We start from the raw sequence: 219210 nt of genomic DNA on the forward strand, positions 1-219210 counted from the left end.
ATATTTTTTAAAAAAAGTTGGTATTAGACGATTAGTCCGTTCACAATCGAACTTTTCAGCGAACTTTTAAAATTATATTCTGATGTTTTATATTTAAACTTACAAAGTATTCTTTATATTATGAAAATTAAACAGTTACACGATTATTTCCTGCATATTTTGGAGAAACAATTATCAATTCAATGTAAGAATCAACTACCGGTATTTATTTTAGGATCTGGCGACGCTACTCTCCAATTTTCTTTCAATTTTATACGGATACACCTAAGACTACAAGTAAAGAGTACAAAGAAAATTGACTTTAAAATTGGTTGCTGTGGGTTATTGATGCCATCGTAACTAAGGTAAAAAAAATGTGTCTACTGTCAATCCATATAATAGGGTATAGCCAACGAATATAAGCTTTGAAGTATTTAAAAAAATTGTTGTTTGTCAATTTTTATATTATAAAAGAAGATCTATAGAGAAACTATCACTTTTCAAAATGTTTCCAATGAAACCTCTAAAAATGTTTTTCTGTTCTTCGTCAACTTGAATAGGTTACAATCAAAACTTACAATCAATGCAGCCCTATTAATGTTCTCTCTATATCATACTACATGTATCCATGAAAATTCACACCCGTTGCCATGGTAGCAAAACCAAGAAATTGGGGAAATAAAATTATAAAGATGATTCTAATTGTTATCAATCATGATTTTAAAAAAAATCTTAAACTTCTTGCTTGTATTTGCAAAACACTGTCTAAAACACTACATATAACAAAAAGCATTGCTATACAAAACAAAAATGGAAGAACACCTACGCAAATCAAGTACACTCAAAGACAATCTAAAAATGTCAGACCTGGGAGAGATTGTACCAGAAAGCACTGTCAAGAAATCAAACGAAATGTTTACTTAATTGATAATATATTTTTGGTCTCTGTGTGAACTGACAGTATACTTCCAGTAAGATTAATATACTATCAAACTTTATCCTTTCAATCACCTTACAATTTCAACGGAGTTGCTGTCTTGATCGATTTTTTCAAATGTGGCTTGTTTTTCTTTAAAAAGTTTTGATTTCTAAAGTTTAAAAAAAATAACGGATCAATATGGTTATTAAAATAAAGTTATATAACGGAAAGCGAGAATGATTGAGCATAAATATGGTAAATCATCATTTTATTACTTTTTGACAAACGTTTTCACGCCAACACATTAGGGAAAATATAAGGCTATTATGTGATTACCATTTTTAAAACTAGCTTATGGCATATTTTTGCTTTGTTGAATAATTTGTTTTGAAAATCCTGAATGGTGCTCTGTGCATCAAATTTAAAAGACCTGATCCGGAATTTGCGCAGTTATCTTCAGATTAGAAAGGACCGTGTATTTCGGTATATGTTTGAGGCAATGACTTTATCTTTATATAAAACAAAGAGGGTAAATCATTACATGGGATAAGATCCGTTCTTTGCAAAAAAGACATTCTTGCCCAAAACAACATAATTTTTGTGATTTTGTTAATTAATTTAAAACATGTTTTAAATCAATAAGTACCGCAGTATGTTTAATAATATCGTTCATTTCGTAGTACATAAATCGCTTTAAAATTTCATTAGCTTATATCCCCTCGTTCTTAAGATTTATTGATGTGTTTTGATGGTGGTTGCTACTACATGTACAACTATCTCCTTTTGATAAAACTTGAGTCCAATTTTGTAAGTGTCACATATTCCTAACAACGCTTAAATGTGTGTTGCCTTAATTTTGTTTGTATACAATGATATCTTAAGATACAGTTCCACAAAAGGGTGTCTTTTTAAAACTCGGTTATCTAGAATAGCCCTTGTCGCATTTTGATTACCAAGAGTTAAGAGTTTGTCCAATGAGATCGAACTTCCTGGTTTGCATTGTAAAAGATAGAAAACTAGCAAATCATATTGCTCTATTGAACAAAATTGAAATTGAAAACGTACTGAACTATGGATAAAAATTAAGCATTGACCACTAAAGTTCGCGTATTGATTATATATATTTCTTTAAAATCCGTTTTTAGCTCAGGTGAGCTTTTCTGATCACATTTAGTCCTTCGTCCGTCTGTCCGTTTGTCTGTCCGTCTGTTAACTTTTCACATTTTGAACTTCTTGTCAAAAACACTTGGCCAATTTCAACCAAATTTGACACAAATCATCCCTATGGAAAGGTAAATGTGAATTGCAGAAATGAAATGGCAGTTTTTATTCCAAGCGGAGAAAACCTTGAAACTGCATAAAAAGAGGGGGACGCATTTTTAAAAATCTTCTTCTCAAGAACTACTAAGCCAAATTCAATGCAATTTAGCAAAAATTATCCTTATAGAAAGAAAAATATAAACTGCAAAAATGAAGTGCTAACTTTTCTCGAAATTTGAGTTATTACGAAAATAATAATGAAAGGAGTTGTTTTCAATCAGTTTATAACTTCGGGTTCGGTATTCCATACATGTATATCGAAAAGAATGTTCTTTGCTTGAAGCAGCCATATTAGACGGATGAAAAACGGGTTAATCTGACAAAGATGATTTTATTTGTTGGCCAACTGTTCGCGTGCGAAGGGAATCTTTGAAAGATGCTAGATACATTGATGTCGATTTTGTAAAGTAAACTGAGTTTTAATATTCCAGTGCGTTGGCATTGCACTTTTGACGGTGTTTTAAGTTTGTTTTAATTTTCGTTTCAGTTTCATTAATTAGTTTTGGAACTATAGTCTGTATTTTGTAATTTTTACGTATCAAATCACACAGACTTCGGTAAATCGGACAGCTGAGTGTTTTCCTTTGCAAAATCTGAATAATTTCGCTGATGGAAATATGTAGGGTATATATGTGTATACGATTCATTATCAAAAATAAATTTTGCGTTTTCTTTGTTTTAGTGCTTTTTCCCTCTGTTTTAATTGTTTACATTTTTCTATTTACTAACCATATTGAGTGTCAAGCTTCGAGTTATAAGCAAGATACCGAGCTTTGCTTCCAATTTTATGTTTGCACACAGAACTGAGGCTATGCATTTGTTCGTTTACATTTTAAACGCTGATATGAAATACGAAGTTTAAAAACCTAACTTGAATGTAATAAACTCATGTAAACAAAATCAGGACGCAAACCCAGCAGATTGTCAGCTCCGTATCTTGCATATAACTCTAAGATGGAAGTTGAAATTTTGGTTGATCATTAGAAATGTCTCGCTAAACATAAAGTACTTGTACAGAGTAATTAAAAAGATGATATGCTGTAAGTAGTGTCTAGGTCCCCTTCTAATATGGTGAATTCTTATGTAATCTAGATAAAATTTTGATAGATTTTCAGACACAAGTAAATGAAAACGACGTTTTTAAAACAGTTTCCATAGCTCTGTAACATATCACATGACAACAGTTTTCATTCGAGTGTATTAGTCGATCAAGTGAGTGAGGTTATAAAACGCCACACGAGTTCACGCCAGGTAAACAACCATCGTTTAAAATGGGGAAAACCAATTAAATTTTTGAATGTTTTTAATTAAATTAACCGCATTGAGGTACACTTATAGAATTTTCTTTAAAATTCAATAACTAGTAAGTTGTTGAGGAAGAAAATGTACCTAAATGCTTTCATATATTTTGATCGCTTTATTATGTGGGGAGAGAGGCAGAACTAGAATAAAGGAAATCGGAGAATTACAGTGTACCCCTACCAAAAATTTAATTATATATCTTGCAAAGGATCTTCTTATTTGAGGTAAAAATGGTATTCCATGAAGGTACATATGTCAAATATTACGTGTATGCAAAACCAAAAAAGAATGTGTAAAATTTGGATATTTTTTGTTATTATACCGAGGGGCCATATGGCACAATATCCTTTGAACGCCAATATAAAGCCATTGTTGCTCAGGTGAGGGATGTGGCCCATTGGCCTCTTGTTTATTTACAAAAGTCCTCTCTACATATATAACAATTTAAATCATGTTGCCATCGATTTAAAACTTAACAATAAAAATAAGGTCTTTTTAGCATACATAATCATTTAAAAAACTCAGATCGCAAGAGTTTTAATTAGACATAAATGATTTTTGATTGTAGCTTGAAAACCTGTATTCAAACTTTGACTGAAAAGTAGGGGAAAAACTAATCAAACAATTTTGTCTCACCAAACAGATGACACACTTATCTTGTCAGATTAAAGTTTAACTTAAAAATTACTCAAGAAAAATGATTTCTCAAATAGGGTATGTAGAAAATTGTTAGGACTTTTGAGAAATCTAATCGTAAATTTTCGTCATGTAGGATACTTGCTTACTTACAAAAAATCAATCCTGACATTGGATATTAAAATCTTACAGGATTTTGTTTAAATGATTAAAAAAAAGCATCAGTAATTTTGGTTTGTTTTGTATTTATGGTGTTAACGTTGCAAAGATTTTTTCTTGATTGATCGAAACTAAAATTTTCTGTAGGACACAAATCCAAGGACTTACACGAGTTAATTTTTTATTTTCAAGTTGTTGTAGTTAGCATCTACAATAATCTTCACGTATATGGAAAATTAGCTTGTTTTTCTGTTTTAAGTGTTCTGTGAACATGAACAGTTGAGAACACACACTACAGTCCTCAATTTTAGATAATATCCTTTTAACGATTATTTTTATTTGCATTTAAACATATTCATTCTAAAAAATACCAGGCTATATTTGGATTAAGAATATTTTGATTTTTTTAAAATGAATTTAATGCACAGGATGAATGACCATCTTTAAGTCCTCCTTAAAGATAGCTTAAAGGTGTTTAAAGGTAGCTTAAAGACGATCTTTAAGCCACCTTTAAGCTATATGTGTTGCTTAAAGGTGGCTTAAAGAAAGCGTAAAGATGGCTTAAAGGCAGCTTAAAGACTATCTTTAAGCCACCTTTAAGCCACCTTTAAGGACAACTTATAGGTCCTTAATGTCCAAACTTCACCACCTTTAAGCTACCTTTAAGCCACCTTTAAGCCATTAAAAAAAAAATTAATTCAATATTGTGCTTAATTTCCAACAAAATGTATTAACTTTATGAAAGAAAAGGTATTAAAACGGTTTTGTTCTAGAAAGAAAAATGAAAAAAAAAAACGCAAAACAAACCCCCCGGCCACGGCGAGAATTGAACCTGGGACCCTTAGTTTACAATCATCACCACACTTCCCCTGCGCCACGGCAACTTACATATATATGACCGTTTTTATATCCTATATATCAGTGGATATTGAATCACTGTATTGAATGTGTTTACTTGAAAAGATTTTGACAAACCATTCAGTTTGTAACAATCAATTATATCTAATTTATAAATTACATGCATGCATGTATTTAGAATGAAATACGGAACTTGGTCTTCAGTGAACAAAAATATATTATACCTAAATGGAAACCGTTACGTTCACTATAGTAGGCTTTCTTAGTTAATAAATTTAAACCGAGTAGATATACGTTCATCTAATTTATAGCTATAAAAATGTAAGAAAGAAAATAAAATCATTTCTTTTATTAAATGCATTGATACTATTAGGGTATTTGTTCATTTTCCCGCAATTTCCCGGTTTTCATGATCGCGGCGCCGTTCCAATATGTTTAAATATTTACATGTAATTGTATGTACATGATTTTTAAACTATCAATTCTATAACAAACAAAATTACCAATTACCGGTGACGTATTTACTGCATGTGGCAATTGCAAATGACTTGTACATACAATTGTATGATGTGCCAGGCCGGGTATATTTGACATATTTACCCTTATACATATATTTAAATAATCAACCCCTATTTATGATCACCGGTACATTAATTAATTAGCCTCAAGATTTTACTCTTACATACAGGTATCGTTAATTTGTAGACGTAACATTTTTGAAACCCAGAGCTAGGAAATAATACTTTGAAAATGAATTACAAATGTAAATTAACTTTTATTCACTAGACTTATTGTATACTCGTACACACTAAGATTCAACGCCTTTAGAAACCCTGACGTGCACCTGGGCACACGACACACCTGTTGTGTATATCTTGTATATTCTGTGTTAGTTCCAGGGGTTTTCTTAAGTTGGACAAACAATAGACTTTAATTAGATATACACAAACATGCACCTGGGCACACGACACAACTGTTGTGTATATCTTGTATATTCTGTGTTAGTTCCAGGGGTTTTCTTAAGTTGGACAAACAATAGACTCTAATTAGATAAACACAAACGAACAAAACTATGTCTAGACAAACAAAGCAGTAATATCCTGCCCGATATAAAAAAGGCAGTTGAGAGTCTTTTCATTTTTAACAGGTATCTAGCAGATCTAGAGTTAGAAATAATGAAAATTGAAAAAAAAATACAAACCTTAAACCGATTATCAAATTAAATCATGCATTTTTGGTTCATTATCTTTATTTTGTTTAATAACCGGATGAACTGAGAGAGAGAGAGAGAGAGAGAGAGAGAGATTTTTTTCACCGATTAATTTATAATAGGAAACAAACATTCTTTAATTAGTTTTATGCACATATTAAGATACAGAGACTGCGCTCATCCCTACAATAATTTTGAAACCCCCCCAAAATTATAAAGAATTTTATAACGGCAATCTGTGTCCATCGGAGCGGTGCTGATGATAGCGATCTGTGTTTAATGGAGCGACGATTAAAACCGCCTGGAACACCCTCCCCCCTTCCTTGGAAATTATATTATCACTCGGATGACCCCCTCCCATCCCTATAAAAGAGCTTTTGCATTTAATATATGTTTTTATTGTTCAGCTTGATCAATATTGACTTAAAGGCCACTTAAAGACAGTGTAAAGGCAGTGTAAAGAGAGCGTAAATGCCACTTAAAGATGCTTAAAGGTGGCTTAAAGGTGGCTTAAAGGTAGCTTAAAGAAGTTTGGACATTAAGGACCTATAAGCACTTGCTTAAAGGTGACTAAAAGGCGGCTTAAAGGTTGTATAGCCTTTAAGCTCCTTTAAGTCACCTTTAAGCCACCTTTAAGGACTTGCTTAAAGATGGTTTTTCGCCCTGTGATACATTCAAACATATTCATGTCGAAAATTCTGGGTGCAATACCAGGTTCTATTTGGATTCATAATATTTTGAATTTTTTTTTAATGAATGCTTATTTTGAGAAGATTAAAAACTTCTTGAATTTATTTGTGAATGACTAACAAAAAATAAACTCCAATTTGAACGAAGTCTTTATCAAAGAGCAACACAAATTAACAAAATTAATATATCATGAATATTGACAAGATATTTACTTGACAATAAGAGAACTCTTTACGTGGTGTATCAAATACTGAAAATAGATAAAAAATGAAGAATTGCAGTTCAAATCATGCCAACCCCTCTTTACCAAAATCTAGCAAACAATTAAAATGAAAACACTCACATCAATTCGTTAATCTTATTTTTTGTTCAATAATCATGTTACATTCACATGTGAATTGAAAGAGCATGCTTTATCAAACGGTTACAAATTTTAACCAGGAAGAGAAAGTCGATTGGCCAAATCCTAGTGACTTAGAGTAGCAATATCGAATTTCTTTCTTATCAAGTAAGTTGAAAACAATACCAAGTCCGGTGCTTTTATAAAAACTTAGAACATACCTAGACGAAGTCTATGCGTTGAACGCGATAGTGAATGAATGTAAAAAATAGATTTTTAATTAAAATAATCATTATCAAATAAATTTCTACTCCCTTAATTCCACAATCAATAGAACAAGGTTATGAGGATATTGATGTCTATACATCCGGTAAATAATAGTAAACAAACTTAAGATATGTACTTTGATGTGTTAGTTTTGAAACAAGATACGATTAATAATAACGGCATCTGCTTGATGCAGAACAAACAATATTAAGCATTTCTAATATCAAAGATCAAAGATATTGGTTTCTTTCCAGAGATATATGCCAAGAATTGTTTATATTTTAAGTGGTTGCCTAGTACGGTTCTTTTATCATGTGATAAGATGTGAGGGTATTTTGTCGTCTTATATATTGCGAAGATATGATATGGTGGAGTATTTCTTACTGCATACAAGATATCATTATGTTTTTATATTGATGATCTAGAAGGAAACGAACAGTTCTTCCTTACATATTGGCAAATTTGTATCCGATTTAATGATGAAAAACCCCTCCAACTCAGTATGAGGTTTGCAGCGCGGTGAAAGGTTTATTTTTTCAAAACATAGAAAAACGAATGTCTTAACAAATTTTGCAACCGCTCTATATAACTGACGGAAATCGATGTTTTGCAGAACTTGTATTGCAAAGTCACTCTTTAAACTATTTTTTGCTGTCAATGAGCTACCGTAATAAACAAAACGAATTAACTCTAGTAGCAACATAATTTTTAAGGAGCCTTACTTGACAATAGACAATCTCCCGCGCTCCGCACACAAGATGTAAAGTTCTAGATCTTTAATATTCTTATTTATCTATGACTTAGCTACGACTGCCTGTCGTAGGTGTCAAAAGGGGGCTTATTTTTTTTAAACATATTAATCATATATAAACTGGATAGTAATGTACACCTTTTTAATGTTAAAAAAGTTTGACTTAAAACTTTTTTTAATCATTATTTCATTATTATTAATGTTTTTTAATATTTTTATTTCTAAGGAAAACAAACTCATTCATGAAAATTCATAAAACAGTAACATAATATATGAATGTATTTAAGTTTTGCAAATACGTACATGATTTTTACGATCACGTACTCCCTTTACAAGGATAAAATGGAGGAATGTTATTTGTAAATGGAAATGCTATATGCAAATACATTGCGGTTATATGTGCTTTTCGGCGGTGTAGTACGGCCATCATGCTCTTTGTTCATCACCGTTTGTAGGATATAACCTACTATGCAAGTTATCAGTTTTCCTTAGTCAATGTAACCCAAGTAAGGACTAATGTGTTTTAGTGAATGCTGAGAAACCTTTGTGTTATGATTCCTGACACCGATCTAGCTGAAGAGTTGTCAGAAACTTAAAAGTAGTCTTTGTATTCTCCATTTCTTAGTCAGCTGAGCTTCCCTCGTCTCTGACATCCCCATTTTCTATCCTATTATAGTTAATGGGCTACATCATTATCATCAGTTTGAAGAGAATGTATACGTACCATATCGTAACCATAATTAACAATGTGTTAGCTGTATTTCAACTGCATGTATGCAATGACTACAGGTCTAAGTGCAGCCATTGCAACAAGTCACTTAATATAAAACCGAATTAAGTACTTTGACAAAATATTTTATTTAAAACGTTTCACAGAATAGATCTGGCATGGTGACATTTCATTATTTAATGTTTCGATGTTTTCAATGCTTTAAATTTAATTCACTTGAACCATTATGATTTATTTGCAAGATGCCTGGATACAATTTTTTTTTTAAAATTTAAATTTGTAATAAGGTATAAATAGAGTCAATAATATTAGAGAAAAAAGCATCTTTTAATGCTCACAATCGGGGAATATTGTGTTCATTTGATATGATGATAGATGTTTCAATTTTTAAATTGAAACTCGTTTTTTTAAAGAAATACAACTTTAATAAAATTCGAAAGAATATTTATAAATAATTCAGTCATATTGGTTAACATATTATGATTGAAAAAATATTGAAAGCACAGTTAAGAGAATATTTGAATAAAGACCGGCTTGTTCCCACGATCCGACGAGATTATCAGAGACAAACAAATCAATAAGGCTATTTAAAGCGAACTCTTTCCCTATAATAAACATTCCCGTTTAATCATGTAAGCAGCAACTTACAGGTAAGCAAGACTGCATTCATAAAAAAATTGCTTTGATTTTATTTATCTTATCGTATTTGTTACTTTTTATCAAACTATTGTAATGTAAGGAATTAACAAAATCCAGGTAATTTTCTCAAACTCTCCCGATCTCTGTAAAAAGTGGTAAAAAAAAGTGCTTTTTTCAAACTGTAGGATTCAACATGGCAAGAATCGTGTTTCTGTCTGTCTTTATTTCAGGTAAGTATATTTGAAAATTATAAAATATCCTTTAAATGGTTTTCAGTGAAGTGCAGCTAACTCCTGCAAGGTTAAAATAGAATTGCGTGAATCTATGGATAAAGTTGGTATATTGCTAGTTTTAGAATGAAATATGGCAGCACGCAAGTTAATTACTATAAATTAATGTGGTAATGATTAATTACAAATTTACTTCACATTGTTACAATGCAATGTCTTGAAATTAGTACAACAACTGTTGAAATGTATTGACTTTGTTTTTTTCTTTTATTTAAGAGAATAATTTTTGTGACTGAATTGTATTAAATCCATTAAACTAAATAAGTGCAAGATGTACCTTTTGACATATATTTATGATGAAATACCAACAGATATATGAGTAACATACACAATATAACAATACAGCATGAATTCAAAATTAATTAGGAAAAAACTCTTTATATCTAGGTCTTTCTTTAATCGGACTAGGAAAAGCTGCCGAACACCAGGTTTGTTTGTATAATCGTAAATAACATTTATTTTTATAAAAGGTTGATTAATTGGAACGGGTAAAAAAGGCATTTTATTTACAAAGAAAACATTTTGAAAGATTTCTTTAAACTTTATACAAGGAGAATAATGAAGACACACTTTTTCATTACCACGTTTGACAAAAATCACCATGATTGTACTCAGTTAGCATGAAACATGAATAAATATACTCAAGTTTAGTTTATCTACATTAGATCCAGAACCTAACAGAATGCAGTGTAGCAGATCTTCAAACCTATCAATACATTCATTGTTTTGATTCGAATTATGCTCCAATTGATATCGTGATGCTTGACAAAACCCTTGTCCCTGAGAAAACCAAGTGTTTTGTGTCTTGCAACCACAAGAGGGTCCTCTCAACATGGTTATCATGCGAAAATGGGACATGGATAGGGTCTCTCATGAATTGCAAAGGTTTGAAAGTTATTTAATCTGAAAAATCTTACATTTGAATTTAAATAATGGTTTTACATCAAAACAACAACTAATTTAGAAGTATATAAACAACATCTGAGGGTACAAGATGAATGTGTAATAAATGAAAAATTAAGGTAGTGCAAAACACGAAAAAATATGTATTTTTTAAAAAGTATGTTCTCAAACTCACAAAATAATGGCATGCTTTTAATTGAGAAAATTTCAATCATTTTTCTTCAGAAAGAAACATAATTCATGTTTCGTTTTACATAAGGCAGAAAAGACAGAATATATACATGATTAATTTTAAAATTATCTTTCTTTCATTGTGTAGACTGTGAACTTTTACTACTGTCATTGCAAATGTCCAGACTTCTTGCACATTGAATTTTAATCCAACTTACTAAATTTAAAACTTCAATCTTTAATTTTCATTGCATTGATATATCTTAATACCTGTTCATGATATTTAGCTATAGTTTTTTTTAAAATTCAAATCATACAATGTTTTTTCAAAATACATTTTAGAATTGCATATTTTTGTGTAAAAGGGTATATGAGAAGGAATAATTCTTAATTATATGTCACCGGAATTTACTCTTTGTTATCAGTTAAATTATATTACACTGTATGCATATATAAGTACCAACCCGGTTCTTTTATATATAAATACACATATTTTACCAATGAAAATTAACCATAACATTCAAAATAAGTCAAGGTAGAAAAATGCTAGACTTATACCCTCTTTATATAATCTATCTACGTATGTTTTAGTTAAAAGTGTTTCAGTTAAGAATTTTATCTTCTCGACAAAATTTGGTATTTTTTCCTCATTTGAAATAAGAGGATCAAAGTGAAAGATTTATGAACAGTACACCTCAGAGTATTATTATATTCTTTGTTGCAAGTTCGAATTCCTTCTATCAAATCATATATTGTTAAGAGAGATTTTTTTCTTACTTGACCTAAAAATTAAATATTAAGTCAATGTCATAATTTTTTTGAGTGGTTAGCTATATTATATACCATCTATCTATGGTACAAATTGAAATTATGTAAAATTATGGAATCTTTTGTTATGACGCAGACAACAATTTCAGAAAACACCTGACATTTAAAGAAAAAAAATTCTTGAGATACCATGTACGACATAGGTCAAGATACGTCATAGGTCAAGGTCAGCGTAAGCGGGCTGTATACACTTTTTCTGTAATGTTCGATACCTTCATAGCCCGCATTAATAATCAAAAACAGCATTTCATTGTTAATATTAACATCTTTCTTTGAACAAATCAATAAATTGATTGTAAAAAGTAAGTAAAATTTATTGTAAATTAGTACGTTAGCTAAAAGAATCAGCCAAAACGTCTCCTATAGGAATTTGAGTCTGACATCATCACGATTATTTCGTGAAGTCCGTGACCTTTCTGAAGTCGCTGTAAGTTTCGACCAGTTGATAAAAGGGACATGTAGATTTCAGACCCGTTAGTCACTACAGCTGTTCAATAGAGCTATGAATTAAGTATAAATTTTCGTAAGAAATAGAAAGAACCCTACTCGGTATATGATATAATTATTTTAAAAAAAATTGGACCTAACATTAATGTGCATACATAACTAAACATGAGGTAGAAGTTATTTTTATTTGTTTAAATTCTAGAATTAGAAAACACAAAACAGCGACCTAGAAGGGTAAAGCGATGGTGGCTTGGAGGTGAGTAATTTGTGCTTGAAATTAAAAACAGGAGAAAGAGAGAATGAGAAAATAATAAGATAGATGGGGAAAGAAAGAGAGAAAAGGAAAGAGAAGAGCACAGAGAACAGTAATCCTTGACGTGAACAATACCTCATATGGCAGGTTGTTTATTCTGTAGCAACAGTCTTACACTTCTAAATTTATTTCTCTCCATCTGTCTATCAACAATTGTGCACATTAGCTATTTTGATTTTTCTAAGAATGCACAATGCACTGTATATTGGAGTTTTTCAAGTTGAGGAAGAATGCTTGTCCTATGCCTTTCAACTTCATTACTCCCATCGTGTTTTCCAACAGGTGGTGGTGGTGGTGACCATACACCTCCAGAAATAACATGCCCGTCATCGAAAACAGTATTTGCAAACTATCAAGGACGAGCTTATGTGTATTACAATCTACCAGTTGCTTTGGATGGAAATAAACCTGACGGTGTGACGTAAGTATCTTACATTGCTCCTGAATATTGTCAATTAATTGCTTTAAAAAAGACAATTATGGCGTAACTGTTTGTGCATGATCTCTATATCTGAAAATAACGTTAAAGACTAAAGGTAACATGTTTTCTTTTTTTAAATCTATTATAACCATGCTTCAATGCAATAAAGTTAAACTGAAAAAAATCGCTAGTCCCCAATAAAAACAATAATCTTGTCATGACTTTTTCAGAAGGAAAATAAAATAAACTATTACTTTCTGAGATCCTTAGCTAGACAAGCTACTGTAATGTTGACGTGAATTTAGAAAGTACCTTGTCTAACATTTATTTGCACTACTACGGTATTAATGTCATACTAATGTATTGGATATAGTAAGATATGTGTTGTAATTTTTCACTTTCAAATTCACAAAATATGTACACAATGCATGAAATGAATGAGAGTAATTATTATACCACGCCTTTTGCATGTATGTATTGTATTTGAAGAATGCAACGAACCTCTGGGATATCCTCCGGAAGCTTTGCTGGTAAAGGCAGTCACCATATTTGTTATAAAGCAAAGGACAAGTCTGGCAATGAATCAAAACAGTGCTGTTTTTACGTTTATGTTAATCGTAAGTAAGTTTTACAATTTGTTATTCTGAGCATATATGAAGCGATTTTTAACAATTGAATTTTAAAATAATTTCATTTATCTATTGTAAGTGATATTCCAATTTGAATGGAATTTCTATTATTTAAAACGCAGGCAATTGAATTGGTATTTAAATCTATATAAATGTTTAAACAATGTTATGGTTTTAATGTAGAATGCACATCAATAAATAGATGTATCAGAGTTCATTGTTCAACATATACTGACCAGACATGTTCATTATGCAATTCTGGTTATCATCCATCAGGACAAATTTGTGCACGTGAGTTCTACAATTTATACAATGCGTTCTCTTTTCCTAAACATGCAATTTTGGCTAAATATTGCGCATATTTTCTTTTGTAAACAAACTATTACTCTTAATTAGTTTATTCATGTGCTGTGAAATCAAAGCTAAGAGATTGTTCGTTTTCTAATCACTATAGCGACTTGTGTTATCCCGCACTGCCAACACAATAGGTATGTCTGTGTAAACGATACCCTTGGGAATTGTGAAAAATGTGTTGACGATGGCATCATCTGGAAAAGGATAAACAACAATACATCATGTGGAGGTACTTAAAATGTTCTAATTTATAGGAATTCATATTTAATATGTTCATGAAGGAAGGCAGGGCAGATAAAGTACACTGTCTTCTTATCTAAATTCCAATCATCAAGTATGATATTCCAGCTCAACCCTATGCTCTTGTCGTTGCAGGTAGGTACACTTAAAGATATACGTTTACTTTTGCAACCTTTCGGAAATATATTTTTCAATTTTCAAAAACAACAAAATTAGATATAAACATTCTAATAATTTTATAAGCAGAAAAATACAATCATAAAACAAGTTTGTTTACATCAAAGTTAATATGTTTTACGGTGCGACCGTTGGGGCGAGCACAGCATGTGATCAAACAATGAATTATGATACATCAATAAAAATAAAATTAACAACGTAAATGAATTTGATTGCAAAATAAAATAAGACATACCTATTTTTCGGTTAATTTTCATTATTCATAGTTTATAAGATTTGTTATAATTTATTTATTAATTAGTAAAACAATAGTTTAATCTCAGATACAATGTTGTTAAATAAAACAGGTTTTAATATAAATGATCATTGCACTGTATCTTCTCTTTTAAAGTCATTGTAACGTCGGTTCATCCCCTTTGTATTGCAGTAGACATTTTTTCTTAAACTTACATATAAAAATTGAATCATTATAAAGCATCTTCCCCCTTTAAAAAAAAAATAGTATTTTTTTTTCAATTTACACATAGAAAATCGACTTATCATGGATTTGCCCCCTCCACTTTAAAAAAAATGCAATTGCTTATCATATTAAAAGAACATGGAATTGCCCCCCCCCCTTTTTGGGGGGGGGGGGGGATTTGGAGCATGTAATAAATGGAAGTGAAAATAAAGAAACCATTGAACTGCTAAAGAGCTGAAGGATTAGAATTTTCATGATTGTTTTCATATTGCTTGTAAAATGTTTTTGGATGAGGCTGCCATCCACCCACCCACCCCATTTTTAAAAAAAGTCGATATTACGTGTACGTTCCAGGAAATTATCGTAATTATAGTGAATAAAATAAAAATGAGTTAATGTGTGTTATCCAAATGAATGCAAGTCACCACCGTTTCCTGTATCTGAAGAAATGCCCTCATTCTTTAGCTTTGCAAGATTTTGATAGGATTTTGGTAATTTCAGCAGATTACAATAACTTCAATTAGAGTAATTTCCCCTTATTGTGACAACAAAGTTCACGTTGGTTAAGTGTCTTCGGACTCATTAAAACTGAGAATTAAAAGTACGCGAACTACACTGTTTTATTTACTTAAAAAGCATGATGTTCTTAAAACCACTCATCTTATATACTTCTCAAAAGTTTTACTTTGATTATCGCGAAAAAATCAATCGGATCAATGTGTAAACCATTGTGACGTCACTTGATTATTTTTGATTTAGAGTGTACTGAGGTGAACTTTAGAGGTAACAGTGACTGTATGTCGTTTACATCGTTATTGTTTTTATATTGTCTTGCTGATGCTCGTGAGAGTGTGAAGTGATAAAAAATGCCATGATGACCATGATTACAGGGAACTACTGGGACGATTAAAACAATGCATTACTGGTCCGATTTACTGTCGCCAAAAAATCCGTTGAATGAATGTGCAACTAGTCCGAATATTCTATTCACAGACGCCTTGCCGGTAGAGCTCGCTTCGCGCCAGCGCTGCGCTCGCTATAAATGATTGTGTTTGATGATCATTTCTTAGCTCATTTATTATCCTCCAGAAACAACATATATTAAAGATTCACAATGATGTTTTCGTGTTCTTACAGAAAAAGGAAGAACAAACAAATATCCAACATAAAAATGACTGTAATTAATAGTCAAGTCTAGGTCTATTTATCTAGGCCCTTCAAAAACAACATATGTTTAAAATCCATATCTTTTTGCTATTGCAATGGAAAGAGAGTAGGATATCTAACAATTTTTTTCATTTTTTTTTTAAAAATCAGTCCCTGGCGCTGGCGACAGTGCCCAAAATCCAAAAAGAAATCCAATCTCTATGCTTCAGCTCTGATATAACTTGATTTAAAGGATAAAATTGCAATGACATATGCAATGATTTGAGTTGAGAACTCAAATAAGTATATTTGGAATAATGCTGACGACAGAGTCAGTTGACTGAAAAAATACTTAACATGAAAATACCGTCTATTTGTTAATTAAATGATTTATATACCAACTTTATAACGTTCATAGCAATGTGCTCCGTGATGAATAGAAGAGCTTGCTGGCCCGGATCCTGTCATACCAGTGGACTTGGACGAGATTGTACATGCGATGCTGGATTTGTTACAAAGACAAATTCAGATGGAACTGTTGCACATTGCCTCTGTAAGTTTAAGCCAATTAGAGGGTCATAGACACCATTTTTAATGAGATAAGAAATATAAAAGTATAAACGATCGTAACAATCTTAATTATTTTATCTCATGCAACAAGCTGCGAGGAATATAATGCTTTTGATCCGTCTGTCAGTGAGTCAGCTAGACAGTCCAAGCTGGTTCTTTATTGTCTTTTTGGCAAATGTTGTAGGTATTTATAGACAATGTCACATGTGACGTGTATATTATCAGGAAATTCCGATTTCATTATTTTTCCGATAAGTTTGTCTGTTTTGAACTTTAAGTTTTGCTTATTTTGATTTAAAAAATAAACAATTTGTCAGCACAACTCATCTTAAATTACTGCACAAAGTTTTGTAGCAATCTTTTAAGGTTTTTAGAACACAATGTTTTTATAGACCATTTTAAATTTATAAATTGCAAGATTAATATTGAATGTACTATTAAAACAATTTGGCTGCACACATTGCATAAAAATTCAAGAATTTTTGTTTAAGCAATTATTGAAGACAAAGGTTAAAATGTTCATTTTCGCGGAAAGTTTTGACGTTAAACCTTTTCTGTGAATTATGTCTCTTTATTTAATATGTTTTGTCTCAATGCATATACTGCCATTTTTATTGGTTAGTATTGTCAAGAAATGCAAGGGCGTAAATATGTGAGCTAGTTCACTTTAAGATTTATTTCGTAATTCATTGAAAAAAAAATATATTATTAAATCACATCGCTTTTTTTTTTTTTTACAAAACTTATAAAAAGGCAATTACAATACACATTTGAAATAGTAATATTTTAACAGGAGCAACTTTAAAAATGTTGTCGTTGTAGTGGCGAAAAAACCTATCATTGACACATGTAGATCAAGTCTTAAATTCGAGGGAGGAGAAATCGTTCAGTCACCAACAACAGGTTCAACCTCATGTTCAGCTCAGCAGGACGTTTATATTAACAAAAATCCCAAGAACGCTTTATTTGGTTTTGAAGGATCGTTTTCAGTCAATGTTACATCACCAAAACCAGATTATATTAAAGCTGAAAGCTGGAATTATGGATTGTTAAGCGGAAGATTTGTGGTGGTTCACAAACAATTGAATGGTAAAACAATCATGTTTGCTTCTCTTGACTCGTTGCATTATTGCGCAAGTGCAGGAATTTACACATTACAGATTAATATGATGCAATGCTTAATATGTTGAACCATGTTTTTGTTCATTTTTTTGTATCTATACTGTGTCCGAATTCTTTCTAAATTGCTTTCTTAACCTCTTCTTAAAATTGAAATAAAAACACTAGTGCATGGCTGGAAATTTAGAATAGAGGACAGGGATGAAAAATCTAAATAAAAATGGATGATTTATACACATTAACGAGGCCTTAATTCTTTTTGTTGCAGCTGAATAAAAAAACCAAAATTTTCATTTCACTATTTCGGTCTGGTTTATCGAAAAATAGGTTTTGAATTAATTCTACAATAATGACTTATGACTTATGAGGTAATCATCATATCACATGTGTTGAAATACCAAGGTGTAAGCAGTTATTCTGGTGCAGGCATTTTATAATTTATTAGCAAAATGTCCTAATTTATAATAAAGATAATAAATAATAATAGATAATAAAATTTATTCGTCCTTTTAATGCGTTCATAATGTGTGTGTAATAGTTTATTTTCTTATGCATAGAAATTACGGGATAAGGTTATTAAAAATGTAATTCTTTAAAAAATACCTCTTTTCGTATTTGATTGCTCAAAACACCCAAACACTTTTTACTTAAATTTCATTCGTCCATTTAAAGAAATACAAAAGTACATTCATAATGTGTGTGTAGTGATAGCATTATAGCGAAAACACAGGTTTTACTTTTCTCAGAGAAAAATGATAGCAAAGCATTGTTTTTTTCATCAGATGATTTTAATATATATTTTTTTAATTTATAAAATAAAATATTCATATTTAAACGTCAACCTTACACGTTTGATTTATTAATAGGACTAGAGGTCACAATAAACAGTTCCACCTTTGAACATTTGAACAAAACGAACTTGAAACAACTGCATACAGAAGAGAAAAATTTACCTGTCAGTGAGATTCGTAGCCTCTCAAATGGTGATGCGTAAGTTACTATTTACTAAGAATTGTTAGATAATTGTTAAAACATAAGAACTATCACATTAAAGGGGCATGGTCACGATTTTGGTCAAATTTTATTTTTATGTTTTTATTATTTACAATGCTTTAGAAATGAATTTCTAATGATCAAATTAAATTTGAGAGTCATTCGTAGAGTTATAAGCAAGATACAGGGTTCACATTTATTTGTCATGTAAACAAGGCTCGTGCCCTGTTTTTGTTTATATAGGTTCCATATTCCAGTAAAAAATCTTTTTCCAGCTTATTTGTTTATCTTTTAATTTTTTTTAAGCATAGATATCCAATTTCTAACGTTTAACACATTCGTTTTAGGGTTGAAACTGATTTTTTGACTTCAACGTTCAAAATGTAAACAAACGCTTTGTTTACATAGCGTAGAATTTCAAGCTCTGTAACTCGCATATAACTCAACAAGTGAGACTCAAATTTCGGTTGCCTATTAAAAATGCCTTTCTGAAGCATTCTAAATATTAAAATCGGAAAAATAATTTTTGACCAAAATCATGACAATGCCCCTTTAAACGTACATGTATTTAATTGGTCATTCTTTTAAAAAAATGCATTTACTTTGTGAGAAATGTCTTTTTTTGAAAATTAATTGGAATACACACTTTTTTCTCCTTGATACTTTTGAAAAGATTATCTGTACATTGTTCATTACAGCATATGCCTTCGATTTATAGCGGTGGCAACTGGATTTTTCCGAACAGTTGATAAGCGAAACAAGAATCCAACAATTTCCCCAATAATTTATAATGGAGAAACATTGAGTAGCAGAGATGTGTGCTTTTTATTCGATTCATTTCCCCCGGATCACTGTCTAAACAGCAAGACTTGCCAGATCGAACCAATCCAAATACAAAACAGAATAACGAAGAACAATATCATTACCATTTCCACATCTGGATGGTTCGATCCAAATACGGTTGGAAAAGAAACATATAACTCATCTGGAATCAAAATATTTGATATAAGTATATACAAGGTTCCTCATTCAGAAAATATGCTTACACCAGATACAAGTGCAGTTTTGAAAAATGAGTCCCCTCTACCTTTAAATTTTGAGGTTCAGCTGAATGAAACAGGCCTGTATGAAATACTTCTGGAAGTTGTTGATAAGGCTGGGGAGGGAGGGAACATAAGGTCAGCAAGGCGATTCATCCTTTTCGATAATACATCAACGATACTCTTAAATGAGAATAAGCCACTCCTTGTTACAACAGCACACATTCAAAATGGAAAATATTGGCAAACTGAGAAAAAAGAAATTTGTGTAAACTGGACTGATAGATTTTACAATGACTATCACAAGAAAAACAATTTACTACTACCCATTAAAAAGTCAGCCCAGTTTTCTGGGGTTTTTGAACAGTTGAACGGTTCTTTGTCAATTAATGGAACAGAGAATGTGAACGGGATAGTCAAATTCGAATACATGTACATGATAAATAATCAAACTGTTAATGCTAAAAGAGAGGTTAGTTATCTTAATGAACATATTTGTAGAAACATCCCAATTAAGGATGGTGACAAAGTTAATTTCACTATCCTTGCTTTTGACATAATGGGTAATAACTTAGAAGATTTTGTTTTTGTGTTAATTGACACATCTGTTCCTGATATTGATTATATATGGCTAAGAAGAAATAAGTACGGAGAAGTATACGTGCACAACTCAAGAGAGTTATCGAAAATGAAGTTGCATTTCAACGCTTATGACACTGAAAGTGGTCTGAAAACTATTCATTGGTTCCTGGGATTAAAAGATGGTGGTTCTGAACTTGGAAATGGAACAATTGCTGTTAACATACTGACAGTAGGGGTGAGTAAATATTTTATCAAATAAACATTTTTTTTACAGTTAGTTATGTAACTACATTATATTTCTGATTTTTTTGCCTAAAGAAAAGAATAAAAGGATTAGACATATATCACTTTAATTATTTTCAACAATATTTTCCCTTGTTTTATAGACAACCTGTGGCAACAATTCAAACAACTGTTATTGCCCAAATCATGGAAGTTGCGAATCTCGCAACTATAGTCTAGATTTATCAAAAATAATATCAGAAGCACAACACAACAGAGAATATTATTTCAGCATCGTTGCAACCAACAACGCGGGCCTTCGTTCGGTGCAGCATCTAGATGTATTGGTAGACGAATCACCTCCAGTCAATGGAACCGTTAAGGAGCTTGAAGATCTTTCAGAAGAAAGTGAAAGTGATTTTACTTCCGATGGAAAAGTAAAAGTAAAATGGAATGGATTTATTGATCATGAGAGTGGAATATCCCATTATGAGATTTTTCTTGGTAGAAATTGTTTCAGAAATCTATCCTATTTATTACACAATGAATCTAATGACTTATCCATAATTGAAAGACGGACGAGCACAGAAGCATTTGAATGGTTTAGTCTTCCTGATATGGGACATTATATATTTACCGTCATATCATTTAATAATGCTTTAGAACCATCAGCAGCTAGTTGTTCCGATGGCATTGTCTATGAAAAATCACCAGATTTATTAGCAAATGTTTCGTCAAAAAGCTTTAACGCAGAGGAAGGAATAGCTTGCTTTGATGGAACGTCTTGGTTGATAACCGAAAACATGAAACGCATCAAATTGGGATCTCATCAAAATTGCTTGAAGAAATGCAGCAATATATCTTTTCCTTCGTTCCTGCGACATTTGCCAGAGGAAACTTCCGCTGAAATAAATGACCCGGAATATGCAGACGGAATATGTTTAAGACTGGATTCATTTGATAATAGGTTGATATATATTTCAAACAAATATTGGGAAATGTCATGGAATATTAAGGAATTGAATAAAGTACTCGAGTTTGAAATAGGCATTGGTTCCAATCCAACGTCATTGTATTATCCTGATATCAAACCATACACAGTTACTTTTTCGCAGACCAAATATAGATTCATAAAAGAAGGATTAGGAAACCTAGAAAAGCACTTTGTGTTCTTGAAAACAAAGTTCAAGTCCGGAGAAGATAATATTTTGACAATTGGACCTTTGATTAAAGATATTTCTCCACCAAATGTTCATTGGGATATAAGAGTTTTAGTCAAAGGATCATATCTCTTCATAGGATGGGGGAATGATTCAATTTTTGACGGAGAGAAACAAAAGCGATTCAAAGAGATATTTTTTCGCATCGGTTGGTATACTTACTATATGTGATTATGATTAATTTACTATGGTTTATAAATTTACATATTAAGAATTGACACCTGTCATGTATCAACAATGAGTAAATGTAATGATAGGCAAGGTTGAAATAATATACCTAATTTGTAGGTACATTGAAAGACTATGCAACACCATTAGTGCAGTACTATGAAACCAACAACCTTTCCGAAGAATGTCCATTTCAAAGCGTCATTGGATGTATAAGCTATCCAATAAACAGAATTCGTTACAACGAGCTAGAAAATAATATTTTCGTTGAATTACACGTTTTCAACCACATTGGTTTATCTACAAAATTAAGATCGAAATATTTCAATTTGCCATCAAAAATTTCACCCGGAAACGGCATCATTTTTGACGTTGACCCTGAAAACAGCTCCAACAAAGATATAAAAGATGTAGATTTTCAGCAAAGCAGCTCTAAATTGTGTTTAATGTGGAAAGGACTCGATCAATATCAAAATGTCTCTGTATCTGTTGGACTAGGCTTATCTCCAAATTCAACTGATTTGATGCCATTCACAAAAATAAGTCGTCACCAACATTGTTTTCAAAATCTTTCACTTCCTCCCTTTAAGAGGTACTATACTGTAATGCACGCAAGTTGCTCTGGAGGAAATTCATTCGCGTGGTCTGATGGCGTCGTCCCAATTAATATAACAGATCTGAATGCAAATCTAAAGCTATTTAATGGGGAAGAATGTTTAGAAGAAAACGTATTGATGCCAGTTGAATTTAAAATTCACAACAATGAATCAATCTTATACTACACAAATTTATCTGTTTTAGATGATTATACATTGTTTATTCAAAAGATAACGAAAAGAAACGAAAATATTTTAATTAAGAGAGTTGTAGGTTTACGAATTACTGGTCATGCTCGCACAAATATTTTCACAATATTAGAAATGAAAGCAACAAATTCAAGTGGAAGCATTGGGTTTGGGGGTATTTCTTTGAACAGTTACAATATTTCTCTTCGAAAATGTCAATTCAATAGACAATATGTTTTAAGTAAAAATGAACTTTCATTTAATTGGAGAATGGATTGGGAAAATGATATTACACCAACCCATTTTGAAATATCGATGGCTAAATTCACAAAAGATAAGTTAACCGTCATTCAGACAACGAGAACTGAAAAACAAACATTGACGTTCAGAAATATTACATTGGATACTAAAGAAAAATACTGCGGCGTTTTGAAAGCATGCTATGCAAACATTTGTTCTAAACCAGTGGTGGGATTTCCGATAAGATTCGTTCCATTAGTTGTGAAAATGAACATCACAGCTACAATAAACTCAGACGACGCTGGAAATCATGAAATATATGTTCAAGTAGAACACGAAGACGCCGTTATTAATTCTAGTTTAACAAGATGGACTTTGTCCGAGGATGCAGAAGGAAAAGGAATCATATGTGATTGGAATTATTTTGAAAATAATTACGATACAAAAGTAAGTTTAATTTTTATACATAAACGTTGTTCTTTGTCATAATGCACTTATGTAATGCATTAATAATCTGTCATTCTTGGTTTAAGGTAATGGAAGCCACGGTACCGTTGTTATTCACGGACGTCCCTCCCAGATACGTTTGTGTCCAAAGAGCATTTAATTCATGGATATCCCCGTTACAATGTACTCTCATCAACAATAGTTTTCAACATCGCAATGTTGAAATAGATGTGTTCATAGTTGGTGCAGACAACCCCAATCTACAAAAAATGAAAGAAGTATCCCACAGTCGCAACCTTGGTGCCAACATACTTATGTTTGAGGAAGGGCGTCTTCTGTACACAACAAGCGGAGCAAAAATAACAGGAATCATTGTAGGAAACGAAGGAAAATTATATGAAGTATATTTGATGAAAATCAGCTCTGTTCCAATGAACGAAGACGAGTGCAATTCGAACAAAAACTGTTTACACTTTGTTCAGGTTACGGATGGTTTTGTTTCTTTCCCTAGTCTGCATCTCAAGCATAATGACGAAATATTTATATGCATTCGATCTACTAATGATACATTTGTCAATTCTGAAAGCAAAACAAATTTACAAAATGAAATATTTGAACGTTGCAGCAAAAAATTAAAAATCAACGATATGCCCCCATCTAGCATAAAAATTAATGTAAGAAATTCCAAAAACGGATTCCTCTCTGTTACCTCTTTCTTGGATGCCAATTGGACAATTCCTGATTTGAATGTGCCGCTACTGGAATATAAATATTGCATTGGCAAGTATTTTCTTTCGGTGACACCAGGGAAAAAATAAGTTATTACAGCATAAAGAATTATATTGATTTTTCACCAATATTCTTTTAGGTTCGTATCCTAGATTGGATGACATGTTGCCATTTTTATCTTCCTATGAAGTAAACAAGGCCTCTGTCTATGATGTTGCTTTCAAACACGGATTTTCCTACTTCTTGACAGTTATTGGTATGTAGACATCCCATGATTTGTTACCAATGTTTTATTTCCACAAAATTTATGATTAATGTGAATGTTCTTTCTTTGATGTAGTTGTTGATCGCTCGGGTTTGGAGTCTGCGTCGACATCTGAGGCTTTTACTATAGATATAACACCACCGATTCCTGGAAAATTCTTTGTTGGCTACGAACAAATAAATGATAAAACGATAGTAGGAAACAATATTCCTGTGATTGTTGAGGGTTTTGAAGATCCAGAAAGTGGAATAGATATGATAAATGTTCGAATAGCTGGAATCAATACGGACTATGTATCAAACACAATAGTAGAGAGAGGACTGTATAAAATCAAATTGCCCCAAGATTTGAAGGATGGGTATGAATATAAGGCAATAATACAGGTATGAATGAATTCATTTCATTTATTTGTGAAGGCAACACACGTTGTTTTTAAACTTATTTCAGTAATCATATACTATATGCATTTATATATATAGTGCACTGTTCATTGAATAAAATGTTAAATTTTATTTACTTAGGTATCAAACAGAGCTGGTTTATCTACAGAAATAGAATCAAACTCCTTTGTGGTTGACAACTCTCCGCCAATTCATGGATATGTATTCGATGGGAAAGAAATAGTAAGTAAAGACAAAATGATGTTTATGCCTTCGTTTATATAATTAATTAAGTCCTTAAATGCAAAGATATGATATTTCAGAGAAAGGATTTCGATTATCAATCATACTCACAATCAATATCTGCAAACTGGGACCACTTTTTTGATCCTCATTCTGATATAGCATTCTACAAAGTAGGACTAGGAACATCGCAACATGTAGCCAATGTTTACGAATTTACCAATGTTGGACTTCAAAAAGGTATTTTAGATTTATCTGTAAACTAAACAAAAATTTGATAAATATAAAATGAAAGTATATCAAGTACAAATGTCATGGATTGGCTATTGTTTCGTGGCTGGTGTTTCTTTAAATGTGTTTCCATGCCTCATATCTTACAAGATTTCACTTGGAAGGGAGAATTTGATGTCGGGGTGAAACTTTTCGTCCTCCTTGAAGCATGTAATGGAGCTTCTATGTGTTCTTCTGCACATTCGGACGGAATAATTATTGACAAAACTCCGCCTGTTCCAGGCCTAGTTACAATAGGCCGCTCAACGCACGATTCTTTTATACCAGATAAGTACGTCGTTCTTACATTTGCATTACTTATAACATTACATGTTCAGATTTATACATGAAACAATGAAATTTTATTTACATTTTCGTCCACATTATTTTCATGGATTTTTTATCAGGACATCTCTGAAATAAAAAAAATCTGAATGAAATCTCTTAAAATGTAAAATGAATATAAACCCGCATAAAATTAAAATATGAATAATTCAGAAGTACGCAAGTTCGAAATATGTATTTTAGTTAAGAATTAATTTTAAAACTGTATCAGATAAAAAGTCTTTAAGAATTTTTCTTGTAAACTTACAGATCCTCTCTTGCTCTTCAGTGGGTAGGGTTTGAAGACACTGAATCGGATATTAGATATTTTGAATGGTGTCTTGGATCCTTTAGATATTCTTGTGATATTCATGACAGGGAAAATGTTTTGCTTGCAACCCGAATTTTTAAATCAAATCTTGAACTGCCAATCAACGCTCCTATATACGCCACAGTGTTTGCGTTTAATAATGCTGGTATGAGCTCCAACGCAACATCTAAAAAATCATCGGTTGATACGACCCCTCCTGTTATAATTGAGCGTCCTACATTTTTAGCTCTCGACGCTCTTGAAGAGAATGTCAATTATCAATATGATAATTCTATTCTTAAACTAAAATGGAAATTTGAAGAAAACGAGTCATCAATTGTGGATATACATATTGTCATAAAGAATACAAGATTAGGAGAAGATGTGTCCGATATCATAGTGAGAGATAATAGTGATGACACAATAATTACCTTATCAGAAGACACGAGACTAGGAAATGGAGACTCTGTGGTTGGTATTGTTTCTGCATGCAATATGGCGAGACTTTGTTCAACGATATCAACTCAGTCATTAATAGTAGACTCTTCCAGGCCTACTCAAGGTGGTTTGTCCTATCCGATAACATGGTCACTAAGTAAAAATAGTTACGAAATACTAGTTAATTGGTATGGTTTTTCAGATGATGAAAGCGGAATTTCTCATTACTACCTCACTGTTGGTAAGACATATAGTGACTCCAAATTATCCGGTGGAGCAATAAAAATTGACGGAAATAGAACTAATATATCGATTCCAGTGAATGCTACTATCTTTAACTTAAATGAGGCTGCACTTATTACAATATGGGCGGTTAATAGGGCCAGGCTGACAAGTTTGCCTTCTAAAGTTACCGTTATAGCAGATCAATACAACAACTCATCTGTTTCTGGAAAGTTCTACGTTCAACGCCATTCATGTTCTAGACATTATTGTAATAACGACTGTACCTGTTCAGTTGTTGGTAAAAAATGTTCTCCAGCATCACATGAATTGATCAAGTGTTTACCAACATCAGAAAATATCAGTGCATTGGATGAAAAAATTATCATTACAAACTTAAATCCGAATTCAAATATCCTTTCATCAATAAGCTGTATTGGTATTAGTTTTGAAAATATGAATTTAAAGGAATTTAGTTCAGTCCATCGATTTGAATGGTCTGTTGGCATACAGAGTGAATTGCCAGGCATAGGTTTTTACAGCAAAGATGAATATCCATGGAGAGACATTGGTTTGAGGATGTCTGACATTGAGTGCTTGGCGCCGCACAGAAACTTGGAGAATGGTGCAATTTACATGGTTTATGTAAGGATTTGGATTTCTACAAACAATTACGTCATAAGACATTCAAAACATATAAAGGTTGATGCTAATGCACCATATGTAAAAATGGGTAAATTTATTAGCACCTATCTGGAGAATATGCCCAAGAAACAAAATGTCCGCTTCATCAATGAAAAAAATAGTTCTATATGTGCCAAATGGGATTCAGTATTTTTTGATAGAGAAGGAAATATATCAGGTTATTACCTCATGGTTGGGAGCCAATCAAAAGGTAGGTAACATGATTTTGTCTCTAGATGCTTACGTCCGTTGTGGGTTTTTTCCCTTCAAAACCGTTTAATAGTATTTCTATTGTGTTTTAGCTGATGATGTCTTTCGTAAAAAGTTTATTGCGCTACAAAGTCAATTTTGCTTGAGAACAACAAATTTGACGGTCGGCGTTAATTACGTTTTCTCAGTAACGGCAGAGGATAAAGCAGGAATGAGAAAAACACTTGAATCATTTCCGTTTATGATTGATGATATTTTGCCCGTTTCTGGGACCGTCTATAATACAAAATATTTTAGAGATAGACTTTATACTTCTTCCTCGTCTTCTCTTAGTATATCATGGACTGGATTTCAAGATGACGGGTCCCATTTGATGAATTATGAGTACAGAGTTAGAGAAGGAAATGAATCTGGAGAAGCAATTGCCAATTTCCATAGTCCAGGGTTTCAAAATTCGCTGGTCATAGAAAACATAACTCTTGCACACGGGCGATCATATCTAATAGATGTTCGGGCTGTTGACGCAGCCGGAAATGTTGGGGAAATATCTACTAGCCACCCAGTTATAGTTGATACGACACCACCAATAGGGTTCTATTGCAAAGAAACCACCGAGGAACATGTCAATATTAGTGTCCAGAACGACGTAGCACAATTTATTCTTGATCTTAAGCCAGATGTAAATTTGATATTAAAATTTACCTTTAAAGAGGAACAGCCAAACGAATTGCTTTTAAATATATTTGATAAATCAGAATTTCTATATTTCAATCAACTTTATGGTGAAGGTTTGCAAGCTGAATACCAACACATTTCACTACATTCAAGGGAAGAGAGGGTAACACTCCGGTCAAATGGCACAAATTTTGATCATTTGAACGTAAGCGCAGTATACTGTAAAATGCATGTTGGAAGTGGATCCGATGCTATTGAAATAAAGCAACTTCAGACTTCCGTGTTTAGGGTTATAACACGTAGTTTTGATCCAGAAAGTGGAATAAAAAATGTTTCAATTGACATAGGAACAACTGAATTCGGGCAGCAAATACTATCTGATGTTATCATTAATTCGCCGGACAAAATGATATCTGTATCAATCCCGCATAACACAACCATATTTGCTTCTGCAAAAGTCGTCAATGGAGCTGGTTTAAAAGAATATTTTACTTCAAAGTCATTAGTCGTTGACAACACACCCCCAGTAGTGGAAAAGTTAAAATTTCATTTAAAGGACAGTTCCGAAAATGGCACCAATGCACGATTAATTGGATCATTTAAGACATATGATGGAGAAAGTGGTGTCAAAATGTGTATTTTCTCCATAGGTAATTATGTCTACATTAAAATGAAAATAAAATTATTGATTTGGAATATTGGAATTTTATTTGATGTCCCTGCAACCAAATTGCCCTCTTGTTCAGAAAATTTGTTGTTCGTGGTTAATACTAAGTAATGATTTTATTTTTGATATGTTCTTAAACAATTCTTTGTGTAGGTTCAAGTCCGCTTTCGGAAGACCTTCAGTCCTGGACACCATTAGAGATGTCAACAGAAAACGTTCAACTTATTTCAAAGGAAATTAATATAATAAATGGAATGGAAGTTCTCTGCAAAATTAAATGTACCAACACCATTGGCTTATCTCTTGAGGTGACAGCAGATCCAGCCAAAGTAACACTACTCCCTCCGAACGGGAAGAGGGCATCCATTGCAGTAGTTCCAGATGGATGCTTCAATAAAGCTCTTCCAATTGTATCAGACAAAAAATCGATAATTCTTCATTGGAAAGGGTTTGTTGATTATGATCCCATACAGAAATTTAATTTTAGAGTGACATCAGATCAAGGTACTGTCGTGTCTTGGATATCAACGCAAGAACGCGACTACGGCTATGTGGATGAGTTAAATCTAAGTGATGGGGTCACGTACAGGGCTGAGGTCGAAGCTTTTAATTCATTATCGAATGGATCAAACGCACTCCAACAGTTTACGACTGAGACACGACAATCGGATATTACAGGTAAAATAGCGTTTATATTACCAACTCTATTGCTCTTGCAAATACGTGTTGTTATTCAGTGTCATCATAATATAAATTGACATGAATAAGAAATGATGCATTATACATGATAATAAATATATCAGGCTATCAACCAAGTTCAACCATATCCATTAAGATGTATTGCAAACTCTATAACAGTTGTGCTACTTGGTTTTCGACTCTATTTACTATATCCGATATATGGAATAAATTAATCTGTCGAGCCGTAGATTTTTTAGATATACATACATGTATGTAATATATTTCTACATTGGTTATTAATTTCAGGTATTGTTTTCTTCTTTTGCAACGCCTATTTTTAAGGAAACATATGTACATGTGACAGAATAGCACAGTTTAGGATATGATTTAAAATATATTACGTGATACATGATTTTAAAAAAGGATATAAAAACATTATTTAATTTCATTATGTCGTTCGGAGCCGCACTTCTACCTTTTTCCTTGCAGAGAAAATACCTGAATGAAATAAACAAAATGTTTTGATTTTACGTAAAGTCAATGTATTATAATTTTTGTTACGCTTTATTTTCCAGAGAAAACTCCAACTTAATCACGACAAGGAGATATCATAACTATCGACTGGTCTGGTCTGTTTTATTCCCATGGCCTAAACTCGACATTTGTTGTGAATGTTGGATCTGGACGTCATTTCAGCGATTTGCTCCATTCACTCAAAACAACCAAAACTAAGGTTGAAATAGAAATTCCTGGAGATGAAAAAATATATTCCGTATTTTTGTCAATAAGGGCGATATTGTGTACTGGTCAGTCTAGTCTCTATTACAATGCCCTTCCTTTAGAATGAAATGAAAAGTGTTAAAAATGCCCTAAATGAGACTTGTAACATTTAACTGTAGAATTCTTATTAGTGATCTTTAAACACTAGAATAGACATTGAGTGTGTCAATGTACAACATTATTGTGTTAATGAATATGTGATCTTATTCAGGCATGTTATTTCAATTAAACAGATTAATGCATTTGGAAATTTTGTTGATTTTTTAAAAGTATTTAGCTATAGTAAAAACTTAAATTAACAAGATTAAACTGATCATGATGTTTTAAAAACGAGGCCCACAGGCATTGAAGGTCATCTGAGTACCACTGTTCGTAGACAAGCAGTCTCAGCTTTGCTTTTTAAGTTTCATTTTGGGGTCTAAACCCTAACCCGAGATTATTCTGTTACCCCCGCATTTATTATTTAATATTTGCAAAATTCCGTTCATAAAGAGGGGGAACAAGAGTTGAGGGAATATCCGAACGACTCAAGTGACCTTAAAAATATATATTTACTATATGACTATATTTTTTTCACCCCCCCCCCCAAAAAAAAAGCCTTGCCTGAACCCCTGTCCCATGGGCAGTGAATTGAACATTTTAAGAAGAATATTTTGGATATTATAACAATAAATTTAGTTTATATCCCACTACTGTAAAAGTATTTAAAAAATATATGAAATTTTACACATTTTCTCTAGGTGGCAATATTGGCCATATCCCAGGGCCGGAACCCATGACTTAGTGGCCATTAATTTTTGCAATTTTGGTAAATAGATTCATGAACATTATAAGCATACATTTATACTTTTATTTACCGTTGTGGAATAGAGTAGAAAATGTATTATAATTTAGTCCTTTATATAACATAGATGTTCCTGTCCATGAGGCATCGGTGGTTGTAATGTAAAAATTTCACAATTTAGATTCCTTTCATTCTTGAACTGCTTCAAACAAAAATGGTATCTATTGGTCTGGTAGTTTTCATAGATCTAAAAGAAAAAAAATGTAAAATGGTGAACCGACGACGAAAGACGCATATCCTACATTGCGTGTGGCATGATGCACGACAACAAACCAAGACCAATGGCACTAGGTCACCTGAGTAAGTCAGGTGACCTAAAAACTTGAACAAACTTGAAAATAATCAAACATTACGGAAAAAGATAAAGTTTATATTTTGAAAACAACGAAAACAATTCAAATCATGTCATGAACATTTTTGTTCAACTGCGTTGTTTACTTCTTAATCTGTATATAGGGTTCGTACCAATAGGAAAACCAATCAAAGACAACGAATTACTGTAAAATGAAAATTGTTTATGCTTTCTTAGAAAATATTTATAAAAAGGCAAATGTTAAATGGTAAGGATACGTGAAGTACATGTTAGCACTATAATAGTGTTATTTTATCACACACTGCATACTGTTTATTTTGTTTTACATCGAATTGTAGACATCATAAACCACAACAATTACTCTAAATAAAATATACATGTAATCACAAAGTATATAATGTATGTTCATTTTGTTTCACCTCAAATTGAGATAGCTTTTACCTACATGAAAATACTCTCATATTGGTGTGCAGAGATAGTCCTGATATGATTAATTTCAGAATATGAAACTAAGTTATCAAGTAAAACCCCCATATCATCCATGGGATTATGGACTTAAAATGAAACGACGCACGACGATGAAGAAAGACCGATGACACTAGGTCACCTAAGTAAGTCTCAGTAAGTTGTAAGTATATCATGATGTTCACGGAACCCTTTATCAAAATTGCAAAATTAATGGATACTAAGTCAGGGTTCTTGGAATCGAATGAGCATTTACTTACATTGGGAACACATAATTCATTGGGAACTTCACAAAACATGTTTACGTATATGCCTGTCGTCAACACGAAGAACCATCATAACGATTTTTAAGATATCTCAATCAAAATCATTCATGGGGACATCTCGTGATTGGAAAGGAATGACATTGTAATCCCATGTCAGGTCCCTTATCCTCTTTGTTAATAAATTGTCTGTTGAATACTGGAGTCAAATGAAGTTTTCAAAAAAATGGGAAACGGTGTTGGGTCCATTTATGCATTTTCCATTTTCTTCGCTGTTCTTATTGGAATAGAGCTTGCAAATGGTGCCGGATCGTGTAGTCACGCCCTAGGTTATTGTAAATTCTTCTCATGGGAACAATGGAGTTCCTGGACTCGAACAGGGTATCCAAACAGCCAGATTAGAATACGTTTCTTCTGTTGTCCACCACAAGTCACCCGAGTTAACTCACTGAACTGTATCACAAACTGTAGTATCACCACGCCGTGGAAAGAAACTAGACCTTGTCCACATTGTGCTAAAGGTAAATCAATTTCTTCTTTTTTTATACTACAATTAACATGCAGAAAACGCCATTTAAATTCATTAAATGACAATGGATTACAGAAATGACGTAAAAAGGAAATGTTTCAACTATTATATTATGGAACAAAAAACTTATCAAACGCAAAATCTTTTAAGTATAATCGCATAATTACTAATGTGCATTATTAGTAGCATCTACTTTATTTTCACATCGCGGACATTGAAACAAAAATACCAATATTTTAAAAAATATGTATTTTTTAAAATATTAATGATGACTTCCTTTCAAAGATTCAAAAATTCAAAGATAATGCATGTAACTCTATTTTGCAATTAAATAGTTACAATATTCAGCCTCTCGGGTTTATAAAATTTGTGTTTTGTTTGCTTTAAAGATAATGTTGGCACTAAAAAAAAAATAAAATCGTATTACTTTATTCTCCATATTTTACATTCAATATACGTATTTAATAGATTCATAGTTAAATATTTTATAGAGACACATTGGGCTACATGTGAAAAATCGTGTATACCAATTTGTATACGATTGAACAACGCACATAAGTATCACAGTAAATTACTATACATGTACATGGATTTTACATAGTCTCACTGTGAGAAAAAACATTGTATCAGTGGAGAAAAAATATAGAAAAAGGAGCAGTTTTTTTTTTAAAGAAAAATCTTGTAGAAAAATAAATTTCCCACGAGTTTTTTTCTCGCGATTTTTGAAATCATTTAACCGCTATTGCATCTCTAGAGAGATGCACTATTGAGCAAAGCTAACTCTTACGACCAGTTTGGGATAATAGTAATAACTGAAGAAATCGTAAAAAGTAGCGTTAACGAAAACATGCCTTAATACGACCACAGTTGACGAATTTCAAATTTTTTCAAGCTTTACAGATAATCACAAAGTTTGCAGTGGTTGTTGAATAAGCATGTTAAAAATTAGTAAAAATAAGCAAGATTCGTCTAACCGGAAGAGTAGCTGAAAGTCCGGACTGTGTTGTGTCCGGACTTTATTGTCGCACTGTTTACACTAATGAGGGTGTAGCTACATGTGTATGGGGTGATACATTTGCGGGAGAATTTTGTCTTCGCGCGGGATATTTTGTCTTCGTGTCGGAAAACAATTCCATCGCTAAATGGTGCTTGATGAATCGGCACGGGCAGGACACATCAAATATAAGGAGGATGATCTACAGCCTCCGTCTAAAGAGCACAAGAAGGTTTATATATGTATGAAGTCTGAGTGAACACATAATCATATACATTTCCAGTGTTAAATGATGAGGTGAATCAAATTAAACATCTGCATTTTCGTAGTCTTTGTATTTCGCTAATGGGTCAGATAAAGGTCGAAATGATGGACACGTTCAATACTTTATCATCATATCTACGCATATCTATTTTAAAGGCATTTATTATATGCACGTGTCGATTTACAAATCTTCTTTATTGAACTGACTGCCACGTGATTTTGCAATAGATAAATTTAAATGAGAGAAAAGTTAAACGGTAAAAATTTACATAGAAGTTGCATGGTTAAAACTTAAATTGAGCTTTAAGGTGGGATGTCACACATCCAAAGGGCGGTCACATGGTAGCAAGACTTTTAGGCCCCAAGATGTTTAGGCCCTTCATTGATAAGACGCTTAGGCCCCAAGATGTTTAGGCCCCAAGATTTTTAGGCACCAGCCTACATTTTTCTAAGTTAATTATAATTTTCATTTTATTTTTTAAATGAATAATGGTTTAGGCACCAGCATACATTGGTATAAGTTAATTATAATTTACATTTTATTATTTAAAACATCATTTACTTTCAAAATTATAAAGAAGTATAATCTGCATCTTATGCATAATTTATTATTTTTTAAATATCATATTATTTTGTCACATCATATTATTTTCTATATTTAATTTTCTAATTAGAGATCAAAGAAATGGTAAAGACTTTCATTTACTTTTTGTATGACATGAATTAAATTGTTAAAACAACACCCCCGCCGTATCCTGCTCCCTCTCTAGATAGGGGCTAATTAGGAGAAGATAATAAAGAGATCCTCTAGTAATACAATGAGGGTTTCACACCTCACTTTGGAAGTAAACCATGAAGAGACGGGTCTCCAAAAGAAGACAGGCCAAATACAAGTTAAGCTTCATTGGCAGAAAAATTACATAATTTGGGGAGATATCCTTTAATTGTACAAATATGATCACAGAAATAATATTTCACTTGTATCTGGGTAATAAGTAGGTGAATTCTTTTGGGATATATAAGGGTTCTTAAAAATATTATGTATAAATCAGTTGCCATAGATAAGCTTACTGAACAATTTTATGACGTTCAAGTGTTGTATAATTCCAATAATAGAAAAAAATACAATAATTTGTTTTCTTTTCTTGAAATATCAATAATGAAATATTTCTCTTATATAACATTTGTTCGTTTCTTTGTGATGATTGTATGATTTGATCACGGTATTAACTGATTTAAAGCACGGACACATAACCATGCTGGATGATACTATCACTGATAGCGTGTGCATGCAAGTTTATAGCATAATGTTTCCGTAATTAAAGTTTTTCAAGAACTTGTATATAAAGTAAACAACGCTATGTTTGCGTAACGATTGTTAGTTTACTACAAATTAAAGTAAATTGCATTTATTGGCTCCAAAGTGCTTAAAAGCCATGTTCTTTCAACTATCAGTTATTATTAACGATTGTTAGTTGACTACAAATTAAAGTAAATTGCATTTATTGGCTCAAAAGTGCTTAAAAGCCATGTTCTTTCAACTATCAGTTATTATTATAAACAACAGGTGCCTAAACATCTTGGGGCCTAAACATCTTGGGGACTAAACATCTTACCTGGGGCCTAACCGTCTTGGGGCCTAAACATGTTGGGGCCTAAACGTCTGCAATTCGGTCACATGCATAAAACATTCATGCAAAAAAAATCAAGATATGGAATAAAAATTAACATTTGCACGTAAAACTATCTATGTATTTATGAAAACAATGTGTTACTTGTTTAAAAGTATGAATTGACTTTGGGAAAGGTGGTATAGGATCGGACAAATTCGGAACACAACTTTTAGTTGCTAACTCCAGGTAAGAATGGGGTTTGCTTTGGTGTAAAACTATTTGAGAGAGAGCGATTCTGGGTTTTTTTTTGGGGGGGGGGGTGAGAGGGGTGTAGGAATGGGTGACAATAGTGCGAGATATTTGTAGTTCTTATATCTCGCATCAACAGTCAAACCGTGATCTTATGATTACTACTTATCGTATTAAACTACATAGTATACAACTACATAGTATATAATAATAGCTGAGCTCTACACCAACTATGTTTATCAATAAAAAGATAAATGGAATATTCCATCATTTTAAAATTAAATAAAATTAACCCCTTTAATTTTTTTAATATATTGTCTACAACTTTTGAAGTGTCGCTTTTCAATTTTAACTTTGTTGGCATACCTACTCAGCGATAAGACGTAGATTGCTGTACAATAATAAATTGCTGAAATATCTGCTTGGCGGGAGAGCAATCAAAGAACAGAATGGTACCTTGTGCAGTTAAGGCATGTAAGCTAAGGTGTATGTAACCGCTTTTGTTATTGTAACTTTGTTCTAGTTCGTGCACAATTTTGAAATATAAATCGACATCGAGCTTCTCACCCTCATGCATTCTTAGAGATCAAGATTTATGTGTTTAGTTTATTGTGCAAGACACCTATTAAACTTTCAATTTCTTGAAAGATCAAATACGCCTATTAGACAACTAACTTTTGTTGCTAGGACACTACAAAAACATCAATAATAATCACTCATCAAAATTTTGAGAGAGAGAGAGAGAGAGAGAGAGAGAGAGAGAGGATGGGAGAGAGAGCACAGTTTACATGTTTGTTTTTTATATAATGTATATTTTCAAATGAAGTATAAACAATTATTATAAGGTAACGGGATTGTTATATAATGACGCTATGGGAATCTACTCAATATATGAATGTTAAATAAAAGAGACAGATATACCACTCCTAATGGAGTAATGGATTATTTGCTACTTCACGAATACATACAGTCATGTTTATGCATGTAATGAAAGCAACAAATTTTAATAAGATATGTTGGATAATCCATGGATTCACGTGTACACCTGTATGATGGTTTTTCAAATTCAAATGTCAATTAGGATGACAAATGATCACATTGGACAAATTCATATGAGTTTTATATTTGTAAAATAAGTAAAATTAAGACTTGTTTTTTTTTTATTAGAATATGATAAAACGAGCGGTGTTTGATTCTGTCATTGCAAACTTTATGAAATGTTTGCAATGAATTCTTTTCGAATTTCCTTTCTGTTTTTGTTGCAAATGATTATTAGTCATCTGCATGGCGTGGCATCATCCGACTGCGTAAAATGCACGTATCTGAACTGGAACCCCTGGGAAAAATGTAACGCCACAACTGAGTGCGGAAAGCAGTTAAGACGACGAGTGCGTGCGCTTTGTTGTCCAACGTTCATAACAGGCCCTAATGTCATTGATAGATGTGCAAGTCATTGCAATATCACTAACCATTGGCAAGAGTTCTTAAATGATGATCCATCTAAATGTCATTGCTACGCACAAAAGTTGGAAACATGTTGCAATGGTAAGTGATGATTCAAACAGCAATCTTCATTCCTTCACGAATTATTTTTTATTCTCTTTCTAATCTAAGTAATGCATTTTCAAAAAATAAATAAATATCTAAACAAAATAACATTCCTTGGTACTAATCGTAATTAAAGTTTAAATGACGCTGTCACTGCAAAGTGAATAATGTAGTGAAATGTGCTGCATGCCTTTTATGAAATAACAAAATAATTCTAATTGCTTTTGCTTCCGGTACTTTGTTTTCAATGTTTTCTTCCTTCCTAATTACATATATATTTATGTGCATAATAAATTCCACAAAGTTGATGAAATATTTTGATAATCCATGGATTTCCTAGTTCACCTATCGGAAATGTCAAAGTACTTGTTGCCAATCAATTAATTTTTATAAGTGGTTTTTCAAAACGCATGCATATGAAATCTTAAAGAGTAAGGGTTGTTTACATAATTAATCATCAGATTTAAGTTATTATTTAGTAAAGAAACAATCCATAAATTTTAACTTTAAAGGTGGAGTGTATTCCATATCTTTATACAGAACTCTTTAAGGAGGTCAATGTAGTATATAAAGGGCCACAACCATTCAGCCATCTTAATATTTCATAACTGCCACTGTTGCTATATATAGTGAAAATGAAACCTTGTCTCGAGAATATAATCGAAAGAGAAGTGATAGTTTTTTCATTCCCAATTTGCAGTGCAGTCAACTAATTTTTCTCTTTGTTTTTTATGCATCTGATTCTATGTCACTTGGAAGTCGTGGCAGCTAACGATTGTGTAAAATGCAAGTATATGAACTGGCATCCCTGGGAAAGTTGTCATGGTTCATCTGAGTTTAGAAAGCAGTTAAAAAACCAGTGCGTGACATAGAGCTTTGTTGCCCAACTTCTATATTTATAACTAATATAGATGTATGCCTAAGTCTGTGTAATATTACTGATCCTTGGCAGGAGTTCTTAAGTGATGACCTATCTAAGTGTCACTGCTACGAAAATAAAGAATTGTTGCCATTATACGTGATACCTAAGTTACTGATTTTATCACCAATGTTAAATTTCTTTTCTTTCTTGTCTGTTCTGTTTAAAAATTTGATATATCAGAAAAGAGATTTTTCTCATCATGCAAAATTTTTAAAACCCGGCTAAATTTGAACTTCAAATGGTTTCCAAATTTTAAGAATGTTAAATACTACATTTTACGTTGTGTTATAGTTTGGTATTTATTGAAGCATTTATGATTGAAATCATTTATTTATATAATCGACTAACGTTGTTCTCGACTGAACATCAAGTCTCACATGCAGATTGTTCCTTAAACTTACCTGGCTTTGTTTCTTTGTTGGAAAAAGTTAAAGGCGGTTGTTTTACTCTGAAATATTTTTTTGAACAAGAGAATAAAGACACAGCAATTAACAGAAATTATACACCTCTTTTCAGGTGTAGAATGAAAACCGAAAAGCAAATATTTTTAATATATTGATCATGAAAAAATGCATTTCTTTTATGTAATTTTGTTATGCTGACATACTTTTTAAAATAAATCTTTACTGCAGGAATGATATTAATCAATATCATATACCAATAAAAAGTTGAAATTTAAAATCAATTTAAAATTAAAAAAACAACACCATAATATCAAATATTTTCTGTATACTTGATTTGGAAACTTGATAGCTCGTATGAAAACCAAGACACATTTATAAACATATTGATTGATAACATTATACCTAGGTGGCTGCTGATGATTGGAAAACAACTTTTTAAAGTAAATATCTGATGACATTTTAGTAGTATAAATGAGATGTAAAAGAATGTAAATTAAATATGTTTACTCAAATAGTTTGATAATGCCTTTGTATCCTATTGGGGGTTTTAATTATCAAAGAATAAGTGTAACTTTTACCTATGGATTTATAACCCCTGTAAAGGCATTTCGTTAGGTAAATCTCACTGTGTACCCATCGAAGAAAGTGGTGCATGAAAAATATGATTTTAACGAAATTATTTTTCACTCTTTTGTACGTTTTCCACTTTTATATTCCACGGCTTACTGCCATTTGTGTGAATAATAATGATTGTCATTATTTTTCCTGGCAACCATGGACCGTTTGCTCGGGAGGAAACTCTTGTTCTCGTTTCATTTCAAAGCGCATCCGTTTGTTTTGCTGTCCAAATTTCGTTACTAACCAAACCATTGACAATTGTCTTAACCACTGTAACGTTTCCGATCCATGGGAAGATTACAAAGTCAACAACAGTAGTTGTCAGACACATTCCTTAAAATTGCAACAAGGACTATGCAAAGGTATGATCCTCATTTACAATTATAGATGTATTTATGATAAAGTTTAATACAGAGGAATCAATAGTTAAGATTATGATTATATTATGTGTGACTTCTCTGTAAAGTTGAGTTAAAATTCTTAATATGTATACTTAAAATAAACATTTTAGATTGTCATTGTGCTCACTGTTTAAAATGGATCCTGAAATATGCTAAACAATGTTAAGTTCTAAAGCAGCGCATTCACTTGGTGAAGTTATTGTCTTTTTTTTTTAAACTTGACGTATTTTAAAAATAAATGCGTAAGAATGGATTCTTTTGAAAAAAATTCGATTAAAATTATACAGAATATTTTAGAAATTTAAACATGTCACATGAATATATAAATATGTATTGAATACAAATTGTATTTGCATTGAACGTATATAAGTATGAAACTCCATTCCAAGTTAGCTTAATTTATTGTTCATACTTCATTTCTGGAATCTTATATTACACCTATCTAAAAAGGCCCCACACAAAAAGAAAAAAACAGAAAAAAAAGAAACGACCCCCCCCCCCAACCCCCCCCCCCCAAAAAAAAACCAAACCCCCCCCCCCCCAAAAAAAAAAACAAACAAATAATAACCAAGACAAAACATACACAAAACATAAAAGAACACAAATTATTAAAAAAAAAAACCCACAAAAACAAAACCAAAACCAAAAACCCTTTAATTAATGTTTAAAAAAAAAATAATTTATTTTTTCTGTATGGGTTGAATGGATCTTTATCAGCTTCTTTGATATAACTTTTCATAATCTAAATATGATATCATAAATAATTATTTTAATATTAAGTTCTTCATCTTTTTTAAAATACCTAACAACTGTTACAAACATTGGTTTTTACTTGCAAAATTATTTTATTTCTTGCTTCGTTTATATGAGTCGTATGAAACAAACAAAACAAGTCAAACTCTATTTATTTAGCACAAAGTAAAGTCATTTTAAAAATGTTCGCAGTATTAGTTTATTTTAATCTACGAATCCCTTTGAAATGTCGTTTCTCTCTTAATGGTGTTGAGATTAATGATAAATACTTGATAAGACTTCTTCAGAGGATTATTTATCATCGATGTTAAAAGTGCTGTCTAAATCGCCTTTGAGGTCGAGAATATAATCCTTTTTATCTTTAAAACAACAATATATTTGAAATCTCTAGATCTGTTCTTTTAGGGTGCGTCATTTTTCGACAGGTAAAATTCCCATACGAATCTTCAATGTTGATTTTGAAATATAGCCCACTTAACGGTACACAAGAGGTATTAGATTTAATAATATTTTCAATGGACACGACATACATGTAGACATAAATCAAACTACATAAATCAAATAAGGTAATCAACAATATGATTAATACAGTTTTATTATAAAATTAAATTTTCTTAGTGTTTTCTATGTATGTGGTTAAATTCAGTAAGATATATGTTCTTGGCTTTAAACATCGTAGTTTTCAGGGTATTTTTTTTTAGAAATTGTTCAGTTTTTAAAAATCTTTGTCCTGGTGACCGAGCAGTTGGTATCGGTCCGTCGGAACACAGGGAATGCTGGTCAATACCATCCGAGGGCTATTATACAAATGTAGTAACATCTAATGATATAACGTTAAGTATGTAATATTGATAAATATGTAAACGTTGTGACTGTTGGTTTACACTGAGACAGTACAGTTTGATTTTTGTAAATGACGAACAAAATTCATGTTAAGCGTCCTTTGTAAGATCCGCCTGCATATACTCAAACCATGGGCCAAGCTTAAAGTAAACGTCGATTGACCAGTCGACAATTTGACATCAATATTTCATACTTATGTTCTTATTCGTTTCACTCAAACGAACATAAAATATTTATGAAATAAACACAAACTCATGAGTAGGATGTGAAGCGCTCTGAAAGTGCAGTTTTAATTAATTTCAATATAACAAAAATTTCTTTCTTTCTAAACCAAATCTTCCACATCTACAAAATAAAATTGCAAATTTTAGACAGTGGATACATCTATATATTATACAATATGAAGCAAAGGGCGGGTGAGTGGGACTTAAATGACTGCACAAAAAAGAGCCTTCGAATGGCTTTACTAGTACACAATAACTTTCACGGTCATTCATAGCCCGTGCTATGAATATCAATATTGTCACCTGACTAGGTGACAATAATAACAACCAATAGATGTAAAGAATAAACAAACACTACCACGTGTTTAAGTAACATTAATAAATACATATAAAGAAGACTTGTGGCCTTAAAAACATGGTTAAAAAGGGGACACCGGTATTGTGGATAAAACCCTGAGCATCCTATACATGTGTGTATGTACTAACAAGACGGTCTGTCTGTCAATTTCCATTGAAATTAAAATTTAGCACTTGTTATAAGCTGGGCTATTTGGGCCAATTGTTACTTTAAATAAATTGTGGAGATGAAGTCATAAACATCCACCATAACTCGAAGTCTACTTTAGACAATGCTATGGTGGAATCGATACTGCAGCGAAGTCTATCAAATTGTTCGTCATAACGGGGTATTTCTTTCATCCATAATCTCCCCCTACCTCTTGATGTCCCTAATCGTATGCCATGCAAATATAAGAAGACTTTGAAGGGAATTAAGGTCGGCTAAAACATAATTACTTGCACACACTTGAAATGCAGCTGTCCATCTACTGACAGTTAAAATCTTAATGCTGAAACTGAATTCATATTGTGTAGACCGAAAACCCCTGAGGGCCTCTACAGTGTACTAAAATTGTATATATTATGTTCCGCCTCGGGTATTGGTTTTGACTCAGGGCGAGGCCTAAATGAATGTAAAGTGTTGGCCTAATGCATAAATATAATGTTTAATCAAAGTACTGCAGTACTGAAAGCCGGGATCTTTCTGTGTGTCTTTATATATATTGTGTAGTAAAGACTGAAAATCTCTCTCTCTCTCTCTCTCTCTCTCTCTCTCTCTCTCTCTCTCTCTCTCTCTCTCTCTCTCTCTCTCTCTCATGCTTTTAATGTAAGCAAAGCGCCAAAGAGCGACCAAATTTTGTAAGCAGCTTTAAACAAAAATATGCCTGTCTAATAAAAAAATTCAATAGCTGCTTCCTTGAACTTTGCAAGAAGCGTTATATATTCAAATGTTATATATTTAATCCCCCGCTCTTCAACGCGCAGCAAAGTAGTTCATGGAAATTCATGCGCATTGTATGTCCAAAATGCAGTCTTATTTTTAAAACACGTTATTGATAAGAAAACTAAAAAATAGACAATTCTCTTGAAATCAATATAACAACATTTTTGACAAAACGTGGCTCTTTGTGTAGCTATTTGGTATAACGGATGCTTTTACTTTGACGCTGCTTGGTTTTTTGTTTACTTTTGAAGTTGTGCTATTTATAGTAACATAGGCGATTTGCCTGCCTACAGCCAGGACTCTGCTTTCAGTAGAGCCCGGCTGAAAAATCGTCTGTACTCCCCAAAACTGAATTCATAATTATGCAGATCAGGAAGTCCTCTAACAAAACTGTAAATTTTCATTATTTTTCATGACACCTAAGGCAAGGGTTATGGCTGACGGGGGAAGGGTTGCATAAGTCTTATTTTTTAATATATACCGCTCTATAATAGCGTTGAAATAAACGGGTACATTTACATAATTAGAGTAGATAAGGATTAAGCTGTCAATCAAAGATAAGATATTGTGAAAACATTTGAAAAGAGTTCGGGGTGGATTGTAACGGTTAATGGAGTTATCTTCCTTTGCTTGTTCATTTTTGCTCGTTTGAGTAATAAACAATCGAAAATAATAACGTAACAAGGGCATCGCTTAGCGGAGCATCCCTCGCGACATGAGTCATTGTAGGAGGGAATGCATTTTTTAGGAAATACATGTAAATGTATCAGATCAGAATAAATATGACACAATTATTCATATTCTTATATATTCAAAATGTTTATTTTATCCCTTTTCCCAAGATTAGTGGTGTTTAAATTGGGGGGGGGGGGGGGGGGGGTAATATGAAATTTGCTGTACAGCTTTAAAATGTCAAACTACAGATCAAGTTTACACTTTTGTAGCGTCTGGTTTACATTTCTTCGAGAAAATTAATTTTTTATGTTCCAATTTTAAAGGCGTCGAGCTAATGCTCGGCAGCCATCTAGCGATCGTCTGGATTGGCAATCGTCCAAAATTCATGCTATGCACCGCCTTTTAAATGCGCATAAGAAATAAGTTCTTTAAATTATTAAACGTTTTACAGGATTTTTATTCCATTTATTCAACTAAATTGTGTACAAAAAACCCGACTTTGCCTCCCTGGTTATTGAGAACTCATTGCATAAGTGTAAATTTGCTTGATCAAGAAATGGCGGAAGAATACAATTCGGTGAAAAAAATCAGTATATATTATTAAAGTTTATCGCATATATTTTAAGTGGAGACCGTGCCCGATAGAAATAAAATTTGATATGTAAATTTATTTGTTATTGGCCACGGTCTTCAATATAAGTGTAAGCGATAAACATATCTAGTGATTTGGTTGCAATAAATATTCATGATTATGCAGTTGGTGTGGTCAAGCATTTTAGATAGCACGTGTTGTGGATTTGTTTGTAAACAACCATACCATAGGTAATCTTGTTATAAACGGGAATTGAAATAAATAAAAGTATGTTTTATTATTATAATTAGGGACATACTGTTGATGTATTCAAATTATGAACCTGTGAAAATTGTTCAAACACTGTTTAAAGCAAACGAAAATAATTCATTTTTATTAAATTTTGAAATTTCTTTTTTGATTCTTGTAACCATGATGAGTTATTTTATTACAAACACATCACTACCTATTTTATAAGGAAATATACTGATTTTTGTTTTAAAAGCAACACAAATTTAAACATAATTCATTTACTTTTTTATTCAAATATTATTTGATACACGACTATTAGTACAAAAATTCAAAAAATTGATATCTTTCTATATGAAAGAACATGCCAGCTCGATGCCTTTGTGGCCGTTCCGGCCTTTGATTTAATGTTCAGGTTCGTTATCGGGTTCGGTGTGTATTGAATCAACGAGGAAAGTATGTAGTCACTCAGTAATCATATTGTGCATAACTTGGACCTTTCTAACAAACAAATAAGTTCTGTAAAATAGTGTCAAGCATTGTGTTTTAAATTTAATCGACAGGGTTTTTGTATTATTACAATCAGGTTCGTTATCGGGTTGGTCTGTTGATTCGGGGTACAGAAGACGGCAAGAAATGATATTCTGCATAACAGTGCATTGTTTTCACAAATTTCTACAAACCGGTAGGGGACGTGTATTGCTTATGCAATACTCTCAGAATGCTTGTTTATATAAGGACAGTTACATATTTTAAAAGATTCACAAACATTTGAAAACGTAGCTAAAGATCTGGCGATATGTACTCTGCTACAATTTTAGTTGCTTGTCGTATGTCAACTCACAGAAATAAATATGCAGCTATTTATATGAAACATTGTTTGGGAATAAATGTGCGATATCTGTCAAAGTCTCTTTTGAATTTTGGACTAGTTCCATTTTCAGTAATATGAAAAAAATTTGCCCGATATTCGACTGCATATTTTGATGTAAATCTGACGAATTACATCTCTTGTCCACATTTTATAACTTTTAACTTGTGACAATCTTCTAACTCTCCATTACTACAAAACGTTAGGTTTTTACCTTTACTAGATATAAATCCCCCAAAATATAATGTTGTTAATTTAATCTGTATCCGGTAGTGAAACGGAAGTACTTACTTTGACAATTGACAAGTCAGGTGGCAGGGGATAGTTTTTTTGGTCGGGGTAATGTGAGGCAGATAGTGCTCATATATGTGATTTAATTTTTCAGTGGATTTTTAAATTTGCTAAAATTAGTTTGCATGCAGGGGACACATGGCCCCGACTCTTGAGAATTTTTAAACATTTCAGAATAAAACAAGTACAACTTACATATAGCACTATATACATGTAGAATAGCCAGGGACGGTCTCAAAATTTTCTGAAAAATTGCCCTTTTTCACCACGCCCCACTCCCGAGCAACTGCCATAAACTACCATAGGATTGGTAGCTTAATGTATACCAATGCAAATAATCACCAATTGATGGGGGGTCAGTCATCTTCTTTTCGAGTGACATTTCGTGTTCTGAACCCATCCTACTTTTCAAGGACAAAACCGAAAGTGAAAATTTTGGCCACAGTTTTGCATTTTCATTCACAAAATGAATGCAATAAATATTCTAGGAGTTGATACCCCTTAAATAAACAGCCAAATTTCAAAATTTTGACCGGGTCTTTCCTTCGAAACTATCCCTGCCACCTCATGCTTGACATTACTATTGTCAAGTCGTACGTGAAAATACGGTTTTAAATTCTTTTTTTTTTACGATAATTAAAAAAATGTTTTATTAATTGACTGAAAAATCAATAGGCTATGTCCTTTAACCATGCTAAAGAAGTGTACAAAGTTTGATGAATATCCATGAGAGGGTTTTCTTTGAATAAATCTGAAAATAGACACAAATACTAACACACACACGCGCATGGGGTAAGAGATTGTTTTAAACAAGACATGTTTACTGTCATCTTGTTTTAATTTATTTAGGAAAACATATACACATAAAACCGATCTTGAAAATAAAAAAATAAAAAATGTTATTTCCTATCAGCGTCCTTTTCAATACCAGGTCATAGACTCTTATGTGATCTTAACGTTTTTCAACAAAATTATTTTTAGGTCCATTGTTTTTTTGGAGAGATTTCAGGCAGGGAGCAGGTCATCATTACAATAATTAATATTTTACTCCAAAATTTAACTTATTATATGCATAAATGAGATTCCTCGACAGGTCTGTGTATGACCTATTGTACTCAAGAGATCGTCAAGGCCTGTCAATTATTAATAATTATTAATTATTAATTAAAAATCATTTCTTTTTTAAAAAAAATATGAATAATATGGCTACCAATATGGCATCGTGTATAATAAATGCTCGCTATTTAAGAGTAAACCACGACCCCTTAACTAATAAGTATTTGTTTTAATTCTTTTGTGGGTAAGAGTAGCGAACGATATACAAGTTTTACGAATCAAGCAACTGTCTAGTATATCTTGTGCTTTTAATCGTGAACTTGATAAAGGAATATAGTGATTCCAACATTCCAGCGGACACCTGAAATTGCTTGCATCTAAACGCTATACACGGAGATCGTAGCGGAACATTACACATGGAAATAGTAGACTTGTTATAATATGTTCTTAGCCGAAGTTACATATAGTTCCCCCCTCACGTTTTTTTTTGGAAAAATAAAAAGCGAATAAATTATTCAATTTATGTGGAAAACATATCAAGTAAGTGAGTCTTTATTTTCAGACTAACTCAGTTACATTTATCTTTAATTAAAAAATAGTTAGATCATATTAAGTAACATTTACGCGATTAAAAAGAGGGGAGAGGGGCAAAGCAACCGAGCCCCTTTTGAATCGCGTAAATTTTACTAATAATAAAGTGTTCAAACTTACTTTGATCATAACCCACTTTTTCATTGGCTGATCAAAGGTTCTGCGCAAATCAAATATAATATATCTTTATTTTACGGCCCTTTAAGCTGCCAATCGAACTGTGACGTCGCTGTGAACTTAAAAAAGATTCTTAACGATCGACTGATTGGATGAAAAAGTTGGACAGGTTATATTCTAAGTTTTGTTTATTGATGTGGATGTGTGCAATTTTGTATTCCCAGAATTTGAATGTGTATAAATGGTTTAATTCCGTTTATTTTATGTTTTTGTGATATAGAAAATGTTGCTTTGCCATCGATAATGCACGAATAAATATTTTTTTTTCTTATTTTACTATATCTAACTTCTGTTTTCACTATAAATAGCTTCTGATGTAAGAATTATGATAATGAAGGGCCGCGTGATATAAGTTGAGTAATGTGTTAACTAATTAGACTTATTCACTATGTGTTATATCCCTTCATGGAGACAAACAGAGTAGAGCAGCCCAGGAAAGATAACACCTGTTGTTTGGACCCTTTTAATATCCCGTGTGAACCCCTATTGCCCATATTAGGAAATTTCGGTGAGAACATGCGCAAATAATCCGCATTACAACCTCCTTTTGCTGCTGACGCTGGCCAGGATAAGACGCATAATCACTTATAAACATTATCATTAACTTATAAACATTATCATTGACTTATAAACATTATAATCATTGACTAATAAACCTTATCATTTACTTATAAACCTTATCATTGACATATAAACGTTATCATTAACTTATAAACATTATTATTGACCTGATCATTGTTTTATAGATATCAATTTATGATTGTTTCATTAATGTACAATAAATAATAAAGCAATGACAAAAACTGCCAACACTATTTTCTATTACACTGTTCTGTCGAAATAATGTCATTTACACCAAAGTAAATATAAAAAATTAGCTTAGGGTATCATTACATGCAGAATTACTTTTAATTATCAAAAGGTGAAAATTGTGATCGATCGGTTTGATAACCAATAAATTATTACATGTTACAAGTCATTTATGATTCAACAAGGTTTCCTGCGAAATATTTTTTTTCAGTTTAAAGAGGTTCGCTCCATTTTGTATCCCATATTAATTCTAGTAGTATATTTATATTTTAGCTTAATTTATGCTACATGTATGTTTAAATTTTTGAGATGTGACCCCTACTTGTTTTATTTTTAGATGAGACATTAAATGTATAATATGTATTTGTTTGCAAAGTTTTGGAAAGATGGCATTTACTATTTTAAAATAATTTTTTTTATATGCGTTATAATTTAATTTGACTTAGATTGTGTTCACTTCATACTGTATTAAAATCATAACTAAATAGTAGTTCAAACTATAAATATTTGTTTGATTTACTAAAATAATCAATTTCCATGTCAAATTTTAGCAAAAATTTCAGGAAAATTATCATTTTTGTTTGGGGCCCCATATTTCCAAAAAATGACATGTGACATGGGTCACAAATAAAATAGATGAACATTTAAGATACCCATCTTTATATTCAAGTGGTTTTCGGAAGATTGACATTACTATTATCTCAGGTGCTAACCTCCTTATTAATAAGTAACGATAGATGAATTTGACACGCGATGTTATTGAAAAAGAAACTACAGGATTTTATAAGCTCTAAAGGTATCAACCTTTGGAAACGAACTTGTCCGTACTTTGCCCGAGATTGTTAGATATTGCTGAAATCCGTTTCGACGTACGGTTTCTTGATAAAAAAAATCCTACATTTTGTAATAAGTTATTTTTGTCCAGATATTTTTATTCTTTAATGAAAAAATAAAGCTCCCTATTTATCTCTAGTCCAGATTTTGTTTTCATTCTTTAAGGTGGCTCTATACACCACTTTTTGATGACGCAGTACGCAAAAAAGTAAATCTGGAAACATGCATTTCCGGTACTGGCTGATTTAAACTGAGGTGAATTGTATGGGAACCGCTATTTTGAAAAATTTGTTAAATGGATAGATTTAATTTGATAATTGGAAAATTCATTACATACAAGTAATGTGGTATGTGACACCTTCACGTTGTGTGGTATTATTTATCGAAATAAACAATAAAATCAAGTATAAATTCTTAAAGAGTTTCTTTAGCATCTTCGATATGTTACACCGTAGCGCAGTGGGTTAGTGGGTTCACTACAAACCAGTAGGCCATGAGTTCGATTCCCATTGTGAACAATAAATTTTTTAACTTTCCAAAAATTTCTAAAACGTATTTTTTGGTTGAATACCGTGAAAGAAAATTCTAAACAGGTGAAAAATATTTCAATTATAATATACTTTAATGCACATTAATATCGACACCTATCGGGGATGAGAGGGTTGCTTTGAATTTCTCTCAGGTTGGGATACATAAATCCTATTAGCCTAGTCAATGTTCCCCTTTATTTATTTTACTTAGTTTTGCACTAAATCGAATATATTCACTTATACGGGGCAAAGTCTATAATGATATATGCATGTATTCATCATTCCAACATTATATTTAGGAAATTTTCTTTAACTCAGAAATGAAAAGTCCCCAAGGTGTTTGGGCCTTGGGACTTAGGAACGATAACCCTTACATGAGGAACTTTCATACCAAATAAAATTTAAAATATTTTTTGTGTTTATTTGCAATTGTTTTTATTCAATTTTTTATTTCACATTTATTAAAATACATTTTTTTATAACATCAAGTAACTTTTTCAGATGATTTGTCAACAGAGTAAGAAAATTAAAAAAAATATGTTTTGGGGAAATACTTAAAAAAAATTGCAATAATAACATTTTTGAATGTTAAGAAGTGTTATATTTTTTTTTATGTGTCCGAAGGAAATATCCATCATATGACAAAATAATTTCTCTTAATTTGTTGATAGCTGTCTTTTTAAAAAATATTTTACAAAAACACGAAAAAACATTAAAAAATTCTTTAAAAATACCTATAGTATCCCTATCGTCATTTTAATATTTGATAAGTATATGTTTTGTGGTCTTCTATTGAAAATTGGAATAAACTGTGGGTGTATAGAGCCACCTTAATTAATATAAAACAAGAACCATTCTTGCACAAATGATACATATTGATATTCCATAAGCCAGATTGATGTTGAAAAACATAATTAAGACAAAATATAATGTATTTGTAAAATTAAAATTAGTTATTATGATTATCCCTATAAGTATAAACCTTCTCTGGTTCTGCTTTTGTTTGAATATAATTCACATATTTTACACAATATATATATACACAAACACTTAAATTAGAAGGAATGGTCAATTATTTAATAAAGTAAAACACAAAGCTAATTATGTGATACAAGTACACAATATAACATATAATTGGCATTTCGCATCATATGTGGTCCGTATGATTTGTCGTATTGTAAATAACGATGCTAAAACAAGTGGATTTTGCATTCGAGGAAGGTATAAGACTCTTTCAAACCCGAAATCAACAAAAATTGAATTTCAAAGATTGATTTGGAGACTTAAGTCCAAAAATCGTTTTACAGCTGCTTTCAGTTTTTCGTCAAAGTCAAGACATGAAATAAAGTGATATTATAGTTTGATTTTCAAGAAAATGTATGTGGTACTCTACAGTTTAGGCATTGCAAATTGAATATATACTATCTAAAGGACACAAGGAAGTATGAATAGTTATTCAAGGCTGAAATCACTCTGTTTATAGATTTTCGAAGGGTGGGGGTGCGGGGTCCTTGCTAAGCTAAATTTGAAAAAATTAATAATTTCATCACCTAATCCAAAAGGTGTGCGACCATTCTTTTGACGGTTGAGTCGATTTAATTTTAACTGAAAAATTTTGAACATACATTAAAATATTAAAAGATTTAGGCAAAGTTTTCGAATAACGTTTTGGTGGGTTGAGTATTTGATTTAGGTATTTATCAAGTTGAATGTAAAACAGATATTTTGTAATGAAAAGATATTCTATAAATATTAAACTATATTGCTTCTATTTTTATCTGATAAACTGATCCATAAAGAATACATAAGCAGCAATGTTATCCTTTTCCCTAGTTTTTGATTATTTTATATGTATTTATTATCTCTTGAATTATTTGACTTCATGTTATTGAAGACAGGTCACAAGTTTACCGCCATATTCATTCCACAATCAGTTGTATCTAAATCAAAATGTTTGGTCATGTTTGTTTCCTGGTTTTCTCTCCATTTCTCTTCCAACTGAGTTCCGTATTAGGGGATTGTGTGCTTAAGGAGGACTGTCAGTTTCATGACTGGATGTCATGGCAGCCTTGTACTGGTCAGTGTGGTAATCAAAAACAATTGAGACAGCGGGAGTTCTGTTGCCCCGAAAATACGAATCCCAAAACTAAAGAAAGATGTCTATCAGCTTGCTCACTTTCTGCAGATGGTAACGCGTTTGATGAATACAAACCCTGTTGGCTCTGTTACAATGGTTTATTGTTACCAAACAATATATGTAGATGCAATGATGGATATACAGGATCCTGTTGCCAAGGTTTGTCTGTTTATTATTCAACCTTACATGAAACGTACCTACTATATATGTACTTTTTTTTTTTTTTTACAATACTATGCTCAAATGCATAATTAAATATAATGCCTGGTTCCGAAAATCATTTAATAAATGCTGTTTTATGTTTCCACCACTTTTTTTTTTATTTAACCTCCCATTGTTGGCCCACCCTTCTCCCGGGGATCATGATTTGAACAAACTTGAATATTCACTACTAAATGGTGATTCCCCACAAGTTGCAACTTTTCTAGCTAAACGGACTTTGAGAATATTTTTGTTTTGTTTTATAATTTCAAACTAACTCCCTTTGAAAGAGGATGTGACCATTTTTATCAAACTTAAACCCCTTTTATCTAAAAGTGCTTATCTAAAAAAATCAAATTTTGGTTAGAATTATCCTATTGATTCTTGAGCAGAAGTAAATAATGTGAAAAGTTTACAGACTGTGGGACAGACAGTCGGACGGACAGACGGGCGGGCCCCGGTCAAAGAGTGATTAGAATAGCTTTCTTAAGCTTTAAGTTCAGGTGAGCTAAAACGTGTTTAGTTATATCTTAATTCACGATTAAAGGGGCCTTTACACGTGTGATTTCAGAATTCCACAATTCGATTATTTTACGACTTGTCAAGATTAACACAACTCAACAATGCGACTATTTTTACGATACGTTTTAATCAACCGCTCCCCAACACTGATAAATGTTTTGTTTGAAGAAAGTTTAACAAAGTTCAACAAATACATATTGATCTAAACTTGTTTATGATATTGGTATCCAGTAAATACGCGGTCGATTTTTTAAGGAAAAAGTGAAGATAAAATATTTGACTTTATATTATCATTAGAATTATTATAAAACAGCGTTCCATTGTAAATACTTGTATATCTAACACTATGCCAGAAAATTATGCCAGTGCCAAGGTGGCATTTTTCACCCGTCTAAGCTGCTTTTATCGAAAAATTCAAATATGCCATATGAAGCTTCAGTCCATTGCTGAAGGAGTCTACAACCACCTTTGTTATCAATGCATCTCACGTGTCCTAAGTTTAAATTCCGATCTGATTTGAACAAAACCCCCTTCGGATTTTAAAATGCGATAGGAAATATAGGATATCTACCTGTCCGAAATAAATTCCTCCAAGATATTCTTTTCTGCTTTTGAAATTTTGATTCCTATAGTATTGTTTTGAAAATCCTATAGTATTTTTAATATTTTCTGTATAAAATTTTTTTCTACTATGGGAATAATAATTTCTCCTATGGGATATTAATTTTTAAAGGTAAATATCATACCTGTCAGGTGAAACACACTAAAAATAAATGTTGTTTAATGCTCTCTGGATAATGGTCTATCATTTGGTCTATAAGGATTACAGTTACAAAACTGCCACAAAACTTGTCATTCTAATTCTACAGGTTGAAATTAAAGATTTGATAATCAGTACCGTACGGACAAATTTAAACAAAACATACCGGTATGTTGATAAAAGAACAATATTTGTATCGTTTCGAATGCAACACGTTTGATACCATTTTTAACTGACTAAAAACAAAAAGGAATCGAAGCTTTAAATCCTCTTAATTGACCAATCGGCTTTTGATCTTAACATTTTGATAGAAAATGCTTATAATTGTAAAATGTGTGTTCCCGATGCAACCATTCCTTGGTCAATGCGATTTTTAACTGACTTTTAAGTTTCTTACCTGCGTTTTTAAAAGTTAATTTAATATTAATACAGGTGAAGAACTTTGTAAACTATGTTATACATCAGAAAGCGTGGTACCTGTTTTTTAAACAGCTCCAAAAACTATTGTCTAATTTCTTAAATCAAGACATTCCAAATGTTTTCAAAACTTCCTTCCAATTACTCAACAAAACTAGGCTTGCAGATCAAAAAGTTGATTTATTTTCGACATCTAACGTATATTGCTTATGCAATATGAATGAATGAATGTGCCTGAAGAAAAATCAGTTTGTATGGCATGTACTCTAAGGATAACCTTAACCATTTGTTATACATAGGCAAACTTGAGACCGTTCATTCTGTCATTTCTGTGATGTCCCCTAATATACGTGTACATCGTGAAAACGTCTAACGCGACCATAGGCAGGTTTGGAACGATAGTTATCAATTTAAAAACATATTTACGATATGTCAACGTCTGTGACAATAACTATACTTGTAAAAATATAAATATGAACTATATCGTTCAACAACGTTTTAATAAAACCAAAATACCGAGCTTGTTCAGTAAGCTTATTTATGGCAACTGATTTATACATAATGTTTTTAAGAACCCTTATATATCCCTAAAGAATTCACCTACTTATTACCCAAATACAAGTTCAATTCAATTCTTTATTCGCTCAAGACCAGTTCACTGGTATTTGAGGTTCAAAATCAGTATATACAAATGTACACGAACACAGTCAAGGATCACATGTACAGTAGGAGTAATAATGACAAAAAAGGTTAAAATCACAATACAATAGGTTGTTAAAGTTGGTTTCTGGAAGAACAGACTTTGAACATTTTCTTAATAAATATTGACAAGTTTTTCTACATGTACATTAAAAGTATTCATGAGTGTGAAATATTATTTCTGTGATCATATTTGTACAATTAAAGGATATCTCCCCAAATTATGTAATTTTTCTGCCAATGAAGCTTAATTTGTATTTGGCCTGTCTTCTTTTGGAGACCCGTCTCTTCATGGTTTACTTCCAAAGTGAGGCGTGAAACCCTCATTGTATTACTAGAGGATCTCTTCATTATCTTCTCCTAATTAGCACCAATCTAGAGAGGGAGCAGGATACGGTGGGGGTGTTGTTTTAACAATTTAATTAATTCATGTCATTCAGAAAGTAAATGAAAGTCTTTACGGTTCCTTTGATCTCTAATTAGAAAATTAATTATAGAAAATAATATGTGATAAAATAATATGATATTTAAAAAATAATAAATTATGCATAAGATGCAGATTATACTTCTTTATAATTTTTAAAGTAAATGAAGTTTTAAATAATATAATGTAAATTTTATACAAATTTATGCTGGTGCCTAAACCATTATTGATTTAAAAAATAAAATGAAAATTATAATTAACTTAGAAAAATGTAGGCTGGTGCCTTAACATCTTGGGGCCTAAACATGTTTGGGCCTAAGCGTCTTATCAATGATGGGCCTAAACATCTTGGGGCCTAAAAGTCTTGCTACCTTTGAATATATATTAAGATGATATAAAATAACTTATTAACTTTTAAGTTTGTCTTTTTGGTGTCAGATTTCCTTCTAACTGACCTATTTAGGTTAACAAAAGCCCCCTCCTTTCTTTGCAATAAGCTTTGCAATATTTTTTAAATTATTTGCTTTTTATTGTTTTTGGTTAGTTTTGCGTAACATATTTCCTTGCGTGAATGATAGAAAAGACAAATACTTTTTGAACGATTGATAAAGATTTTAAAGTTACAGTGATAAAAAATCTTATGTAAACAAGGATAGTTCCATGTTTTTGTTTAATGGATTGTCCTCATCTGGGTACTTTAAAGGGGAACCTAATTTATTGTCCATTTTATGATGTAAAATCTATAATATACTTTATTTGTTTGACAAGGTCATCGACTTGTTAAATCCTTTACTAACAAGAGTAATGAATCCCATTTAGTCCCTTTAAAGGAGTAAGTGTTTTATTTGTAGTTCTTTCGGAGTTGAATTAAGAAATCGTGACAATGACGGTTAGAACATCGATAGTTCTTTTAATGTCCTGTGGGATGTTGGTTGCAGTTTATCAAGTTAAGGAAAACTGTACAACATATGGATCTGGCCCTTTTGGGGACTGTCAGATCTTCTCATGGAGATCATGGGGTAGTTGTACCGGTGTGTGTGGGCATCAAAAACGGAGCAGAGAACGTGTGTTCTGTTGTCGTAAAGATGTTTATCCACACAATCTTGAGAATTGTTTAGAACATTGCAATTTTTCCAAAGATTTTGAATCGTATCAAAACCAAACGTGTATTGTTTGTGAGCATGGTGGAACATCATCTCCCCTTGCATTTACATGTAAATGTACCCCGAACTACAAAGGGGACTGTTGTCAAGGTAGGAAACAATTTGGAAGGTTTTTTCAAACAACTTCTTTTTTTTTTAAATATAGACGTTTTATTTAAAAGTTTACTTTTTTAAAAGAACTGTTTTTTAAATAGCACCATTTCAAATATTATTTTAAAAAACAGTATTTAATATCAGTGCATGAGTGTAATTGTAAGAAATGAAACATGTACTATTGTATCATCTACAAATAACATCTAAAAAAGGAACTAAACTTCGTTGACATACATTTACTAGCGTTTTAAGTTAAAAGAAAAATCTTGTAAAAAGTAATTATAACATACCATTTTTAGCTCACCTGAACCGAAGGTTCAAGTGAGCTTTTCTGATCACCCGTTGTCCGTCGTCCGTCCGTCCGTCTGTCCGTCCGTCTGTAAACTTTTCACATTTTCGACTTCTTCTCAAAAACCACTGGGCCAAATTTAACAAAATTTGGTAAAAAGCATCCATATGGAAAGGGAATTATAAATTGCTAAAATAAAGGGCACAGCCCTTTTCAAAAGGGAGATAATTGCGAAACAGTGAGTATAGGGTGCGTGTCTTTAAAAATCTTCTTCTCAAGAACCACTGCACCAGAAATGCCAATTTTTACACAAAAGCTTGTATATATAGTGAAGATTGATTTTAAATTGTAAAAATCGTGACCCTCAGACTAAAACTGCAGCCCCAGGCGGGGTTCAAAGTTTAACATAGAAATACATAGGAACATGTTTTAAAAATCTTCTTCTCAAGAACTACTGAACCAGAAATGCCAATATTTACACAAAAGGTTGTATATATAGTGAAGATTCTAAATTGTAAAAATATACGTCGTTTCGCCAAAAGCGGAAGGTATAGAAAACTATTGTATAAGCGTAGCTAAGATCTTAAACAAACGACAATGTTAACTTTGATATTGTAGAAAATGGCAATTGAACCAACCAAGTTGGCGTAAATTGTAACAAAAAGTATAATGAGGAGTTGATAAAGCAACCCAACCAACTACCATCTATCAACCTTTTTTTGAGTGTACAATTACTTTTTAACCTCCTACATGTATACATCTGTAAATAAAATAGTTTCATTTGAATTACATTTTCTTTGGCAAAGGAGTGTTTATGTTTATCATCAAACCTGAGATTGAATCCTCCCCCAAGAGTGCGCTAAAAGAGCAATGTTAGTCACAGGTACATGTACATGTAGTGGAAAAGTATTTCATAATAGTGATGCATGTATTTTACTCTTTCATAATGAAAAACATGTAAATTTCCGAAATATTTGAAAAAATAACTAAAAGCAACAATTAAATTATATAAGATCCATTCTGGTTCTGTTTTCAGTATTGTTTTGACCTTTTTTATAGTTTAAAGTTTAAAGTTAAAATGTTGCGGAAAAGTTCATATAATGCTTGCTATACACTAGGACTTAAAAAAATAGGTTATCTATCATTAAAACCCAAAATAATGAAATATTTTAAACCTAGGTATGACAATACAAAACAGTATTGTGCATGTCGTTTCCTTATACATTGTTTTTTTGTTTATTTTTTTTCTTAGAAATAATAATTATCAGAAAAAGGCACGTCAGTTTATTTTTCAAGGCTTATAGAGTTAACTTTCAATTAATAAATTGTTCAATTTTTAATGTACCAAATATGATAAAATAAATATTAAAAAAGTTATAAAGGCTAAATACTGTTTTCAAATTGCATAGACAAAATGTATCATTTGTTTATTTGTAGCAAGAATGATATTTGGAAGATTTAATTAAAATATATGACGTTAAAGCGTATTGTTATCAAGGAAAGCTGATATATATATATATATATATATATATAGAGAGAGAGAGAGAGAGAGAGAGAGAGAGAGAGAGAGAGAGAGAACCACGATGTTTAAGAAACCAGATTCCATATACAGTATTTTACACGATTTCTAATAGACCCTAACCCATAATGATATTTTTTTAACTTATACTTATACTATGTCGAATTAAGTTAAAATATTATGAATGAACAATTCAATCTATAATGATTATGTTGTGATATGGAATAGATATGAGGTTTGTTTATCAGTTATTTTTTTAAGATTGAAATTGTTTTAAGGAATAAGTAACAAAATAAATTTTGCGAAGATATGATTGCTATCTTATTCTCAAAAGAGCTCCAAAACGAATATGTCTTATAAAAGCTATTACAATGTATATTTACGTGATGGAATGCCCTCCCATTGATATCTGTTCATACGAATACAACGATAATCAATTAAATGTTCCCACCATATATTATTGACCATCAACTTCGAAAATTACAGGGCGATCCGTTTTATGTGATTGTTATCCGACAGTTTTTCTTTGTTTTTTGTTCGGTCTTTGCTATCGTGAGATCACTACTTTAAATACGATGTGTTATTTTGCAATTATTGCTTGAAAGAAAAAGAATATGAATCGAGTGCTATCAATACTTTTGATTTCTATTACAAAGTGTCTGCTTGTAACAGCAGAACAATGCAAATCGGATGGATCTGACGACTGTCATATGTTTACATGGAGATACTGGGGAAGTTGTAATGGCGTTTGTGGACACCAAAAACAACACCGAGAACGCGTGTTCTGTTGTAGTTCTAATGTGACGCCACACAATCTTGACAATTGTTTAAAGCATTGCAATTTTTTATCCAACTTCGAAAGAATTCAAAACAAAACTTGTCGTGTTTGTGAACATAATGGTACGCTTATATCCGTATCATCTCCATGTAAATGTAGTTTACGCTACAAAGGCGATTGTTGTCAAGGTAGGAACAATGTCTCAGTTTCTTTCATATTGGTAGTTGTATGGTGTTTCATTTCAAATAAGAATGCGTTCTTTTCTACAGAAGGTTTTCAAAAGTTAAGCTTTTCTTTTACGTCTCAATTCGTGTGTGTCAAGCATTCTAAAATCTTTTCTTTTATAATTTTCCTATTTATTTCTGGAATAATTTTCATGAAAATATGCATTTTTTACCATAATTTATACTGGGAAAATCTGTTATCCATTCACGGGACCCTTTCGTAAAATATCAACAGCATTCGGGTACTTTTAATGTCGTTTGCATTGTGTGTTGAAAACTGAAGCGAAAGAGGGGTTGTTTTAGAGAAGAAAAACATGACTTTTTGCTTTAGCGAATAAATTAATATGAGGTATTTATAATCATTAATTAAATGGGCAAAACGTGGCCGAAGCCGAAACTTGGACAACCATAAAGTTAGTACACCATTAGTACACCATTTTTAACAAGTAAATGACATTCAATTTGATTGGGGGTAAAGAGTATTCTACATTTGAAAGCAATTTTACAAATATTTCTTCAATCAGGCATGCCCAATGACATTTCTTTTCACTTTGCGTATCTCAAAATACCAATTCTTTAATTTTTAACATTATTATGGAATACTGGTATTTCTTTAGTTGAAAATTGATGGTAAAATCTATTTTAAATTTTCACTTAAGAGTTTTAAACATTCCAGTAAATAATTTTTTGTGTGCTTTTACTGTCTTTATAAAATCTGTATTTTAATGTGTTTGCTAACATTATAAAAACGTGAGCTACGACTACCTGATCAGCCTATACCTGAAGTAATGATTTTCAAGTGTTATTACATACATTTTGATATGTTCGGTAGTCTACAGATAAGCACCTATTAAACCACCTGGTCGACATACCCCAGTCTCTATGGAACGTCCTTTGAATTAAACGAAAAAGCCGATCTCACCAATGAAGTTGAAAGTCTTTTGTAAATATTCAGATTTAGTCTAATTCCTCCACGGAAACGATATTATATGAACATGGAAGGACAGTTTGCACGTTCATTTAAGTTTCTATCTCCCTAACACATTACTGTCGTTATTGGTATGAACAAATATGCTCTTGCTATCTTTTAGAACTACACTTATTTAAGTGAAACAAAACAAACCAAATATACAGAAACATGAAATTGTTGGAGCTCCTTGGTACACATACACTTGCGCATTTAAAAGGATCAACAAAATCATAGAATTGACAGTTTTAATTCGTATCCCACTGAAAAAAAAATCATACTTCATGTCACATAACATCATTTTATTTTACATGTTTTTAATTCATTTTCATTACAATAAGAATCTTCTTAATATATTAAGAAGTAACCTTACAACAGCCTTTTGCATTCAGTTTCTTTAAATGGTTAGAAGAAAAATCTAATAAAAACGTTTAAAACAAAGCTTAGAAATCGTTTTTTGTTTTGCATAGATTTAAATTAAAGAAAAGGCATATCAAAAATACTTAATGTTTCACATTTGATACAAATATTTTGGGCATACACTACACAGCAAAATGTGCCACATACGTTAAACCTGTGTGATACGAATGTGACCTCACCTACGTTTAACGTGATTTAAGTACCACGTGTGTTTAACGTACGTTAATGAACATATGTGAAATGTATGTTACACGTGTGTTAGACATACGTGATACATTCCATACGCTTTACGTATGTGGATCCAACATACGTTTTTCACATGAATTACATACATTGTACGTATAACATGTAAATTACTTAAAATTAAATTACTTAGATATTTTTAATTTTTCAGTTCATTCTTGATATACTTCATCTTGCTGCTTGAATCACTTCAATTGATTACTCAATAACTTCATCTTTGGATCTTTGGAAACATTCATTTTGCATTTTCAGCTACTTGTTAATCTAAAATTAGAGTTACAGAAAAGGACAGTTTCGAGATTAAAAATGAATTTAAGGTAGTCCTATACTCGGCACTAAATGGGCTCAATCATTAAAAGCTTAGCTTTAAATGATAAAAATACATTCTAGCAATACACATACAAAAGAAAATATGCATGTTTACATGCTAGTTTGTTTGTTATCACCTCTCAGACGGGTGTACCCCCTTGCGAAAATTATTGACAATTATGATATTTGCCAGACGTCCGTTTTTCCTAAAAATAATTACCAATTCTGGGAAAAGTAGAACTGAACATACAAAATGGAGTAAAAATATTTATTTAAGCCATATCTCATCAATAATTTTTGTAAGTAAGTACGCTTTATGAACCTGATGTATCAAAATAGAATACAAAAAATGCAATGCTAGTATCGCGTTTGGTAATTTTTTTTACTATTTTATGGACTCAAACTTAAATTCATGATGTTTATTCTATAGATTGACAACTTAGAAAAAAGATTTGGTAAAATAAATTTTATGTTGATGGATTACTTTTCACGCTATAAGCTCTAAACCAAGTAGACCCTGGCGAAAAAATCCGTTAAAATCATATTTTGCTACAGTTTTCTGCCTAGATCTGTCAACAATGTTAGATATCATTAAAACATTAATTAATTGACGATTGATTAATTCGAAATAGCTTCTGTCTCTAAATTTAAAACGGTTTTAGTAAAAGAAAAATAAAATTTCGGGGGGGGGGGGGCAACAAAACAAAGAAGATATAAGCATACCTGAGATCCTGGTTAATCAGAAACTTCGTTTTTCATTTTACTTTAACAGAATTGGGTTTCTCAACATTAATCATTTCTATCTCTCATAGAATACATATTTTACCGTTCTAATTGCTTATTATTGCCATTGTTTACAACAGCGATGTAGAGCAAAATCAATACCGGGTATCTAAAACGCTTTGTAAAAGTCGAACCAATATTGTAAAATCCGTATTATGACGTAGTGCGATACTCGGACTACATTAATTCCTTGAATGATTATATTTAGATTTATATTTCATTTTATGATAAAGTAAAATTTACAAATGCCTGAGTTGCTTTTTTATTCAACAATATTGTTAAAGAATAACAGGATCCACTTCGATTTTATTGCAAATACAACATGAAGAAAGATTACAATTGTTAATAATTTTTTCTTTTATTTGCAAGCTCTCAGAGAGAGAGAGAGAGAGAGAGAGAGAGAGAGAGAGAGAGAGAGAGAGAGAGAGAGAGAGAGAGAGAGAGAGAGGCACTATTGAAGGTCAATCACAAGTATTAATTTGACAAAATAAATTTGTACCTCTAGTATATTCATCCTGATTTTTGTCCACCTCCAATTTCTTCCTTTTTAATGTTTTCCCATGACAATACTTGTTTGAACTTCTTTCTAAAATATTAATACAAACTTAAGTACATACAATCATTTAAATACATGATAAAAAATATAATTTATACATGTAAGCGGAAAATATATTTTTATGCAAATAAGCTTGAATCATTTGGGTGAAATGATATTCTAAAGTACACTTACACATAGTTTCACGTAGTCCCCAGAAAAGTGTGTGTGTGTGTGTGTGTGTGCGTGCGTGGGGGGGGGGGGGGGCAACTCCTTGATAATTCACTTTTTATATGAACATTTAAGAAACATCTTTGCTGCAACAAAAAAAAATAAGGGGGGGGGGGGGATTGGGTTTGGGTGGGGGGGGGGGGGGTTGACTGGTTACATGCCTGTATTAATCCTTATCTAAATTGAATTACCTTAATCTGTCACTAAATTAGCAACCACATTGCAACTGTCCTTGAACTCCGCGAAGAACTTTTGGATCCTGGATCATTCATTACAAAATCTTCAAGCTACATCAGAACAGATCTTTGAAACTTCTGTATTATATCCATTTGCTACAAATTATAAAACATGCATTAGACAAACAGATGTATGTATCAAAATTTTACACTTACTTTCTAAGAAATACAAATGTAGGTGTCATGCAACAGATTATCATTAATGATCCTGAACACCCAGTGACTTCTACTTTTTAAGAAGTATGTCATAGAAATCTATACCTTTAAGTTATTTATTAGGTTGGGTTTGTATGGAAAAATTTTTCCAAGCGGTGTTAATGACCCTTAAAAAAATGTTTAAATTGAGAAACGCAATTGGTATGTGTACTTACATTATGATTTTATCAATTCAAAGAGACATCTGTCATTGACTGTGTTAGCTAGTTGATGTCCTCTTCCAGGGATATGTCAAGCAGCCAATGCATGCCTATAAAAATGTTTCAATTACCATGCAATTAGAATACAACTTAATAGAGGCAATTCAGTAATAATTTCACTTAGTTGCAATGGAAGACCTACTCGTTACTTTGCATACGCTTTGCTCTCGTTTTTCTCTACTTTCAATATTTCACTTTTCAAATGCGTGTTATCCAAGATCGACATATATTTTATGGGTTTTAATAAGCATTGATTCTTCTAAATTCACTAAACCAAATAGCTGCTTAGTTGTAGCTCTCTGGGGAAACATCATTTTTACGTCATTAATTCAACCCGAATTTTCCCGGAGAACACAGTTACAGCTCCGTGGTACATGTTTACTCTTTTGCCATCGGTAATTGTACGATATAATTTTCAAATCCAATTAAATAAAAACGAATGCTTGACAATCATTAGGCTACCTCTGCTAAATTCATCTTCTGCCTCCGTGACGTAAAAATGTGACGCATATTTTGTCATCGTCATTCGACAAAACTAAAACCGATTTCGTGTTACATTGTAATTCCGGATTCGTTATCGAATTAATTTTAAGAAGACACGTGGCTTCTGTTAATGAAACAACTTTATTTATAAAGTTTAAACCAATAAACATGCACAGTAGCAAGGCTTTTCTTCACACATGTTCACATGCATTCATTTCAGAGACATCAGTGATAAAGCAACATCAGAAATGTAGTTACATGCAGATCATGCGCGGATCCAGAAAATTTTGTCCGGGGGGGGGGGGGGGGGGTCCGAAGGATAATTGTGTTTGCCCGGGGAGGAGGGGGGAGATCCGAGGCATGTTTGCGATAATTTTACTGTGTAAATTTCATTAACTTTCATTTTCCGGGGGGGGGGGGGGGGGCGGGGGGGGGGGGGGGTCGCCCCCCTTAGGTCCGCGCATGCAGATAATTTTAATGTCAAGTTATTTAAATGCATGCCTTCACACATATGTAAAACATATATTATTAACGCACGTGTAACATATGGTTTTTAGAACTGATGTTAACCATGTGGTTGAGATCTACATATGTAAAACATATGGTTCACATACGTTTAACATGTGTAAAATCTAACGTATGTTAAACATATGTGATGTTGAACGTATGTTATCACACGTATGTTAACCATACGTTTCTCAACATAATTATGAGTAACATACGGTTTGACTTCACGTGTGTGTTACGTATGTTTAACATATGCTGTATATGTGTTAAGTTCAAACATATGTGAAACGTATGTAGCACAATTAGCTGTGTAAGAGCTTCTGTCTTTTAAATCGAGCTGTACATTATCTAAATAAGCTTTACATTTGTGTTGACGACTTACCGTTTTAGTATTTACATTCCTACATGCATGTATCTTGTTTTCCCCTCCCTTCATTCTTTTAAAACGTGTCTGAAATAAATAATGCGGAGTAACATACTTGATATATTATAAAAAATAAAATTATAAAAATTCATGCCAAACATTATTAAATTTTCATAGTAAAGTGAATAAGGATTTCCACTTTCGTTCAATTATTTTGTTTCCTAAATTATGTAACTGTTCCATCAAAAGATTTTATGAGAAGTTTTGATTTTTGACTTTTGACAATATTGATTTGTTGCAATTTATCATATCTTATAGATTTGTCTTGTGGGCTTTATTTACTTTTTGATAATTTCTTATCAAAAGTTATGCTTTTGAGTTATTACGTAATATAATTTATTTCCTTCAACGGTCATTATCGTTTTTGGGGGGTTGACAGGAGATGACATAACAATTTCATGTGGAAGTATCGATTGTGATCCAAATTTAATTTTATCATTTAGAGTGAAATGTGAAATCATTTTCTTTTTGAGAACAGAATTTGAAATTAAATAAAAAGTTGTTCTTTAAAGTACTTTCAAAAAAGAAACAATACACTACGAAAGTTACAGATATTAGCATATACAGGTATGATATTAATAAGTACAGTGTAATTAGTTCTTTTTCACGCAGATAGATTATGATTATGTGTTATTATCTCGCAAAGCATGCAAATTGCCATTTGTTATGAAAAAAAATGAATTAGCATATTCTTTTTATGACCTACTAGACTTTGACCCGTGCGTGCACGGGTTGACATTGCATATGATAGCGAACATTTACGAAATCGATCATCGACACCCCGTATTGTTACTATTTACATAACCAAGCTTTAAGCCTACAATAATGCTATTAATTTCACTACACTCTGCTTAGTTAGAATAACTGTGTCTCGGGACAGACCTTCACAACAGTTAAAATGCCTCCCATATACCCGTAATGCTGGAGAAAACGTACCCAGGAGAAAACATACCCAATTTACCCGGATACGTTTAATTTTCTCTAAGAGAAAATGTACCCTATGAAAATAGTAAATAATGGTTTTCATAGATATTCTTAAATGAAACAAAATAAAATATACAATGAACATCTGCGCGGGGAGGCAATACATAATATTACATAATAATAACTGCTGAGGTATTTAATTTATTATCACTAAAATTAAAATCAGGAGATCTTGCATAGAGAAACTCAAATCGGTAAGGCTACCGATAAATGGATAATTAGAAGAAGTAGACTGATACCACTTTATGGCAGGTCATTATTTCGTATTAAAATAAAAGTTGCTACAATTATTATAAAGATATTATTCATAACATGAATATATTTCTATAGTCTGTCCCAAGATATTTATGCTGCATATTTGAACGATTTTTAATAAAAATACACATACCTGTGACTGAAGTGCAATTAAAATCGATGAAAAGGAAAATTCCCAAGATAACTTCATTCACACATTATCAGTTTTCCCTCGTAAAAATTCACAGGAACGGAGATTTATAATGGGGAATGTTGACATCTTTCATTCGGAAATACTCGGGACCCCTCGCGCAATTTTTCAACGTTATCATCTGGGCGTCTTCATCTCCTTGGCAATGGAAAAACCTGGTAGACTTTTTATTTTTAGCCGTGTACTGATACCCGACAAGCTAGAGGGGGCGTTTCAAAGGGGAAATCTTGGGATTTTTTCATACTATTGAATGAACATCGTCTGAACCAAGAGGTTATTATAAATATTGAATAATTTAAGAAAATATGCGGCAAAAATATCTTGGGACAAACTATATACATTTATGCATTAAAGTAGCATTTGAAAATTATTTTAATATGCCCAACCCCTTTAAAATTATAAAGTATTCAATTCATATATCTATAAAATTCTATATCAAATTTCTATTTATTCATTATGCAAAATAGTATTTAAAAGTATTTTTAAGTAGTATAATTATGATTTTCATAGAGTACGTTTTCTCTTGGAGAAAACGTACCCTAGAGATTGGGTACGTTTTTTCCTTGGTACGTTTTCTCCTGATACACCGTAATGTAGCAAAAAATTACAGGATTGCTCTGAAACGATTTTGGATTAAATTAATGAAGCTATATTGAAAATAACAGTTGAATTATTCATAACAAACCATTTTGAGGTTGTAGCTACCTTTCATCAAATCTTTAAAGGTGGCAGGGGATAGTTTCGAAGGGAAGGAAAGACCCGGTCAAAATTTTGAAATAAAGGGAGAACCTGGGGTTTGGCTGGTTATTTGAGGGGTATAAATTGCTAGAATATCTATTGCATTCATTTTTTGGATAGAGGAGCTCATGTCAATTTCATTGATATATGACACTTTGATATGGAATAAAAATGCGAAACTGAGGCCAAAATTTTCACTTTCGGTTTTGTGCTTGAAAAGTAGGGTGGGTTCAGAACACGAAATGTCACTCAAAAAGAAGGTGATTGACCCCCCATCAATTGGTGATTATTTGCATGGGTATACATTAAGCTACAAATCCTATGGTAGTTTATGGCAGTTGCTCGGGACTGGAGCGTGGTTCTGGACCCGTGAAAATGTGAAAAAAGGGCAATTTTTCAGAAAATTTTGAGACCGTCCCTGGCTGTTCTTTATAGTGCTATATGTAAGTTGTACTTGTTTTATTCTGAAATGTTTAAAAATTCTCAAGAGTCGGGACCATGTGTCCCCTGCATGCAAACCAATTTTAGCAAATTTAAAAATCCACTGAAAAATTAAATCTCATATATGAGCACTATCTGCCTCACATTTCCTCGACCAAAAAAACTATCCCCTGCCACCTTAATTCATATTAATGAAGAATTACAGTGTACACACTTTTTTCACCAACGTTTTGCTCGCTTCGAATTTACACACCATGCTGACTTTCGAACTCTCGTGATTTTTCATATTAAATGGACTGAGTTGGAGTTATCTCCCGTATTTCCTTTGATAAATAGAATATATGACAAATTTTCAATGATTTACGTGTATTTGTATTATCGTTTCTGAGATTATCCATGCAAATGTGATATTGTGGAAATAAAACATTAGCGTGAATGTAATGCGCATGCGCAAGATTGTAAAATCCAAAAAAATCAGATGATTTCCGGATTTTTTAAAGGAATTTTCGTTGATTATTAATAAGCAAAGCTTGATTGAGAAAAAATAAAAGCAAATTGGTAATCTTCAAGTACCAATAATGTTTAAAATATATAAAACAAAAGACAGTACGAGATAATTATTCTTCAAATACTATTTAATTCTATGTTTTTACTTCTGTTTCATTTTTTTTCATAAAATCTTCACAACATTTTATTATATATAAAATAATATATATTTTGTTTGACAAGTCTTAATAGCAATTATTTCCCAGAAATGATTTTCTTAGAAGTTTATTAAATTATGCTTTGTCATGAATAAGATTTAACAAAAGTACAATTTTGAAAATAATTACCTTTAGGATTTATATAGTGAACGGTCAATGTCATCTCTCATTTTGTACTGCTTTTTTATCCCGAACTTAGAGTTTTGGTTTATTTAGAGTTTTTAGACATATATTTTTGATACCACTATGTAACTATATTTTGTAATTATATTATATAATACATAACATAATTATAATACTAAAATAAATAATACTAGCGTAAAACGTTACAATTAAATGATTACATGTATGCTTTTAAAAGTGCACAAAGGCGTGCTTTAACAAACTGATCGACTAGTTCTATTTCTACATGTAGATATTAAAACAAATGCAAAACGTCAAAGTAAACTGCAAATTGATAATAGTCACTGTTTTGTCTTATTCTACTTTTTGTAGACGGAGATTTTGTGTACATCGTGTTTATTCGTCTCTAGATGGAAACTTTTGGACTTATCAAAACACAAAATTGAGAAAAGAGGAGCAACTTGTTCATTTTAAAATTGGTGATAGTCTAATAAGAAGGGTTATCTCTCGTTATCTTTATGACGAATACACGTACAGTGCATCAGTTAAATAATATGAATGGTTTTTAATGCATTTTCTTATCAACCAAGATTTTTTAAACTGTGGCATATTTAATTATAATCAGTTCCCTGCATTTTCTAACACTTGGGGTTTTCCTTTTATTTTTGACATATTTACCTTTGAAGAAGTGAACAGGCATATTAGCAATTTACCAATTTCTCTCATTGAATAACTGTAAACTTTGAAAACGAAAACGATATTTTTGAACAAACATTCTACTCTGTGAGTGCCCTAAAGTGATCAGCAGTCAGTTTGTCTGTCTGTCTGCCTGTCAGTTATCTCTTGTCTTGAGCATAAGTGTTTCCCTTCAACCCAGTATAGCTCTTAGGTTTTTTTTTATCTTAGTTCAAACAAACTTCTATATCTATTTCATAGTCCAGGTCCGATTTTCATTTTCTTTCTACTGCCTTTGTTCATATACTAACTGCGTTATACTATATTTATAAAGGGTTTGTTTGAGATATGATGTGCTCATATCAAAGTCAGAGAATAAAGTCACATTGGAGTTCTGTCTAAAATACTCTTTTTTCCATTATGTTGTTTACTAAAGCAGTCTCTTTGTGATAATTACAATGTAAAGGATGTCTTGTTAATAATTGATCATATCGGTGTAACAGTGCGGATATTAATGTTTTCACAAAAGGGATTGTTTTTGGTTTACTATTGAGAATTGGTTTTGGTTAATTGTCATTATGCATTGGCATGTATTATTTGGATATAAAACATACATCATTAGAAGCCGTAAAATTTGTCAATCAAAATTGATCTGATGTTATTCTTATCTTTTTTCAAGAGGAAACCCTCAGTAACAGGTGTCTTGTGCTTTGTGAATTGCAACTGTATTTCCTTTTTCAAAACATTTTGGTGAAACATTTAAACGTTAAAAATATAAAGAGTAAAACTGGATTCTTTGGGGTTAACATATTACATATATGTAGCATACAATTTTTTAACAAAAAATGAAAGCAAAATATATCTAGACAATACTGTTCTTAAAGGATTTTACGATTAAGATTTAAAACGTCTTAACTGAATGACAACTGCCAAAATCAGTAGTTCGTCGTAATATTTGTCCATAAGAAATTCTGAAGAATGAGAAGAAATTGAAGTCGAGAAATTTAAGTTAGTTAACTTTATCATAAAGCTACTAGCTTACACACGATATCGGTATATGATATATTGGGTTAATATGAAGGCAAAATGTTTGGATAGGCTGCTTGCTTTTTACTAGATACAACACAATTGTAATTTGCATGTGTTACCTTAAACTGAAAATGCAAATTTAGTAGTAATCTTATTTATCCAGAGGGCACTACACATGTACATGTATTCACAAGTTATTATTGTATTTCTCGTGTGATGAAGTACATTTCTTTAAAAAAAAAAGCTTAGGTTACCTTAGTAGAATTTAAGCGTTAAAGATGGAACAGATGGGGTTTAACATGACTCAAAAAAATCCCAAGATTCATGCTTGGTGTCTTGGCTATGATATATATGATTTCGAATCGTCTAGCTAATGGTTAGACTTAGATTTAACTTGTTATCCTCGCAGAATTCAAAGTTGAAAAAAAAATAAAGAAAAATATAATAACAAAGAAAATCATTTTCATTAAATACTTGTGACAGGTTTAACGAATCATCACATTATTAATATATTGGTATGTGACGTGCACTACTGTGCTCACCGTTGTATCACTAGTGATTTGATTAAGAGTATTTCATAATTTAAAGAAATTGTTTTACTTATACGCTTACATTTACTATATAGTACGTGTAGCCAAGGACTGAATAACTTTTCAGAGGATTAATATTTTATCTTGATAATAGTCATGTGGATTTTCGAGGATGGGTTACTTTACTGTGTGATTAGGGTGAAAAATAGTTTAAAAGGGCACTCTGTGCTAGAAGTTTGCTTCACGCATGGAACATTGTTGGATCTTGGATGAATTTTATTACAATTAGATTAAGAACTAGATCTCGTTACGAGTAACGAGTAGGTCTTCCGTCCGATTTTGTTTTCATATGATACGATGAAATATCGATATTCTCTGCCAAATCTGCGATCTTGGTGAATCTAGGTTTTTTGTCTCGAGACCGAAAACGGACGAACAAAAGAGGTTTATGAAAATAAAAGCTAGGGTTTTTTATACATATGTTTAGTGTACACTACTGTTAATCATAGCAGATGAAACACCAAGGATAATCAGTTAAACTTGTGAAAAAAATGAATTGTTTGAACTCTTCTGGTGAGTACCGGAAGTGACGGTTGACAAAAGAAAACCCGTTAAATATATCTTCAATTGATTATCTATCATTTATAAAAGTTTGTGTCTCAATCACTTACAGTGACTAAAATCTCGCTGGTATCAATTTTGTAAAAAAGGCTAAGTACCAAAGATATTTGAAATCTTGCTTGTTTTCAAGTTATCTGTAACATAGTTTACGAGTGTCTTGGCTCCTCATTTAAGGGGCCAGCCCCTTTTTCTTGAGTTCAATCGAAAGTTCTCACGAATACTAACATTTTTTGTTCTTACACCCATCTAAAATTGTTGTTCATTTTTGAGATACAAATGATTGAATATTTTAGGGGCCAGCCCTATAGATCCTTAATGGGGACAGACTTTGGAGTTTTGATTAGTGGAATTGATTAGAATCATCAATGCAAACATTTTCTTTTCTACATTGCCTAACAAAATATGTCTCCTTCTCTAGATATATTGCATCAAAGTTTAAGTACTTTGGCCCCTTAAAATCCCTAATTACGTCATAAATGGGTGTGAAAATGATTTTACCTGATAAATATTGCTACAATCAACAACTTTGCTTCTATATTGCATTACAAAATTTTGATCGTTTTTAAGTTATTTGCAATAGAGTTTACGAGTGTCTTGGCCCCTAATTTAAGGGGCCAGCCCCTTTTTCTTGATTTTGTTGGAAAGAACGTTTAATTATCTACTATTTTTGTTATATATGTCTTAACAAAATATCAACTGATAAAAAGATACAGATGAAAACGTATGAAGAATTTGAATGAAAATTCGTACCCAATTTTCGTGCCTAGGCGAGCTCCAAGAAATGGCGCCACTGGCGTAAAACAAAATAATAGTGCACAACTTCAGACTATAGACTACCTATCCTGAAAATTTCATAGTCATATCTCTGATAGTTTCTGAGATCAGCTCTGCACAAAATAGGTCGTAAAAATGTACAAAATGGCCGATAAATCGGTACCGGAAGTGCCGACAGGAAAAATCTCAAAAACGTATGAAGTTTACATCAAGACTCATCTTCTCTGAAAAAATGGTCGAAATCGGTCGAATAGTTTTCGAGAAATCTCGTGCACAAAATTTGTGGAAAAAAATAATAATAACTAGATCTCGTTACGAGTAACGAGTAGGTCTTCCGTCCGATTTTGTTTTCATATGATACGATGAAATATCGATATTCTCTGCCAAATCTGCGATCTTGGTGAATCTAGGTTTTTTGTCTCGAGTCCGAAACGGACGAACAAAAGAGGTTTATGAAAATAAAAGCTAGTTTTTTTTTATACATTTATTTAGTGTACACCACTTTTAATCATGGAAGATGAAACACCAAAGATAATCAGTTAAACTTGTGAAAAAAATGAATTGTTTGAAGTCTTCTGGTGAGTACCGGAAGTGACGGTTGACAAAAGAAAACCCCTTAAATATATCTTCAATCGATTGTCTATCATTTATAAAAGTTTGTGTCTCAATCACTTACAGTGACTAAAATCTCGCTGGTATCAATTTTGTAAAAAGGCTAGGTACCAAAGATATTTGAAATCTTGATTGTTTTCAAGTTATCTGTAATATAGTTTACGAGTGTCCTGGTCCCTCATTTAAGGGGCCAGCCCCTTTTTCTTGAGTTCAATCGAAAGGTCTCACGAATACTAACATTTTTTGTTCTTACACCCATCAAAAATTGTTGTTCATTTTTGAGATACAAATGATTGAATATTTTAGGGGCCAGCCCTCTAGATCCTTAATGGGGACAGACTTTAGAGCTTTGATTAGTGGAATCGATTAGAATCATCAATGCAAACATTTTCTTTTCTACATTGCCTATCAAAATATGTCTCCTTCTCTAGATATATTGCATCAAAGTTTAAGTACTTTGGCCCCTTAAAATCCCTAATTACGTCATAAATGGATGTGAAAATGATTATACCTGATAAATATTGCTACAATCAACAACTTTGCTTCTATATTGCATTTCAAAATTTTGATCGTTTTTAAGTTATTTGTAATAGAGTTTACGAGTGTCTTGGCCCCTAATTTAAGGGGCCAGCCCCTTTTTCTTTATTTTGTTGGAAAGAACGTTTAATTATCTACTACTTTTGTTATATATGTCTTAACAAAATATCAACTGATAAAAAGATACAGATCAAAACGTATGAAAATTTTGAATGAAAATTCGTACTCAATTTTCGAGCCCAGGCGAGCTCCAAGAAATGGTGCCACTGGCCTAAAACAACATAATAGTGCACAACTTCAAACTATAGACTACCTATCCTGAAAATTTCATAGTCATATCTCTGATAGTTTCTGAGATCAGCTCTGCACAAAATAGGTCGTGAAAATGTGCAAAATGGCCGATAAATCGGTACCGGAAGTGACGACAGGAAAAATCTCAAAAACGTATGAAGTTTACATCAAGTCCCATCTTCTGTGAAAAAATGATTGAAATCGGTCGAATAGTTTTCGAGAAATCGCGTGCACAAAATTTGTGGAAAAAAATAATAATAACTAGATACGATCTCGTTACGAGTAACGAGTAGGTCTTCCGTTCAATTTTTAAACGATAGCATTAAAATATCAATGACATTTCAGAATTCCCCTCAACCACTCCCTTTCAGAAAATGTAAACGATTGTCATTATCCTTTAAAATGCTTAACAAAAAGTTTTGCTTTTTCTCATACAGAACATTAAAGATGTAAGATTTTTGTCCCCTAAAATCCCTAATTACGTCATCAATGGGTTTGGAAATGAGTTCTACAAACTGATATTGTTACGATCAATAACTTTGTTCCTACAATGCATTACAAAATCTGTATCGTTTTTAAGTTATCTGTAATAGAGTTTACGACAGTCTTGGCCCCTAAATAAAGGGGCCAGCCCCTTTTTCTTGAGTTCATTCGAAAGGTCTCACGAATTATAACATTTTTTGTTCTTACGCTTATCTAGAATTGTTGTTCATTTTATAATTACAAATGATAGAATATTTTAGGGGCCAGCCCTCTAGATCCTTAATGGGGACAGACATTGGTGTTTTGATTAATGGAATCGATTAGAATCATCAATACAGATATTTTCTCTTCTACAATGCTTAACAAAATATGTCTTCGTCTCTAGATATATTGCGTCAAAGCTTTAGCACTTTGGCCCCTAAAAATCCCGAATTACGTAATAAATAGACGTGGCAATGATTTTTTCTGATAGATATTGTAACGATCAACAACTTTGCTTCTATAATGCATTACAAAATCTTTATCGTTTTTTCGTTATCTGTGATAGAGTTTACGAGTTTCTTGGCCCCTAATTTAAGGGGCCAGCCCCTTTTTCTTCTGTTCATTCGCAAGGTCTCACGAATAATAACATTTTTTGTTCTTACACCTATCTAAAATTGTTTTTCATTTTTGAGATACAAATGACTGAATATTTTAGGGGCCAGCCCTATAGATCCTTAATGGGGACAGAGATTGGTGTTTTGATTAGTGGAATTGATTATTATTATTAAGACAGACATTTTCTCTTCTACAATACTTAAGAAAATATGTCTCCTTCTCCAGATATATCGTGACAAAGTTTAAGTACTCTGGCCCCTAAATAACCCTAATTACGTCATAAATGGGCGTGGCAATGATTTTTTCTGATAGATATTGTAACGATCAACAACTTTGCTTCTATAATGCATTACAAAATCTTTATCATTTTTAAGTTATTTCTAATAGAGTTTACGAGTGTCTTGGCCCCTAATTTAAGGGGCCAGCCCCTTTTTCTTGATTTCGTTGAAAAGAACTTTTGATTTTCTACCACTTTTGTTGTATATCTTTTAACAAAATACCAACTGATAAAAAGATACAGATCAAAACGTATAAAAATTTTGGATAAAAATTCGTACCCAATTTTCGTGCCCAGGCGAGCTCCAAGAAATGGCGCCACTGGCGTAAAACAAAATAATAGTGCACAACTTCAGACTATAGACTACCTATCCTGAAAATTTCATAGTCATATCTCTGATAGTTTCTGAGATCAGCTCTGCACAAAATAGGTCGTAAAAAACTACAAAATGGCCGATAAATCGGTACCGGAAGTGACGACAACAAAAATTTCAAAAACATATAAAATTCAGATCATGACTTCTTATCTCTGAAAAAATGACTGAAATCGGCTGAATAGTTTTCGAGAAATCGCGTGCACAAAATTTGGAAAAAAAAATAATAATAATAATAATAAGAAACAGTACGAAAACTATAAGGTCTTCCGTTGGAAACGGAAGACCTTAATAACTAGATACGATCTCGTTACGAGTAACGAGTAGGTCTTCCTTGTGATTTCTGTTTTTAATCATACCATGAATAATCGATATAATTTTAGAATTACCCCCCCCCCCCACACACACACACACTTTAAGATAATGTATACAAATCCTTAATTACGTAATAAATGGGTGTTGCAATGAGTTTTCCAGATAGATATTGCTACAAATAACAACTTTGCTTTTATAATGCATTACGAAATCTTAATCGTTTTTATGTAATTTGTAATAGACTCTAAGAGTTTCTTGCCACCCCCCCCCCAAAAAAAGGGGCCAGCCCCCTTTTTCTTGATTTCGTTGGAAAGAACTTATGATTATCTACTACTTTTGTTATACATGTCTTAACAAAATATCAACTCATAAAAAGATACAGATCAAAACGTATGAAAATTTTGAATAGAAATTCGTACCCAATTTTCGAGCCCAGGCGAGCTCCAAGAAATGGCGCCACTGGCGTAAAACAATATAATAGTGCACAACTTCAAACTATACACTACCTATCCTGAAAATTTCGTATTCATATCTTTAATAGTTTCTGAGATCAGCTCTGCACAAAATAGGTCGTAAATAGATAGAAATTCCGCCGTAGCTCGGTACCGGAAGTGACGGTTTAAAAATTTCAAAAAACGTCTAGAATTATGACCTCTGGCAATCATCTGTGAAAAAATTGTCAAAATCGGCTGAATAGTTTCTGAGAAATCGCGTGCACAAAATTTGTGGAAAAAAATAATAATAAGAAACAGTACGAAAACAATAAGGTCTTCCGTTGGAAACGGAAGACCTTAATAATAAGAAATCGTACGAAAACTATAAGGTCTTCCGTTGGAAACGGAAGACCTTAATAATAAGAAATCGTACGAAAACTATAAGGTCTTCCGTTGGAAACGGAAGACCTTAATTAAGAATTACAACATTATTTTTTTTATTATTAGACATCAGGAAAGAACAAAAAAAAAAAAACCCCAGTTATTTCAGTTAAGCGGGGATTTAATTCTTACACACATTTGCCTTTTCACAGTCAGTGCCATTTTTACTTGAGGATCACGTTTGCAAAAAATACCAATATATATCCATTGCCAAATAGTTGTTACATGTACCTGCAAAAATACTTTCTGGTGTCTTTTTAAATAATTTTATAAAAGTCCAATCAATCCTTTAATCCAAAAATCCATAAAGGAAAGATCTTTTGATTCAGACAGACAGCATATAATTCCATTTTCGCGTTGATAGTCCGGAACAATTTTAGACAAAATCTTCTACGACGGAGAGTCAATGTCCTATTATCCATGCAGGGATCTGATAATTTTGTCCACTTAGATTGGCAGATTTTGGAAATATATTATTTTAAATAACGTAATTGTTATTATGATAATTTTACTATAATTTTCTGTTTAGATTAACTTTCAATGTATAATCGTTCTTTAATGCCATCGGTAGCAATACCAACGTGTAAGTCTAAAGCAAATAAATAAAAGTATTTCTGATTACCGTATGATTCAGAATCCATGATTCTGTCTTGAAGTTCTTGAGAATTAGCTTTTTTGACGTTGTTGCAAAGATACTTGTGTCAAAAGATCATTCAATCATTTACTTTGCGAAGTAAATTACCTCTCATAAAAAGATAAATAAGTACATAGCGTACATACTTCAACCAGTGACTATAAAGATATATCAAATAACTCTATTTAGTAATTTAAACATCTGCATTATAGAAAAATCACACCAAAGGTGATTTATGGATGTTTTTGTTAAAGGTCCTATAGGTCGTTCACAATACCTACCTCACAATGTTAGGTAATGTCTGGTTGATTGCTCTGTCCATTTCGTCCATTTTATATCAATCTAATTCTGTGACTGGAAGCTGTAGTTTGGGGGAAGATTGTCAGCTTCACTCTTGGCTGCCATGGCATGCGTGCATCGGGAATTGTGCCAGTCAAACGCAGTTAAGACAGCGAGAGTTTTGTTGCCCGAAAAGAGTATCACCCAAAACAATAGACAACTGCTTTGCAGCTTGTTCTCTACCTGTGGTCGAACTCAATGAATACAAACCATGTCACTTCTGTTACAATGGTACACTGTCGAAAAACAGTAGCTGTATATGCGATTATGGATATAAGGGGCCATGCTGTAAAGGTTTGTTCTTAATGTTTTGGATCAAACATGAAATCTGTGTCAGCAAAGAACTTTAAAAAAACTATAGGATTTAATGAATTTTATTACTCGTTTTGATGAGCACAACTATGTTTGAAGATTAAAACTTGAAACTGATGAATAACCAAAATGCAATTAATTTAGTTAATAGCTGGCGAAATTTATTAATTTGACAAATATTTGAGAGATAAAGGTTTTACAATGTGAATTAACACAACCTTGCAGTGTATAACAAACAAATGACGCGTTGCAGTTTGAAGAGAATTAATTACTTTTTTCGATGTTGTATATTTGTTGAAGTTTATGGAACAACGAAAGAGCCCACCAATCGGACTTATTTCCCCGGTTTTTTTTTTAAATAGAATATTTTTTATCGAAATTATAACCCCGTTCTGAATGCGCAGATGCTTGAAAATGTTACCGATGCTTGTCTTTCATTTTTTTCTTAATCAAATTTGTAATTTCAAGAAATTACTTTTTGTCAAAACTAAATTTGAATTACTTTCCCGTCTTGGTTTGATGAACATAACTATGAATGATAATAAATTGAAATGTGAAGTGGGTCACCACAAGCCATCAAATGTATGGTGGGTGTGATAATTTTTGGAGGATGCTGATGTGGCTGATAGATACATGTACCTAGATAAATCAAAGTTTTACGATGTGAAATAAAATAATCATACAATGTGTAAAAATCAAAGATGTGTTACAATTACTTTTTTTCCATATTGCATCTTTAGTGAATTTCGTTGAATAATCATAGTGTTCACCAATTGCTCATAATTTCACAAGTCTTATTTATTCATTTTTTTTGTTGGCCACTGATGTAGCTTTATGTCATAAGAATATACTGCATTATTAGCGGTCATTATATAATTAGGTTTATCAAATATGGATAAACCCTGTTATTTCATGCAGTTAAGCATATTGTTTGGGGCAAGAACTATAACTCTAGTAATGTTAATTCAAGGGCAATAACTCCACACTTCCTGGTCTTGGAGCGTGCGCGTTAAGCTCTTCCTTTTATATTCAACTGTTCCCTGAGTCGGTCACAAAAAATCAACTAGAGAAATAATCAAGTTTTATCGTTCTAATCGGCGAGTTTTATTACTTTATACCGGCATATTATTTCAATATCATGCTGAGGGTAAGGAACCAAAGGGCATCTAAGGCGAGAAGCCCATACGCAGCCGTGCCAAATGGAACAAATTCAGTTGCCTCGAGTAGTGTATTGGCACGAGGTCGTCGCGGAAATCGTAGAGGAGGTCAAGTGAGACAGCCCGTTGCAAACATCTCCAATATTAATGCTCCTCCGACACAAGCGACTCCTCCAACACCTGCGGCTCCGACGACACTAGCGACACAGGCGTCAACTGAAGCAGGCCAGGGAATGTCACGGAGCGGGATGATTGGGATGATTCCTCACAACATGCCGCCCATAGTTAACCCCACCCCTGACGCACCAAGTGCGTTGTCGTCACATGTTCCCACCAACATGAATCAAGGTACAGAAAATTATTTGGAAAATAATATTGACACGCCAAACCCATTTAACAGTGTTACTTCTATACTGGGATCCCATGTATCCCAAGCTCTTAAAGATAAAATTTGGAATGGCGAATTTGTTCATTTAAACAAATTGTTGCTTCAAGAGCCTTGCACAGAAATGCAAAATCAAATTGTTTTCGAGGGGGGTGTTTTTCAGGTCAAACCAAAAAATAAAGAAACAAAAATTACAAACTTCTCACAATGGATGGATGCATTTTTCATATATGCTTCTATATACTTAGAAAAACATCCACTACAAGCCATTTCACTCTTCAGGTATATGTCAACAATAAAAAGGGGGGCTGCTAGTAACAATTCAGGTTGGTTGGATTATGATGTGCAATTTCGCTTAAAGAAGTCTGTCGACTCCTCTTTAAACTGGGGATCTATTGATGCTGAACTATGGTTGTTTTACATGCAAACAGTTAATAAAACCCAATTGTCAAATCAGTCAACTCGTAGGTATTTGAAATGTTATGCCTACAATTATGAAGGTGTTTGTCAGAAACAATATTGCAAGTATTTGCATCAGTGCATTTCATGTAATGCATATCATCCCTCCATTAACTGCTTCAAAAATAATCAATCTAGTCAAATTCCCAAAAATGCACCTGCTCGTTCGGAAAATTTTAATTCCAACAACAAATTTTTCAGGAATCGACAGCAAACCACAGGACGGCAAACCTACATGTAACTTGTTACTTAAATTATGGGATATTGGCAGCACTCCAATCAATACATCTAACTTCGATTTTTTACTGGTAAATTACCCAAACAAAGAAATAGCAACAGTTCTATCAAATGGGTTTAAAAATGGGTTTTCACTTCAATATACAGGCATTAGAAAAAAGGTTGAATTTAAAAACATGATATCTGCAGAGCAACATGCTGTTGAGTTACATGAAAAAATAAATAAAGAAATAAAATTGGGTAGAATTTTAGGCCCCTTTCCCTGTCCACCTATTTCAAATTTGCGGTGTAATCCTATTGGTATCCTCCCCAAAAAACAAGGGGGGTGGCGTATGATTTCTAATTTATCACACCCAGTGGGTAATAGTATCAATGATCACATTGATCAGCAATATTGTTCAGTGTCGTACTCTACATTTGATCAAGCCTTGTCACTGATTCAGGAGATAGGGGAGGGTGCATTAATGGCCAAAATGGACATTTCAAGTGCTTTTAGATTGTTGCCAGTCTGTCCTGAAGATTTCTGCTTGCTAGGTTTCAAGTTTTTAAATTCATATTATGTGGACAAATGCTTGCCAATAGGTTGCTCAATTTCATGTTCATTATTTGAGATGTTCTCTTCCTTCCTTCACTGGGAGCTGCAGCAAAGGTCAAATTCAAGGGGGATCATTCATTATTTAGATGATTTTTTATTTATAGGTAGAGCAAACACAGCTGATTGTGAGATGTTAATGGCTCATATGATAAAGTTATCTGAAATTTTAGGGATCCCATTAGCTCCAGAAAAAACAGAAGGTCCATGTACATCTATTTGTTTCTTAGGATTAGGCATTGACACAGTTTCAAGAACTATTTTCATTCCAAAAAATAAAGTTACTGAACTTTTGGAAAAAATTAACGATGCTTTAAGTTGTAAAAAGGTCACCGTTAAAAAATTACAGTCATTAGCAGGGTCACTAGCATTTGTGGTTAAAGCTTTGCCCTCAGGAAGAGCATTTTGTCGTCGTGTATATGCGGCTTTAGCAGGAGGTAAAAAATCTTTCCATTTCATAAGAATTTCAAAAGAAATCAGATTGGATTTAGAAATGTGGGTAGAATTTCTTACAAAGTTTAATGGATTAACCCCTTTTCCATCTTTGACATGGCAAGATGATGAGACACTCAAATTTATACAGATAGCTCAGGTTCAAAAGGGTGTGGGGTTATATTTGGCAGTCAGTGGTGTTATTTGGCTTGGCCTTCACATTGGTTTTATGAGACAACAAAAGATATTACTTTTCTTGAACTTGTGCCTATTGTTTTGGGAGTTTTTATTTGGGCAGAACAACTATATGCAAAAAAGTTATTGTTGCATATTGACAATCTCTCATTAGTTCATATTATTAATCAAAAGTCTTCAAAAAATAACAGGGTCATGGTTTTGATTCGAGCGTTGGTATTGTATACCCTTAGTTATAATATCCAGGTTAGAGCTATACATGTTCCGGGAAAAAATAATAATATAGCAGATGCTATTTCTCGCTTTCAGTGGTCAAGATTCCGACAGTTGGCTCCTACAGCAGACAATTTTCCATGTCAAATTCCTGCTCCATTTTGGGAGATTATTCATCAACTATAGATCAACTGTTAGAAGCCAGTATATCTGAAAACTCAAGTAAAGTTTATAAACAAGGCATCCAAGCATTTTTTAATTTCAGAGTTCAAGCTTCCTTTGAGCATTTGTGGCCACCACCTATAGATCATATAGTAATGTTTATAGCTTATATGAAGGAATCTGGATTTGCATTTTCAACAGCAAAATCTTATATGGCTGGTTTGAGTTTTGTTGTAAATTTACATGGTTGGCAGAATGCTACAGAATCCTTTTTGGTCAAAAAGTTGTTAGCAGGATTTAAAAGGTCATGCAGAACTCAGGACATTAGACAACCAATTACATTGTCTTTATTAACACAAATTACCAGTATCATTCCACATTTAACTATTTCTTCGTATGAAGCACATTTATTTCAGTCAGCATTTCTCATTGCATTTTTTGCTTTATTGAGAGTAAGTGAACTAGTGGCATTGGAAAGAAATCATGTTCAAATGTTGGAGGATGAGTTTACAGTTTTTGTGGGTTGCTCAAAAACAGATCAATTTGGTAACGGTTCATCCATTAGAATACCAAAAACACCAGATTCTTTTTTGATGTTTCAAATTTTTCAAAAATTTCAAAGTCATAGGCAATGCATTCAAGCAACACATCTATTTGCCCACTGCAATACTAAACCATTGACTCAATATCAATTTTCATCCATGCTGTATAAATCCTTAAAATTCCTAGAGGTACCTACAAATTCATTCAAGTCGCACTCATTTAGGATTGGAGGTGCAACTTACCTGTACTTAAAAGGGGTTTCTGAAATACAAATCAAGCACATGGGTAGATGGAGTTCCTCAGCTTTCAAATCCTACATAAGACCATGTTAATAGAATTTTTAGTTTTATGCTGTTAAATCATACATAAATTTCAGATTCAGTTTGGATCATTGGCTCATCTATTATTCATTGGGCACAGAAATATGCAGAGACCACAAATCAGTTAAACCTTGGATTAAACCACTTTACCATTAATTGGAATGGTAGAAGGGGAATGGTTTGGGAGTACTTGTATACAACTGTGTCAAGTATGTTAATAGCTAATAAACAACCAACTATTTTGATAATTCACTGCGGGGGTAATAATATTGGGGACCCTCAAAATACCCTAAAAGGTATTCAAAAATTCATGAAACTAACTTTATCTAAAATAGCAGACCTCTTGCCAAACACTGTCATTGTATGGTCACATATATTACCTAGAAGTAATTGGAGGCAGTCTTTATCAACCATTGAAGGTGAAAACTCTAGGCGTAGAATAAATAGTGCCATTGCAACATTTGTTTTGAAAAAGCTTAATGGTGCATCTATCAAATATCCAGATATCCAGATAACTCAAAAGCGATTATTTAGATTAGATGGTGTGCATTTGTCAGATCTGGGTAACAATATATACATAAATTCCCTGAAAAATGCTATTGTGCATTTTGTGACATCTTCCTCTCGCACCTATCCTTAAAATATACTAGCTGATATATCTGTGGCAAGTCATGGTCCGTTTACTTATCTATCTTATTATATATCATATACATATATCTGAATCTAGAATGTCCAAGTATAGACATTCTTATGTATCATATCTACAGGTGTCATTGTTGTCAAAATTGCCGCCTGGTATTGGCGGATGGTTCACGTGACAGTGTCCGTGATCCATTTGGCATAATTTTGATTAGAATACTGTCTCCGTGGGGCACTGTTTTTTCCAGGCTCCTCGGGTCAAGAGAGTATTTCTAATATTGTATATTACATATATATATTTGATATATGCTGCCATATTGTTTGAACGGCGCATGTCGAGTTCAATGTACATGTATGAAATCTATCTGATGTACATGTACTATATATCTGACTGATATCTATCTGATATTCATGTACTTATCGAATTTTTGCACATTTGATTAAACGGCCATGACAACTACGCCAAACAAACAAAAGTCTATTTAGTTTTGTACATACATCAGGGTAAATATCTGAATCATAATTGTCTGTTGTTATGAAATTGGTATTAGCTAGAAACATGAAAAGCATATTTATTTGGGCAAAGGTCATGAAATAATTAGGTTTATCAAATATGGATAAACCCTGTTATTTCATGCAGTTAAGCATATTGTTTGGGGCAAGAAATATAACTCTAGTAATGTTAATTCAAGGGCAATAACTCCACACTTCCTGGTCTTGGAGCGTGCGCGTTAAGCTCTTCCTTTTATATTCAACTGTTCCCTGAGTCGGTCACAAAAAATCCCCTCCCACCCAAACCCATTATTTAGAATTAGGTTGCATGGTTATAATCTATTATAGATTTCCATTTAAACTACTTGTGAATAGTTGCATAGGTATTGTTTTTGTACAATTATAAATTGTGAATAGCTTTTTCGAATTGAGTTTTCTTTTGCAGCGTCATGGCCATGAAGAATAGAAGAAAGATGTGCTGGAAAGTGAATATGGACAAAGAATGGTTTTGCAGGTCAGGACTCTGCAACAAAGTGCATAATTTTGATTAGAATACTGTCTCCGTGGGGCACTGTTTTTTCCAGGCTCCTCGGGTCAAGAGAGTATTTCTAATATTGTATATTACATATATATATTTGATATATGCTGCCATATTGTTTGAACGGCGCATGTCGAGTTCAATGTACATGTATGAAATCTATCTGATGTACATGTACTATATATCTGACTGATATCTATCTGATATTCATGTACTTATCGAATTTTTGCACATTTGATTAAACGGCCATGACAACTACGCCAAACAAACAAAAGTCTATTTAGTTTTGTATATACATCAGGGTAAATATCTGAATCATAATTGTCTGTTGTTATGAAATTGGTATTAGCTAGAAACATGAAAAGCATATTTATTTGGGCAAAGGTCATGAAATAATTAGTTGCAAAGGTATTTTGTGTCAAAACTAAAATCTTATCCTTTTGTCATGCGTTTCATAAAAACGTGCATACTTCTACAGATGACTGTGAAGATATTTCATCTAACTGTATTTAGTTACTTAAACATTTGCATTATAGAATTTCTAATTGAATCAATCTCAAGATTATATTTGGATATTTATTGATAAAGGTCCTATAGGTCATTATCAGTATTTGGTGTCAAAATGTTCGGTCATGTTTGGCTGACTGCTATTTCTTCATTCATTTTATATCTTAATTCTGTGACCGGAGACTGTAATGTAACGGAAGATTGTGCCTTTCACTCTTGGCTGCCATGGCAGGCATGCATCGGGCATTGTGGCAATCAAACGCAGTTGAGACAGCGAGAGTTTTGTTGCCCGCATAGCGTATCGCCAAAAACAATAGACACCTGCTTTGGAGCTTGTTTTCTTCCTGTTGTCGGTAACGAACTTAACGAATACAAACCATGTCACTTTTGCTACAATGGTACACTGTCGACAAACAATAGCTGCATATGCGATTATGGATATAAGGGGCCATGCTGTAAAGGTTTGTCCTAAATGTTTTGCATCAAATATGAAATCTGTTTCAACAAAGGACTTCAAAAACTATAGGTTTTAATGAATTTTATTACTCGTTTTGATGAGCATAACTACATGTATGTTTGAAGATAAAAAGTGAAACTGATGAATAACCAAAAAGCAATAAATGTAGCAAATGGCGGACGAAATCTATTAATTTGACAAATATTTGAGTAATAAAGGTTTTACAATGTGAAATAAAACAATCTTACAATGTGTTACAAACAAATGACGCGTTGCAGTTCGAAGAGAATCAATTACTTTTTACGATATTGCATTGTTCATGAATTCCATAGATCATTTAAAGTACTCAACAATTGGACTTATTTCCCCGTTTTTTTTTTCTTTTTTTAAGTAGAATATTTTTATCATAATTTTATCCCCGCTCCGAAGGAGCAATTTTTACCCATTTTTTATTTCGGTAAGCCATTTTTGTACTAATCGGGCGTCAACTTCCTGTTAACTGAAAACTTTGTTTAATATAAGTCTAAATTTCAAACAGATTTTCGTCATGAATCTCTCGGCAATCTCGGCATGCTATATGATGAGTTCCATTTTGGCACCATTCGGACGTTGCTTATTTGTATATATCAACGTCAGGGCGGGATATTACTAGTGCACATTAGATGACTGATGTCTTGTTTGTTAATTGTTTTAAAAACCCTGTCACACCAGAGCTGCGTCCTCACGGCGATCCCACTGCGTCCGTAAATAATGTTAAACGGCTAGGGAAACGCAGTAGAGTCTCCTACAGCGCCGTAACAACGCAACAGCATCTTCGTCCATCGCGATGGGATCGCCTTAAACATTTTAGAACGCCATGCAACGGCGCGTACTTTGAACAAGCACAAAGTACACGCCGTGGCTCGGCGTTCTGATGAGCACGCCGTAGAAGCATAGTGAGGTCGCCGTGACAGCGCCGTAATATCTCCAACAGCGCCACGAGAGCTCCGTCAGCGCGCTCAAGGAACGCAGCTAATCGCAGCGTAGACGCAGTGATAAGTCAATTGCGCTTGCACGGAAACCTCACGGAGACCTTTGGGATCTCACTGCGTCTCTATCTTGCTCTCACTGCGTATTGACAGCGTTTGAACAAGTTGTTTTCCATTTGGCTGCGTTCACACAGCGACCACGAAGAACTGTTGCTGCGTTCATTGCGCTCTCGTGACGTTTCTTCTGCGTTTATACCGCGCTCCCACGGCGTTTCTAGTGCGTTGTCATCGAGACCACGAAAACTCAAAAATTGGCTGTGGTACAATAGCAAGCGATGTAATAATTATCAAACTGGATGTAGATGACTATGTAAAAAGTAGCATTTGCTAATATTCCAGACCTATCAATAGACGTAGATGGAATTCATGACATTTGGTTCTGATGTTTTCACATCTTTTCTATGTTTTCTAACAATTAATAACGGATTTTTTTTTGTAGACCTGACTACTAAGAGTTTAATCTTAGTCATTCACAAATTGTTTAGAAGTAACTATGTTTCAATTACAATGTACATTTTCATAAAATCAAATCAAAACAATTTTGTAATCATGTATTTACTAGTTGTAAATTCTTATTTGTTTCCCATACAATTTTTCATACCAAGAAGTAAAGAACGTCTTGTAAGCGCAGTCAGAGCACGCCGTGGACGTGCGGTAAAAACTCCTAGCACGTCATGAGCGCTCGGCGGAGACTCAGCGAGAGCGCAGTTAATCGCCGAGTAGAACTCCGTGGAAACGTAGATACACGCCATGGGAGCTCCGTAAAAACGCCCCGGTCGCCGTCAGGACGCCGTAACATCCCCACTTGTAAATTTTTCAAATAAAACTGTACTTTTTTATGAATTTTCCTTACGATCCTACGGCGATTCCATGAGTTTTACAACGTCGTGAACACGCCGTGGGGACGCAGCTTGGTGTGACAGGGCCTTAACCGGGTTTTCCAAAGGAAAAATCCGGTTATTGATATGGTGAAAATTTCGGGCGGGTGGACGGGCAGCTGCTGAAGGGTACCCCTATTGTACGGATAACTCTTCCTACAATTTTCCTGATAAGAAGTTGATGTTTTAAAGATCAATTGTGTGTGTGTGTGTGTGTGTGTGTGTGTATGTATATATATATATATATATATATATATATATATATATATATATATATATATATATATATATATCAGAAATTTGCATTAGTTTTATTTTGATTTTTAATTATTTGTGAAAAAAAATACCATTCGTTACGCTTAGTTATTTTTGGCAAACATGTAGCATAAAGGGTACCTCATTTCTCTGGATAGATAGTTTTTTATCAATTCAGGGTTGACAAATAGATTAAACATGAAGTGTACATAAAAGAAACCCCGGATTATTGTCACATTGACAGCTTTTCGTTTGTTTATATCAGTGTTATGAATTTAAAAAATAATTCTTTTGTAATACTGATGGTTGCAGTAAGGTCAGAAACTGCTAAAAAAAAATTTGAAATGTGATGATTTTTAAGCGACTGTGCAACTGTACATAAACATTGAAAATTCAATGTTCAAATCGCTCCTGAAAAATAAACCTAAAGCAACAATATCACTTACAATAATCTTTATCCCTTATTGTCATACATGGAACTGAAGTTATAGTGTAGAGAAAATACTTTTTACGGTGTGTACAAACTATGATATGATAGATAAAAATGATTGTTACAAGCAGGATGAAAGGATTACAGTTAATTGTTGCAGGTTATTAACATTTAGACAGGGTTTTTTTATGAATAAAATCTTTAAAATACTTGAAAAATTGATTTATAAGTGAATAATTAGAATTTCTGACAATTAAAATTGCGTCTCTTATTATGTAAAACCTAATTTAGAAATGTTTTTATAAATAAATTAGATAATATACATGATGTGATTAAAATGTTGTCAAACGTTAACGTTCACAATGAGTGTACTTAGAAACTATTTTTAAAGTATGAAATGTAGATTGATTAGAAAAATCTATGATCAAAAATAAGAAAAAAATCTGCAGAATTTGTGATGACATTTTGAAAAAAAGACTTCACCTTGTAACTCTTAGTCATATTAATTTCTTTGCTTAATAATCATTTATTAAAACAACTGTAAACAGATAGCCATGCTATTACCTTGAATTGCTAGTATTACATAATGGTCACTATAATATTTTTTGGATCTAAGTACTGCACACTGAATGGTGTTAATGATAATTAACAGAATGAACTCTGTGACTCTTGTAGCAATGCGAAGTATTCCTTAAATGATGTTATGAAAACAGGCGCATAATACGGGCATAATAGTATCCAAATTGAGAGTTTAACAACAAGTGACATATTTGGCGATTCTGTGTCTGCAACGATAGCTCTGGTACAATATATTGAGTCATGTGTATTCTATATATTAACCTTTGTAACCTTTTATGTCATGTATTTTTGAATGTATTATGAGTAAGTGATGCCTTATACTAGGTGGGGACTCCGAGACCCAGGACTCGGAGACTCAAATTCTGCATCCAGACTCTTTGATTGGCAGTTTTGACGGTTTTGTTACTTTATTAAGGAATAGACTATTAATCTTAATTTTGAACACTAAATGTTCACTCATGATCGTCGTAAATGGGCCGAACTTGTCAGAACTGTCCATCATAAGTAAAATGTTATATATACCCATGAAAAATTATGTTGAACAGATTCCGCTTATAGAGATTCTGAGACTCTTGATTTGGGCTGCTTTTAATTGTTGTAACTACATGTATACGATCACGCTCAATAAAACCGCTTGAGAAAGAAATACTGTACTTGTGATCACTAAGTTTGAGCCGACCCTCAATTGGATCCGAAAGACAGAAGGCTTACACAACTATTGTTGCTCAAATATTGTTTTTGGGAAAACGTTGTCTGTAAGTCAAAATTAAATTAAGCACACGAATATAAAATATTGACCGTGTGTCTTTCGAATTTGAAAAGTGTCGTGCTTGCAAGAGGATTTTTGCTAAGAGTTCTTGTTGTTATTGTTGCGAAACCAAAAAATGCTACAAAGGTGAATAGCTTTGACCATATATGTTGTGTAGATATTAAAAAGTGCATTCAACTGCATTAATGCATCACCTTAAAAGATATATAGATTTTCTGTCGGTACTGGATAAGTAGGAGAACAAATATGAAGACCATCAACTGGTTTGACATTGAATAAGTGACCTGTTTGTTTAGAATCGTGAAGAATACGCAAATATACTCTTATCTGTTATTAAAATTTATAATCATTTCTATGCCGATTTACATACCTAGACACGCGTTCTTAAAACATTCAAAGTCCGTGTCCCTTTGAAATACCGAGGGTTTTCTTTATTCTAAATTTTTTTCCTAATGGTTATCAAAAAATCATCAATTACTATTGTGTTTACGATGTCCTGGAATAAACATCACTGTTCATATTCTTGTTTTTAATAAGTCCAGTTCAAACTAAAAATCATCTCATAGGCATATATTTTATAAATAAAAAAAAATATATTTGTTTTGATTCAATTTTTTATATTTACATATTTTACTTGTTTTGATGACACTCTTAAGGAAAATAAATACTGATAAGTTGGAATATTTTGGAGTTTTGTACAATTTACTCCATTCTGGTACATGTGTACCGGTATCATACGCACACAGAGACTTTAATAACGTCATTGACGAATTGAGAGTGGCTGAGTAGCAGGGGCACCGGATAGATAGGCTGAGGGAGATTAATATTGATGACAATGGAATTAAAATGTTTGTATTCAAACTAAGCAGATGATTGATAGATTTGGCTATGGTCAGATTTACTCCATTTTACGTTATCGCAGGGGTCTAAAATATTAATATCTTAATGCAGTATAAAAGTCTTAAATAAACAATTTCAAACAGCAGAATATTTCTTAAAAACTCTTGGTAAAATACTTGTTAATAATATTTAAACTTATTTATTTATGTTTTATTTGGAAAAGATGGTAGATAAGACTATCCTGATATAGTATGTATATCGAGTTCATATATTAGCAATTTACCTCTGTGGCAACGTACAGTGAAAACATAACAGATTAATCAAGCTAGATAGGCAGACACAATTAAAGTTTTGCTGCAATCATCCCCTTTCTTCCACCCTTATTTTCCGTGTCTCCCCCCTGTGTTAAAAGATTTTACCATGAAAGAAAGTGCATCTTCCCTGTGTTTGAAGATAATACCATGAAAGAAAGTGCCTCTCCTCTTGGTTAAAAATTTTCATATCCATATCCCATCCCCGGCCGGTAATCTAATTTATCCAGGCTTTTAAGATAATAATTATTGCGTGCGTCTATGGTATATTCTTTCCTTTTTCGGCCGCTTTCCGTCAAAGTTCAACACACAATTCTTCAAACTGAAATTTGATCAAAACTTTTTCTGGATATATGTATGACTACGCTATTGCAAAATGTATTTTTGGTAAGAGAATTGGGTTTGAAGAATTTGATGTTAAGTGATAGTTTTTTTTCTATTGTTATTAATTAAATTTAAAAAAGTGCCCTATTATGACTAAAAGTATAACTAAACTCCCAAGACCCACTCGCGAATCTAAAGAATTTAAAAATATACTATTGCCTTGACCTATATTTATATTCCAGGTCCTAAATTTTATGTAAAATTTCTTTGTATTTTTAATAAAATGATGGTCAGCAATTATTTGAAGAACTAAATTTGAACTGGCAACTAAGGTTTTATCGATTACCAAATTCATTTTCATCCTGGTTTAAATTCCAGATTTTTGGACTAACTGCTTAATTAATGAGAATAAAAACCAAGTAATTACATCTTAAATCAGTAGAATTGCCTTTACAGATACCTATCTTGACCCTAAATGTGAAAGCCAAAATCATCTTCTTTTTCGGAATAATCTTTCGTAGAATATACACCTGTATCTGTGGATAGAGGTTAAAATAATTAAATATCTATGTGGGTGACTTTGTGGGAGTATATTTGTAAACCACAACGGGTGATCATTTGTCGCGAGTAATTAACGTTTTACTTACAACATCAAATGACTTGGAAGCTGTGAACCCTATCTTTATCATTTCAGTTTGAAAGGTATTTAAAATGATTGATTAAAACAAGATCTTCTAAGACTTAAAAGTCAAAAACCAAGCAAATAATTGGGCTACATACATGTAGCTCTGCAATTTTGATTCTCACTTCATAAGCTTTTAAGCTAGTAATATTTGACAGTATTGATACATTTTTGTACAGCCAAGTGCACCAATTATTGCTTGATTAACAGATCTGAAACAGTAGCTCAATTTAATAAACGTCTTAACATGTCAGTTCTCAAAGTATTGATTGTATTGATACAGTTTTCTAAAGAATGTTTTAAATCACGTCATTAATCTTGTTTGTGTTCTTTTTAGCTCAGAAATAGTTATATAGTATACTGATCTTAATAATAGCAATTGTTAACGAAATGTTTTCCAAATAAATGCATATTGTTATTTATTTCTTAATTCTTCCTTACTGCAAAAAATTTGTCAAAGCATTTACTTTGCAAAAAGTATACTTCATGCCAAAGTTAAAACAATGAAATGTGTTTGACGAACCTGCTTTTACACATTAAATTAAAGGTGATTAAGTTATATTAATTATGGTTATTATCTATTAAGGGGGACTGTTTTTCGATAAGCTACCTTTTCCAAACTGCGAGGTTCGTTCGATTATTCCTTCAAAAAAAGATAGGATAATGATACCGGTTTCGATACAACTGCATTAAGTTACCAATATCTTAATCTTAGATAATCATGAAGATGCCATTTTATCCAAGAGCGAAAGATAAGTGTTATATGCTAACTTAAATCTGACATGTAATGAGCGTTTGAAATCCCTTACGCCATGAAACTTTTACAGGTGATTCTAATCATTGGTGAATTTTCCAAATATGGCCTTGCCGATGTAGATTGTACCAATATTCCCGATTGCAGAGTATTTGACTGGGAAACTTGGTCTGTTTGCTCGGGAAACTGTGGTTTCCAGTCACAGAATCGAAAACGCTACATGTGTTGCGATGTGGAGGTTAAACCACATACTCAGGAAAATTGCTTACTACATTGTAACATGCACGCAAACTTTCTATTTAGTGTGTTTAGGCCATGTCGTATATGTGAAAATGGTGGACGACTTAATTCGTCGTCGATGTCATGCCAGTGTAATGAGTATCACGGAGGTGGGTGCTGTCAAGGTAAGAGACTGGGAAGTTACTCGACGGTGTTTATGCATATAATTCTGATACATAACATGTATTATCATCACTGATTGAAGGTTTAAAGTACGCCCATTTTGTAGTTCTGTCGTAATTCCCCGCAGAACAAGATAATTTACGGGTTACGGGTTAAGATTTTTTTATTCTAGTATAACCCAATTTACACTACAGTTGAAATAAATTTTCCGTTTTATTGTAAGTTTCTGGGTTTTTTTTTAATAAATGTCTATATTAATTCATCAAATGTGTACTCTTATATTAATTCGAATGAAGATGTTGTATGAAATGTAGTTATGTAATATTATTAATATCGATCTCATTGTGTATTGAAAACTATAGAAAATGTTGCTTGAGTCTGTCTTATTTGATGAATTAAATGAGGATTAAAAAAAATTAACAATTAAATACAAATAAATATAGGTGAATCAATATCAAGATATGTTTTAACAGTCGAAGTTATATGCCAAAGAAAAAAAACCGCTAAGAAAGTTGAGATTGTTGAGATTATTTGGCAAAATACGTGCTGCGTTACATTAAAGATAAAGAAAAAAGATATAATACATGTCATACTTGCGGAGTGCATGTTTACTAAAGTTTATTTGTTATATTTATCGTTTTGTCGATTCTTCATTTTTTTTATTCCGAGGATTATTATTATTTAAGCGTGAGGTCTGTTTGAATTGAATCTTTTTACGAATTGACATGCTTGCTTATCATAAAATGCTTAATCTTCATTAAGAGTCTTTTACATCCGTGACTTTTCTTTTACATCATAAGATGGCGATTTCAACCTATTGTAATACTGTTTAAGGATGACGTTTACTCAGAATGAAAAAAAATTCCACTGATGATAATGAAAAACCAACTATTGTGTGGTATAGACCATACATGGTAGTGTTATTCATCACTTTCAAAAAAGAAGGTCAATGACCTACTTTTTGAGTTAATGGCCATTGAATATTTTTTGAAAAATCCATAAAAATTTTACACTATGATTGAGATTTTCTTAATTGTGAAAATAATACAAATTGCTTAACTCTTTAACAAATGAAATACAGTTTATGAATGGTAGTGACATTACATACATACAAAGCATTAAGTTTTCATTCACAATTTTTATAGATATTCTAGTCCGAATTTCCCCTATCAGTTTTCAAATTACTACCCATTTTTTATTCAATATACATGTAACAATAAAACTGAATGATGATAATGCTAAAACATTAATAGTATTAAACTAAGTATATTGACCTTTCTCTGCTGGCATGAAATTTATATGAGGTCAATGATCAAAATTTTGAGATATGGTGTCTTTAATCATTTTTAAGCATTTTTAAATATTTTTGTAGTGTGTGCCATGCGCATATTTAAACGAAAAAGCAAAATAAAACCAACAGAAAATATGCAAAATTATGTTGACTGAAAAATAAAATCTTAACTTTAAATATTATAGTACTACCAAAAATATTTCAGTAGAAAACAAAATCTGAAAAATTTAGTCCGAATTTCCTCTGTTTCGCTAAAAGTCAAACGTTGTCAGAGCCTAATTCCATAATTTAGTAAAATTATCTATTGTTATGTCAATAATAATTCATTTCATAAATACTTTTTGTATTTAAAACAAGTTTTACTCATGAAATTGAACTTTTTCACAATCCGGATTTGAGAAATCAAACCCTGAGTAAACAACATCCTTAATTCACAAATTGTGGATGTCAATCTTTAATTTATGGCGCAATGAGTATAGGTTTGGTCTACTGGTCCGCATGTTTGTTTGAATAGAGCAATGGATTTTATATTTGTGAAGATCGATATTTTTCAAAAGTTCACCTCCCTAAAATCGAACGTTAAACTTTAAAGTAGAACGCATGCTAGAATATCTTGAAGGAGTATAGAATGTTGGTGTTGTTTGCTAAACATTCAACAAAGGTGTGAAAGTGTGAGTGTTGTCTCTGTAATAAACTTATCTTTTACTTACGGAAGCGTTTTATGCACTTCACGTTTTTTTATTTTCCACACTTTCATCTGTACAATTCACACTTTTATCTGTAAATTTTACACTTAATTCTGTAAAATTTACACTTTAATCTGTAAAAATTCACACTTTCAAGTGTAAAATTGGTTTGTTTGCTAAACATTAAACAAAGGTGTAAAACTCCCTTAAATGAGAGTTTTCTCTGTGTGATAAAATTATTTTAATTTACGGAAGCGTATTAGTGCCACCTATGCACTTCAAATTTTTTTTTTTATTATCCACACTTTCATCTGTAAAATTCACACTTTAATGCGTAAAATTCACACTTTAATCTGTAAATTTTACACTTTATTCTGTAATATTCATACTTTAATATGTAAAATTCACACTTTAATCTGTAAAATTCAGCCAGAAAAACTGACACTTTTGTAAAAGCATCAAAGGTAGTGTAGATTTAAAGTTGTAAGAGTCATGACCCCCTAGGGGGTGGAGGGGTGGAGTACAGATATTTACATCCAAATAGAGTAAGAAAAATCTTTTAAAATCTTCTTCCTAAAACCATTTGCTTAGAACAGCTGTACTTTTAGTGGAAGCAACTTCAGATAGTGTAAATTAAAATTCATAAAAATCAATATCTTAAATCTCTTCCACCTGAAATATTTTACCCTTTATAATGTACCCCTGAATGCCGCGATATGACGCGTTGGTCATATCCCTAATGACGACTTATGACGCGTCTAAATAAAACCTCAATATTCTTTGCGTATTTTATTCGTCTGAATCAAAATTTAATGGCAAATAACACCTAATAGTGTCCACCTTTCACAGACGATTATACACAGTCAGGTTATGCAATGGTTTGACAGATATCACGTGATACACACACCTTGAAGTTTGAAAAAAGTGGCGGCTTCGGACAAGTATGATAGTGATTGGTTTAAGATATTCTAGATGAATCTGTATGTTTAAAATTACCCCCAAGCGGAAATAAACATGACCACGCCACTTTTTAAAGTTTATGACAGGAATCTGGCTTATTAGCAGTGAATTGAGGCTAATTCCTGACACCTGTGCTTGACAACAATAATGGCAGCATCCGAACATCGGCACATGTGCATTACGTCAGCCTGGGCATATTCTAACTTATAAATTCAACTCATTCACTGTGGACCTTTTATTGTAGTTATACTGTTCCTTAAAATAAAACCCAAAGGAAACTTATACACTATGCCTAACATGCTATTAAACGATTGGGTGGGGGGGGGGGTGTCAAGAAAACGAAATTTTGGCGAAGATTATTTGTGATAACATACCTTGGTCATTAAATCACTGTTTGAAAATTAATATGTTTATCCTGAATTACAATAACTATTTTAAAACAAATATTGATGTATAACTGTGCATAAAATAGATAAAATAGTGTACAGGTATTTTTACCTGACTTAATTAAAAATTATTAAAAATGGCAAAAATACAAAACTTTAAAAAAATTGTGATTGCAGTCATAAATGAAATAAGATAGTTTGGTGACATATAACTTTAGAAATGAATTTCTATGCTTTTAAATAAATATTGATTGTTGTGCATTGATCTCAATTCGCAAGATAAAACAAGTACATGTGTATTACATTATCCAAGAGCAGGAAAAATATTTTTGAATTATAGTTGATCATATGCATGTGTTTCCTGATTTTTTAATGTACAGGTAAAATTACCTCAATAAACTCATCTAATTAACTTCTATTATTAATATATCTGTGTACTCCAAAGTTATTATGTTAAAGTTCAATATTTTTCTATTAAAGTGGTATATTATATGGCATGGTTTGGCAATAATTCTTGTCAATAACTATGGTAAAACAATACCACTTATTTTCCAGTCAAAAAAGTTTCAGGGAGAAGCTAAGAAAACCTTGAAGGGAAATGACAAATGCATCATATGGCGGCATTAGGCGGAAAAGATTTAAAGAGTAGGGTGAGGCCACATTGGGGATCTAATTGAACAAAGGGAAACATTTTAAATATTCACAAAAACTGACATGTAATCAAATATGGTTTTACTTATATGCAAGCATTTTGACATATTGCTGATTCTTTAAAATTGTTAAGATTCCGGCCCCATATATACACAGTTGTTTAAGATCTTTTTTAGAACTGCGATGCCCAACATGTGATATGACTCAAAAATCATCCTGTTAGGAAAGGGACTTGATTATGAACATATTAAGATTATCCAAGTGGGGGGGGGGGGGGGGGGGGTTATTTGCCACCATACAGGATCGACATGTATTATACCACATTGTCCAGATATTTTGTATTATGAATCCATTAAGCTGATTTTATAATGCCTATTATTGCTCAGGTGAGCCTTTGGGCCTTTTGTTTATTTTTCATCCGATTTCCAAAATCTTTTTCGTTACTAGTTTAATAACATAAAGAGTACAAGTTAAAAATTATGGTCCAAGAGGCCACTTTTTGACTTCTTATAGGAATTTTAACGGCCTGAAAATGATGATTTTATCACAGTTAAAAAAATTAATTTGGAAGAGATGTCTGGCTTTGCATAATGGAAGATAATGATTAAAACTTTGAGTATACAAATTGTTCTGTTTACAAAAATGATTACTTTTTCAAATATTAATTTTTGATATATTTTGTGGAAGCATCCTCAGGTAGAATAGAGTGAAAAAAAAATCATTACCCACAGAGGTAGGATAGGGACGCAATTGGGGATCGAATTTTTACATAGGAATATATGGAGTAAATCTTTAAAAATCTTCTTCTCATAACCTTATCATCCAGGTAAGCTACAACTTGTGTTGAAACATCCTCAGCTAGTGTAGGTTCAAATTTTTTTCAAGTCACGACACCCTTGGGGAGGGTGGGGCCTTCGTTGGGGTTGGAAATTACATTGGAATAATTATACAGTGTAAATCTTTAAAAATCTTCATCTCAAAAACCAATCAGCCAGAAACGTGTATAAGTATCCTCATGTATTGTAGATTCAAAGTTGTAAAAATCATTATACCCCTGGGGTAGGGTAGGGCCAAAATAGAGGGTCGAGTTTTTACATAGGAATATATATAGTAAATCTTGAAAAATGTTCTTCTAAAAAACTGAATGGTAAAAAAAGCTGAAACATGCGTGGATGCATTTTTTAGGTATGGTAGATTTAAGTTTGTTCGAATCATGATTCCCGGGGGTAGGATGGGCCTCAATGGGGGAGGGTGGAATTTCTACAAAGGAATTCATAAGAAGTGTAATTTTAGGGTTAATCATGACTCCCGGGGGTAGGGTGGGGCCACAAGGGGGGGGGGATGTATGTGAATTTTTACATTTGAATATAAAGAATAAACAAATGGTTAATCCTTAAAAATCCCTAAAAAAATTATCAGATTTTAATCAGTCGGGAAAGCTGAAACTTGTGTGGAGCTTTCTTCAGCTAGTAAAAATGATCCCTGGGGTAGGGTGGGGGTTGAAATTTCACATAGCAAATATATAGAGTTAATCTTTAAAAATCTTCTCAAAAACCAATCAGCCAGGAAAGCTGAAACGTAATGAAGCATCCTCAGGAAGTATAGATTCAACGATGTGAAAATCATGACCCCTTGGTGTAAGTTGAGGCAAAATTGGAGGGTCGAATTTTTACATTGGAATATATAGAGTAAATCTTTATACACATTCTTTCTAAAAATCGAATGGCAAAAAAGCTGAAAAGTGTGTATGCAAACTCAGGAAGGGACTGGGTAGATTCAAGTTTGTTCAAATTATGATCCCCGGGGTAAGGTAGGGGTCACAACAAAGAGGGCGAACAAATTTTACCAAGGGATATATAGAGAAAAATCTTAAAGATTTGTTTAGACTTTGGCTCCTGGGCGATTCTTGGCCTCACAAAAGGTTCAGAGTTTAATGTAAGTTTATATTCCATATATAAATAATTGTTTAAAATCTTGTTGAGAACTGCAATGCTCAAAATGTGAAAATCAGATATGACTATAAAATCATCCTGTTCGAAAAGGGACTTGATTATAAGTATTAGAATATCGAAGGATAATTTTTTTGTATATATACTGGATTTACATGTACTATACTACATTGTCCAGATATTTCGTAATATGGCTCCGTTAAAGGCCATATGAAACGATATCCTGACCATATTGAGTTATATACGGGAATTAGTTCATAAGTGCCTATTTGATAAGACTGACATTGTTTTTTGAATATTTTATGCAAAATGTGAGCGCCACAGTCGATCAAAATTACTTAATCGGGAAAAGGAACATTGACTTACGCGGCTTACCTCCCTTGCTTATGACGTCAGTAAGACCCAATCGCCTTATAAAGCTATGTTGTGAATACAAATATCCATGTCATTTTGCAGCATTTTAAAAGAAAAAAAAAACTATTTTATATAAAAACTTGTATAATTATACAATAATCAACCACGTCAGTTTTTTTTCTCTCAAGAAATGAAATCGTGTGCGTTTTTATTTACATGTAATAGCGTGTACATAATGATATTCAGTTTCGAGACTGCAGGGAGAATAAATGATTTTCTTCATAGATCCACATGCAAGTATAATATAATTTTAATATAAGCATATTTATATGTTTCATTTTGATCTTTTTAATGAAATTGACAAATTCAAAAATAAGTCTGATCGTTTTATCCCATTTGCACGTTCATGCAATTCATTAAGATTTTTTTTCTAAACAACTTGCAGGCCTCATTGTGCCTCATTCGCTTCGCGATTATATTGTTTGTTTCACTTTCAAATTCACAAATATGTTACCATTTAATTATTTTTAGTCTAAGAGAAATTTCTTCAAATGTTTTGTTTTTGAAACGTGTACTTGAATGTGCGGTGTTTTGATTTTAAAACGTGTATGTGCGGTGTTTACTCACAGATCCCTTTTATCTCACTTTCTTCCGCAATGTTTTCTTTCGTTTTTTTTTTTATCAATTTTGATGCTTGTTCTAAATAAAATCTGTTGATTATCTTCACATTCATTCACAACTATTTTTATCAAACAACCGATTTTTTTTACCGATACATTTCTAAATCCGTAAATGCCATATTTCCGCGATCTAATTTAATAAAACGTTAATACACGTATACACAAAGTATTTTCTAAAGATATTGCTACATGTATATATCAATAAGTCAGAAATTTATATTATTTCGAAATAAAATTTAAGAATAAGTTTGCGGCATTTTATAGCAGCTCTTAAATACAAACTATGTACACAATGCCTCAAACATTTTCATTGGCCTGCCTTATATACTTTTTTATGTGACAAAATAAATCAAATCAATTAAAATGCTTTAATTCCCTTTAAATGTAGCTCAATCATTATACGTACCGAAGAGGAAAATGATGTTTCTATTTCAAAAGGATAAGGATAATTCATTAATCAGCTGTAAATGTTGGAGCATATCTTTCGTTAAATTTCCACTCCGGTACGGGATCTTCATCATGATTTTACTTTTGTGAGAAGCTGATATTAAATTTATTCATTAACGACCAATTAAAACTAAGTCATCTGTAGGCTACTACGAAATCAAATGATCTCATTTGAAAAGAAAGACACGTTCCTATATGCAAAATTTACTAAAATTTAATCGATAAACTACTGTAAAATTACACTAGTTTTAATGCATTGTTTACATCGGTGGGTCTTTGTGACGTCATAAATCCACAAAATCAAGAACGATAAGCGGGCAAGAATTTTTTCAGGTGCTCAGTTTTCACGGTTATTTCTCAGTAATGCAAACGCAAAAAAATATTACATCATGTATTTTAACATTTGTTTATACCAAGCTTTATATTCATGAAAGAAAATCATAGTGTTAAAAATCGTTTCATATGACCTTTAAGCTGATGTTATCATGCCTATTGCTGCTCAGGTTAGCGATGTCGCCCATATGCCTCTTGTTTTTATTTGTCATACAAAAATGAATAATCTCTTATAACGAGCTATATTCCTTTTTTTTGGGGGGGGGGGTTACGTTTTTTAACTTCTATAAAAGCTATATTTGGCGCATTCAACACCAATTTAGCAATGTAGAAAACCAAACTCAATGTTTGTCAGTGCACGTGTTGGGCTGCATAAGAATACCTGATAAATGCAACAGATAAGTCATTGGTTATTATTAAGTCCTTTATATGATTATTTGATATAATTAGAAATGGTCATTTTATTATGTTTATTCAGAAACGACTCACGTTTATATGGATTTGAGTAAGTAATCCTTTGAAACAGCATGGAGTAAATGGCTTGACAGCAAATTCATGAACAAAATGATGTATGGTTGGAAATGAACTTATTTTATCAGAGAACTTTCCTTTCGATTGAATAGATTTTAACAATATCAATAATCATATATAAAAATCCAAAGCCATAGATTAACCTTACAATAACATACCTCACAGGAGCGATAGTAACGAGATAAAACATAAACCTAAATTTTTAACAAAAAATACCTTAAGTGTTTTAAAACCCCTTTCGCCATGAAACTTTTCCAAGTGGTCCTTGTCATCGGGCATCTTTTCAAACATGATTCTGCATATATATTGTGTCCATCCGATTGTAAGGTATTGAACTGGGAATCTTGGTCTGTTTGCTCTGGAATCTGTGGTTCACAGTCACAGAAAAGAGTACGTTTTATGTGTTGTGATAATGATGTTATACCACATACTCTGGAAAACTGCCTAGTACATTGCAACTTGACCGCAAATTTTCCACTTACTATATCTAGGCCATGTCGTATTTGTGAAAATGGTGGACGTCTTAACTCGTCGTCGTTGTCTTGTCAATGTGATATATATCATGAAGGTAGCTGCTGCCAAGGTAAGGAATCTAAATTGTGCTTTTGATGCCTAGTATTCTTCTAACAGATCACAGATTGAGGGTATCGTGCTAGCCCAAATGATTCCTGATCTGCAAATTGTCATCCTTACAAGTTCACAATGGTCTTATACGATGTTTAAGCTACACTGTACCTCTAAGTCGCCTTTCAGATACAGCTTATAGGTCCTTAATGTCCAAAATCATTTAAGCCAGCTTTAAACCCCCTTTAACTACTTTTAAATATCTTTAAGGGGTAATTACGCTCCTTCAAAATTGTTTTTATAGTGTTCTTAAGTTGTTTATAAAGAATAAAAAAAATCACCTTTTCCCGATTGAACTTTTTCAGTTGATGGTCAATCAAACGCATGCTAAAATTCCATATCTTAAAATAATATGGGATGTTGTAGTGGTTTGCGAAACTTTTACCAAAGGTGTACAGTACCGATCAGACCCAACCTAACAGAAAGTAAACCCCAACTAAACCCTGGGTTTACTTTTTAGGTTTACTCGAGTGGACCCAGAGTAAACCCAGAGTAAACCCCAAGTTAAAACAAGGTGGACACAGAGAGTAAACCCCGATCAGAAGAATATCCTGAAAGCAGACGCTACATGTGTATTCTGAATATACAAGGGGCAGGAATTACAGGCAGGAGGATGATAAGATAAAATACAGGTCTGTTTCACACTTCAGTGCGTATAGTTGACTCCAAAAGCATTTCTTGAGTAAACCCAAAGTAAACCCCGAGTAAACCCAAAGTAAACCCCGAGTAAACCCAAAGTAAACCCCGAGTGGACCAAAATTTTCAAAAAGTAAACCCAAAGTAAACCCAGAAAGTAAACCCAGGGTTTAGTTGGGGTTTACTCTGGTGTTAGGTTGGGTCTGATCGGTACTGTAGAAGACCCTTAAATGTGGATTTTCTCTTTTCTCTTTTATTACCTGAATTTGCCGAAACGAACCTCAGTTGTACAGGAAATCAATATGCTTTGTGATATAATAATACAAATTTGATTAAAATCAAATCATTGGATTCGCTCACAAAGATCCTTACAATCCAAGATGTATTGATCTGATTTTAATCACACTGATTATTCGAGATTAAAAAAAGTAACGAATTTATAGGATAAAAAAGAACGGAGATAAAATTGTGAAGCATTTTTTGCTGTTTCAAATTTTTTTTCTCATAAAATTGATAAGAATATGTGCAAAATGAAACATTTGTTTGTTTATTGTTGAGCTTTCAAATTGTTTTGATGCGTTAAATTGTTAATATTTCGCAGTAAATGTGTTAATGTATCTTACAATTATCATGTTTATATAATTATAAAATCGTAGATTTAAAAAAGAAATACAAGATGAAAACATGTGATAAAAGATTCTATCCATACTGATGTAGGCATTTTACCCGGCTGATTACCTTACTCATCAAAGGCATATCCCTTTGTACTCACAACCGCTATCAGTTATAATGTGCATCGAATGAATCTGACGATTGTCATATCTTTTCATTGAGATCATAAAAGTTGTAAAGGTGTTTGTGGTTGTCCGACAAAAAGCACAGAATGTGTAATTTGTGGAAACAAAAGTGTTTTATTTTATATACACCTTTTAAAACATGTATTTATAACTGATTTTAGAATTAACACAATTTTACTTGATTGCAAAACATTTTTTGTATAAACCTCTTGTAAATCCTCTTAGATTATTTGAAAAGATACATATTTGGGATATCATATTCCTCAGCGATTAACGAGTAATCCCTCTTTGATTAAAAATGAACAGCTGACTCGAGGAAAATTTTACGAGAGATAATGATTGCATGCAACGGGCATAGTTGCAACAAGTGGAGTGTTTTCAGTATTTTGCTTGTATGGCCCACAAAAAAAAGGCAAAGGGCATCTACTTATCAATATTATATATTTTAATTATAAATAAAATTGTATAATTATATAGAAAAAATCACAAAGATCTAAAAGCTTACTACCCATCTCTAAAACAAAACCATCATTTGGCTTTATGGTATTGCAAGTCTTACTGTTTTATGTCAGACTGTCATATTTGAAATTGTTATTGCATTGTTTACACATTAAATGAATACAGTTCTAAATCACTTAAAAAGCATGTATTTCATTGTGTTTAACATGCAATTATCATGGTATCGATTATGTCAACATATTTATTTACGAAATGAAGCAGGGTTTGACTGAATTTATTTCATCTGAAACCTTCGTAACATATGAATAGATTTTAATAATATCAATTAATATATACATTACACTTTTTACATCTCCTCAGGGAATAAATAAAAGAGATGGTCAATATTACTTAATTGCAAAACTCATCAACTAAAAAAACTTTTTGATCGCATGGTATGTTTTATTTCTTTTGGCCTCAAATAGGTAAGTCAATTACCATCATTCTGCTTATATTCTTAAAAAAAAGCTTTTATTAAGGAGAGTCGTTAAAAAAAGTTCGTAGAAAAACCTGTTTTGTATGTTTATTTTAACCTCTTTAAAACATATGTTAATAACTGATTTTAGAATTCACATAATTTCATTTAATTACAAACATCATTTTTAATGAAAACCTCTTGTAATGCCTTTAATCTTACCTAATAGTTAGGAGACACTCATCTGTAATGCCATATTCTTCAGCGATTTACGAATAATCTCTCTTTGATTACGAATCGGCAGCTAGCCGTCTCAACTTTGCGAGAGATAATGATTGCCCGCGACGGGAATAGTTACAACAAGTAGAAAGTTATTTTGCTAGTATGGCCTACAAAAAGTGCAAACTTAACCATTTTTATATATCTTCATAATCAATTCAATTCTAAATTGATTATCATTGAAAAATCATTAATTATAAGATCTAGAAGTTAACTCTCCCTCCAGGCTAAAAAAACCCCCATCATTTGGCTTTAGGGTTTTATAATGTTTACTGTTTTATGTCAGAATGTCATATTTGAAACTCTTATTACACTTTTAAAACTTAACAAATGCACATCTAACACAATTAATACATTAAATTGTGTTTAAAACGTGTGACATGTAATTAAGGATTTTCGGCTTCGGTCGAAAATACATTTTTTTTTGTCTTTTTTTTATCATTATTCTCGACAAAGTTTTGTCAGCGATTTTTTGAAAAGGAAAAAAAAATTGAAAAACCGGTTTTATAGCATTTCTGAATAACAAGGTTATGTAAGTTTTTAGATTTCCGGTTCTGGTACTTCCGGTTTTGACAAGGAAAATACAAGAAATTGAAAGAAGCACATTATATTGCTTACTTTTTGAGTCAGAACATTCTACTTTTAAATAAGATGTATCTTTTCAAGCTGTACAAAGTTGTAAAGGTTAATTTTTTTTTTTCGTTTTCTTACCATTTTTGAGATAAAACACCCTAAACTTGAAAAAAGGGGAACAAAAAAAAAATTATTTTTTAAAAAAACCTTAAAAATATAAAACCTTAAGAATTTTGAAGGAGGTGTGGATATTGTTAAGATGAATGTAATTAATATGTATTCTAAGTTTCATTTAAAAAAATATTAAGTATTTCCATTTTTATGGGTCGATGAAAATTGTCTATGAGGGTTTCAATGTTTAATCAAAATTATGCATTTAACGTTTTCTCAACCTGTTTTCAAAAAAATATGGGACCTAATGCACAGACTTGAAAAGGTTTTAAAAATAAAATTCAAAAACATAAGGGATCTGGAGGGGTCAATATTCAAAAACAGCCCTTTAGCTATAACTTTTTTTCCTCCGATTTCAAAATTTTTTTCCGTGAATAGTTTAAATAAATAAAGAGTACAAGTTAAAAAGTTATGGTCCAATATTTGACTTCTTGTAGGAGTTTTAATGGCCTGAAAATGATAACTTTATCACAGTTTAAATAATTAATTCCGAAGAGTTGTCTCGCTTTTCACAGTGAAAGATAATTATAAAAACTTTAAGCATACCAATTTTTCTGCTTACAAAAAAAATATTACTTCCTCAAATATTAATTTTTGATCTTCTTCATCTGCAAATCAAAAATAAGATAGGACATAAAGTTCTAGAGTTATCTTTCCCTAAGTTCTTGCGAGTTCATGTACATACACAAATTTTAAAATATTATAACATTTTTTTTTACATAACAAAAACAGGTCCGGTTATCTTTGTAATACAGATAATGTCAACGAAAGAAACGCTAAAGAAATCTTTTCTGAATATATTGTTTGCGTTTTGACCTGGATTAGGTTGTATGGGTTATTAAATTAAACGAAAAAGTAGTAAAATTTATTGTAGAGCATTGCATATTTCATTGCCAATATTATTTAAAACTTTGAATCTAAAATTACGATTTTTAAGCATAACATTGAAATATCAAATCATTTTACTTGACTATTTCTATCTATGAAAACATTTGTTAAGACATCTCTTATATGCCCGCGTATACACGAATTCTTATACAAACGAGTAAGTATTTCACCATAACAATACGAGTTTTACTATTAAAAGGAATCAATTCGTTAAATGAGTTTTAGCTCACCTAAAATGAAAGTCAAGTGAGCTTTTCTGATCACATTTTGTCTGTCGTCCGTCTATCTGTCTGTGTGAAAACATTTCTCATTTTCAACATCTTCTCCTGAAGCACTTGGCCAATTTTAAGCATCCTTGTCACAAAGCACCTTTAAGCAAAGGGGATTCAAAGTTGTGAACATTTGGGACCACGCCTTATTTCGAGGGGAGAACATTAGGAATCATTGGAAAATTTTGAGAAATTTTAAATAATCTTCTCAAAAACCATTTGGCAAGGAAAGCTGAAACTTATGTGGAAGCATCCTCAGAAAGAGTAGATTAAGGAAAATCATTATCCCAGGGGTAGGGGTCGAATTTCTATAAAGGAATATATATAGTAGATATTTAAAAAATCTTCTTAGAAACTAGTTAGCCATGAAAACTGAAACTTGTGTTGAAGCATCCTCAGCTAGTGTAAATTCAAAGTTGTTACAGTCATGACACCCTTGAAGTAGGGTGGGGCCACCAATTATGCAATGGGGTTTAAATTTTTACATAGGAATATAAAGAGTAATTTTTTAAAAAATCTTCTCAAAAACCAATTAGCCAGGGAAGCTGAAACTTCTGTGGAAGCATCCTCAGGTATTGTAAATTTATAGTTGTGAAAAATCATGATTCCTAGGGGTAGAATGGGGCCACCATTGGGGATAGAAGTTTAACATTGGAATATATAGTGTAAACAAATGGTTTATTCTTAAAAATCTTCTTCGCAGAATTGAATCTGTTGGGAACGCTGAAACTTGTGTGGAAAAACATCCTCAGTTATTAAAAATCACGATCCCTGGGGGTAGGGTTGGGCCATATTCGGTTTGAATTTCAAATCATGATCATGGTAAGGTGGGCCGCAATGGGGTTTGACTTTCTACTTATGAATAAATAAAAAAACATTTAGAAACCTGTGTGGAAATACATCCTCAGCTACTAAAAATCACGATCCCTGGGGGTAGGGTTGGGCCATATTCGGTTTGAATTTCAAATCATGATCATGGTAAGGTGAGCCGCAATGGGGTTTGACTTTCTACTTATGAATAAATAAAGAAACCATTTAGAAATCGTCTTCTCAAAAACCTTTTGACAAGAAAAGCTGAAACTTGTGTGTAACAACCTCAGGTAGGGACTGAGTCGATACAAGTTTATTCAAATCATGAAACCCGGGGTTAGGATGGGGTCACAACTTGGGGGGGGGGCAAATTTTTACCAAGGTATATATAGAGAAAAATGTTTAAGATTTGTTTAGACTTTGACCCCTGGGCGATTCTTGGATCTCATAAGGGGTACAGAGTTTGATGTAGGTTATTATTCAATATAGAAACGATTGTTTAAGATCTTGTTGAGTTTGTAATTCTCAACAAATGATTTGACTATAAAATCATCCTGATAGAAAAGGGAATTGTTTATAAACATAAGAATATTTAAGAAGAAAAAAGGATTGCTATATATACAGAATCTACATGTATTACACTACATTGTCCAGATATTTTGTAATATGACTCGTTTTTCCTGATTTTATCATGCCTATTGTTGCTCAGGTGAGCGATGTGGCCGATGGGCCTCTTCTTTTTATTTGTATTACAGAAATGAATATATACCTTTTGATGAGGTATATTCTGTTTTTTGTTTGTTTTTTTGTTTACTTTTTAACTTCAGTAAAAGCTATATTTGACGCATTCATTCCCAATTTTGCGATGTCAAAAAACAAAACTCAATGTTCGTCAGTACACGTGCTGAGCTGGATAAAAACATTGTGATAATTGTGGCGGATAATTTATTGGTTATTATAAAGGTCTTTATATGATTACTCAATGTGTTCAGAAATGGACATTTCATATGTTTATTCAGAAACGATTCACGTTTATATGGACTTGAGTAAAGAATCCTTAGAAACAGCATGGAGTAAATAGTTTCACAGCAAATCCATTAACAATATAAAGTATTGTAGCAAATGAACTTATCTTATCAGAGAACTTTCCTTTGAATTCAATAGATTTCAACAATATTAATAATCAAATAAAAATTCCAAAGCCTTAGATTAACCTTACAATAACATTTCTCGCAGAAGCGATAGTAATGAGATAAAACATAAACCTAAAATTTTGACAAAATATCGTGTTAAGTGTTAAAAACCACTAACGACATGAAACTTTTACGACTGTTCCTTGTCATCGGGCATCTTTTCAAATATGGTTTTGCAGACTTTTATTGTACCGGTGCATCTGATTGTAAGGTATCAGATTGGGAATCTTGGTCTGTTTGCTCAGGAATCTGTGGTTCACAGTCACAGAAAAGAGAACGTCACATGTGTTGTGATGATAATGTTATACCACAAACTCTTAAAAATTGCCTAGAACATTGCAACTTCACTGCAAATTTTCAACTTACTCTGTCTATGCCATGTCGAATTTGTGAAAATGGTGGAAGTCTTAATTCGTCGTCGTTGTCATGTCAATGTGATATATATCATGAAGGTAGTTGCTGTCAAGGTAAGAAATGTGAATTCAGCTTCTTATGCATATGTGTTCTTGTAACAGATTACAGACTTAAGGTGTCATGCTAGACCAAATGATTAAGGATTGCAAATTGTAAAATTAAATAGTGTCATTCTTGTTTAAAAACGATATTGCCTTTTTTATGGGGTGGATCTATGCTCCATATTTAATAATAGTGTAAGGGAGGTTAACTAGAAGGTAAACTAATTCTATTGTTTAAAAATTGGTGCAATAACCAGATAACCATTCAGAATAATAATAGAACAAGGAATTTTAGGTTGAGCATTCGAGACCACCGAATACCGTGACTTTTGCATGTTATTGATGTGAGTTTACTCTGTATATAAAGACAATCGTATGAAAATACGATAATTATCTGTATTCTAACTAATTGATGTAATTTGACAGGTATGAGTTTCATAGACGGCGGGATTGGTCTTTACTGCACTTTTTTACACTCGTTATATTTTTTAAGTTTAACGTCTCTTTTCTCCGCAGAAGTTTTAGCAAATTTCAACGTTGTCTTTTTAATTTATCCGCTTCAGACACAAACAAATCCATTTTTTAAACTATACTTATTAAATGTTTAAATTTAAAACTCATTTTTAAGAGCATTTACTCAACTTTTGAAGTCATTTCAACTGTGTAAAAAGAAGTACGGAACGCAGTTTCTGCAGTAAATGAAATGAAATGTCGAAAAAAAGTTCTCAGCAGCCGGACAAGGAAATCTGTTTTGCCTCGGATTAAAATGTTGTTTTGTCATTTTCGAGACAGCAACTTTCTACCGATGCTGGAGTCCGCCACCAAAATAACGCTCAAAAATGAAATTCAAAATGACGATTTTAAGTCGGCAGACAAAAATAAATCAGCTATTTGATGGTTTTGGGAGACAGTAAATTACATGTATCAACTTGGCAATTTCCGTAAACACGACCAACCTTTAACCAGTCTTCTTCTTATACAGCCCTATAAACTGTAAACAGTCAATAACAAACCAAAGAATTAATTATACCCGACAGTCACGTACCGTTTTTGAACAAATAAAAGGGGGAACAGGGGTGCAGAGTAAAAGTATTTGTCAATGAATGTTTTTGCTTTTTTAACACATTTACATTAAGATGTCCACTACAGCATATATCATTTTGAAGACTACTTTCTTACCTTGGAAGGAAGATAATTTAATAGGAATTATCCCCCTTTTTGGCATTATGATTTATTTTTAACAATTTCAGTTTTCTGCAATAATTATTTTATTTGATTTAATTTATATGCAAATAAATTTCTTTTAAGATCGAAAACAAAATTTAAAATTGTTTACAACATTGCCTTTTTTACAAAGTAATATCATAATTTTATTAATATATTGCTGAAATTTATACTTCAAATTTTGAAGTTTTTAATTCTAAATTTGAACAAAATGTGATGACACATAAAAAATTGTCAATGAAATTTCTTTAAAATTTCATACATCAACCTTTGCATGTGCTTTATAAGTTATAACATTTTTATGGTATCTTTCTTGGCATTTAAGAGAGATACCACAATAGGAATCAACCCTCCCCCTTTTTGGAATTTTGACCCTTTGTGACAAATTCTGTTTGGAACCATAAAAAAGTAATGCATTTTTAGATTTATCAATTAACAAGAACAGATCATTATCAGAGTATATATCTGATTATATTTACCGCCTATGATTTTGTACATTTACATTCTAAAATAAAAAAAATGTTAAATTTCCACAAATTGTGACAAATTGTGACAATGATTACTTTAGAGCCGTTAAGTACTGGAAAAAGATGTATCAAATCCTGTATGACGTCATAATGAATAAATGTCTTGCTGTTTTATGTCAGACTGTAACCGGGGAGCGGATGGAAGTTTTAATTTTAATTAGATTGGACTGTCGTATTCGAAATTGTTATTACATTGTTTACACATTAAATGAATACACATCTAAATCATTTAAAAAGCATGAACTGTATTTTACATGTAATTACCATTGTATCGATGATGTCAACAAATTTGTCAACAAATCACAGCATGGTTTTGACTGAACTTATTTCATCAGAAAACATTCGTAATTTATGAATAGATTTTAACAATACAATATCAATTAACATATAAACCACCATTTTTACATCTGATCAGAGAATAAATAAAATAGATCGACAATATTACTTCGAGAACTCATCTACTAAGAAACTCTTTGATCTCATGGTATGTTTTATTTTTTGCCTCCAGATAAATAAGTAAATTACCAATATCTTGCTTATATACCTAAAGGGCTTGTAACATTGCATGAATATATATATTCAAAAAATTCAATCTAGGCGTGTACTATCCGTTTTGAGTCGCTTTTTACTTTTAAATGCGTTTAAATATAATTTAATAATTTCATACAAAGTTTATTATAATGTTTGCATTCTGGAGAAAATCCTTATTACAAATATTCTTGTCTCAAAAAAATTGAGTTAAAGCGGCCCACAAAGTTTTAATATTACGAAAGGGGTGACCTAGAGTTAATTAATTTTTTGCCGCCCTGAACATTGATAATTTAGCATCACCCCTTTGTTAACCTTTAATAAATAGAAAATTTTTAAGGTTTATATTTCTAGTTAGTGAAATTTTTTATAAGAATCCTATTTTTATGGATTTTAATTTTCCAAATTGCGAAAAGATCTTTTTCCAAGGTCAGAAATTGACACAAGATCATTATCCTTTGGTGGTGACTGTTTGTCGATAGATCGATGCTTCCCATCGAGATTAAAGGTAGCAATAATTGATATATGTTTCGATATCCTCCAATACGAGAATAAAAATCAAGCCTTAGATTAACCTTACCTTGACCTTTCTTGTAGGAGCGACAGATGCGTGATAAAATTTAAAACACAATTTTTGAAAAAAAAAAACCCCAAACACAATTCGTGTTAAGTGTTGGAAACCACTTACGCCATGAAACTTTTACATGTGATCCTTGTTATCGGTCAATTCTCTAAATATGGTTTTGCAAACTTTAAGTGTACCAGCGCAACCGATTGTAAGGTATCAAACTGGGAATCTTGGTCTGTTTGCTCAGGAATCTGTGGTTCACAGTCACATTCAAGAGAACGTTACATGTGTTGTGATAATAATGTTAAACCACATACTATAGAAAACTGTCTAATGCATTGCAACTTGACTGCAAGCTTTCCTCTTACTCTGTCTAGGCCATGTCGTATATGTGAAAATGGTGGACGACTTAATTCGTCGTCGTTGTCATGCCAATGTGATGTTTATCACAAAGGCGGATGCTGTCAAGGTAAGAATTGTGAATTTGACCTGTGATGAACATGTACATGTGTAAGGGATAACACATTAACGTTAGTCCAAATGGTTGATGATCCTCAATAATTTCGTCTTCACGTCTTTACGTTGTCCTTGGGGGACAAAAATAACAGTCTAAGACAAAAAAAAAGTCGAACAGAATAATGAATTCTAGTAGCAGCCTGTAAAAGGGCAAAAAATCATTTCGTGAGTAAAGTTTTAAAAAAATACCGTATTTTTAAATTAATTTTGTATTATTATTCTGTTGACAGAATAATAATTAATTCAAATAAATACTTAAGCATTAAACAAATTTGGAATCTGCCTTACTTGTGTATAATTGTATTTTATTTTAAATTTACGACAAACCTGCAGATACGGTTTGAACAAAAAAAAACCACATGTAGTTTTTGTCTTAAAGTTATAAAATAGAACTTAAAAGTTATTTTTCTTCCTTATACTGTAATATAATGACCAATTTTTGTTTCCTAATTCTTACTTTCGAATAAGAACAAAAAAACTAATGTCCCTTATGAGTTAAATAAATGCAAAACACAAAAAATCATGATTATTTCATTTATTGCTTGCATACTTATGAATTGGATGAAAAAAATATTAAAATTTTATGAAATTGTAACAATAAGTAGAATGTCAATATACAGTATGTCATGCATCATTGTACCGTGTGTTTTCCTTTGAAAACAGCAATGGTTTTATTTTTAATACACTACAGAAAACCTTTCCCTAAAAAAATATGACATTGCGTGGTTTATGGAAATCGGGATGATGCAAGTATATCTGTTCCTTGATGACCGCTCTGAACAAATATCTTAAAATAACCAAATGGAAATTATGTAAGAAAAACAACAGATAAATGCGGAAATAATCCGGTAGTCGCATAATGCACGTTTAAGCATTTAACTTCACCTTTTCTATTTCCCTTCAAAAATGAAAAAAACAATGTTTTCAACTTTATGCATAATCAGTATAATCCAAGTAGATTTTTTTCTAATGTGAAATTGTCATGTCCAATACGTCGACAATGATGAACTGATGTGCACATAAATCAAGCCTGTCTAAATAGAACCATTGGATTAGAAATTTCAAGGATCGCAGGTCGAACGAAGGAAAAAGAACTCTGATGAAAGTATACCAATGGTGCAACATTCTTAGAAGCACCCCTGGAATCATGCATCTTCTGATATCATTCTCGTGGGCTCTACCACATCGACTACCGGAAGTATTATACTACATTCGTTCTATGTATGCAACACTGCATTGGTCTTTTTTCGTATCACTTGAAAGCTGATATTGACGTCATCATTATGATTATCAGGCTAAAACTCTTGCTGGGTCATTTTAAAGATAAAAGAAACCTCGACAAAAAATTCTGCTAAAGGCCTGCTGATTTAAAGTAGACATAAGTTTTTGTTGTAACGATTTTTTAATTTTTATAATTTGAGTATTCATATCGATACTGGTGATATTCTCAAAAGAAAAAGGAATCTTTGAATTGAATTGCATGATTATCATTATATGTCTATTTTTTAAGTGAAAGAATCGTCTTTTAAAGCACTTATCTTATAGAACTTAAACTTGCCTACTCAAGCCTTAATTTGAAACGGAAATGCAAATCGTTGTTTAGAATCCGTATATTATTTCTTTTTTACACGTGTTATCTGATAAAAATGAAATCTGCTTACGAAGACCTCTTTAATCTACATGAGCAAATTCAATGATTTTAATCACACTTATTCACAGGCAACTAACATGTCAACAAGAGAACATTACTTTCACTTTAATATTGGATTACCGAAAGAAAGTCCTTTATCCGTCGTTGCTGCAATCTTCCGTTCAGTTTTCATGGTTCAATCATAGTACATATACTGATGTACTGATAGAAGTTGATTTTACTGATAATCATTTGGTTTAAAATCAAATATGTAATTTCGAGTGGCAAGTAGTTTCCTAGGTGTAAAAGAATTAAACACATTTTTTCTGATAATAGTATGATTTTTTTTTTGGGGGGGGGGGGTTCCGATAAGAATTCTTATAAAACCACATATGAATCATGTTGTGTAATATCTATTGATAGAATTAAAATTCATCAAACTATGAGTTAGTAATCGAAATAATTTATATTTAAGAATCCAAGCAATTTTGAACTTTTGTCTTGTTCAACCAAACGTTCAGCTGTTTGTAAATCTCTGACAAGCAGAGAGTCTCTCTGCTTGTCGGAGATTTATGGAGACAGCAGAGCGTCTGTTTTAACGAGACTATAATGAACTCTGGCGTAGAAATTATTCCTACGCCAGAGTTCAATATAGGCTAATATTCCGAATTCTTACGACTACAAAATTACTTGAGTTGTTCGTGCCCTTTGAAATCTAATTTTTTTCCCGAAATTTATTAGCAATTTGCAGTGAAAAACAATCCTCTGATTACATTACATGTACGTCGAATTTTTCGATAATTATTAAGTACTAAGTCTTGTCTGTGGTTATGATTTGTGCTTAGGTCCAAACCCTATTTCACTTGCGGTTTGCCAAGGTAACTGCACAGGAGAGTTGATTAAAATCAACTTCAAAAATTCAACTCTATTTAAGAAAATATGTCAAAAATGATATAAACGTAAACCTTCCAATGCGCGGATCTAGAGGGGGGTCAGAAGGGTCCGCCCCCCTTCCCCCTGCAAAATTCAAATGTCTTTGAATTACATTGCAAAATTACCAAAAAAATATGCCCAGGCAAACTCAAATAACCGTCGCTCACCCCCCCCCCCCCTCTGTAAAATGGTTTGGATCCGTGCATGCTTCTATCGACTTTTTCAATATGCTAAACTAAGAATTGCAAACTCCTAAACTCACTTTAAAGGGGATAAATTAATGCAATTGTGTGCGAATGAGATAAGACGTAAAAAGGTATAAATTGTATATTTGCTGCTTACGCATTTTATTTTATTAATAATTTCTTCTTGTATTGATTACACAAATGTAACCAAGGTGACGTAGACATTTGTTATATAGTTAACTGTTTGAATATATTCAGATAATATGAAATAACCTATTATTGAAAATATCAAAACTTTTAAGTTTGTCTTTTTGGTTTTTGTTTTTTTTAAATTTGTAATATTGGTGTTTCGGATTTCCATTATTTCGCTCGAATGATACAAATTTTTTAATTTTCTTTTTAAAAAGTCTTTGGTTTATAAATCAGATTTCCTTCTAACTGAGCTATTTGAGTTAACAGAAGTCCCCTCCTTTCTTTGCAATAAGCTTTGCAATAGTATTTTTTTTAATTATTTGCTATTTATTGTTTTTGGTTGGTTTTTCGTAACATATTTCCTTGCGTGAATGATAGAAAAGACAAATACTTTTTGAACGATTGATAAAGATTTTAAAGTTTCAGTGATAGAAAATCTTATGTAAACAAGGATAGTTCCATGTTTTTGTTTAATGGATTGTCCTCTTCTGGGTACTTTAAAGGGAAACTTAATTCATTGTCCATTTTATGATGTAAAATCTATAATATACTTTATTTGTTTGACAGGGTCATCGACTTTTTAAATCCTTTACTAACAGGAGTAATGAATCCCATATAAGTCCCTTTAAAGGAATAAGTGTTTTATCTGTGGTTCTTTCGGAATTGAATTAAAAAATCATGACAATGACGGTTAGAATATCGCTAGTTCTTTTAATGTCCTGTGGGATGTTGGTTGCAGTTTATCAAGTTAAGGAAAACTGTAGAACAGATGGATCTGGCCATTTTGGGGACTGTCAGATCTTCTCATGGAGATCATGGGGTAGTTGTAACGGTGTGTGTGGGAATAAAAAACGGAGCAGAGAACGTGTGTTCTGTTGTAGTAAAGATGTTCATCCATACAATCTTGAAAACTGTTTAGAACATTGCAATTTTTCCAAAGATTTTGAATCGCATCAAAACCAAACGTGTATTGTTTGTGAGCATGGTGGAACATCATCTCCCCTTGCATTTACATGTAAATGTACACCGAAATACAAAGGGGACTGTTGTCAAGGTAGGAAACAATTTGGAAGTTTTTTTCAAACAACTTCTTTTTTTTAATATTGACTTTTATCTAAAAGATTACTTTTTTAAAATAACTGTTTTTGAAATAGCACCGTCTCAAATAGTATTTAAAAAACAGTATTTAATATCAGTGCATGAGTGTAATTGTAAGTAATGAAACATGTACTGTTGTAAATAAACATCTAAAAAAAGGAACTAAACTAGCTTCCCTGACTAGCGTTTAAGTGGAAAGAAAAATCTTGTAAAAAGTAATTATAACATACCATTTCATTAATGTGCAAAGTCGATTATGATCCCGTGGGTTTCTTTATAATTAATGCAATCTTAATTAGGAAGTCTTATTATACTGGAAGATACCATGTCATTTTGCTACGTGTAATGCATTTACAAGTAGTTGCAGAGCACCTTACGCACATTAAGATAGCTTCATTGTTAGGTTACACTCTACAAAGAAAAATGATGATTGCTTTATAAATTGATTAAATATAAATAACATGAATGCCACAATGACAAATATGTTCAAGACACCTAAGAAATGTAATAGTTATTGTCTTTGCTAGTCAAAAGTTTTCGATTCACGCCGTTTCGCCGAAAGCGGAGGGTATAGAAAACTATTGTATTAGTGTAGCTAAGATCTTAAACAAACGACAATGTTCAGTAACTGTGATATAATGATATTGTAGAAAATGGCAATTGAACCAACCAAGTTGGCGTAAATTGTAACAAAAAGTATAATGTGGAGTTGATAAAGCAACCCAACTACCATCTATCAACTTTTTTTTTGAGTGTACAATTACTTTTTAACCTCCTATACCTCTGTAAATAAAATGGTTTCATTTGATTTACATTTTCTTTGGCAAAGGAGTGTTTATGTTTATCATCAAACCTGAGATTAAATCCTCCCCCAAGAGTGCGATAAAAGAGCAATGTTAGTGATAGGCACATGTACATGTAGTGAAAAAGTATTTCATAATAGTGATGCATGTATTTTACACTTTCATAATGAAAAACATGCAAATTTCCCGAAATATTTGAATAAATAACTAAAAGCAACAATTAAATTTTATTTATAAGATCCATTCTAGTTCCGCTTTCAGTATTGTTTTGACCTTTTTTAAAGTTTAAAAATGTTGCAGAAAAGTTCAGATAATGCTTGCCATACACTAGGACTTAAAAAAATAGTTAATCTGTCATTAAAACTCAAAATAATGAAATATTTTAAACCGAGGTATGACAATATAAAATGGTATTACGCATGCCGTTTCCTTATACATTGATTTTTTTTTCTTAGAAATACTATAATTATTAGAAAATAGCACGTCAGTTTATTTTTCAAGGCTAATAGAGTTAACTTTCAAATAATCAATTGTTCAATGTTTAATGTACCAAAAATGATAAAATAAACATTAAAAAAGTTATAATGGCTAAATAATGTTTTCAAATTTCATAGACAAAATGCATCATTTGTTTATTTGTAGCAAGAATGATATTTGGAAGATTTAATTAAAATATATGACGTTAAAGCGTATTGTTATCAAAGGAAGCTGATATATATATATATATATAGAGAGAGAGAGAGAGAGAGAGAGAGAGGATGTTTAAGAAACCGGATTCTATATACAATAATTTACACGATTTCTAATAGACCCTAACCCATAATGATATTCTTTAACTTAAATACTTTGTCCAATTAATTTAATTTATTATGAATGAACAATTCAATCTATAATGATTATGTTGTGATATGGAATAGATATGATGTTTGTTTTTTAATTCATTTTTTAAGTTTGAAATTGTTCTCAAAAGAGCTCCAAAACGAATATAACTTATAAAAGCTATTATATTTACTTGATGGAATGCCCTCCCCTTGATATCTGGTACAGACATGATAAGATAATGTTCATACGAATACAACAATAATCAATTAAATGTTCCCACCGTATATTATTGACCATCAACGTCGGAAATCACAAGGCGATCCGCTTTAAGTGATTGTTATCCGACAGCTTTTCTTTTGTTTTTGTTCGGTCTTTGCTATCGTGAGATCACTACTTTAAATACGATGTGTTTTATTGCAATTATTGCTTGAAAGAAAACGAATATGAATCGAGTACTATCAATACTTTTGATTTCTATTACAAATTGTCTGCTTGTAACAGCAGAACAATGCAAATTGGATGGATCTGACGACTGTCATATTTTTACATGGAGATCCTGGGGAAGTTGTAATGGCGTTTGTGGACACCAAAAACAACACCGAGAACGCGTATTCTGTTGTGATGCTAATCTGAAGCCACACAATATTGACAATTGTTTAAAGCATTGCAATTTGTTATCCAACTTCGAAAGATTTCAAAACAAAACATGTCGTGTTTGTGAACATAATGGTACGCTTATATCCGTATCATCTCCATGTAAATGCAGTTTACGCTACAAAGGCGATTGTTGTCAAGGTAGGAACAATTTCTCAGTTTTTTTTCATATTGGTAGTTGTATGGTGTTTCATTTCAAATAAGAATGCGTTCTTTTCTACCGAAGGTTTTCAAAAGTTAAGCTTTTCTTATACGTCTCAATTAATTTGTGTCAAGCATTTTAAAATCTTTTCTTTTATACGTTTCCTATTTATTTCTCGAATAATTTTTATGAAAATATGCATTTTGTACCATAATTTATATTGGAAAAATCTTTTATCCATTCACGGGACTCTTCGTAAAATATCAACATCATTCGGGTACTTTTAATGTCGTTTGCATTGTGTATTGAAAATTGAAGCGATAGAGGGGATGTTTTAGAGAAGAGAAACATGACTTTTTGCTTTAGTGAATAAATTAATATGAGCACAAAGCTATTTATAATCATTAATTCAATAGTCAAAATGTGGCTGAAGCCGAAACTTGGACTACAATAAAGTTAGTACATCTTTTTTAACAAATACATGACATTCAATTTGATTGGGGTAAAATAGTATTCTATGTAGTACATATGAAAGCAATTTTACAAATATTTCTTCAATAAGGCATGCCCAATGACACTTCTTTTCACTTTGCGTATCTCAAAATACCGATTCTTTTATTTCTAACATTATTATGGAATGCTGATATTCCTTTAGTTGAAAATTTTAATAAAATTTAAGAGTTTTATACATTCCAGATAATCAAATTTTTTTGTGTATCCACTGTTCTTATTAATTAAACCTGTAATGTTTTGCATTTTAATGAGTTTGCTAACATTGTAAAAACGTGAGCTACGACTACCTGATCAACCTATACTTAAAGTAATGATTCTCAAGTGTTATTACATACATTTTGATATGTTCGGTAGTCTACAGATAAGCACCTATTAAACCACCTGGTCGACATACCCCAGTCTCTATGGAACATCCTTTAAATTAAACGAAAAAGCCGATCTCACCAATAAAGTTGAAAGTCTTTTGTAAATATTCAGATTTAGTCTAAGTCCTCCACGTAAACGATGATATATGAACATTGAAAGACAGTTTGCACGTTATTTTAAGTTTCTATCTCCCCGACAAATTACTGTCGTTATTGGTATGAACAAATATGCTCTTGCTATCTTTTAGAACTACACTTATTTAAGTGAAACAAAACAAACCAAATATACAGAAAAATAAAATTGTTAAAGCCCCTTGATACACATACATTTGCGCATTTAAAAGGATCAACGAAATCATAGGATGGACAGTTTTAATTCGTATCCCACTGAAAAAAAATCATACTTCATGTCACATAACATCATTATATTTTACATGTTTTAATTTCATTTTCATTACAATAAGAACCTTCTTAATATAGTATAAAATAACCTTAAAACAGCCTTTTACATTCAGTTTCTTTAAATGGATAGAAGAAAAATCTAACATAAACGTTTAGAACAAAGATTAGAAACCGGTATTTGTTTTGCATAGTTTTTGCAATAAAGAAAATGCATATCAAAAATACCTAATGTTGCACATTTGATACAAATATTTTGGGCATACACTTAGAGCTTCTGTCTCTTAAATCGAGCAGTACATTATCTCAATAAGCTTTACATTTGTGTTGACGACTAAATTTTTAGTACTTACATTCCAACATGTATCTTGTTTTCCCCTCCCTTTATTCTTTTAAAACGTATCTGAAATAAATAATGCGGAGTAACATACTTGATATATAATAAAAAATAAAATTATAAAAATTCCTGCCAAACATTATTGAATTTTCAAAGTAAAGTGAATCAGGATTTCCACTTTCGTTCAATTGTTTTGTTTCTTAAATTATGTAACTGTTCCATTGAAAGATTTTATGAGAACTTTTGATTTTTGACTTTTGACAATATTGATTTGTTGCAATTCATCATATCTTATAGATTTGTCTTGTGGGCTTTATTTACTTTTTGATCATTCCTTATCAAAAGTTATGCTTTTGAGTTATTACGTAATATAATTTATTTCCTTCAACAGTCAATATCGTTTTTGGGAGGTTGACAGGAGATGACTTGACAATTTCATTTGGAAATATCGATTGTGAGCCAAATTTATTTCTATCATTTAGAGTGTAATGTGAAATCGTTTTCTTTTTGAGAGCAGAATTTGAAATTAAATAAAAAGTTATTCTTTAAAGTACTTTCGAAAAAGAAACAATACACTATGAAAGTTACAGATATCAGCATATACAGGTACGATATTATTAAGTACAGTGTAATTTGTTCTTTTTCACGTGGATATACATGTATTATAAGTATGTGTTATTATCTCGCAAAGCATGCAACTTGCAGTTTGTTATGAAAAACGATTAATTAGCATATTCTTTCTATGACCTATATACGTAATAAAATCGTTTACATCTTTACGTTTATTTTACATTTAAATACATAACTTCGTTTTATCTTTTATGTCAAGTCAGTTTTGTTTATTGGTTAATACAGTGCAGCTAATTTCAAAATCTTTGTTATATTTTATCTCTCTCTTTCTCTCTCTCTCTCTCTCTCTCTCTCTCTCTCTCTCTCTCTCTCTCTCTCTCTCTCTCTCTCTGTTTGTCTGTCTCTCTTCCAATGATCAACAAAAAATCGACAACACGTTTAAAAAATGAACAACATCCAAAAATTAAAAATCAAAAGAAGGTTCAAATTTGAAATTTGAAATTGAAACAAATATTAATTGATGAAAAAAATGTCATTTAATGGTCGATTGATAATTTACGTCAACCAAGATTGTCGATATGTTTTAACATAGTGTGCATGATAAAATGTAGAGAATAAAAGTGATTAAAATATATTGGGATATTTTTCAACATTATTGCAATATCAACACACTTTGATCGTTCACCATTTTCATGTTAAATTAAAATATGTTTAAAATAAGCCAAAAACAGCAGCACGCTAACCGCCCAAGGAGCCTAAAAGAAACGCATACCATAGTTTCTTGCTGGTTGCTCTTTAGCGCAAACTTTTTTTCTGAGGAAAGTGTTAAGACCTGTGATCATTTAAATCATGGGGAGAAATATTAATCGTGTGATCTCTGGACAAGGGTCATTATCTTGATCAAGGAGGATCCAAATATCGATGCCATTACCGTGTTTCCCTGTAGATCCCAAATTATTTGTTCCAATTTACGACACATCACAAAATGTAAACAAAGTTAGTTGGAAACATCATTCGTTAACACTATTAATCAAAGAGTTAACGTTTGAGTATAAATTATTTTTTATGCAAACGTACACTTAACTTTAGATAGCCATTAAGAACGTTCAAATAAACATTTGTTCCATGTGATTTTTTAAAAATCAACAAATTTATAATGATGTTGAGTATATTTATTAAGTTTTAATGACTGTCATGCTTAAAGCAATATGAGCTGTAGAATTTTAGAATGTTATTTTAGTTCAAAAACCTGTAAGAATGAAAAGTCTGCATGTAACTTTTACTTTTATGATAAATAAGATTTGATAAAATCGTTGATTTTTGTCAGAATAAAGATTTTTCTTCTAAGAAATATATAGCAAACTAATTTTTGTACAGGATGACAATAATTCAATTTTGCTTCAATTAACGCTTCTTAACAGCCTTTCCCCACAAAAATAAAGCTAACAGAAAATTAAAACCTGTAATATTTTTGTCGTTTTAAAAGAAAATAACATTTTCGTAAAAAAATTCAACATGAAATTTGCAGCTCATATTGTTTTAATATAGTCCATTTAAATAAACCATTTTTAGGTTGCTAATTTTAGATTTTGTTACTCGATTATTTCTGTATGGATATAGATATTAATAAACTTGAACAGCATTTCAGAGAACCACAAAATCATGCAATGTTTAACCAAACGGATTCTAAAAGGATGAAATGTGTTGCATACAAATTTTCAATAAATGATTGGCACATTGTTTTGTTTTAGATGAGGTGAAATGCAGTGACAACCCATGTAAACATGGAACGTGCTCTGACCACTCCTCCTCCTTCATCTGCTCGTGTGACCCTGGATACAAAGGCATAGACTGTGACACGCGTAAGTACATGTTTAATTCTTTTGGAAAAAATGTTTTATAAATTGTAATTCTTTTTGGCTAGAGAAGTGTGAAGACAATTTCCATTGGCAATGCCTGTTGTCTAAAGCACTGAAACACTTGTCAAGGTGTTATTCAAGAACAAATAGACATATGAACGACTACTATTCATATAGATTATATATCCACATTCATTCTTATTGTAACTCACCTGAAATTGAAATATTCTCCTTTACCTTTAAAATTAGAGAGCCTTAAAACGATAATATCTATAGGATAAATAAAAATATTACCGAAACATATTAATTTCTTTAGAAAATTATATTCTGAAATGATTTGACAAAAATTGTTAAAAATCCTTTGGGATTTTAAAATTTCGGTCGGAATAGAAATTTCCCATTGAAAAATTGCCAAAAGAATTTGGTTCTGGAAAAAATACTATTATCCCGAATGTTATAGATTCCTTTAAATATTACAGAAAATCAAAATAGATACTCAAAATATTATGTAGGGAAACAATTTGTCCATCGTGAATTTTCATTTTTCTATTAGATTTTAATATTTAAAGGATTTGAAAAAACTGTTGAAATGCACAGTTAGAAAAAAGATTTATTATGACAAATATGTTTAATATTTAGAAATTTGTACGTAAGATTAATGAAAAGCTAACACTTTGGCACTGGCATAATTACCTGGCTTTTTAATCAAATACTAATACAATGTGTTATGTTTAATACAATGTGCTATGTTTAATGGCATCACCAACATACTAGTACGCGAATTAAAAAAAAATAAAACAATGACGACACTTAATTTTAAGAGCCATAATTGTCTAAATCTCCAAACTAGGTAAGACATGCAGCGAAGGAATCACCTGTCAGAACGGTGGTACTTGTCAGGACGGACCAAATGGATTCCAATGTCACTGCTCGAACAAGTTCTCGGGAGAGTTTTGTGAAAAGGGTACGCTGAACAATACTATCTGTTGTAATCCCACTCAAAACCATAAATGAATATTCAATCTTTTGACAGTAGACATGAATAATGTTTGACCAAAAGTTTGTTTTAATTTTAAAGCTATAACATGCAGTGACTCCCCGTGTCAAAATGGAGGATCGTGTACCAATACAGGAAATCCGTTTCAGTGCAAGTGCCCTCCTACCCATACAGGAAATTTATGTGAAAAAGGTATTTTAATATAAACCGTAAAACCCTTTTTTTTCTTAAAAACTAGCCATTTGTTCAAAACACTACAACAGACTGTTTAACTTAGATCAATTTAAATGTAAAAAAGAAATGATCTTTCATCCTTTTATTCAACTTGAAACAAAAAGATATCGTGCCAATATTTGTTGATCAGTGAGAGTGGTTGGTTGGCAGTTAATCTTGTTACGACTACATGTAGGTAATAGATAACTTACAAATCGTCGGTGATGACTGAAATTCATTATTACCAGTAGTTCTCCTTGACATTACACCTCTCTAACGTTATAAAAACAATGACAATTTTATACATGTCTGCATTTAGCTCATTAAACACTAATACCCTTTACAGAGAATAATATGACATTAATAATAGATAATAAATGACAATAAATAATTTAAACTTCACACATAGGTAAGAGTTATAAACTTATAAGAATACTTACAATGTGGTAATGAAAATTGCCAAATCGCAATTTTAGCACCTTAAAACAATAAATGTGTTAAATGTTATGACTATTAAACAATAACCGCATGTTCGGCATATAAAAAGAAGACCAAATATTTTAACAACTTCTGAAAATCTGAAAGTAAACGCTGAAGCTCATTCATTTTTCTTTTGTTCTGTACCAACAGTTCTCTCTGGTCTCTTAAAGTTCACTTTAAATAAAGATTTACATATCAATTAAAGATCAATAATGATATAATGTACCTATCAAAATATTGCTATATTAAAAGATTAATATTTAAGTTGCGTGAAAAAATGACCATAACAAATCGTCAACAATCTCAAAAATCCATAAAACGAAATACAAATTCAAAGCACAGCAACAAGGCGATATCGTAGTATTGCTTATGCTACGATTTTCTCAAGTTGACGTTCAACCGTATTTTACCTGTCTATCTTAAGGTACATCACTACACCGAGACTTATACTTTTTTAAGACAAGATGGCGATTTAAATGTTTTGTTTAACTGTTTGTATCAATCGTTTCAGATGTATATCGTCATAGCTCAGTGGTTAACTGAGCGAGTTCGATCACAAAGCACGGTCGCCGTAGTTCGACTAAAGTGAGATCGAACTCACTTTAGTCCGACTAAAATGAAACCGTGGTCCAACCAACGGAGAGTCTCTGGTCTGTCTCTGGTCAGGTAGTTTAAAGATGGCGGCGGAAAGCGAAACCTCCAAAAATTGCTTTTTTTAATCAGCACAACATGCAATGTGATAAATTTGTGCGTGCACACATATGATTTAATGTGTTAACAAGGTATTGTCCGTCCTTTTTCATGAACAGTAAACATTTGAGTAGCAATTAACATCTTTCTCATTTTTTTAACCAGACATCGACCAATGTGCGTTCGAACACAAACATGCGCACCATAAGTTTTCCTTACTACCGTGGTTTAACTCTAGTTAATGATCGAACTCGCCCCATATCGGGCGTGTGAACCGCAGGTCACGAGTTCTAATCCACCTGGGGCTTTTGTTTATGTTTACTAAATAAATTTTTTTAAAATATCATTTTTTATCTAAAAATGCACATTTTGTCGCCTATTAGACATATATATATACTTCTTATCCATCATGTTTTTTTTATCATTATCAAGTAATTTTCATCTGATTTGAGAAACTATTTCAAGGTGTAGTGAGGCACCTTAAGACTTTTTATTGAGCGACGTGTTAAAGTACATTTATCGATAGATCTAGCCAGCAAGTTGTTTCGCTTTTTAAGATGGACGAGTTGTAGGCATGCCGTATTCATCATCTAGGAAAGTGCGTTATAATATATATATATATGTCTTTATGTAACCGAGCAGTCAAGGAAAATGTTGAAGATGGAGTGCCGTGCATATGGGGATTTTTTTAAATAATGAATATAAAGGCATCGACCTACAAGATAATACATTATATGAGAAAACTGGCAAAATGAAAGAAACTACATTAGCTATAAGTTACCCTAAATACATTATACGTTTCACAAAAAATCAATTACAGTGCGTAGTGTAAAGAAATCTAAGCTTTGAACTTTACAGACACATTCCAAGTATTTTAACTTTAATTATAAAAATACACTTGAGTATTAACCATGCAATTAAAATAAAATCAGAGACTAAACATTTCCACTGATAAGTAAAACATAAGTTAATATGAAATTTAAACACCAGTATATGTTACGGATATCGACTGGATAGTATTTTCTGGAAACGGTATACTGCTCTACCTTAATTATAATTATAGGTAACTTATGTAAACACATAGCTTCAATATAATTGGTTAATATTATGAACCAATGAAATTACAGATAGGAAGAACTCAATTCACTTGCGAAGTAAAACTTTGACTGATATAAATTTCAGATTCTATCAAACAAAACAAAAAATAGAAAAATACAAAACGAATAAATACACATAGACATATTAATCTACAATCACATTTAGTTCAGATTCCCGAAGAAGCAAGCTGACTCTTCAAATGATCAATTTTTTTGTGTTTATTATATAATTTATATTAATATTTCATCTTAATTTGTCATTTTGTATACTAACAATCTCACTTAACTGTGGTTTATTACCCTGTTTTTAATATAGTTATTAAATGTGTGGACACCCCATGCGTTCATGGTACTTGTCAGGACACGAGTACAGGATTTAACTGTAACTGCGACCCAAAATTTTCCGGATTTACTTGTGCCACGCGTAAGATCTTAAATATATCAATAAGGCAATAATTAAAAACAATCGACGATTTTATTGTCGTGTTGTGTTAATATGTGGTAAGTGTTGCTTAAAAAATATATTTAAATAATTGATTTTTGAAAGTAATTAAAATAAATTTATAAAAACATTAACGATCGGCATAAAATTTATTTTATTTAAGCCATCAAATGCACATCTAATCCGTGTATCCATGGAACCTGTTCCGATACCCCACTGGGATACAACTGTCACTGTGAAGAAAAGTACACAGGGACCAAATGTGACAGTCGTATGTATACATGTTTTTCAAAGCATTTTCTTCAATATTAGTATATCGAAATGTCCAACATGCATTAGCTTCATGATCTTATTAGATTGAACAAAAAAAATCCAACATCTGGGGGCTTTATTACATGCGATCGTAATTTAACTAAAAAATCATAAACAGATGAATTTCATGATGAGCAATATTTTATTGCGGAATGTTTTTCTGAAGAGATCATGGTTAATGAAAATTATGCAAAATGATTTAATAATAGTAACGATAATGCGTTTGATTTAAACTTTTGGTGATAATTTGGCGCTGATATTAGTTTCAACCAATTACCTTTAAACGTAGGTTCAAAAACTTGAATTTAAACTTTACAGTTACCTCATTTGCTCTATAGAGAGCACAAACAAGAAATTGACTTGCAACAATACTTTGCTATAACGATATACGTTAAGAAGACTAAGTGGCTAGTAAATAAATAAATGAAAAATACCGACCCTGTGTTTTTGAAGCCCATATTCTGATTTGTATGTTTTTCTCAACATCTCAAGTTCTTGAGACATAGAAGTCTGTGAACAATGCATGCAAATATATATCTAAAGTAATTTTGATTATACATATGATATATAAAATATAGGTGTTCGAAGTTGTATATCATTTGATTTTAGCGATACCGTGCTCGTCTCAACCTTGCTTACACGGAACCTGCACAGACACCCCGTCTGGATTCAGTTGTGCTTGTAATGTGAAGCATACTGGTGCTAAATGTGATCAACGTACGTATACTTGGTGGCCTCAAAAATATACTTAGTTTATAAAATTGATACTAATATTAGACTACTTATAGGGTAAGGGGCACGGTCACGATTTTGGTCTTGTATAATGTTTCTATTTATATCTAGTGTCAGTCGGCGAGTTTTATGCTGAATACTGAACTCACAATCCCATGTTATTTTTCAAGCCATATTTTTTCCATTTGCTTATTCGATTTGAACATGAACAAACAGTTCTTAGCTTTTTACATTCAAATTAGGTTTAAACTTGGAATTTGTTTTTCAACATACAAGATGTAAAAAAAACTATTACCTGAGCATTGTTTATATAACAAAGAATTGAAAGCTCTGTATCTTGCTTATAACTTGACGACTGACACTAAAATTTTGGCTTCATCATAATGTAATATAATACGTTATATTTTGTAATATATTTTTATATTTTTTAAATAAGATAAATGTAATCCATAGACTATCTTCTAATGATATTTTCAAAGTTCAAAAGCACTCTATTAATTCCTTTTAAAAATTGTCACTAAAGTAACATATTTAATGCATTTTATGTGCAATATATCTACAAATTTCACTCTATAGATATTGTCTTCTTTTCTATTTCAGTTCCATTTTGAGAAAATCTGTGCAAAATATAAAACTTTGTTTTTATTTTCAGAAAAATCAGTTTAAATAATTTGTTCGATTGTATAGACTCAGCATTGAATTTTTTTTTAATGAAACCATGTCCTAAATATAATCAACGTGTATTTTCCAGTGGTAATGTGTACATCTTCTCCCTGTGTCCACGGAGCATGTTCCGACACACCGTCAGGATTCCAATGCTTATGTGATATACGCTACACGGGGATCAAGTGCGATAAAAGTATGTAGTCCCTTCCAGTCAAAGTCACCTTTCCAATCCTTTCGCAATGTGAGAAGAAATAACTTGTTCGTAAAGGGGTCATCAAAATATGTCGTGTTAATTTCTTTAATATGTTTCAAGATTTTGTTTTATAACTACTCCAGATTTGCGAAAATATTTAAGAAATAAAGCATCATTTGTTAAAACATGTATATATCGGGATATAAATACAAGTTGGTCATGTGATCATACCCCATCAAGCCGAAAGGGTTTTTTACATGACCAACCAATATTACTATACCGATATACATTCAGATATAGATTTCTAATATTTACATTTATTGCAAATTATGACGACTACATTGTACTTACTTTGTGATAACTTAGAAAGCCGCTTCGATTAACATAACGTACTAAAAATGCCAACAATGTTGAAAGTATTTGATTATCATAGATGTCATACAAATATGACTCTACTTTGACAAGACAACATTTTTTAATATAGTGTAACAGTAAATAGAATGTACTTGTACAATTAAAAAACACAATGGAAGCTTGGCGGAATAGTCGCCGAGCAGCTGGAAATTTGGAAACAGAACGATTAAAAGCTGGGTTAGAGTCTTTTAGGCAATATCAGAGGATATTCTTACACAGAAACAGATTCAAGAGCGTAATGATTTTGCTCAGACAAATAGAGGCAATGATTTTAATTTTCATTTACGGAGCAAAACGTACAGAGAGGCAGACGGCTTTAAGGATGCTCTTTACTCAGGGTTTGAGTTATCAAATTGGATTGTTATTAAGTTCATTGTCATGAGTAAAATTTGTCTTAAATACTAAAAGTATTTATGGAATCAATTATTATTGACGTAATATTCGATATTTTCGATACTGCATAGATAAATAGACTTACAGCAAAACAGAGGAAATTCAGATTAAATTTTTCAGCCCTTGTTTGCCACTTAAACATTTTAGGCAGTACTATTTTATTACAAATCAAGATTTTGTTTGTCAGTCGATATATTTTTGCATTTTTTTCCTCTTGGAATTATCTCACTTATTAATAAAAATTATCATATGAAACGCAAAGCAAAAAAAAAAATGAATTATGCTAAGAAAACGATAAAATCCACCATATCTCGAAATTATATCAATGCCAGCAGAAATAGAATATCTTATATCTTTTAGAAGTAGCATTTATTTTTTTGGTTTTGTTGAATCAAAAATGGATAGGAATTCTAAAAAATGATAGAGGAAATTTGAACAGGAATATTTCTTTTTAAATTGTTACGAAATACTTCATGCTTTGTATCTATTTAGTAACACAGCCATTCATTAACTGTACTATATTTAAAAAAATTCAACGGCATAGATTTTCAAATGAGTAAATGACTATAACTGTTTTAAATCTCAGTTGTCCTTCACAGTAAAAAGCTCTTTTATAATACGGAACAAATAATATGTAATGATGCATTTTATTAACCAGTCTATAAACTACTATGTATTTAATGTTTTATAACATGTACTAATACATGTATATGTATTCTTTTTTTGTTCAATTTAGTTATCAAATGTGTGAACAGTCCGTGTGTACATGGTTCTTGTCAGGACACGATTACAGGATTTACTTGTAACTGCGACCCGAAATTTTCTGGAGTGACCTGTAACACTCGTAAGATTATTTACAGTTGATTGCTGCAAGTCTTGTACAAATTTCAACTTAAAATGCAGCAAAAAATTATGCCGCCTTATTTGTGACAGTCATAAGATCTCATTTGTTTTTATTACTCAGATTATTCGTTGTAAGTCTTATCTAACGTAAAAAAAAATTGAACTTGAATGAATAAAAGTTAATTCGTAAATTCTTTTTAAACAAATGATTAATCACAATGAATTTTTATGAAAAAGATAAGTTTTTTTATTTTTAAAAAAGGATATAGAATCTTAAAATATTTAAAATAAAACACTTAAAATCTAAACAATATCATTTTAGCCGTAAAATGCACAGCTAACCCATGTATCCATGGTACCTGTTCTGATACCTCGTCGGGATACAGCTGTCACTGTGAGGAAAAGTATACAGGGAGCAAATGTGACAGTCGTATGTATACATGTTCTTTCAAATAATAGTGAGAGTAGTCAATTCAAGTTAACCTTTTATCTTAGTTTCATGTCGTGCATATGCTCCCAATATTTCTATTAGTTCCAAAAAAATTGAGAAAGGCAACACTGATCTAAGACGTCATATGATATGTTAAAAAATATTTTAAGAATGAAACTTAAGGTAGTGAATTCGAATTGCTTGTTTTCAGTAATACTATGTTCGTCTAACCCTTGCCTGCATGGAACCTGTACAGATACTGCATCCGGATTTAGTTGTTCATGTGATGAAAGGCACACAGGTGCTAAATGTGATCAACGTACGTACGCTTAACTTTTTTTCTGTCATTTTAATGTTAATATTTATTACATGAATAATGAATTATGCATGTTTTGTATCGTGTTGGTTTATACCGGAACGAATCGTATTGGCTTGTTAATGAAACAAACTGTATTTTTAAATCGGTCACATTTAAGTGCAAACAATGTATAATAAATCAAACTGTCAAATTATCAGGCGTTAATTTAGTTTTCACATAGTTTAAACTTATGGTATGCTATGAAGATATTCTCAAACCAATGAAGAACCGCCTAAATTATCAACCAAAATTTGTTTTAAAAATGACGCTGCTTTGGTTTTTTTTTAAGATTTATTTAAAGCTATATTATATCACGACGGCACAATTTTAAAATGTTTTAACATATAATATTTCTGTGTGATCTGAAAATGTGAAAATGTAAAATAAAATATGATTTATATGGATTTGCCAATAAAAGCAGTTAAGCCCTACATGTGTATCATGTAAAATGCTACGAAAGCCAAGAATTAAAGCTAAGATGACAATTGGTTGAATTATACAGTGTATAAAAGCAGTTCTGCCTTCCCTTGATTTAAATATCAAAGTACTGAAGTACTGAAAGCCGGGCTCTTTTGGTGTGTCTTTATGCATATTGTGTAGTAAAGACTGAAAATCTCTCTCTCTCTCTCTCTCTCTCTCTCTCTCTCTCTCTCTCTCTCTCTCTCTCTCTCTCTCTCTCTCTCATGCTTTTAATGTCGGCAAAGCATCAGATAGCGACCAAATTTTGTAACCGTTTATAAACAAAAAATATGTCTGTCTAGTAGAAGTTAAAAAGTTCAACAGTTGCTGCCTTGAATTTTGCAACAAGCATTATATATTCAATCCCCGTTTCTTAATCGCGCAGCAAAGTAGTTCATGGAAATTCATGCACACTTTTTGTGTCCAAAATGCATAGTAATGTTTTAAAAACACGTTATTAATAAGAAAACTAAACAAGATAGACAATTCATTCGAAATTTAAAAAAAAGAAACAAAATGCCAACACTTTTGACAAAACGTGGCTCTCTGTGTAACTATTTGGTATAGCGGAAGCTTTACCTTGACGCTGTTTGGTTTTATGTTTATTTGTGCTATTTATAGTAACATTGGTGATTTGCCTGCCTATAGCCAGGACTCTGCTTTCAGCAGAGCCCGGCTAAAAATCTTATTTGGATTTTTCCAGTGGTTAAATGTCACTCAAACCCCTGTGTCCATGGAACATGTACCGATACAGCGACAGGATTTCAATGCTCATGTGATACACTCTACACAGGAAGAAAATGCGATAAAAGTATGCATTATAAAATTTGTGATAATTTTGTACTCCACAAGTGTACAAGAAAGTTCTTTATCTCTTAAAAATATAAATCAACTGATCATCTTCGCAATTCTTTTAACTCGGGTAAGTTATTGCGCATAAAAAAGACAGATATAGATATCCGGGCGGGTTAATTTGAAGTGTCCTTGTTAGTTCGAGGAAAACTTAGTTTTAAATAATAATTATTTATATAGTTTGGTTACTGGAATGCAATTATCATCTTTGTAATCAAGGGGTCAGTCACTAGCATTTATAAGTATTTAGATATATGGTGTTATTTAACGAGTCTTATTTTATTATTTTTTTTTTCGCCTTTGTAGGCAAAACATGCTCTTCCAATCCTTGCATTCATGGAACATGCACTGATACAGCCTCTGGATTTAAATGCAACTGTGACGTTGTTTATACAGGTGTATTTTGTGACACGTGTAAGTCAAATAACATTTTGATTAAAAGTTTTACTCTAATATTTTGGCTAATTGTACTTTGGCGTTCATATCCTTTACATCTTCCAGTGTAATCGTTGAGATCGGTTCCTATAGAGCTGTTAATCTTGCTGTAAGAGGGACAGCCCTTTTTAGCAATGCTCCCCTTCTAGCGGGAAATGTTTGGAATATTGTGTGTAAAAAGTCATGATCACTACATTCTAGGAACAAAACAAAAAAAATAAACAAAAAGGAAAGTTCCTTATTTAAATCACATAAGCACCTTGTTTAAATCATTTTCCTTTATTTCAAAGTAAGAAATCTCGCATAATTGAATAGATACAGAAAAATTGGACCACGAGGGGTAATATATTTGTCAAAAACTGAATTTCAAAGAGATTTGCTTTGTTTCTAGGTTACACACTAAGCCAGAATCCCCTCCGTGTTCGAAAGTTTGAAATGTTGAACAATTTGAGCAAAAAAAGATAAAATGTGTTACAAAAGTAATGTTTGACGGACAAACGGACCAACAGAATGAACTACTCAGGACACTAAAAGAGCGTTGCCTTCTTAAAAAACCAATTCTTGCCTTATCATATTCACTATACATCAATTCTATTCCACAAACATTTATTGTATTTCTGTTTGTGTTTATTCGTTTTTTTACAGTAATAACGTGTTCCTCAAACCCTTGTGTCCAAGGAACTTGCACCGACACATCATCAGGATTTCATTGTGTATGTGGTACACTCTACACGGGAACCATATGTGATACATGTACGGATAATAATACTTCATAATCTATTACTTGATACGTTTTACTTACAATGTATATCTCCTTAAAATATAAGCATTTGATCGAGACATATTCAAAACACAAAACTTTATGTATAAATTAGGGAAAACATGTACTTCCAATCCATGCATTCATGGAACATGCAGTGATTCGACATCTGGCTTTAAATGCAAATGTGACGTCACTTATACCGGTACATTGTGTGATACAGGTAAGTTACGTTCAAAATGTTGAAATCAAACAGTTTGTTTATTCTAATTTTGCTTTATTTATTCGTTTAATCCTCAGATGTAGTAATTAATGCATATTACAAAATTTGTTTGTTTCTACTTAAACTTTTCCAGAGCTTGAGAATAAAATCAATTGAAACTGTTAGATAGTTGATATATGATATTATATGACAATCCATTTATATGTTCGTTCATATTTTACATTAAAACAGGACCGACACCAAATTAACAAATTAATCACCATCTAATCCATCTGCATGTTAATTGAATTATTTAAGGTAGTTAATGCATGCCTAAGTTTCGGCATCTACTTCTAATAGCTCAAAGCTCATATAGTAAGTAGACAGGTTAGTAATAAATAAGTTAGTATGGTTTACTTTTACGATATGACAAATTCAATCAAGTAATGGGTATTATACCCTTTTTACAAACATAATTCAGTATATTTGTTTTGATCTCCTCAGCATTTTCTTAGAGCTGTTTTAATCTCAATTGAAATATGGTTATCACATAGAAATGAAATCGTACAGCAATCAACTTATTTACATTGACGTATTGGTTGATGGTTACAAAACTCGTATTTGTATTTCAGTTATATATATAGATAAAACTTAATGGAATGGTACCTTTAAAATCTTTTCATTGTTGCCTTTACAGTGATTACTTGTGCCTCCACTCCATGTCAGCATGGATCATGCACTGATTCTCCCACAGGGTTTGTGTGTACCTGTGATAGTTCCCACACAGGTATCAGGTGTGACACAGGTAATTATCTCTAAGCGTAAGAAACATATATATGCATACCAAAAATTGTGGAAAAATTTACACTTCCATGTGCGTTAATAATTATAATACATAAAAGAAACAATGCATATTTTGATACTGATTGAGTGAAAGGTAATTTTTTAACACGATCTTTTTTTTCAGCATTAGCGGTAGACGAGTCCCAGGAACTTCTTTTGCCGACTTGGTTTCCTTATTTAGAATATGCCCTGTTGAGCCTGGCGTCACTCACTGGTGTAATGGCTATGGGTTGTATCTGCATGAAATGCTGTCGAGCATTTGGTATCATCAGAGATGACGATGACGACGATGATGAAGATCGGGATGAAAATGACTTCAGAAGATATAAAAGGGATTCTATATATCCACTTGACACCCCAAAGCCGCCATCGAATAAGAAACGGAATGGGCTAGATTTTTGATGAGATATAAGAATGAAAAACCGGACTGTACTGTTCTGATTATTTTTTTAAATGTTGACGTGTTAAACACTTTTGCCTTTTATTGAATGACATTTTTTCGGCATAGTTTTTCTTATATTAGAATAAAGATAAAATAAAATTCTTTGCATCGAAATTAACAAAGGTGTTTTTAAAGATTTTTCGGATCTTTTTCTTTCAATCCTGAAAGGTTTGTTTGACTTGATCTTTAATACCATGAAAAGAGACTTGTAGTATATTATGATGTAATTACCTGCTTGTTTGTTGAGTTTGCTGTGTGCTAATTGTTAATTTATAAAAGCTAATTTAAATTCTCAAATGCTTTAATATTCTGCCCTCTTTAATACATGCAATATGTAATACTAGTGTTTTGATTTGATATCTCTGTACTATGTATTTGATAACTTTTGTTTGACATTTACATTGTGATTTCTGTGACGATATTTACATACTGCTAATCACTAGTAACGCGTTCTTAATTATTACGATTTTCAGTTATATTTTATTGATCTTCATTGCAATCGCTTGTGAATAAATTTCTTTGTTGGCTTCATTAAAATATTGATTAAACACCTGCTCAATTTGCTATTACTTATTTCATTCTTATTAAGATATTGGAAAGAAATGCTAAACAATATTCATTTTAAGAGTGTACATCGACATATATGATACGCGTTTCATAAATATTTTTTTAACCTTAATACTTTTTTAAGATAATCTCTTGCAAAGAGATCCTTAATATCCTTAATATGAAATAAAAGTTAATTTTTTATCAACTATAGACCAAAATGACTATAGAAACGTAAAAGGTATTTCTTATTCTTCTATATTATTACATGTATGTTTAAATGTATATAAACTTTCCTCGTATGCAAATAACACTGTGAGTACGAAAAATACTAAACTAAAAATAAATTGACTTTAATAGAATTATTTCCTGAAGTAAAAAAAAAATCTAAAAAGTTTGACATAATGTGACATACATGTATCATCATTAAATTTAATCGAAGAATTATTCTTATATTCTATTGAAAAACTTTATTTCATGTTCATATCAATTCCTGCAGGAGCAACTACTATCCTATATAAAATTAAATTCCAATCGAAGTTTTAAAAATGTCTTAACGAATTTCCCAAATGTCTTTAAGGAATTATATTTTCCTGATTTTAATCTTCATTTTCCTGGGGAATTTGAAAGGTAAAAACTGTCAAACGGGATACACACAAAAAAAAAAACCAGAAGTGGCCAAGTACTACTTTTTAAACTGTTTACAATAATACATAAAATTATAAAATTACTGATGATTTGATCGTTGAGGATTGATTAATGTCGGTGAATTTCGTGGGTCCTCCTAATCCGTGAATTTCCATTTCTTGAACGTGCTTTTAATATTCTTGAAAAATGTAAATTCCGCTTTATTTATGTTCTTGTGCAAAGACAACTACACATATATATGTAACATGTATAGATTACGAACACGGTATTTAAGAACCAGCTTTAAACAGTACTGAGTTGTTTTATTTAATTGTTATTTTGTTTTCAAATGGGTGTGTTTTTATAGACAGTGTTCATTAAAAGTGTCTTTGCCAGAAAATCTCTCTTCATGTACAATTTATCGTTCCTTTTAAGCTTACCTTAGGAAAAAAGACAATAATGCCAGCGCAGTTGGCTGTAAATAATCAGAGAAAAAAATGATTTAGAATTGTTTTGATATATAAATATTCTTGACTAATTTTCGTCTTAGTACGAAATTGTAGACTTTTGTGCTTTCTGGGAGAGCTTAAAAGGGGCAAAGTCACGGTTTGATCAAAATTTATTTTTACTGCATGTACATGTATATACTATGATTCAGTAAGGCATTTCTTATAGTCAGTCAAATATTTTGAGCTTACAAAGAGCTTACAAATCATTGTTATGTCCTTGTTATACTGGAATTTAGATTATTTGCTTTGACAATTCTCTCCAAATATTAAAGTTACAACATAAATTAAAAATATCCAACAGCATTTTCACTGAGCAAATTCCTTTACTGTGGTCAGCGAGAGTACATTTATAACATTGATGTTGATTATATCCTAGTTTCACTTTTTGTTTTGTACATAACAAAGCGAAACTTCAAACTTCCATAAACATGAAATGCAAGGTGATTCGAAATACCACGATTACTGTATATATTATTGTAAAAGAGATAACAAAACGTTTATTCGTCACGAGTAGGAAAAGATTGTTTTTTACGTTTCAACTTTTTATACAATGACAATCATTGTTTCCCGTGTCTTAGAAATTGAATCAATGTAAGATTTTTATTTCTCCCTACGTGTACATTTTAATAGGTCAAACTTAAATAAGGTGCTCAAAAGACATATTTATGAAACGCTTATTTTGAACGATCAATCTAACCTTATCTATTTTTGTACGGCATCATTTTAATATGCAAAACCTATTTTCAACAAGCATTCTGAGAGTATTGCATAAGCAATACACGTCCCCTACCGGTTTGTTGAAAATTGTGGAAACAATGCAATGTTATGCAGAATATTATTCTTACCGTCTTGTGTACCCGGAATCAACAGACCAACCCGATAACGAACCCGATTGTAATTATACAAAAACCCTTTCGATTAGATTAACAACACAATGCTTGAAACTATTTTAGAGAACTTATTTGTTTTGTTAGAAACATTAAAATGAATGGTCCAAGTAATGCACAATATTATTACTGACTACATACTTTCCTCGTTAATTCGTTACACACCGAACCCGATACCGAACCCGAACATTAAAAAATTGGAATATAAAAACTTGATTTTCTCGAAAATATGTCAACCAGACGCTAAAAAAATGTAAACTTGATCTGTAGTTTGACATTTTGAAGCTGTTCAGCAAATTTCATGTTATTCCTCAAACGCATAAAGAAAAAAAAGCTTGGAAAACTGAAGTGGGACAGACAGACGAACGGACGGACGGACGGACCGACGGACAGACAGACGGACTGACGGACGCAGAGGAAGCTATTGTCCCCTCCGGTGAAACCGGTAGGGTACTAATAAGGAATTATAATGATGATGACTGTTAGTTTACAACAGTGGTACATGAATCAAGTGCATATTTATGCCTGGTCTCTTCTTTTAAAGGATAACTAACTTACATGCTTAATTGATTTCTACTAGTATTTCAACTCACGATGCATAAAAGAATTGATGAGTATGCCTTCTTTACACATTTCCCATGGTCATTGTTACATCAATTTTTTTTTCGAAAAGGAGAGGAAACCTTGTTTTGATTTGCACTAAACTTCCGATAAACTCTTAAAAACAAGGTATGTCCAAAATTAGCTAGATACTATCGATTTGCATCTTTTGTCCCATCTTAATCGCTGAAAAATGAATTTGATTTGATATTATTTCAAAAAAGAAACGTGCAAGTGTTTAATCGGTTAATGTTAATTATTTCGTATTGTAAAACCACCATCAGTGACCGACCATCAAATAAGCGTCGATTTCACAGGTGAAAGAAGGAGTGAACAAATATTTGATTGACCCGAGCAATACGAATCGTATACATATATCTTGAAAAACTGCAATATTGTTCAGGTTTTTTTTTTGTGTCAATCAATAAATTTATCTCATTGATATTTGAAAGCATTAGCTTTTTACTCTAGAAACTTGTGAATAATTTTTAGGGAAACATGGGCTTTCTGACAGTAGTTTTACTTTTGTGCTACTTAACCCTAAGAACACAATCAATAGAGGACTGTGATGTGGAACCTGAGTGTCATGTTTTTGAATGGCAATCTTGGTCAAATTGTTTTGGTAATTGTGGACTACAATCACAGAAAAGAGTACGTCATATGTGTTGTCAAATGAACGTCATTCCTCACACTGCAGAACATTGTTTACAACACTGTAATATGAGCTCAGATTTTAAGCTAGAAGTTTCGCAACCCTGTCGTGTATGTGAAAATGGCGGAACGCTAAAATCTTCTCTTCTGTGTGCATGTGACATCCATCAAAAAGGCAAATGTTGTCAAGGTGAGAATGATAAATTTATACAAAATGTTTATAAGAAATCATTTGACTTCCATATCAATATAGTAGGACTATTTGAACAATAAAGCGAGCTGAATATATAGATTAAACCAATAATTGATGCAATCAGTTAAACATGTCAGTGTTTAAAAACTTGTTATTGTTACTACATATATTGCTAAGTCTCAATATTTATATATACATGTATACACCGATTAATATATTTTCAAAAATATCAAAAGGAGATGAAATATCTCTTTTTGCGCAACCTGTTATACACTCTTCTTTTCATTTGGCATGGTCGCTTCAATTACAGATCAAATTGTTTTCTCTTACTAACCCTGAGAAATATTGCTATCAAACAACAGAGTATGTCAAATATCATGGTTTATACTATGATAAGATATCCAGTAAGATAAATGCTGCTTATTTAAGTATTTTCATATCTACATTATTAAATTTATATTTTTTATGTAAGTTTTGATAAACTAATGGTAGACGAAGTTATAAACAAAGTAAGTTCAGAATAAATCCTGAACTAACCCACGTGCAATTATTTTGTATTAATTCATAAAAAGGCCATCGCAAATATATTGTTTTGTCATTTATACACATAGGTACACTATGGGATTGTTTAACTGTACAATTTAGGTGGCTTTACCTTAAATTATTTTATAATTTTAACTTGATGTATATATCATAAAGCATATGAAGCTAGAAGTTCTGCACGATATGTCATTTTGTGTAATAAGGTAAAAATAAATTATCCTGCTTGGTTGAGGTACAGTAAATAATTCACATGACTTTTCATGTTGCATAATATCGTTATTTAGATATCAGAAATTGCCATGCCATTAGACAGATAGAAAGAGCGTGCGTGTACTTATGCAAACCTATTATAAGAAATATTACATTGCAATCATTTGTTTAAATCTATTCATTTTAAAGATTTCCAGTTACGTAATTGCACTAAAATCAATGTAGTTTCAATCGACTGCAATTCATACCTTTTCACATTGAACACGAGAAAGGTAAATTCTTACACACTTGAAAATGATGCTTCTTCTGACAGCATTTTTGCTACAATGCTTTATTTGCCAAAGCACACTTTCAATAGAAGACTGTGATGCGGAACCTGAGTGCCATGTTTTTGAATGGCAATCTTGGTCAAATTGTTTGGGTAATTGTGGACTACAATCACAAAAAAGAGTACGTCATATGTGTTGTCAAATGAACGTCATTCCTCATACTGAAGAGCATTGTTTACAGTACTGCAATAAAAGCTCTTATTATAAGCTAGAAGTTTCGCAAACCTGCCGTATATGTGAAAATGGCGGAACGCTAAAAACTTCTCTCTTGTGTGCTTGTGATATCTATCACAAAGGTGACTGCTGTCAAGGTGAGATGATTTACATTTTATAAGGAAAACGACAATATCATATACAATACTTAAAATATGATTTTGAGTTATTATCTGATAATGTTTGTTATTTAATTTAAAAATGTCGCCTCTGGCTTTTGCAGATATGAATATTAAGATATGTATTAATGTGAAGAAATCGGGAAAATTTTCGATATTCGGTAAATCATGAGTTTGAGCGTCACCTTGTCTCTTTTTAATTCTTTTTAATATAGAAATGAAATAAACATGCTTAGGTCTTCGAAATATTGAAGCCAGATTCGGTAAAAGCGGTATGTTGCAATTCCTTGTATCAGTTTTAAAAAATGAACTGTTTGGAATCAGTATTAAAATATTGAAAATTACTTGTGAAATCATTGAACGAATTCAAGTCCAAATTAATTATATTGAACTTATCTTTCCTCATTTGAATTATATGACGTTAGTAAGACATGCTGTTTAGAAATGTGTTAAACTATTTTTCAGTATTTCGTATTGCGTGTTATATAATGATTTAAATGATGAGCGAGAGAAAAAGATAACTGAGTCACAGAATGCCTAAAAGATCAAAACTTAATTTTTGTTAATGTAGAGTAACTGAGGAATTTTTATGTAAGGAAAATGAGAATAAGAACACAAGTCAGTCTGCTCAGCGTCTGATAAATAAATACAGCGAATATTGAAACTATAATATATGTTTAGATTGATAGGGCTTTTTTGCATATTATGATTAATGCCAACATTTTTCAATAATAACGTTTCTTTTGTGTTTGCGGGGGTCGTGAGACCTTTTTTAAAATTTCATGGGGCTTATGATTTTCAGTTACATTCACATGTATTTAGACACGATTTTAAACTTTCAAACATTATTTTCCTTTTCATTTTTCAATGTCTATAATGGTTAACATTGCTATTCTTAATACTTAATAAAATATGTTGATTAAATATCAAAATACAAATGAGATACCGAATTCAGAGTTCTTTTTATTGTAAACTAAGTTTTTGCTATAATTGTTTACGTATGTAATTAGTATAAGTTTCGATTAAATATTGCTTTGTTTCGCTGATAATATTATCATTAACGCAGTTTGTTTATCTTGTTTTAACATATTTTTAAAAGATATGATTGTTTCTTCACAAAACTTAATTTGAAAACAAACAGTGTGAGCTTTGTTTTCAAAACAAGTAATTGTAGCCTTTGTATGTCGATTGTAATATGACCTCTAACATTCAAACATAAATGTTGGTCAATCATTCAAAATACCTAAATAAGTCTTTCTATACATTAGAATGAAAAACAATCAATCGATTTGATCTCAAGTCATGTCTAAGTTCCTTTCACAAATAAAGCCTCCTAGTGCTCAATATTTGCACACATATCTTTTTGATATCAAATGAAATTACCTTTAAGTCAAATGTTGTTAAAATTTACCCTTGCTCATTTTCAAGGGAATTGATTGAAGATATAAAACCTTACAGACGGGCAACAGACAAAAATAACAGACAATCAAAAAAATCTTACAAAGGTCTTTTGCTCTTGTAACTTAAAAGCTTTTTTTCTACGATGTAGAAAATTTATTTTAAATAAGTTTTGCAATACTTAGAAGTTTAAAAGTTTTTCAAATTTCAGCGATATGTGCAATCAGTGCAATGTACCAATATCAACTGCAGATAATGTCTATTTATATTTGAAACGTATGAAAAGACAATCCTGCAGGCAGGCAACACTGCATTGGTCCTTTTTCGTTACTTGCTAATCAGCAATCTGATATTTGACATCACAGTTAAGATTATTCTGCCGGAAGTCTTGCTGTGATATTTAAAGAAATTAAACTAAGACATAATGTTACTTGTTAAGTTTGAATCAGCTGGGACCAGAGTTTTTTAGTGCAATGATTCTTTATCTAATGGTTATGGATAAATGCATTGATTTGTTTTAATATGCACTCGTCGCCTGGTTGGTTGTTTTCTTATCAGTTTAACTTCCTTCATTGAGGATTTATCAGATCCTAATATGCTATAAAACAAAACCTTCAGTCAAAAGGCGTAAAAACTTAAAATAATTTATTTCTAGTACGTACATACAATGTATATGCATTAATTTTCAATGATATGCCTTATACCCGACATAAAGTGATTTTATTAGCCGGGCTCTGCTGAAAGCAGAGTCCTGGCTCTAGGCAGGCAAATCGCCAATGTTACTATAAATAGCAAAGTAAACAAAAAACCAAACAGCGTCAAAGTAAAAGCTTCCGCTATACTAAACAGTTACACAGAGAGCCAAGTTTTGTCAAGCGTGTTGGCATTCTGTTTTATTTTTTTTTATTTTCGAGAGAATTGTCAATCATTTTTAGTTTTCTTATCAATAAAGTGTTTTAAAAACAAGACTATGCATTTTTGACACATACAATGCGCATGAATTTCTAAGAACTACTTTCATGCGCATTGAAGAAATGGGGATTGAATTTATAACGCTTCTTGCAAAATTCAAAGCAGCAACTGTTATTTTTTTTCTACTAGAGAGACATATTTTTGTTTATAGCCGCTTACAACATATGGTCGCTCTTTGACGCTTTGCAGACATTAAAAGCATGAGAGAGAGAGAGAGAGAGAGAGAGAGAGAGAGAGAGAGAGATTTTTTCAGTCTTTACTACACAATATGCATAATGACACCAAGAGAGCCCGACTTTCAGTACTTCAGTACTTTGATTAACTTAAGAAGCTACACATAATCATCATCGAGATTGTTATATTACCATTCCCAAGGGCCCCGTACTTAATAGTATAAACAATTGAAAACAATTTACAAGATGCTTTTCCTTAACCTTTAACTTAAAATTATTTCTAACACCAATATGTATCCATGAAAAAATGACAATAACAAACTGTCAACTATCTCAAAAATCCATAAAACGGTATACAAATTCAAAGCAGAGCCGCACGAGCCTCTAAAAAGATAGAGGTAGGATCAGGTGCCTAGGAGAATCCTATGCTGACCAGTCACACCCGCCGTGTGCTCTTTGTCGTTATCGGGACAATTAGTGATTAATTATGGTCTAACAATTAGTTTGAAAAACGTCAGTCAGCTTGCGACCCAGTTAAAGATTGTATTTGCTGACAAGTTTGTTGTATCGACCATAGAATTTACGAAAGATGACTTCAAACGAGGTAATTTAGGGTATCAAAGGTATCCGGTTTAACTTATATGTTTTGATCCAAAATCTTGGATAAATTAATTGCATATATTTTGCCCATGAACCCTGTACAAACTCTCTACATGCAGTAAAAACTTAAGCTGGATCAGTGGTACAGAACAAATGGTCAGGGCAAGGAAATTGCACATACAGTTGTAGGTTTGTTATGATCTTAGCCTTTTACCTAGAAACTTGGTTCAATGTCACTGCACACCCTTTATCAAAAGCCTATGTGTGTGAAGTATAAACATTTTGAACCAAGGGGAGAGAGTATGTGATACAAAAAAGGATTTCCGCATAGGTTTGCTAAACCCTTAAATTCTGACCAAGAAACACTACATCTATTGTTTTAAAAATAGTTTACTGTAATATTAATATTGCAAAATGTATTTTGTGGGCAAATAAAGTAGCATATCATATTACGACTTTTAGTTTATAGAATTTATATAGTTTGTGTTTCCGTTTTTTTAAATTGAATTTAAATTTGATAACTTTTGAATACTTAGAACATTTTTACAAAAAAAACTCAAATTTATGCGTTAGATAAGTTATAAATGTAGTATTCCACGAGACAAAATAATTTTGAAATTAAAGAAGTTACATCTATACGTGTACATACATATTCCTTTTTAATATCAGTTTGCAATTGTAGAAAAGAAAACCCTTCCCAATTAAACGCACGATACCAAAGATTTTTTACAAGATATAATGGAATTGTTTTCTTAATATTGCTTTGTTATTGCACCGTCTGATTTAATAACACAGGTGCATGTATCAAAGAAACATTTATTGCATTTTAAAAAGGAAAAAATAAAAACCATTTGGCACATTAAAGAAGTTTTCAAGATTATAAGGCATACACATTGATAAAATCAATTTTTTCTCAAAGAAAATCTTCGTAGTTTATATGAAAAGATATCGAAATACGTGACACTTGAAAAGTATCTGGAAAATAAACAGTCACCGGATCAGCGCTACCTACTTTTTCATTGACGAAAAACTTTTCTATAACTTTTCAAAATGGATAGAATGTTTGTTTGACAAATTTTTAATATGTTTTTTAAAATCAAATAAGAATAGAAATAAAAGCTTTGTGTCGTTTTAAAGTCATTGGAAAAAAAGATTATGTATGTTTAATGGAGTTTTGTCTGTTTAATCTTAGGATTATGACGTACATTTTTGCCATCCCATACTAAAACGTACATGTAGTTATTTTAAGAAATGTTGTTGTCCATCTCTAAAGCATCAAAATATCTACAGAATGCACAGAAATAATATCTATTTGTTTTTCTGAAGAAAAACTAAAGGATAAACAGAGGGAAATGGACTATTTAGGGGGTTAAAAAGAAAACCTTTATGATATGATTGTAAAAAGGGACATAGGTTTAACTTTGGTAATGTTGGGTCAAAAGCAAAAGGTTTTTTTGGATGTCATGATACTCAAGTTGTTAGTGCGCTAGCCACGCACTACTAAGATAGTTGATCAGATAGTTGATCAGATTATATCAGTATGAAAAATACAAAGCAGGTCACTTCATATCTAAATGTCAAATTAACATGTAACCAGTACAATTTAAAGGTTCTAGACACGATTTTTTTTTTAATGTATAAAATGGTATACGTATTTTATATTTAGAAAAAGTGATTTCAATAGTTTAATACTCAATTTTTAATATTAAATTTTAGAAATAGTACATGTTCAGCGCAGATCATGTAATGATCGAGACTTTTTTTTGCGTCTTTTACCAAGCACTCCAGTTTATATTACAAACAGTGATTGCTTGACTGAAACTTATTACGCAGGATGAAAAAAATGAAAATAACAAACTGTCAACCATCTCAAAAATCCATAAAACAATGAAGTTCAGGACAGAAAAACATATGGAGAATCATTAACACAAAGATAATTACCTAACTTTAATACTCTTTGAATTAAACATGTGTAATTTGTAAATCACAAACAAGAGAATCAAGGACCCCCCCCCCCCCCCAACAAAAAAAAAAGATTATACCTGTAACAAGACTTCGTTTGTTGCAAAGATAATAAATCTTTTAAGCCAAAATTGATTCAGTAAAAGCTTTCCTTTTTAAAGGTAATCTGCATTACATAAAAGAGGAATTATTGAGGTATTTCATGTTAATATCCAAGATGTATGTTACATGTCATATGAGTTATCAATACTATTGAGCTTTTGTAAAATAGTATAAGAATCAACGCCTTTCTCTATCCTTATATTAAAACGGTTATCATCATGATGTATAGATCAGTATTATTTCACATAATATTGTACTGGTTCCTAATTTCACTAGCCAAAAATGAGGAGCAGTGTGATTCCGATGGATCTGACGACTGCCATATTTTCCAATGGAGACCTTGGGGCAGTTGTATTGGCAATTGTGGACATCAAAAGCAGAGCCGGGAACGCAAGTTCTGTTGTGATGCTAATGTAATTCCCCACGATATTGAGCATTGTTTGCAGCATTGTCATTTTCATAATAATTTTGAACGACTTCAAAACAAAACTTGTCGTGTTTGTGAGAATGGAGGCACGTTCTCCTCAATTTCATCCTCGTGCATATGCGGACCGCGTTACACCGGTGGTTGCTGTCAAGGTAAAACTTGTATTCAAGTTATAATATATTTTGTTTAAACTTTTATTCGATTTTATGAAAGAGCATTGTATAATTCAATCTTGATAAAATAGTGTTTAGGGGACGTAACCTTTTGCCAAGGTTAAAAGCTAATGTTTAAAACATGTTTGATGATAAGTCTTCATACACTCACTGAATTCTAACCATTTTATAGGTATTTGTTAAAGTTTCTTGATTTTAAATGATAGTTAACATCCTATAGGATAGTATATAAATTATGATAATACAACGCAATTTGTAATTTGAGATTATCACGAAGGGGGATTTCTTTAGTCTAGATCAAAATGTTGGGTAATATATCCTCAGTATTGGGAGAATTCGGGGTAACCTCAAATTACCTCAGTTTAACCTGAGGGACCATTTTGATCCTTGGGGTATTAAAAGCAAGTTTGTTTTTTTTTTTTTTGGGGGGGGGGGGGGGGGGGTTGGGGGGTTTTTTTGGGTGGGGGGGGGGGTTGGGGGTTGGTGGGTCTACTGGAGGGTGTTATCCCCTGTTAACTGTGTTTAACCAAAGGAGACAGGTTAGAGTAAGAGCCTGAGACAGAACTCGATTTTCTTATTTGTGGCACAAACTCTTGGTGGGGTACAAAGAGGCATATTTCCACCACAGTCATATGTGGGGCGCTATCGCACCATGGGCACAGGAGTTCATCCCTGTAGGCAGGTTGTTTTTTTCTGGGTTCTGCCGGAGTATTTCCATTCCATTTTTGTATAAATAGATTGGATTGTGACAAACTCTCGCCACAAAATGTTATTGCTGTTTTATTAATAAATTCTAAGTTAATTTATTTGCTGTTAAAGCTCTGTGTATCTGGGATTAATGCAATCATTTGTCTTGTTTTGGTTGAATCCTTTTCTAGGTTCAAATTATAACATATTTTACACTAAAGTAATTAAGATATTTTTTCCATACATGGGAAATTAGCAAACATGTTTTGATATGCTGCTTATTTAAAAATAAATCAACAGAAAGTTTCTCTAGGGTCCCAATAGAAGTGATCCTTTTTCAGAACACAGAAGATGCATTTGTGTTGGTTACCGTATGCCTAATATCATAGAGGTTACGCACTACAGACTTGAAAAATAATGAAACTGAATCTTGCCACTTTAAGCTGTTACTTTGAAATATATTTTGTTCTACTTAAAAAATATTATCTTGATTGGTAAATGATGAAGGACAATAACTGTAATACTGTGCATGATAATAGGTGACATTTTTGCACCCGATTAAGATGCAGTTTCATGAAAATCCATATATACCAATTGATGGACCATTGTCTAGGCAGTATATAACCACATTTGTTTGTAGTAAGTTTCATCCCACAGGTGAGATATTTACATATACCTTTAAGAAATAATATCTCCTCGTAAAATAGTAATCCCGAAAAACGAATCATTTTTCCTACATGATATACATGTATGAAAAATCTATAGGATTTTCTTAAAATCCTATAGAAATATTATATTTCCTACAGGAGAAAAGTACACGTATATTCTGTAGGAATTTGATGTAGACAGGTACATGTAATTTGCCAATATAAAGCTTCCTATTGGATCATAATGCAATTTTGTAAAAATCGTATCGGAATTTAAATTCCGAACCTCTTTATTCCGGTTGGAAATTCTAAATAATTATTTTATAGGAAATCTGAGTTTCTTTCAGAAAAAATCATTTTCCTTTAAGAATTTATTATAAAGCTAGATATGTCACCTGACAGGTGAGGTACCTTGACCACAAAGGTGGTTTAAAACTTTTTAAGCAGTGGTCTATCATACGGCATATTTGAATTTTTCAATACATTCGGCTTAGACGTATAGTGTAAGATTTATTTGAAATAAGATGTATGGCTTGAACTCCCTTTTTGGAACCTTCAGTTGATAGATTTTAATACAATGATTTTTATGATTGTATGTGCTAAATGCTTTTAATAATATCTTTTCTTTACGAAAAATTGTTGTATGATGTATGAGAAAAAGACAATCTATCAGACGCCAGTAAGATTTAGATTATATATGTGCAAGTGAACGAGAAATGTTGACTGCTTTTACATAGAAAAACCCCAAAAAGCACCATTGACATGTTGTAATAAAATCTTGAAATCAATGTTCGATACGTTTGACAGAGGAGATTACCTCCTTGATGCACGATAACCCCCAAAGATATATCTTATCACGTTTCGAAAGTGTATGATGTAATAAATTTGTTCTATTTTTATTTTAAGATAAAGCAGTTTTTCTTTTAAAATCTTAGGCGAATAACTATCTGTCTTGTCATATTATTGTTTCTGTTGGCAATTGAAGGTTGTATCGGCATCGTCAAACAGTTAATATCCCTTCGATTTTGTTATATCGATTGAACACCCGAAACTCGTAACCGACGTGTACTGTTTCTAGCTTGTCTTAGATTTTGTGCACTATAATTATTCATTTATATAACTATATCCATTTCTCTGTTTGTTAATAATACATTATGCATTGAAATAATGCAATGATGTTTCTAATATTACATTTTGTCATGGATTGAAAAAAATGTAGAAAATAATGATAATTTCAACGCAACCGAGTAACACGGCGATTTAAGATGTACGTCTGTAACGTGGATGAACCAGGCGTTCTCCAAATAACAGTTAAGACAACTTCAGGTTTATAAATTTATTTACAAAAGAACAAATGAAATATATTTACAATAACACTTTCACACCCATACTCGCTCACACCTCATACTCATTCAATTTGCAGTAAATAATAACCCTTCTATCTATGTATTTAAAAGAAACCTTTTGACAGGCAGACAAACTTTTATATAATAGTTTTCTTTAAGTTCAAAGTATGGTTGCCACTCCAAAAGTGAAAACTTATTTTCAACTGTTAACATATCAATCACTTAATATCATATCACTCGTGTTCTACGTCACGCGATCACTTATCTCGATTGGATATCTGCTTTTATTTCAAATCATCGCCGATGTCACGGAGTAGACTTCACTTCTCTCCAGTATCCCCACCGTGGAATCCTTCAGGGCTGTAGTCCTGGAACTTAAGTACCGTGGTGGTGTTGAACATCGGGGTGGTTATCCCAACTGGACCTTCACTATTGTATGACCAAGTCAAAACGCTACAATTTATTACAGTAATAAGTACATGTAGGCAACCTGAGTGTGGCAAGATTTGATGATACTTGAATAAAATAATCATATGATAAGTGTCTGTCACTAATATGTAAACAAAGTTATGTTTCATTGCAACATAATAACAAAATAAATATGGCGCACACTTCCGGTCAATAAGTTCCGGAGAATCACTTCCGCCCAAGACATTTAAATAAATCAGCAAATTTTATCTAATACAAAAAATACGCATAGATTGATAGAATAATTAACGTTCAAAGCTATACAATTCTAATACAGGGCTTTATCGATTATATAAAACTGGTATTTAAACTTCCACGCAAAAGATACGCTCGACTGCTCACACAGGTAAGTTAACAGGTGAACGCTGGCCAAGGATATATTTAGCTCAATAAACAAGAATTGCTAGTCGAATACACAAAAATACTGAATAAAACTGATAACATATACTTACCACGGTCTGCTATCCGTGCCCACTTATTATCAAGGTTCATGCACAATGCATACTGCAATATCGCTCAGTACAGCAAACAAGAGCTGCCCTCAAAATCGTGTCTTGTCACACGGCAGCCAACCCGGGAATGACCAGGTGTCAGCAGTTCTACCTGACTGTGCATTTGCAGAGAATTATGGGTAACCCGTCTTACAAAATCAAAGGGCCACGAAGCTAGCCTGGTGCTGGTATACATGTGATTGTTACAACGTCCATGAAGGTGATTTCTCTACATCAAAAATTCTGAACTGTAAAAAAGTATGTGGCTTACATTTGTAAATAGGGATGGTAGGAATAGGGGCGATTTTAAAGAAATTTGGCGGGCAATGTCTTTGATGAGTCGTGTTCAGCTTTAATGTATTTTGTTTATTAGTGTAATGTCAATATTCCGGTGCACGACGGCTAGAGCTATATAGTATATATTTTATCAGGTACGTTGATTTGAATAATAGAACGCATCAAATAAATGTAGATATTCGTGTCATATGTCCAATTTATTAGTCATTAGATATCATTTTGACTTAAGAACTAGAGTGTGATTAAAGGTGACTTAAATGAAAACGTAACGAAACTCAATTTTAAATACTGATAACTTTATTTAAAAGAAGGATATGGCATTTAAGTATTTATTTGCTACTGTTCAAAGTATTTATTACATATACTATGTTTAAGTACATGTTGCAAACAATATATATAAATAAACACTATTTCTAATCTTTCAAATTATAGACATCTCATACAATATTGAGCTAAATAAGTGTTTTGAATCGTTTAAGATTGAATTGTATCCTTACCGATTGGGTTATCAGAATTGACAGGCTTGGTTCATAGAACACAAATTGATGGCATAATACACTGTAGCAACCTTCTTGTAATACACACTCTTTTAAAACTAGGTCATGTTGTAGCCCATGGGTGTTAGTGAGTGGTCACTATGGGATAAGAGTCACATCTTCCAAGAAAAATATACGAATGAAAAACTTTCTTTAAAACGGTTTGAAAAGAGTCCTTTTTGGACTTCATATTCACTTGGATAAAATGAAATGCAATTTGCTCACGTATATGTAACAAGTAACAACATTTTCCAGTGTTAAGTTTGTAAAAAGGAAATATCTAACTTCAAATTCAGGTACAAGTATATTCTCCTTTTTAATGTGCAGTTTGTGTATCAACCCTTTAATAACTCATGATTTTTTACATAATCGACTACATGGATTTCAAGCCTCCGGATTCTCTACTTTCTTTTTACTTTTTTGTTATTTTAATGACGGGCACTTTTAATTAAGTTTTTAAAATAATAACTAAATGCGTGACAGTATAACTTTACCTCAAAATCATAAAATGTGGGCATTTTAAAAAAATAAAAAGCTGCATGTTACTGAAACATTGTTCTATTATAGACACGGTGAAGTGCAGTGACAACCCCTGTAAACATGGAACGTGCTCTGACCACTCCTCCTCCTTTGTCTGTACGTGTATTCCTGGGTACAAAGGCATAGTCTGTGACACTCGTTAGTATTAATTTTTTATATGACATGTTGAAAAAAAGTGATATTTGTATTAATTTCTGTGGTATATTACTGTGGTCTAATATTGTTTAAGAATCATATTAAAAGTGAAGCAACTGATTGATTCATGACGACACAAAATTCTTCTTTGTTTAGGTAAGACATGCAGCGAAGGAGTCACCTGTCAGAACGGTGGTACTTGTCAAGATGGACCAAATGGGTTCCAATGTCACTGCTCGAACAAGTTCTCTGGGGAGTTCTGTGAAAAAGGTAAGCTGAAAAAAACATTTTATTGCACTTTCGACCAATTTTTCCGAAATTCAATAATTTTAAAACATCCGTCTCTTTTCTAAGCTCTATCATGCAGTGATGTCCCGTGTCAAAATGGTGGATCGTGCATCAATACAGGAAGTTCGTTTCGATGCAGGTGCCCTCCAACCCATGCAGGCGACGTTTGTGAAAAAGGTAAACTGATTTTTTAAGGTCAGACGACACGTTCCTCAATTTTAGATAACTTTTTCCACGAATTTGTTAATGGTTTACTACTACTTTGACAAACTTTCTTGCAAAAAATTAGGTTACCTTACCAGGCATTTCTGCAAAATACTAGAGTATGCAATTTCCTATATAATCTTCTTGAAAATACACTTGAATTGCTGATATAAAAATAAAAACATCTACAACACCGCGAAATTCACTATATTAGAACTATATCTCAGCCGGGGCGGGGCTTTGAACCCACGACCTCTAGAACCTATACGCATCTGGCAGTGAGCGGCAACGGTTCTAACCACTCGACCATCTAGGCATGTAACCAAATCCAAGTAAATTTTGATCATTTTTAAACTAATTATAAAATTGATATTTTTAATTGGAACTCTTTATTATGAGTAGATACAAAAAAGATTCTCGAGGAATCAATAAAGATCAATTACAGATGGTCAGGTGTAATGTAGCTCTTTGTGATTTAATAAATACCATAACCCCTTTTCAAATAAAGCAATTAGTTCTATATGACATAGTACACTGTACATGTATTTAATAAACATGTTTTCTGCATTAATAATTTGGGATAAGTATTAGAAATGTGCGTATACTAGCTGGAAGTACACGGTGTTACACTTTCTACAAATTACTATAGTCGGTTTAACAAAAAGGTGTACCACCGTTTACAAGAGGGACTTGAACCCATGTAGTGAATTGTTTTCACCAGGAGCCCTCCGTGTCTTTTTTGTGCCTTTTTCTTTTTTTTTCTATTAGAAGCAGTAATTACGTACTAATGTTGATTAAGATGAAGATCGAGCTACACGAGTCAGGTATTTTTCTGGGATATCTTACAGACGTTAACCCTGTCATTATTCATTGACTGAGTAGTAATGAAAGAGTTATTTATTGAAAAAAGTGTATGTAAAGGAGCGACATTTTCGTTTAATACGTAGCTCTGTGTGGATGAAAATATTGCTTGCTATGAAACTAAAGTGTATCATTAAATGGTGACCACAATATTGCAAAGTTTTGACACATTGACATACATGTATCATACCTGTCAAAAGTGAGTGATTATCTAGTTGAAATGTTCTGTTGTGAAAAATATATTGATTCACCACGAGGTATATTTCAGTATCACATCCCTATCAAATTCTCTCTTAAATATGTGATTAAATGAAGAACAACAAGGATATAATTTACATAATTCTACGGTTTGGAAACCAAGGAAACGTTCACATGAACCTTTACGTCGGCAGAAATTGATTTATAGAATATAAGGACTGATTCATAAAAAGAGTAATACAAACTTCTCCAAATGTGAATCTTAGTGTAAGTTTTTAACAATCATGTGATCCTTTTTTTTTCGACATTTACTACATTGGTAATTTTCACGTGAAGTGAATTCTGGGTCAGGTTTTGATTAAGTTATTAAAAAGTTTTACAAAACGAAATATGTAAAGGGAGATTTTTTTACACAAAGCAACCATTTATTTTACTTACAATTCAAAACTATAAAAAGAGAAAACGGATCATTTGTTTAAAAATCTGACCTCAAAAACCCGAAACAAAACTTGACTGCCAGTGGTCGAGTTATATCAAAGATAAGGAGATCACAAGTCATTGTTATGAAAACAAAATTTGAAAAAGTGCAGCTCAGATTGTATCCATGTCACTTGAAAAAGAGTATTTTTAAAATTGTCGTTCATTGTATGATTTCAGTGATACTGTGTTTGTCTCACCTTTGCCTACAGGGAACCTGTACAGACAATTCTTTCATTTTAGATCTGTTTAAAATATAATTTATATAATTTTTAAAGGTATTATTTGAACAAAACATTGATGAAATCACCAGATATACAGATTTGTTATACTTTCATGTTAAATACTGAAATCTGATTGGTTAAGACGCAGTTAATAATATATACTATTACCCTAAGCGTTAGCAACGCACTTGTCAACGGGTAACATTAAAAAATGTTACATGCGCGAAAATTATGCGCGTACGGTTCGTTGTAGAATTCACGTTATTCCTATATAAAAGCAGTAAAATTTTCTTAAAAATTTGAAAAAAGACATTCAGTATAACAAAATAAATAGTGCCTGTTTGGGAGGATAACAGTTGAAATTGACACCCCTCGAAAACCATTGTCAACCTCCGCTTCGCGTCGGTTGACAATGGTTTTCTCGGGGTGTCAATTTCAACTGTTACCCTCCCAAACAGGCACTATTTATATAAGAACACATTTTCGTCATATTCAGCTTATATAAAAAAAGGCAGCAAATAATGCAAACAAATAAACTATAAAATTGAACGAAATGGTATTAACGTTACGTAATTGTTTACTATTTCATTTATTTTAGTGATACTGTGTTCGTCTCATCCTTGCCTGCATGGAACCTGTACAGACACTGCGTCCGGATTCAGTTGTTTGTGTGACGTAAAGCATAAAGGTGTTAAATGTGATCAACGTACGTACACCAATTATTTCATTTCTGCTAAAAACTTTTAATGTAATTTCCAATAGCCAAATCTTGAAATAGCTGCTGATCTACAGCTTTTCTGGAAATTGCGGGGTGACGTGCATCGGAGGTACAGTCCCCCACATAAAGAAAAAAACATGAAAGAGGTGTAGAACCCTTTTCTGTTATTTCGCAACTTCTACGGGTACATTTCGCAATAGATTTTCTAAACCAATGTACTTTAATCTAAGTAACATATTTAAACTTTATTGTTTTTTTAAGGAGTGATGATAGCATTTACAATGGGTTTTTTTGTTTTTTTTTTAATATCTATTTTCATTTGTAGAATACCTATTCTCATTGACCTTTCTTCTTTGAAATTTGAATTCTAAAAACTCTTTTTTTAATATACATGTATATTACTTAATTGTAAGCATGTTGTCTTCATTATGTTTATGACTATTGCTGCTCAGGTGATCCCATGATCTTCTGATCTTCTTGCTTTACTTTTTGAATGTCTTGAATAGCAATAACTTGTGCCTCCACTCCATGTCAGCACGGATCATGCGCTGATTCTCCCACTGGCTTCATGTGTACCTGTGATAGTTCCTACACAGGTATCAGGTGTGACACAGGTAACTATCCTTTTATCCAAGGGAAACATAAAAATGTGATGTAAAATATATTGATAACATAAAAACAGTTATTGTTTATACTTTTTTGAAGGATTTCATGTGAAACCATTAGAAACGACAGAGCCCAAGAAACTTCTTTTGCCTATTTGGTTTCCATATTTAGAATATGCGTTGTTGACCTTGGTATCCCTAACTGGTGTTATGGCGATGGGTTGCGCCTGTCTGAAATGTTGTCGAGCAGTAGGCGTCCTTAAAGGCAACGATGACGATGATGATGAAAAGCGAGATGAGAGTGGCATAAGAAGATTCAAACAGGATCCTGTAATTCCAGTCAACATCCAAAACTCGCGCCGCACTGGACTAGATTTTTGATTACATTAACAAACTGGAAAAACTAGTCTGCATTGCTCTGACTGTGATTTTTTCTTCAAAAATGAAATAATGCTGTAAAATGTTATATAACTATATGTAAAAATTACAGTGTTTCACTTCTGAATTTAATTTAATAGTAAACTTAAAATTTTGTTGTATGTTTATACATTTCCATCTCCAACGTTTAAACATCGCTTGCACAAACCTTTGGGTAATGTCTGTTATTTGCTACGATCCTGATCAATTTATATCAAAGTAAAATTTGTAATCAAATTACTTATTTTTAAACTTATTTTTAAACAAAAGTTTTGCTAACGCGGGGTCTTAAAAATATTTCAGTGAAATCGGTCTCTAAGAGTGAGAAAAATATTATTTAGCGGCCATTATGTGGATAAAAACTTAATAATAACATATTTACGATATATATTAAAGTAAGATTTCATTTTAATTCATATCTGCTAATTATTTTTCAAAAATTTACAAAGCAAAATTCTTTCTTTGGAATGTATTACGGTCTGTAGACATATGCCCCCCCCCCCCCCCCCCCCGTGAAACAACAAACCCTTTGGTAAAAATATGCTAAATAACAACAATTAAAACCCCTCAAAAGGAATTTTTGTTTCACGGGGGGGGGGGGGGAGATGTGTTAAAAAACATTTCCTTTTTCCGTTATTTTCTATTATGAAATGAGCTATTTTTACCCAAAATATAAAGTTATCTCTCTTTGTCTGACCAAATCATTTATATTCAATGAAAATATACATAAATGTTTACATTATTATAAAAAAAAAGTAACTTTAATTAGACAACTTTCAAAATATGACTTTTAGTTAGGCGGCTAGACAATGCTATCGTTCGCAGTCCTTTCAAAGTTTGTTAGTTTGCAGCCTCTGATCTAATGCTTGCATCCTCGATAAAGACAAATTCTGAGCAAAAATTTCATTGTTATCATAGTATATTTGACTTGTTAATAAAAGGTCATATAATATTGTGAATTCATAAACTGCTCGAGTTTTCTTTGCAAGCTAATCAGTTATCGCAAATAAGCAGGAATTTGCGGTCGATTCAGGGCCCAAATCGAAGACACGGGAGAGAGCTCCCGGAAAATAAAAGGAGCAAAACTATCGAGACTTGTTTATATTAATTCATATTTTTGTACTTTTTATTTTGATTGGTTATTTTCTTGGAAATTCGAATGTTGCATGAGTCGTTTGGGCTTCCATTCATCACATTTAATTCCGCATAAAGGAGGCTGGATGTTCAACAAAGTACCCATAAAATCTAACTTAGAAATTTTGCTTGAAATATATTTGTTAAGTAAATGTTCTTGTTTCAAATTAGTCCATATTTGTTGAAACCGGTAGTGTTTGCTGCTTGTAAAAACAATTCATGTTTAAACAAACCGAAAAAAAACTTTTATTGTAAACATAACTCTTAGGGTGTTTAAAATAAACTCACTATCCGCATTTCCCATTCATTATGTTGAGGAAGTCATTTGAGTCATTTGATCCCGAGTTTTTGTAAATTTTATTTTCAATCGTTATTTACCATTATCATCTAAAACATAGAACTGTCTATTGAGACAGATGGTCGTCCATCTGGTATGATTAAAATACTGTATGTATACTTACATATAGTTCCCTCTTGCCTAAATGACAGAGTGGTTAGCGTGGTGGCCACTCACTGCTAAGAGATTCGGTTCAGAGGTCTTGAGTTTAAGCCCCGGTTGGGGCAGAGGTGAAGCTCCAATTTTACACGAATCCGAGAACGCTTAATCTGTTGTCATGCTGGGGAACCTTGCAATATTGAGAACTGTTTACATTATTGTAATACGTTTAAAATAATCTGGTTTTTCCAGAGATGATAAACATATATATATATATATATATATATCTATATCTAAATATATATATATATATATAAATATATATATATACCAAAAATAAAAATTTATTTCGGTGTTTTGATTTTTTTCATATAATTTATTTCGGTGTTGTGATTTTTTTCATATAATTTATTTGGGTGTTGTGATTTTTTTTTCATATAAATTTATTTCTATATATATATATATATATATATATATATATATATATATATATATATATATATATATATATATATGAGAACATCATAAGCATTAGACAATTCTGACTGCATTATTCAAATTATCTTTTCTTTTTGTAACCTTGACATTTGAAACTTAAACAATAACTATTCACAAATTGTTGGGAGTGCTTGTCATGGCCAATTTTTCACAATCATCAAAATACAAATTAAGCGCCGATCATCAACTCGATATGGCAGCAGACACAAAACGAGACCAAGAACAAGAAATACCACCTTGACCCAAGGGGCCTGAAAATAGCTCCCATTGAGGTGGCATTCATTGCAAAATTCTGCCCAATTAACCATGATCCGTGGTACATCCGCTAACAAATTTAGGCGGTCAATTTTGCAACCAATATAAGTATACAAGTACTTAGTTGCCATGGTAATCAGTTTTACATGCAACATAAGTAAACAACAAGTAACTGCATCAATACTCAACAACTTCAAGTCATCGGGTCATGACAAAGCTTATTGTTTAATAATTGTATAAAATTTGTCAGTGGATGACATGAATTTCAACAATGCATTCATCAATGAAGTTAAAAATATTTCATTTCCCAAGTCAGACTAATGCATACCATCAGGGTATCTGTGTACTTAAAATATTATGATATTTTATGGAGGCCCCACGTGCATTCTTAACAACAAATGCATCAAGAGCTGAATTTATTCTCTTTTTTCCAATTTTCTTCATCTTTGTTCGATAGATAAAAAGACAAATTTCTACGTAGCAAGATATGTGACCACACAATATATGTCTTTGGCAATAACTTTCTTATTTTAGACACAGTGAACTTCATGTACTTTTGTAAGCCCTCCAGTGAATTATGAGGGTTGCCAATATCATTGCAACCACACTCTATAAAGAGTGTTGGGTGTCTATTACACCGCTTTAGCATTTCTTTGATTCTGTGGTACATCCGAGACCCAACTATACCCCTAATTCCATGCCAAATTATTCTTTGTGATGTTAGTCCCAAAATGTGATATATATTTTGTTGTGCATATTTTTGTTCCCAATGAATTATACATGATCCGACGACCCATATGCCATCTGAAATAATTTGGAATCAGTATACATATAAAGAAGTGCTCTGGTGTATGATTTGTAAGAATTTCATCAACCCATGATTTTGATTTAAGATTCATTCATGTCACTTAAATATAATTGCTTCCTTTGCCAATTCTAACGGACTGGGATTTATGAACACCGCTAGATGAAGGCATGTTCAAAAATAATAAACATCTGTTAAGCATGTCTTAAAACTAATATTGAGTTAAAGGTTTAGAGTTGTAATTATGCACACACAAAAATATTTTAAACAATAAAACATCAAAACACAGATTATATCTCGTATAAATAAATTATGTGCGTTGAAGGGCAAATATTGCTTATTCTTATTCTAAAATATGAATTCTTTGATAATGATTTTAAACTTTTGAGTTGTATTCAAAGAAACATTAGCGTACGCATAGCATCTGCCAAATGACCATATAGGTGTGTTTCAGTATCAAACTGCTGTCGTACATTTAACATGTACTCGTCGCATATCCAGGTATACACTAATAAATGGAAACTGTTATATATATATATATATATATATATATATATATATATATATATATATATATATATATATATATATATATATATATATATATATATATCGATGTTTCTTAATTATATTTTTAATTACTAATGAGTAAATGTTCTAGCCTACTAAATGTTATTGTCAAAACAAATGCAAAACGAAAAGTGCCCAGTATACAATATGATGTTATGATTCAAAGTACGTAAAATGTAAAAGTTTTATCTTCAGAAATAGCCGAAGACAAGTACATAATTCCGTAAAAAAAAATTCTTCTTTCAGTGCTTATCTATTTTATACTTTATTCAGTGCCCAAAAGATCGGTTCATTGATGTTCCTTGATGTTTATTTTTTTCCATCTCATAATTTGATAAGACACACGTGAATCTAGAGTTATTACTAGATAAAAGCACTGTTGGAACTTGTCTGGTTTGCAAAGTATTAAATCACTTTCCATTGAGAACTTACAAAGATTATAATAGTTTACGTACAATAAACATAGCGAAGCACAACTTATTTAATGAATGAGTTAACTGTCCTACAAAATGGCGAACAATATGGCGGCGAAAATTAGCTATGCAGGTGTCACTACTGTATTTCACTGAAGGTTCACGTCAAAACATGGCTGAGGCAAAATAATTCCCGAATTTTCCTTTGAATTTGGGGCGTTTCCGTTTGAGACAGGAGCTGATTTTTTTATGAGATGAAAAACAATGTGTAAGAGGTCTAACCATCCCAGTTTTGTAATAATGCAAGGTCATTTGAATTTTTGATGCGTGTTGTTACCGGAGGGGTTGAAAAGCTTGATTTCCAAGCACATGTGTAACTTCGAGGTAAACAAAGTCTCACGCCTTGCTGGATGAACGTGTGTATTTTGCTAGAAAATTGTAAATGACGCGTTGTTTAAAATGATGTCAAGAGGATTTTTTCCAGAAGTTCGTTTTGAATTTTTAATCTGTATGTAAAGTAGTGCAATTTTGGTAAGAATATATAGTAAAATTTAATACTGTAGTGCAACCTATAAGTGTTACCATAAAGCCTCTCGCTGCGCTCGGAACTAAAAAGCTTTTGATCGAGACAGCCCTTTAAGAAACGAATTGGTTTTTAAGCCAGATGGAAAATGCAACGTTTTAATATGCATCTATTCTGACCTTCAACTTAATACAATTTAGTAGGTCATTTCGGAGATGAATAAAGCTCTTTTAATGTAAAGTTTCACTGAAATATACTTTAAATTGTATTTTATTATTTCTAATTTTTTTGTCTTAGAGCTTAATCACGTAAATGGAAATATTGAAGATTTTGTCGACATGTTCAAAGTTGCAAATGCTCGTTAGTTTGAATTGCAAATACTAATGATTCGAAGTTTAAAATACTGATTTCAGATGATGGTCAGATAAAGGACTGGGAGCTAGGCTTTATTTAAGTAAAGTTTTGAGAATAGAAACACACACAACCGTTCTTTTTTCATCCCTTCGTCAAGATTAACTCCTTGATACCTTCATGTACAATTTGATTTGAAGTTTAATTAACTACACACGTATGACTTTGTGTTTCTCTTCATTTTTTTTTAACAATTTTAAATCCTTAACAACATCGATTTTTAACCAATTTTGGTAGTAGAAATAGTAACGTGGGATGTACAGGAAAATCTTTAAAAACTAGGTCACTGAACTACGGAAGCAATTAAAGTGTTGTGTTAAAAATAGCTCTGATCAGAAATATTTGACAAAGCATCACTACTACTAGTTTTCAACACACCCATGAAATTATATTATATTTTATATTATAAATTCCAGATCTACACATGTTTACCTGACAATCTTGGTATTTTTATTCATTTCATTTCACGTGCAAATGTACCTAACATGTTTCACACATGGAAGAAATTTATGTGATTTGGAGACAGAAATATATATTAATCTGAACAGTTGCAGAAAAACGTATATAAGTATATGGAATATTGAAAGGGAAATGATTTATTTTTGGCATTAAAAGCCTTTAAGTAGATATTGATCCTTTTCTTTAAATCTTTAGATTAAGAGGATTCATTCAGTTGAATAGCGTAAACATTCAATAAAAATATTTGCCCATGTTTTTAAAATTTCATGGACATATAAATCTAATGCTTTTGTCTGAGATGACAATCACGTTTGTCTTTAAACTAGATTATGTAAACATGAGGATTTTGAATTTCAATATGAAGAAAAGACTTATTTTTCAGCTAAGATAAAGCAATGATGCCATTTTATTCTTTCACTCGTTGGGAATATATCGAGACTGGTTCACATAAACCGGGAATAGTCCACTGTCATTTTCTAAACATAAATAATTCAACTAATTGTAAGACAAATGTTTCGGTCATTGTTGTTCCATTTGATAAACGTTTACGCACTGTTTACAGTAGAAACTCTTGATCAATGTGGAAAAGACTGTTTTGTTGATCCTTGGAGTTCCTGGGGAAGCTGTTCTGGTCCTTGTGGAAATCAAAAACAAAACCGAGGACGCTCATTTTGTTGTGATGAATCACTAAAACCTTGGACTTGGGAGCATTGTCTACAGCACTGTAATTTGCCTAACACTTTTGAAGGTTACCAATTCAAACAATGTCGTGTTTGTAAAAACGGAGGAAGGCTACTCTCAATTTCTTATCCTTGTATTTGCAGTTCACGGTACAAAGGGGATTGTTGTGAAGGTAGGAATGAGAATATAAAACCGCCAACCAGCCCATGATCATTGCTAATCCTGAAAAAACCTAAACTTTGATAGTTACATATACAATGTAATTTTTGGTTGAATGTAAATGCAAACGTATTCGCACTTTGCAGACATTGTTTAGTGCTTTTATAAACAAAGAATTGAAATCAGTCATATTCGTTTAAGTCAGTTTTTGCTATTTGCAAACAAGGATACAGGCTTAACTAATTTTTTTGTAAACATATTGTAAACAGATCGCCATGCTATGACCCTGAATTGCTAGTATTACATATTGGTCACTATGATACTAATGTATATCTTTATACTGTGCAATGAATTGTGTTAATGATAACTTACAGAATGAACTATGTGACTCTTGTACATGAAGCACTGCGTAGTATTCCTATATGATATTATGAAACCAGGTGCATAATACGGGCATAATAATATATATAATTGAGAGTTTATAAATTTCATGTTTTGCGATTCTGTGTCTGCATTGATAGCTCTGGTACTCTATATTGAGTCATGTATTGCATATTCTATAATAATGACCTTTGTTACCTTTTAAACCATGAACTAATGTATACTTTTATATATGAAATTTCAATATTGCACACAAGCAATGCGTCATAAAGGTGGGACCCTCAAAGCCTGCATCAAAATACTCTTAGTCCTAAGTGAGGCTAATGAATTATGGCACAGTAAAATCCGAACTGAAAATATATAAACAAGTTATCAACAAATTGTCATTTTTGGCATCCTGTGTCAGCAATGAATGCCCTGATATTGCAAGTTAGTCTTGTAATGCTATTTAACCTTTGTAAACTTTAAGCCATGTATGAATGACTGTATTATGCATAAGCGATGCATCACACAGGTGGGGGACTCAGACTCGGACTCGGAGACTCACAACCTGCATCACAATATCATTTCTGACAGTTCTTATTGTTTTGTTGCTTGATTTAGATATAAAATATAACACTGGTATTTGAACACTATATATTCACCCATGATCATCGTAGATGGGCCGAACAAGTCAGGAATGTCCATCATAAGTAAAATATTATATATACCCATGTAAATTGATGTTGAGCAGATTCTTTGATTTTGGCTGCTTTTAAATGTTCTTACTTTGACTATACGATCACGCTTTAATAAAACTGCTTGTGAAAAACTACTGGACTTGGTGCTTACTAGGTTTAAGCTGACCCTCAATGGATCCATTAGACGGAAGGGTTACAATATAGTGTCTTTTTTGTTTTCATCAATTAACAAACTATAAAAATGGTAAAGGAAATTTTTCTATTGTGTCATTCTTCTAACAGAAATAACTAAAAAAAAGAATATAATATAATTTTTTTCTGTTACATTGCATCGTAAAGCAATGGGTAAGAACGTTAGCTACAAGACCTTAAAGCCATGATCATGGCTTGGAATCTCGCTGCCATTAGCTTTTATAATTTTTACCTATTTGTTAAATGCTGGTAAAGTACATCTAGCATGAGCCAGTGGCCTCTTATAAAATTCCAAAGAAAATCTAAATAGTCAAATTAGATAAATTTTGAGTATGCAAAATTAATTGATAAAGCATTACCCAACGATTAAACTTTACATGTAACGCTGTTATGGATATAGAAATTGAAAAAGAAAAAAAACATAAAGCTAATGATTGTAAAAAACACCTCAAAATATTAAGGCGTCTTTCCCCCTTGAGATTTATCCCCCCCCCCCCCCCCTACTATTTGACATTTAAGACAAAAGACATGTATGATGAGCTATAAGGTATTTACTAAATATACCTAGCTGCAATGTAGGTGGCTCTTGTGGTATTAGTGTAATGATACCTTATCTACATGTAGCTGTTCTTTAAAGTTTATCTTTGATATAATTGTGGACTAGACATCTAACAGACAAATTGAGCGCCTGATTATAATTTGCAAGAATATATATCTTAATATCTGAGATGAGATTATAAATTTTTATAGGATCAGGTAATTAATGGCTTTGGGTTAGAAGGCTTTGGCGTTAGAGTACTTCACATGACGCGACCATATAAAATCCTCTCTTGGCATCTAGGATGCAAACTATGTACATGGTAACTTGACTTGTCATATTGAGAATATGCAAATATTTAGATTAGAATTCAATTGAATATTGTACTCATAACAAATATTTTGAATTGCGTCATATGGTTCTGTTATTTGAAGACTATTGGGAATACATTGCAGGTATTTATCCTCAAAATCGTTTGGTGCATCGAGTTAAATAACGGGTTCTAAAAGCATGTGAATGTGTTGCATAAAAATATTCAATAATTGACTGGCACATTGTTTTGTTTTAGATGAGGTGAAATGCAGTGACAACCCATGTAAACATGGAACGTGCTCTGACCACTCCTCCTCCTTTGTCTGTACGTGTGATCCTGGGTACAAAGGCATAGTCTGTGACACTCGTGAGTATATATGTTCTGGGGAAATACTTTATAAATTTTATCCTTTTTGGCTAAAGAAGTCTAAAGCAATGCCTGCTATCTAAAGCACTGTAACCCTTGTCAAATGTGTGGTTTCAAAACAATTGCAGAATAGACATATGAACGACTCCTATACTTGTAAAATATATCCATATTTATTATTATTTTAACTCACTTGAAACTTGAAATATTCTTGATTAAAAGTCGAGAGCCTTAAAAAACGATAATATCTTTGAAATGAATAGAAAAATTACCGAAATGTGATTTTTAAAAAAAATATTTTCTAAAATGTTCTGACCGATATTTGAACAAATTCTATGGGATTTTAAAATTTTGGAATATAAATTTCATATGGAAAATTGGTATTAGAATTCAATTCCTGTACAAAAATACTATTATCCCGAAGGAAATAAGATTCCTTTGGAAATTACAAAAAAAAAATCATACAGAATGCTCTAAATATCATGCAGGAAAACACTCTTTCCATCAGACATTTTTATTTTCTATGGGGTTTTAATTTTAAAGTATTTAAAAATAAAAAAATGTTCAATGCTCATTTAGAAGAGAGATTACATAAGGTAAATATGTTTAAATTTAGAAATTGCACCTGAGATGGATGCAAAACTAACACTTTGGCAGTAGCATAATTACCTGGCACAGGCTTTTTTTTAACAAATATCAATGCTATGCTTAATGGCATCACCAACATAATAGTAATTTTACATCAAATAACTGTAATAAAACAATTAAAGTGCGCAAATTTTCAAACAACAAAACATTGACGATACTTCATTATTAGAGCTATAATTGTCTAAATCTTCAAACTAGGTAAGACATGCAGCGAAGGAATCATTTGTCAGAACGGTGGTTCTTGTCAGGACGGATCGAATGGGTTCCAATGTCACTGCTCGAATAGGTTTCTTGGAGAGTTCTGTGAAAAAGGTAGGCTCAACAATACTATCTATTGTAATCCCATTAAAAAACCATAAATGGATATTAAATCTTTTAACGTTAGACATGTAATAATATCTGGCCAAGTGTTTGTTTTAATTTTGAAGCTATAACATGCAGTGATTCCCCATGTCAAAATGGAGGATCGTGTAGCAATACAGGAAGTTCGTTTCAGTGCAAGTGTCCTCCTACCCATACAGGAAATTTATGTGAAAAGGGTATTTAGATATTAACCGTAAAACCTTTTCGTTAAAATAAAATTAGCCATTTGTTGAAAACATTACACAGGCTGTTTAATGTTCGTCAATGTATGTGTATCGGATAAATGATTACATCTGACATCCTTTTATTCAACTCGATACAAAAAGATATCATGCAAATATGAGAATGAATGTGTTTGGTTACATGTGCTTGTAAAAGTTACCCTTATGCTGTGAATTATAATGCTTAATTTGATCATGTAACAAAAATATCAAATATTAAACAATTAAAAAAAAATATTTTTCCTGCCAGGAACCTAATGCATCCTCATGAATATCAATTTATCACGTGATATCGACAGCTAAATTAAGTCAGTGATACAGAAATTGGTGGAGGGTCAACACCTTCATAATTGTTATCGTTTCACAAAGGAAAAGATAATTATATTTTTCAATAAAGCATAAATTTGACCTATATATACGCACAAAAAACAAAAACACAAGCATGTGAGCATGTATACATGTACATATATTCCCTATAAACAATGACATAGACCTATGTGTTTTCCCCTAAGGTATATTTTTAGTTTGTATAAATGATATCCTATTTAAACATGCAAAAGGAAGGGTATCATGAATGACAAACATATTACACTCATAATACATATCCGTTGTATATATTTCAAAAACAAATGTTAAGCATATTCCAAATCAAGACGGGTATGTAATGAGGCAAACAAAAACAGCCACCCGATTTCCGGAGGACAGCCGCCATGAGGTCAGTTTCACTCTTCCTTTATCAATATTCATAGAATGCATTATTTTCCTGGTGGGAAACTAACAAAAAAAATATGTATCATTGTAACGATATGAAATTCATAACTCTAATTATAATTTACAGAATAAAGGTAACTTTTATTAGTAGACAATCACATACGTCTTCTTTTTCATTTAAAATTGACACAAATTATAGTGTGTATAGCTTGAACTAAAGTATTGTGACTATTGAACGATAACAGCATATATGGCATATGAAAAGAAAACCAACACATTTTTTCAACTTCTAAAATCTGGAAAGTAGGCACTGATGCCCCTTCTTTTTACTTTTGTTCTACATCAACGGTTCCATCTAGTCTCTGAGAGTTCACTTTAAATTAAGATTTTTATATCAATTAAAGATCAATGATGAAATAATGTACGTAGCACAAGATTACTAAATTAAAGATTAATATTTTAGTCGGCTGGCGTGCTAACAACTTGACCATCTTGACAAGCAAAAAATTCCTTAAACAGCGGTCTATCAAAATGTTCCACGTTCATTGGTTTCATGATCCACATTATAGATTGAATGAAAAAAAACAAGCAACTGTTGGGTTTCTTTTACTATGTGATCGTATTTTGGAAAAAAGAAAAAAGTCAGTTGAAAATTTAAAACAGATGAATTTTATGGTGAGCAACATTTTCTTGCGAGAATTTTTCCAGAAGAGATCATGTTTTGATATATAAAATCATGTAACCACACATAATGCATTTGATTTGATCTTTTAGTGGTGCCAATTTGGCGCTGATATCAGTTGAAATCAATTGCCTTTAAACGTAGGCTATTCAAACACTACATTTAAACCTAAAAGTTACCCCTTCTTGCTCTTAAAAGCACATACAAGAAATGGACTTGTTACAATTGCACTAGCGACCCTTTGTTTTTAGCGTTTTTAAAGTCGATATTCTGATTTAAATGTTTGTTTCTACATCTCGAATTCTTGAGAAAAACGAATCTTGTGAAAAATGCATGCAAGTACATATCTAAAGTAATTTTGATTATACATAGAAGTTATAAAAATATGGATTTTTGAAGTTGTATATTACTTGATTTTAGTGATATTGTGTTCGTCTCAACCTTGCCTACACGGAACCTGTACAGACACCACGTCTGGATTCAGTTGTGCTTGTGATGTGAAGCATACTGGTGCTAAATGTGATCAACGTACGTATACTTAAACCCCTCAGAAACACATTTAGTTTATGAACCTGATCACCACTCATTAATCATTGTACAGAAGATGCCTCTCACTTTAAACTTGATTTCCATCATCATCGCTCATTTGCTGTTTATCTATGACGTCACCTTAAGGCATTAATTCCCGCAATTTTGCAAACAAATGAAAATATTGTCATTTTTTTTCTTCATTTTTCCATTCGGAAAAATAGAGCACAGGCCTGCTCAAGTACGATTTTAACATACGTTTTAGTTCATATTAGTATACACATCATACTAGAAAATGGTACATGAGCAACCATGCGCTCGATGTTTCCCAGTCAAAAAACCCTCGGAAAACACCCGTATTTAGCTACAGAACATTAATTTATCAAAATAAGATCTTCATGGCGTCATTTCTGCATTATGACATCACTGTGGTGATAACTATTTACATACTTATTTTCAATATGATTTCAACAATCGTCCACATTATTTTAAAAGCTTTTTACAAAACTTTAATGTTGAGAGCTAAAAATGCATAATACCGCACATAGTCCTTTATTTTCTCTATTTTTATTGTTTACGATGCTTTTAGCAATGCATTGATAATGATCAACCAAGTTTCTAGTGTCAGTCGTTAAGTTAAAGGCAGGATACTAAAGTCACAATCCTTTGCAATGTAAACAAGGCGATAGTTTTGTTTACATTAGTTCATTTTACCAGTAAAAGTTATTTTTCAAGCCCCTTTCCCCATTTGCAAATTCGATTTGAACATAGATTAACAGCTCTTAGTGTTTTTACATTCATATAAGCTTTAAACTTAAGATCTGTTTTTCAACATAAAAAATATAAAAAAAAAAAAAAAAAAAAAGAAAGAAAGAAAGAAAAAAAACTAAATAAAAACACGATCTGAGCATTGTTTATATCACAAAGAATTAAAAGCTTTGTATCTTGCTTATGACTCGACGAATGACATTAAAACATTTTGATCGACTATTAGAAGTTCCTTACTGCAGCGTTGCAAACACTTAAAACAGGAAAATGCATTTTAGTCAAAATGGTGATCATGTCCCTTGTATTAGGGATTCCTTTTATAAATTTATGTCAGCACATAAACGATTAAAGCGATTATAATTCTTTTTAAGATAGTTTTAAAAGTTTGAACACTTCATCGATTCCTTTTAAAAGTTGACATTAAAGTTACAGATTTAATGCAGTTTTATGTGCTTTATACCAATATATATATTTTACTGTATAGATATTGTATTTTCTAATAGGTTCCATTTTGAGAACAGATTTTCAAAATATAAAAAATTATTTATTTAAAAAAAAATAATCAGTGTAAATAACAATCATGTTCGTTTGTATGGACTAAGTATTGGGGTTTTCTTCATGAAATCGAGTGTAAAATATACATGTTATTTAATGTGTATTTTCCAGTGGTTAAGTGTCCATCTAACCCATGTGTCTACGGAACTTGTTCTGACACACCGTCAGGATTCCAGTGCTTATGCGATATACACTACACGGGTATCAAATGTGATAAAAATATGTAGGCCATTCAAGTCAAAGTCACCTTTCCAATCCTTTTGCAACATGTGAAAAGTGATAACTTGTTTGTTAAGGCATAAACAAATACATGATATTGATTTCTTTAATATATAGATTATATCTAGATTTTGTTTTTAAATTCTACTTCAGATTTGCGAAAATATTTAAGAAATAGGGTATTTTTTAAAATGTATATCAAGATATAAATACAGGAAGGTCACGCGATCAAATCCCTTAAAACCAAAAGGGTTTATCACGTGACCAACCCGTAGATAAATTTTGATTAATATTAATAAATTATACCTAATGTGTTATATTTACATTTATCGCAGATTATGACGATAACATTGCATCATACGTCCAGATGACATATAAAGCCGCATCCATTAACACGACGTTACGAAAAACCTAAAAATATGACACCTCATTTGTTAAGACACCACTTTTGCATTTAAATATAGTAAAACAGTAGAAAATTCACTTTTACAATTGAAAAAAAACGATTGAAGCGTGGCGATATAGTACCATTTCCGTTGAAGTCGCGTTTGGAAAGGTATTGAAAGAAGATTTAAAGTCTACATAGACACTTTCCGAGGAATTACTATCATAAAATCAGATTCAAAAGCATAACGAATTTCCTCGGACATTGTAAAGGCAAGCTATTTAATTTCTTTTACGGAACAAAACAAACAGAGAGGCAGAAGGAGTTAAATTTGACCTAAATTGACTGAACACGAAAGGTTGGTGATCTTCCGATTGCGATTTTGATTGAAATTTGCTATAAAAGTAAGAAACTAGCTATAACTGATTTAAGTACTTTGACAAATTGCGATTGTAATTTTTAAGAACGCCTTGTTACAATGTTGACCCATAAACATCTGTTTACGTGAATTTTAAGCCACGATCATTTATCCCCGCAGTTAATGTTGTATTGAAAAAAAAATGAATAACACTTCGTATAACAAAGTACAGACCATATTTCCCACATATTTTATGCATATGCGTGTAAAGTTTGTTGAAAGCTACAGCAGTTATAACACTGTAACCCACACAAGGTACTAAAAGGTTAAAATGACTAGTTTTATTATGACCTCACAAAATACTGAACGATGTAAACTGCAACGTCACAAGCGCTGATCAAAGTTCACGCTTGTGACTTTTACAGTGGCCCTTCCATTTATATGAACTTTCCCTTAGGATAAAATATGATTTTTAAGGTATAAATCATATTTGCAGACAAAGCAAGAAGTTAAAAAATGTAAATATAAGCATTAAATCATTTTTTTGAAAGATACAGTCTCCAAACCGCAGCGGTGTGTGCATAAGAATTTTTATAATGCGCCAACGCGCGTTACTCAATTTGGATGCACACGCCGCTGCAGCTATCAGACTGTATCTTTCAAAAAATGATGATTCAATGCTTAATATTATGTTTTCTTAACGATATTATGCCCTAAGTGTAGCGTACTTGTATGCTACACACACGGATTTAACCAGATTTAGACCATGAATAAAACAGATTCGTCATTGAAGACCTTTATTAAAACCGGAAACAACGTCACACATAATGCAGGGGCAATAACACAACATAACACAGTAGGGGATAGCATAGAGTTATCTCTCTTAGAATACGTAATGTAAATTACAAACACTACATCCCTTCCTTTCTTGCCATACAACTATGTTCCAAATGAAATAACTTCTAAAAAGTAATCAATTAAACACATATGCAGTGCCATACTAATTTGTACATTGGCACAAATCATTATCTTGTGTTGACAAAGACATAATAAAAAAAATTCCAAATATGACATGAAGATTTCCTATTACATTTTACCAATACCAGAATGCCAATTTACAGTTATTTCCCAGGAAGTTATTAATACATAGAAAATCCCTCAAATCTGGATGGCAGTTTCTTATTTCCTACAGGTCTACTTTGAACACCAACAGTTTCACTACTTGTATCATTGGACATTACCGAACACAATTCGCTCCGTATTGGCAAATATTGCTTGAACTCGATGCGATGCCACTGCTGATTTATAAGACATTGTCTAACCGAACAAAGCTCTGGGTCATCCTCTGACGCTCTCTCAATGTCGCGAGTTGTCATAGCAATCGGTGTTGCTTCTTCAGCTACAAACCTAACATAGTCGTCTACAATATCCTGTGACTTCTGCGGAATGTCATTTTTGACAAGACGTGAAAGCGTGTCTGCTATGTTCTTCGGACCCGGAATGTACCGAACTTTAAAATTGTACGGTTACATGCGCAACACCCAACGCTCTATTCTAGCGCAAACCTTTGACTTTGGAGAATAAATACACTCAAGCCGCTTGTGATCAGTGAGGAGCTCAAATTCTATGCCGTACAGATAAACATGAAATCTTTCACATGCCCACACTAGAGATAACGCCTCTTTCTCCGTCTGAAAGTAACGACGTTCCGTATCGCTCGAACTACGGCTCGCATATGAAATAACACGAAATTCACAATTTTGCTCTTGAACAAGTACCGCCCCTAGTCCAACGGGACTAGCATCAGCTATGACCTTAGTCGGCGCAGATTTGTCATAAAAGCCTAACGTTTCGGCATCCGCAAGACGACGCTTCAGTTCAACAAATGCTTCTTGTTCCGACTTTCCCCATCTAAAAATTGCATTTTTTCGCGTCAACTTGCGTAATGGGGCAGCAATTGTTGCTAGATTCGGAATAGATCTAGAACTGTAATTCACGAGTCTCAGAAAACTACGAACTTCTGCTGAAGTTTTTGGTTCGCGCGCGTCGACGACAGCTTTGACTTTAACATCCGCCGGACCTATGCCACGACCAGACAGCACATGACCCATAAAAACAACCTGTGACATGTTCAATTGACATTTGTCCCTATTAAGGGTAAAACCTTTCTCATACAACACTTTGACAACATTTTCAAGACATCTATCATGATCATCTTGACTACTTGCATGTACAATGATATCATCCATAATATTGTGTACACCCTCACAACCTTGCAACACTTGTTGCATGACCTTTTGATACATTTCAGGGGCACAACTAATACCAAACATAAGACGTTTGTATCTGAATAAACCCCTGTGTGTTACAAAAGTAGTAATTTCTCGAGATTCAGGTTTCAATTCAATTTGGTGATATGCCCAAGTAACATCAAGTTTGCTAAAAATAGTACTAGAGTTCATTTCATGCAAAAGTTCATCAATGGTTGGAATAGGATGACGAACTCTCTTGACGGCGGTATTGGCCTGGCGCATGTCTACGCACAATCTGATGTCATCACCTGAATGTTTCGGAACGCACACAATGGGCGACACCCACTAACACGGCTCTTCAACGCGTTCAATGATGTCCAGGTCGAGAAGTTCATCTAGCTTGTTGGCGAGTTTGTCAAGCAAACTATACGGTATCCGCCTCATTGGTTGAATCACTGTCTCAACATCTGGATCAATTGGAATTTCTAGTTGAAACGATTTCAGCTTCCCTACCCCCTTGAAGCACTGAGGGTACTTATCAAACACTGAATGGTTATCTGCGTTGACGGCATTACTAACGCTGCGCACGATCTGTAGAACACCAAACTGTAGGGCATGTCCCTTCCCATCGATGACCACGAATTCCACATGCGGTATAACGGTTTGGTTGTATTTCACGGTTGTTGTAAAAATGCCAGCCACCTTCAGGGGCTCTTGACTTCCATAAGCGAAGAGTCAGCTTTGGATGAAACAAATTTGATGCGCTTGTCCTTCAGACTGTTCCATTACGGCATCCCCATAATGTTACAACTTGCTCCTGAGTCGATAATCATACTGAGGTCAACACCCCCAACATTCGCAACGAGGCCATCATCTAACACAGAATTACGGACACTAAATGCGTAAGCTTTGTCCTCATCGGCTTGATCTGGCTGCTCTGTGATGTCATGAACTCTCCCGTGTTTCCCCTCAGCACTCCAGTTTTTGGTTTTACACTGTCGTTCAAAATGTCCAACTTCATTTCACTTACGACACTTTTTCCCCTTAACAGGACATCTAGGATCATTTCATAAGTGCCCTTCATAACCGCAACTGTAACATTTACTGTTAGTTTTTTTCACAAAACGTCTCTTATTCTGAACACTAACCTTGTTGACTACATTGCTACTGGCTCCTTGGGGCTGATTTTCAATTGATGTGGCTTGTCTCTAAGAGTCTTCCATAGCTCTGGCGATTTCACAGACTTGGTCGAAAGTGAGTTCTCTACCCTTCTCAAGTAGTTTACGGCGCAAGTTATGACGTACGCACTTGTCGATAATCTGGTCACGTATCCTCTTGTCTATTGCGTCACGAGTCCCGAATTCACACGTTTCTGTACGCTGACGTAATCGGGTTATGTACTGTTCAATAGTCTCCTGTGTGGACTGTGCCATGCTTCGAAAAACAGATCTCTCATAGGGAACATTTGCTTGGGGCTTAAAATATTTGTCCAAAGCGTTCAGCACTTTTGCGTAGACGTTATCACCCGTACCTTCCGGTAACGTAAAGAAAATGTCTTGCACGTCCATACCTGCTGTATGTAAAAGCAAAGCCTTTGCCTGCGCCGCATCCTCTATCCCTTTCCCTGTTGAATATAATTCAAATGCCCGACGCCATCTTTGCCATTTGGATGCGATGCCGGTCACATCAGAAACATCAAAATGTGGAAGTCCATGCAAATCATGCATCAAAACACTTGCCATCCTTAAGCATTAATTATCCTCGTCGCCAATTTCATGTAGCGTCCTTGTATGCTACACACACGGATTTAACCAGACTTAGACCATGAATAAAACAGGTTCGTCAGTGAAGACCATTATTAAAACCGGAAACAACGTCACACATAATACAGGGGCAATAACCCAACACAGTAGGGGATAGCATAGAGTTATCTTTCTTAGAATACGTAATGTAAATTACAAACACTACACTAAGTGTGTTTTAGCGTAAGTTAGTTAGTTTTTTAGTACATAGAAAAAGTAGTAACATAAATTATTCATGCGCTACTTTGACCTCTTGATCCAGGCTGAAAAACAGTGGATGGCGCAAACTGTGTTATTTATTTAAGGGAAAACATTTGCAAGTGAAAATATATAAGAATATGATACAATTATTCTATTTTCTCCTTAGATACGTGTTTCATATAGGTGGTTTTTATCCACGATATAAATTTTCAAATGAGTAAATGACTATAACTGTTTCAAATTTCAGTTGTCCTACACAGTAAACAAGTCTTTTATAAAATGGAACGATTAATATGTAATAATGCCTTTTGTACAAGCAATTTATAAAATAATATGTATTTAATGCTTTATACTAGTATATGCAGCCTGTTTTTGTTCAATTTAGTTATCAAATGTGTGAACAGTCCGTGTGTACATGGTTCTTGTCAGGACACGAATACAGGATTTACTTGTAACTGCGACCCAAAATTTTCTGGAATCACTTGTGACACTCGTAAGATTATAAACAGTTGATTATTGCAAATCATTACTATATTTCATCTTTGATCATTTTACCTTTTACAAAATTAAAATGCAACCCAAATTTGGTCTGCCTTATTTGTGACATCTCATTTCTTTCCGTTACTCTAGTTATTCATTGTAATTTTTCATGCAAAAAATTGTTTTGATTTCCATTTAATTTTTTTAGCTTTAATGATGTAAAGTTATTACTTAAAATTTAATTATTTAAACAAAATTCAATGATTTTTCACATGGAAAAAATATATATATATATATATATATATATATATATATATATATATATATATATATATATATATATATATATATATATATATATATATATATATATATATATATATATAAAGATAATCATTAAAGAAAAAATATACAAGTACATACATATTTCTGTTATCTTTAATTAGAAGAATAATTATATAAGTAAACAATATTAATATAACAATTAAAATTAGAATTTAATCATTTTAGCCATCAAATGCACATCTAATCCGTGTATCCATGGAACCTGTTCCGATACCCCACTGGAATACAACTGTCGCTGCGATGAAAAGTACACAGGGACCAAATGTGACAGTCGTATGTATACATGTTCGTTTAAAAAATAGTGATAGTAGTCAACTCAATTGCAAGTTACCTTGCATGTGCTCGTAATATTTTTATTAATTTTTCAAACAATTAAAAAAGTCAAAAACGAATTAAGACGTTATATGATAAGCTGAAAAATTCTTTTTAAGAGTTCTGAATGAAAACTGAGGCAGTGAATTCAAATCATTTGATTTCAGTGATACTGTGTTTGTCTCATCCTTGCCTGCATGGAACTTGTACAGACACTCCGTCTGGATTCAGTTGTTCGTGTGACATAAGGCATGAAGGTGTTAAATGTGGTCAAGGAACGTATACTTAACTCTTTTTTCTTTTACAATATTTTGGTTTCTGTTAAGGAGACCGTCATTTAAATGTAAAAAATAAATTAATGAATTGAAAAAATCAATAATTGAGCAATGAGTTATATTGTATCGTATTGTATTATACCATAACATCGTATCGGATCATAAATGAAACCTTCTCTAATACTGTTTATTACATTCTGATACAAACCATGTAAAATAAATTAAACTGTCAAATATATAAAGCGTTAATTTAATGTTCGCGCTTGGTACAAAGAGTAAACATAGTTGACACATGTAATGTACTATGGTCATATTCTCTAATTAATCAAGAAGTGCCTAAACGTAATTTGTTTAAAATAATGATGCTTTTTATAATGAAACCAGAGAAAATATCGTAGCTACAAAACAAAAAGAAAAAAGTTTTCTTGTTAAATTATCCTTTTTTATCTAAAGCTTATAAACTTGTAACACCACGACGGTTCAGTTCTAAAAAAAAAAATATCAATAGTTTTGTGTGATTTTAAAATGTAAACTAATACTGTGTTTGAATGGATTTGCCAATAAAGCACTACATGTTTATCATGTAATATACTAGACAAAGAAACCAGGAATTTAGCCAAAAAATCTTTTGGATTACCAGTTTATTAAACCATTTCCGCCTTCCCATGATTCTTTGGCAATATCTGATTTGGAATTTTGCAGTGGTTAAATGTCACTCAAACCCCTGTGTCCATGGAACATGTGTCGATACAGCAACGGGATTCCAGTGCTCATGTGATACATTCTACACAGGAAGAAAATGCGATAAAAGTATACCTTGTAACATTTGTTGATTTTGTACACCACAAGGTGTACAAGAAAATTCTTTACCTCTTAAAAAATAGACACAACTAATCATCATCGCAAAATTTTATAATGTCGGTTGAATTATAATTCTTTGAACTTAATTTGAACAAAAATCCTTGTTGATTCGAGATAAAACTTAGTTTTTAATCATACTGTATATTTTGTTACTGTAATGCAATTATTACCTTATAATCAAGGGGTTAGTCACTTGCATTTAAAAGTTGTTAAATATAGGGTATTATTAATCGAATCGTAGTATGCTTTTTTCGCCTTTCTAGGCAAAACATGCTCTTCGAATCCTTGTAAACATGGAACATGCAATGACACAGCCTCTGGGTTTAATTGCAACTGTGAAATTGCTTATACAGGTGCACTTTGTGACACATGTAAGTCAAATAACATTTTGATTAAAATTGTGAATGTAATTGTTTGGCTAAATGTACTTTGGCGTCCAAATCCTTTACATTTTCCGTTGCAATCCTTGGGATCGGTTCCCATATACCTTTGAATCCTGCTGTAGGCGGGACAGTCCTTTTACCATTGCACTCCTCCTAGTTGTAAATGTTTTGAATGTTGTGTGAAAAAGGTCATTTTCACTACATTCTGCGAACAAATAAAAATTAAAAAGTAGGTTCTTTATTTGCATCACAGAAGCAGATTGTTAAAAGCATTTTCCTTAAATGCAAAGTCAGAAATCTCGAATATTTGAATAGATACAGCACAATTGGGCCACAAGTGGTGATATCATCGTCAACGTCACACATTAAACTAAAATCATCTTTGTGTTCGAAATATGGATTAATTTGAGCCAAAAAATAATCAAACAAAAGTAATGTTTGACGGACAAATGGACCGACCGTCTAAATACTTTAGGACGCCAAGAGAACGATGCCTTCCTAAAAGAAAAATATTTGCCTTTTCATATTTATTATTTTTCAATTCTATTCTACAGACATTTATTGTATTTATGCTAGTATTTCTTGTTACATGTATATTGCCTTTTTTACAGTAAAAAAGTGTTCCTCAAAACCATGTGTCAACGGAACTTGCACCGATACATCATCAGGATTTCAATGTGCATGTGACACACTCTACACGGGAACTACATGTAATAAACGTACGTATTATAAAATACATCATAATCTATTTATTAGCTTCGGTTTCTTACATCTCTTTCTAACATAAGCATTTGATTGAAACATATTTAAAACACAAACTTTTATATTTATATATTTATTAGGGAAAACATGTGCTTCTAATCCATGCATTCATGGAACATGCATTGATTCAACCTCTGGCATTGAATGCCAATGTAACGTCACTTATACCGGTACATTGTGTGATACAGGTAAGTTACGTTTTTAATGTTTTAACAAATTGATTTGTTTATTCTTTGTTTGCTTGATTTATTCTTTTAATCCACAGATGTCGTGATTAATGCATGTTATAAAAATTGTTCAATTTCTACTTAATCTTTTTCAGAGCTTCAGAATCAAATCAATTGAGACTGTTAGAGAGTTGGTTTATGATATTATATGACAAACCATTTGTATATGCGCACATATTTCACATTAAAACAAGACCGACTCTACATTTACAAATTAATTAACATAATAATAATCAATCTGTATGTTGCTGAAACTAATTAAAGTAGTAAATGCATCTCTTTCCGCATCTACAACTTATAGCTCAATGCACATATAATAAATAGGCATGAAATAAAGTAAGCATGGTTTTAACTTTATGATATGAGATATGATATTAAGTTGTGGGTATTATATCCTTTTCACAAATATAATCCAGTATACTCGGCATTTTCTTACAGCTGTTTTAATATCTATTGAAATACCACACTGAAATGAAATAGCACATCAATCTACTCATTTACATTGAAGCATAGTTTCATGATTACAAAACTCGTATTTTAGATCAGTTATATATATTTAAAAAAAAAACTTCATGGAATGGTACCTTTGAAACATTTTCAATGTTGCCTTTACAGTAATTACTTGTGCCTCCATCCCCTGTCAGCACGGAGTATGCACTGATTCCCCCACAGGCTTTGTGTGTACCTGTGATAGTTCCTACACAGGTATAAGGTGTGACACAGGTAATTATCTCAATGCGTAAGAAACCTAAATGTGCTTATGAAACAATGTACCCGATTTGCTAACGGCTTCACTTACATGTTCCTTATTTATGATAAAACATATATGAAAAATTATAAAATATTTTAGTGAGGTTCAAAAGAAAAGTAATTTACCTTTCGACACGAAAAATTTAAAGGCGTGAATAGGTACGCTTTATGATTTAGAATTTCTTGAAGTTTCTTTGTTTAAAAACTATAATTTTGTTATTATCTTTTCGTTTTTAAGCTTTACCTATAGAGGAGTCCCAGGAACTTCTTTTGCCGACATGGTTTCCTTATTTAGAATATGCCCTGTTAAGCCTGGCGTCACTCACTGGTGTAATGGCTATGGGTTGTATCTGTATGAAATGCTGTGGAGCATTTGGTATCATCAGAGATGACGATGACGACGATGATGAAGATCGGGAAGAAAATGACTTCAGGAGATATAAAAGGGATTCTATATATCCACTTGACACCCAAAAGCCTCCATCGTATAAGAAACGCGATGGGCTAGATTTTTGATGAGATGTAAGAATAAAAATTTAGACTGTACTGTTCAGATTATTTTTTGAAATGTTGACTTGTTAAACAATTTTGCTTATTGACTGAAGTATTTTAGGAGTCGTTCTTCTTATATCAGAATAAAGATAAAAGTTTAACTCGTGTGCATCGAAATTAACAAGGGTTTTTAAGATTCTTCTGATCGCATTCTTTCATTCCTTAAAGGTTTGTTTGACATGTTTTCAATATATATGAGACTAGTATTATTTTATGATGTACCTGCCGCTTTAGTTTTCGACGTTGCTGTATGCTAATTGTTCTTAATTATAATTTATAAAATCCAATTTTAATTCCCAAACGCTTTTATGATTTGCAATATATAAAACTAGTGTTTGTGATTTGATCTCTATGGATGTTTTGTGATTTGCACTATGTATTTGATAACTTATTTCAGACATTTACATTGTGATTTCTGTGACAAGATCTACATGTATATATTGCTGATCACTAGTACATATAACATGTTTTTGATTAATGCGATTTTCAGTTATATTCTGTAAAATTTTATTGCAATTGTTTGTGAATATTTTTTGTGTGGGCTTTATCAAAATATGATTACACACATGCCAAGTTTTATCTTATTCATTTTATTCGTTGTTTCCGATCCATATACATTAGAACCTATTTTTTTTTAACCTTGAATACATGTATCCATCATGTATAAATAGTCTGCTATTAATTCAAAGCATTGAAGAGTAGAAAAGGATTTACCGAGAGAAATTTTCTAAAATATCATTAACTAAGCAGTAATTAATTATTGAAAATTGCATTAAGGTCTTCGGAGACAAGCACGCTTTTTCAAATAAAAAATTAATTACTAAGAAAATAAATAAATGCTTCGGTGGAAAGATGCATTTAATCATTAGGATTACAAAAACTATTGAAAATGAATTTTATACCTATTAGATTTTTAATGATTGGTTTTTATAGATCAAATGTAAAGCGGGGCAACTCTTAAAGAACAGGAAAGGTAATTTATTAGGACATATTCTGCTTTTACATAACTGATACTTAAACATGAAAATTATGTCCAAGTATTCTGAGTATTAATCCCACAGATATGTGTTTGCCTCCAAATTCTTGAATCTGGGACTATTATGGATTGGATACCTTCCTTAAAAGAAATGCTAAACAATATTTATTTTTAGAGTGTGTATCTATGATTCGTATTTTATCAATATTTTCGAGAACTTCTTTTTAATAATTTCTTGCAAAAACGTTTAATCATTATTTTGAGATAAAAGTTTTTTTTCAACACACCACCAAAATATCTATAGATACGTAAAAGGTGTTTCTTAGTCTTCTATATAACTGTGTTTCAATGTAGTTGAACTTTACTCGTGTGCAAACAACACTGGGTTGAAAAATTACTGTAGTAGACGTTGGTATTATGTTCAGTTTCCATATGAATCATTAATGCTATATGGAGTATCATTGAATATAGAATTTAAAATTGCTATTTATTTTTGTGTGTTTCACCTTACCGTGGGAAATAATTACCTTTAAAAATACAAAATAAATCTATACTGCTTACCAAATTACTTTTCCTTTACGATATGTAGGTGATAAAAGTTTTGATATTGTGACCCCTAAAAACCATTAACTATGTACCACATGAGAAAAGTATTATATAGTCTTGGAACATAACAATAATATATTAAACATTTTTGCTTCTATGATCTATTACAAAATATTCCCCAGTAAAGAGCAAAATGTAAAAGAATAAAGACCCCTCTGGTTCCCTTTATCATAGGGGCCGGCCCCTTTTTCCTGGAATTGAAGGAAAGGTCATTTGAAAATAAAAACATTTTGTTCAACAAGTTTTTTATAAAATTTTTACCATTCGGATTTTGCACACAAGTAGTCTGAAATGGAAATCAAAATGAAGCCAAAATTTATGTTGTTTCTGTCTATCTTTTTGTATTTTGTAAATATCTCTGTTTCTACTAAAAAAAAATGAAGTAGAAAGAACATTAATTTATCTATCAAATTTATGCCGATTTTGGAAATCAGGGCTGCGTTTTACAAAAGAACTTACGACCAAATTAATGAATGTTTATTAATCACAAACTAATCAATTTATTCTCATGGTTGTAAAAAATTATCATGGACAATACAGTTCTCTCTAAGTTTTTATTTTTTATATATCATTCCATGAGATCATTCCATGAGACTGAAAATATCTATGACTTTGTCGTAAGTTCTTTTGTAAAACGCAGCCCAGGTCTTCAACTAATCTGTTGGATTTTCCATGGATACCAAGAGTGCTAATCGCGCCCCATTGTTAGCAGCCCATTTTTCAATTCATATGAAGCAGAATTCATTCAAAAACAAACTTGTACGGAGAATCATTTAAATAAGAAGAAAGACCTAAACAAATAGCATATAAAATAAAAAAAAAATAATCAGAAAAATCTTAACAAAAGAAACAAGGACCCCCCCCCCCCCAAAAAAAAAAAACATCTATACCTGTAGCAAGACTTTGTGAAGATGATAAACCTTAAGCCAAAATTGATTCAGTGAAAGCTACTCTTTCTTTAAGATAATCTCCATTATATATAAGAGGAATTACGCCTAATTCAGGTAAATTTCCACAATATGTTATCTGTGACGTAGTGTATATGAGTTATCAATACTATTGAACTTTTTTGTACAAAAGTATAAGAATCAACACTCTCCTGTATTCTGAATTTGAAAGGTTTTAATCATGGGGTATACGTACAGATCAGTACTATTTCAAATACTATTGTACTGGTTCCTAATTTCACTAACCAAAAATGAGGAGCGGTGTAAACCTGATGGGTCTGACGACTGCCATGTTTTCCCTTGGAGATCTTGGGGCAGTTGTATTGGTATTTGTGGACATCAAAAACAAACTCGAGAACGTGTGCTCTGTTGTAATGCTAGAGTAAGACCACATGATATTGAGCATTGTTTGCAGCATTGTGGATTTCTTAATGATTTTGAGATACTTCAAAACAAGACTTGTCTTGTTTGTGAAAATGGAGGTACGCTCTCCTCAATATCATCTTCATGCATATGTGGCCCAGGCTATATCGCTGATTGTTGTCAAGGTAGGACTTGTACTCTGGTGCTATTTTTTTTTAATTTAAACGTAATTTTGGGAAAAAACTGTTAAAAGTTGAATATTCAACTTAATTTTATTTAAATATAATATTTTGATTTATTGCTATGATTCAAAACTTCAATATTGATATCATATTAAACTTTTAAATCAGTCTTTATACAGGCACTGAGTTATAATGAATTTGTTTCTTTTCAAATGAAGTTAAATAATTTCTTATTGATAAAACAACGATTACTAGCTAAATAGCGAGGTAGTAATGTTAAGATCTGAGATTAATATTTCCAGTTATTATGGGGTTTTGTTGTTAAGATTGTGAAGGGCACCAATAATTTATCAATTCTCAGATCAAACTTTAGGCAATGAATAAAAAACAATTCCTATAATATTATAAATAATTTATGATTATGTGGCTATTTGTTTTGTTCTGGTTTCTAAAAATTTTAAACTCAATTTATAGCACTTTTACACAACATTAATAAAGAGTTTTTCCGATATACGGTATATTAGCAAACGCGCTATGTTGCTTGTATTTTGTAGTTTAATTAACAAATAATCAACAGTAATTTCCTTTAAGGTCACACACTTTGTGAAAGTGCAATAAATATCTTTTTGCTGATAACGTTATACTGCAAATCGTAGATGTAACTTAAGTAAGGAGTCTTCTCGTTAACACGTATATCTTATAATGAAATATTCAAGATATTTTCACACAGTCAAACATATCAACTTACCAAAAGATAACATCAGTTTAATCAAATTACATTTGACCATCTTGTTTTCACAGCAAGGTCAAGTTAAGGTCGCCATCTTTTTCCTCAATTTAAAGATGATATAAATTTATGTAGTTTACTGTACTTTGAATATAATCAAAAGGTAATTTAATTAGAAAATCATATTTTGAAAACACATATTTAAAGCCAAGTATCTATAAATTCAAACTAGTTGAAAAGTCCAGCATTAATGTTTATATGTTCAATAATGCTAAATAGACTCTTAAATCTAAATTGATTTTGAATTTTAAAAAAAAAACTATTACGCCAATATTCCGCCAAAGCATAATTATTCTTGTTAGATTCTATCTTTGAATACTATTTATATGCCACGTTGTATCATTGTGAGACAAACAGAAAAATATGATCTTTTAATATTTGTTCATCTTGATTAAAAGAGCATTTAATCAAATATTTTTACAAGTCGTAAAACAGACAAGATTTCTTCATTAATCAGAATAGGTGCACCTAACATTGTGACATGTACATGTAGCATGACTATGTTTTCTACTTACCGAAAAAAAAAAACATCGTAATGAATGCTAAATGTTGAAAAAGTAATTTCAAGGACAATAACTAAATATTGTCTGAAGATTTATATTTAATGAAATGTGTGGCTTTAACGTCATTTTTGTAACTTTGAAGATCTTTATCCTACGTTTACTAGGATAATGCCTTTAATCATATCTTTTGATAAAGAGAAAAATATATAAATTGTAAGAAAAAATCAATTGGAAGCAAGTCAATTTAAAAACAGAAATGTTGAACGAGAAATATTGATTGCTTTACAAAGATAAAATCACAAAGCGCCGTTAATGTGTAATAAAAAATCTTGAAATCTAAATTCGATACGTATGACAGATGAGATTATTATTTCCTTGATGCAAGATGACCCCCATTGAAAAATTTCATCACGTTTTGAAAGTGTTTGATGTAATGACTTGGTTCTTTTTTGAAATTTTTAAGATAAAGCAGGTTTAAAAAAAACAAAATCTTAGGCGATTAACTGCCTTTTCCATGTAAATGTTCCTGTACATGTTTGCAAAAGAAGTTTGTTTTACAAATTCACTGGACAATAATGTACATTGGTTTTATCATTTGCTCGTTAATAGCTGAATACGACTCATAGATAAGCATTGTTAAAATAGGTATACAACCCTTCGATTTTGTAACATCGATTGCACACCCGAAACTCGTTGACAACCAGCAGAGATGGAATACTTTAAAAAGTAATTGATTAAACAACAATTATTTTGAATTTTAAAAGTAACCGATTACAAGCTGATTACATCCAATTTCAGAAGTAATCAATTACATTTGATTACTCTTCCTCCTTGATTCATATTTACTTGTGATTACTTTAGATAACATTACATGTACCAATATTTTGGTTTATTCTTCGTTTTTTCTTAGTTTCAACATTTAATGTTTAAGAAGAGCAATTAATTTTTGACATAAGTAATTATTCAGATATCAAGCTATCCATTTTTACAAGGTTTTCATTACAATGTATTATCATTAACATTCTGAGGAAGTGTTTGTATGCGTGTGTCCATTTGACATATTAGATTTTTTTTCTAACCATTATATTGAGTTGTGTAAATATCTCTGTGTTTCTAGTAAAAAAAAAAAACCAGAAAGACACTAATTCATCTATCACATAAGACACAGTTTTTTATTATATAAATGAAACAGAAAACTGTTTACATATAATTGACATGTGTAAAACTAAGACTACAAATTGGTATATGTTTTTACTACAATTAACACAATTGTTTGGCATGCTTTGATATTTTAGTGTTGTTTTTACGATACCAAAGCTGATTTAAAACACAGATGTATTATCATACGCTAAAACACATATCGCATATCTATTCCTTACTGGAACCATATCTACGGTTGAACGATTTACAACCATCGGAAGAGCGATGCACGATTTTTAAAGATCGTAACTAAAGGTAAATCGTAACTGTTTATGCATGTGTTGTGCGACCATGGGACTGTTTCTTAACATGTCTTATGTAATCTTGCAACGTTTGACTATCATTGCAAGATTTATCAGTTTTAGTTTCAATGCATTACCACTAGGTATACTGGATACAGGGTTATTTTCGTTCCGTGTTATTTTCGCTTCTATACCTACGGGTTTGTCTCGTCTTGAGCAATGTTGTTGTAAGAACAGAGAAATAATGTGAGACATTGGAATTCGCCAAGCCTTATATCGCCAACTGACAAAAAGAGCAAACTGAGCGAAAATAAAGCGGGGTGAATAATTCCCTTGTTAATTGTTTCAGGTCACAATTAACCCTGATTTTGGCTGTTATTTTGTCTTCTTAGGCAGTATATTCTCTTGCATTGAGCTATGTCTACTGAAGAGCATCGGAAACGGGCGGTATATATATATCCCTCTAACTCGTACTAGCATTCGTACGATAAAAAGCATGATCGGTCGGGCACCGCTCGTCCAATCGCATTTATTCACGTTCAATCTTCTAATCACCTGGTCTTTCGTGCGATCCTATTGCATTATTTTACAACACTCGCTTTCATTGAACAACAGACGCATATAAACACAAGATACATGTATATCGCAAGATTCAATGCGTTTACATCGCTAAACGGTCGCTTTGAATCGAGTGAGTTTCATACTGTCTAGTACTTTTTCATATGCGATTATTTTGGCTACAATTTACGAACCATATCTTATTTTTTCGATCGCAGAAATATTTTATCGCTTCTGTTCGTGCACCAATTGTGAAAGGGGCTTAAAGTGCATCATTAAATGGCTTTCATAATGTACGTGAACTGGGTGTCACTTCTGCTTACCAAGTTTTCACAAATTGAAGTATTGCATCTGTCAAAATTAGGTGATTATCGAATTATGATGTTCTAAAGTGAAGAATATGTTGATTCACAAATGAAATTCACAACGAGGTATTATTTAATTATCAAATCCCTTTTAAATTTCTCCAACATGTTTTCTCAAATGATATAAATTTATAATTTTATGTTTTTGAAACCATACCATTCATATTAACCTCTACTTAAACAAAAGTTGGTATATAATTTAATGACTCTAATAATTCGTTAAAGAGTAATAAAAACTAGCAATCTAAAAATGTCTTCCCATAAGTCTTTAAACTATTACGTTATATACATCTATGTGTGTTTATCGACTTTTACTATTTTGCTAATTTTCACGTTAATTCAAATCGTATCGATGCCCCTTTAAAAAGATATTTTGAAAATTTGTGCTGCTCATTCTTTATATTTAGCAATTTTCATTTGTTGGTAATACTATTATGTGATATAGGCTGGATGGTCAACAAATTACCCATCAAATCTAATTTGAAATATATTTGTTGAGAAAATGTTCTTGTTTCAAATTAGTCCGTATTCGTTGAAACCAGCAGCGTTTGCTGCGTGTAAAAACAATTCATGTTTAAACAAACCGAAAAAAAACTATTTTGTACACATAACTCTTGGGGTGTTTAAATGGATACGATAGGAATTTTAAGGTATAAATCACATTAGCAGACACGGCATGAAGTTAAAAAAATGTAAATATAAGCATTAAATCATGATTTTTTTTTTAAGTATACAGTCTCATAACTGCAGCGATGTGTGCATACAAATTTTCATAACGCGCTAACGCGTATACTTCAAAAAATCATGATTCAATGCTATAGTGATTGTTATTTTTTTTAAAACAGACAATATTATTAATATATTGCGAATGATAAACGTATTATCCTATATCAACAACTGTTAAACATGAACACAGTCGTGATGACTATATCATTTAACAAACATTAACAACAACTTATGATGAGGCTGGATTCTCTCTTCTCTCCTCAATATTCATGAAAAGGCATCAAATGCTTAACTGCAAAATATACACATTTCTTTGTTATTATGACGATTTGTTCTGAAATAGTTTGCTTGGGATGTTATTTCAAACGATTTGACTTTTCGCGGTTTCTTAATTTACGCAACCAGCAAACCTATATCCTGTCTTTATCGCGTTTTCAACTTCAATATGATACATTTGAAGTACAGTTTTAACAACACACCTGATTTTAATGTTCTGCTGTACTTTTTTTATAAAGCTTTATTTCTGCGCTGTTGATAGACACAGACAATTATATGTATTATACATTGCACAGACCACCTATACAGACTTGCACACATCACTTATACCAAGATATACAAAATACATTTAAGGTAAGTTTACACGCTATGTTGATACATAAAAATAGAAAAAGAAAAAAGAAACTCTATGCAATTTCTGTTAATTTGTATAAAAAAATAGAATATAGAATGAAAAAAAAAAACGGGAACAAAAACATCTAATTCCAGAAGACAAATTATACTTCTAATATATATTTCCATTGTGACCAAAGAACATCAAAGTTATTAACAATAGAGTTTTTCAGATATAATTTTTTCAACACCATAATACATCTTCAAATGACCTATCTGCATGTTAATTCGGTATTTTACTACCTTTCAAACCGTGGAAAAAATAATTTTAGCATATAAAATTATATTTATAACATGGTTTTTATTCTTAAGTGGAATTTCACCAAAACGTATGTGTTTAGCATAGTGGATATATATATAGGCTTAAATCATTCTAAATATGCACCACTTTTGTGCACATGAAAAATACATGTGTAATTGTTTTATATTCATTTTCACAAAAAAGTACATTTCCATTTTCTGATGTTTTTATTTTCTTGAAATAGTGATTTATTGGCAATATTTTATGTAAAATTCTATATTGTAACCATTGAACATCAGCGTTTGTGGATGTCTTAAAACAAACTCTGAATACATCTTTCAGCTCCACTTCTGGGAAGCCTTTTAACACCAGTTCTGAATTCCACTTCAAAAATGCAGTTGGATAACAATCTTTTATATTTTTATATTAACATTCTTATAAATAAGCCTCATAAACATATTCATCAACATCAATTTCCCATTTAACAAAGGCACAAAAGGACGTTGTAACTTTACAAAATTGTCCTTTGAAAATTGTGTTATTTAAGGAAACTTTGAAATAGCACTTATAATACTGTTATATTGCATAAAACGAGTACAGTGTACGTTATATTTTCCCAAAAACTTTCTCTTGACCATTGAAAATATACCCTTTTTATAAAAAAAGAATCATCAATGATTTTCATACCTTTATAGTACGATTTTTTGAAAAAATACACTATTATTAACTTTGATGTGAGAATTAAACCAAACTGGGAATGATAATATTTCAGGTTGTGTAAGTTGAGTTCTTCAAAGGAAACTTTAATAACAAAGCTCAAAGAGTCAAATACATCCAGCCAAAATTTGTTTGTTGTATATGTCTTAAGCTTCAGAAGACAATCATCACCCACATTTGTCAATTTATTGACATCTGGTCAATATACATGTACATATTCAACCAGATGCAACCATGAGTGACCTCCCTTAACGACACTTTGAATCCAAGAGCATTTTAAGAGATTTTATAAAATTTTCAAGATTTACCATGTTGAGGCCTCCTAATGTACATGTATAATGTTGCGTAAAAACTAAAAGTTAAATTTTATCACATGTTAACCCCCAAATAAAGTTAAAAAGCAGTTCTGTTGACTTAGAAATGGTTTCTTGACTTGGTTATGAATTAATTAAACAAATGATTAAGTTTTGGTACAATTAAAGATTTTGCTACTGTAACCCTTCAAATAGGAGTAAAAATACGTCTTTTTCTACTGCTGGATCATCGCTGTGATTTTTGGAAATTGAATGCTATTATAATAGTTAAAATCAATTATTCTATCAAGTTCCTCAGAAAACTATATTCTTAATTAGAAGAGAGAAAGTTGTGGCCTACCAGTCTAGCTTCCATCTAGAGTGATGAAAGACCTCAACAGAATTTTTTTTAGTCAATCCAAATGATTTTTGTTTTTGTACTTTAATTTTTAAACCAGAAAATTTTTGCATATAGTTCTATTGTATCAAGGGCAGTGTAAAGAGAGTTAGAAGAACCATCAAGGATAGGACATGTATCGTCTGCATATTTGGATATTTTGTGCTCTTTACCATTAACAACAATACCTTTTATATCACTGATTTGTTAAATAAGAATGGCAAAAATCTCAGCACATAGGAGAAACAAAATGGTAAAACAGGGTCTCCCTGACGGCATCAACGGTGTATATCAAACTGTTCAGATAGAAACTCACTTTGTAAGATAGAAGCTCTCAATTTTGTGTTCAAGATTTTTATCCACCAGATTAAGTTCTTTCCATATCCAAAAATATATACTAAAACCTTGTAAACAAAAGATCAGGGAACCGAATCAAAAGCTTTTTAAAAGTTAATAAGAACAAGTAATCCAGTTAGATTATTTACTTCAGTATGAGACATAAGTCATAAAAAAAATCGTGTATTATTAATATATCTACCTTTCATAAAGCCTGTTTGAGTGTCTGAAATAAGAGTGTGGTTTATATTTTCCGGCGCGGATACATCCCGATATTAGTTTTTTTTTAAATCCTTTAAGTGGTAGATATAATGCCACATTTAGGAATGAAAGATATTGTAATGCTTGTAAAACTGGTGCAATTGAAGATGAAACTCATTTTCTTTTTCAATGTAAAGACTATTCTCATCTAAGGAACAGCTATTTTAGTAGTTTTTATAAGATAAGTAAAATAAATATTGCCAATAACTTAGACAAAGAAAGATACATTTTACAGTATGTTTAAATAGTGAAATACATACTATTTTAAAAATTACTGTTAAATTCATTAATGACTGCTTTGAACACAGATGTCAATTAGTCTAAGGAAATGTTAAACTGATCTATATAGATCAGTAAAAATATATATACTGTACATGCAATTATTGTAAACATACAATGATGTCCTATATATCCATTGGGCCTTTGCCAATTATTGTAATTGTGTTTGTGCCAATAAAATATTTGTATTTGTATTTGTATTTAATAAGGAAATTGGTTTTACTACCTTCATAATGAAAATGTGAGATAATTCCTGAAAAACTTGTAAAATTCAGTTGTGAATCCATCACTTTCAGGGGAGTTAATGTTTTCCATATTCTTCAGAACAAGTACCCCCCCCCCTTCCTCAATATCCTTATCGAGTGCTGATTCTATATCTGTTCTGTTCCTAGTTAAGGATATTAAGAAAGTAGGGAAGACTAGAAAGATCTACATCATGAAGTTCAGAATCTAAATCTGTGTTTAAAGTTTAATAATGATAAGCAACTTCTGGGGTTAGAATCAAAATTATTACAAGTATAAATTAAATAACACAGCAACACCTTTTGAGTTTGACAAGCAAGGGTAGAAACATATTTATACCCCCACTGACTCCCTATAAATGGCTCTAGATCAGAAGTAAAATGAGAATCTTGTAGACAAACAATAGAATAGTTTGTTGATTTAATTTTCTGATTTGATTAATACATCCTTCAAAAAATCACTTACTAAATTTCTTGATTTTTGTGATAAAAAAAAGTCATCATCGCTAACAGAGCTCTAGATCGTCTGCAGAAATATTTACCTATGGTAAATTTTGTTGGCAAACATTGGTACCGTTGGCATACAAATGGTAGGAAATTCTACCAGTGGTACCCTTTTTCTGCCAACGGTAGTACTCTGAACGCACCCAATGTAATCTAACTTTTTCAAATACTTCGAGTTTATAATGAAAAGTTGCCGAGCGGTGGATGTGTTGTTTACACAATTTAAAAAAAGAGCTGAGTCATAGAGTACAAATCTTGTACAAGGGGTATTACTTTTAGAGTCACTACATGTGTTCACATGTTAGGGATAGGACAAGAATAGGCCATGTCTGCTGTTTGATTCTTTTTTATTTTGAAATAAAATAGTGTTTATACTAAATCTTTTACAACAATCAATCTCAGTTGGGGTATAAAATATCTCTCCCTCCCACGATTAATAACATTTACGATATCAATCTAAATACATTCACGTTTAACATGCTTACGAGCATATTACGAGTATATCCTCTGTTTACTCATTAATCCTGAATTGTCTATTTAGTCTGTTATAAAATGTAATAGGTAATGTATCATAAAAAGGTATCTAGTGAAGTCGTACCAAAACTGACTCGTACCTTAAACGACTCGTAATCAAATAGTCAGATCGCACTTAACATGAAGTTGTCCAATCGAACCTAAACATTTGATTTGAGTGGTCCACTCGTATTTTAATATTTAATAACAACTTAACTTTATATTAGAAAACGTTTGAAATACACTTCACGGGATTCAAGGATATGAATCCTTAAAGCTATACACGCTATAATTTGCGTCAATTTTGAATAACGGGGAAATGTATGTGTTTGATTACGAATAGAATTTACCTTTATGCTCTTAATTATAATGCTCAATTCGATCACGTAACAAATATATCAAATATTAAACAATAAAAAATATTTATTTTCCTGCCAGGAAAGTAATGCCTCCTCGTGAATATTAATCTATCACGTGATATCGACAGCTAAATTTTGTCTATCATACCAAAACTGGTGAAGGGTCAACATCTTCATAATTGTGATAGTTTCACAAAGGGAAAGGATATTTCAGTTAAGCATAAATTTGTCCGATATACGAGTACAAACAAAAGAAAAAAATACAAGCCTGTGAGTAGATATGAATACTTCCTTCAAAAAAATGACGTAGACCTGTGTTTTTCCCCTATGTGCTATTTATAGATCCTATAAGTGTTAATTCAGATGTAAGGGTATCGTGAATGACAAACGTATTTTTCTCATTATACATGTATGTATTTCAAATTAACAACTGTTAAGCATATCAAAAATCAAGTTGGGTATTCAATTAGGCAAACAATAACGACCACCTAGTTCTCCGCGGACATGCGCAATGAGGTCGGTTTCGCTCTTCCTTCATCAATATTCATGAAAAAGTATATTTTCCTGGCAGGAAAATAAACAATCAAAAATCTATATCTTTGTAACGAGATGGATTCACCATTGTAATTTACAGATTAAGGATAACTTTTATAGGTAGACAAACGCACGCGTTTTCACCGTCATTCAAAATTGACGTAACTTATAGCGTGTATAGCTTTAAACGCTTTACCAGACTGATAAAATAACATATAGAATGAAATGGTTAAATCATTTTTTTTTCTGTGGTCTTAAATAGCTTTCATACGTGCATAAATTTTTAAGAATAAACTTGAGTTATCGTGAAACGTTAATGAACAATAAACATTAATTAGTTCAACTTTGCTTTGTTTCTTGAAGTGCCGTCATCAATTAGTTCAACTTTGCTTTGTTTCTTGAAGTGCCGTCATCAAGAAGTAAGTAGCAATACAAAGGACAAGAGCGTACAAGGCCTGGCAAATCCCCAGTACTCAGGATTTTGAAATTCCATACGAACATATGAAAAATCTTTACATTTGAAACTGTGCATCAGTACATGTACATGTATAATATAGAACTGCATTCTCTTACAAATACATAATATACAATAATACATCCACTTGCTACTTATATCCCCTATGTTTTATCTTATGCTTTCTTAGCATAACAGCATGATCTCATAAATATGCTATTTTTATCCGACATTGTGTGTACAGATTGTAAACATTACGTAATTGTTGTCATTATATCAATGGTATTAGATTTTTTTTCATAATAATCCAATAAAAAAGCAATTTAAAGATGGTTTACTTAAAAGCAAATAAATTTAATGTAAAACGCCGTCTATACGATTCGAATACTCTCTCCATGGAGAAGGATGGACTACGAGCCTCCGCCCATCACACTGAGCTACATTGAAACATTGGAGTAGGTGTGAATAGATTTAACTCTTTGACGAATATTAATAAAGTAAAACGTTTTTTGGTGAAAATTACAAATTTGACCCATTATGGGTCTAGACTATTATAAAAATCAATGTAAACTTATTCTTTTAAATAAAAGTACCTTTAGGTTGGAGTCAGGACCCATTCATACATGATTTTGGAATTAAGAACAGTGAATGGTCCAAGAGGCAAAATACGGCTGCAGCTTAATTTGGAAACCTATACTTGTCGTGTTAATAGAATGAAATCCCAATATTGACTTCCATCGTAAAATTTATAATGAAAACAATGCATACAAGTCTAAAATTAATATTCTAACTTGAATTGAAATTCTTTCGTCTTCATTGCTCCGAGTGGGGGATATATATGGAAGGTGTTAGGGCCGCAGCAGTAGTTTTTATTAATTTGTTATAACAGATTATCAATTTGTTATAACAGATTACTAATTTGTTTAAACAAATTAGTAATTTGTTAGAACAGAGTATCAATTTGTTATAACAGATTAATAATTTGTTATAACAGATTAATAATCTGTTATAACAAATTGATAATTTGTTATAACAAATTAGTAATCTGTTATAACAAATTGATGATCTGTTATAACAAATCAATCAAAAATACTGCTGCTGCCATATTACGCTTCCGTAGATATACAACGCCTTGTACGCCCCTGTTCTTTAATTTATCAAACATAAATGTAGATTAAACCATATTTGATATCTTACTTTCACTTTGAAAATTGGTTCAATCTAGCCACCACCCCCCCCCCCTCTTTTTAAAGTATAATTATAATAAGCCGCCACAATATGAAAATTCATACCTTTTGACGCCTATGTGACAAATGAGACCAAATATATGTACTTTGAGTACTGTAATCTATAAAGAAATGTTAAAAGAGGATTCATTTTATCAACAGCGAATCCCCCTGTTGATAAATGTTCATTCTTTTTTTTAATTTCAACATATATTACCTAGCGGTTTTGTCTGAAATAAAATATTTGTCATCTTACATGCTTATGTAGCGATAAAACATAAATTTCATTTTTTTAAAAAGTTTTTTAAGAAAGGAAACACTATCGTCGGTTAAAATTATTGTTTTTGAAGAAACTATTATCTTTTCATTTCATTGTTTGGAGTATACGATTATATATACCAAGAAAAATCTGTTGTGGTTTTTTTTTTCAATCAAATAATTTCATCGGTTTTGAAAACGATGTTTGGATTTTTATTGTTTATTGTGGTTAGTTATTCTGCACTGTTTACAGTAGTAACTATTGAGCAATGTAAGCCAGATTGCTATGACGATTGTTATGTTTTTCCGTGGAGATCCTGGGGAAGCTGTACTGGTAATTGTGGACATCAAAAACAAAACAGAAAACGTTTCTTCTGTTGTAGAGTCGATGTAATACCACACAATCTGGAGAATTGTTTAAAGCATTGTAATTTTTCAAACGCTTTTGAAAAATTTCAAAACCAAACATGTCTAGTTTGTAAAAATGGAGGAACGGTGCTCTCGGCCTCATCTCCATGTGTTTGTGGTTCACGGTACAAAGGCGATTGTTGTGAAGGTAGGTACAATTCAGAAAGTTTGCGTTTTGTTGATTTCATACATTTTTTTGCAAAGAGTCGATTGATATGTCTTTTACTTATTTTACAAACTCTTTTAGTATTGAGTCACTGATGAGACTTGTCACGAATGTAAAAATAATTATCAGGTGTTGAGGCCTGTGTTAGCTATTATGAAAAATAATTCGCCAGTAGCCAATAATGATTTGGAAATAAATTTCTACTTTTAATTTATTTACAAGCAATGCTTGTCTTAATTTGCAAACAAAAAAGTATTTTCATAAATCGCTATCAACTCTAAGATGCACTATTTACAATAAGCAGATTTAGAGGAAAAACGTTTGATTACGTTTTTAAATGAATTTTGTATATAATTGCCAATCACTGACTGTATAAATTTATGACTTTTTGTGTAAACCGGTCGAGTTAACGTTTTTTTCGGGGACAGTGGAGTTACTTGTATATTATTTGAATGTATATAAGTTTTGCTAGAAAAAAGTATTAATTTTCTGAAAATGTGTCAGAAACCAGCAACGTCTGAACAGAATTAATAAAATTGGAAAAAATAATTAAAACTTAGCCCAAACTCTGATTGATATACAGGCTACAAAGTAGATACATGTCTAAATACATTGTACAACACTTTGCTGAAATGTACGTCAGTAATGTTTTCTATTTATTCAACAGTCGATAACATAGGTTTAGATAAAAGAGGTATTTGACTGGCGTTCAAATCTTTATTTTGATAAGTTATTTTTTTTTCATTTTGAATATTGCATGACCTTTCTTTGTAGTAGTGAATGCGTTTTGTAATCATGCTTTGAAATGATAAGGCTAATTATGCTCGCATGATACGTTTCTGTATACCTAATTTTACCCAACCGGTTGCATATCAACCGACAATAACACTGATTAATATGCTTCTTAATTTCCACGGCCCTTCTTTGAAAAATTGGTCAATTTCAACGCTTTACGCATGACTTTAATTTACACGTACAACTGTCCACTACCCCTAGCCGTCCGGGCGATCCCTAGCCACGGGTTTCTTTTTTGTTTACATTTTACTTTGGAAAATACCGTAGAATGGACACAAAATCCGTGGCTTGCGACGATAATATTCTCATTTTCGTTATAAATTGTTTAAACATACCGGGTATTGAATGTACAAAGTGTATCAACAAACCAAAATGTTCTAAGATAACCTACGTTATGACGGTGTGACAGGGGATATAGTCATTTTGAATTAAAACCTGTCTCGGTATCTAGACAGGTATTATTGAAACAGGGTTTGTGTTATAAAAAACTTCTTTTCAGGTTCCTTTCTGAAAGAAACAAATTTCCATACTCACATGGAAAACCAGACCTGAAAAGAATGTTTTCCTTCAAAGCCAAAATGAATGTGCTGTCCAACCATGATTTCTGGAAGCTTAAAAATCAATTTCATTATTAAAACCCATTTGAAAAAATAAATCTAAATATCTCTCTCTCTCTCTCTCTCATACATATAATAACTGTGTTTTATCTAAAGTACATTAGTTTGGACTGATAGAAAAGTCAATTTCTCTTATTGTCTGAACATTTGATAATTATATCTTATGTTAAAGATTGCCAAATAGTATCTATTGATACCAGATTTCATTTCTTCTTTCATCTAATAATTTCGTTTTGGTTGCTAACAAATTAAGACCCTGAAATTTTAAGATCACTTGCAAAATTCCTTTAAAACCTTCCATAATTGATATATTTGTAATAGTTACTTATTGTCAGTTAGACGATTTACCACTTATCAATTACTTTAATTTGCAATATTAATAAAATTTCTGTTTAATGTATGTAGCTATATGTGTACACACTTGTATGTACACATTTAAGATTTGAATGCTTAATTTTGGATGTCGTCGGTCCTGTGACACACCAAGCGGTGCAAACAAATTGAATACTGTGCGTTTCATTTAATCTTACAATAATAATTATACTCAAAACACGTGGATACGTTTATATTTGTGCTCATGGCGAATGAATTAGCAAAGTGTATTCATAGAAAATTGAACGTCGCAGATTTCCAATGCAAACATAAGGGGAAATATATACTGAATGTAAATATTATCTTTTATACATGTTGTATCTTTTGTATCATCCTCCTTCTTGTGATTGTAAATTTCTGTTGCCCCTTTGGGGCCTAAATTGGTTCAATTTCTTAAATATCGTATAAGGTTTCTACAGTGGACCTAGAAAAATTCCAGTTATTTGCAATTTCTGCTCATTTTCTTCGCAGAAAGTGCACATATGGATATGAAATTTGATCTACAGATTTACCAAAATAATATCTAGGTCAAGTTCGATATTGGGTACGACAGAGCAATTTTCGACAGAGTTATAGCCCGTGGACGTAGAAAAATTCCAGTTATTTGCAGTTTCCGCTCATTTTCTTAGGAGAGGATAAACATATTGAAATTAAATTTGGTATACAGGTTTATCATGATAATATCTAGGTCAGGTTCTATATTGGGTACAATCGAGCAATTTTCGACAGAGTTATGCCTCTTGGACATAGAAAAATTCCAGTTATTTGCAATTTCTGCTCATTTTCTTCGCAGAGAGTGCACATATGGATATGAAATTTGATATACAGATTTACCAAAATAATATCTAGGTCAAGTTTGATTTTGGGTATGATAGAGCAATTTTCAACAGAGTTATGGCCCTTGAACTTAGAAAAATACCAGTTATTTGCAGTTTACGTTCATTTTCTTTGTGGATGTTTCCAAGGGAGGGGGGGGGCATAAATGTTTCACAAACATCTCTTGTTTTACAGTCCGATTATTAACTTAAGTCAAATGAATATGAAAAGCACTTTTCAGTTATTTCATGTTTAATATTTCAAAAGCATTTCGAAATTACTCAACTTTGATATTCCTGGATTGAGATTTGTAAAATGTTTAACAACATAACAAACTCAGACTTTTGAAAATTACCTGTTAGATTTTACGGGAATATCCAGGAAAAAAATTGGACAGCTATGCTGCGATACATATATACATGTCATTTTTGTTTTAGAATGACCATAAATGCTGTTTGAATAAAAACACTTCCTCAATAATTTGTAATCGGCAAAAGACTGCATCTTTTCGCATGCAGTATTTTATAAGGGCCGGCTCTGCATGCGCCCTATGGTGATCAGTCTTATCGGCCGTTCTTTCGTCCGTCCGTCCGAGATCTTATTTCCCCTTTGCCCAATCTGACTTATACTTCACCTACAGAGTATCTTTGTAAATTTTTGCAGTTACCTTGAACTATGTTTCTAAGTCTTAGGTTAAGGGCATAACAGTATTATATGAAAAATCCTTGTTCGGATTATATCTTCTCTCCAATTAAGCTTGGTTAAATGTGTCTCATATTCACTCACCATTCCCATAATCATATAGTGTGCTGTAACCTTGAATGATGTTTGTAGATCAAGGGTCAAGGTCATATTGGACCATGCAAAAATCCTTTTTTCAGAGCATATTATCTCCATTAAGCCCTCACTGGCTCATACTTAACATTAACAGGGCTTTTGAATCCAGGGTCAAGGGTGCTTTTGATCAAAGAGAATGCAGTTACCTTGAATGATGTTTGTAAGTCAAGTATAAAGTATATATCGGATCACATAAATATCTTTTTGATAGCATATCTACTCTCCTTTAAGCCCTGTTTTGCTTATTATTCACATAAAAAGAGATTTTGGGTGAATGTGTTACGATGACTTTGAACCAAGTTAAAGTAAAGCTTAAGGTCATAGCAGATCTAGTACTCAAAATCATTTTTGGAATGTACATTACTCCCCTTATCCTTATTCTTGCTCACATTGAAAAATTGTCAGTATATAAGAGATTATGAGATTGAAATGAAAGGTCTATGCCATCTGGAAAATTTCTGAGTGAAAGGTCAAGGTCAAAGCAAAATTCTCTGAAATACGTTTGAAACTTTTGTCGATTATTTGAGTGAGGCCCTTTGAGATGGTCAGATGGTCACTAGTTCAATAATATCATAAATTGATAACAGTATCCACTTATTTAAACAAAATGTGTTTAAATCTAGGTTGCATCATATTTGATTTATTTTTGCATTATTTCACCTCTTTAAGCATTATTTTTACCAAATAATGTGCACGTAAAACTAAAGATGGCATCCTTGTAAAGACACGTTAATTGCGAGTTGTTTGAAGATGTGCTTATATATAGTGTGATGCCACGTTGTTTAAAGCTGTGATAGTGCAGCAGCGTAGTTGATTTTCGCGGAGTGTTGTTGAGCTTGGCAAAAATCGTATCCGGACACAATACATTCACGTTTGAAAGTGTAATCGAAGAATATTAGCAACACTAAAACATTTATTTATTAAATATAATAAGCAGAAAAGTTATTGTTTCGCGAAGAAAGAAAATAAATATGCGATTTCACATTCAGATTTAATCTTTAAGGCCCCAATTTAATTAACATAAGGGAGGTAATTTTTTGTTTAATTCTTTTAAATTACAAAAATTCATTAAATAAATGGTTTGATGCTGATTTTCATAATTTGATTGTCGATGATATGTACTGTATTAAATTTGGTTGACAAAATCATAATTTAGTCAATTTGTATCTGCTCGTAGAAACTGCTTGTAACAATTGTGTAAAACAGGGAATACTGTAGGGCTGACGATTCTGATGACTACTTTTACTTTGAGGTCTTGGGGAAGTTGGAACGGTTATTGTCGACATCAAAATCAAAGCCGAGAACTAAGTTCTGATGTTGTTCTGCTGTACATCTGCTGTGTATCCGCAATCATTTGAAACATTACAACTTTAAATACAGTTTCGATAGACAACAAAATAAGTCATATCGTTTTTGTGAAAATGATGGCACAGCGTCAATTATGCCATTATGTCAATGCACAACATAGTACAAAGATGAATACTGCCAGGGTATGAATGATACTTCAGTCTTTGTCCTTTTATATATATATATATAACAGTGCGACATTTAAGTCCGGACATGACAAAGTCCGGGCTTTTAGCTACCATTTCCATTGGACATAGCTTACTTTTGTTTATATATCTTGGTGGGACATTTTCCTTTGATCCTATCATGTCAGCATGAATGTACATATTGCTCTAGTTTTCTTGTAATTGTCTCTCAAATATCAAAATCCCATGGGATTTTGGTGGGATTTTTCATCCCATCTCAAACCCCACTAAAATCCCATGGGAGAAAAAAATCTTTGTGGGATATAAACTCCCGTGGGATTTTTTCTCCCATCATTGGTGTTTATAGGATAAATAATCCTCTAAAAGGCTTTTATAGGATTTAAAATCCTATGAATCACCATGTTGGGATATTTTATCCCAGAGGATAAAAAGTCCTCTAAATATATCATCTTGATTGATTGTATGTTGGGGTTAACTAAACACTTATGATTCAATTGTCTGATCATATAGTCTAGTAAAAGCAATATTCAAACAACCAATGTATTAATTTATTAGATAATGTCATTATATCCATCTAATGAATTACACGTGCTAAATTATATGTACCATCAATAACATATTCTTCTTGAAATGACTTAATAGAGCTTATAACAATAAGATCTAACAAATTCTGAGAAAATAAATACCAAGAATTACCAATTCTATTGAATATTAATAAAAGTATTTCTGTTTATGTAAACCCACAAACTCTTATGATTCAATTGTCTGATCATATAGTCTAGTAAAAGCAATACTAGTATTCAAAAAACCAATGTATTAATTTATTAGATAATGTCATTATATCCATCTAATGAATTACATGTGCTAAATTATATGTACTATCGATAACATATTCTTCTTGAAATGACTTAATAGAGCTTATAACAATAAGATTTAACAAATTCTGAGAAAATAAATACCAAAAATTACCAATTCTATTGAATATTAATGAAAATACTTCTGTTTATGTAAACCCATAAACTCTTACTTTTCACTGCTGCAAGGAGACTCATTTTTGTTTAAAATTTTGATTGATTGATATGATTTGATTTGATACTGTACATCAGGTGAACCGGCATGACCCAAGGAACAAGAAAATATATGATTAATGGGCGGGGATCTCGACTATTTTCAAGATATTTGGGCACTTCCTGTTCAAAGGGGGGGGGGAGGGGGGTCATGACCACCCTTGGGGCCCATGACCTATATACTATTTGATGCTCCTTGACACAAGGAACAAGAATATATTTAGTTTAGGGGTGGGGATCTCAACCATTTTTGAGATATTTGGGCACTTCCTGTTCAATGGGGGTCAGGAAAACCCCCAGGGCCCATAACCTACATACCATTTGATGCCCCTTAACACAAATGACAAGAATATAAGTAGTCTGGGGTTGGGGATCTCATAGGAATTTAATGAGATATTTGAATTAGGGCACTTCCTGTGTCAGGGGTAGACGGAACCACCCCCATATGGCCATAACCTACCGGTATATACCATATGATGCCCCATTACACAAGGAACAAGAATATTTATGGTTTAAGGGTGAGGAGTCACGGTTTTTCAAATATTAAGTAATTTCCCATTAACCTGGGGGTTGGGGAATATATATAGTCCCCAGAGATCATATCTATAATGTACCATGTATTGACCATAATTAACACTCAATATATTTAGCATTTGAAAAATCCATGTCAATATCTTTAACGGTTTTCAAGTTATAACCATTTACAATATAGTGTATAATTTTTCCCTAAGGATTCAATGTTAGACCCCACCCCTATTTGACCCCCCAAAACTATGGTTGCCCAACCCCAATTTAAAAACAATAAATTCAAAATTTAAAACAGGGTATGCAGGCCTATCACATCCTTGAGTTGTGTACAACTCTGTTCAACCATCTCTGAGAAACGCGATGGACAAGTTCAAAGGCAAGAAAGAAGAAAAAGAAGAAACCGCTTTCAAAAACAATGTCTCCAAACTTCTTTTGGGAGACTTAATTACAAAAGGTACAATGTAAACAATTATTTTTATATGCATACAGAAGGAGAGTTCATAAATACTCCCTCTTCGGTTACATGTGTAGAATGGCCACCACTTGAGTAAAATTTGGCCTACCCAGAAAGTTGGAATTTCCTATCCTGATGACAATTTATAGGCTTAAGTTAATTACTGAGATAAGCGATAAAAACAGTTTTTATCAATTTAATCATTAAATTTATAAATCTGCAGTGAAGTTGCTCTCTGGTTTTATGAAATAACATTAAGAAACCTGACTAATTATAAATACCCATTTTTTTTTTTATAAGAATATGTCTCTTTCAAATGTAGTAATTACATGTAAACAAATGTAGTTATCATAGTATCAACCTTAAAAACCCAAGTGTATGTATCCTGTGCAAAAGTGATATTTAAGATGTTTTTACATTAGTTAAAAAATCATCTCTCTTCTTTTATTACGCATATACATGTATGATATGTAAAGGTACACTTGACCTTCAAATAACATCTAGCTACTATATTTATGGTACTTCTATTGAATCGAACAAGAATCAACATATTTTTACCCTTTTATTGTATATATGCGTCAAAAATGTAGAAATACATGTAAAAATTGAACATTTTTCATGAAATTCTTATCCATCTCCAGCTACCCTGGTGTGTTTGAATTTTATTTAAATTAAAGGTAGGCATATCATACTTGCAGGTCCTACTGTTTTAGCATGCATATGGTTTATCAAAAGGAGACTAGAAACCAGAATAGATAAGATATTCACTAAATATGATTGTTAAACTTCCATTTTCATGAAAAAAAAAAACACATGCAGGATGGCATGTCTAGTTGTGAATAAAAATGCTACAAATCATCCATTTACCAAAAAAAGAGCAATTTCTGAGCATCAGTGATGATTATTTCAAATATGTGTAAGAAATGACCCTAGAAAATTGCCACAAATTTCATAATATTAGGTAAAATATTTCAAACTATAAATGCTTTTTATGACAATCAAAATAGGGGGAGTGTAATACATGTAAGAGTATTTCTAGGTGATTTGATGCTTTTATCATGGTAATATTATGTAGATGTATGTAGTACTGAATAAGGTTTCTTATTCAAGGAGGTTGAACAACAATTGATGTCTAAAAGATTAAGTTAATATGTTTTACTAAAGGAGAGCCCCATGAATCTGTGTTAAATAGAGGAGTGGGGAAATGGTAGGTTCACTTAAATGGCTATATTTTTCTTAGACCTCAATGGAATTGGCAATATGATGCATATTTTTTCTCAGAATTGCATAAGCTTTCTAATTTCATCTTTTCATAGAATTTTAGTGTAAGTTAAAGAGAGCAAGTCACACAGTTTTGGATAATAATGAGAGTAACTCCCTCCTAAATGATTATTTTTTTTAAAATGAAATATGTTTAAAGATATTAATTGTTCCTCTTGAGTTGAGAATTGTAACTCATTTTTAAAGAAGTGTTCATCCCATGGGTACCTAAGGAAGTTTTTGTCCCATGCTTTTCCTTTATGAAAAAGTAATTGTCCCATGCCTGTTAAATGAACTGGGTCCCACAATAGTGATAAATTTAAGGTTCTCAAAAATTATAGCTCGATCATACAGCCTCAAAACATTAGATTTGCTCATCTGATCGACTTATATTGGAATCATTATTATATGACTGACATTTATTAGTCAAGATTGTTTTAAAATATCTACTGAATGGCGGATCAGAAGCTGGAACCCATTAATTTCTTAAATAACATTTATTTATTATGCAGTTGTATTATGTTGGTCTCAGTGGTACTTTTATGGATATTGTGAGGTTATACTATAAACACTTAAATGTTTATTCAATAGTTATGTTTCATATTAAATTTTTCCTAATACTCTAATTTAAGCATATTTTATTGAGTAATCAAATGGATTAGGCAACAGGCAAAGCCTATATAAACCCTCTCCAAAATAAAAAGTCAAGAAGTGGTGTTATAAAATAATCATAGAATATAGTATAATATAGTATGTAGTATAATTTACCAGTTTACAGAGTGATATGTTATTGATATATTTGTATACAAAACAAAGGATAATTGGATAATAAATATTAAGCTTGACTTTTGTCATATGATGATAAATTAACTTGTTGTTTAGCATATACATGAACACATTCATTCCTACATTTATAAACCCATCACCTCATTCATTCATACCGACAGACAGACATAGAATATTAGTCCTAATACTCTGCTCAATGAGCTTAAATAAAGCTCTGAATACATACATGTATTTTTAACCAGTGAACCCTAATGTTCAACAACTCTCTCTCTCTCCCCTAATGAATGATTTCGGTTTGTTTCAAAGTTAATTAATATGAACATGATTATATATACCGGGTTTGTTTTCTTTCTCTCGATTCTCTGAAAATTTTTGGCCATAGGTTTTAAAGGATTAATTCTGATTTTTAACTTGCAGTTACCTACATGTAGTACTTAATTATTTCTGATCGACTTCTTCTATTCATTGACAAGATGTTTTAGTAACTAAAAGCCTTGTATTTATGTTACTCATTATTTACTGAAGTTGTTGTCTTTCTGGGCAGTCATATGGTATATCATGTACATGAATATTGTTGTTTGACAATACACTTATTAAAATGTACATGTAGTAGTGTAACAAGGACTATTCATAAAACCACAATGTCTATTCTAGATGATGTAGATATACTGGCAGCCTATGGAAATATGCCCCCATGTACTTCATGTATATATTAACTCATATCAGTAAACAGCAGTTAGAACATGAACTAAGATGGCAAATGGATATCCACATTAAATACTCCTAAATTAAGAACATAAAAACTATCAAAGGAAAATTCTTGCCTAGAAAATTATACATCTCAATGAACATTCCTAAACATATTGTTAGCTAGATCAACAATAGCACAGTTTCGATGTGGGGTACTACCCCTGAAAATAGAGACTGCACCATTTCAGGGTGAACTTGTCTAGACTGAGTGCACATGAAAACTCTGTAGATGAAATACATGTAGAGGACACATTCCAATTTCTTCTGAAATGAACTTAGATTACAGTCTCAGAAGAAAACTTTTATTTTAAAAAGAAAAAGAAAAATTTTATACACATGTATAATTAATATTATTCAAAGAATATAAGTTGATATATGAGTTTACTTTGTAATAGGAGTAGTAAAATAATTTGACTATAACAATAGAAACGGTTCCTGACAAAAGTCTTCACTCCTAAGTTGATATATGAGTTTACTTTGTAATAGGAGTAGTAATATAATTTGACTATAACAATAGAAACGGTTCCTAACAAAAGTCTTCACTCCCCCCCCCCCCCCCCCCCATGAGAGAATACAACAGTGCACAGTCTATAATAGACATGATGCCAGACTATATAATGTTTTTTAAAATGTTACCAATTGTACTAATGACAAAATTAAAATATGGTTCTGTTCATATTACTTATAAATATTTCCTTAAAATGAAAACAATACAAGTATAGTAACAAAACTGTATTTAAACGTTATCAATTTAGATCAATGCATATAGTTTTAGGAATGCAATGATTTGTATTACATTGACTATATATGATAATATACTTTTTCAACATTTTATTACTTGCACATTCATTTCATTTATAATATCTTTTTAATAACTTTTAAATATTGTGTTGATGTCAAATACAAATAAGCTTTACATGTAGCATCAAAAGTCTTTGTTGTGTTCATTATGAATTCCTTATAGATAAGTCAACTGACCAAGGAGACACATTCTGTGTATACCTAATAACTATCCTATTGTCCTAAAGCATCTACAAATTTACATGGCAGTATCTACAGGTGTCAGTCTGTGTATATTAATTAGCACCCTATTGTTCTACAAAGAATGGAGATATACACGTGTAAGACACGTGCGAGCAGAAACCAGATTGAACAGAAACACGTGACACAGGTGAACTCGCTTGGGGCTAAAATTGGGTGAAGAAAATAAATAAGAACAAACATGTACTTACTGCTCATGATAACAAAATTATTCCCCTCGTTTTTCTTCACTCCACTTCCGAGTTTTGGAAACTGTGAACCAGTTTATCAAGTTGCATGATAAAATGGAAATTTGGCACATACAAGGAGTGAATTGTGAATCTTTAGATTAATTTTGGAGTGTTTTTCATCCAATTTTAAGATTCTTATTTTTTTTTTACTGGAAGTTCAGAAGCGAGAAAGTTTTCACCGAACACTGTCTTATCATTAAGGTCTTCCGTCTCCACGAAACAAACACAGTTTTTATTACGTGAATGTTAACATTATTAACCAATTTTGTTAACTTTAATCGTTACTAGCAATATTAATGAATTATTTAATTAATTAATCAGATAGCTTTTGGCATAAGATATTTACGTGGATCAATGCGACATATATCATTTTAAGTAAATGGTAGTTGTTTTGCCATTGAGACACCAACGTGCCTGGTTTTGCTAATCCCGTTACAATGCTATCCCGAAACGAAGATTATTATATTCACATTTTGCCAATCAATACAAGTGTGCGTAAGTTTTAAAACACTGTTAATTATCGGGCTTCTTAACCTGTATTAAACGGGATCCCACAAACTTGGGCTGATCATTCAATTAAATTATTTCGTGTAAATCCAAGTTAAATGCAATACATGCGTGATTTTGAGCATCATTTTCAAGACATGAACAAGTGCTACGGCTATAATGAAAAAATATCATTGGTTTCTAATTAGAACGTATAAATGATCATGAATTTCAAAGCTAATGCTAAGCTGAGTATCAAAAGTAAATCTAAACCGGCAGTGACAAAACGCGTATCATTGACAGGACGGACCCCCTTGAAAATTTAAATATATTTAAAGAAATATCGAAAATATGCCTCTGACCCCCTGGCAAACTAAATTGTCACTCCGAACCCACCCACCCCCCCCCCTCCCCAAAGCTGGATCGGTGCATTCCGTGTCCATAGCACCGGTGATACATATATATACATAAATGACCCTGGTAGTACATGTACTATAAAACATCGAAATGTAATTATTCAAGTTTTGAATAAAGAATCATAACAAGGGGTGAAATACTCTATATTTTTAAGAATATATTATTCCGAAGAAAAAATTAGCTTCGAATTTCAGTTTATTTCCTTTTTAATAAGATAGCCTTACCTTATTTTTAAAATAAAAGCCTTCTCAAATAAAGCGGGAGTGGCGCAGTGGCTGCGCGGAGGGCGGTGTAAGTAGCACTATAGTACTAGCGTGGGATCAAATCACGTTCGCGGCGCTGATTTTTCCCCAAAATTTCTTCATAATTAATAATTTATAATTTAGAGCAAAATTAATCACTAGCTAATCAAGTTGAGAGAAAAAAAAAATCTAGACAAAATCCACTGACTTGTGATTGATTTGTGATGTGTACACAATGACCTTCTCGATATACATGTACATACAAAACGACATGAATACAAAAAATACAAACAGATATACAAAGCAAATATATAGGAATTGGTGAATAATATAATTACTAATTCAGCATCACAAATAAAGATCTATGAAATGGAGTATTTACGGCATGAATGCTATCAGTTTGATATTATTGAAAATTATTTGTTCTACTTACATAATATAATTATAGTTAAGGCGACATATTTAACATTATTTGATTAATTTGCTTATTCAACATGCGGAAAAGAGGTTACGAGATCAACAGGAAGGGAATTACATTAAAAAGCTTTACAAAATAAATACCATTTTGCAGTAAAAAATTACAAAAAATTGATAGAGCTCTGATGTTTTGACGTATCTAGTTATTTTAAGTATTGTAGATTTAGAAATTTGTATCCGTAATTATTTTGGCACAATCAAGTTTCTTTTTAGGGATTTTGGATATTCTCGTCGCCTTTTTTACCGATGATTACGATATCTTAAATGCTTGCATGGACAGATTGATGTTCATTATTCAGTTGCTGATTACATAATCTCCCTTCACACACGAATGACCCGAGACGATGTCACCGGTAAACTAACGAAGCTACTGCTCCAGACACGTGTGTGTCTGGGGTATGTATACACATGGTACACGAGTCTGGAGAACAAAGAGGAGGTTTCACACCTCTAGACTGGTAAATTGATTTGTGTATAATTAGCTACTCAATTATTATCAGCTAAAACATAAATTAAATTAGACTGTGTAAAATAAGCATTCATTAGCTAATACACGGGTATAGTCCGTCAATCAGTGGTTAAAGAATCATGCATGAGACTATCAAAAACAAACTAATGTTCAAAATATGCCTTAATTGTTACTTATCTTATCATTTAAAAAATGACAAAACTCACAATTCAGCAATTTAAACCTTGTTTAAAAAATGCAATCAAGTAATAATGAAGTAATAATTTCGGAAGTAATTACGTCCCTGGTCTTAATTTCTTGTCCAATAAAGAACACCTTTCTTCCGAGCGCTATAGTCAGCAATTTAACTCCAAATAGCTTAAATTAAATTGTTATACTAACACCGAATCATTATTAAAACTGAAAGAAACTTTAACATATCTTGACAAAGGATGTAAATAAGTGTAAAATAAAATTCCATTATCGTATTTTCAAAGAAGTTACGAGACAAACTTCATCATGCGGCCATCTTGGACTTAAATTTCGCCTTGATCCATTAATAATTCCTCAATTGTTTGTTAAAATGTGCATGCTATTTTGATTGTTGATAGTCCGAAATCAATATTAAAATGAATAATCGGGCAATATTGATGTAATATCGGGCAGGTAGCATCGTTTTTGATTGCCCCCCCCCCCCCACAATTCAAAAAGGATGCTACCTGCCTGAAATTACATCTCAGACTCATCCAAAAAATCTTGACAAGCAAGCAAAAAAATAAAGGGGAAATTGAAATCTTAAATATCCTTATTCGTGGGGGGGGGGGGGCGGGAGCTGGCGTGGTATATATCTGTAACTTCGATTTCACTCTTAATTTCCTTAATTAATACTTACATACTCCCCCAAAAAGTGGGGGGGGGGGAGGCTCCATGATAATTCAATTTTTTATATGTAAACATGGTAAATGCAAGCCCCCCCCCCCCCGATGCTACGTGCCTGAATTTTATGTCTCATACGAGGATTAGACCCCCCCCCCCCCACGTTACCTTTTACAAAAAAATATTTCAAAAAATATTTCTTATAACAACAGTGCCTTGATTGATTGTCAATTTGCTACATAGGATACACATGTGATGCAAAATGTGTCACACATTTGACTAAATTCATGAAGCAAACGTTAACAAGTTTCCAAATTCGGCATTTTTGTTCAATAAAATATGGGTTTAAACTCAAACAGTTCATCCCGCGCCAAATCGGCTTGATTAAAAATCGTTCTGAAGGTGTGAAATCGGGTTTCCCCCAAATATCTCGAAAAGTACTCATGCGACCGCAGTTAAATTTTCAGGATGTTTTCACATATAGATCTCCATCATATCAAAAATTGACCGCACTTTACATGTAGGTAGTCTAGATACCGTTTGTCCCTGGTGTACTTTAAAGCAGTACTTAAGCAAGCAAATAATGAGGAGAGAGAGAGAGAGAGAGAGAGAGAGAGAGAGAGAGAGAGAGAGAGAGAGAGAGAGAGATTTCAAAAAATAAAATGAAACATTTGGTAAATGGTTAATGGTTAATTCATATATAATTTCTTTTATAGGGAAATAATATTGTAACCCGTTAATTGAATTTGAAACAAAAATTTCACTTTTGTGTTATCCTAGAACCGTACATCTCGGATTTAATTACAGGTAACAAGTCTTAAACAGTCGGGGATATAATTACATGTATATATAAAACGAACCACCGAGGGATAAGAATTTTAATCAAGGTGACAGTCTGGCAATTAACGGGTTGATGTATGCAACATTGCCACCTTTGATCTTCTGTACTATGTATGTGCATGTATTTTTAAAATACACTTATTTGATATACTGTTACTTACACGTATGCAGGTAATGTACACAAGTACAGAAACTCGCTCAAGCTGAGCTCGGTGCAACCAACCAATAGAAATAGCGTTTGTGAAATTTATTAAACTTAGCGACAATTTGAAGTCTTGTTACCTTCTTACATGTATCAAAACAACAACAATCACATTGAAAAAAAACCCCAAACAGTCTCACTATAATGACTTAATCAAACTAAAAACTTGATACAGTTATTTAAGCATGATTTTGAACTCAATATAAAACATTTTTTTTCAAAGGTTATATTTTACTCTCTTTTATTAAAAAAAATCCGTACAATGGGTAACAATGCGGCGTAGACAATCGCCGTTATTGACGATGTGGTTCTTGTTCTGTGCACCTGACTCCATGAAACATGAAATGAGATTGTCCTAGTATTCCGAATTCTTTTAAAAGGGGGGGGGGGGGGGGGAGGGGGGGGGGTGTATTTAACAATCGGGTTCGCAATTCAACATAATTATTACACTCCAAGATGGAAACTGGGAACATTGAGAAATGAGTACATGAGAAATATGAGAAGTTTATGAGCATTAGATATGAAAAAAACGTCATCATTGGGTAAACATTTCGTTGTTTACAATCTGCATAAGGTATTTTTTTAGCGTTGCATTAGTACTGCACAGCAACATTTACAATGGTCATTCTTATCTGCTGAGGTAAAGAACTGCACCTGTTAGACGCTCACTATCTATACATCATTGTGCGAAATCTTCATCTCTTTTCGGATGGATTTTTAATACACTGATTTTAGGTGGGAAGCGCCTATGGTAATTACCAGAAAGAGCTATATAATATGTAATGAAATTATTAGTTCTGTCTTCCCACAAATGTTTATTTAAAAATAAAATTTGGTGTTATGACTAGTCATAACACCAAATTTTATTTTTAAATAAACATTTGTGGGAAGACAGTTCCTAAGAAATAGATAACAAGAAAGTCTAATTAGATGGATTAAAAATGAAGAACCAAATAACTATTTATTTAGGATTAGAATCTGCATTTTATAGCAAACATGCACCTACAGTATTTTGAAAAATCAACTCAATACAATCTCACATGTCTTTAAAAGATTAATATCAGATGAAAATATGAAATGTCTGTACAGTTGTTGATCCAATCAATTGCCATGAGACAGAGTTTAATGTTATGTGCAAATTAAGGTGAAATAACAAAAGAAAATAATTTATTATGAGAAATCATGAGAAAGATATCTGTGATATATGGGAAAATTTATCCTATGTGAAAAATCATGGGATATATCCTATTTTCTTTATTATGTGGGATTTTTTGTCCTATATGGGAGAATTAATCCCATCTTTTATGAATGATGGGATTTTTTCTCCCACATGGGACAATTTATCCCACAATACTTTTTCTCCCATGGGATTTTGGTGGGGTTTGAGATGGGATGAAAAATCCCACCAAAATCCCATGGGATTTTGATATTTGAGAGACAATTACAAGAAAACTAGAGCAATGTGTACATTCATGCTGACATGATAGGATCAAAGTAAAATGTCCCACCAAGATATATAAACAAAAGTAAGCTATGTCCAACGGAAATGGTAGCTAAAAGCCCGGACTTTGTCATGTCCGGACTTAAATGTCGCACTGTTATATATATATATATATATATATATATATATATATATATATATATATATATATATATATATATATATATATATATATTGATTAATCCTACAAGAATCATGCATCAATATATAACAATATCTTTTTATATTTTCTCTTAAAGCAACATAAATTTAATGGGTTCAAGAACCTGGGTACATTTTATTAGGTATACAAGTTGGAATCTACAGAATTTTCGTTCCGTTCAAAGTAAAATTCAAATTCAAACCGGGATTTATTCTAAACAATAGAAAATAGATTTGATTTATTCTACCGCTTAAGGCTCTTTGTCCTGAAAATAGTTTTGATCTTCAATATAATCCTTTGAAAATTTGAACTAAATCCTTTTTATTTTGTCAAGTAAGTCGAGATAAAGATTCACACGTGTTTTATTAGAAACATTGTCAATATCTTCAAAAGGGTTTATTTGTTCCTTTAGAGTCATCAAACTGATATAGAAATTATCAAATTTAATTTTATTTGGCACTCTTGTGTGTAAATGAATTCTCATAAATGTAACTTCATGGCCAAATTAAATTATACTCCAATGAATTTATCATTGCTGAATTTTAAGCAGTAGTAGAAATTAAGTTTTCTTACATTTTCCTTAATAACTGTGTTGTGTTCGTGTCCTGTTTTTAATCTTGCAACTTCTGCGTGCTGACATTGGTCATAAAATTACACCTATCTACGCCCCTGTAATCATTGACGTTTTTAATTTGCTGTTTGCAATTGTCATATGGACTGACATAGTACTAGTGTCTAAATATATAACATTATTATGGATCCTAGAATCGAAATGCTACACGCCACTTTATTAACATCAATAAAATATAAAATTTCTCTTTGTTTCGTCTTTTCTTATTACGGAAAAAATGTTGGTGAAAAAGTAATTATACAATTTCTCTTATAATGTGTCAAGTCACACACGGTCTTCAGTTGAATGTTTGGATGAAATGTTTGCATGTATCAAAGAATCTCAGAAAAAGGAACAAGTGTGTATTTTAAATAATACCGATTTTGAAATGAGCGTGCATCAAAATTATATTTTTCTGGTTTGAAAATATAATTATCCTACTATTTATTGGAATTTATTCATTAATTCAAACGAACACTTTCAATTCCCATGGATATTTATATATAGAGAGAAGGGGTAATAGGTGTTTGAGGAAGAAATGTCAAACTTATACGCAGTATTTTTTTTGTCATTCGATATCCATAATAGCAATACCTAATGATTCACAAGTCATTCATTCACTAGAATAATAAGTCAAAGATAACACTGGCATGGGATCTATTCTTTTTACAAACAAATAAAATTCAATTAAGTTGTACTACTTGAAACTTTGTCTACTTGGTCACATCCTGCAAAATTCCTTGGTAATGAATAGGGAAAATCTAGTAAGGATACTCTTAACACTCTTAACACTGCAATGCTACAATTTTACTAGGAATTAAAACATTCTGGTATAGCTTTGGTATAGCTCTGATTATTAATTGTTGAATCAACAACCACTCAAAAAGCACTGACTTATATATTTATTTTGGAATTTGAAAAGTGGCTTTGATGTTGTACCGAAGGCCCCGTATCCGTATTAAGATGGCAACCATTGTAAAACTGTTTGCTATTGTGGGTATCAGTACTAGTGACAAATAAAAGTGGTTACTCATACGTAATAACCTCCTTCTATCTTGTGTAAATGTGATGTTCGTCACAAATGTGAAAATTGCTATTTGATAAATCATGAAAGGAAAATTGTGACAATCATAATTACAAATCGTTTGCTGAAAGACGTCAAAATCAATGTTTAGCTAAAATCATTGAATTCAATCAGTTATTAATTGAATTGGTTACAATTTTCAGAGTCTATTGAAACAAAGCATGATGAGATTTATCTATCTATAAATAGATTTATCATTCTTTCCTCTGCTTATCCTAAAAAAGGGGAAAAGGGTTGGTTATTTTAAAAATTAATTTTTTTATTGTTTAATAAGATTCAACTCTTAAGGATGTCGAGTGTGGTTGATTTTTTCTTAGTATCCAAAAATAAACTATTACATTAACAATTTAGCAAGTATGTTATATTGTTCAATATCAATATCCTGCCAGTGTATTTTTTGTTTTTGTTTTGTATTTGAGTTTTTCATACAGCAAATGATTATTATATCTATTCTGTGCTGAACGGTCGAGCGAGATTTTCAGATCTCAATTTTTTTCTTTTCATCATAATTTATGTTTTAAAATTGGTAAACAATAGTAAAAAAGACTTGGTATAAAAATCAATTTAGTTTGTAAAATACATTCTTATACCGAAAATTCTTAGACACAAAACGTTTGAAGACTTTGCAGCACAGCTTTACAATTAAACTGGAATATATATAAAATATTTGCAAACATCGTTTTCTTAGGAGATATAAATTTATTCAATGAACGCTAAAACAGAAGACTGTTTACCTAAAGAGAATTTCATAGATTTCCACATTTATGGCTTTAGTTGTCTTGATGGCAAGTAAATAGATAAAATATCAATAAAATCCTGTTCATATATCCAGCTATTCTAAAAAACGATATCACATTTACATGAAACATTATTGCGGTATGACAGTATATCATTTCCACTATAAATAGAGGCAAAATAATCATCGAGTGAATTTATCTTATCGACAGAAGGAAAAGGTTTTTTCACCAGTACTTTAATCACTGCGATTTTTAAAAGGGGAGTGTCTTTCTTTAAAAGAATGCTTATCTACGTAAGATAACAGATGCATGAATATCTATTTGAAAGTCTAGGATGTACAAATGTATTTTATCTGGCTGATAAAATATCATCATTGTCATTTTACAATTTACTATCGCGTCTACATGGTTTTTTGTTTCTAACTTAGATAGATAGTAATTCTCTGTGCAATACTATTTAAATTATCAAAGAACAATGTCAGAAACAGTGTTCTTATTTTTGTTTTCTTTGAACCTACTTGTTTTGTCAATCCAGGAACAATGTAGAATTGATGGTTCCGATGACTGCAGTGTTTTCCCATGGAGATCTTGGGGCAGTTGTAATGGGGCTTGTGGACACCAAAAGCAAAACCGAGAACGCGTATTCTGTTGTAGTTCTAATGTGATGCCACATACACTTGACAGTTGTTTAAAGCATTGTGGTTTTCCTAATGATTTTGAAATCATTCAAAACAAAACTTGTCGTGTTTGTGAAAATGGAAGCACGTTCTCTTCAATCTTAACTTCGTGCATATGCGGACCACGCAACACTGGTGATTGTTGTCAAGGTATAGAAATCATATTCAATAATATGTATATTTACTCATATATATAAGTTGTTTGAAAGGATATATTTACGCTTAAACGCAATTTCATTCAAAGATAAAAGTTCCAATTCCTTGTTTCGGTATTTATTTATCTAGTAATAAGTCGACTACGGTAAAGTCAAAACAAAGTGTCAAATTCGAAATTTTGTATACTTTTATCAGGACTGTCTTAATAGAGTGTTCCTTATTTACCGGAGACGGGAATGATAACCAATCGTAGCATTTTGAATATTCCTTTTTTTTCTCCTATAAAGAATAAAATCAAACGTTATATTTACATCGTACGTCACGTGCAGGTAAATATTCTATAATCTTGATTATGATAATCCAATTATAGAACTAATTATAATTAATCAATAAAAAAATAATTGCACTTGGTTATAAACAAACCTCAATGTGTAGTTACCTGCGTGCTTAAATTGATTTGATCTTTAAAGCTGGCGTGAATTCATAAAAGCATTATATGATCGCCATATTAATTTCGATCGCTCCTCAGATGTCACTGGGGTATGTATACCACCCCAGAGAGTTACGGTCCTTTGCTTTCCGATCTTGACATTCAGGTTACACTTCTAAATTATAGAACTAACCAATGTGGGAATGTGTTTGTAAAACTAAAGAAATGAAACTAAAATAAAAAAAGATGGTTTATTTTTAGACAGAATTCCTAATGTATCTGCAGACAGTGCTGTGCTGCATTAATTCGCCTGCACATCAAACAAAAATGTCGTTCATACAGAGTGAATAACGTCTGCATCTTGTTGTAGACCAAGCCGCACTACACCCAACACAGCACACAAGTGATAATAGCCAATAATGTGCAAACAACATCGATTTTATCAGTTTCCACAAAAACACTCCATCCATGCTTTCAATGCACGATCTGCTTCAATGTGTTGTCTGCCCATATGCAATATTATAACAGAACGCGCGTTCTACAATGGTCGAAGGTTTCTGAAATATGTGAGCGTGTTGTGCAGTCAGTTTTGTTTTGTCTTTTTCTTACGGTGCAGTGATTGACATTATATTTTTGTATAAGGTCCGTTTATTCAAACAACTGCTTTTAATCAAATTATCTTTCTATCTTTCTAAACAAAATGGATTTATTTTATTAATCATGATACAATGTACCTGAGGTAATGATAATAATTTTAAATGAAAAAAAAAATAGATATTAACTGATAGACTGTTTTGATATAGATATGGTGAAGTGCAGCGACAAACCATGTAAACATGGCACGTGTTCTGACCATTCCTCCTCCTTCGCCTGCACGTGCGTCCCTGGATACAAAGGCATAGACTGTGGCACGCGTTAGTATACATAATCATGTTACAAAAACGAGTGATTACTTTTATGTTTTTGATTTCAATAAATTAATTCGTGTTGAATATTGTTTAAAACTATACAACGGTAATTTTCAACAACTAAAAAAGAAAACGATCTTAATTTTTGTTTTAAATTACAACCTCGCCCTTTTAGGTAAGACATGCAGTGAAGGAATCACCTGTCAGAACGGTGGTACTTGCCAAGATGGACCAAACGGATTCCGATGTCAGTGTTCGAGAAAGTACAAAGGGGAGCTTTGCGAAAATCGTATGCTTAGAAAACATTTTTTTGCAAACTAAATTAAATGGAAGCTGCATTGTCCGATATTTTGGCTATTACAGTGTCAAAAGATCTTCCATACATACCAATCATGATAGAAAGTGATAAGTTTTTTCCCTTTTTACACCAACGGAACCAGTCTCCTTTCAAATATTTAATTTAAGATATCTTATGTAAAGGAAAATAATTTTTATGGGAACACCAAAATATGCATCATGGGAATGTTTAAATAACCGTTTGCTTTTGTTCCCAAAATGATTAGGTTTATTCAACCCGCATGTTATGCATCGATTTTAGACAAAGTGGACTTAAAGTGAACTGGAAATATTAGTTAAAAATTGTACACAGATTTATTTTTAATTTGCTTAAACATTATGACCTTTATTTATGGCGATGTTAAAGTCGTAATACAATCATACGGGCCTTAACGCCAGGGGGCGAATTTTAATGAAGCGAAGTAACGCGATACCCTTTTATGTCTTTTTTCCCAAAAATATGCTTTAATTGACCGTGTATACTATATGTACTGCAATGTCTATTGTAATACAAATGCTTAGCATAACCGTCTTTTAAAAGCGTACACAAAATTTGATTTTAAATCGGACCAAGCAGCTTTAAATTACCAAGCCAATAATGTTCGACATTTGTAAAAAAAATTATGGTATACATTCTCTATTTTTGTTTTCAAATCATGCTCTAATGTGCTTTGACTTACCATCTGTTTTCATTTTGAAGCTCTGACATGTAGTGATTCTCCATGTAAAAATGGCGGATTGTGTACCAATATAGGGAGTTCGTTTCAGTGCAAGTGTCCACCTACTTATACAGGAACTGACTGTGAGAAAGGTAAACCAACTTTGAAGATTCTTTACAGTTGATCAGTTTTACGGTATCGTATCGAGAAGTTTTCAAATAATAGTGAATACTCAATTGCAAACACGTTCTAAATGTAGCCGATAAAAACCCAGAGAATACTATACTAATGCAAAGAAATCATAAACTTAAAAATGGTTTAAAAGTTCCTTAAATTGGAAAAACTTGTTTAAATTCAGTAATACTGTGTTCATCCCATCCTTGCCTGCATGGAACTTGTACTGACACTCCGTTCGGATTCAGTTGTTTGTGTGATGGAAGGTACACAGGCGCTACATGTGATCAACGTACGTATACTTATATATATCCTTTAGGAACATTTTTAGTTGATGAACTTGATACCCACACTTGAAATTAAAAATACTGAACTTAGTTTGCAAAGCATGCAAATACATGGATTAGAGATAAAGATATAAAAATATTGATATTTGTCGTTGTATATTACTTGATTTTAGTTGTTCTGTGTTCGTCTAACCCTTGCCTGCACGGGACCTGTACAGACACGCCGTCCGGACTCATTTGTGCTTGTGATGTAAAGTATACAGGTTTTAAATGTGATCAACGTACGTATATCAACGTACTAAACTCAACGAACAATTCTTGTTTTCATATTCAATATTATCTTTTATCAATCTTTGATGATGTTCTATATTAACAATTACAAAATCACAACCATGAATATTGACCACTTGAGTCCTCCATCTGTATAAAGTAAAACTAGAAACAAAAGACGTGTGTTGCACTCTGCCACTATTGTGACTTTTTATGATATCACCAATAAAATTGCAAATAAAACTAGAGGATGAATATTTGAATTGGAATATTTGATCATTTCTCTCCAAAACTGTTTAGTAAACAAATCAATTGTAATTAAATAACTCATAAAATTAAGACGTAATTGATTACATTATTAGTTAAAAAAAAGAAAGAAAGAAAACAATTCTTGTGGTATGAAACCGCCAGACAACTTAAATAAAGCAAAAACATACAAAGTAATATTTGTAGGAAGGTGGAGGGGTGAAGGTGATTAAAACGCTTTAAAAAATATCATTTAAATGTAAACTGACCAGCGTCCAGTGAAAAAGTGATTACCCACGCTATCGAAACGACGCATCCATTATCTTCCTGCAAAACCATTCGATTGGTTACACGCGAGATCACTTTCGTAACCATATATGAAGATGCCAAAGAATTTGGTATCGTGTTGGAAGAGAGATAACTTCTATAAACTAGAAAGAAATATTATTGAAATAATGAATATAAATATAATGGTTTTATCAATATAATGAAGCATTTTAAGATATCATATAGAAGAACAGGTTAATCAGGTTAAAAGAGTTTGGGAATGAAAAACGTTAAAGATTAACATAAATTTTGAACCTTTTGCTTAGATCAATACGATTTCCTTTAAATACTTTGTTGAATATTGGTGTTCATTGTTTGATTTCAGTGATACCGTGTACATCTAATCCTTGCCTGCATGGAACCTGTACAGACTCTTCGTCTGGATTCAGTTGTTTGTGTGATGTAAAGTATACAGGTGTTAAATGTGACCAACGTACGTATTCTTTGCTTCTTTTGAAATTTCCTTTTCAAAATATGTTAGATTAATTTTATGAAAATTTCATAAACATTACTTAATAGACATATCCATGAAAAATATAAATCAGTTACTAGTATATAGATTTTATGAATTGAATTACCGGTTAATAATGTTATTGTAAAGAATAGCACTAAGGGTAAACTGGTTTTTGTTAAAGTAAATTTTAACTCTCAAACTGTCCCTTATTCAAATCTTTATATAGGGATTGTATTATGCAATGATGCATACTGTATTTAAGTTATCTTACAATTCATATGCCTTCGAACCATGTATGCGTTAATAAACTAATTTTATTTTGTTGTGCTATAAATAGACATTGGAATCAATAAGGGATCGACAGGTACATATTCCTAATGTAAACAAATCTCTGCTCAAAATACAGCTGACTCTTGAAAAAATTATAATTATTATTATGGGATAAGAAATAAAAAATGTAAAAGCAAAAGGAAATATTGCACGCCTTTGAAATCAGGGTTATTCCTCTCAATTATTTTAATAAATCAATCATACTAATTTACATATTTGTTATCTTCCAAATACATGTATGTAGCAAAATTTGATGCATTTTGATATTTTGAGATGGCCCCCACTAAAATCCAGACTATGGAATTTAGTTTTTTGTGCATATAATATAGAAAATGATATAACTAATCACATATTACAATGCGGGGAAAATGGCTATTGTATTTTTATTAATCTGCTTCGAATGCGGAAAATTACAATTTCCTATATATTTCTATACTAAATGTACTTGTATTTTAAGATTGCCTCTAGAAAGAACCAGATGGTAGAGTTTCTTAAAACTAAATAAAGAAATAAACTATAGTTTATAGGGTAAAAGTTACATATCGTTAAAAATAGAGAGATTTGCTAATGTAGCTTTTCGCAAAAGAACTAAATCGGCCCTATTAAGACTATACAAGCAAGTACATACATATTTCAAATCAAATTTAAGGATCTCAAACATTTGTATTTGTGGTCATATATCTATACTAGTAGTATTGCATAATTTACAGTATCGATTTTTTAGCTCACCTGAGCTGGAAGCTCAAGTGAGCTATTCTGATCACTTTTTGTCCGTCGTCCGTCTGTCCGTCCGTCCGTCCGTCTGTCCGTCCGTCTGTCTGTCCGTCTGTAAACTTTTTACATTTTGAACTTCTTCTCTAAAACCGCTTATCCAATTTCAACCAAATTTGGCACAAAGCATCCTTATGGGAGGGCGAATATAAATTGCAGAAATAAAAGTCCGATCTGTATTCAAAGCGGAGAAAACCCTGAAACTGTAGAAAAAGGGGGGTGCATTTTTAAAAATCTTCTTCTCAAGAACTACCGAGGCAAATTCAACGTACTTTAGCATAAATTATCCTTATGGGAAGGAAAATATAAATTGCAAAAATTAAGGGGTAATTCTGTTTCAAATCTGAGTTATTACGAAAATAATGATAAAGGAAAGGCGTGTTTCAATCAGTTTAGTTCGGCATCCGGTAAAATGGGTAGCAAGACTTGGCCAGGGCAAAACAAAAGATTGGCAGTTATTAATCTGCCAATCTCATTAAAATTTCAGAATATTTGATGGACTAGTATATTTGTATTCGCTGTAAATATTGCTGCAAAATAATGCGTATTTGGAATTGACGATTGCCGATCTGCCCCGGCTTTTATTTTGCCACGGCCCGGGTTTGCATACCAATTTACCAAGACTCGTATTCCATACTTCTAAAACAAGGTTATTTGTTTAAAGTAGCCATGACATTATACGAAAAAGGGTCGATCTTACAATGATGAATCTGCCTGTTGTGCAACAGTTCGCTTATGAAGGGAAATTTTGAAACACGCAAAATATATTGGTGCCGATTTTGTGAAGTAAATTGAGGCTAAATATTTCAATGCGTTGACAGTTTTCACACATGACGTTGGTGTTAGCTTGTTCTGATTTTCGTTTCGTTTTCATTATTTATGCTTTGTAACCTGGAAACTATCGTCTGTATTTCGTGATTTTTACGTATCAAATCAAACATATACTTCGGTAAATCAAACAGTTAACTGTTTACCTGCGCAAATTAAGCAAAATCTGATGTAGGGGTACTGAAATACAATTCATTCTATCGGTATTTCGGCATTATCTTTTGCGTAATGGTAGATTAATGCAATAAGTTTTGTTGAGATGCTCGACATTTTCTCGAGTTTATTCAGTTTAAATAGAGTGTGATATCGCTGACGGAAATATGTAGGTATATACATGTATATATATGATTCATTTCGAAAAAATAATGTGTGTTCCTTATTTGTTATACATGTAGTGCATGTTTCTTGTGTTTAATTGTT

The 219210-nt window shown here is 32.0% G+C and overlaps 6 protein-coding genes and 1 long non-coding RNA gene across 19 annotated transcripts in view; 6 read left to right on the forward strand and 1 right to left on the reverse strand.

Annotated features, from left to right (window-relative positions):
• The first annotated feature begins 10481 nt into the window (after positions 1-10481).
• Positions 10482-30690, forward strand: LOC105339555 (uncharacterized). The gene is made up of 23 exons (XM_034479939.2): positions 10482-10518; positions 10756-10975; positions 12642-12695; positions 13035-13173; positions 13663-13790; positions 13986-14093; positions 14257-14385; positions 16598-16732; positions 17572-17838; positions 18735-18858; positions 19560-20718; positions 20870-22073; positions 22214-23565; positions 23652-24345; positions 24434-24550; positions 24635-24942; positions 25081-25182; positions 25263-25422; positions 25564-25744; positions 26047-27641; positions 27733-28965; positions 29136-29660; positions 30239-30690. Exons 2-23 carry the CDS (start codon positions 10849-10851, stop codon positions 30253-30255), a joined length of 9858 nt encoding a protein of 3285 aa, XP_034335830.2. The 5' UTR covers positions 10482-10518; positions 10756-10848; the 3' UTR covers positions 30256-30690.
• A 1845-nt stretch (positions 30691-32535) lies between these two features.
• On the forward strand, positions 32536-134238 carry LOC105334797 (fibropellin-1). 8 transcript variants are annotated; one of them, XM_066079449.1, is made up of 17 exons: positions 32536-32849; positions 121330-121440; positions 122288-122401; positions 122516-122626; positions 125231-125338; positions 125520-125627; positions 126278-126385; positions 127152-127259; positions 128803-128910; positions 129232-129339; positions 129551-129658; positions 130860-130967; positions 131315-131422; positions 132089-132196; positions 132319-132426; positions 133103-133210; positions 133373-134238. In XM_066079449.1, exons 1-17 carry the CDS (start codon positions 32555-32557, stop codon positions 133648-133650), a joined length of 2205 nt encoding a protein of 734 aa, XP_065935521.1. In that variant the 5' UTR covers positions 32536-32554; the 3' UTR covers positions 133651-134238. The 8 variants fall into 8 exon arrangements, with proteins under 8 accessions (XP_065935521.1, XP_065935522.1, XP_065935520.1 ...); XM_066079450.1 differs by lacking the exon at positions 32536-32849 and adding an exon at positions 37219-37522; XM_066079448.1 differs by lacking the exon at positions 32536-32849 and adding an exon at positions 39477-39831.
• LOC117687939 (uncharacterized) lies at positions 62027-63487 on the reverse strand. Of its 2 annotated transcripts, XR_010711569.1 has the most exons (4): positions 63456-63487; positions 62949-63043; positions 62533-62673; positions 62027-62161 (listed from the first exon to the last, which is right to left on the reverse strand). It is a non-coding gene; the product is annotated as an uncharacterized lncRNA (long non-coding RNA). The 2 variants fall into 2 exon arrangements; XR_010711568.1 differs by lacking the exon at positions 63456-63487 and having other exon boundaries at positions 62949-63275.
• Positions 77986-83397, forward strand: LOC117690562 (uncharacterized). 3 transcript variants are annotated; one of them, XM_066079445.1, is made up of 2 exons: positions 77986-78621; positions 79319-83397. In XM_066079445.1, exons 1-2 carry the CDS (start codon positions 78255-78257, stop codon positions 80725-80727), a joined length of 1776 nt encoding a protein of 591 aa, XP_065935517.1. In that variant the 5' UTR covers positions 77986-78254; the 3' UTR covers positions 80728-83397. The 3 variants fall into 3 exon arrangements, with proteins under 3 accessions (XP_065935517.1, XP_065935518.1, XP_034330884.2); XM_066079446.1 differs by having other exon boundaries at positions 80883-83393; XM_034474993.2 differs by having other exon boundaries at positions 81868-83392.
• A 3190-nt stretch (positions 134239-137428) lies between the features above and the next one.
• LOC105321066 (delta-like protein 1) lies at positions 137429-154268 on the forward strand. Of its 3 annotated transcripts, none has more exons than XM_020064413.3 (7): positions 137429-137700; positions 149964-150074; positions 150228-150341; positions 150426-150536; positions 152922-153029; positions 153548-153655; positions 153747-154266. In XM_020064413.3, the coding sequence occupies exons 1-7, from the start codon at positions 137520-137522 to the stop codon at positions 154025-154027; spliced, it is 1014 nt and encodes a 337-aa protein (XP_019919972.3). In that variant the 5' UTR covers positions 137429-137519; the 3' UTR covers positions 154028-154266. The 3 variants fall into 3 exon arrangements, with proteins under 3 accessions (XP_019919972.3, XP_011417557.3, XP_019919971.3); XM_011419255.4 differs by lacking the exon at positions 137429-137700 and adding an exon at positions 138722-139096 and having other exon boundaries at positions 153747-154267; XM_020064412.3 differs by lacking the exon at positions 137429-137700 and adding an exon at positions 144525-144903 and having other exon boundaries at positions 153747-154268.
• A 5715-nt stretch (positions 154269-159983) lies between these two features.
• LOC105321067 (fibropellin-1-like) lies at positions 159984-178064 on the forward strand. The gene is made up of 14 exons (XM_066077864.1): positions 159984-160420; positions 162767-162877; positions 163724-163837; positions 163954-164064; positions 165923-166030; positions 172956-173063; positions 173561-173668; positions 173875-173986; positions 174623-174792; positions 175107-175214; positions 175838-175945; positions 176069-176176; positions 176831-176938; positions 177204-178064. Exons 1-14 carry the CDS (start codon positions 160078-160080, stop codon positions 177479-177481), a joined length of 1995 nt encoding a protein of 664 aa, XP_065933936.1. The 5' UTR covers positions 159984-160077; the 3' UTR covers positions 177482-178064.
• Positions 178065-214130: 36066 nt separating this feature from the next.
• LOC105342726 (delta-like protein 4) overlaps positions 214131-219210 on the forward strand; it is a 10349-nt gene continuing 5269 nt past the window's right edge. Inside the window, exons 1-5 of the mRNA XM_066077865.1 lie at positions 214131-214145; positions 214289-214397; positions 215145-215255; positions 215738-215845; positions 216733-216840. Of these exons, the coding sequence (XP_065933937.1) occupies positions 214131-214145; positions 214289-214397; positions 215145-215255; positions 215738-215845; positions 216733-216840 (451 nt within the window). The remainder of the gene's footprint in view (positions 214146-214288; positions 214398-215144; positions 215256-215737; positions 215846-216732; positions 216841-219210) is intronic.

The sequence above is a fragment of the Magallana gigas genome, chromosome 3 (assembly GCF_963853765.1).
Source record: "Magallana gigas chromosome 3, xbMagGiga1.1, whole genome shotgun sequence".
Classification (NCBI taxonomy): domain Eukaryota; kingdom Metazoa; phylum Mollusca; class Bivalvia; order Ostreida; family Ostreidae; genus Magallana; species Magallana gigas.

What these genes read in the sequence shown, in the direction of transcription:
- LOC105321067 (XM_066077864.1), top strand. Translation starts at nt 160,078, where the DNA reads ATGTTTCGGTCATTGTTGTTCCATTTGATAAACGTTTACGCACTGTTT. An exon ending in TGGAGAGTTCTGTGAAAAAG is followed by an intron (nt 163,838 to 163,953) that starts GTAGGCTCAACA and finishes TTAATTTTGAAG; the next exon opens with CTATAACATGCAGTGATTCC. An exon ending in AGGGACCAAATGTGACAGTC is followed by an intron (nt 173,669 to 173,874) that starts GTATGTATACAT and finishes ATTTGATTTCAG; the next exon opens with TGATACTGTGTTTGTCTCAT.
- LOC117690562 (XM_066079445.1), top strand. Translation starts at nt 78,255, where the DNA reads ATGCTGAGGGTAAGGAACCAAAGGGCATCTAAGGCGAGAAGCCCATAC. An exon ending in TCCCACCAACATGAATCAAG is followed by an intron (nt 78,622 to 79,318) that starts GTACAGAAAATT and finishes CAAATTTTTCAG; the next exon opens with GAATCGACAGCAAACCACAG.
- LOC105334797 (XM_034479941.2), top strand. Translation starts at nt 117,042, where the DNA reads ATGAATCGAGTACTATCAATACTTTTGATTTCTATTACAAATTGTCTG. An exon ending in TGGTGCTAAATGTGATCAAC is followed by an intron (nt 126,386 to 127,151) that starts GTACGTATACTT and finishes TGTATTTTCCAG; the next exon opens with TGGTAATGTGTACATCTTCT. An exon ending in TGGAGTGACCTGTAACACTC is followed by an intron (nt 128,911 to 129,231) that starts GTAAGATTATTT and finishes ATATCATTTTAG; the next exon opens with CCGTAAAATGCACAGCTAAC.
- LOC105321066 (XM_020064412.3), top strand. Translation starts at nt 144,543, where the DNA reads ATGATGTATAGATCAGTATTATTTCACATAATATTGTACTGGTTCCTA. An exon ending in TGGGGAGTTCTGTGAAAAAG is followed by an intron (nt 150,342 to 150,425) that starts GTAAGCTGAAAA and finishes CTCTTTTCTAAG; the next exon opens with CTCTATCATGCAGTGATGTC. An exon ending in AGGCGACGTTTGTGAAAAAG is followed by an intron (nt 150,537 to 152,921) that starts GTAAACTGATTT and finishes CATTTATTTTAG; the next exon opens with TGATACTGTGTTCGTCTCAT.
- LOC105339555 (XM_034479939.2), top strand. Translation starts at nt 10,849, where the DNA reads ATGCTTGACAAAACCCTTGTCCCTGAGAAAACCAAGTGTTTTGTGTCT. An exon ending in AAAGCGATGGTGGCTTGGAG is followed by an intron (nt 12,696 to 13,034) that starts GTGAGTAATTTG and finishes GTTTTCCAACAG; the next exon opens with GTGGTGGTGGTGGTGACCAT. An exon ending in GGAATATAAATATTGCATTG is followed by an intron (nt 24,346 to 24,433) that starts GCAAGTATTTTC and finishes ATATTCTTTTAG; the next exon opens with GTTCGTATCCTAGATTGGAT.